A 288,358-nucleotide genomic window follows, 5' to 3' on the forward strand; every position below is an offset into this window, starting at 1 on the left:
ATTTGGATCCTCCTCTCTTTTGTATTGCCATATGCCACATATCAGCATTCCCATTTCATTAGGGTTTTTGCTTTTTATACCTAGGCCTATCATATCAATGCCAAATATGTCTGTGGACAGTGGAGCCGATACAATGTAAAATAGAATCAGCAATGCTTTTAAATGAATGGTAGTGGATCAAATTAAACTATTTATAATGTAGCAGGTTTCCTCCCTGAACACCCCTTGGGACTCTGGTGCCACCCTGAGAAAAAAAAAAAAAAAAAAAAAAAAAAACTCCAGAAAATTCATTGTTGTGTGTGTGTTTTTTTTTTTTGGGTGTTTTTTTTTTGTCCTTTGCATTGACCTTTTAGTCCAAATGCCTCTCAGGCTAGGAAGCATGAAGTAACAGTTACACCTGCAGCAAATCAATTACTAAAGAGTGTATTTCCGGGTTTGAGACAGAGCTCCACGCTGATTGGCCGATGGTCTGATTAGTTTACTTAGGGTGGCCGCGTTCCCGCCACCGCCCCCTTTTCAACTGCGCAGACTGCGACCAAAAGTTCGATGTCTGCAGACTTTACCTCAATAAATACCCGTGACACCGATTGAACACCTCAAGGTAAGACTCAACAAAGGGAATAGTGCACAAAATAATAACTTTGCACACTTAGCTGTGCAGAAAATGTGCATAGAAATAAGGCATGTGTGGTAGCTAGCAAAGGTCAAACAAAAGCTGGCCTGCTAGCAGAACTTTAATTGGAAAAAAACGTGACAGTATCATCTAAAGTTAAGCTAGCTAAGTGGATCACAAACGCATATCCAGATCTGCTCGTCCACATCCAACACTGGGGCCTATGTAAGGAGGATTGTGCGCCACAGACTGAGGTCCTTAACCCACCACACTGTCTGCCTTCAGGTGTTTTTCTTCCAAGCCACGTTGCTGGTGTGACCTTGATTAATTAAGACTAGTATGGAGGTGCAGTTTCACAAAAGTGAGATTAAAGGCACCACGTGTTTTTTTTTTTTTTTTTTTTTGTGTGTCCATTTTAGCATTTGTTGGTCTGGGAGAATTCACTCCCTAATTTGCACTTTGCATGAACCGAGTTGAGTCGCAGCTGGGCTTTGTTGCGCAGATTGCCCGCAGCAGCAGCACAGGTGTCACAGATTAATCAATTAGCAATGCAGCTCTCAGTTTACCCTCCCTCCCTCCCTTGATTGACTTCAACTCAGCTGAGCTTTAAAAAAAAAAATCAAAAATAAATGTATATGAATGGATTCATGAAGCAGTTGTACTTTTTCTAGTAATATTTTATACCAATTTTTGTTGGTTATCACTTAAAAAAATACTTTCAGGAAAATAAATCTGAATTAAAACAATATTAGCAGCATATTTACTGTGTACACTATGGCCATGGTTTTAACAGTGCATCTTATTCCTTTTTTTTCTTTTTATATATATATACATGCAAGCGTATTTTGCTATACGAGATATTTGACATTAATGAGAATAGTCATAATTGTAATCACTGTCATGGGGAGGGGTGTGGTTGAACATCATAATGAGTGTGTACTTGTAAATGGTCAAAATATGTTTTTGGGGGTTTATGCAACTGTAGGATAAGGAGCAGGGTATTGTTCATTATAGTTTTTTTGGAGCTCAAGGTCCCTTTGGTGACAATTGTTGGACTGTAATCTATGCTATAAACAAAGGCATATTCTTTTTGCTGTGCTGATGATTGTGGTAGCCTGTCTGTCCTTGAATATTGAGCAGGTGAATGCGCTGAAGCCACAGGCATCCGAGTTATAGTTGGCAGTCTGCGGTGAGTAATCATCAGTTGGTAGTTCATGAAAAGATTACATATCGCCGAGCCAGCAGCAAAGAGCCTGAGCAGTTCATTTAGCTGGAGGTTGATAACACACAGGACATGTGTGGTACTGTGGGCATAGGGGGACAGCCTAGGAGATGGAAGTGGGGGTGCTTGCTGAGGGTTTAAATGTGTGAAACACTCTTTACCAGGCTATGAGTTGAGATTACTGGTATTTGTTGAACATTTTATATATATATATATATATATATATATATATATATATATATATATATATTGGTGTTTATATTTAAGATTTAAGCTGTACTATACTTATTGTTAAATGTGGTTTCTTAATGACCCTCTTTCAATTATTGATTTGACACTATGTGAAAAGTGAGACGTCAGTAAGACAGATGAAATGGAATGTTATTAATAGACTAGAAATGCAAGATTTGTCCCTAATAATAAAGTAGTTGGCTACACCGCGTTTTGTCAAATCACCTGATTAAATATAGTATTTATTGTAATAAAATACTGCAACATATATATATATATATATATATATATATATATATATATGCTGCTTTGAGGCATATTTCCTCTCCAGTGTCCATGCAACTTCCACAATTTCAGCAGCCTCTGTGCTTGTGAGAGCGACAAGAGATAAGAGCGGCTCTTTATGTATTATTGAGCCCCCACGTTTGCCTTTCTAAATAAAGGCTGCTGACAGAGTGACTAAAATGCAGGACAGTGAGTGAACTTCCAAAGGCCACATCACTGCTCTGCACAGCAATGCGTGCTGCTGTCAGAACTGGGTTAGGTTACAGTGGTTGGATTTAGCGAAAAAAGGCTATTTTGCCCCCTTTATCCTTCTTAAATGCCCATCCCCCTTTCTTCTCTTCATGCACCCCCCCTTGCAGTTGTTCTAGTCTGAGGTCTGGATGCTGCACAGGACTGTTTTCATTTGGTCCTCAATGTCTGTTGGCCACCGGGGGCCCTCCCTCTGCTTGTGTGTGGGTCATTACTGGAGGCCAGCAATGCAGTGTTCTTGACCCTGTCACTGCATCACGGCAGCTTTTATAGATCACATCTCACACTCTGTATAGGTGTTATGTGGCGTGTTGAATTGTGTTTAATGTTTGGCTGTTTTAGTGTGTAGGCCTATGATGGTGAGAAGCGATGGAGTATAAATAAACCTAGCGGTGTCTAAACATTCCAGACATCTTTATTTATATACAGCTCATAGTGACTGTATGGTATTGCCTAAACCCTGATTCAGTTATGAATGCATAACTGTTTTTCAAGCCCAGTACAAGTACTTACATTTGAGTACTCGCCGATACTGGGTATTGATGATTACTTAATAATACCATCACAGTTCTAACAGTGACTTCCAAACATGTGTGATTGTTAACAGATGTTTCTCACATTCTAACTAACAAATTAAACATACAATATGAAGCTGTTGCTGACATTTTAACATTCAACATGGTGTTTTCCTGTTACAAACAGAGCATAGTTTTCATTAGGGATGTTAATAATTAGCAGTTGCACTGTGCTATCAATTAGACAGTTAAAATAAATACATATTTTTAGGTAACTCAGGAGTGGCTTGAGAATAGCAGGTCCACCCACCTCCAGTGCTCCTGAGCTGTTGCTGACTTCGGGAGGTAACCACTTTAATCAGCAGGTTGCTGGCCAGCAAGACACGAGAGTTTGTTTTGGGTCTCCTAAGGAGTTGTTGTAGTTATAAACCGACAAATATACTGTACACACGCTGCACTGCTACCTTTACATCTTTAGCGTGACTGTTTCATGCTCATTATCACACACATGCTCTCTCTCAACCCGACACTGGCAAACATTTCGTCGGGCTGCATTGAACTGGTGAAAACCCAGACAGAGAATATGTCAGGAAGACACACACCTGACTACCTCACAGCTTTACTAATTGATGCAGTGGACTAAAGTGGCTGCACATGTCCATGACAATGTCTGCAACATTGTGGCTGCTTACTCTGCCAGACTTGGGACTACCTGTTTTAAGAATACATTACATCTGGTGGTAAATGAGGGATTTAACCTGTTTGTGCATTGTGTTATTGTTGCAGCTGGGCGTCCCGTTAGGCTTAACTGATGAGAAGTAAATGTCACGTTGCTTTAGATGTGTGGAGTGCAGTTGTATCGGAGTAGTGAGTACATGAGTACAGTATCGGACCCGTTACTGGTATCGACGCGTCCCTAGATTTAGTGTTTCGGGCTTGGCTGCTAAATTGAAATAATCAAAGCAAGGTTAATGGTCTAAGACCTCCTGACAAAAACAATTAAAATAGCTGAGGTACTAAAGAGATTGAAACTTCACAATCTCAGCAATGAACCCAGTTCTAAACGAACAATCACAATTGTTTCTTTGTTCTAAGGATGAAATGATCCAACTTGTTTCGGTCCTGAGAGCGATGTATGGGCTTTGGGTATTGGGTAATACAGAGTACCGACTTGATACCAGTGTTTAATTAATAGGCTCAGTGGGTCCCTGTTGAAGTGAATGGGATCATTCTTTCTTGTGTGAGGCACCATAAGGCCTGAAATGTTTCCATCTTGAATGTGTGGTTTGTCTGTTCAGTTGGGCAATTTTGGCGCACTGGCATCAGCATTTAATATGATGTCAACCTTTAGCATTACACTGTTAGCCTTTTTTATGATATACGGCCCCAACACCATTTTATAACAGGAGGCCAGTTTCAGAAAATGATTTAGTGCTTTACCATAGGTTTCACTATCAATCCGTTCTTTAGTGGTGATACGTTTAGAGTTTCAATAAAAGTACAAAATTTGACATTCTCAGAATAAATACATTTGGCAGTGATAACTTGATATTAAGTATTATTCAAATACCTCTGAGCTAACACCTATTCATAGCTAATAGTGTTGGTATTTCTAACAGCTGTAAGAAGCTGCTATTCATTTTATTTTATCACAACAGAATCTGAGAACACGGTAGGAGATTTGGACTATATTTGTATTAACAAGCAATGACAACTTTTTTTCATTGGTTCAGCATCAAGCCAGAAAAGAATAAAACATGCCTCTGGTCAACATTGGAGAATAAGTCAATATCTCTCTCTCTTGAGCAATACAAACTACCCAACTGTACTGTATTTCAGGCTGACTCTGTGGTAGACGGGTATTTTTTTTTGATAATTTTTATTTATTTATTTTGTCAAAAATGTGTTGGTGAGGAATCGTGCACTTCTACTTTGGAGGCCGACTGCCAATTATAATTCCGTATTGCTTGCTTTTCAGTCTTATTCTGACTGGCTCTGGTATGATCTGCAGCCTTACTAACCTGCTCTCAGCCGTACCCAGAGATATTTTGTTTACATGCACAACATATTCAGTGTTCGTCCATATCTGGAAAAGGGCAATATTGCTACTAAGCTGTTTACATGCTTAATGAAAATGAATGTTCCACAAATATATTGTTTACATGCGGCCATGCATAATACGATAAAGTTAAACGGTGAGAGACTGTTCAATCATGCAAATACAGACTCCCTCTTTATTCCTTCATCCACTCTCTTTAAAAAGATTGAGGTTGCAATATCGGTTCAAATCTGAATTTCTTTTCTAAAACTTTGTTTCTCCTTCCAACTAGAAACGTGGGCTTTTCTTTTAGGCGTGGATCTCTGCAAACGTTTGGTAGTTGGTTTGTGTTGACTACTGTACAACGCACAGAGCTGACCGTAAACAGGAAGGAGGCTGTGCATCACAAGCTGTGGTTAAAACCCCTATTCCAAATGGATTGTATACATGTCCAAAGAATGCTCTAAATCTAAAATACTTGAGGCTAAAAAAATCTGATGTTATTGGCATATCACACATCTTAATCACAAAATGCTCCATTGGAAGAAAGACCTTTTTATATTACTCCTTATTCCGAATGGAACCTTTTCTGATCGAGACGCGGTATATGACGATATATAATTTAGGTTTTCGGGGCATTCTCTGGCCATGTATACAGCACATTCGGTGTATGCGTCTCAAATGGGGGTATTAAGGCAGTTTGCAATACACGGTCTCTCGCTTGTTTACAGCCAGCTTGTTTTTTTGTACACATGGTTGAATATTGGTTGTACAAAAAAACACTACTCAAGACTTCGAGATGCATGCCCGAAAGAAAAACCCAAAAGAAAAACTAGGTGTGTTTCACACAAGAAAAACTGTGAGAAACACACCTACTTTTAAACATTTTAACATACTGATATTGGATTAAGTGTTTTCTGAGACGCACAAATATTGCATTGCTGACCTTTACAAGAGGGTCGTTGAAGGAATGCAAGAGGGAGACTGTGGGTCACACTGTTATACATCTCCGCAACCGGTTATGTTATTCGGAGTATGTAAACCAAAATATTCATTTTCATTAACCATGAATACAGCTTTTTAGGAATACTGTCTTTTCGGACTTTGGACAAGAAATAATATTTTGTGCATGTGAAGTAGTAACCTCCACGACAGACCTTGTCAGAGTATTAAGAGTGCTTTTATGTTGATACATTTTTGCTCATCTTTAAATGTTCATCTATTCAATTCAGTTTATTTTGTATAGCCCAGAATCACAAATTACAAATTTGCCTCAGAGGGCTTTACAATCTGTACACATGCGACATCCTCTGTCCTTCCCTCACATCGGCACAGGAAAAGCTCCCCTAAAAAAAACCTTTAACAGGGAGAAAAAAGGAAGAAACCTATGGGAGAACGACAGAGGAGGGATCCTTCTCCCAGGATGGACAGAATGCAATAGCTGTCATGTGTAAGCAAAGCTGATTTGCTGGTAGGAATGGGAGAACAAAGACATTCAAACACTAAGGAGAGTTTGAGGCGTGGACTGCTGAGCAACAGACAGGAGTCGTCCTTCCAGCATGTGATGTAAATTACATGTTCAACAATGTTTCCTTGTTGTCAGCAGAAAAGATGGGCTGCAGAATTCATAGGACCAGGGGCAATTAAAATCATATTATTTAATTTAAGGAAATTAGTGTATTTGCTGCACACCAGAGAGAGCTACATGATCCTATTCATTGTTTTCCAAAAAGCAAAATGTTTAAGATGTGCATGAGTGATGCTTAAACCTATTACTTAACCATAGTTCATTATTGTACAGTACACCTTATTTTTCTCATCAAGGTACGGGTAGTCTGGATCATATTACAGCATTGTATGTTGTACCATTTGCCTTTGCACACTTCAGTGTGTGAGTAGAGGACTGGTCACATCTGTGTTTTCAACTGGGATATTTTAAACTGTTACTTGTGGGCTTTTAGTTTTCAAGGACAGGCCGTGCATGTCAGTGTGTGCACTCTGGAGTTTTTCACTCTGCAGCTTGTCACGCATTCTTGGTCAATTTAACCCTCTGAGGAGCTAGCAGCAGAGATTCGTGCCTCCTCACTTTAAGTGCTCAGTGTCACATCAGTACATGCTGATCTCGCTGTTGGGTTCATGTTCGAGAAGTTCTGCTGTTGGTCAGATCTGTAAATGGGCAAAAATGCCTATAAGTTTACATATGACACAATCTTAAAACTTTGTCCTACTGCATTTAACCTCATCGATCTATTTTGTCAGAAATACAAAACTTTATCTTGTATTTTGATCCCATAAAAGGTGTTAAGGAAATGGACTTAACACTTTTTTCTTTACAGACTGGCTGAAGAAAAAGGATGCCAAAGGCCTTTTCAAGCAAAGCATAATCAATACACCAATGTTGCGCATAATTACTGGCAATGCAGATTTTAGTGGATTTAGCTTTGTTGATGCATCCCCTTATCGCTCAAATCTTTCAAAGTAAATTAAACGTATCCTTTTTATTTTGAAATACTTGCAATTATGGCAGTCACATTTTTCTTAACTAGACTAATTTGATTGATGGCCTTCCTAGTGAAACTGCGGTCAATTGAAACTAATCATATTGCTTGATTTGTCCAATTAACAGTCGTAAACAGGATTTAAGCATGAAATGTTATCAGGTTGTGACTTATTCCATAACATTTGGTTTCCAGCTATGAAATTTGGCTTCCTAACACCCACTGAAAGTCACTTATCTATGTAATAAATTAGCATCATCACTGAGCTGCTAAAACAGAGCCAGCATCAGCAGTTGAAGCATGACACCTGGTTAAGGCACAAAACAAAAGTGTAGTAGCTGTTGAAGTATTTAAGAAAACAACTTGCATGTAAAGTAATGGCGAAGCTTTGTCTTTAGTTTGAGATGTCCCTTATGGTTTTTGCATATTGTCAAAGTGACAATATAGATAACTTAAGCTTGTGTCTGAAGTCAAATTTGTTCGCTGTATTTGAATTGGGAATCTCTGTATTCTCTTCCTAGTAACACTGCGTGCAGAGGCTTTTCCCCCTTGTGAGAAGGCTGTGGGATCTGAGAGTACCAATAACTAAACACGCTACACTTTAATGAGTCCTAAAAGGCAGTCAGCACAGTGGGGTAAAACTGTGGAGGTGGGTGGGTTTATCTTAGCAATGATGGGGAAACAAAAAAAGCACCTTGTGGTCTTTATCTGGGGCTGGTTCTTGACGAAAACTGAGGCAAGGCCTCAAGGGAAACGAGATGCTCCGCACTCAAATGCCTGCACTAAGAGGAGGCTGCTGGCTAGCTGCACACAGTGAAAGCCTTAACTGAAATTTTTGGGGAGAGGCGTCTTGCCAAGCTTCCCTTCCAAGTGTTTATCTTAGGAAATATTTCTGCCTTGTGGCACTATCTCAAGTGGGACAATAGCCAATGTTTGTGCTTTGTACTTGGAATAAAAGGTGAAACATATGAAATGGAGATTGAAGTAAGTCATTTTCTTCAACACAATATGTTCTGTTGTGGCTGCTTTTCTCACAGTTACTATACATGTGGGGAGGCCTTTTGTGGCTTAGAATTGTTCTTTTTTTGGCATATGAAAATCTGTCCGAATATCACTGAGGTTTTTGAATGCTTTGTCTTTGTGCCCTTCTTTGTGCCCTACTTTGCCATGTTAACTAACTGCAAAAAAGTTCACGCGTGAAAACAGTAGGCTACTTATATTTTGCAGTCGCCAGTTAGTTTTATATTTTGAGACTCATACCAGATGGAAAAGCAGCAGGAGGGTTACGTTGACCTGCAAAGTTCAAGCCCCCATCCTTGCGTGACTGGGATGCTTGCAGTGTACTTGCTGTCAATGTTGGTTGTACTTACCTCAATTAGTATTGTTTTATCAGATGAAGTTAAAAACTGATGAGCAAACTCTGATTTGATATAGAGGATGATTTGAAATTGTTAATGTTACACTTATCTAAATCAAATAACATTTGGACTAATGCGTCCGGTAAAAAGCCTTGTGTATGACAAAATCTTTCCTTCAGTTTTTATTGTAGCTTAGCATGAACTTGCCCAGCATCATAATTTATTGATCATACTAAAGAAACTAACCAACTAGACACCACAACTAGTGGTGTAACGGAGCGTTGTAGATCCAGGATCCGTATGGATCCCCCCCCTCACGGTTTGGCACGCATGTGAACTGCCGATTAATTACATAGCTTAACGTTAACAATCGCAGTGTAGATAAAGTTTTACTTACGATAGTTATCAGCTATTGGTAAGTAAAATATGCGATAAGGAAATTGCGATTTATGCCTTTTATTCACCAATCCTTGATAATATTATATTGAAAACAACAAATCTGTGTTTAAATCTACAGGAGGAGGGCTAGTAATGATGGCAGCACTGATTGTTTACACTGACTTCAGAGTGGATAAAAATTTTTTGGGACAGTGGTAAAAAATAAAACAGATTTATCTGCCAGTATTGATCCTCAGTGATCAGCAATTAGTATCCAAGGTTAAGCAACGTGATCAGGTGTCTCTAAAAGTTATATTTGTTCCCTTGTCTCTTTTGCGCTCATCTGTAATCAGATCTGTGACTCTGCTCAGTGATACAATTCCAACCATGAGTTTTATGATCCATTGCACTGCTAACCACAACACATAATTAAGTCTATTTACACAAATATTTAACAAAATTGCATATGTGATGAATGATCACTGGCCTTTCTGCTTTCATAAGTCATTCAAAGTTGCATAATCATATGCACCATAATCATATGCATCATATGCACCACTTGCATCTTAAGTAGTTCCATAAAATCCCAAGAGTCCTTATAGCATGACATGCTATGGTATCTCATTGTTCAATCATCCAGGGGATAGTCTGCAAATAAATATCCAGTATACTTCTCTTCTATTTCTCTTCTATATCTATGTGTATATATTACATTTTTTTAACACTGTTGATCCGTGGTGGTACACTTTTTCTTTTTTTTTTTTTTTTTTTTTTTTTGAGGATGTGTTGATGCAATTGATCCTTTGCTAAGGTTAAACCATGACTAGCGTGGAATTCACAAAACGAGCCTGAAAATAAAGAAGGAAAGAAACAAATGCATAAATCTCTATGGAGCTGAGCTGGATAGTTGTTGGCCAGAGCGGGTCTATGTTGTTATGTTTGTCCAGTCTGCTTTGGAGGGGCGGGAGTTAGAAACAAGGGTCATTTAGCACTTAATATAACCAGATGACTGCTTAAGCTCAGTTTACCATCTCTTTGCATCTGCTGCAAAACAAAAATTCTTAAAATCACACAAAATGTTAGTTATGGTAAACATAAAAAGACACAATTCAAGTAATGAGGAAATAAAATATAATATTTCATTGATTAAAACAAAATCTTGTCGTTAGTAGTTTTAATGATGTATTATGTTAGTATAAAAATGTCATAATTTCCTCTGTAATATCTATTCATGTTTTGAAAACATCTTCAAACATCTGGATTTATTCAAGTTTCTCAACACTACATTTCACGAAATTACATTTGAACAAATCATGATAACGTTATAATTTGCCTGGCATCATAATGTAACTGAACGGAACCTACGTGCTTTAGCCGGTCAATGTGATGGTTAATGTTAAACTGTGTAATTCTTCCGTGGTTCACATGTGAACTGTGCGGAGGGATCTGTACGGATCCAACATTGTCCGTTACACCACTACTGCTGAGAGAAGCTCATAGCCCATAAGTCCTGGGAAATTGATGTCGCTAGATCAACTTCTTACTTGCCTTGAAGAACTGACTGTCTTTGTTCAGACTTTGAATGTTTCAATGGTATACTCTGGCAGATGAACTACTCATCTGGGTTATTGTTTCTTCTAGTGAATGACATTTATGTGGTAATGGGTTATGTTGGTTAAAGCTCGTTGCTGTATGACTGTTTCTATTTTTTGCTTCGGTTATGTAGTCGGTGTGGTTTGACTTTGGTTTAGGGACATGCCAGTGAGTCAAATGAGTCATGTGTTTGCACTTGTGCACTGAAAATTGTCAATTCAGTTGTCTGCAGTACATTCAGAAGCCTGAAAACGGGGACAGTAAGGATGAATGTATTTCATAAAACAAACTAAACTCTATGTGGAAACACAAATGTCTTCCCAATCAAGCAATATTGGCCAAAATGTTCAACTTTAACAGTAGAGTTATGTTGTAAAATGTTCTGTCATTTTCAAAGTTCAAGCTAATCTAAGCTTTGTCTTTTATCAGTAGATAAAAACAGTTCCTGTAGAATTATAATTTTCAATTAAAAATAAAGACGGATACCCATCACAAATTCAAAGGGCAAATTGCAGAAGAAAAATAAAAAAAACCCTTTTTGATCAGACTAGCCCGACATTTTCAACAAACACTGAAATGAACATATTGTCAGTGACAGGATGTCGTTACTCAGATGTGAATGCACTGCTGTGAGGAGTCTCTTTCACAGACTTCACCACTCAAACACTACCAGCCTAACTCAAACACTACCAGCCTAACTCAAACACTACCAGCCTAACTCAGAGTATTGGCTTGAGTTCACTGTGGTCCTGCTACAACAATGGATACTACAACCAACAATGGGTAGATAAAAAAGTGACCACTTTCATTTTGCTTTGAAAGAAACACACTGAGACCACTCTTGTTTTAATGGCTTGATTTGGAGTATGGTGCTGGCAGAGTAGACTTCCAATAATTTATGTATGTTACATTTTTTTAATTGGATTGAGGTAACTGCCTGGGATTCTTTTTTTTTTTTTTCTTGAAATAACTAAAACATTGGTAACTTAAAATATGAAGTTTGCAATTTTCTATGGCTAAATGGATGTTTTGTATCAGCTCTCCAGTTTTTAAATTAAGAATTGAATTCAAAACTTTTTAGTTGCATAATGCAAAGATAAATATCTGCCAATATATGTCCTCTTCAAAATTTGTAGCAAATGTAAAATACTTAATACAGCTTCCAGCAACATGTGATGCTGATCGATACAAACAGTTCTGGTCTTTACATTCTGATTGGGGTGCTATGAGCTCCACACATATTCTCTATACTGACAAGTGTTCTTCTGTGCACAGAGAATAAATATATTTAAATATCTAGATAAATAACATTGTTACATACATTGTCATTTTTAATCAAGCTATCACAGTGAACCCTGATCACACACACACTCATAGTACGCCTTCAGTTTTTCACACTTGGGTAAGCTGGGGGCGTGATTATTTTCAAGTCGAATAAGAGTCCAGAGCAGATCTGCAGATGTTTGATCTGACTTGCAATGAGCTGTTCGCTGCAATTTGTCATTTCACGTGCATATTATGTACATCATGACGGCAAGTGATGGGACAGCTGAGATGTGGCAGAGATGTGGCAAACACGATTAACAGAGAAAAGCAGCAAATTAATAAGAACATTACTTGTTCAAAAAATAAAGGGGATCCTCTTAAATCATGACGGATGCACTGACTTCATAATGTCCATATTCAAATACTGCTTAGTGTTGGTTTAAAAAAAAAAAAGAAGCTTTTGGGACAAGTCTTTCACTGAATGTGATGGGTGAAAGCAGTATATAAAACCTATTTATTGATGTGTTTTGCATATACTTATGGACCACAGTGTGAACATCACATAACACTATATTTTAGTTGGCAGAGATATTTTGACAATAAGCAATACAATCAAGTATAAGCATAAGTAATTGAATCTCTTCTTGTGACCTTTTATGGAATAATTATTCATCTCTTATCCTTCTCTTTGGCTGAGTATGTTGAAACACTAACATGGCACATTGGCTATGTTTTGAGAGCTCTCCACTAAGAAGTATTGATCAGGTTCAAACCTGTTCAGTGTACAATTTGTAATGCTTTTCTCATCACTTGAGTAGAGAAAATCAATTTGAATTTGAGTTATGGCAGGTTGACATTTTCACAAGATGCAACCAGCAAGGTGAAACAAATTCATAAATAGAACACTAAATGCTCAGTCATCTGTGTGGTATTTCTAACAAAAACCATTGCAGAATTAAAATCTGCTCTAGTTGTTGTAGATCTGTAATGTAACTTTAATTTACTAACGCATAATGCAGATGGTTCAACTTTAGTCTGAGCCTATTTGTCTAAACATAGGTACAGGCGGTACAGTAGAGTGTCATGCCACAGAAGTTAAATAAAAATAACTATTTTTAAGTTTTGCTGTAACATTTCTAATACTCCTGCTGTTATGTTTGTTTTTCCTGAAAGGTGAACATAATGGCACTGCTCTATGTGGCTTGTTTTACCCTTGTGTAGTTGACAAATTAAATTAATACAGTTTTGTGTAAATAGCAGCATGTGACCCAACATTTTTTGTATTATATCGATTGTCAGCTGTGATCAATTTTGTGCATTAATATTTGAACATGCACATTTTCAGCAAATTTTACAAATGTCCTTAAATATGAATGGTAATGTAAATATTGTGCACTCTGTATTTTGATTATGGTTGGTGATGGGAATTGCTTAGGTTCACTGTAGAATATGATATTTTTACCTTCTTTGTTAGGGCGATTTTAGTGAGTTATAAACTTAGTTTAGATTTTTGTCTTTTTGCAACTGTTGGTGAACGCTGGCTCATCACACCTTGATAATATAACCAGTTGTCTGTGGTTTGTCTTTGAAGTATGACGTATATCAAGTATAAGGTTTATTGGAAACTTAGAGCATTTTTCACCGTGGATTATGTTTTAATTTTATTTTTTGTGCCTGTGCGCTAAAGACTGGATACAAAATGCAGGATATGTCAGCATGACTTAAGTATCAGCTCTATTGCTGGATACAAGTTAACAGAGCAGACCAATGGATTTGTATTTTACAATTTCACTGATTATATTCATGCAGCACTCTTATTCATTAGACTAATTTGCCTTTCTTCATGCTTGCTGTTGTGGCTCTGCTTTTTGCTCCTTACTGAAGATGAATTGTGACTAAGTGAAACATTACCTTTTGCTTCTCCCTGGTTTAAGCCAATCTGCATGGACAGCTAGTACATGACCCACCCACCCCCCCATCAATGACATGTAATCACCTCTGACTGTTGCTTTTTGTTCTTGTTGATCTAACATGAAGTACTTTTTGTGTCCACATTTTCAGACGGCAACACCAATCTAACATGGCAGTCAGACTGTGCGACGTGGCTTCTCTGCTTAGAAGTGGTTCGTGGGCGCCTGAGCCATGGACTGGGGTCAGTGGCACTTCATTCTTGAACATACTTTGGCCAGAATGCCTGCTTTCTGTCTCAATGCTCAGGCCATACCAATGATGTTGGCTCCAAGTTCTGTTTTGACCCTATAGTCAAATTATTCAAATGTTTAATTTGGAATCCAGGTATTGGTATGGTCTAAACCTGTCTACTCTGATTAGTTTATCTCATAGAATTTACTTTTGAAATGATTGCCTAAGAATAATATGCATAGTGGTGTGATTACACTGATCTGCTTTGTGCACATGGTGACTCTGTTAACAAAGGAAGCCTTTTCATATGTTAACTTGCTTTAACATATCACAATATCTTTTAAAACCTGATGTCCTATGCTCAGATACTGTTAGCTACAGCTGTAGGCTTTGCATACTGTATTTAGATTTTTTCACATGAAATCTTTCACTTTGTCACCACAGTTATCCTTGAAAGATATGTTTATACATGCTTTATCAATCGTTGAGCTTCTGACAGATTAATAGACCGTCACATTAGTTTCTCAGTAGTAAGTCTCCTCTGTTTTCCCAGAAACAAAAGCAGTCCTCATGAATAGCAGAGAGGGAATTCATTGTGCCTTTTTTCAATTTATTTTTCCCACCTGTGGTAGCACTCTAACATCTAACATTTCACACTTGGTCAGACATCTATGCTAAAGTCAGACATTTACATAATTGAAAAGCCTGCCCCAAGCTCTTCTGAGGGGGACAAAGTATCTTTCTAAAAAATGAATCCACTGTAATGTTATTTCCATTATGCTACACTAAATTGCCTTAATGCACAATAAAAAAACAGCACGAAGAATCTTTGTCTGACAGTCTTTGTTTTTGACACGTACGTTCCCTGCAACTTAGGTCTTAATGATTATTTGTGTTGAGGTTCAAAAAGTTATATTCCAGTTAGTTAGTACTACAACAAAATAATGTTTCAATGTGAGTAAAGTGTGCATATTTAACATTTTTCTTTATTTTTTTATGTTGTCTAATTTACATGTGGTTTGACTGGATTTTTTTTTTTATTTTGTCTCTTCAGCAAGTAATTGCTGCCATGGAAACACAGCTATCCAATGGGCCAACTTGTAACAACACAAGCAACGGGCCCTCAACAATCTCAAACAACTGCTCCTCACCTGTCGAGTCAGGAAGCATAGAGGACAGTAAAACTAACTTGATAGTCAACTATCTGCCTCAGAACATGACCCAGGAGGAGCTGAAGAGTTTGTTTGGAAGCATCGGAGAAATTGAGTCCTGTAAACTAGTTCGAGACAAAATAACAGGTAACGGAACTGTTTTCAATGCTATGACTATTTATTCGCTTTGACAGCTACTACGTTTTCTGAATTTATTGGTCGCAAGTATGTGCATTCGTTTTGACTTCAAGTTGGCTCACAGTATTTTTTTGAATTTTCATATAAATTAGATTTAATGTAAGTTTAAAATACAGCATCATTGAACCCAATTAGTGAGGCCCTACAAGCAGGATTGTTGAAGTCATAAACTTTTCTCTTACTGTATGCCCAGTATGCGGCTATATCTTTGTATATTTGACATCTAGCACCATATATCTAGAATCTCATTATGAAGAATACCAGGCACTGTCTTTATTGACCGATGATTTTTTTTTCTTCTATATTTTAGATATGGACCGCTTTTTAGAGGCCATTTCCTTGGTTCAAATTAAATGCATTTTTACATTATATTTGAGCAGCAAGAAGACTTGCAAATGATTGTTTTTAAAGGGAGGACTGCAGCTGACATTGCCAGTGTGACATGAGCATCTAGATAATGGTAGAAGCAGCTGGATTCTTCTGCTTTGTTTGATCAAGGTTACTTTGACCTTTTTCCATCTGCTTCTTAATGTGCAGTCGGATGGTCCAGCAAATGACCCTTCTTACCTTTTTTAAGGATGTATACACACATTTGTTTCACTTGCATTTGGTCTTGAACATCTACAGCAGTAGCTCAATGAACTGATCTTTCCCTTGACATGAGGCTGGAGGGCTGGGGGTTCTTATTGAGAAGTGCTGTTGAACTAAGATGCTAGAACTTAAATTCTGTGGATTATCTTTAGTCATTTGGTAATGACGGTGACTCCAAGGTAGCCACAGCATTACATTTACATGGAAGGTGTGCAGCCAGCCCTATCTGGCTGTGTAATAATGTCTTACAATGCTGCTCCCCCTATATAGTCGCCGATCCCTGATAATGCTACATGTGAACAATAAATCCATGTTGATATTGGCAGGAAGAGAGCCTGTAACTTTGGCAGCATCGTAGCTAACTGACAAATGTTTCATTGAATCACAGTATGATGCGTTTATTTTCTATTTAGTAAAAATTAGTATTTGGTGGAGGAAAATGATATTATCATGAGGTGTTCTAATGTAAGCTTATAAAATGAAGTTTTGGTTTTTTTTGAAGGAGATGTTTTCACAGCAATATAAAAATGTTATTAGAAAGGGAAACCATTACCTGTTTAACTTCCCAACACAAGCGCTCAGCAGATTATGAAAAATCTACCAATGCCAAAAGAATTCAAATAAATAGAAATACAATTTATTTTATTCTTTTCTAATATTTTAAATAAAAACATAGTAAAAGGATACAATTTTAAATTTTTGACGCTTTATTCTGACTTGAACGGATCAAATTATTTTTAGGGACAGTGGTTGGGGAAAAAATAGTTTGGAACTTGAAAACTAGCTTGAAACAAAACAATAAAAACAATCTGTATCGGCTAATATAGCTCGTTGACTGGCAGCCAAAGAAAGAAACCTGATCCAATCCCTGACTGAAAGCTGTAATGCCCCCGAACGATGAGCTTTGGGATCTTTTGCATCCACGCTACCGTTTCCTACAGCTGCTAAAAGTATGTTTAGTAACGTTCTTTCTCTGTGTGTTGTCTTGCATGAAATAAACTCACTAGTGTAGTCATGCATACAAGAAATGCATTTGATTGTCGATGTGTGAAATGGTCTGAGCTGAATTGACAAGTGATCCTCATTTAAAACTGGTGTTGAGCACAGTCTGCTCGGGTGATTGAACATAAACATGCCTGATAGGTTGCATATTTAGTGGAGCAAGTGTGAACATAGCACTCAGTCATTTAAGTGCAAAGAAATGAATGGAACAAGTTGTTTGAAATCAGCCTGCTTTTTAAGTGACAGGACTTGAGGCAATACTACATGCCCCCATTAAGTGAGACGGTGGAAATGTAAATACAGATTCAGCAAGTTGCATCAATGAACCAACTTGGTTGTAATGACGGTGACCTTGTTACTTTATGGACATAAGTGATTTTAACATTTTCAGTTGAAGTTTTAATTAAAAGCAGAAAGATGATACTAGTAGATAGGAAATTGTATTCAGGCCTCACATAGTGTCTCAAGTCTAATCTCAACATTTTTAATTCAGAGATATTTGCTATCAGGGATATAAGAATTTGTATATTTTGTTCAAGTCAACAGTTCTTTTTAAAAGTGACGTTTTAAACATGACCGCAACAATTTGCTGAAATGAACGTCCATCTATCTAAGGGATGTCCCCATGCTACCTTGGATAGTATATTAATTGTATATCAATTGGTTGGCGGCTATCTTGTTGTAGAAAATGACGACCATTGCATAAAAGTGGACGCTAGATCTGTTTGTTCAGCGGCGAGGTCATGTTGATCTTGTATTTGAGTATTGGATAGTTGCATCATGCGCAGTGGTATTTTCTAGCTTATACCTTTTACAAAAAGAAACCAGTAATGTAGTGTAAATGATTTACACAAGCTTCACTTTGTTTTCAGACTGTGATCTTCTGTTAAATTGGATTAGAGACGAGAGTTGAACCGGCATCTTTAGGGAAGCTAAATCTGGAGAGTTAGTTTACAGCACAAATCCAAAGGCTCTTAGCATCAGCAGTGATCTTATTAGAGTAATTAGCCATATACAAAACAATCTCCCTTCTTTATTAAAGAAATGCAAATGTAGCCAGCTGGAAAGAGTGAGTTCTTAGCTCTGCCAGTGGCAGTAGATACTTTCTACACAGGACACAAAAGGAAGGCACATTTATTTTGATGTATTTGTGTAAACACCACTGACATTAACACATTCAAACGTGTTTGTTTGAATAAAACTTGATGTGACTGCTGTTACAGTGCTTGCTCTGACTGTGTCTCTTACGTTTTAGTGTGCTTATTATTGCTTAATGTTCTACTGTCAAATTCATTTAGCGTCACAATTTCAGTTTCAGTTGAGTTTGAGTCACATTTGTAGAAACCTTTTTGGAATCCCAGGACTGAGTCAGAAAAGGGGATTGATCCCTGCTGCTGAGCAGATGTTTTTGTCAATGCAGGTATTTGACAAGCACAAATTTGATTGTACAAAAGGATTGATGGCCAGCTTTTTCCCATCAACACAAAGTAACATGCAGACTATTATATATTAAGCAGTTAGGCTAGTATATGAAGTTATTTTTAACTGAGAAAAAGCTTGAACTGGGTTGAGTAAAAACTCACTTCAGAATCAGTTGTGGGAAAGAAATTGTTATTCAAAGCCTCCAAGTCATTTCTCAGGAATGTTGCCTTGATTTCAATTTCAGCTCTACATAAAAACCCTATCCCCTCCAGACTGGGTTGCTTTTGTCTCTCCCTTGGCCCTGTGGCAATGGATTTAAGCCAGCCTACATCTGTGGACTGGTGCTACATCAGATGTTAAATAATCACCAGAGAGATGCATGCTTCCTCTTTGCTTTAAATGTTCTTGCTTTGGCTGCTGCTACTGCAGCAGCTTAGTCTTTGTGTCATTTTCCTCCCACTATGGGCAGCACTAGTCTTTTACTGGAAGCTGGGTGCAGTTATCTGTTTGAAAGTGCATCCCAGCATGTCTCCTCTACTCCTTAATAACTGCTGAAAGGTAGCAAGTAGTTTGTTATAGGAACATGACTGAGGCCCCCAGTCATAACGGCAGATGTAGCATCTATTTAGACGTTCCATAGGAAGACATCACTATAAGGCATAGCGCGTTCACATGCACCATGTACAGTAGAACGCAGTTTGCCTGCAAGGCTTAAGTAAAAGTGTCATTTCACCAGCTCATTTCAAAGGCTCGGCATGTTTCTCCTGGCTACAACAGTCCCTGGGATTCAAGGTGAAATTAAGTTTATGAACTTCACTTGATCACAGCATACACAACACATGAGAGCAGTGAATCATGGTGGTAAGACGTTATTATCCAGCACGGATGCATATAGTGTTCAGATATACAGTAGAGCTAAATTTATAGAAATGCTGCCAGCAATATTTGACAGTTGGGTGTCTATTTCCCTAAATTGATACTTAAGTGCATTTAGTTTAAATTCTCAAATAGATATATTGTCACAATGACAAATACACAATTGTTTATATTGCATTGTCTTTATTGTCTTCAACATGTAAGAGCTGATGTAGCCAATAGGAAAACTGAATAAAAACACCTATTGTAATTTAAAGTCTTTGCAAATGATGTTTGTGATGGACAAATATGGACCCCGCTTGTGATTTTTCCCATCACAACACAGACACACCCTCACTCATTTCTCTAAACGTGTCTTGGTGAGTTATGTGGAAAATATTAACAAGATTTAATCATCAAGTTTCGTGTGTACTGTATTAATATGCTGAGGCTGGTGAACTTGACCGGCAGTGGAATTGCAGAGAGACCCAGCAGTGTGGGCGGAGGAAATTGAATTGCCTCTGTGCACATAAAGAGTGGGTGTCAATCTATTGTACATTTTAGAGATAAACTGTGGAAGGAGGGGAACACATTGAGGCTTGGCTACTGCGCTGTGTCAGAGATGTGTTGATGTAAAAACAGGGCAATTGCCTGTCAGTTTTAATTCAAGAAATGTTTGTCAAAGAGTTGCCTTGCAAATTTACTATTGGTTGAATGTCAAATACATGTTGGAAATAGGCCTGTGACCTCTGTGTTCATGCTCTGCCAAATAAGAATGAAAAAAAACAACTTTTCTTCTTTATATCCTGTCGTACTAATTGTGATCTATTTCTTGAGAAAACTGCATTCATGTCATTCACCATGATTTCTAAAAGGCAGTTTTGTCCATGTTTAGTTGTCATATATTGTCTGGTTTTTGTGTTCAGCTTTCTCTTTTCAGTTTCTATTAAGTGTTAGGCTTTATGTATTTTCTGGTCTTGTGATTTCAGGGCAGAGCCTAGGCTATGGATTTGTGAATTACGTGGATCCGAAGGATGCAGAAAAAGCCATCAATACCTTGAATGGCTTGAGACTTCAGACCAAAACTATCAAGGTAATATTTCATGCATATTTTTTCCTAAATCTCTGAACAGTCTGTGTTCATTCTTATCTGCAATAAGCTTCCAAATCAGGCGGTCATATTCAACTCACTGAAATCAGTTACCATTCATGACTGGTTGCAAAAATCCAAGATATGCCGTTCATGTTTCGCTCTCTGGGATGGAGTCGGAAGCATAATGAGGCTGGAGAAATGTGGGGTGGAAAGGGAGACAGCCTATTGTTAATCTGGGCACATGCAGCTTTCCCTTGGCCTCAAGTAGAGCAGAACTGTTTCTATGGTTGCATGTGCTGTAGCACTGCTGTATGCCTTTACAGGGAGGTGGCTGCCATTAGCATTCATCAGGCAATGTAGCACTCAATGTGCTGGTGGAAAAACTAATTTGCTTCATATAGTGCTGCAGGATTTTTGGATTGTGGAGCCAGATTATTAGATGTGATATTTTTTCACTGGTCATACAAGGAGCTTGCCCGATACCTTCTCACATCGGACATGAAAATGTCTGTGGGCAAAACACATTTTGCATTAGAAAATTCATTGAAGGGCACTGGATCTGTAAACTGTATGTTTGATTATTTATTTTATTTGATTATTATATTGAAAGCCAAAGATGAGGCATGTTATGAGCCATACCACTTCATTCCCATGAATCAAACTGAACATCTTTCACCCCACCTCTCTACCGCAGGTCGTACCTCTGAAAGTACAACATAGGAGCTTTTTTATATATATATATATATATCTAGCTGCTCTGTCAGAAGTGCAAATAAACCCCAGTGAGGTAGAGGAATATACTTTGCAAATATTAGCATCAGGTGAAGTCTGAAGGCGAGAGAGAGGGAGGCAGGGGTGAGAGAGCTAGGGAGTGGCCTGGCTGTGGGCCGGGAGCTTTAGCTTTCACGTTTACTTTGTCAGCTTCCCCTTCAGGGCAGGAACAGGGAGAGTTCTGCGATGGTTATGACCAATTGGACTTCTTATTGATCTGAGAGCTCAAAATGGAAGGTATTGAAGGCTTTATTATATTGAGGGATTTTTTCTTTTTTTTTCTTCACATAATCCATTGCAAGAGATTAAAGTGACTTGGTATAGAACCATTTAACATGCCTGATACTGTTATTAAATGCAGCTGTAGTGCTATTTAGGTAATTGACAGTCGAGTAGCAAGAACCTGGAGCCAGCAGACAAAAGGATCAGCAGATACATGGCTCTGCTCTGTTTCTTTATTTATCTGTGATCTCTCATTTAGTCCTCCTATAAAGCACCCTTAAGTCATTGTTCCACATAAGAGCCTAAATTAAATCTATATGGGCTCCTCTGCATGTCCTTGCATAAATGACTATGAGATGAAAATGGTACTTCAAAAATATAATATTAATAATTTATGACTACTCAGGGATGAAATGATGTATTGATCTGCAGGACCTTGTAGATGACTCTTGTCCCACCATATTTTCTATTATGGAAAAATGTTGATTAATGCTGTATGTTTATCTAGCCTGGCGCTGGGGGCTCTCTAAATATCTCCTGACTTTAGAGAAGGAACAGAGCGAGATTATTTTTAATAGACAGCCACGCTGCTCTGTCTATAAAAATATGCAAGTTTTAATCAATTTTTTTTTTTTTAATGAGAGCTGTCTAGACAGGCATGACTTCATCCATCTCTCCCCGGTTTCCAACTGAGTTGATGGACAAAAACGTTCAAGTTTAACTCTTTTCTTGACAAACTATTTCGTCACTGTTCATTTAGCTGATGAGTCAATATATAGGGTGACAAACACAGGCTGTGGAGCAGAAATAAATTACTGAATTGCATCACCCTAATGATTATATAAACAATCATAATGGAGAAAACCTAGTATAGCAATGGATGAATAGATGTTTACTGTATAGTGAATTTGTAAAAACACAGGTATGAACAAAATATATCCACTTAATGCTCCCAAAAAAATGTGTCAATGTTTAATCCAGTCTGACAGATTAGAGTGGTTTTCTTCAGGTGTGTTCAGACTAAGAAGCACATTTTTGTTTGGAGTAAATTTAATTGTTGTGCAGTGGTTTTCAATCTTTTTATTAGCCACAAAAAGCCAATGTCGGCAGAGATGTTTGCTGTAGCAGGCAGCGGCTGTGTGTGTGGAGTGTGCCTGTGTGCTACAATTTACAATGATCTAAATTCTAAGCAGGAACTCAATTTGTCTATTTTCTCCAGACTTTCTCCTTTTTGTCTAAATGGAGTGTCACAGCGTTGGGTTAAGGAAGAAGTTTCAAGTTTAAACATTATAGAATTGAGCAGACAGGCTTTGCCTGCAGTTGTGCCACCTGGAGTAAATTCAAGTTAAACGTTTGCATTTAACATAAGTGATCAATGGATCCATTCAAAGCAATATTTGCACTATTTATTCCAAACACTTTTTGTTTTTGTTTTCTTGTCAGTCATTAATTGCAATATATTTGTCTTACACAGTGAAATGTTGGCTCCGTAGCATGACTGTATTTAAAGAAAACTCAGTCCGGTTAATTACCAGTTAGTGTTTAATTTCTTTCTGGTAGAAATGGGTCACAGCATCTGCTCCTCTGCTTCTGTCAGTTTAAACCTAACATAAAAGGTGATGAATAACCGGCCTTTATATCAGAACATTTGCATTAAAGGTATGCATGTTCAAAACTGGCTGTAATATACTGTTGGTCATGCGAATTGTCTCCATCTGTAGGTTTCCTATGCGCGTCCAAGCTCCGCCTCCATCAGAGATGCAAATTTGTACGTCAGTGGCTTGCCAAAAACCATGACTCAGAAAGAACTGGAGCAGCTCTTCTCTCAGTATGGACGCATCATTACCTCACGCATTCTGGTGGACCAGGTGACTGGTGAGTAGGACATGACAGCCCCCCCCCCCCCCCCTTGCCTCTTTTCTCTTCACTTCCAGCAGTGACTTCCTGGTAACATGAAACAGCCAGGCCTGAGAAATACATCAGAGGTTTTGGTATGAAGTCCCCAAAAATGCAATTTTCCACTGAAGGTGTTCATAATTATGCATAGATGGACAGAAATTGAAATGCGGGGTAAATGGCAGGACTCAATGCTCCATAATTTATCTTCCCCTCCAACCTCCCTTTTGCTTGCACTTACCTTCTCTTGCTTTGTTCCTCCTCCTCTTCCCATCCCCAAGGAGTACATGGAATGCCTGTTTTAATGACAAGAAACAAAATGCATTAAGAGAAGTTATATGTCATGTCGAAGCAGAGCTCTTATGAAATGCTGATAAACAGAATATGTAACTGAGACGTTTCCCAGTGATTGTGTCACCGTGTGCTGCTGAAACGTATGATATTCCTTCAGGCATACATTAGGGGAATGGTTATCTTTCTGGATAAATATTTCAGTCTTATTTAATGAAACTATCCATGATCCAACTGTAAAAAATAGAACATAAAAAAAGGGAGATAGAATCTCCAAAATCAAAAGCAGTATTGCAACATGCCATGGCTCACAAACTAGCCGACTGACAAAGGTACAAATTCTTCCTTATGCCTTTTTACTACAGTGGCTCTCAATGACCAAACTTATAAGAATAAAAACAAAAATGCACCCCATATCAAGTACGGGAATGCAAACAAAATGCACAAGCTCATACCATAAGAGAAATGTACGACTTAACAAGAAACAAGCAAATGCCAAATGTGCATCAAGCAGTGGTACCACAAGCAACATGTGGAAGTGGAGTCATTGACCTCATTTTGACTTGACAAAGATACTGCTGCTCAAGGCTGATTGGCAGGAAGAAACAAGACCACGAGCGAAAGACATGCATGGATGTTTCAAGAGGGCAGTCAGAGGTAAATAAGTTAAAGGACTGATGCTTAAATAAACCTCTAAATCTTTTCGTTATAATCTGTTATTTAAACGGTTTATGACACTTAGGGGACAAAATATCAAAAAAATGATGTACTCCAGGTAGATAATAATGCCTCCTTTGCCATCACTTGACACAGAAATTAATATCAGCAGCTAATGTAATGCTAGTAATCTTTCTGTACAGTTTGCTTGGTGGTGATGTTTGGATAAACATTGTTTCTTACTTCTTTTTTTTTTCCTCTCTGTTCTCTTGGTTGGTCTGTGCATGTCACAATCTTCAGACTTGGTCTTTCTACCTGCAGCCTGTCAGTGTCCCATGATGGGAAATGCTGGTGTTCTGTCAAAACAAGTCCACTCTTTCACCTCCCGCATGTTTATTCTCAAGTTACACATTTCTCTTGTGCTTTTGGTATTTGCAGCTTTTCTTTATTTGGAATTGGTCACTACTTCTACTTCTTGTGTGTATATATTGGCATCAGCAGTATTTCTCATTTAGTTATTGCATATCAGCATTGTTTCAATTCAGTTTATTTTATTTTGTATCGCCCGGTCCAGGTACAGCCACGATTTATAGAAGCCTGCGAAGCGAGAAAGCACAAAGACTCCAGGGTAGAAGCAAGTCAATAAGCGTAATAGTACAGGCAATAATAATAGTAATGTGACTAATAATGATAGTGATAGTAGTAGTGGGTGTCAGCAGGGCCTCAGCAGGTGGCACGATGACAGTCCAAATATAACCCCGATTCCTGGGAACCTGCGAGGCGAGAAAGCACAAGAACTCCGGGGAAAAAGCTAAATCAGTAATGTGCATAAATAGGAGATTAATACATAAAGAGGGAGTGAGAGAAGAGGAGAGAGGAGCTCAGTGTATTCTAAGTAGCCCCCGGCTGTCTAGGCATATAGCAGCATATCTAGGGGCTGGACCAAGGCGAACCTGAACCAGCCCTAACTATAAGCGCTATCAAAAAGGAAGGTCTTAAGCCTGCTCTTAAAAGTGGTGAGTGTGTCTGCCCCCGGACTGAAACTGGAACCTGGTTCCACAGAAGAGGAGCCTGATAACTGAAGGCTCTGGCTCCCATCCTACTTTTATATACTCTAGGAACCACAAGTAACCCTGCATTGATTGAGCGCAGCTTTCTAGTTGGGTAATATGGAACTATAAGTTCCTTAAGATAAGACGGTGCCTGGCCAGTTAGAGCTTTGTAGGTAAGTAAAAGAATTTTATCGTTTGTAAAACATATTTTTTTTATTATGGACTAAGTAATGCAACAAAATGCTCCCTTGTTTACAAATGTATTTAAGTTAGTTTATATACCTCAGATTTAGCAAATTGCTAATTGTATATCTGCTACAGCCAACATCTCTGCTATCATATAAATTAGATTTTTTCAGCTGTTAAAAGTATTCTTTGTCCAACCCAAACCAACGTTTTCAGAATGCTTGGGTAAACATATCTTGAGATAATCTAATCACACTACTGTTGAAAATTATATTTGTAATTTCTGATGTGTTGATCTACCCCAATAAACTTGTTTTTTGACCCATAAACTACTGTTGAAGCCGTGTCGATGAAGTTCAAGCTGCATATCAGTACTGAATGTTTTCAAGGCTGTCAGGAACAACTCTGAGACTGATCTTATGTTAATGTTCTCTCCTCAGGTGTTTCCAGAGGGGTTGGCTTCATTCGTTTTGATCGGCGAGTTGAGGCTGAGGAGGCTATCAAGGGTCTTAACTGTCAGAAGCCCCCTGGTGCCACTGAACCTATTACAGTCAAGTTTGCGAACAACCCGAGCCAGAAGACCAGCCAGGCACTTCTGTCCCAGCTGTATCAGTCACCCAATCGAAGGTACCCAGGACCCCTCGCACAGCAGGCACAGCGCTTCAGGTAAAAGGGGCACACCAAAAAGAAATAGAAATCTGATTAGAGCCAAGCCTAGTTAATACTGCTAGTGATTTATGAGTCTGACCCTCTGAGGCTTTTTGAAATTAGCATTTAAATTGTCTCACAGCAGTACTTTGAAAATATTCATTGTTGAGCTCATCAATACTCTAGACAGAATAATTCCTACCCATATTCGCATTTTGGACTTTGCTGTGTTCCCCCTGTTGCAGATGTAGGCCTATGACACAATTGGGTCTGAGCAGATTTGACTGATATGAGATGAGCAAAACTCTGATTGAAAAGCCAATAGATGTTGTAAAAAGTGTTGCATAGTTGGTGGCCAAAATTGTGGAAATGAATCCATAAATCTATTTGCTTTTCAGTCCACTGATTGACCTCAGTGGTACTGTATGCAAAAAAAAAAATTCACAATTTATTGCAATAGAATATTTTTAAGTCATATGCTGTGAAAGCTGGATTTATTTTTTTCCAGGATAAAACAGACTTTGTATATGAACAGAATGTCTCTGGCTGGCTCTATTGTGTAGGTTGAATATTGATAAACAGGTTAAGAAGGACATGATGTGTCTGAGTTCACTTCAATGGAACAACTGACTTTATTTTGATATCAGAAATATAACTCATCTCTGTCATCCTGGCAAAGTGCATCATTAATCTCGTAAAAAGCTTCCTCTATATTGAAATTGTGTGTGGGTTTGTTGATTTGTTTGAAGGTTGGACAATCTGCTGAACATGGCCTATGGAGTCAAAAGGTAAATTGATTTTTCTTTTTTAAATTTCATATTCTGCTTACTTGTTACTGAAGAAACTTCAGACCTTACATGAGAGTCAATTGAGAACTTTTTCTGATCTTTTCTTCCCTGCATGAAAATGCTCTGTTGTGCATGAATTACTGCTTAGTTTGTCTTAACAGTCAGTGATCATGTAAATATTTCACTTTTGCGCAAGCTGCAGAAAGGTAGACTTGTGTGTTGTGAATTTGGAAAGCAGGACCAGAACTACACATGAACCTAGGAAGAGACCAGTAATGGTCGTCACTAAAGACTACTTGCTTGTTTGACCTGGGACAATCACTTTCCTTCTCTCTCAATACAGCGGAGTTTGATTCTTGAGACTGTACGCTGATTCGGGGGATAGAGAAGTTACTTCATTTTAAGTATAAATCCTGTGAATTAGGTTTATCAGAGTTAAGTTGTACTAATACCACTTGTGCACATTTCTCATACATTGAGCCAATTGTAAAAACGTAACATACCTAGTATGCACTGGGAGAACTTGTCACATAACAAGGCCCCAGTGGCATTAAAATCCAGGAACTTCTGAATATGAATACTGAAACACCATTTTAAATAGATGGGTAACTGAGGCAGCAGTTAAAATGCATCCAGCTGCAGTGTGTTAAAAGCAGAGTCTGAAGCTGAGCTGATAATGAAGACTGATAATCCTACATTGTAAATAACCTTGAACATACCTGCTAACATATAAGCTGACACTGTTTATCTGATTAATGGCCATGGTGATGGCCCTTCTGTCATATTGGTCAGACTCTACAACTTACACTATAATTCATGATGTACAGGTCTGTAAATTAAGTATTAGCAAGTTCAACCATTTGCGCCTGAAACGTCATTTTGATTGGTAATTATTTTATGTCCGTCTCCTACATTGGATAAGGTCAGTGACAGTGATGCAGTGGAATACTTTAATCTTGAAATGTCACAACATGTCTAAATTAAACACTACACAGCTTGTCTACATAACAAAGGGCAGAATGTCTTACTTGTTATTGCACAAAATTGCATACTTGTATTTTGAGCTCTCTACTCTTACCTTGATCTATTATGGACAGCCTTGTCCTGTTTTAAACTTTGTTGCGTCAGATGTCTTTCAGGATTTGCCAGGATACCAGTTTGTCAAAGTTGAGTTTTAAGAATGCCTTCCTCAAGTATGATTGAAGTCCAATCCCCTGAGAGCTCAAAGGCCCGTCACCGGCGACAATAGACTTGTGATTTCTCTTCTGCCCCGCTCTTTGGCTGACGTCTTCGTTGCCAAATCTCTCTGCGTGTCCTTGATGCTGGGAGCACACCTGTCATGGTGGATGTTCCCTGAGTGGCCAACTGGAGCAGCTAATCTTATATGACACCTGCTGCAATAATTCATAGGCTTTCCATGCACTTTGAATTTTGTTTCTTCAAACTGCAATACCACATTCACCAAACGCCAGGGCTTTTGCATGGCTTTTCATTAGTCTTGTCACAAACTCCAACTTTGATAGTTTGCCCTTGTGATTTTTTTTGAGTAAATATCTCTGTGATCCTGTCTTTGAAGGCTAATGATGAGCTCAAAAAGCAGCTGTAATTTCAAAAAATTGGCTTTGTAATCTCCAACTCCAAAACGAGATAACTTCCTGAAGGCATGTCGACTTGTCTGGGTGCTGCATTTTTGGCTGCTCAGTCAAAATGAAAACACCTTTTTTTGACGAGGCTGACTTTGTAAAGTTGTCCAGCTAGAGACAAATATTTACCTATAAGATGGCTCACACGTTCCTAACTTCAATTTCTATTGATTTATGAAAAAACGGTTTCTAAAATAGAAAAGTATGGTGTTATTACTGACCGTAGACGCAATGACAACCCTTCTCAGAATGAAGCATTGCTAGTGCTGATCTCTGTAGAGACTTGTCAGATTCTGTTAGGCTGGCTTGCAAAATCTCTTGTCTTCTAATAAAGCCCATTCCATCCTAATCTTGCCTCTTGCCTTGAACCATGTTACTTTTTGTCTTTTACAGCAGGTTCTCACCCATGGCCATTGACGGGGTGACCAGCCTGGCTGGCATCAACATCCCGGGGCACGCAGGCACCGGCTGGTGTATCTTCGTCTACAACCTGGCTCCAGATGCAGATGAGAGCATCCTTTGGCAGATGTTTGGGCCTTTTGGTGCCGTCACAAACGTCAAGGTTATTCGTGACTTTAACACAAACAAGTGCAAAGGATTTGGTTTTGTCACTATGACCAACTACGATGAGGCAGCCGTGGCCATCGCCAGCTTGAATGGATACCGCCTCGGGGACAGAGTGCTGCAAGTCTCGTTCAAAACCAACAAAACACACAAAGCCTAATACCCACTGAGATTGTTTCTAGAAAACTCAGCAGAAAATGGAAACAGAAAATGGAAGCGCATTGACCGTAACTTTCTACATTAGTAAAAACAGCTTTGTAAATCAGTGTTACGAAGAAAAACTAAATTAAGCGTCCAATGTATTTCTTTTTTTTGTCTTTTTCATTGCTACACTTTGAATCTCCTTAATATACTTTAAACAGGAAAAAATACTGCAGGTTGTAATGCCTGTGATGTTGAATTATCTTGCTGTCTTTTGAGATGGACCATCTAAAATGTTACTATAGGTTTTTTGTTATTTAGTTGCACATCTGCTTTGAACAGTAAGTCTTGTAAGGTTATGTGTAGTGATTTTCTTTGTATTTTTCTGTGTCCTGATTTGCCTTAGGTGCATTATGCCTTCAGTAGTTAGCAAGTACTTATTTAGAACTATTTGCAGTTTTGTTGATTTTGTAAGTATTTTGTTCATTGTAATATGAGTTGGTTATTGGTTGGCTGCATAATGTTGCTTATTGTAAACTTAATTGATAAAAGACAAAAAAAAAAATTCTTAAAGCAGTACCTTGCCAAAGAGCTAAGAACCTCTTTGATGTGGGTTTAAAAAGCATCTATTTTTATAAAAAGAAAAATTTGGAGAAACTTTTTACTGGACCTGGAACAAAATATTTTGACTTGGATACTTTGAAAAATATCTTCATATGACACCTTGTGAGCTTTTGAACTTTACAGGAAAGTTTGCAGTGGTTGAAATTTCTGGGGAGATTTATGATGTAAAAGATACCTTTTGAGATCTTTGTATTATCTTTAGATTATAGAATCAATGGCAGTGCTGGTTTCATTTGTAAAATCATCTGTGGGTCCCCTGTCATCCTGGTTGTTATATAACTAGCAACTCGCTTTAAGATTTGATTTGGAAACTGACAAAAATACAAAGGTTTATTCGCAAAAAAGTGCATGCAAAATTATAACATGGAGATATCTCTAAAGGTAAATAGGGGATAAAAATCAGTTCTTCCTAAAGGATTCCCTTCTGACGGAGCTCATGGTGTACCTATGATATATCATTAGACTGATTTTGTCTTAATATCAACCAATAAGGGTTTTTACATACTTTGTATGAAAGATTGAGGACAAGCCAATGAAGGCAGCAGCTTAAGAAAAACTAGTCTAAAGAATAGAACGGATTACTCCTGAGCTTTGAGCTATGTAAATAAGTCCTTTTTTATGTTGAGTATTTGGCAGACTTCTTTTGGTTCTTGTTTGGACTTCATCGGAAAGTGTGATATATTTTTTTTTTTTCTTTCTTTTATGGAGTATGTAAGGTGTTTTCATTTTGGATATTAATCTTTGAATTTCAGTTTCCCTTCATTTGAATTATTTGAGTCGTTGTCCCATGGACTAGCATTACAGTGCATCAAATTTGTTGGTTGTTTGGTCTGTAGATAGTCTTGCTTTGTTTAAAAAAAAAAAAAGGTATTAAGAAACTATAGACATACGTTTTTTGTTTTTTTTATATATAAACATTATAGATATATATTTATGTGGTAAAGAATGGATATAAACCACAGTTTTGAACAATTTTAGTTTTTTGTTTTTTTTCATATTCATATATATATATATAAATATAAACGTAATGCATATAACCTGTCTTTAAAATCGTACAAAGGTGTATATTGCTTTATTCACTTTGGGGGAAGATCAGTGAAGCAGTTCCATTAACGATGGCAAAATTGGTTGCAAGAGTTTGTCGAAGACCATCAAAGTCGTCTTTAACAAACAAATGGAGGCTTGTCGAGCCTTAGATGCACTGAATACTGTACCTGCATCCTGCTTGGTATTTAAACCAATTACTAGTCATGCTTCCCCTTAAATGAGCAGTGTGCTATGCATTATATAATTATCTTTGCAACTGCTTTTTCTTGTTTATCTATTCCTTATTTGTGTTAATTGTAAAAGTTAAATTTAAGTCTAGATGAGTTGTGATATTTGCTGCCGTGGGTTAGAAACTAACATTTTCATGCCTGACCTGTCATTGTTGAAAATATTTTTCTTTTTGTAACTTCTTCATGATTATTTGGTCTTGACAAATTGTGCTGATGGTCCGGCATGAAAAATTGTTCCCTCCCACCCCTCTTATCTCAATTCTTAATATAAGAATGATTATTTATTTGAAGTTGTATAGTCTGACTTGGTTAACAGCGTTTTTGGAATAGAATATCTTTTGTTGAGTATTTAAAAGGATGTACATGTTCTTTACTTTGTGTTTGGATACTTTTGGATTTTTTCCATGTTCAGTACATCAATAAATAAGTTGAAGGGCAATGCTGCATTGTGAATGGATCCTATCACTCAACCCCAAAACGTTTTTTTGCCAATTTAACATCTAAAACTTTTAACAATTCATACTTTTCTCAACATTCTGTCTTACTAAATTGATAATTGTGTACATGTTTTTTCTAACAATCACTTTTGTTTTAATTTAAACAGAAAGCACACCCTTTGTCATTTTATGTTAATCATCTAATTGCTTTGCTCTTGAAACAGTCTACAAGCATCTCCAAAGATCACTGGAGTCTTGACATCCAGGCCAAGGAATTCAAGTCCACCTGACCTCCCTGTACAATTATACATGTATACACTTTAGTTATTGTAGTTTTTTTTTTGTTTTTTTTTAAGTGATGTCACATGTTCATTAATGAGCTTAAGAGGTGCTTGTAGGCAGTTTCTTTAAAATTTTCTTTAACTCTGCATACTTTTGAATAAGTCTATTGCACAACATGTCAAACCTTTCTTTAATGTACCCCGATTCAAATCTTCTAATTGTACTGTAGTGACTTGACTTTTGCAATTCCAATCATTCATACTAGAGACTTTATTATTTTCTTTGTGAATTAATAACCTCATTTCTTATGTTTTTACAAAATTTTTGTTTGTTTTTTGCTGGACTGCAGCAGAGAGTGACAGACTTTGAGGGGGGGGCTGGGAACCTTTACTTAGTCACTAAGTGAATGAGTGACGTTCCACCATTGGCTCTATTGGCTGTCGCTCTTTAATAAACGAATAACCGCAGCAGTGTTTCTGCTGAGCCACTTTATCAATTAAACGAGAAAGCTGCATTTAAGAAATTTAGCAGGAGCTCTGTAAGCTGTAACGTGCAATGTTTTATCCTAAAGCTTTCTCCCAATGAGAACAGGTAGTCTGTCTAAAGTAATGAAGGCCTTCCTGCGGAAACGGAGGAGCCAGGGTGATAACGACGAATTATTGTAAAGAAGAAAAGGTATTTAAGCTCAGTCGTAAATGGCTATCAATACTTTCAGTGGCTTCTTTCCTCTCCCTTTCTTCTCTACTGATGCCTAAATACTCTTATTAGCGACTCACATCACTGATCTCCTAGCTCTTTAACAGTAGTGCCAATCACAGTTAAACCTGATGACTGCAGCTCAGCAATGAAGGATTTACCTCGGTGGTTCAGAGCGCCATGACACAAACGCACATCATCGCAGATCTGCACCCAAAGACAGGTTGCCTATTTATTTCCATCAGGTAGTTTCCGAAAATTAAAGACCTTGATTTGGTCAAACTGTTATACAATTATATGGGAATACACTAGCTAATGTTTCACCTGGTGCATAGTCACATAGTTTAGTAATCAATGTTATACACCAGCCTTGACATACGCTGGAGTCCAAAAACATGAAATGTTACTAAAGAAACTTGGCAAAGAGGCTAAAATGCAAAGCAGAATATCTCCCCCCCCACACACACACACACACACTGAATATTGTTGCTCTAGCGATGCATGAGTGTTGGTAGTCATGGCGGTCTTGTTTGCTACACTTGTCGATTAATACTTCCTGGTGTAAAGTTGCACGGCATTGAGGATGAAGGTTCTTTCTTGAATGCACCGTCAAAGAGCAGCTCAAGGCTTGAAGGAAGAAGCCTGATATAGAGAATTGATTTTTCTTTTCCTTTTTTTCCCCTTTTTTATATTTTTATCTCATGCTCCACTTGAGGCAGGCAGCCACGCTGAAGATGGAATGGCCTGCTTTGAAGTGTGCTTCCCTACTGCGCAGCTACCTCATGCTGCCCGACTGTCATTTTAGGGGCATTGCAAGGACGCAGATTGGAGCTGCTGAAGAAACCACACTGCCTTTTTTTTTTTTTTTCAAAAGAAAGCTTTTTCTAAGCATTCAGTTTGGGGTCTGAGAAAAAAGTTCCAGCACATTGCTCATGTAAACAATATTCAAGGCATGTTCAATCATGTAGTCTTTCTATCACTCTGTTTGGCTAGCAGAATATAAGGAGGATAATCTGTGTGCTACTTCAACAGCTTCTATTAGGCTGTCAGTTAGACAAGAAATAATCTTTAGTGACAGCAGTTTGTCCTTAACTTAAACTGATATTGATTGGAGATTTGGCTGAATGACAGCATGTTTAGATATAATTTGGCATGCTTGAGGCTCTCCTCCCAGCTGAAAGTGGTCCTATAATGGCAAGCACGGGATGTTATTCAGCATACTCCAGCTATAAATTGTGTTGACATGCTGCTAGTTGATATAGAATTAGACATCAGCATGGCCGTCACTGAGGAGTTGGTGAAGTTAATGTCACGTCTTTCTCAGTTATTTGATGTAAAGAAACGCTTTCAGTCAGTGGGTTTCCTCTTAGTGCTCAGAATCACGAGTGTTTGGACTCCTTTTTTTTTTTTTTTTTTTGAATGCTTTGTACAAGCAGTGATTCAGACCACAAAATGAGGTACAAGTGACAAAAAATAGCTTTTAAGTTTGAAGAGGACACCATTTTATCCCGAGTGGCATCTCTGCTTCCTATGAAAAGGCCAAAATATTACATTTTTAAACTCTAAATTAAAACTCACCCAGACTATAAAGTGAGAACGTAATTACCAGATGGCACCATCTGGTCTGTCTACTGCAGTGGTTCACAACCTTTTTTGTCAGACATCCCCCACAGCGCTGTCGGTTTAACTCGAGTACTCCAACAACCCGGCATGTTCTAAATGTGCTTATTTGACATTGTTGATTTTAAACCAAATGTTATTTGGCCCTATTAATTATTAAAAAAGTAGATATTGTTATTAATTTAAACAATTCGATTAGGTCAGTTTTGTCAAGTTGGCAACTGTTCTACCACCACTTTGAGTGGCAGAAGCTTCCGTAACAGCTATTTATCTTTTACATTTAGCTAATTATTTAATTATCCATCACTTTAAGCTATTTATTTTAACCATTTCCATTTCATTTGGCAATATCAATTATTCTTTTTGTTGCATTTTCAACAAAAACTGTTACCTTTTAGCTAACTGATTCAACCTTTGTCCCTGTTTATCAGATACCTTTTGCTACCGTTTGTCCATTCTTTTATAGCTCACAACTTCAAGTGTTTAGCTGTTACTTTTGGCTAACTATTCCCACCATTTCCTTTACATTTAGAAATTGCAGTTTTTATCCATTTCTTTTAGCTAACTATTTTAAGATTATCCTTTTCCTTTTATTTCAGTATTTCAACCAATTTGTTTACATGCCACTGTGTGGAGACTTGAGCCCCAACACTGTGTTATCTGAAATACAGGGCAGGATAAAGAGAAATATGAGTCTGTTAATGAAGAAAGGGGTCACAAAGATGTTCCCTCCATTATCATGCCACCCATTTGCTGCTCTCACCCCTTGCACTTGTGAAACCTAACCTACCCTAGCATGGTATGTAATTGGGACAATACATGAATAAAACATGCTTCTACATTTTGTCCAGATCTGCTGATGTCAGCAGGTGCTCGTAAACATATTTGCATATGGTCTGGCACTGATGTGATTTATGGCCCACCAGGTTTTCTATTACGCTCATAATTTGTACCTACCCTCTTGTTCAGATTTCACAGTTCAACTGAAGCACAATTTCTCCTACTGTGTGTATTGTTAAGAGCTTTTGTTTAATGCTGGGATATAAGGATAGAGTGACTGGATGTTTCTATTCCAATTCCAATATTCACAACCAACATTGTCATTGTCAACATGGTCATGAACTTATTTGTTTGTTCACTCTTTCAGACTGACTGGCCTCCAAAGTTTTTCACTTAGAATTGTTGTAAAATTGGTTTCAGATTATATTTTCTTCCGGTTCTACAGCAAACTTGTCTTACTTCTATTGAGAATAGGTTTTAACAGGACAATATGGGTGTTTGTGAGATATTTCCGCTACAGATTCTTTAATAGGATATGATAATGAGCATAGCACTAGTTTTTTTCAGCTGACAACAAAGGCAATAACAATACCAAGTCGCCCCTGATGTAGTTGTGGCCTCATGACGTTATGTATAAAGTAAAGTATCTTTTTTTAATATAAGAATGCATTTGAAATTTGTATGCATCATGGAATTATTTTATACAGATTTGGTGTTTTGGGTGTGCACCACGTGCAACGCCCTAGAGCAATTTTAAAACAATTAAACATGTTGAAATGCTTAATTTCCCCAGTCAAAGATGTTGCACAACACGGTAGCTACAGTTTATTAATTTCTGGGCCATAATTGCATCAGATTGAATCAAAAGAACTTTCACAACAATACCCAGTGTGAGTATTATACAGCAAGGTTGTCCGATTCTTTGCCTGTGTAGCTGTATGGACCAGAAGTTGTTTTTTAACACAAATTGTTGCTATAGGTTGTTGTAAAGACTTTTCCCCTTCCATCTTCCCATGTTAAATGATTCTACCCACTTATTTGCCCATAAAGCAGTTGCCAACATCTAGTCTAACTTTATGTTATCAAGCGTGTGCCTCTCTGGTCCTCGACAGAACGAGCACTGAAACCTCACTGCCTGACCCTCCAGGTTAAAATGCATTTGTGTCATTCATCTCATTCTCTGATGTAGTGTGCCCTATGCACCGTTCATCGCTTAGTGTTTGTCCTCTGTAGAACAATGGCTTTCATCCACAGTTGAAACGCTCTTGATCGTTTTAAATGAAAAGTCCTTTAAGCTGGTTGCGGTGGAGTGGTTGAATAGTGGTTTGTCACAGATAATTCACACGTAAATTGAACAAGTGCCTTGTCTTTGTGTAAGGTTGTACTATTAAGCAGTCCCTGAAATATTATTTTAAACAAGCCGTTCAACATTTTCCACCTTTCTTTTTAAGGGAATAAGTGGTGATCAGTGGTCGTTGTTTGCGCAAATAAGTCAATTGCAAAGTTGAACAATGAGATAAAATTATATTTTTGACTGGCTTGAAATTAACTAAATATTGAAAGTGAAAGGAAATAAAACCCTTTTTCATAATTCCCCCCACACAGAAATGTCCCTCTATCCCTGCTGCCACAATTTAGAAATGCCATGCGACTTACATAATGTAACATTCTATTTTGAATGCTTGTCTTTTGCGTCATATGTCCATATTTCAGACATCAAAGGCATCATTCTGCCCTTGTTCTGCTGTCTTCCTATTTCTTGGAGTCCACGGTCAAACATGTTCAGTGATTGGATTTAAGTTATTACATCACAAATGGTTGGAGCTTGGCTTCCTGCAGACCTGTTAGATCAGCACTGACTACCATCATCAAGGCATTTCTTCCTTAACGACTCTTAACAGGGCTCTACGTTATTCTCCCTATGAGGCCTTGGCACCTCCGTTCCATAATGAGGCAGTGAAGAAAAGGGGTGCAGATTAGAATAACAGCCTTAACTAATCCATAACAGGCCGATGAGGCGCCACGTTTGGGGAAACCATGTCATTTCTCATTTTGCAGTGCCACCGAAAAATCTCTCTCTCAACCCCCACGCAAAACAAGCCCAAAGAATAGCGGCTGCAGCACGCAACAAAGCATAGCTTCTTCCCCTGTCTCTCTCTCTGCTTTTTTCTCTGCTCCTGCAGATAGTCTGAGGAGAGCGAGGAAATCTATGCCTCTGACTGTTGACTTTGGAAATCAAAGATGAGTTTTAGATCAGAGGAAACTACTGAGGGCTCCAGCCCACACCTCAGATAGAGGCTTTTTTTCCCAGTGATGGCTATCGACAAGTCTTGTTCTGTAGTGATGGGCAGACGAGGCTCTCTTGAAGCAGTGTGTGGTTGGGTTCGTTTTTCTAGGCTGGAGTCTTCACTAATGGCCCCTTGCTGGTCAGAAGAATATACAGCAGACGGGTGTATTATTGATTTAGACAGTGATGCAATTAACAAGCGGCTATTGTGTGCAACAGTTGGTTCAATTACACTTTATAAATTTGCTGTTTGCCACGAATAAGGTGCTTAAACACAATTTTTCACATAGTTAACCTGAAAAGACTTCCCTGTCCTACTGTCCTGCTGTTGATTAAATATTTAAATCAAGATCAGATACAGCATTGTGAATATTATACATTTCATTTCAAATGTAATTTCCATTTGGTAAGACCCCTTGAATGACAAGAGCCCTTTTTTAGGTTGTACTCTTTTAAGTCAAAAACGAAATACACATAAAAAGAAACCACACAGTGAATGATAGCATAAATGTGCTCATTTGATATAAGTAAAGCAAGCTGCAGTTGTTCAATAGCCAGGTAAAATTAGGTATTACAATATACGATCTCTCACTACGATCGGAAAACCCTTAAATCTTAAAACTGGTCTATGTAAACTAATGTATGATAGCCTTCTAAAAGAATACAATTTAATATAATCAAATAAGGTATGAATTGAAGATATCGTTGGAAAAAAAATCATAGCTGCAGCAACTGCATTGTTGAGATTTTCTTGTCTATTACAATGTTTATGAAACCTCACTGTATTTTACTTGAGTAAAATCCCCTAGAAATGGCCGTAAGGAGAATCTCCCTCCTGTCGTGCAGCAGCTGTAGCTAGATTCAACATGTGTATCAGGGTTTTCTAATCATGGCAAGTCAGACTGATGAGCTGCTGCAGCATTGGTCATTTCTTGCACAGCAGCTGCAGGCGATGAAATGAATGACAATGATGGGCAATGCGGAGTACCTTCTGTTGAAAACTAGCTTTTATTACAACCTATCATTTTAATTTACATTTTGACCCGGGCAGGCCTTGTACCAGTGTGTCTCCCTAAAATGTTATTTGTGCCGTGAAACCAAGAGACCAACAGCATGTATGAGGACCTATACTTTATGGACAGTCTTGACAGATTGCAACAGCCCACTGTGTTTGTTGGTATATGCATGAGGCTTTGATGAAAGCTCAGCATGACAGTGTCTGTTTGTCCTAGAAGTCTCAAGTGTGTTTCACATCTGGATGCATTTTGCATGTTTATGATGTGTCCATACATTTATGCAATGCGAGTTTTGCATAACTCTTGTTATGTGTGCTGGGGAGAGGACGAAGTAGCTGCTCGCTGCCTCGCCAGAGTCTGTTCTCCTGTAATAAGGCCTGATTTAAGGTTGACCAGAGCACACCAGTAATAGTTCTTCGTCCTCATTTCCTCTGCAGCCAGTGGAGATGAGATCTCTTCACAATATTTACCCAGGAAATAATGATGTTTGATTTAACTCTCTTCTGGGTGTGTTTCTGTGAGGGCCATTTTCGCCCACTGCTGCCACTGAGAAAGAAAACAGACAGAAGCTATGTCCAGGGGAAAAAGCCTCAGATCCTTGTTCATGGATAGTGCTATGTTGGTGTATTTGTGTGGCCTTAAGAACGAAAAGCTGCTGTGTTAGCTTATTACTATTAACGGTGACTTTACTGTGCCATATGGACATAGACATGTAAGAGTCCCCAACTCCCCAACTGGTATTTTTTGTTTCTTTATGGTTTTTCTTTGTCTTCTTGTAGTAGTTTTAAATTGTGGTTGTTTTGCGCCTCTCTGTGGTCATTTAGCATCTCTTTGTGGTTGTTTTGCACCCCATCGCATGTCTTTGTAGGCATTTTGTTTCTCTTTTTGTCTGTCTGTGGTAGCTTTGCATCCGTTTCTAGTCTTTTAGCATTTCTTTGCAGTCACATTGTGCCTATATGTAGTCATTTAGCACTTGTTTTTGTCTCTTCGTATATATTCAGCGTATCCTTGTAGTTTTTTAAAGTCTGACTGTAGTCATATTGTGTAGGTAGTTTTGCATCTATATGTAGTTGTATGTATGTCTGTCTGTCCTTGTGGTGGTGTCTCTTTGTGCTCTCTTAAGGGTTGTTTTGCATCTCTTTCTAGTTTTGTGGCTTTTGGCTGGTCCTTTTTCATCTTTTTGTAATCTTTTTTGTGTTGTTTTGTGTCTCTTTATGAATTTTTTACATCACTTTCAGGTAAAGTAGAACCTTCAGTTGTTGGTCTTGGTTTAACTTCAGTTTATGGATATGAAGAGAAACTTTCTGCCCAGGGCCCCTGGACTTCTTGGACACTAAGCCTTTGCCCAGCAGGCCTGTTCAGTCATCTATCCATGACAGTACTGTAAATCAAACTTAATAATCTGCTTTTGTGAAGCTTCCAGAATAGATGTTTTGAGTTCTGCATACAATATTTTGGGTGATTTACTGATATGGATGGATTTATTCACTGAACATGAGTGTTTTATTTTGACAAGCATTAGTTTATGTTCTAGCACCGACAGAAATGAAAAACAAACACGCGCTGCCTAGGCTTTATTAAACCATCATTCATACTCACGTAACTTAGTTTACACAATCATGTTTACTGAGGTAAAAATGGTCTGTAGGGGAATAAACAAAGCTTTTCTAACAAACCATTTTTTTAAATGTCCACTCTGATGGGAATTTATTTTGCGTAGTGGCTATTTAAAGTCAAAGTAGGACACGGGAATCTCTGAGATTATGGGTTGTATTTATCAACCTTGAGATCCCTCAGAAGCTCAGTTCCAATGCTACAGAAACACACCGTAGAATTTACCTCATTATAGTCTGCACACTCTCTGAGGAGCAGAGTCATTTGCATGGCTGCTTGTCAAACCATGTTTATATTGACAAAGATTTGCAACCATTTTAATTATGCCACATAAAAGGTATACAAAGTTGTTTATGACTGCTCCACTATTGAGCAATGGGCCCATCCCTTACTGCAGTGCACACTGAAAAGATTGCACTTTGTTCCGAGCAGCGATTGCAAATCACAGACGTCAGAATGGTAGAGAAAAATAGAGGACCGCGATGGCAGTTTGAGTCTAACGAAAATACGTTTACATATTAAACCACACGGCAGCGTGCAGGGTGCAGGGTGAGGCCCAGCCTGCCTTCCCTCAGTGTAAGGAGTAGCAGGGGCCTCACCGCTGTGACTGCAGTGCCGTAAATTTGAAGCTGTTTACGGATGCTGCCATCTTGGTGCACTCCGGGAGGGAAACTTGGAGCAGGGCCATTTACCGGCAGCTTGATGAGAGTGCAGTGAGGCGAGTTAATTAATACAACGTCCCTGGGCCCACAGGCTAGGCTGCAAAGCTAACCCAGGAGGGAGGTAGAGATAGAGAGAGCAGTCAGAGAAAAGGGACAGAAGAAAGGGCAATCTATGATGCGTGGGAATCCTAGATATATATAAAGCTGTGAAGAGCAAGGCTACAGTCACAGCTAGTCGGCAAAACACAATTCAATTTCACAGCTTAAATGATTTGACCGATTTAGCTAAATTGGCCGTCTTGATCAAAGCTTGACTATCGGACTACATTGGGTCTTTCAAGAGTGTCACTTCGTCAGATAAGCAATAATAGATTGATTTATTCTTTGGCAAAGAGACATGGCAGGTGTTGGACCCCGACCAATTGTAGCCTGCCGTCTTTCATGACTTGTAGATAGGTAATCAGGAAGGTGCCAGGGATTGACTGCTGTGTCGGTTGTCTTCCAAGACACTACACAGAATAAAAAGAAGCTGTTGTTGTGCCCAACGTTGTTGAATTGACATTGTTTTGGGCGTGGTTTCAGTGTTTCAGTTGAGACACAACTCACTGTTTTTTCCGCGAGAAAATATATAGAAGTCACAACCCCGGAGGCCTGAACACTGAATTGATTCAGAAGGTGATACCAGACAGCACTGACATTTACTCACCCAACTACAAGCTACATTGTCTAGATATGTAAGACTATTAAAAATGCATCTGGTACAACCTCACTTTCTCCTACTGGAATAACTGTATACCACCATTGAAAGTAGAGTGGAAGTGGGCTCCAGTGAGAGAGGGCTTTTTGAAAACTTAACTGTATATAGTTACAACCCACACCAACATAAACTTGAAACAAATGGACTTATTGGCCTCCATGACCTCTTAGCAAAGCGGGAAAAAGTAGTAACTTTGGTTTCCTTTCCCATGCAAATGATTTTTGGTTGTGAGCTAAGATGTTTTTCAGCCATGGCACAGCATATGTGGCTTAAGCTTAACTTTGCCTGAGTGAGAAAGCACTTGTCTGTTGAGCTACATTAAACAGAAAAACTTGAATGGAGATGGAGGAGTCCATAGGGAGGTTCTTGCCTCCCCCTCTCACTCATTCTCCCTCCCTCTGTATCCATATATATTAACTGGCAAAACACAACTTTGGGACCAAGGTTGTCAAACAAGATTTTTTTTTTTTTACTGCTGAGGTGCAATCTATGGGAGGGAAAAGTAAATATTGTGCAAACTCAGCTTTCAAGCTTTCTTTATTGTAATACCTAACAATGTATCTAGTATATAGAATTAATACATGTCATAAAGAATAGCTCAGGCTGGCCGGTGCTCTCTTATGCTTAACAATGATATCATTTTTTTTTTTAAACAATGAGCTCCCTCATTCATTCAATTTTATCACGGTTGCAAATCAGCCATATGAAGGCAGCAGAATACTGTAAATAGCATGCCTGCCTGTAGACACAAAAGAGATAGGGATTATAAATACCCTGAATAAATCCTCCTAATCTGAAAGCGGGAGAAGCATGAGTTGTGTTGATATAGAAAACTGGTGGCTGAATCCCATTTTTACTGCCTTCGCCAGCTTTTTCTTTTGGTTAGTGTTTAGAATTCACTCGATAATTACCATATTAAAATGCATGTAGAAGTCTGTGCAGTTGTGCTGGGAAAAGATAAGGCTGCAAGAGTAGGGAGGGAGAAAAAAAGTCCACCGGAGGCCTATCAGTCAGTTCTGAATTGCTTTATAATTACTGAGATGCACAGACATAATTTTCTTTTTAAAATAATGCAGAGTTTCATGTCTCTTCCCTCCCTGTTGCGTGGGGGGAAAACTCTCCCTCTCCCGAGCATTAACTTAACCTTTTCCTGTATTAGACGGTGTGGTGCCATGTTAAGCACAGTGTACCCTAGTTTCTGAGCAGCATGAATGTTACTGGCTCCCTCTTTTGGGATTGGAGAAAATTTGAATTCTGACACATTGAGGTTGTGTTCATGAATATGGTACTGGTTTTACTAAGTTCTTTTAACTTGGAGTTTTATTTGCATAGATTTCTCATAAGTTTTAATATTTTATGTATGCCTACAATAAATAAAATAATGTTTTCTGTGCACAGACGACATTTCCCACACAGAGAAGCTGGATCTGTCAGTATCAATCAGCCTTAATATATAATTGGCTTTATAATGGAGGTTTGATTATTTAGGCACTAAAATAAAGTTAAGGCAATTATTAGGCCCATGTTTTTTCTTTTCTAAAACAGTTAAAGTAAAGGTGGGTCGGCCCTGTTTACAGTAATTGCTATAATAAAGTTGAACTGAAAAATCACCAAAAATGTCCTAAAACTCAAAATAAGGAAAACAATGAACAAAAAAATAATAATTTAAAGTTGATTTAGCAATATTGTGTGACCTGGATCTAATTACTTGGATCTCTGGAACAATACAATTTTTCTTCAGGAGGCATCTAGCCCACAAAAATAGTAGCACAGGAAAGGAAAGGACAGAAAAGGAAAGGTTGCAGGAGGGGGGGGTGCAACGACTAGGATCTTCTATGATGAAATATTGATGGTGCTGACTTTGATTCTGCAATAGGTACTTTTGATCCAGATCTGTCGCGGCAGAGGAGACACCCTCCCCCCTATTCTTCCTCAGGTGAATCGCTGGTCCTATCGCTTGCGAAAAATGCCAACCCCCCCACCACCACCACCTTTGATCAAATGTGTAGACTTTGAAGAAGAACTTATAGAGATCAATGATGTGTGTATACAGGCAGGTCTAAAACTGAAGGTCTAAAACTCCGTATGCTGCAGTGGATTCTGGGTGATTGCCAACGATGGGGCTTTGCAGTTAGTCAATTGTTGACTTTTATTTATTACGACCGCTGCTGTAGTAATTGATGACTGAATCAAACACAGTGGGGAAAAGTAACTGCTGACTTCTTTGCTTTTTTTTTTTAGCTGAACAGTGATTGTGTCTCTTTTCCCTCTCAGCACTCATCTCAAATCCAATACTTGGCAAGCAAACTCTATTATTTAAAGAGACAGCATTCATTCAAAAAACAGTTGAGGCTATAAGTCCTGAGGCTACACTGTCAGTGTGATCACATCTCTTGTTCAGCTCTTTGCAGATTTGTAGCTCAACCTAATGCATCCTAATGCACACTTTTTTGCCTCTTTCAGTCTCTAAAAAAACTCAAGTGCTCTCTTCTTGTGTGTGTGTGTGTGTGTGTGTGTGTGTGTGTGTGTGTGTGTGTGTGTGTGTGTGTGTGTGTGTGTGTGTGTGTGTGTGTGTGTGTGTGTGTGTGTGTGTGTGTGTGTGTGTGTGTGTGTGTGTGTGTGTGTGTGTGAGTTGAGAGTATGATGTGTCACAGCACTGTGTCCCTGGGTAATGGAGCAGAGAGCCATCCGTCTGTCTGGCCGGCCATCCGTCCGCATCCTCCGGTCCGATCCGTGTGTCTCACCTGCTCGTGAAAAGCTAGCAGGTACTCTGCTGCAGCTCCTAAAATGTATGCATTTCCTGCACAGTGGAGGCTGCCGTGTCCACTCGGCTCCCCCATCACTCTTCATCTTCGTCTCACTCATTTCTGACCACTTTTCTATTTTTCAACTTGTCCGATCTGAATTTGGGCCATCACACAATGACCAAATATTAGCAGCTGCAAAAGCTAACAACGTTATAGACCAGAGTCTGGGTTTTTTTCTTTCCTAAATAACATTCTGATATTTGTCTTGAAAGCTAAATTGGCTCCTCATTGTTTACCCTATTGCTTAGAAGAATGCAGTAATTACTTTTTCTCGCCCCTCCCCAGGAACCTCTATTATGCAACACAAAAATAATGCCAAAGTCTGGCCACAATATGTTTGAAATGCAAAGCAGCAACACAGAGCCGGCGCTTCGTTAATAATTGCCATAATTGTGTAAGTATGAGGAAACTGCTACACAAAATGGAGCAATGACTATTATCAGGTTGATAACCAATAATTACTTACAAACTCTGTCTTCATTAAGCAGCTCCTGTGGAGAAACTGAGCTCGATATAGCCTTCCAGAATCCCCTCCCCTCGCCCACCAGCATCCCCCTGCTCTCCCTCTTCCTCTCGTTATATCCCAGTTTCTCGCTTCTCTTTCTCTATCCCACTCTCATCCCTTTCATTCCAATTGTTATCCAAGTTGTTCTGTTTTAATAATTTTTCATCTCTTCATTCAGACCTTGTCTTTCCTGTCCCCTTCTCTATTTCTTTCTCTGGCTTCAATTCCTTCTATCTTAGAGTGGCGATTCCTGTAATCGTTTTTCCCACCACACATTTCCCTGCTAAATCCCAACCTCCTGTTTATATATGTACATAGCATGCTGCTCTTCACTTCCCTCTTCTCTCAGGTATTTCTCTCCCTGAGAGATTAACCATCCTCTCTGCATCCCTTCTCATCTATCATCCTAACGGGGGCTACAAGAAGGAGAAAACAACAATTTGCAAAGGGAGCAACAGCCACAGAAGGGCAAGGAAAGTGTTTGGATTGCAACTGCTGATCAAGTTCCAGTCACAATGTGCTGCTGTTGGCACAGGACCAGACCTCATCTTTAAGAGCTGAAATTGTCATCTGAAATGGTACATACACAAACACTTCAACATTCAAACACCCACATGACATTTCATCTCTTGTTAAGCAAATTAAATAGGTAGAATGATAAATGATGGTCATGGGTTCAAAGTTTGTTTATGAATCGATTAAGGGATTATTAAAATGTCCATGCCAAATGGCAAAAATATAAACAAAAATAAATATATAAATAAAAATAGTTATTTGGTCATAACCAAGTTGTGAAAAGAGAAGCACCTGGTGAAATAATGGCTTATTACCTCCCAACCCTCAGTTATTAGCTGGTCTTCGGTGTCAGTTGATGTTAACATCGTTTTTTTTTCATACTATAGGGATCCTCATACATTTGGTGACCTGTCCTCAACGCTACGGTAAATGGTGGTATACTGGAGCAGGTAAGGCAACAACTTTTTGGTGCATGTGGAGATTAATTTGGTGAAGATCGGCCTCTACCTATCAAATCTTGTTATTAATATTTTCTTTTTTTGTATTGATAGTTGGAATCAATCAAACATTTACAGATGTCTTTCAGACAATGAACACTTTATATACAGATCTTCAGATGGTGCCTATTTTAGGAATACTCGTATAGAACAAAGGGAAAGAAAAAAAAACAAAGAACAAAAAGATAAACTATATGTAATTAAGGAGTGTTCTTTTCTCAAAGGAACATTCATCAATTTGTGAAAATAAAATCAGGTCTATGGGGTGTTACATATGTAACAAATTTTTCGCAATATGACAAATGTTCCAATTTGTGGTGGACAGATGCTGTTATTGTGATGACCATCCAGTGGGACTCTCTTGTGACAACCATTTCCTGGTAAGAGTATTTTTACCAGCCACCAGAAGTACATCTATTAACTATTTTTCTCTTTTTGGCAATTTGTTATGTAAATATCCAAGATGCATCACCTTAGTTTCTTGGGGTATTTCACCTTTAAAAGTGTTTTGTAGGGCAGTGTGTATCCCTCTCCTAAGTCTTTTTGGGCAATCCCCAAAAATATGGTAATGGTTTGCAATTTGGTTTCCAAAATCCTATCCAGCAAACAGAAGGGTTTCTATCATAGTGGCTTTTCTGAGAGGGTTTGAGGAAATCAATTTTTTTCACCAGAACTCTGCATGTCTGCGAGCAGGGACACTTCCATTGAAACTTGTCCATTCTTCCTCAGATATAGTTATTCTTCCCTCCATCTCACATTTTGTTTTTATATAAGGGTGTAATGTGTTTTAATATTTGACAGACATGAATTTACATACAATTATTTTACTATTTAGTATGAAGTATTTTTTGGTGATTATTGGTGATTTTCTTGAAAAAAGACTGTACCACTTCCTGGGGGTGAATATATATATATTAAATAGAGTAACTGAATTCCAATCTATAGTCCCCCTAACTTTAATATTTCTGCCATTTGAAATACATTTTCTAAATTTAGTTTGCTTAAGATAACAATAGCAACTCCAATCCGATGTCTTGACAAATATGATTAGTAGAACACATTAGTCAAGCCCATTCTCATAATTTTTTTCATGCTCAGTGTCATTTAAATTGGTTTCCTACAAATATGCCACATGTGCTTGTTCTTTCTTTATTTTAGATGACAATCTTGATCAAAATATATTTGTCTCTCTTTCAAAAGCACTCTTTTCTTTCTACATGCCTTGTGCACAATATTTTCTTTGGTTTTGTATTGATCCAATCTGATTATAATTGAACGTGACTTGCTTCTCTGTCCCCGGTAGGTTTGGGGGCTATCTCAGTGTCTAGGTACGTAGTTGAGAGGATCCCCAGCGTGTCCCGTATTTACTTTTCCACCAACTCCACCATAGACGCTCCTTCAGGAACATTATATGTGTTCTCCCGTCGGGATCTCCCTTCTTGGTCTAGTAATTAGTTTTCTTGTTGATCCACCTGTTCCAGGTTTTGAACTTGATCTTCCACCCTTTCAATTCGTCTGCATCCGCTATTTTTTGGATAACATTTGACAGCTCGGAGCGAAAAACTGATGTTTTGTGTCTTTGCAAAAGTCCCATATCTCTTCCAAAACATTTGTTAAACTCGATGTATCGTCTGGCTGAGAGTCAGCATCAGCTTTGCCATCTTGTGCTGTGCCGGAGAGCTGTTGTCTTTGTTTTCTGCATTTACGAATTCTCCAATAGTGCTTTTTTTGTCCTCGGTCGGCGAGGACTTATTGAAGGAATAATAATAATTATAATTAACAATAAATTTAATCACGTTTGTGGTGCCAAGGGGGCTCAAAACTAACAAAACTTTCGCACACGTATCAGAAGTGGTATAATTGATTTCTCCCCTTGACATTTGAAACCACTTAACAGTTACTTTTATAAGCAATGCACCTGCACTTAAAAAAGCTCAAATATCAAAGTGCTGATTACTAGCTACAGCTGACATTAAATATGATATGACTCACCTTTTTAGCAGTGTTAGTAATTATTCTTAATTGAATATGCCCTGTATGTTATGGTTATTCTATGTTATTTATGGGAACTAACAAAAAAATAACAGACCCTGTACCTTCTCTCCAATAGCCTCTTCTACTGAAATGGGAGAAGCCAACTGCAGGAGGCCCTCGATATCCACATGCTATCGCAGCTCGGCCTTACAGCCTCCAACCGTGACACGACTACACTCATCCACTCCACAGGGGAAGTGTTGAGCCTGGCTCGCCGATGTGAGAGCACAAACACATAAACATTTACCCGACACTAGATAGGCATTGCTGCTTATACCTTCCCTCTATCGTCCTTTCTCTCCTCCCCCATTCAGCTGGTCTTTCTCCTCCTCTCAAAGCAAGCTTTTCCCTCAAGCTTCATCCCAGGCTCCACTTATGTTTGTTGCTGTTTATTTGTCTTTCTGTGTACCATTCCTCACGCTTTTCTTTCCATCCTCCAGTCAATATAAGTATTTTTTCATCTGCAGCTTTAATTCTCTTACTCTTCTTCATTCTTGTTTGGTGTCAGCTCGCTCTCTTACTGAAACTTATGCTGTCCTACAGTATATCTACCAATGTTTTGACTTAGCGTAGATTCCGAGTTAATACCTCAGCTAGTTTTCAGTCTCTCAGCGATTATTACAAAGGACAGTGTAGAAAAAGCGAGATAACGAGAGAAGGTATGGCATGATACATAGGTCCAACTTCCAGAATACAAACTTAATAGGTGTTCTTTGCTTTTGTTACTATTGTCGGTCTTTTTGTCTGTCACCCTCTACCTGTATAGTTCAGTATTGAACTACAACACCTCTACACCTGCACTCTCTACTGGAGACCAATAGAATCCTCCCTAATTCCCTCTGATGTATGATGAAATACATACATACTTATATACAATGTAAAGATGTTGGACAATCTATATTGTGAATTTTTATATGTATAAAAGTCAGAAAAAAGTACTAGTTTAATATGTTAAAAAGAGTAATAGTATAGTTTTTTCGACATACTATACTATGACGTTTTTGACATACTATACTATGGCTTTTTTCCACATACTATATTATGACTTTTCGACATACTATACTATGACGTTTTTGTGAATTTTTCGACAAACTATACTATGACGTTTTTGTGAATTTTTCGACAAACTATACTATGACATACTATGGCTTTTTCCACATACTATACTATGACTTTTTGTGAATTTTTCGACAAACTATACTATGACGATTTTTGACATACTATACTATGGCTTTTTTCCACATACTATATTATGACTTTTTCGACATACTATACTATGACGTTTTTGTGAATTTTTCGACAATCTATACTATGACTTTATCGACATACTATACTATGACGTTTTTGTGAATTTTTCGACAAACTATACTTTGATGATTTTGACATACTATACTATGGCTTTTTTCCACATAGTATATTATGACTTTTCGACATACCATACTATGACGTTTTTGTGACTTTTTCGACAATCTATACTATTCAATTCAATTCAATTCAGTTTATTTTGTATAGCCCAGAATCACAAATTACAAATTTGCCTCAGAGGGCTTTACAATCTGTACACATGCGACATCCTCTGTCCTTCCCTCACATCGGCACAGGAAAAGCTCCCCTAAAAAAAACCTTTAACAGGGAGAAAAAAGAAGAAACCTCTGGGAGAACGACAGAGGAGGGATCCTTCTCCCAGGATGGACAGAATGCAATAGATGTCATGTGTACAGAATGAACAGCATAACAGAGATACAACACATTCAATGTATATGACATAAATGATTCATATAATAAGACTACTTATAATAACAGCAGCAATTATTACAGTAGAATTATAGTTATGAAAATAGGGATAGTAATGTGATTAATAATAATAATCGAAGTAGCAGTGGGTGTCAGTCGGCTCACAGCAGGAGGCACGACTACGGTCCAGGTACCACAACGATTCATGGAAACCTGCAGAGCGAGAAAGCAAAAGGGCTTCAGGGTGGAAGTAAAGCTAAAATGCTTAATGGTACAGGTAATAGTAATAGTAATGTGACTAGTAATAATAATGGTGGTAGCAGTCGGTGTCAGCAGGGCCGTAGCAGGATGCACGACCACGGTCCAGGTACAGCCACGATTTATAGAAGCCTGCGAAGCGAGAAAGCACAAAGACTCCAGGGTAGAAGCAAGTCAATAAGCGTAATAGTACAGGCAATAATAATAGTAATGTGACTGATAATGATAGTGGTAGTAGTAGTGGGTGTCAGCAGGGCCTCAGTAGGTGGCACGATGACAGTCCAAATAGAAAAGAATTTTAAATTCTATTCTTGATTTAACAGAGAGAAGCTAATACTGGAGTAATATGATCTCTTTTCTTAGTTTTTGTTAGAACACGTGCTGCAGCATTCTGGATCAACTGTAAAGATCTAAGAGACCTATTAGAGCAGCCTGATAATAAGGAGTTACAGTAATCTAGTCTAGAGGTAACAAATGCATGAACTAGTTTTTCTGCATCGCTTTGAGACAGGATTTGCCTGATTTTCGCAATGTTACGTAAATGAAAAAAGGATGTCCTTGAGATCTGTTTTATATAAGAGTTAAAAGACAGATCCTGGTCAAAGATAACTCCAAGGTTCTTAACGGTAGTGCTGGATGCTAGAGCAATGCCATCTAGAGAAACTATATCGTTAGATAATTGATTTCGAAGGTGATCTGGGCCTAGTAGGATAACTTCTGTTTCTTCAGAGTTTAACATTAAGAAGTTACAGGTCATCCAGGTTTTTATGTCCATAAGACATGCTTGAAGTTTAGAGAACTGGTTAGTTTCGTCTGGCTTAATTGATAGATATAACTGGGTATCATCTGCATAACAATGAAAGTTTACTGAGTGTTTTCTGATAATATTCCCCAAGGGAAGCATATATAAGGTAAATAAAATAGGTCCAAGAACAGACCCCTGTGGAACTCCGTGACTAACCCTGGTTTTCATCGAGCTTTCATTGTTTACATATACAAACTGAGATCGGTCTGATAAATACGACTTAAACCAGCTAAGTGCGGTTCCTTTAATGCCTATTAGATGCTCCAATCTCTGTAATAGGATTTGGTGATCAATGGTATCAAATGCAGCACTAAGGTCTAGCAATACAAGTACAGAGACAAGTCCTTTGTCTGAAGCTATTAGAAGGTCATTGGTAATTTTCACCAGTGCCGTCTCTGTGCTATGATTCACTCTAAATCCTGACTGAAAATCCTCAAATAAACTATTGTTATGCATAAAGTCACAGAGCTGATTTGCTACTGCTTTCTCAAGGATCTTGGAGAGGAACGGAAGGTTAGATATAGGTCTATAGTTAGCCAACACCTCTGGATCAAGAGTAGGTTTCTTAAGAAGAGGTTTAATTACAGCTAGTTTGAAGGCCTGTGGTACATGGCCCGTTAGTAAAGACAGATTGATCATTTCTAATAAAGAATTGCTAATTAAAGGTAAAACTTCCTTAAGCAGCCTAGTCGGAATCAGGTTTAAGAGACAGGTGGAAGGTTTAGACTTAGAAATAGTTAAAGTCAATTGTTGAAGGTCGATGGGAGAAAAGCCATCTAAATATATTTCAGGTTCTACAGCTGTGGATCGATCGGTACTGGTTGAGGGCAGTAGATTATACATTTTTTCTCTAATAGTTAGAATCTTATCATTAAAGAAGTTCATGAAGTCACTACTACTGAGGTTTATAGGAATACACGGCTCAACAGAGCTGTGACTCTCTGTCAGCCTGGCTACAGTGCTGAAGAGAACCCTAGGGTTGTTCTTATTTTTCTCTATTAATGCTGAATAATAGGCTGCTCTAGCATTACGGAGTGCCTTCTTATATATTTTAAGACTGTCTCGCCAGACTAACCGCGCTTCATCCACATTGGTGGAACGCCATATCCTTTCAAGTTTTCGCGATATTTGCTTTAAATCGCGGGTTTGAGGATTATACCATGGAGCAAACCTCCTTTCTTTTATTAGCTTCTTTTTTTAGAAGAGCTATAGAGTCTAGTGTCATTCGCAGTGAGCATGCAGCACTATCAACAAGATGGTCAATCTGAGACGGACTAAAGCTAGCGTAGGAGTCCTCTGTTATATTGAGCAATGGTACTGAATAAAACCCTGAAGAAATCGCTTCTTTAAATTTAGCTACAGCATTATCAGATAGACATCTAGTGTAGAAACTTTTGCCTAATGGCGTACAAATTCAAAGGTTATTAGATAATGGTCCGATAAAAGAGAGTTCTGTTGAGAGACAATTACATTTTCTATTTCAATACCATATACCAGAACAAGGTCGAGGGTTAAAACAGTGAGTCGGTTTATGTACACACTGACAGAAGCCAATAGAATCTAATAATGAACTAAACGCAGTACTAAGGCTATCATTATACACATCCACATGAATATTAAAATCCCCTACAATAATAACTTTATCTGTCTTAAGGACTAAACTAGATAAAAACTCTGAGAATTCTGAATTCAGAATACGCACCTGGTGCACGATACACTATAACAAATAAAATTGACTTTAATGCTTTCCCGCTCGGGTTTGAAAGACTAAGAACAAGGCTTTCAAATGAGTTGTAATTTAATTTAGGTTTAGGGTTTATTAATAGGCTTGAGTCAAAGATAGCTGCTACTCCACCTCCTCGGCCTGTGCCTCGAGGAATATGAGTATTAATATAACTTGGAGGAGTTGATTCATTAAGGCTAACGTACTCTTCATGACACAGCCAGGTTTCAGTAAGACAAAATGAATCAATATGATTATCTGATATTAAATCATTTACAAGTACACCCTTAGATGACAGAGATCTAATATTTAAGAGTCCACATTTAATTGTCCTGTTTTGATGCACTGTTGCATCGGTTGCCTTAACTTTTATTAAGTTATTTTGTATAACTCCTCTTCTGTTGACTTTAAATAATTGAAGTGGCCGTGGGGCAGACACAGTCTCTATAGGGTTTTGGGTGGGTAACTGGGTGGGTAACTGCTCCAAAGGAAGCGCAGAGAAGTGTGAAAGACTGCGACTCTGCTTCTGCTTCCTGGTCTATGAACTTTTTTGTGACTTTTTCGACAATCTATACTATGACTTTTCGACAATCTATATTATGACTTTACTCGACATACTTTTGATACTATACTATGACGTTTTTGTTTTTTCCACATACTATATTATGACTTTTCGACATACTATACTATGACTTTTTTGTGAATTTTTCGACAAACTATAATTACTTTTGTGAATTTTTCGACAAACTATACTATGATGATTTTGACATACTATACTATGGCTTTTTTCCACATACTATATTATGACGTTTTTGTGAATTTTTTGACGACATTATACTATGGCATTTACTATGGCTTTCTTACACATACTACATTATGACTTTTCGACATACTATACTATGACTTTTACTTTGACATACTATTCTATGACGTTTTTGTGAATTTTTCGAATTTTTCACTATACTATGGCTTTTTTCCACATACTATATTATGACTTTTCGACATACTATACTATGACGTTTTTGTGAATTTTATGACGACATACTATACACATACTATACTATGGCTTCTTTACACATATGGCTATTTGGTAGGTGCCAGGATAGGCTTTGATGGCTCGGAATAAGCCTTGTATGCCTGTCAGGCATACAAACAATACCTAACTTTTGTACTACCAGTGCTTTTCACCTGTTTCTCAATGAATTCTCAAGACTTAATACTTTAAATTGCAGACAATTTTTTTTATTGCAGGATATTTAGGATGGATTGAGAATCTCTGTCAGCCTATTCCTGCTCGCGATCGGTGTGCTCTTTGACGTGAGCAGAGACAAAGTCCTCTGATGCTTGTCCCGGACGATATCCTCAGCCGAGTGCCAGACGGTGTCCCAAGCCGAATCCCAACTCGGTGCTTCAAGCTTCTCTTTTTATTGTCCATGAGCCATCCCTCTTTCCACACTATTCTCACCTAGTTACTCATGATATCATTCATTTTGATTTAACATACAAATTCATTCCCCTGAAAGGATATTACTTATTTGGTCAAATAGGAACTGGATTACTTCACTCTTGTACATAGCAGGTCATTAGGACACCTCAACAGTTATTTCTTCAGTGCTTTTTGTTATCAAAATAATCATTACAATCACATATTTACTAAATCATATTAATTCACTATACATAAATAAGCTCTTTGAGATTACTACAACCTCTTATTAATCATATAATCTCTGTGTTCTTCGGCCTGATGTTTTTAGCCCAGTCTTTACTCCTTTTTACTTATGTCGAAAAAGTCATATGTCGTAAAACGTCAGAAAAAAGGCCATAGTACATTATTTTCGATAAATCTAAAAGAAAAGCACAGTATTGTATGTCAAAAAGTCATAGTCTAGTATGTAGAAAAAATGTTTGGTATAATTCGTCATTATAGGGCTTAGTATCTTTATTTATTAAATGTATACCAATACCAGTAGACTTCAAAGGGATAGCAAGACCAACCAAGAAAGTACTTTGTTTGATACCTTTCTTCGGCCAGTTCTGTTAAATGACACCACCACAGCATTTCATTTTGAAATAGTGTGGGCTGAAGATGTATAGTATATACATCTTCAGCCTACTGTATTTTCACCACCCTAGCAACTTTAAATGGTGTTTGGAGAAAAGATGTGGGCTAGAGTGTGACTGTGAAGCGTCATGATCGTGACTGAATAGATTGGAATAAGTTTAGAGGGAGATGGATGAGACTGTCGCATGCCGACTCAACGCAAAGGCCCTTTCTTCCCTCTCAGCCCTGGAGGTGTAACTGGCCTTTCTTCAAAAGAGGGAGCTTAAAACAATCTCCAAAAAGAGTGAAAGTGGTGCTGGGTTGTGGTGGGCGTCAGTCAACCAGTCAGTCAGGAAAAGGCCTTGCTGTCTCCCACTACAGATAACAGGTACCCTGAACTAGTTTCTACAAAGCTGAGTCAGAGATTTAATGCAATATAAAGCCTCTGGGCCCTTTTAGCAATTTGGAGTCAACACACAAATACGCCCACGCGCAACTGGAAAGACTTTCCATCCCTGCCCCTTCATGTGCAAATGTACTGAATAGAGGTGTGTAAGTATGTGACAGTGTGTTTGTGTGTACTCAGTTTTCAAATTGAAATCTTCCCACAACTCCCTCGTTTCCTTTTTTTGATACGTCGCTAAACAACGATGGCCAGTCCCAGTAAAGTCCTAGTAAAACTAACATGTCTTTATTCTTTTCACATAACTGCCCATTTAAATTGCAATATCCCAATGGGATCCTACCTATGCTGTGTGGGCTATGGAACAAAGTCATTTACCACATGATGATCATTCAGTAAAGTTAGGAGCTGTTAATACCCTGCAGATTGGCAAATCTGGTCCTTTGTGAGAGCTGGTTTTATCCAAGGAAAAGATCTTTACGAGACACAATTACATGACACCATATGGCAATGATGCAATATAAAGTTTTCTCCAGATGCCAATAATGCCTTCTGCAATGTTAGACTGAGTGCTGCTCTTAACACTATCTTAGTGATTGGCAGTATTCCCAGCTGTGGTGGAGTTAGGAGCCTGTGAAGGCTCAGTGTTTGTTATGCTGACATCAGCTTTGGCATCTGTTGCATATCTGAAACATTAAAAGAGGAAGATTAAAATATACAGTGATATTATCTTTCTTTGAGAGGGTGGGGAATGAAAATGTATCATATCCTTAGAAATACTGTTTTTGTCAAGCCAGTTTAGCTGAAGTGTTTTTATTTGATAAGCAGGGTGATTGCGGTGTGAGTTGTTGTGTTAACACATCTTGTTCCACTCAAGTTATTAAGTCATATCACTGCAGCAAAAAAAAAGTAACTGAGTATTGTATGCAAGTTTAGTTTAATAAGTATTTTCAAGAATGTCCTTTGTCTGACTTGGTTGACACCTTATACAAACCTGACAATTGTCCTAAAAACCAAAGGTGAAAGCAAATAGTAAGATTCCCCATTAAAAAAGAGAATGTGGATGGGAGCTGAAGCCAGATAAATAAAAAAACGGCAGCCCCTAAGCTACAAGGCCTGAGGCTATTGCATTGCTAACAGGCAAACAGCCACCCAGCTGCCCCAGCAGGGTAGGAATATATCAGGTAGCCTATTCCTGACAGCTGATTTAGCTCCCTCTTAATGAGCCAGGCTGCAAAACACACACAATCTGTTACGTAACATCATAAATAGCATGCAGAGTAAGAAGCAGACTGCTAATGCTGGCAGAATCTTGTGGAATCAAGATACATTACATTCAGTACAACATGCATCACTAATAGTAGTTGAAAGTGGGTCTACATTGTGAAAGTGTTGTGAGACTGTACATTAGTGCGTAGAAATATGTAGGTCTATACTTAATATTCAAACCATTTGAAAATGTTTTACAGTGTGATTGTTTAGGAAATGATATAACAAGGTAACAGTACAGTTGGTGAGGTTATATTAAAGTATGAAGTAGTTTTATTTGTGCTTATGAATAATCAGTTTTTTGATACAGCAGTTACAGTAGTAGCAATGTCACTTTATTCATTCAACGTTACACATTCTAATGTTGCTGAGTCTTTAGTGTAAATATACTGAAATATAATGTGTATAATAAAACAGTGTTCACTTTCTGTATTTTTCCCTTTGTCTACAAGAAAAGAAAACACCTTGAACATCTTGAAAAGACCAAAGCAAACAATGTGTTACTTTGTCTCTGAATACTTAACTTCTTTACCCTGTTTGTGGTGCTCGGCCCGCGGCTGATGATAAAATCTCTGTAATAACTTGTCACAAATACATAGTTAGGTTTTTTTTTAAAAGGCTGAATAATTCCGTAAAACAGCTGTGCACTGTGGTTACTCAAACGAGAAAAAAAAAGTGCATTTGTTAGGGACTACTTTCAGCTGTTGGTTAATACACATTTGGCTCTAGAGTGAATATTTACAGCAGAATGGCAGTGTATGGCGGATTGACTCAAAATAAACTTCATTGCTCATCTTTATCATTATGAAGGAAAGTCTCAACCTATGCAACAGTGTGGCTCATTGATGTGTTTTTAATCGTTTTTGGATAACAATGGGGTTCTATGTGAATCTAACTCAAGCTCTGGCTTTAAGTAAAATTAGTGGCATGTCATTTGGGCTTGTAATTGAACTAGTTTCACTTTATTTATTCAATTATTAACATGTTAATCGTATTAATTGTAAGGCCTTAAGTGTAAACCCATATAAGGAATATAGTGCATTGGGAAGAATGATTGTGTCCACTAAGTCATTCATTAATGCTGTACTCAAACAAGTGACAATATAAAGCAACAACAGTGTAACAATTCATGAAAACTTAAGTGGTCTAGGTGCAGCATTACTGAAAATCTGATTCTGACCTTAGCAAGACTTCTTTGGAAGAATATATGTTCTGACAACACAGATGTCAGAGGGGACCCTCAGGACCCCAGGCTGTCACCGCAGGCTAGCCAAGGGGGGCTAAATTAATCTAGACCAGGCCAGTAAGGGAAGGGGTCACAGTTCACTGTGTATGCCCCGCTGCTTCAGCACCGGCTGACAGGCCACAGGAGTCTGAAAGTCCATGATGTACTGGCATTTGCTGGGCTCCTTCACCGATCGCAAGGCTGTCTCTGTTCCGCATGTCAATGTGACCTAGAAAATCACAAAGAAGAAAAGTTGTGGTGGTGCAGGGAGAGGAGCCGTTGTTAGCCTGAGTCAAGAGCCATGCCAGTATTATCTCCCAATGGAGGCTGATTGAAGACGCTGTCCTACCTCTTGTTTTAGTGATTTTTCTAAGCAATTTCAAACTTTTGTGAAGGAATGGGATTCACCTCAAATGGCAGAATTATGCAAAAAAAAAAAAAAAAAAAAAAAAACTGCAGTAGTGGAGTAGTTGATTCAAACATAATCAGGTCCGTTGTTAAATAAAATGATCTCACTGTACATGAGGAGTTTCATCATTTTCCCCTTGTGTGAACGGTGATTACCACTGCCATGACTGTAATAGCAAGGAAAAGCAACTTATTTTTGCTTTTAGGGGGTTTCCATAGCAACCCCTCACATCATACAGCACCCTGAACAGACAATCCCTCTGGCAAACACAAGCACCTGAGGAGGGAGAGCGATGGGAACTTGACAGGTATTATTGTACTAAAGTTTAAGGCTGGTACAAATGGTGATCTGGTTTTGTCCCGTACTTGGATTAACAAAAAAAAGTTTTTCTTACGTCACTTAATAACTTGTTGCACAGAGATAATAGGTGAGTGTTTGCGCTCGCTCAGACAAAGTGTTTTCTACCTAGATGTCATCAGGGTTATTTTTAGCTTGGACTTTGAGACTCCTCATTTAAATCAGAAAGCCTGAACCACAAAATGAGTGTAACACAAATGTCCCCACTAATCTTTCATTGCACAAGAAAACTTTGTGTGCACATTACAGCAAGTAATGCAGATTAAGTTACTCTTTAAACTGTGTTTTATGTTTACAACAGACAGTTTTGTCTGTACCCCTTTGTTTTCTCTTCTGACTGACTAACAGTCTCTTCTAACAGTGTTGTCCCATTCTCAGATCTTGGTACAATATAATCATTACCAAGACATAAAAGGGTAAAGTCTACAAAAATCGGACATATATGTTGATAAACTGGAATTCTCCTTTAAACAATGGGAGAGGCAAGTTTTGATCTGGCTGTACAGTAGCTAAACCTACTGCTCACATGTAACAGTGACAATCCAGCACTTTGAATTTGATTATTAGTTTAAACAGCTGAGTTCACTCTTCTCCGCAGACTTCTAAGATACACTGCATGCTGCTTGAATTTGGTTTACCTCAATATCTACCACTGAAAGAATATGTTAATGGTCCCACGACTCAAGTATACCTAGAGAAGTGGAGGTGCAGACAGTGAGAGCACTACCCAAAGACGAGATTCAGCATTTCAAATATAATGAGCGTTGACTTCTGACGAGACTTCATTTATGCCAACTGCACTCGGCTAGGGAGTCGTATCAAAGCAATTCAGTCTTTTCAAAGGGGGCCCCTGGTTAATATGAGTACATACATTTGCAAACGACATTTATTGGGCTTCGATTTGAAGAGGGGGCCAGGCCCAGAAAATAAGATAATTAAATGTGCTGCATTTTCAATCGAGCAAATTCTCACACAAAAATGTAAACAGATCTCATAAAAGTGCCTGAAAGATGAGTCAATACTGTTAAAATAGAGAAAGAGAAAGCTGCAGGAGAATGCAACATCAACCATAAAACCAATGTAGACTGACAGAGGGGGGGGGGAGGCAAGTCAGCTTCTATCACTTGGCTTTGAGCAAAACATCTTTTTGCCAGGCTGCCGAGTAGGCCATGAGGACTGAATATCTTTTACTGATTGACTGAATCGGTATGTATTGTTTTTTTTTGTGAAATACATGTAGTACTTACTGTAGTACTGCGTGAACCTCCTTGCCAGCAGGGTTCTCCATTCTCATACACCATCTGACTGTACTGGTTCTTTGGTGTTCCTGCCCACATCCCCCACCTCCTGAAATAAAAAAGGTCAATTTAATATTTTCATAAAGTGCATGTGGAAAGTTTCAGTCTATTAGGCAAGCCAAACAAAAATAAGTAAGTTCCTACCCTTTTATAAAAAAAAAAATAGTTTAAAAAAATGGACAAACTGAGCACAGAAAAATCATATTTAAAACACCACCAAGTTGGCTTATTGAAAATCAGTTCCTCACAACAAACATAAAAAGCTGGCATTGCCCTCCTTTGGATCCTGGCACCAGTGCTCATGCGTCCCCTCTCCTTTTCAACAATGGAGGGGAAATATTAATTAGCATTTTGTCAGAGTTAATTCTGTCTGCAATACCACACGAGGGAAGGACAAGAGAAATACAGACGCCAGTATAGCCCATCTCAAATGAGGCTGTGTCTGCCCAGTGCTAGCTTATTACATTCTCACCAAACATTTCAAGGGGAGTTGAAACCAAAGCAAACCAGGGTGCCAGTGGACACTGTACAACACAGCCCCACAGTACTGACACAAGCCATTTGATTATGGTTACAGCAGCTAACTTCCTCTGATCTTTTGCTGAACTTGAGAAGCTTTCTTTAGGTGGCATTGACTGAAGTCATGCTGCTGCCAAGTATTGATTTTTGTAAAACATTGTAATCCTGTTAGGGAGGAAAATCTTTTCTGCATTTGGTGCATGGTCGATTGAAGATTTGACTGATCTCTTGTCCTACATAGGCCTTTCTGTCTGCAATGCTAAATCATTAGAACAGATAACAAACACAAAATTAATTTCTTGACGCATACAAGATACATCAAGAATTAAAAACGTAAGATCTGAAAGCCATTACGTAAACGGCTTGTCAATGTGCTGTTGATCATTCTCGATAAAGAGCAACAAAAGCTAATAATTCAACGGTTTGTTTTCTATATCTGCCAAAGTGCTTCTCTTACTAGTACCAACCCTGTTAACCAATGTGCCTACATTAATACAGGGTATTAAAGTAGCAAAATCTGATCTGTTCTTTCAGTTATGTTGTTGCTGTTATAAAAGCTAATCTGCTTTATATCATGGCCTATTGTGATAATTTTATTGGTTCTATAATTGGTCTTAGTAATATAATATATTTATTATAATACATTTAGATAGAGAAGCACTATGTAAGCAATAGGAATAAAATAAACCTTTCTCTACAGTAGTTTGTTGTTCAATTGGTTGTTCATTTTTTTTGAGAGCCATTTTATTCTCATTTAACCTTGATGAGGGCCAACATGGAGTTCTTTGATTTCAAAAAGCACCCTTTTTTAACGTACTATCATCGGGTCCTCAAATATTGCGCTTCTGCCGATTATTAAAGATGCCTGAACGGGTTCAGTCAAAGGTGAGGTGCTCATACAAGTGGAAGCTGGCTGGGCCCGAGCGTCTCGCCTTTTCCTTCCAGCCCGTTTGATTGGGTTTTAGCACTCTGTTAGTACCAGGAGGCTCTCAAATTGATTGCTGTCAGGGCCAGCAGACATGGCAAGCGGAGAAAGTGACGTGCTCTGGGCTCTCGCTGCTAGTTGACCAGTGATCCCTCTCACATCACCTTCATGCGTCATGGTCTGCCCAAGGGGCAACCTCCAGAGCTAGCAAATGAAGCCAATGCAGAGGTGCCAAAAACTGCAGTTTGTTAAATGACCACTTGAGGCTGGCTCCAAAAGTGAGTCCATCCCCATTGACCCCCATGTTAAAATGCTCAACATTACAGCAGAAATATATACAGCGGGTAAAATAAGTATTGAACACGTCACCATTTTTCTCAGTAAATATATTTCTAAAGGTGCTATTGACATGAAATTTTCACCAGATGTTGGTAACAACCCTCTTTGCCCATATTTAGAGTTAGGCTGTGCCGTGACTGCCAAGATGGAGATGGATGGAGCCACCGACTTTGAGCTTCAGAAATCAATTGGTGACTTAACGGAGACTACGCCCTTTTTTTCATACAGTCAATGGGTCTGCCGTACCTTGTTTGTGTTAAATTCCTTCATTAATCTACATCCTTACTCTGTCAGGCCTGCTGTGCCCCAGGTGGCAGCGTGGGCACCGTCAACTAGACTCAAGTTATCACTGAGATGTGGCCATATCATTCCCTGTAATATTCTACCTGCACTTAATATCGGGTGATCATTCTACATTTCACCATACTAGTGCATAGCTCATTATTTTCACCTCTGAAAAACATCCAATTGGGTCTTATTGCTGAATTTCGTGGCACCAGGGTGCATCAACATTTTGGCGTTATGCACCCTGGTGATGCCCACTTGCGCTTGAGGCAGTTAGAAATCCTGTTTGCCTGCTCAAAAACATGGTTACCAACCAACTACTACTACTATTCAGATGGGGCTAAAATGTTCAGGATTAAAAAAATGAAAGCAGACACATTGCTGTTCAATAAACTAACATGAATGAAAAAGGTTAAAGTACGTAAATAGATTATCACTGGCTGCAGAGGGTAAATTGTATCTTAGCTCCATTTCCGACCACAGGGAGACAAGGGAAGGGCTACAAATGCAGACTTCCTTTTAATTATTAATGATGAATGATATTGAACACATGCTTCTTTTAAGGCTTAAAACCTGGAGAATCTTATTTTCAGATATCCAGGTTCTAATTTGATTTTCGGCTGGCCTCCTCTAATGCCCTAGAAGGCATCTTCCATCACAGATAAACTTGTAAAAGCAGCATATCTACTCAGCTAAATTATATTATCTATACATTTGCTTTGCATTTAGGGTGAGATAGAGGGCCCTGGAGAACACAGACACACCTAATTGCACACATTAGGGAGTCAATCTCATTTAATTTTCTATCTGAATCATTAAGGTGTGATTTCTATTGACAAACAGAACAGCAGATGGAGTTGTGATTCAATCACATCCGGTGTCCACAAAAATACCATTAAAATTGCAGTTTCACCTCCTTGATGCCTTCAAGCAGCAACTGGGAAACATCACAGACCATTTTATCTTGATTTTATACAATTTAGTATAAAATCTTAAAAAAATTAAATGGAGAAATGAATCGCTAAAGACATGTCTATATCCATCAATGTCAGTTATCAAAAAAAGGTTTATAGGTATGGTACTGAAACATTTCTAATAATACCCAGCTCTAGAGTGATCTACCATGGGTTTATGTTATAAGAGAACGTCAACATCAAACCGGGTCCTTTTTATAAACTCCATTCACTTGAAGCAACTGTCAACGATCTGATGTGCCAACTCAGCATCAGATTACTTGTAAATACTTCTCAAACAACCACCTCCTCATATTGAGTCCTAACCTGTCTTAAGATGGTAAGTCTGTGCTTATTACCGTCACCTTCCCACTGTAGCATACACTCATTAGCTGCCACTGCAATAAATTATACCTCACAGCTATGCTTTTTACTGCTTTATCAAGCGGTGTGAAGCAGCAAGTTAGACCCTCACTATGCTGTTAATTCGCTAATCATTTACAGCATGACATGCGGTGCCACACAGGCAGGTAGAGAGAACAATTTGGACTCGTTGAAGCAGCACTCTCACACCCAGGCAGGGCCAAGATTCGCTAACCTCTGCCACTCGTGTAAGGTCACTCATCAAAGAGCAGCGTTTTGAGATCAACGCAGACACTGCCATTGCTGTGCCAGTCAATGATATTCCTCTCACCTTCCAACCACCAATTGTGCCCAGCACCTTAATAAATAATTCATACGCATAGGAACTAATGAAGGGCACATGCATGCTCAGTCAGAGCTTTACTTTCACTTCATATGACTGATATACAAAGATGAAGGATGTAAATAAATCTTGAACAGGTCAATTATTGAAATTGCAGACAGCAAAGTGGATGGATTTTGGCCAGTTTTCTTATGTATAGCACGTTGCTCAACATAATTACTCTAAATCAGTAAGTATCATCCATGGCACATTTTGTTTTGGATGCGCCGCATAAACAGAACACCAAGGTCATTTTATGTGCGGTTATAAACAAACTCAGGGTGCATATTTCATCGACACCTACTGACAGATATGAATCAGGGCTCATGTCAAAAACCCAAATCAGTATTCTGTTAACAGCTCACTTGTGCCTCATTAACGACTGGGCTAGATGTTGCCATGGCTACCCAGCAGAAAGGCCATCAGGGGTTCACAGTGTCATCTTCCCCCCATCCTCCACTCCCTACCACTTTAACCCTCTCCTCAGACACACGAGTCATTACCACTTCGCCTTGATTGCCGGATAAAGTGGGTGCTGTTAGGTTCATGGGCCATAAAGCACAAACACCTCAGGAACACATATATAGGCATTACTCTTACTATATTAGTGAGTGTGTTGCATAAATGTATCTGCCAGGCCGTCAGTGGCTACACTGGTATACTGAGGCATGCACCTCTTGGGCATTGAGTATTGGGCATTAAGCGGCTGCCATGTTCCCAGGTAAAGAGGGACCCTCTCTTCACTAATGGCACTCCAGCGAATGACCTTGACAGCTTGAAAATGAGCGCATTAAGTGGAACACTTAAATGTATAATTATGCACTTGTCCCAGTGGAACCTTTAGTACTCTGTAGGTTAAATCATTATGGCTTAAATAAGATGAAAAAAACAATGGTAAAATAAATAAAGAAAATGCAAATGCCCATCAAACAATTAAACAATTAATATGAACAAATGGAAGAGAGCATATCTCCATTTATTAAGCGGGCATAATGGAAAAGGGGAACCAGTTGACAGTAAAGCAACAAACAAAGCAATTGATCAATTTACAATAAAAAAAAAAAGAATATGCATAAAAATGCGAAGTGCTTTTTGTCAACATGACGTTTGAATAAAAATGTAATCTGAATAGCGAGATAAAGTGTCTATAATATAAGTAAACTAGCACTATGTTAAACTGACCATCTCATTTTTACATAAACGTTTATGAAGTTTATGTACTATGAAAACTACCATGGATATGAAAATGTAAAATATGTATCAATAAAGACTTTATTTCAAGCGATCATTTTCAAAAATAATAGCCCAGGGATAATGCAGGGTAGAATATAAAACTGAAAAATATTGTTGGCCAGGTGGATTGAATAATTATAAAATTGACACCCTTTCATCCGCATCAATAATTGTCATAATTGAAATATATATTTCAAAGCTTCCACTGTGGCTTTTGAATAAAATTGTGATTGTTTGTGGTCAAATTTATGACAGCATCGCAAATTATGTTACTGTGGTTATATAAATTTGATGTGTGCCGGCAAGCGGGTGAGCAAACATTTTTTGGTCTGCGGTGAAAATGTTTTAGAAAAGCTAAATGCCAAACAATACAGGTTGAAGCTGAATATTTCTCAATAGAAAAATATGTTGGGAATTTTGGAAATGATAAGATCTATGTTTTTCTAATACATTTTCACTTTTGGACTTTACAACACTATGGAGAACTCAAGGCAAACGTATTTCCTTTTATAGAGAAATGGGGCCGTGGCAGTATGCCGATTGCGAGAAGCAGGCACACGCCTATCAATGTAGAATGATTCTGATTCACCAACATACAAATGGTGCACAAACATCATGATATAGAGTCCTACAACTTATTCTTGGACTGGGATGATAATTAAAAGGGGGATAATAAAGTTATTTATCCAATATATATATATATATATTTAGCAGCTTTTAACACTGTTGTGGGTTAAAGGTCACCAGCTCACAAAATGTTGGCAATCCATGGGTAGGTCAAGGGGCTGCGACTAGTTCAGACATGACGGTAATGGGTTTCAAATTAAATATCAAATGTTTTAGTCGTAAAAGCTTAGAATATGGATGGAAGTGACGATCTGATTTTGGCTATCCATATAGGCCTGCCAGCTTAGCAATGAAAGCCCCTGACACAAGGTTGGGCCGTCGTTGAGCATCTCTGGCCCTAGTTTTTGCGGAGTTGGACGCTTTTTGGGCAATTGAGCAAGTTGAAAAGGCGGCGGAGCCCTTCAATGCACGAGAACAGAAACAGAAGTGAGGAAGGCAAGTACTACTAAAGTAAAGAGGGCACACACAGAAGGCTCTTCTCTTTTTTTCATCTAATCATTCCTATACAGAAATATTTTCACAATGGCATGGCCATATGGAATTAAGCATATGTCTCGCATATCACACAGAGTTAGCAAAAGCTGAATTCTTTTTTTTAAATATCAATACTGTCAAAATGCCAGATTGTATGGTATTTTTAGCCAATAACTGCCACACCTACGTGAGGATATTTTCTAAATAGGTGTTGAAGAGTATCATTCCATGATTCAATCTCAGGCTCATATTCAAGTTTTTTATGCTCATTTGTAACCTGCTTGGTTAAATCTAAGAGCTCTCTTGCGATTGCTGCTAAATAAAATGGCAACCTGTCAAAATAATTAGCCACAGTGCTCTTCTCCTATTTATACATGAAAACTGCAAGTGAACAGTAATTAATCTTGAAAAGGAGAAGGGACATGATATATTCTACATCAGAACTTCATTCCTTTAAAACTTTTAAAAATACGATGAGCTTTTCAGCTGCTCTCATAAGAAATTGACTCTTATTGATCAAATGAACATATTTCCATATTACCATGGCTATAGAGTAGAATCTCCTTTCTTGGGCATTTCCCAGTAAATGTGATCAGCTGGGCGATTCATGCTAAGGCCCCTCAAAGGACATTGACAGCCTGGAGGCATTCACATCGCCGCAAATCTTTCTGCCAGCATTTCTTTTCTTTCATACACTCAGGAGGTGTTTTTCTATTTTTTTTTTTTTTTTTTTGAAGGGTTACAGGAACGGTCATTATCTCTGTTGTTCTGTGTTTATTGTTTGTATTGCTGTACCACAAGTTGCCCCTTTGGACAAATTAAAATCTCTAAAAAAAATCTAAAGTGGCCAAATAATATAAGGTTGCTAGCGCTTGTTTTAAGGTGAGCCTGTCAGTGGATGAGAGAAAACGTTGTTATGCTATGTCTGCATGTGTCGCTCAAACAAAACAGCATGTGTATGTCTACAGTGCACTGTTAGAAACAGCCAACCTATTTGTACGTTCCCTGGTGGCCAGTGTAGCCCACTCTCTCTGGGGTTGCTCTGTGCTATCAATTCAACTGCCTGGCTCCTTTGCAGTGGGCATACACAGTCATTCACTGTGGTTTCAATGTTGCTAGGCTACCTTACTTCTCCACTGTTTTCTGTTTGAAAATCTACTGTTCAATAAAGCAGTTCAAGGGAGACCTGTGGGTTTGAATACTGAGCGATATGAACCTGCAGGAGCAACAGACAACACTAATAGCCTTTCTTTGTTTCACAATACCCTTTTTCTTTTCTCCCCATGACTTGGTCACACAGCAGCACTGTGCTTACCTCTATAGCCCTTGCAACATAAAATTCATACACAACATTTCTAACTTTCATAGGATATATTTATTTTGTTTTAAAACTTCAAAATCTGAGTCATGAATCTTCTTCCGTTTAAAGTCATCCACTAATCTTTTGTGGTTTGTATATTCATACACGCCAAGCAGTGTCTAGAAGTAAGTGTATCTGTTTTGTCTGTCCTATCAACTTTGGATGTTGGGCGTAATCCAAGCTCGTACTGCCAAACACAGCATGCTCCTCGCCAGGCCCTGCATAATCTCTCTCCCTGTGTTCTCTAGATGATGACGAGCGCAGAACAGTTTGACCCTAGCACAATAGAAGGTCCTAGCTCCTTCAACTTTACGGGGCGACACACGCCGACCTTGTGACCCCAACATCGCAGCCACCTGATTTCCCTGGAGTCCCAAAACAAAAACTCATTTGATGACCTTTAAACTAATACTTTCCTCGTCCACGGCTACATTTAAATCATCTCACTTCCTCTGTCTAGTGCAAAATATGCTTCATATTGGCATGGAGATGCTATTATACTTAAATGTTGCATCTTTATTTATTTGTTTTGTGTAGCACAAAAACATTGAGGTGTTTTAGCACTCATATAAATGAACTTACATCCAGTGTCCTATCTACTATTTTTCTTTTCTTTTTTTCTTGTTTCAAAGATGGTTGATTCACATTTTTTGTTATTTATCAAAATGTTTACTTACAGCTTCCCTATTGGCCTGTATGGGAGAATAAAGTATAATATTTATGTTACATATTTGGCTTAATATACTGATTGAAGGTTTATGATATCACACTTCTTGTTATTGCCCGAGTCCAGACTGTTCCATGTCATTGCAGCTGATATGTTTATCCTAAGCTAACATTGAAAGGGCCAACATAAATATTTCAAATGCACTTATGCTCATGGTGAAAGGTTATTATGGGAAAGCGCTGTTGTGAGGGCGTACTTTAAAAGGGAGTTGTTTTCTATAGTTGTTGTGGTTGTTAGCAGGAAATGACTTGAACGCTAAGATAATTACTGGATGTTCTTCCTGGGGACTTGTGTTTTAAAAACTTAAATGGATCCGACTGATAGTGAGTTGTGGTTCTGCTTGTATTTAAGCCATTAGAGTCATTTCAGAGAAATTAAAATGAGCATATATATTGGGTGATCACTGTTAACTTGAAGACTTACGTTATATATATTTGATTGCATAGCTGCAGCATAAACCTGTTTCTTGTTTTTAGTTGACTGCACATTCTGTGTTTGTTGCCAATGAGAATTTCAAACTACATTTCACTTTGTTCTATCCTTTGTCATCAACAATGGAATAATGTTCCTGCATCCAATTATGTTCCTGAGGTTTATATTATGGTGTTATTGTTTAATTTTTTTGAAAACATGAAAAGGCTGTCACTTTGTTTTGCCTCCATTTTCTTTTTCTGGCCCTATGTTTAATGCTGCTCTTGTTCGCTGTTATATTAAAGTCTTTATTTTTTCGACCCAGACTTCTGACGCATGAGCAGCCTTAATTACCAAAACAACCAATGAGCTGTAGGTTGCATGACAAAGCACTTCAGCTCCTGGCACATATTCTTGGACTATTAAGGACAGGTTGCGGGCGTCAAAATAAATGACGAATAAATATGTTTCTTCATTCTATCATGTTATCACAGACACGTTACATGCAGATTTTTCATTCTTCTTCAGTTTTGACACTTTTGGAGGGTGTAGACACCATGTCCTCTGTAATTACGCACATGGAGTGGACTATGCTTTCTTTTAAGCTGTGCAACGTTTCAATTGGCAAGTGTAAAGCAGAATTTAAAAAAATGTAGGCAGCAAGGACAAAAAAATTGGAGTTTAAAGAGTACTAAAAGTGAGTAAATTTTTTTTTTTTTTTGCAGTGTATCAACTATAAGTCCTTTTACAGAATAGCTAAACATCTTGGTATACAAGCTACACTATTTTCTTGTAAGTAGATGGGACGATCAAGTATAGAACAGAACAGGAGGGTGTTATCTGAGATAAGATTAGAATAAAGACTGGAAGTCTTGTGGCACAACTCCTCCTTTACGGATTAATCATATGAGATACAACTCATAAATTAGCTTCTGAGATGCTAGTAGGTGGATTTTTTAAAGAGCAGGGGGGACCGTTTCCTCCTCCTCTCAGTCTTAATGGTGAGCTATGCTTACCACTTGGTTGTAACTCTCATCAGTGTTAAATAACACAAATGAGTACTATTTATATTCTACTCTAAGCAAGAAGTGAATAACAGTTAACCAAATCTTCTGTCACGATAGAGTTCGTTTCAAAACAAAATATCAACATTTATATCACTCTATAGCATGTTTTCAGGTAATTTAAAAATTGTAAAATGAACATAACAGTTTGAAGAGAAATCATTAAAGAATAAATATTTACGTTCACACACTGACTATGTTGTACGCTTTCACACAAATAGAGTAATCTAATTGGGACAATAGGTTTGATTTAACTGAGTTTGATTGGATTTTCTGAGATATTTGAGCATATGCCTTCATCAATTTAGATGACGTAATAGTGTTTTAGTCTTTTTCAAGGCAACATACATATGTGCAACCCGGCTGGAAAGATGCTGTCTGAATGGCAAATGCATTACTTGTAAACCACAACATTGTGTATTAAGGCATTGGGGGAAAATAAATAAAATAATTTGAACTTTGAACTCAACAAATCTTCAATAGCAAAAGGATCAGTGGTCTCAAGCAGACCCTCTCCAACTATATCCAAAACAAACATTATGAGCTTCAACACATTTTTTACGATCACTATTAGCGCAAACACTCCAATGGAGATGTTGCAGAGAAACACATCAATACGACGGAGGCTTGTGGGAAATGAATGCGACAGGCCAGTTTCAAAGGGAGATCAATGTTTTGTTTGCATGTACAGTATGTGTGTTGTTTCTTCCTCAAACAAAGAGTTAAGTCAATGCTATGTTATATAAGCTCATAGAAACACAAGACGATAACAAACAGAACACGCCATGTGTGCTTCTGCAAGTCACTGATATACATACGAGTGTATATATTTGTCTTTTCAGGTGGACTGCATTTAGTAAACCTGTGTTTTGGTGATTGTACCCACCATGTCCGCCTTGGGAAGGGAGGGGGTTGGAGGGGACATTATGAAGATGGACGACGCTGTCACAGTGGGATGGTGTTTGTCGCAATGCAAGCATTTTCTTCTACTCTATTATCATTATCAGAGCTGATGTTATTGTTTCAATAGCCATTTCAGGAATCGGTGGAGCTGCTGAGACCAAAATGCAGAAAAAGCCAAATGGAAAACTGGAACATTGCAATTCAGGCAGTGAATATGAGTTGTATAATATCTACATTTACAGATAATTGGGAGCATACAGTATGACTGCTGCGCCTTATGAAATCTTTATGACTATGTGTGTGGCCACAATATAAGAGCAAGCAGTTACAAAAGGAAGTGTTCCCAGGCTGATTTATTGTTTCTTAAGAACATTTGTAAAGTTAATGGTCTAACGCCATCTATGCTGCAAAACCAAGCATGAAGGAAGGTTAGGGCTAAGGGAACAATTGTAACGTTTATGAGCCTCGACACACTTCACAAACTGATCGCTGGCCAAGAGCCGTAATCACAATTCAGCAGCAACCCCACTCATTTAATCGTGCAGAAACGTCACCTAACTAAACCGAATTAGCCGAATTGGTACAAGGGAGCGTTAGCGACGTCACCGCCACAGCAGTAACAGCTTCAGCTCCACACTTTCATTGACAGGCCACACGTGTTAATGCTGCTTCTCTCTCCCCTCTCCCTTCTCCCATGGTTGTCCTTTAGAATGCTGGAGCAGGTGTGATAAATGCTGCCGTTTAAATCAAAGCGCCCCCCTCACCCCCTCTGGGGAAAAGGAGGATGCCTCCATGCAGATTGATATCAGGAGGCCCAGCCATATCCTGCGAGGACTGACTGATGGTCTGTCTGGATAAAAAAATGAACTTTATTCCCAGCATGCAAGCTATGATTCATGTACCTCCCCTCCCCCTTCTCCCCCAAAACCATTTCACATATACCTTCACTACACACACTCTCTGGAAACAGTGTAGTACATCATATAGTGCTGCACTGCTGGCTTACACCCAGAAAATACCAATGAGGTGTTTTTGTTTGCATGTGATCAAACACAAATGGCATTATTCTTCCATTATTGTGTTGAGGATAAATAAAAAATAGAACATCCTTCTAGCCTCTCTAAGGATCCTTTCCTTAGAGAGGCTAGAAGGATGTTCTATTTTTTATTTATCCTCAACATGGCCATCTCATCATGTTGAATTCTGGCCTATCTAATCAATCCTATCTAAAACATTTCATTTGCAAAACATATACAGTTTATATACTTGAAATCATTCCCTCAAGTTCTGTTTGGCAGCGATTTTGTTCCAAACGGAGTGACCAATTCACATGAGTTGGAGATGTGTTTGACCACTGGTTCTGTTTGGTCCTTATGCCCTTCTATACCATCATGAGTGACAGGCAGACAGAAGAGCTGGGGTCACATTACTCAGTTAGCATTCTGTTCTTCCTCTTTCCTGCGCTAAAAACATGGTGAAGCATTGCACTTTCCGCTCCAAAAGTGAGTGGGTAGTGTGGGAGGTGGCGGTGCAAAAACAACACAGCCCTGCTTTAGATTCCAATTAATTTGCCATCTGAAAGCAAAACTACATGTGCAGAAAGGGATAATTGCTAATTAATTATCTTTAAGGTCTCACAAATATCCTAAAAAAAATATATGTAAAACGTAATGGCATCACATCTCAAAGAACAAATGCTTCGACACGTTGTTTTCTGTGGTCTTTTGTGCCTTTACATTGTCTGTTTGCAAGATAAGTATGTGCCAAAACAGCATTGCAATTGAGTCCTCCTGCTTTTTCCAGAGAGGTTTCAATGTTGATGGAATGGTTTCTTTAATTGCATCCAATAAAAGTGTCAGATCACTGACGGTTAAGGCTATAGAGAGAGCGGAAATGGACAGCGGGGTGACATCCCATAATTATCCCATAGTTTCTAAAATTCAAAGATGAGAAAAACTTGGACTGATGTGTATACTTTTTCGTGATTTATTTGACAGAGATATTAAAACTGTTATGTGATAATAAGCAAAACTCAGCAGCTAAACGACAGCCATTGTTACAAGTTCAGTTGGTAGAAAATATTTTCGACCAAGAAAGTTATACTTTATACTAGGTAGTGTTTTTGCGGATTGTTTGCTGATCAGTAGACTGACCCTATTGGGTAAGGAAGAATGAAAAAAACGAACATTTTGTTACATCCAAAAGTAATTTTCTATGGGGACAGAGTTGCATCTTTCATAGCACGTAGGCATTTTGATACACACCAATGTCGAGCATTCAACAAAGCAAATCCCAGGGGGATGGTAAAAGGCCAAAGTATAATCCTTAAAATGAAATTAAAATCCTTTGAGGCTGAGGAAATAAAACCCCAGCAGTACATGAAACCTGCCCCCTGCTTGTCATTGATCAAAAGGTATTAAAACTATAATAGAGATCTGTTAGCAATTGATTAAAGGTCATATGAAGCCTAACAGAGATTGAATAACAATTTTAAAAAATCAATAGCAAAAATTGTGGTAACTTCGTATGAGCACTGCAACAATGATTAAAGGAGTGCAGTGGTGGTATTTGTTTCAGGTCCATTCATGAAATAAAAGCGAATTTATCTAATTAGTATAAGAAACAGAAAATTAAAATGTATCGTCTGACAACTATTGTCGGATTCCTGAAGCGGTTCTTGAAAAAGCCTTAACCTTGTGAATGTGTTCTGCTATAGACTCTAAATGTCACAGCACACAATGTTGTAAAGCTCTTTGAATAAAGTGTACGTCATATTAGATATTGCACTTGTAATATATAAGGACCATTGTCTCTGAGATAGGGACATTTGTCACCGTTTTGGATTTTCCTTATTAAGACTAAAGAAGAAATGACTGAGGTACTTACCCTAATGAGACCTCTGTTCCTGCGTTGCTCTTTTGTGTGACTTGATTGAATGGACACAGCGTATAGGTATACCTGCAGAGTGAAGAAGAAAACAGAACATCCACATTGAGTAAACTGGTAGACAAGTTTTAATCGATGGCGATTATACTTTTCCTACTTTATTTCTTACTCATTTTTGCTGGCTTTGACCCAAAACAACTAAACCAATTAACATCAGCATTGCCAAAATGATTGGCCATATTTCATTTTGTTTTATTTAAAAAATTATTTATCACTGAATTGTTTTCATGGGTGTATATGTTAGCTGAGAAGTACCAAGAAATACCAACAAAACTGTGGTAAAGGTAAAAATAAATGTTTTATGTAAAACTCTAAACATATGTTGTAATTATTTAACCAGATATAAGCAATTAATGTAAAATATACTATGGAATTATACTAAAACTGCTCCATGCAATATTTCTAGTTTAACGATGGATCACGAAATGTTACGTTTTACTGCCTGCAACTTTTTCTTTCTTTTTTTCACGAAACGGCTATGGTAAACCTACTTTATTCTAATTGCTCAGTATTTAGCAGTAGGGAGACAAAGCCAGCATCTAGCTGGTGAACATAGTGGAGCATTTAATGCCTAAAGAACCAGATATCTTCGGGAGACCAAAAACAGATATAAAGTGAATATTGATTTACATTTGCCAGGTGGCCAGAACCAACAAATCCAAATGAATAGGTGTGTAAATAGCAACTGTTTGCAAATTCTTTAGCCAAAACCACTTCATAAGGTGATAGGTTGTCAGTGTTGTGTTTCCATTGACCCAGTTGGCCAAATGCACCAATAAAACGGTTGAAATAGCATTTGAAAAAAAAGGTCCTCAAAAGTACAGTGTCAGTCAGGCTCTACGAAAAACAAAACTTACTCAGCAGACAGGTAAACTATGTTGAAGACAAGTCAAGTTCCAAAGCACTGATTTGCTGAGCAGCATCATTGAACAGTGAGACTGTCTTGGCTTAGAGGTTACCTACAGGAACACAAGGAGCTACCGGTTACCCTTCCACCCGCAGCTCTACTGAGGTAGAACCGAGTCTAAAGCAGTTAGAGATGTGTAGAGTCCATCACTAATGCACTTGCTGGGGATAGTAGAGGCACAATCACAAGCTCAAAGAGCTTGATTGTGAAACCGACAGTTGGAAAGGCAGCACAGCTTTCTTCCTGACATTTGAGCCATCACACCGACTGTTATAAAAGAGCTGAGGATGTCCAGACAACCACAAGAGCGATATGGAGATAGAATAAATGAGAAAGTGCAGAGCAGAGGAGAAAAATGGCTGCAGCATAAGTAGGTGTGGGCTGGGAAGTGCGGGGTGGATCAAAAGCTGTCCGAGAGAAAAGCAAGATGAAAGAAAAGACAATGATGAACATCAGAGAAAGGGGGATAGTGGGAGAGAGGTAAGTGAATGGTTGGCGACTTCTTTTGCTCTTGCTCGTGTTTGGGGATTGTTTTAAATGCATCTCATTTCAGAGACTTTCATATGCAGAAGGTATTTATCCTTTCATGTCTACTGTATGTTTCGACAGGGATGTCCATTTCCCCATCCGCCACATATAGGGAGAAGGGAAAAAATAACGGAAGCATCTTTTTTGACTTCAGAGTTAGCAGTTCAGCTCGGAGTAGAATTAAATAGGTCCCACCATGACTAAACCTTTTGAAAATCCATTCCCGTTCAAGAAATTTGACACAGCACATCAAGGTTCCTCCTGGATGTTTTCTTAGTTATTATTTTATTATTTTATTCTAAAACTATATACCTAACAACCATGTTAGCAGCACTGTTGGTGGTTCGGTCCATCTTCAGAATGTAATTTTACATACTAGGATAAATCATACTGATTTGGTGACTCCCTAATGTTTTCTGTAGCACCATTATAAGTTGTTACTTATCCAGTGAAATATCAGGACATATCCTAGATAGATTGGCACAGGGTGTTACATATAAATATATATATTTAACATATACATACACAAGATCCCCAGAGGATGAATCCTTATGACTTTGGTGATCCCCAGAGATCTCTAGTGCCACCAGAAAGTTGCCATTTGTGGCTTTGAAAGAAATGTTGGATGGTTGGATTGCCATGAACATTCATGGTCCCCTCAGAGTCAATTGTAATATATTTGGTGATTTTCTGACTTTCTGACTCATCTAGCCTCATCAAAAACATTCCCATTAGGCTCTGCTGAACCTAGAGCTGCTAGCATGGGTATAGACTCTTGGTTCCTCTCTTCATAATATAATAAGAGGTAAGAATTGGTTAAAAGTTTCTTCACAACTATCCTTGACCTCTTCAGGGATACTCAACACCTTTAGTTGACTCCAACATCACATGACCAGTTGAGACCTTACATAACTGCTGCATGGTCAACATAGTTAAACAGAATTTGAAACTCAGCTGTGCTTTGGTCCAAAACTGTAAGATGTGACACAATTTCTCAACCAGGACCTTTAGATATGCAATCAAATGCCATATAAAATTAGGCGATGTCTGCCAAATAGCCTCCGATACTAAATTAATGAATATGAAAACATACAGGCTACATTACTTAGGCAAGTTAGTAAAGCACGTATTTCAGTGACAACAAACTCTCATCTGAGCCCAAAACATATGGCTGATGGACAGAAGTGTAGTGAGCAGAGAAAGGGGGGGAGGTAACGGAGTAGCACAGTGAAAAAGCAATCAAATGAGTCCCATAAGGGAGTACCCCCATGTCCGTAGCGCTCTTCCCCCTCTCTATCACCCTCTCTCTTACCCTCTAGGCAAAGCCATCCATCCCTGCCCACTTTTGCTGACACGCCAGCACAGAACACTTTCACACACACACAAAAAAAAAAAAAAAAAAAAAAAAAAAACTAGGCTATTTATGAGTGAGGGCACTGCAGGCTGACCTTGGATGCTAGCCTCCACGTGGCAGCTTGTGAGAAAACAAAAGCAGGCATGGCAACACAGAAAATGTGTCGCTGGGTAAAAAAAAAGTTAGGAGAGATTAGAAATGCCGAGCCCAACACGCAAACGGAGGTTAAGGTTGATTAGCAGTCTGTCTCCGAGACAGACACTTCACATTCTGCCGCCTGCAATACATAAATGGGACACAGCAGAAAGGTCAAAACAGGCGCATTTATACAAACTGTGCCCAGCTATCCTTAGCAGATGAGCACAGTGTGACAAGAAGGAGGAAATATCTAAAGGCTTTGCGGAGAATAAACTGACAGCAATAGAAATATAAGGCCAAAAAACAAGGAACAAAGAAAAAGACAGAAGAAAGAGTAAGGCAAAAGGATAAAAAGAAATAAAAGTGTGTAAAAGAGTGAGAGTGGGAGGGAATCAGAGTGTGCTGGTGGTGACGCTGCACATATGAATCACCAACGCAACAGGTCGCGGATATGACAGATGATGACGAGCAGAAAAAGGGACACTGGGCGGAGGATACAAAGGATAAGAAAGATGAAAAGATAAAACTTGGAGGGTCACCAATCAAATCTTTGACAGTAATTGGAAGACTGTGGCTATGATGACAGATCATAAAATGACAACAGTGGTCTTCCCATCTGGGTTCCTGAACTCCACATGGGATGTCTTTCTGTACCCAACTTTTGATCCGTCATCGTCAAAACAATTCAGCTCTGAGGCTCGTCATAATAAGTTGGTACCACTGTGTCAATCTTTGGCAGGTGTTCTGGGACCTAAAAGGTACATTGTTACGTAGTAAATATGCTAGACGCAACCACTTAGCACCTCAGGCAGTATTCCATGCTTCACTGGATCAGACTGCAGGTTCAGTTGGCTACTTTCCAATTAAAGCTACTTAAGTTAGACAAATGGTAGCAATAAGGCAGCATATAAGTCTTTGTGTTTTCTAATATACATTATTATACATCATTGAGAAAAACTCAGATTTTTGGGGCTTTTAAGAGATCATTTCATAAGTTTGTTTAAACTCTTTATGATAGTCTGACTCTTCTCGGTTTTTGCCCCAAACCTTTCTTTAGCTCACTGATCTAAGCTTTTATTTTTTTGCTGTGTACAATGTTACTATAACAAATCGCAAGAAAGTCAAAACTCTACATACCGTTGTATTAAACAGCCCATTGTTAATAAGAGATCTAAAACAGTCATCAACTGCTACTCACTCGGTTATAAAGGGAAACAAAGACAAGTATATTTATTACTCAGTCCACCGAGATCCACTCAAGAGAAGGAGAGAGAGACAGCAATTAAGCCCTTCTCCCACTAGACTGCTCTGTGACGCCGTGGGTGGAGTTCACTCAGGGTGACACTGCAAACTGCAGCAACAGCAACACTAGCTAATTGGTTTACAGGTAACACTGTGTATTATCGGCTGGCATGGCAAAGGTCAAAGGTGGCTCAGTAATATATAGTGTTAATTGTTTAACAGTAAACTTTGCGGGGGAAAAAAAGTGTTCATCTTGATAGCACAAGGCAACCTTGGTTGACACATTTAAAAGTAGCATATCTTTCAGTAACATTGCATAAGAGGTTATACTCTAGCTAGCTGTATCGATGTATTCAGTCATTTCATGTTGTTGATGATGATATAAAGGATTCACATTATAATCTCTGGCAGCAGGATAACGTGTTCGGTCTTATGTGTGTGCGTCCATGAGTCAGTCCGTGACCGAGTCTGGGCCTCTGTGTCTGTCCACAGGTAATCTCGCATTCCGCAGCAGCAAGCTACATTATATTTTTGGATGTCCAGTGATGGCTTCATGCTCAAGGACGTCTCGTGGTTGCAGTTACTCACACTTTCTCAAAACACCTTGTATTGCCTTTTGTATACTGCCAGTGACTGAATCTTCACTCACTACTCTTAACTGACCCCTGGCTGGCACGGCCTTGCAAGTGATAACACAGCTGAGTGCATCTTTGACCCCCTATCCGCTACGCTGCCACCAGTTGGGGGATAACAGTTTGCGGTGTGTTTGGCTAAAAAGCTAATAGGACTACCCGTACATACACTGCTGTACCTTGTTTCAACTGAGCCGCTGCTGCAGAGGGGGTAGACAGCTTGGTGAGTTTGATTCTGTTTTTGGCAAAATGTTATCACTTGTCTTAAAGGACGACTTTGAACGTTTTTATAATGCTCAATCCACCCAGAAATGTGCACACCCCTTATACAGAAACTATCTATAAAATGAGCCGTCAGGACTTATGTGAGATTGTGATGTCAACCGTAGAAGTGCTGCTAAACTTTGCCTGGTTCTTCCACAACCTGAATCAATAGTGAACCATCTGACCTTCTTGTAAAAGCATCAGTGTTGTTTAGCACCTGTCTGTCCTTTAAATCAGCAGACCCAGCTTTAGACCCTGTGTCAACAAATCTACACCTTGCTGAAGTGTCTTTGATGCAGCTCTACAGCTGCAACTGAGTCCTTGTTACAGGTTTACAGCTGACCACAATACCAACTCTGAGTTACTGCAATGCCCTGCCTCATCTATAAATGTATTTAATATAAAGCTCACACTATTTGAGCAAAAAAAAGAAAAAGCTATTCTGGATTATACCACTTACTGTAAAACACTACTTACCTAAACATACTGAATAAAATTAAATGTTCACTTGGAAACGGGCATTCCCTGACTGAACTCAGACAATCAGCCTACTGATGGTGTTACTTGCAAAAATCAAAACCTTTCTTATTGTGCTTGTTTTTTCAGTTTCTTTTTCCTGATTTAATGTTAGCTTGTATTGATTTTATTTTACTGAATATTAATGACCATCAGACAAGTATTTTTGTGTGTGTTTAGAATATGATTTTTTGAAATACGGATTACTCAGTAGTGATGTATTTCAAATGTCTCCAATCAACTTTGTTATAGGTGTAATGTTGCAGAAATCAATCCAACACACACACAAAAAACACAACTGGCTTAAAAGAAAGTTTTGTTTGTAAAATATAAATCATGTTACTCCTTCGCAGCAGATATAAAATACACTGTTAATAACACTTTTACAGAGGCCTGTAGTTTCTTGAATATAGACCCAGATGGTCTTTGCATGCAGTACAGGCCTATTTAAATCCAACTGGCTATGAACATACTGTATGATTAATAACCGTACCCTGCTTTATTGTTTATATTACAGCCTGAGTTTAAAGATTATTTCCTTGCAATTACAATGACTTAAAACCACTGTATAGTATATGCATACAAGTAATAAGAACAGGCCTATTCTGATTCTAGGACCAACTGAGTTATCAATTTTTTTCCATAAATGCATCTAATATAGTAGCAACTACTGTAAGAGATGAAGGTGAAAGTGAGACACTTTGAGTAATGTCCCAGTGGTGAAAGAGTTCTGCAGAGTATGGATCCCTTTCCCCCAGTAAAAGACTGAAAGTTCAGCTATGTTGAGACCCGAAAGGTCAGCTCATCAGGCCTCAAGTGCAATTATGGGTTCAAATTCCAATTGTGTAACTAATATTAGGAAGACTATTTAAAATTCCGTTTCCAGGACTTTTAAAAATCATCATGACCATTGTGAGATTAAGTCACTGCAATTCCTTTAATTTAGTAATCTAGAGGAGAGTTTGTTGGCAGCTCAGAGACCCAATGCCAGTTCATCCTTCTAGAGCCAGCTTTAAAAGAAGACAAACTCAAAGTAGGCCATTTTTCAGTTTACCTTCATTTTCCACATGGAGGACCACAAATGAAAGTCTATATAAAATGCTGAAAAGTGTTCTTAGGTGGTGGAGGTTCACTTTCTTGACAGCTTATCATATTTTCGCCTTGAAATTCTTTATGCAGAGCTGAGAGTCAGTGCATACGATATCTTCTGTGCAATAACATGAAAAGGTAAGGTGAATGCATAGCGGAGAACCCAATCCCAAATAAACTACTCAGGAAAAAAAATGATAGTAATGCATAGCAAAAGAGCCTTTCAAAAAGATGGTTCAATTCATTTGAAAAAAAACAAAACAAGCCAAACTTGAAGCTTATTTAGTCTTTAGAGCCATCACTAAGGGCAATGAGGCAAATAGCCTCTGGCAGATCATTTAAAGCTGCATTCTCCCAGCCATATCTCAAGATGTTACATTATTATTGCTAGAATATTTTGTTCTCAAAATAGGTTAAAGCTGAGGCTTGTGGAAGATATGATAAGGGGTAAGTAATGGGTCTTTTAAATGTCTAAAAAATGCACTTAAGTGAATCATAGAATCATAACCAAATTGCCTTTTCTAGTTGCTAATCAGACTTCCAAATGGTGGTGCCCTGGGGTAATTTAATTAAAAATAATATTATTCAATATTTTAATTATTATTTTTGATAATTACTAAATTATTTTGATAGCAATTTGAATGCCTATTTGAGCTACTGCACTTACAAAATGTGGTGCCCTGTTATTATTAATATATTTTGCTAATTTCATCATTAATTTGACTGATAATAATAATAATCATCTATAATATTTGCTAATAACCAGACCTGCTCATACATGTGTTCCGAACATTAACATTGGACAGAAGCGACAGGACACATTGAATTTGCTCCGCAGCTGACACAGGTTTGTCAATTCATATACGTCTTCTGGTCTAAAGGTGATCTGATAACCATTATAAGGACTTTTTTATGCCTAAATATAACTTTGTTTTCCAAAACTTAATCTCATCATTTTACATTTGAAAGAGTCATTTTCAAATGGAGCATTTTCTTTATCTGCATGTTTCAACATTAGAACAACATAGCAAAAATGGCTTTCTCAGGGTGGGAAGTCATTATGTGCTTCCTCTGGCTGTTAAATATCATTCTCAATTATAGAATCTTTGGTGTAGTAAATTGATGAGTTTTGCTCCAATTTACTCCATACAATCGCCACTCCTCAAAATACATGTAAAATGGGTCAAACTCACTAAAAGTCTCAGCCCCATTTCCAGGCAGAAAATGACTGGGGTAACAGGTCAGTAGATCAGAACCACCACAGCTTTTCTAATGCAAACACAAACTATTCTGTAAATACAGACCTGAATGTTAGCAGGGTAAAAAAGTGGCTCTTTTTATACATGATATTATGTGTACTATGTTTGTACTGTATTTAGACAGCATATCAAGTTATTAAAACATAGTACAACTGCTTGTTATGCAGTTGTACTATGTTTGTACTGTATGTAATACTATAGACAGCATATCAAGTAATTACTATCAAAAAACAATGCGTATAAGTGGGTTAAAATAATGTCAGATTCATGTTCAACATGGCAGAAGCATATAATGTTTAATGAGTCATTGAGTCTACTGCAGCTTATTGAAGCAAGCTGCACTACCAAGTAGTAGTAGCAGAAACTACTCATTAAAAGATAAACATTTGTACGTCTAGGATAGTAATAAAACTTTCTCTGAATTTATTAGAGTTGCTTAATTAGATCATATTAGAAGTTATATAATTTTAGCACTGTTTAACATAAAGGATTGTAATATGTTTAATAATCTTACACAAACAAACTTTACCTGTCTTATATGCTAGCAGTAAAACCCTCGTAGGCTACAGTTCGCCGAATTAAAAGGAACAACAGGGAATGTTTTTCCAGTCTAAGTGTCCATAATTTGCACATTGACAGCTGAATACCCACATGAATGCCATACATGGTGACAGAAGGATAATCATTAGATATTTTGTCAGCGCCTGCGTGAAACTTAAGAGAAAAGCCAAGCTGACCCAGGCTCACATAAACACAGGCAGGCTCCTCTGTCTTTCTGTGGTTTCCTCCACACAGAGAAAACGAAGCATAATTGTATCTCATGTTTTGGTAGCTAACTTGAGCTGGTACAGTACTAAAAAAGCAGGAAAAAAAGACCTTAAAACAATTCCGATGATTACCTTGGCTTTAAAACACCTGAAACTGCATTAGAAACAGGAAGTCCTTGTGTGCAGTGACATGCTGGATAAACAACAAATCTCTAAAAGGTCGATCCAGACTGTTTCAACAATACCAACCCACAGAAACTCTGCTCAGGCCCACTTCTCTGGCTATAAAGTTGGCAGCATAACAAAGACTGATGAGATGTGATGAATTTATGACCCCACCAGACGCACACGCATTCATTGCCAACCCACAGGTCTACTGAACCAACAGAAAAACTCATGCTACTTCAGATGGCAGCCCCTGCTGTGGATTGGGCTGAATCTCCACGTGCCTTCGGTTACTAACAGAGAAGAACCAGCATCTTGACAGCCAAGGGCTTTGTTGAATCAAAATTGCGTGAGCGCAGTGATTCAACAGGAAGATAAACTGACTGTGACCAGAAAAAAAAGGACCAAGTCTTCTCCCAACATAGTGGCGCCTCATACGCGCACACGCACAGACCTCTGCGCGAATATATCAGCAACCATCAACTGTTGGGTTGGTGTTGGTCGGATGAAAAATTTTAACATTCATAGAATTTTTTTAGGAACCAGCGGGCTTGAGGCTGACAGCCACAAACAGTGTAGAGAAGTCCGAAAGTATTGATATAGAAACTAACACGTTGGTAACCGTTGATAATAGGTGTTTTCGGACCAAACTGTTCTGGCGACTCCCTGGGAGGAACTGCCAAATTGGGAGCTACCCTGAGACTTGCATACCTTCAAGGATTTTTGTCTGTTTGCAAAAAAATATCAAAGCTGGCCTGAGCTGCTCCAAACATCTCCAGAGGGGAGATTGGCAAGTCGCTAAAAGCTCTCTTAGCTTTAATTTGCAATATAAGATAAATAAACTGTTTTACATGACACAATCATATTAACACAATAAAAATAGCTGTCACAGAAGCACCTGGAGAGATTTCAGACTGCTTTTGCAAAAAAACAACTCAAAACGCAGTTCTATGAATTACTAACGTTTCTAGCTCTTAAAATTGGGTTACTTAAAACTCAGAAGAAGAGGAGGTACGAAAACGCAGAATGAAGAATATATAAAATATCGCCAGCCGTATCTTCCAACAATGTTACATTTTCCTTGACACGATAGAGCGGACATCTTAAAGCAGGTGAACGCAATCTTCTGGCCCCTCTGCTACTGACAAATGACCAAACGTGACCCTTTAAAGTGAATTAATTGCATGAGCAGCTCATTAAGAGTAATGCTAAATGTCATGCTTTAATTTAACAACAGTATCTGTGCCACATCTATCATAAATTGAAAGCTACTGACGACAACATTCCAATTATGCTTAACCAGGCCCTCTGCCTTTCCGTCCCCTTGATAAACCCAGGCAAACAAGGTTATTATTTCATTTGTGTGCCTGCATGCATTTCTCTGTAGTCTGGTATTGCTTTCTGGCATAACATACATTTTCTAATAGCAAAAGAAACTTATGTTGGGCATCATGAATATCTGTGTTAAATTACATTAACATTGAAAGCTGTTATGAAACCTACCACACATGACTCTTCATTTTGTATGTTACACTCACGACAGTCAGCAGACACATCTAGGACTACACCCCACCCGCCTTGAGGTGGTTTGTATTGAATTTGAAATAGCTGCCTCTGGGTTATCCGGATGGAGTCTCTTTCGTCCCTAGAAGAACCCAGTGCACTGTTTAGGCCATGTGATGTTCCGCAGACAGTTGGAAGTGTCACTTGTGCTGCGTTATCCTTCTCTCTTCTCTGTCAAAGCTGAGCCACAGTGGCGGGCATGACTCACTGAAGTGCTGTACTTTCTAATGACACGAGAGTGGAGGCTGAGTCAATCTGACCTGACAGTCTTGCATAAATCACGGCCCTGCGATTTAAGTTGCTTTGAGGAGTGTCAACAAATCCACAGGAGGAATATTAGACTCTCCTGTAGGTAGGTACTCCGCCTCTGAGAACTCATTATGGGGTGTCTTCCTTCATGCTGTGCCAGGCTGTGTTGACTGAATTGCCAAGCTTATTTCTGATTCACCGGCAGAGGCCCGCGTTTTAAATTCCCCACTAGTGATAAGGCTCCACCAGCATCCGAAAGTCCATTTCAGGGGGAAAACATGGATTTCTAAAGGGTGATTTTTTGCGAGGTGAGCGTCAGTTCAAATGTGAAGTAATGTGAAAATATAAATTTCAGCACCTAGCTTCTAATCTTGCTGTTAATCATGAATCAATCAAGAGTTCAGCAACCCCCCTCCAATGAAATGAAAAAATATGTTCCCATGGATAAACATGACAACACCATCATGAGGCAAGGCACCAGGAAGGCTTAAGGAATAACTCAACAAATAGGTGCAGCGAAAAGGACCCCCCCTTTTCAAAGACAAAAGAAGAAATCTCAGCTGACACCTCAGATAGAAATGAAACACACTTTCAACATCAACAAGTTTGGCCTGCCGCATTAAAAGAGTAAATAGGAGCCAATCCAGTTTCTGTGAATTAAAATAAAAAAGTAATAAGCTCTTTCTATTTCCTTGCTCCACTAGTGCAGCCCAATACAGTGAGTTGCTACACACTTTAAATGTCAAAAAATGATCTTCAAATGGCAGCATTTTAGACCTAGTGTTTGCCACACCCAGCAGCAGTTAAACATGTACAGCTATTATTAATATGAAAGATAGACAGCATTTCAACTCAGCAAACTTTTATGGCTCCAGGCTCTTTTCACCATATTGGCTGCCAATCAAGAAAAAAAGGGAGCAATTTAATCAAATGTGAGAGATCTAAACATCAGGGAGGGCGATTGTAAGATGGTTGCAACCGATGATCAAGAAGCTGGAGAAAGAAGTGCGTGATTCTTTTCCATTATTGGATAGGAACTGTAGCCCTGCTAGTTTGCTACTGGAGGGCATAGGAGGGAGTGTTATAGAAAGCCGTTGGTTTATGTGTCTGTCAATGTCAGGTCTTTTCAGGATCACAGTTCAAGGCGAACAGCAAGGATAAAGGGGGGCAGGGAAGGGAACTGGTACATTGCTGAGAGGGTGCTGGTAGGTCAAAGGACCTTCAATTGAGTTGATGCTACGGATATTGTGCTCTTCAGTCATTTGAAGGCCGCCCATTGGATGTTACCAATAGGCCAGGGGGAAAAAAGGTAAGAGAGAAACTGATACAAGTTGCATACATTGGAGTAAATTTACAAGTATCTTATTGCTTTACTATTATAACCTGTGAAACCGTTAACAACATAATATTGCTTTGCAAAACTACATACTGCAGTTAACATTATTCCCCTTAGTTAATGATGCACCGCCAGTCAAGCCTTCCAGTCTCACACAGCAGCCAAGTGACTTAAAAAAAGTGCACCATTTTTAATTTAATGCAGTGCGTTAGTTAGTTAGTCTTAGTATTTTAAGTATGATAAGAAAAAAACCGTAAGATCAGGCTCTTAATTTAAACCTGAACACTACCCTGTTTAGCTGCTTTGCTTTGTATTTTTAAAACCATATGTTTCACTTTGAACATTACATTAGAATAGGCCTATAGAGTCAGGACTAACCGGTATGTTTCTGAACACACTATCTCAGACAATGACTTTTTCTGGGATTTGTTGTTGTGTAAATAAAATTATATTATCAATATCATTGGAGCCAGCCCTCCTACATCATGACATAAAATCATATTGCAACCAATGTGCAATATTGTTACCAAAAACTGTCTAAGTAGACAGTTCCCTGGCTTATGTACAAGAACTGCAACTCTCCTTTATCAGATTTTGCCTCCTAAATGGCAAACTAAGCAAACAAATCACACTGGTGTATAAGGGCATGGGAAAACCACTGATTCCAAGAATGCCTGATAAATGTATTTGCAGTGCAGATCTCAGATAATTTTCTTTCAAAACTGCAACCACCCACAGGCTTCTAAAGCTCCAGCTGGCAAGCACTCCTGAGGAGAACAGATTCTACCCCAGCAGGGGCCATAGGGATGCAGCGGAGAGAGTAAAAGAAGCTCATTCCGTTGATTAAATTTAGTTGATTTAGCTGCTTGGCTTTCTCCAGGGTGACTTGGAGCTCACAAATTATCAACTTTAAATGGTAGATCTTTACTGAGATGGTTCACGTTTGCTCCAGATTAAATTTGTTTAAGTAAAGTTCAAATCAAACTAAGATTCAGCCTCTGGTTAACATTGATTTTGATTGCTCTGGTTAACATTGATTTTGATTCTATGAAATGTTTTTATCCAGTGTTTTTATTTTTACCTGCAGTGCATTGTATTGCACAAGTAATTGCTTTCTGTGATTTCCATTATTGAGAGTAAACATAACTATCAAAAGCTTTATCCAGTTCATGATAAGTTTATCAAAACCATGAAAATGGATTTCTCTGTCAGTGTGTGTGTTTTTGTAATACGATATTATGCGCTACCACACATTTTAGGACTAATTTCTATTTTAATGCCAGATAAAAAAGAAGCATATAAATCAAAAAAGCAATAAAAGTCCTGTCAATACTTACTCATATACTTTCAGCTTGTAACACTGGCTGTTCAAAAACAGAAACTCCCAATCTGGTCCGTAGTCTATGGCCAGCTTTTTCCGGAGATCACTGCGAACACCAAAAAGAACATATTAGACCACTAGCACACTTTAAGCTGGATTTTTTCTTTGAATTGCGGAATGCTAAATTTTAAGCAATTAACAGGTGCATCTGAAAACATGGCACTCTGAAATTACACTAGTGGTATAGTTTTAAGTTAATAACTTCATGTAATATAAAAGGACAGGTTTCAAAATATGCCTAAAAATAAATCACCTGTCAATATGAGAGAAACAATTGTTATTGGAGGGAGGTCATTTGTTTTAAGTCTCTGACAAGCTGCTCTATTAAATTCTAGATGACTCCTAACTGTGCTGACAATGTAGCTTTATTTTACTTGCTGCTTTAGTGACTGACTTCTTTAATAGTGTGTTGATGAGGTGGCCCTTTAAAGCCCATTTCTATGCAGTGTCTCCAATTATCTGAGCTGTTGAGGGCTGCTTTTCTCCACTAATCGCAAACTAGGGAACTAAGCCATATCTCTAACGGCGCACAGGCCCTTATTTCCATATTCATAACCCAGAACGGCTATTGGGGTTAACAAATGTTTGGAGCAGGTGATTGTTTCGCTTGAGGTTGATAAGGTAAAGTGGCATAAGGGGATGATTCGGGGTCAGAAAAGCAAGGCAGGTCGCGTAACTGTGTCTGCATGCAATTCTCTGTAGGGCAGGGGTCATAACATTCATGCATAGAGTCAATTTTTGTGTGAAAACGACCCTTTAAAGCACACTCAAGGAATTAAAGGTGTGGACTAATAGGGAAGAGACTTTAATTTCATGCTAGTTTCTAAAGGTATGAATGCACTAGTGCTGCATACTGATAAAGGACATGGCCTGAAGAGAACATGGGGGGATCCTCTCCAACACACATAAATGTGAGTAATTGACCAGGAGCAATTGAAGCAAGGTGGACAGAGAAATAGAGAAACCAAGGTCATGCCAGCTTCTTTTCCATCTTTCCCCCGTATGCAGGCATTTGTTTAGGGGGGGAAATCTTGACCTTTTGTTAACAGCCATCTCTGTGGTTGGCTCTCCTCTCCGCCTACTGTAATGAACAGTTTGCAGGCCTAAGGGCCACAGTTGCTACTTATCAGCTATTGCTGGCTGGCTCAGAGCTCTGAGAAAACATCTGAGAGGGAGAAAAAGGATGTCACAGGCATTTTAACCCAGTTTCTCTCGAAGGAAATATATGGGTGTAGCTAATTTGTTATGACAGGAGTTCCTTTTTTTAACGATAATACAAAAATAATTGCAGCGTTTGCCAACACTACTTTGTGCCATGTCTGTATTTGAAATGCCACAAAGACATTTGGACAATTCATATCCAGGAAGACATTTCTCTCCTCCAAAAAGGTTTGAATAGGCCTCCCACCAGAGCACAGTAGGCAACCAATAGCGTTTGTTTTTCTTTATTAAAGTTAGCCTTAGTTAATACAGCTTTCTTCATTGCTAAAGCACAAACCGATGGAGTCTACGTTTAGGCCCAGTTACATACAATGCCACCCGGCTAAAAATAGCACCGTGGGCAGCAAATGCATCGTCCACACGAAGTGCAAAAATGGTGACGATTAAGCTGCAAATATGTGACAATGGAAGATAACCTCTGCTTCTATTTCTATGCCATTTCCCCCTTACCTTATTTCCATGTTGACTGTCTCATAGGCTTCTTCTACCTTCTTCAGATTTGTAGCCTCCCACTCTGCAGCTAGACAAAACAAAAGGTCGCACAAATTAACACTGTGGAGTTGTCTCATCTCAACAGCTGCCAAACAGTAGGCACTTAATATAGGCTGTTATATCTAGGACTGGGCGAGGAGCAAGATTGCATATAAACAGAAAAATGCTATTTCCAGGTGTGGTAACTGCCGAAAGGCCCGCAGGCTTATTAGCCTCTTTACATTGACAACTGTGTTTGCCAAGGCAGAGATGAAAATAAGAGTGAATGTGAAAACAGCAAAGGTGGCCACAGTGATGATACGTTTGTCTCTCTTTGTCACACAAGGTAAAAACAAACAAATTAAAAATAAGAGCTGTAAGTTAAAGTCTATATGCACTGCCCTGTTTGCATATTTTCCTGGCCACTTAAAGGATTTACATTATTCCCTGTCCTGTTAGCTCCATTATGGTTTTGAACAACCCCCGAGGGAAATATTGACTCTTTTGCAGCTAAATGCTCCACCGTCTTCACTGGCTAGTTGATAACCTTGTTTTCTTTATTGTTGGGCAGGTAATGTGAGGTGTAGTTTCATTTTTTCCGGGGCTTTTTTTAAACGGTAAAACAGCCTCCTGACACTGCTGAAATTGTGGTTGGACAGAGTTTTTTTTAGGCCTTAAAACCAAACAATGAGATGACAGACACACTAACACTTTGCAAAGCTGAGAGGAACTGCAGAGCCGAGTGATAATTCCCTCCGGGTTTGTAACTACAAGCAACTCCATTCAGTTTATATCAGCGAAGAAGCAAAACATTTCTATCCTCTTCAAGCCTTTTTAAGAGAGGCTGCCACAACAGTAAACCGAATCATATCCTAGGTGAACCGTGTGGACCACAGTGTCCTTCAATGCGGGATTACACCTGAACAAAGGGGTTGAAAACTTAGTGAGAGAGAAGATGGCCAAAAAAAAAAAAAAAAAAAAAAAAAAAATGAAGTGACAACTCTAGTTTAATTGTCTAGTGCTGATGGACCTGGGGATTTACTGGGGTTTTCTAGAGGTGGACAGGTTCATCTCTGTCGTGGAGGAAACTTTCGCTAGGTCCTGGCGCCGTGGCAACAGAATGGAAAGTGTATTCAGTACGGACTGTGTGGGAAGCTGTCACAGCCCTGGTCTTAATACCAATTAGCATGTGCCTTGCATGTGGTCTCAGCTGGTTGACAATAAAAGATACCCCGCCCCACACAATTTCCCCCAGGAACTATTTCTTGCCGAAAAGTGCACAGATGTGGTGTGTCCAGGAGGCAAGATGGGATTTGCCGTGCTGCATGGCTATTTTTATAGCACCAAGAAGGGGAGATCTGTCCCTGATTGCTTAAACTCTCTCAGAAAATCACAGCCATACACAAAATAATCTTCTCTCTTGTATACTTAGATTCCCTATCTTGCCCTATTTCTCTCTCTGTCTTTCTCGCAGACACACACACACACACATACCAATCATGAGGCTCAGCAATGACAAAAGGAGACGCAGAATCCCAAGTGGGTGACATTTGACCCTTTGCAGCAACCTAGTCGTGTATGGAGAGAGCGGTGACGGTAAAGGGGGAGCTAGGAGGGAGAGGACTGAGAAAGCAGCGAGGCGTATAGAAGCACCGAGAGCAGGGAACACAGGGCGAGTGAAGCCTCTGGAATGGTCTTGTCACCAGTCAGGCCTCAATTACCTGAGGCCCATGTACAGTGTACCAAAAAGGCCACACGCTTATGGTCTAATGACTGCAGGGATAAGATTAACGGTCATACGGTCAATGGATGTCATGCCATTACCATCACAGCAAGCCTTAATTAATTTTATTTTTGTTCTCACGCTACATCTTTTAAACCTAATCAACATAATGACTCACTTCAACAATCAGATCTTAACAATTATTTACTGTCGTGCATTGAAATAAATGCCTTTTATTACGATAAAAAAGTCTCCTTTCTCTATAATTAGAGGATGTTCATAAGGAAAATGTAGGACAAATGATTTAAGGTTCAAGAAAAAGTGACCAGTGGATGACATTTTCCACTTCAAGTGTACTGTGCTTTACTTTTAGCACTAGACGCTATCAAGAGAGTTTTTTTGCAATCACAGATGCAGTGTCCATAAATAGAAGAGGAGGACTACACTGTATAGTATATGCCATCTTACAGCGGAAATCTCCTGTGCATACATACCTTGAGCCGGAGAAAAGAGATGCTCTGTTTAAATGCGAAACAAATCAATAAGCAAGGCAATTTTTTCTGCACCTCTAAGAAAAGAAGCCTGGCAGTCTGTGCGATGTGCGCCGCGGTGATGCCTAACGAAACAAGGGCAATGCAGTGAGGCCACCCCTGAACCTCATACTAACAACACATACCTTTAGCTGCATTACGTCGACTATCTGGCACATGTAGGAGTTCGCTTTGTAAAAACCTGCTCTTTAAAATAAAGCTTGGCAGTATGCTCAAGCTTCCATGTTAAATCCTTTTCACTTTCCTTCACAACCTCTTTTATTCACCCCCATATATCAACCTTTTTTATTTTCATTCTGACGTGAACGTTCTCCTCTCTTCAATATTTTCAGCATGAGCTCCTCAGAGCCTCTCTGTCACCCTCACCTCCCTCTCTCTCTAGCTCCATTTTCTTCATTCCTTCAGTATCTTTCCTCAGTTGGCAAACTTGTTCTCACTACAGAGTGGGGGTGGGGTGGGGTGGGGGTGTAAAATATAGGTTAAGGATTCCTGTAATGAAATGTTTATGGCAGGTGGTAACAACGAACAAGAGGCCTTCCAGATACTGTCAACAGGGCTGGCGATTGTATTAATAGCCACGTGCAAGCACCAAACAAGACCACCCAGAGGTGCCAATTATCCGATTTATTTATTTTTCCAAAAAGCTATTCAACAAATGTAATAAAAGGACATTCTGGCGTCACATGCCAGAAAATGGAGATACATGTTTGCATTTTAATCTTAAATAGAACCTACTCAAAAACAAAGAAAAGTAACTAAACAAACATTCAATTGAGAGACAGAGGTACACTTCAGCTTCCTTATGTCTCTCTCTTTTTCAAACCAAATCTCACAAAGGATTCTGAAACTGTAGCACGGGCTGCTGGGAGTTGGGAAGAGGTCAATCTCGCCCCCTGAATAATCTCTGTGTTGGAGTGTCTGATTATATTAGGGTTGAGTGAATAACAGTAGCCGGCAGAAATAGCATCATGTTTTGAACTATCAGTGCAAATCATAGCCTTGTGACTGACTCAGTTTGCATTCAGTCTCCCACACTCTCCTGCATCACTCTTTTTTATCCACAGCAGTTGAAGGACAAGCGAAGCACCTCGGCCAGGATGCACCGGAATTAAGAATGGGTCCATTCACCACACAAACGCCATTACATCAAATCACCAATAAACATTCAAGTGATTGTCATGGAGAAATATTAAACATTTCAGCTTCACAAAAGTTTAGATTTGCTACTTTCTCTCTATTTTATACTGTTAACTGAATATAATTTTTTGTGCTTTCTTGCCAAAAGATAGAGGTGAGATATATTTCACACCACCTGTGAAATATATAATAGGCTACAAACAGCAGCTGGTTAGCTTACCTAAGTCGAAGGATTTCAAACTGGGAAACAGCTAGCCTGGTTCTGTCTGAAAGTAATGACCCTACCAGCACATCTGGTAGTTTAAATTTGATTAAGCTGTACCATATCAAGGTGTAAAAATGACACGTTGGGGTTTTACGTGGTGTCCTGTGCCGGACGATTCCTTGGCTTGGCGAAAGGACTTTCTGGAGTCTGGTCATCATCATTAAGTTGCCAGGGAACCAGCAGAGTCACTGCTCTCAGCCAAGATATAGTCTGGCACATGACTCCATGTAACACCCCCTCTACCTTTGAACAGAGCCAGTCTTTGTGCCAGGCTAACATAATTAACTGCTGACTGTAACTTAATTATTGTTAATATATAGTTATGAGATATTCTCATTTAACTCTAAATAATATATTGTCTTATTTTTTTTTTTTTATCTTAATCTGGGATTGCTTATGTTGTAGACCCAATTTAATGCACGACTTACTGAGATGAAGAGGTGTTAATATGTGATTACAACGGCATAATATTCATATAACAGCGGTAAAATGCACGTAAATGCAGCAGTCAGGGTCAATTGCTCGTATTCTCATCGCGATGCCTAATCACTATTTAACATTTTAACAGAGAATGGGGGCCCAATGAACAGAATAAACAGTCTGTATGGAACGAGTTCACTCTGCAACAACTGGGTGCTGTTTATGAATATGTATGATGTAACAAACGCCTAGGAGCTGACCTACTTCTGTGTCTCCTCTGCTCATGACTTGGTCCCCTTCCGGGGTAACTCTGTCATCTTGCAACATACTGTAATAGCAGGAAGGATGTGACTCTCATGTACAAATCAACATGCTCCCTTTTGATGGTTTTGCAAGTGGTGATATCCGTCTGCTGAGCGAACGTGCTCGGTTGGTGGTTGTGCAGCTGTAGGAACAGTCAAGGTGTAGCAATGACAGTTTTTTCATTCAGTGCACATGATTTTTGAGAAGTTTATCATTTTTACTTGGCTTAATGGAGATGTTAAGATGAAAGACATTGATTTGTACTGGTTCTGAGGGAGTCTTGAATAAATATAAACAACAAATGATCGAATATGTTCTCAAGTAGTCATGTGACGTGAATGCAAGGAGATGCAGGAAATGGAGAAAAAAGGTGATGGACAAGTACGCGCCTACAAAAGAGAGCTCTCGACATAACTGGGGCTGCACACTGGAGACTACTCGTCTGCACCATCTCATAAAATATCTTTATCTGGGATCATCTTGGTATGGTGCCAAACACTGTTAGCTTCAGGAGCTGCGAGAGGAAAAAATCTATTTCAGACAACATGAGACACAGAAATCTGGCAGCCGCTCAAATCAGACTTCCAACATTTGATAAGTGAAAATGGGCTAATTTGGTGTATCCCTCAAATGGTTGCAATCCAATACATATCTCCCGTGGCTATCAAAACACACGAACAAGGGCGAGAGAAGGTGAGAGGCAAATCGTTTCAACCTCTTGCCAACGAGAAAATGTACTAGTAGCTCATTCTATAGCAAAAGGAAGCTTGGTACATTTTCCAAACTGCTCCTCCATTGAGTCTTCCTTTGCTCCTTCTGTTGAACTAGCACTCAAGGTGAGGACAATTATGCTTTGAGGACGCGTCGCCCTTGCTCGGGGTCAGAGGTCTCCACGAGCGCCGTATTAACGTCAAGTACCTCCTGCTTAACAGCTCGCATCTAATTTGGTAAGTGCTGAATTGAGCCTTTAATTACCATCAGCCCTTGTAAAGGTTTTTAACCCGCTGGAGCACCAATCCCGGTGCTCTCGTACACACTGAAGCTCCGCTGTCTCAGCTCACATGCCAATTCATTTGTTGAGTGCTCAGATGCATTGTCCTAGAAAAGCTCCCTAGTCACCCAAATGTGAACTGAGGGACGTGTTGAAGCATTTGGATGTGGGAGACAGCCGAGGCATGTTGATAGAAAGCATAATAACAGAATAACAGTAATGTTTCCGAAGAGAAGACGTAATTATGATCTGCTTCACATCAAAATACCTAATCTTATACCTCCTTAATTCTTGGTCTTCAGATATCTATGACTCTTACATATCTATTCATTCCTTCTAAGTTTACTGTTCTTAGACATGCGCTCATATCTTTAGATGCAACCTCACTAAGTTAGATCAAATTGGACCCTACGTCACACAACCCAGACGTACAAAGCTAAGTTGTTTATGCTGCTTAAAGCAGAACCATCTAAACAAGTAGCATGACAAAAATAACACCCTGGACTGCACAACTGTAAGTATGCTAGTCCCGTGGTAGACACAATTGCCTCTTCGACACAGCTTTATTTATATAACTTTGTGCAAATGTTTGCAGGATCTAGCATTGATCCCCTGTCATTCTTGTGCTTAACCACATCAAACAAAAAGTGTGTGAGCAACACTGAAAACTATGTTTAATAATGATATAATCAGATATTAACCGTAACTCCTGCTTGTGAAGAAAGTGAAGAAAAAGCAGCGGCGTTCCACACCTGCTCAGAGCAGACAGGCAGCAGACGGCGCAAAATGTGGTCAAAGCAAATTGCAGGGCGCCACTAGATCGCCAGTGACACCACCCCACCCCACCCCACCCCACCGCAGTGCGCAGTGAGTCACCAAACTACAGAACAAGGAAAATACTCAGTGCACCTCACGTGTGCATGCACAGAGACAAACTAGAGCAATGACACATTCTCTTCCTGATACACATTTAACTGTCAGGATATGAGATGGGGATGTAAAAAATGTTGCTCCTGAGGATTCAGAAAATGGATCCAGAGCGGCAGTTAACTGCTTATAATCTGCGGCACAGACATTGGACCTGCTTGCAGTTAGTGGTTTATGGGCAGCTCGGACTGCATCGCGGCTCAAACCAGCAGCGTTAGCACTGCGGATGGCATGCGCTCTGCTGGAAACAGATGAGGTAGCACAAAGGACAGAGCAGACAAAAGCTAACACAGTCAGCTGTAGCTGAGCAAGGACCAACTGAAATAGGAGCAGTGATGATAGCACCACGGACAGCACCAGTTTGCCCCGTCTAAGTCAGCACCACGGAGAGGGCTTGCTGAGCAGGCACCTAGGAAATATTGACCACACAGAAAAAGGCTGGGCTTGGAACTCAGTGAGCAGCAACTACTCTAACACAACACTGCCAGAATAGAGATTCAGATTTAGGACAGTTCTCTAAATGTGGTTTTTTTTTTTTTTTTTTTTTCTTTTGTCAGTATGTTTTTACACTACATCTCGCCTGGATCATAATAAGTGGTAAGTGGAAATAACATTGTTTGTTTAGCACAGCATTACAGGACAAACTGTAAAAACAATGTCTGTCCTATCCGCTACTGTAGAGGAAATGATTTCTTTAGACACCAGATCACTCTAAGAAATGCTATGCTAATGCCTCTCCAAATGGGAGCTTTTCAGGACATGTGCGACAAATTAGAAACACAATAACACACACAAACACAGAGAGACATGCTGACACATACAACTGTGCAGTCAGATAACCACAAAGGCTATGAGCGTGAAAGAGGTAGCCTGTAGAACAACAGAGAGTAAGGTGGAAGGGTAATATGGAAAAGGGGGAGTTGTGTGTGTGTGTGTGTGTGTGTATATGTCTTAGTGTCAGCTGTTGTTGGACTAAACTAAACGTCATTGACTGGCTAATTTAAGCAGCGCCGCCATCATGACAGCCATGACGCTGCTGAGCAGCAGCAACCAGCTTCAGCGCCCCTGAAGGAGGAGGTTGGTGGAGACAAGCCTGGTGACCTATGGTCTTCCCAAGAGCAACAGCTCTTTTTGTGAATACGCTTTTTATACATATATATATATAAGTGTGTGTGTGTTTGTGTGTAGTCCTGACATACATCTCCACACTGCATCAGTCTAATCGGGGGAAAAGAGGGAGAGAGGCCGACAAGTGTGAGTCAAGGCGTCACGCTACAGCTGGCGATACACTCCGGGATAGCTCTCACCCTCGGCCCTGAAGCACAGCTCTTTATAGCAGCAAGCTCGGTACATAGACTCACTCACAAACACACACACAAAGACACACACACACAAAATGAGAGAATGATGGCACTACACCTGGTAAAAAAAAACGACAAATCTCCACACAGTTAAAGTAAAATTGAGTGTTTTTGGTGATGCATGTTGCATTACATATTACGTTTCCATCAGTTTCAATGATTTAGACCTTTGGGCCATACATAACTGATTTATGGTCCTTTCTGTGAAAATATAAAATTGAAGGTTGGTAAAATCATGTAGATTTATATCATTACTGTACTTTTATTCAATAATATTCCTAGTGTAGCTCTGCCAGTACAGTCCTTCAACTTAACAAGCGCTTCAACTATCTTTATTCCTCAAAGGAGCCTTTTAATTTCTTTTTTTTATGCCACATTTCAAGACCACCCATCTGCCTCATTTACTTTTACAAACATGCCCAATCCCTACTGGGACAAGAGCGTTACCTCCCTCTCTCCTGGCAATGTCACAATTATGATCAAAAGATGCCTGTATGTGCGTGCATCTGTGTGTTAGTGTGTGTGTGTGTGTCAGGGACAAGTGTGGACAAAACAAATGGTGAAGCCAACACCAAACCCTCTTGTGTCTGTTAATTATTTTCTGCGCTCCAGATGCCGTTGCTGACTGAATACACAGCTTAAGACTTTGCTAAGGGCAGTGCTTTGTGAAGGCACGCCGGCCCTTTAAATAATACTAGAGCTAAAAGACGAGGGATAGGGCTCTGGCTACCAACACTGATACATCAGCCGTAGCCTGATGGCAATTATTTAGACGTCCACTTGCTAATTATAATAGAGGGTGACAGGTGCCCAAAACAATTTGAGCGCAAACTGCCTGTGAGCTTCTGCGTGTGGTTCTCTCGGCTTAGTGTTGGAGATAAAGATAGCTGAGCCAATGTCTCGTCAAACAAACGTTAATTTTACTTCTCAGCTGGGCTTGGCTGCACTTTATTGGTTCTGATGAGAATGTTGTTACTGACATCCTGCATGGTTGTTTCACTAGTTACCTGAAGCTGTTTTAAATAGACCTGGGGGGTACGAAGCGGATAGGAAAGGCGGAAAAATGTAACATTTCTGATGAGAATGTTAACATATAGAAAAAAAATCTAACTCCGGTCCTTATTGAGTAATGGTGTCTTAAAACATGTCTGGAGAATATATTTCTTAATTGTGTTAAAGCTATATTAAAGGAATTTTGCTTTTTTGTATTTATTCATATATGTTGATATGTGTCCTTGCTACTTTTTTGTTGGGATGTATTATGTAGAAAAAAATGTATTAGTGAGGATGCATCATGGTGCAAAGATCAAAAGGGGTTATATTCTACTAAGTAAAATAATGAACTAGATATCATTTTCATTATTGATCTATTAGCAGATCATTTTCCTGATTTGATTTTTTTTGTGATTCAACTTGTTTCAGCTCTACTATTGACCCATGTTGCATTTTGTTAAAGATATATGATATATTTTTTAAACTTATTCATATAATCAAACTCGCTACTAACAAATCATCATATGCTATAAAAAAGAAAGTGGCCTGATAGTTCTCAGACGTATGACATAACTGTGCAAATGTAGAATATAGCTTAAGGAGGACAAAATAGGAAATAATCCAAAATACATTAATTCATTATGTTTAAAAAGGATTTGAAATTTTCTGCAGGCTTTTTTTAACCCGCCTCTTTTCCTTTTCTTTTAAGGATAAGTCCCGATCAAATCCATCTGCTCCTTGCTCACATCCCAGAAGCCTCATGATTGCCACAGACCAAGCACCATTTAACATGCATAAAAGAAACACACACACAAACAGAACTATCAGCTCTGGAAGCTGAGAGGAGACATTGAGCCCTCCCATGGGACTGAGGGAAGCGAGGGCGGAGCCAGTAGGTGGTAGAGGGTATATCCAATCACTGAAATCAAGGCAGTTGACTGGTGAATAATGAATATAAATTGAATGCTCTTTGCTGGTGTCACTGTGTGTGGCTGCAGTGAGTGGGAGAGCTAGCTGATGCACAGCTGTTGATGTGCTGGGGGGGGGATTGTGGGGTGTGTTCAAACAGACTTAAGATAGGACTGCTTTACTGCCTGTCTGTAATTTTGTCTGCTTCTCTCCTTTATTGCTTTACTTTGTCTGTGTGCATGTCTGAGTGTGTGTGTGTGTGTGTGTGTGTGTGTGTGTGTGTGTGTGTGTGTGTGTGTTTCTCTGTGTCTGTGAATGAGGCCTATTGACATCCTCTACTGTGACCCTCTGACTCCTGACAACTCCAATCAGTAGGATGAGTAGGAGGCAAAGGGGGAGGGTGTGAGTCCACAGCGAACGGTTATGACGAGTGCTTGTGTCTATGAGAGGACGAGTGTGTGGGCGTGCATGTGTGTGTGTGTGTGTGTGTGTGTGTGTGTGTGTGTGTGTGTGTGTGTGTGTGTGTGTGTGTGTGTGTGTGAGAGAGAGAGAGTCACAGCTCTGCACGCACATTGTTGCAATCCACAAACAAAAGTTCACGAGAGGAGGCAAGAAGGCTTGCATTTTACATAATAAATTGATATGTAACCATGCAGTCTAACTAAAATGAAGACATGTTATTGCAGCTAATTGCATTAAAATACATTCCCTGCATTATTATAAAAATATATTCCCTGCATTATCATAAGTTATTTTAAAATGACAACACACAAGCAATATAGGGAAAATGTTATCATAAAATAAAATTATGTTTAGAAAAAGACAAATTCAAAGCAGTTAAAATATTGCTGAATACCTCTACCTGAATAGAAAAAAAAAAAAAAAAGGTTGTATTTTCAATAAACACAAAATATTTTGAGACAGAGTCACTGGCTCTGAGTGCAATATCACAACACCTCATCTCCTATTAGGCTTGCAATTATCCATTAGCACCATTGCCTGCACAAAGGGTTTGTGAGAATCACATGCCAAACAGTGTGACCTGCCATTTTCTATCAACAAGGTCCAGATTTAGATTCCTCATTAGTCCCTCCATGATGCCAGGCGCCTGTGTGTATGAGCGAGTGGAAAACCGTTGCACTTTGCTTAACACAAACACAATCCCAGATGGTTTTCTTCTCTGCTCAAGAGGAGAGCAAACCCGACACCAATCACACACACGTATGTGTGACTTTTAACACACACACCCCAAAAGGGAAAAAACTAAACGGTACACTGTCATCCTCCTGCAGCCACTTGAGCCACTTGCAGAAATTAGGCTCCCATTCCTGTTATTCTGGCTATTTAGGAGTTGTGTAAACAACAGACATGGCTACATAGACAATGCTAGCATTTCATCAAACCTGTTTAGAGTGGAAGCAGAGGGGTTGGTCGCAAAAAAAAAAAAAAAAAAAATCAAGATAGTGTAATGTAACCACTCACAGAATAGTATATTACATGCGTTTTAATGGTCAGGAATCCCGTGCATTAACACAATAAGGCCAGATATATACTGGCTTTAAAGCCCCATAATTGTGTCGCATTCATTTCTGATTACATACACAACCAGTGCTCCAAACCAGATAATTAGATATTTTACTGGAAAAGTGAAAACTTAGACCTGCATTTGGTAATAAATGAAAAATGAGTTCATAGGACCCACCAAATGGACACCAAAGTTACCAGTACTACATTTCACAGCAATTCATCCAGTAGTGGACCAAAGTGATGGGCTGACATTGCCATTCTAAGGCAACAGCTCTAAAGTGGTTAATAAGCTATTTTTGGATAATATTAAGACTTTTGCCTGACATCACAATGATAACACGCAACTAAACTTGCACCTTCGTTTTTCTCCAGCTATAAAATTCTGTATGGTTTGTTAATCAGAGCCATGTGCATTCATGAACTCCACTGAATCAAGGCCATAATGTGCTAAATGGTATTCCCACAGAGACATGTTTTCAATTTATACATTTTAAAAGGGAAATGGAAAAATTCAGTGCTTCTTGTTGTCATATTTCTTTCACTGTGGAAAAAAAACCAAAAAAAAAACCCATGTATTGTACAGCATTCTTGCTGAGCACACAAAAGCCTGGCACCTATACGGAGTAAAGACAGAGAGGGCAAAACAAGACTGAATTGATTTATGCCTGATCTAGGCACTCCGTTTCATAAGGCTGTAACTGCACTTTCATTTCAGAGAGTAGTTTGTTACCCACAGAGAGCCCTGTAAAAACCTCTGCGTCATGCAATGATATAGTAGAGGTACGTGGGACCCGTGGCACACCCGGTCCTGCAGGCAGACCCCCGTTTTGCAATTCTATACAGGTGACATGAGAGATTTGATATATGTTTCAGTCACATGACATATCAGCCAATAATAGGCTTTCCATTGTTTACAACCAAACATGAATTTTTCCTATTTCCCCCCCCCCACCAGCAGTCTCAGACTTTCAGGCACTCTTTCATAGGCGCGTAAAAAGCGTCACATTATAAATTCCCTGGTCTATTATTACCTTTGCTGTAATGACACATCCCACACAGCCAGTGCCAAAGAGCTTCACTTGGGAACAGGCCCAAGGCACTATGTTACACCTTACTAACTGCACTGTAGTGACTGAAATCTGAAAACGGGGTACTGTACGTCATTTGTCCTTTGTTCTGTACGTCGCCTCTTTCTGGTTTCGCTCATCCGCTCACTTGCATGCTCTCTATCTTCTGCTCTTTTATGCTTAAGCATCATAGGGCCACTCTGGGGTAGTCGTTGGTTTTCAAGAAACTTCAGAATGTGACTCAAGTATACAATTATCTTGAAGAATGGCACTTGCTCTAGTTGTTGTAGTTTCATGGCCCTTGAACAATATGGTACCACCAAACCACTACAACTATGTAGTGAATCTTGGCAGTTAAAGAAAAGCAGCGGTTGCACAAGCTGAACCAAAATAGTAGCGTTATTATATGGAATTAAAATGGACCAGAAATGAGTTCTGCAGCATCATTTGTAAAATGCTACTACATTGTGTTACAATACTTGTTATTCCCCTATGTCTGCAATGCCATTTAGCGCATCCTACAATAATTTCTCATTCAAATGTATATAACACCATGTTTTGAAATATAACATCGATGTGCTGCAGTATCCCCATGGTGCCAGTATAAGCAGCCAATGTATATGTGAAGTAATCAAGTCTCAGCTCTGTATATTGAGCAACTCAATAAACACTAGTCTGAAAGACAACAGCATGCAACAGCAACAATGATTGACTTGTCTAATCCAATTACATTAAGAAACCGTTGTTCCTTTAAGATGTACATTAAGCTCCAATTTGCTAAAATATCTTTCTGATTAGCAGACAGCAACAAACAGACTAATTGTTGTGTCTGGTGATTTGTGCTGCATAACATGATTCCAGCACTGTCAATCAAGCTCGACTCCTGGATGCACCGTTGCTGTCAATCGCTACAACCCCAACGTGCACATGGGATGTAGGAACATTTTCATATAGTGTGCATAGAGAGTACATATCAGTACATTGAGCTCCTTTACATTTGTTTATCCATAGTTGTATTTAACAGCCCTGACATTTACCAAAATTGATTTCCTTCACAGCCTTGCATTTGTTTGAACATACAACAGCGATGAGTCTGTAATCCCATTTTAATTAGAAAGATGTAGCGAGCACGCTAAGCTCATGCGCTCTATTCCCCGCAGCGATGCCACACTGGCAAGGAATCAATCACCAAGGCACCAGTTGCCAGGGCAACGAACGGGGGGCTTCTGCACTACTGTCTAAGTGGTAAATGATTGCCGGTGTAACTCATTGGCGGATGTGAGGAGTTTTTTTTTTATCTCTCTGTCTCTCTCACCCCCCCACACACACACTCTTGTCGCATATCCATAGAGTTAATTAAAAGCAGCCAACATGAAATAAATCTAAATCTGAGTAGAAATGAAACATACAGTACAAATTGAATTCCGACGTCAAGGGTGGTTGGGTGGATAGGTGGTGGTGGTGGGGGGGGCAATAGTAGTGATAAATGAATATGCAGTGTGAAAGAGGTGTGAAATGGAGAAATGAGGAGGGGAGGGAGGGGCCTAAGGAAGCAGGTGAATCTGAGGGAAGGCATCAGTTTATACATTACAGATTTATCTTGGATCCTCCTTTCGCAAACTCTAAACCCCAATAGTCTGTTAATAAATCATGTGTCATATCTTGTCTCACCTACACAGCTCTTGGATTTTCTTTCAACACTAGAACCATCATGGCTGAACAGCAATTAGATATCCGTTTGCACCAATGTTGACAATGAAACTAAATTACAAACAGTTTAATGAATTCTAAATCCCAAGCTGAGGAACCCAGTAAAGGGCAGGACATGTAAAAGATTTGCACATATCTACAGTCGGATGGTAATATATTTAAACTGTATCTCCCATGAATTTAACCTGCTTCAGAAATGGAATAAATAACATCGCTGGCTTGATCTATATCATAAAGTGACATCTTTTTGTCATTCAGACAAAAGCCATAGGTGACTTTTACATTAATGTTCCTTATGGCTTCATTCAGACACGACAGCATATTTACAAATTATCATCAGAGAGAAGAAAGCAGTGTAAGAACACACAGCAAAAAATGGTTTATGGCTGCAAAACACAAGTCAGCACTAGGATTCACAAATATGAATTTTCCTGAATGAGGTATGGCTTCACCACAGCAAACAGAAAGGTTAGACAAGCTAAACAGACAGCAAACCATACTAAAGCAAAACCTACCCTTTCTGAGCGAGCCCTGAAGGGGTCCTTTATAGCCCCTCATCAGATGGCTGGCACAGAAACCACACACTGTCTGTGAAGATCTAATTCTGCCCGGTGCTACGGACCATTGTTGTTGAAATACTGGGGGATGAGACTGCTGAGGAAAATGTGATACTGTACAAACTCAGCACAACACAGTGGCCCGGCTCAGGATTTGTCAGTTCAACATTTCAACTTTTGTAGAAGCCCGTAGAACAGCATCAACATCTGAGATTGGGAGCATTTCGATAGCTTTTAAACGTCTCTCAACATTAGCACTAATACAGTGATAACAATGCAAACTGCGGCGAAAGTGCTGACAAAGCAAACAGTGTTTACCTGAGGGGGAACCAGAGGATGGGTGCTATGTGACGTCGTTATCAGCTGCAAACTCTGCATCGGAGCAGAGCAGAACGGCGGCCGTGTTCTAACCAGTGGGGCATGGACACATGCACTAACGAGCCCCAAAAGCACACGCGACCAGCAAAGCAAGAAGCAAAGATAACAACACGGATAGACGGAGAGTGACTTCAATCTCTGCTCAGGTAGACATTACTTATAAGCTCAAATCAATTGTGAACTTAATAGGCTTTAAGTTGGATCACTGAGCTTAGATTACTAATATAAGGGGTGAAGTAAGGGCTATAGTTTCACATGATGGTAAACACTGACATTAACAATGACAATCAATTAACACGTAACTGTCAAAACTGGAATCCCCTAAATGACGTCTCACGTCATCTCATGCAATTCAAAGCCTCCAAAAGAATATCGAGCATTTTCCTTGCCTTTTATTCTGTCCTGTGAAAATAGCAGCATTTTGCAGCATCTGAGATGTCTTTGGCCAAACTATGACTCCAACATCTCTGTAAAGTACAACGCACACCATATTGGTCCGAAAAATGAAGCGGCAACTCGGGTTGTCCATCTGGCAGCAGGCACTGGCTGTCTATCCACTGGGATCATTCCTTCCTACTCTCATGCCTCCCACCACTGTCTCTCCAATTAAAAGTTACACATCAGCCTCAAGTCTGAGCCAGACTTCCAGATGGTTGGAATGATAGAGCCGGCTTTTCTTCTCCTGCATTGTCAGTGGAGAAATCAGTTACCTGTGTGTCTATTTTCCAAAAGCGCTGTGCAGTTGGGTGGTTGGCGGATGCTTTGGGAATTGAGTTCTCGTGCTTAGTTAAAACCCCAAACTCTGCTCTGTACTTTGAGACACAGCAGAATGAAACTGAGCTGGGAGCTGCAGATTTCAAAAGTGTATACAGAGATACATTTTGATCCTAGTTAGGTTACATTACATTACATTACAGTCATTTAGCAGACGCTTTTATCCAAAGCGACTTACAGGAAGTGTATTCAACATAGGTATTCAAGAGAACTACTAGTCACCAGAAGTCATAAGTGCATCTCCTTTCTTAAACAAGCATCTTAAAGCATAAGCCAGAGCAAAAGTATAGTGCAGAGGCAAGTTACTACGAAAACAATAATAGCAACAGACTAATCCGAATATAGTAAGTGCTACAAACTACTACGAATAGGATAAGTGCAGTAAACAAATACAAATTCAATAAGTGCAGCGAACTGATACAAATACAGTAAGTGCAACAACTAATACGAGTGCAATAAGTGCTACGAGGAAGGCTCAGGGTAGTACTTCATGAAGAGGTGAGTTTTCAGCCTGCGCCTAAAGATGGGCAGCGACTCTGCTGTCCTGACGTCAGTGGGGAGTTCATTCCACCACTGAGGGGCCAGGACAGAAAAAAGCTGTGACCGGGTGGATCGGCCGGAGGGACCTCTGAGCGACGGGGAAACCAATCGCCCTGAGGCAGCAGAGCGAAGTGGTCGGGCGGGGGTGTAGGGCTTGACCAAGGCCTGGAGATAGGATAGATGACATTGTTCAATTTTCCCTTTGCTCTTAAACTATGGAGAGATATTAGAGGCGCTTCTGCAATAGCTGAGGTTTTAAGTAATGTAAGTCTACTGTTAAGTCTGCTTTGGTAAAAGCAAACATCTTAAGTTGTTTGCAGCGAGTGGCCAGATATTTCACATAGCACCTTTAAAGAGACACTATGACCTTGATAAAAATGTTTTTGCTGCAGTTCAACATAAGACACAATTTAATTTGACCACTACCATGCTGTTAAGTATGCATCAAACTATAAGGCAGAGAAAAGAGTGAAGTAAAAAAACTGCGCTTTTAACGAAATGCTGGCTTACATTACAATATTTGTCGGATAAGCCGACATGAAAAGTGATTTTGAAGACACAGGCCTTCAAAACACAGAAATCCATCCAACCATCTATTAATGCAAGTTTATTTTCAACTTAGCTCTGAGGCGCTGACATACATGAAGTCGTCAGTGACCGAAGATCACAGGAAAAGCATGTCAGCTTTTATTTTACCATCACAGTGTCTAGCGTATGATAGTGCACATGCTTAAGTGCAGCTGACAGGTAAATCCCATGGCTGAGCATTTCTGCTGCTCTCACTCTTCCCTGTGAAAGTCTTTCTGTGTATGAACGACCACCAATATCTCTTGAGAATAGGATAACTGCAGCTCTTGCAAAAATATAGAAACCAACTGAAAAACAACTGAGAACATAATCTAAGCAAACATAGGTTGAGCGAAGACAGCACAAAGGAGAGTGCATTTGGTATGCATTTGGTCTTGGTATGGTTAGCATCTCCTCAACTTAACCATAGCCAAGCCTGTAAAAAAGCATCAGCTCCAAATGTACCCTGCAATTAACACCAAGCCAATGTGGGAGACAACTTATGTTATTTATGCATCATTACAAGGCTGGCAACTGCCTTTCTCCATGATGTGCTATGCTTGAATTCTTTAATTCTTCAGTTAAGCATGAGTTTTTGTTCCAATAAAATCTGACGGGCACATCTAATGATAAGCGAAACTGCCAATTGCCCAGTTCTTCAAAGCAACATGGGACTTTAGCAGAATTTCAGTTTCTTGAACTGCCTTTCAGTCGACTGCTGCCAGGATAGATTGTAACAGAACTTGAAAGCCTCGGTTTGTCAAGCTGAATATCACTGTGATCGAAAACCCTACAGTTTGACACAGATTGCGACCAAGACTTTATTAGACCCATCTCACACAATGTTAAATGCAATAAACTTGAAAGAGTGTTGCTATTGCGCAGCCTTAATGCTATCAGTTTCCTGCTGTGCTTTTTATAACTGAGCTCAAGATATCTAAGAGAACGAAAACAGACACCTATCAAACAGCTCTGTCAAATCTCGTAGAGTCCATAGGCAATAAGGTCAATTAGGTCAAAAATCAATACAAACTATCCCACTGGCATTCAGCAGGGTCACCCCTCAGTGATCTCTTGCAGGAAATGTGTCTATTGGTGTCTCTTCCCTCAAGCTCATTACCTGCTGAATATGGGCTGAAGGTGAACTGTGTGGGTGATCTTCAAGTATGCCCCTGATAAGTGCTAAAGTAGCATAGTGGGCAGTGGGGGGGAGAATACTCAGTGATAATTGAGAGCATAATGGTCACTTACAGCATGTTTACCCTCTGTGCTAAATATAGCCAGGAACATCCTGAAGTCCAAGGTGAGCAGCATATCAAAGAACTGGCTTTTACAATGTACTCCGTGAGGGTTGTGTCTGAAAGGGGTAATTCCACTGAAGGGATGAAAATGGGAAATTCTTGCAGGATTACTATCGTACATTTAGTAGCTTACATGTTATTTTCAGCAGAAATGATTCTTTGTTTCCACTTGCAACCTGCAGGGCTGTATAAGGAACTGTTCTGCAGCTTCTAAAGCGCAGAGATTCCAAAACAATCACTGTAATTCATCTCCAGCTGAGATAAATTATAAAATGGCCAATAATTGGGTTCTGTTATTATTAGTGTTTCCTTTTTCCTACAAGGGAACATTCTTGAATAATTTCTTTATAAAAGGTGTCTGACACAGGACCTACCAAAGCTTGACAGGTTTACAACAAAGCTACGCACACACGAAGAGTACAAATTTGAATAAAATTTGGGATCTTTATGGAGACAAGTAATCTGAAAACAATTCAGAATACTTTATATTTGCCAGTGTATTCCTCCCAAACACAAACCACAGAATATTGTAAATAACTGTGGGTTAATTCAACTTTGCATGAACAGTTACACTCTTAAGATGGATCTAAAATATATCTGAATAGATTTAGTACACTGAACAAAAATGTTGACAGCTAGTATGAGAAAATGTCTGTAAACGTCAGGTACAAAGGCCCCGGAAACACATCTCAATTGCATAATCAATGTAACAGGCTTGTTAAGAAGGGACGTGTTGCACACCAGGAGCTCAATCTACTGGAAGGGAAACATTTTTGAATGAACAGATCAAAGAGAAGGAAGCAAAGTGAGTGCACTTAGCTTGGTCACTGACTATACCTTCACCAAAATACTCCAATTTCAGTAATTCTATCAAAGTGATCATTGGCTAAACCACTCCCCCATTGGAGCTAAGATAGCGTAGTTAGTAAGCTAGTTTACTAAAGCTGATAAAATCTGCTAGTGACAAATGCAAATTCAGCCAGAAAAAAGGGACTATATCTATAGTTCCTACATGAAACTGCACTCAATAAGGTCTGTGGATTATCTTGAGTAACTGGGTCATGATTTCTGGAAAGAGACATTGCTGCTGAGTATTTCAAATGTATTTTTGGTGCTTTGAGCATCACAAACTAAGTGCTGTATAGTCCCATTATATTGGCAAGAAGGTAGACAACTCTATGGCCGATATTTCCAAAGCTAGGCAACTCAGACCAAAACAATATAAATTGTAATGGGAAAATATGTATTTTTACTATGGGCTGAACTGTCCCTTTTAGATCTAACCCTAGTTAAGATCAATTACTGAAATTTGTATCATATTTTGATATATTAGTATCATTCTGATTAGATTTTGTGATTCTTAAAATCAGATTCTGCTGTTTAGAGCTATATTGGTGCAAAAAAAAAAAAGAAGTTAAATATCTACAAACAATGACTAATAATTGTTACCAAATTATATAATATACATATTTATAATTTTATAAAATGTTATACCGCAAGAAAAAAAATGCTTTAAATGACATATATTTATGGTGCTTGTTTCCTAGGAAAGCATAAAGTCTTTGTTGTGCCAGCAAGCACAGGAGGTCAAAGCAAAGTCATTTTTCTCTGTTGAGTTGGAAATTAACTCCTGCCTCCAAGCAATTCAACCTAGTAAGAACCCTGCTATGCTGCTGACCTCTCAGGCAATGTGTGTGTGGCAAAAATAGCATGGTGGAGGGTGTATGACTGCAGCAGATTAGCATCACATTGTTGATATGACATACATTCACAGGAAAAATGAGAATATCTTCCAGCCATGTTAGTTGCCGTATGAAGATGGGAAAGGAGAGGAACCCAGGTTATTCACAGGACAAATGGGTGCAATAACTCGAAAATATTGCATATGTAGGAAATCGACGGGAATAAATGAGTAAATGTGGTTCTCAGTTTCATAAGCAATAAGGATCCCTGTCTGTTTACAACTCAAAGTGCTGCTTCTAAAGATTGAGAACGATATTACAATAAAACCTTGACAGCATTTTCTGGTAAAAATCAGTTAATAAATACAAATAAAGTTTGTCTGCAGTTTCCAGGCATTTCAATATTTCATTAAACTAAGTCTCTGCTCCAAAAATGCTTTCACAAATCCCAAAAATCATAATACCCAGAGGGACTGCCCACTCTCTATTTTCCAAACTCCCTACAGAAGAGAAACAAAACATTCTGCTCATCATAGATTAAAGCCTCTGAGGAGCTGACGAGGGTCTCTGTTCACCATTTGATTAGACCTCTCAAGGGATTTTTGTACAGGTGTAACAATTGCAATAATCCTGACAATGTCATTGTGATAAAAAAAAAGTAAAGATGAGGCCAATGAGGGGCTAATAAAGTAAGAATATGAAGCTATGCCTCCCATAATGTTTGCTGTGCATGATTTGGAGCTGTACCGAGAATAGGGCTATGAATAAAAATGTGTTTAATATCTCAATTTAAAGCTATAATCTTCAAACTATAACATTTGGAAAGCGAATATAAATCTAGCTCCATTTTATTTGGCTCAAATAATCAAGATCAAGTCCAAAACCTGCCGGTCATCTGGCTGTGGTGAATACTTTAAACAGCTGCGACATATCAAAACCAACCTCCATAAAGCCAAAACAAGAAACAGGTTTTTTGTTTTTTTTATTTCTTACCACTTTATTTCTGCCATTATTGTTGTTGCTATGGTTCCCTGTGCTTGAGAACTACAACCTAGCTCATGACAATGGCCACTGCAAAGGCAATGGGTCTAAAAAAACACTAAATTGCCCATTTGCAGCAATTTGATATAATATGCACATGGTCACACAAATCCAGATTGTTTTTGGCATGATATAAACGGTTTATTATTTTTCTATTGATGTGCCAGGTTTCAACGGTCGATGTTAATGCTCAAAGCGAGAATAGCTAGGAAGAAAAAGTTGAAAGAATGTAATTAAAGTGTTCTGACATCAAAAAAGTTGCATATTGTAGCTTAAAGAAATGACCAAGTTGTGGGTGCTTTTGTCTGCTCATGCACACAGCGGCTCGCAAGCCAGAAGAGATCAATTTTCTGAGCTCCGCTCTCTTTTGTGTGGCCTCAGAGATTCTGTTAGAAAGGATAATTGTTGTCTTCCATACACTTGAGCTAGCTGTAGGGACTCACCTGGAAAAAGTACATGCAATGCCGTGCAGAGAAATCAATACACCAGCGCTAATTGGGCTCTCAGCAGAGAGCCAGGAAATGGCTACAACTCGTACCCTTTTTCTACAACCCAACGGAGAGCGAAAATGAAATGTGACGTGCAAGACTGCAACTCTGAGTAACCAATGAAAAGAGGGTTCAGATCAAATTCAAGTCAGTCCAACCAATATTCAACAATGGATGGTTGCATACCGTATATTATATTTCATTCACAGTGCATAGCTTTCTTTTATTCTTTTATCTACAAATTCTATTTTGTTTCAGTATGTTGTATATCAGCCATGCAGAGTCAGAGAAAACCTTTACTCTCTCACTTTAGGCATTTAGCATAGTAATACAGTAACCTATCCACTCGTGCTGATAACCGCTTCAACGGCACGGATTCATACAAAGCAGTCAAAAAGATCTTTAGATTATCCTGAAGCCCTTTATAGCACGGTACAACACCTTGTTTGGTTTTCTGCACACCAAGTAAGACAAGTATCCACAGGTTAATGTAACGTCAGTGTCTTACAAAACAATGACCAAAAGTGAATCCCAAATAGCATAACAAAGAATATATTCAATAAATACAGTACAGTGGTAGGTATAGATGGGGATGACTGAGAAGATGATAATGCAAATAGAGCACGACTACAGCAAAGGTAACATGATAAATAAGTACACTGTTGAAAGTCTAGAAGGAAAGGACATGTACTCATTCCATTTCTTGTGGACATAAGGCAGAACTAAGTCTTGCTATTAGTGCTTTCACAAGTACAGGTAACATGATCTGTAACACTTGTGAAGGTGTTCCTTGGCATCATTTGTACTATTGGTTCTTTAAATGGTAAAACACCCCATAACCATATAATATTTTAGATCTTTCTTTGTGGGATATAAACCAGTTCCTCTACAAACCCTGTTTTCAATTAAAAAAGGAAGCCAGAGTTTCCAAATGATAGATAAACACAAGTAGCTCCACAAGTTCCCCTTAGTACAATTTAATAAACAATTAAAGAGGTACTACACACTTCAATGTGTTTTTTTGAGCTGTAAACTAAAGTATATGGCTGTACTGTTATGAAACGCAACAATGGTGGTGTTCATATTGACATTTCTTTCTTTCTGTATAAAAATCTGTATTTCATGAGTTCAAAATGGCCTTAACACACCATCTACTGTTTTAAATCAGCCATGAGCCTTGCACACCAATGTTGACATAGAGTCGACCATGTCATGAAATGTACCTAAAATTAGAACGTTAATGCCTGCTAAGACACTCCTTATTATTGGTTTGCCGAGCCCTTTTCATTCAAACTGTCAGAGTACTTTTGTACTTATGTTATGAACCTAAAGTCCCCATATAATAGCTTTGTAAGCGTTGTACTCCATTTACATACGATAAGACATGTATTGCATATAACCTTTCACTCTTTACATCAGCAATCCAGCTCCACCAAAATACATTTTAAAGGATTTTGAAGCCGTGAAACAACCAAGAAATTGTCCGACACCCTTCATTTTCTGATTCTAAGGAACAACCAGAGATTTAGTTGCTGGTGACTGGCTTACTGCGTGCACTGAATGTTGGCGTCTATGATTGGGATTGTCTCTCCCTCTCTCACTATCTCTCTCTCTCTCTCTCTCTCTCTCTTTCAGACTCTGAATCAGCAGGTCCCTTCGGTAAACAAGGCAGAGTGATTGTTGGATTTGCATATTCCTGAATAAATCATATTGCATTTATGCGATAAGCAGCGCTCCACTGTTTGGTAGCTTTTCCTCCTTCTTTTCTTCCTCCTCTCTTCTTTCTACAACATTCACGCATGCTGCCACGAATTAACCCTGATCATGAGGGACCACGCGAGTGAGAAAGTGCTGCTCAAAATTCATGTTTTTCGGTGGTAGGGAAAACCATGCCATCAGGGCCCTGGTGGGCCCCCCCGCCCCGACTGACAACTATGTGGACGGTTAATCAGGCCTGATAATGATGCATGGCCATCTCTGCCACCGAGGACAAGCATGGCAGCCATGCTCAATGGTGGGAAGGGGGAGTAGAAAGCTTAGGAGGAGAGGAGGTGGAGATTAAAGAGACTGAAGCTACAGAGAATCAAGAGAGTTAGAGAGATGAAGGTGGAGAGGAGAAATAGGAAGATAAGTGGTGGAGGAGGAGAGGAGAAGAGAGGAGGAGGACTCCCAAAGATGAGTCTATGAAGGAATGCAAAAGGAGTCTGCTCCAGTGTATGAGGGGATCTAATGTGGGTGAAAAATTGCTATTTTGCATTTGCATGTGTGTACATGTGCGCAGCGAGGCAGGCATATGGACATGTGTGCATATTCACATCAGTGTGTCTAATGGGGCTGGGGGATGTGGATCTTAATATGAACACATCTACAGACTGCAGCCCCTGTTTAATTACAGCACGGGCACGCTAAGGACGCGACCAGGAGAAAGAAATTCCTCCATTAAAGCCGCATGTAGGCCTGAGCCCATCTCCCCCATCAGTTCAGCTGATGACTGCTTTTTTTTTTTTTTTTTTTTTTTTTTTCTTCTCCCCCCCCTTATTCCCCTAACTTCCTTAGGAGAATTGGGATGGTGGTATTTTAGCTGTGAAAAGGAAACCATTGGACGGCAGGGGCATGAATATTCCAAATGACTAATGTTGCACATGCTTATTTTTGACATATCTGGCTTCCGCGGGGAAATAAAACACTTCTAATGCAGGGGGACCATCTGTTATCTGTTGCTGGTGTTTCAGAGCAGGCGGGCTCCGTGTGCACACACTGGCTCGCGCACACAAACACACACACAGGCATACAGATACACATATATGCACGCAGGCAGACAGATCGACACATTCTCACACAGCGGGAGGCGTACGTAGAAAGCGGGACACACGCGCACACACGTGTACTAACACAATCCGTTGGGAGCATGCACAACAGACAGGCTCTAAACTCCTATACAAATTGAACACTGTTTTTTTTTTTAATTCAGTGTGTTTGTCAAATGTGCTCTAAATCTCGAGCTGTAGGGTGACAGGGAATGCACACGCTTTTTAACGCTCGCCATAAATATCTGGGCCTGTCTCCTCGCAGCAGCTGGAGCGGGATAATATGCTTGTGGTGTGAAGGGGGAATAAACGAGCTGCATCACCTTGAAAACAAAAACATGAGACACACAAACAGCCTGCTACATCAGACACACATCTACACTAAGTGCATTCTCACTTACATTGGTTTGCAACTATGGCCAAAGGAATATAGAGCGCTCTCATGCATGGGTAATCTGTTTGTTATTCTCAGACAATAACCGAGCTTCGAGGTACGCCAGAGTACTTCCATTCACCAACAGAATATTTTGAAAATGTTTGATAGCTACATTTGCTCTAGAATTCTCTTTGTGTTCCTGTGCAATAAAGATTCCACGCGATATCAAATGTCCCAAAAATGGATGTATAGTAATCATGAATCAATTGCAGCAATGGTTTGTAATATACTTATTTATCAAGTGATTAATAATCAGTTAAAGCCTGACTACTTAGGATTTGTCCATTTCTGGATTTGGCGCCCCCCAGTGGTGGTCTTAAAAACTGCAATCACCACCGATCTCATTAGTTTCTGAATGATGCTATAATCACAAACTTTACACTTGGAGGCTGTAAAATAGTGCCCATCATAACATATCTTCCAAATTATACAACGTATTCAATTATTCCGACTATGAAAGAAAAGAAAGGTTTTCTGGATTTGTTCAGTAGGTCTACATCACAAACGATTCACACAACCACTTGTGAATCAAATTGTCATTGTTTTTCTATAAATCAGCATCAGGCAAAATAACCACACAAACCTGTGAGCTCTTGTGTTTAAGGGCACAAGCAAACATTTGGGCTGTATCAAAATCTGTGACACAATGAAAAGATTCATCTAATGGAGCATACAACATACAGTGGGGGTCACAAGAGCAGTGAGGGGTTAAGGGGACAGTGAGAGAGGGTTTAATAACTTACCTCTGTCAGCTGCCTTTAAGTGAGGATCTTCACCCACGCCTGGTGCACCATGTGTGTCTCTGATCTACAAGCAGGTAATGGAAGCAGAGAGAGAAAACAAGGTCAAAGATCTATACACTTGTAAGACCTTGGGTATCACCTGCATTAATGTATAAAGCGACAATAACAACGTGTGTGTCTGTGTCTGGTTGTGTGTGTCTGTGGAAAGGGAGTGATTTTTAAAAGCTCATTTCAGCTCAAGTCCATGACTCCAATATGCACCCCCCCCAAGCAGACATTGAAGACACTGTGCGCTTGATGTTGCAAAATACAAGGTTCCTTTTTTGTGCTCTAGGAGGCTCCCAGGAGCCTCAGACAGACAGTCTGATGATGAAAGACAACATGCCTGGATGCTAGCGTTCTGTTTTAGGTCACAGGGGGAAAACAGGCAGAGCCAAAACAATTTTAGGTCTTTAATTTTTTTTTTTTTTTTTTTTTTTGAGGCACCACATTCATTTAGAAAGATCCAAGTCACATTGCAGATCCTCACCTTGTGGAAGGTTTTAGGGAGATAATCGCTAAATCCTTGCAAGAGTAAATATTGTTGATCGCTAAGCTGTGGCTGTAAAATATTGATATACCGTATATCAAAATATTGACATGTATCACTAGCTGGGAATCCACCTGAGGTAAGAAAAATGTGTGCTTTTTACAGATGTGCTATATTCTGTTGTTGACGCTTGTAGGCATTATGAAATCTAAAAGAAAAAGAAAAAATATTGTGAAAAGCATCTTTCCAGAGTGTTCATGATGCTGGGGAGGAGTAAACTGACAAGAATCCCACATATGGGGCAGAGGGAAATATGGGTCTGATTTGTTGACTTGTCGCACGCAACATGCTGTCATTTTTTTCCTTCACTGGAAACCAGACTGTAAACTCAACTGTGCAAGTGAGAGGCGTCGCCAAATGCAATGTGACTCACCACCTCTGGAGGAGAACAAAAACCCGCTTAAGATCACTGTGACATCGCATGCTGTATTTGAGGTTCAGAATATTTTGACAGATTGAATACAAATGTGAAAATTGCCATGCCAAAAAAAGAAAAAGAAAAAAAAAACCTTAAGAAAACATGTCGCAGAGTAAGAAAAATCTTTTGAAATAATAATCCACCATTGTCATTCCCATGAAGCTTTGTCAGCTCAGGTTCGACATCTGGAAGGGAATTTCTTTTTATCCTAAAATCTGTTATGTATTGTTTTTCGGTTATTTTTTTCTCATTTAATAAATGCAAAACAGAAAATGAGTACAAAAAGATAAGTTATTTTACCATATTTTAAGATTTCTTGCTATCCATTCGTCCGCCGCTCTATAATCTCTTTTCCTTATCAAGTAAACATTGCACAGCATTAAGAGTATTACAAAATATACTTGTCCATCACGAATGACATGGCTCAAAAGTTCAAAAAGGTAACAAAAACCACCTGCGAGCCCCTCTAAAGCCCACTAATGAAGGTGTTGCATCTAATATGTTTAACTGTAGTGTAAAAACAACACAAAGTGGTATTAACGGAGGTTATGTACTATTTATTCGCCCAACAGTGTGACCACCAAAAGTCTTATCGTGCAGGTGTGTTCGATATATTCATAAGAAGTTAACACCAGTCGAACTTCTGTCAGTCCGAGTAAAACATGCTAGACTAACTTCTGCTCCAAATAGATTAATCAAATTACAAATGAATGCACAATAAACAAAAATAAAGTTTGCAAAAAAAACATATAGCCTCCTACTACTCTAACACGGTGATCGCACCACCAAAGGTCATCTCTTGTCTACGCAAAATAGACGAGGCTGGAAACTCTGTGCTATGATAAGTATTTGCAGGGCTAGTTGGTGACCTGCTATAGCTAGCCAGCTAACCGCTAGTATTTGTACCATCGCCCAACTGTCTGCAAACCACGGCTGCTAAACAGTGGCTTCATTTTACCTCCTTAACCGGATCTTGGGAGGCTGTGGCGTAGTGGAGAGCAAGGTAGTTCTCCAATCAGAAGGTCGGTGGTTCGATACCCGGCTTCGGCAGTCGATGTGTCCCTGGGCAAGACACTTAACCCCAAGTTGCTCCCGAAGGCTTGCCATCGGTGTGGACTGGATGTTGCATGAATGTTAGTTAGAGTCTGATGGTGGCACCTTGCATGGTAGCCTGTCATCAGTGTGTGAATGGGTGAATGATATGTAATATACTACTGACTGTAAGTCGCTTTGGATAAAAGCGTCTGCTAAATGACTGTAATGTAATGTAATGTAATCTTCTCAATGTGGTTTCTCTAAGACATTTCCTGGAAAGTCATATTGGAACCAGGCCTTTATACATGCTTGCTTGCATATGAACTACTTTTACAGTATGAATTTGGAATTACTCAAATATCCACCGCTTCTAGACATGGATAAAAAACCAACAACATATGTAGAAAGGGAAGAATTTAAGAATATAACCAGGTATGTTGGTGTTCCAATTTTTTTTATGTTAAATGCAACAAAAAAAAAAATGTAGTGCTCACCAAGCCACAGTAGCCTCAACAAGATGATTCTCCTGCACCTATTGTTGGACTGTGAGGCAGAAATAATGGTGGCCTCACTTCAAGCTCAGTCCTCTCATTCTACCTATCTTTGTCATGTCCACATCATTCTCCAGCTCTTGTTTGTGTCTGAGGAGGAGGCACCGGCAGAGTAAAGCCTTCAAGCGGCTGCATACGCTGCTCCAAGAAAATCAGCCGGCACACGGAAAAAAAAAAAAAAAAAAAAAAAAAAAAGGCTCTTGAAAACTGTCTGCCTTTGAAGGATCTTTATTCTCCGTTCCCCAGCTGCAGGAGATGCGTGTAACGACTTAGACATACAATGGGCGCACCGCGGGTATTTGTCCACCGAGAGCCAGGCCCAGTAAATGAAAAGAGGGGCACACATGCCCAGGAAGCGCCTAATTAATTGACAAGTAGATATTTCTGAGTTTATAATCATCAAACAGACTTCATTTTGTTCCCCCACCACCATCAGTGCCAACCCATCTTCCCGGGCGACTTACTTAAGAGACTTATCTTATAAATACAGGCCTAATCAAAATAAATGACTAAAAGCTCTAAGGGAGTTGAAGGCTATACACATTTACATCAGAGGAACTGATGCAATTTAAATACCCACATGTGCATCGACTTAAGTTTTTGAAATCACAGAGAATCCTAAGTTATGTAATACTTTCGGTGGGTTTTATTTGTGTGTTGTTGCTCAGTTTGCCAGACCTATATTCATGGCAGCCAAGTAGGAGAGACACGGCCTCCTTCTACGTGTGTGCTACGTTCAATTCCCTCAGCAGCATGCTCAGTTGGTGATCGTGTCATTTTTTACAGAATATTTTCAATATTTTATGTGTCGCATGCTTTTTGTCTCTTTGAAAGCACTCAACATGTGTGTTCTCTGCATTTGTGTATCTGTGTGCTCTACATGACGTTCCACATCCTTCCTGCTCCACATTCCTCCCCCAGTTTTGCCCTTTTCTTAAAAAAATGTAGCAGTGGCTGATTTTAACAGCCAGTTTTTCTTAGAGACTCTGTTATAGCCGGTCAGTGATGTCTAGCTCGGGTGAAATGTGAAGATGTATGGAACGCCGAGTTTCTCATCAGCCAAAGCTGTGATGGATATGCTACTGCTACAGAGCCCAATGCAACAGATTGCGCAGACTGTGAAGCAATATCTCTCCGGTTGGTTTAAACAGAAGCTGCTACAGCAATTAATCACTCAGGTTTCAGCTGTACTAAAGTCAGATTCAAGGTTTCAAGGTGCAGAGGCAAAGGGTTTAATAGTAAATGTGAGAGCTGCACAATGTTTGCAGAGTCTCCTCTGCCTCGTGACACAGTTGCTAATTCAAACTGAACCTGACTGTGACATTTGTGGAAGCCTCTGCAGAGTTTAACGTTTGGACAGGAGCACAAAGTGGAGGGTCGATGTGGACCTTTTGCAGAGCTCCACACCAACACCAACACGTTTTTTTTTTATATATCATGTCAGTGAGACTGGTTGTTGATCTGTGCCTGTCAAAGAAACCTCTTATGATCACTCCAAAAAAGGACTCATGAGCATTTTCGATTTTGCCAACTGAACTAGGTATCCAACTTACTTGGTTAAGGTTAGAGAAAGACCACATTCAAAAACATCTAAATTGACTGTAGGACTGCGAATGCACAACATGGTCCCAGGGTGGGTCTGATGCTTATTGCCAAATCATCCACCTCCACCTTTTCTATAATGTCCGGTCATACCATGAAGAGGCAGAGCAAAACTCCCTTTTTACATCTTGGCAAAATATGTAGGTGCTGGAAGCTCAGTGACGTGAGATTACTTGTGGGTCATGTAATACAGTTAATATGATAGCTTCCTCAATGCTAGTCTCTCTGATATCTCTGTTGGTCAACATTTGCCTCTCAAACTTCATCAAAGTTGAACTCTTCATGAAAATCACACCACAAATCTACTTCAGCTCAACAAGCGATACACGGATCAAAGCATTATCCTGATATAAACAGATGTTGGTCGTTATCAGAAAACGAAATTTGCTTAACGCGACGCTACATTTAGCGGGTCTTCATTGTAAGACTATTTTTTTCAAAACTGTAACCGTACTTTTGCCTTTGCTACTGATAAGTGATTTTTCCCCATTATTCATTGGACTACAGGAGGTCCCCTGTGGCAGTTTGCCAGAAAGTGTGCGGAAGAGCCTGGTGCTCAAAACGTAAGCCAGCAAATGAAAATCCTCTCAACGGAAGCTACTTTGTTTAGAGATCCATCTGTATTAATTTAGGTTGAACAACCTCCAATGCTGACACCATGAACATATTGTAAATTAATGCTAAAAGTGGTTTGTTTGGGTAAAAGGAATAAGGCCAATAAAAAAAGCATCACATTAAAGACCAATATTTAAAAGGTCACACTTTTTGGTTTGTCAGTGATGGTAAATAAAGTTTCAGAGCACTAAGTAATAACCAGGTAATCTCCACTATTCACTACATTTTCCACCATATTAAATGGCATACTTAAATATAATAGCTGAATCGTGCAGTATTTTAGCGGTTTAATGGCAAGAGCATTCCTTTACCAAAAACAAAAATTTAAAGCAAAAAAAGATGACTGCTCTGCATACTGAACAGTAGAACAAAAATGTGCACTTTTTGTGGGGAAAAAAGGTACTGAAAAATACAAGAACAAGTAATAACGGGGATGGAAATAATTAGGAGCCAGCTGACTAGGTAGGAAGAACTTTAGTTGTCAAAGCGCACTATTTTAATGATTTAGCCACTACATAAATGGCTTTTCAATATTTCCTTCCTTGGTGTTAATTGTTCGTATATTTTGGAGTGCCAGGATTGCCTTCCTGTTCAACTGACGTCTGTGTTCTATTCCGTTTAAGTTGGCCATGTTTGAGGATCTGATGCTGGCAGCATTTAAGAGTAGATCAAGGCACCGCAGACAGTGTGCGGTGGTGTGAGTGTGCCTGTGTGTGCGTGTGTGTGTGTGTGTGTGTGTGTGTGTGTGTGTGTGTGTGTGTGTGTGTGTGTGTGTGTGTCTGTGAGACGGCGTGTGTGTGCTCTGCGAGAGGTAAAATAATGACAGGCGAGGACGGATGGCTGGTGACGCGGTGACGAGAAGAGCGCCACATATTTTGGGCCTCAGGCTGGGCAGCTGTGAGAAACCCTCTTCTCTCTTATCCCCTCTTCCCTCTCTCTCCCCCCCCCCACTACACTCCCCCACCACCCCCCTCTGTGGCACTGTTTAAACAGAGGACAAAGACACCCTGAGTGGTTTTTCTTTTTTTTCCCCGATCCCATACACGGCTGCTGGCACTTTCCTCTTCTGTATCTTTAGATCCCAGCGAGAGGAGTGAGTCATGGAGGTTTTTAACAAGTGAATCTTTTGATTAATTTTAATGGCACTTCCTAACAAAATCGTCTTCCTCTCGGAGAATATCTTCCTGTCTGCCATTAAATGCTATCATGTTTTCCTTTCACATATGAGTTGCGATTATGTTTGATACTGAAAAAACATTACAGTGTAATTGCACCTTTTACTGTTCGACCATATTTAGACTTTAAACAGGAGTCAAAAGGCTACCTGTGATGTAAGCTGAATTTTTCTGTAGCCTGTATTTTTGTGTGTGTTTTTGTGTGTCTAAGTGAGAGAGAATAGTATGATGCTGGTTGTTTAAGCAGCATATTTGACTTTGAAAACTACTGTCAGCGGTAAATTCATGGACATATGGCAGATTTATGTGTGACTAAGTTTGATGAAAACACACAATTTTATCTAAATGAGGGACACACATGCACAAACAAATAGCATCGCTGGCACCCTCTGCTGCATCCTGGGACACCAGTTCACACAAGAGTGAGGGCCAATTAAAGTTCCTTAATCTCGGAAAAAAAATAACTGCATTTCTCTGTATGTACGCATGCGCATTGGATGTCTCTCGACGGAGAGGGGAAAAAACGGCAGCTTGCGTGTCGCCATCACACTTTCAGGTCATGCCAGTTGGCTTCTGCAACGCGTGACAGTGGTGAGATCCACACAGAGCAGGAACAAGAAAGTAAAAGAGCAGAAGGGGAGAACATGGCAGCCGAGGACTACCACTCCTACATCAAACGAATATTGTCACAACAGAGCAACCGCCCCTGTTAACTGTGACACCGTTCAGCTGCTCGTCACACGGAGCGAGGAAAGGCAGGATCCGACTTCAAGTCAAGCAAGCACAGTGTTTATTAAATAAGAGAGCAGGGGGAGAAAGGAGAGAGCGACGATGCAGCGGCAGCAAAGTGAGCATGCTGTAGTGTTGTCAAAGCTTCGTAAGTAGCATGAAAAGGCTGCATTTTCTCATCCCTCCATGAAATTGAATGTTGGGGAGGGAAATGAAGTGTGCCTTCAAATAACAGTAGAGGCAATCATTGAGGCTAGCACTTGAGAAATACGATATTAAGAGGTTGCCGCTGGAGTTTGAGTAGCACTGAAAGAAACGGCAAAAGTGGTTATTTAGTTGTATTATTTTATGGTTGATGCAGCATATTTCTATAATGTGCAGCTGAGTGAAGGGGTAGGATGAGGTCAGCATTGAAGGTAAAGGTAGACAGAGTCATTTTCTATCATAATTAAGGGAGTGACTTTAGAGGTTGCTTGGAAAAAAAGTATTTTGCTGAGGCAACACTCATAAATCAGTAATACACTCGATGAAGTTCCTGTATGGTCTTAAAAGCATATAATCAAATCATTAAGTGCTATAATTGTTGCAGTCTGTGCAAAAACAGATTTGTACCCATATGTTGGCATTTTGCAAAAAGTATCAGATGGATCGGCAGAAGTTCTGTAGTCATACTGAAATTTAAAAGAAACGGCTAAATAATCAGCAGCCAGACTGTCGCCCCGAAAGAGCTGTTGTCTTTCACAGAAGGAAAACAGGAGAGAGAGAAAAGGAGTAGGCGTGTCGGGAAGACAGGCCGAGAAATAAAAGGCTGTCTCCTCGCGGGCCTGTCGGTCGTCATCGCGTGCCACTCTCCCCGCTCGACACGGTGAAACTGAGGCAATGTACCCCATGAAATATTCACCAAAGTTGTCTTTGCTAAAAAAGGCAAGGAGAGGAAGGGGGAGGGAAAAATGTGCTGGGATAGATGGAGAGTCCCCCAAATGCTCTTGATGTCAGATTTGTTTAGGCCTCTTTTGAAGGTGGTGGTGGGGGGGAGCCAACAGCGAGACCAGCAGGGGTCCATTAACAGCACATCAGTCTCCACAGCAAAAGCCCCCAATCCCCCAAAACTACTCTGCTAATTCGACTGTACTCCGAAGCATGCTTTTGCTAGTACTGCTGGTTCTTGCTTTTCCAAAAGGATTTTTAGGTGTAAAGACAATCATTTATATTAATTGTTGATGCTTGAGGTGAATATAGCACATGGCCACCACCCTTGCAGCTACCATAGTGCTGGTATTGGGGGTTAATTACAGACAGTGAATGGATTGCTTTTTTTATTACAATTCTAACCAATGATATCTATTTGGAAATACCAGTTTATAACTTTGAACACTAAGGTTCAAGTGCGATCATTTGCAATCTTTTAGTTCTGATAAAAACAGATGTGTTCTTTCATAATTTAAAACCTCAAATGCAAAGAATGGAAAACATAAAGGCACAAGATATTTGCAAGGTTCTGGTAGTCCGCAGCAAATAACTCTAAGGCCAGCAGTAATTTGGCAACCCTTTGACGAGTCAAGGGGGGGGGGTGCAAGTTAATGTCATATAAAATGAAATAAATAACTCAATAATTAGCTCCTAATTAGGCTGCATGAGAGATGAACTGACTCATTAACAATGTTTGCTTTGGAAACAGAGAGCACTGTCATGACCGTTGCATTTGTGACGGCCTCTGTTGCTGGGACGAAATGTGGTATGAAAGTGTGGAATGAAAAAGAAAAAAAGCGCCATTAGCAACCGCAGCTACTGCGCAAAAGGCGTCAGTAATTAGAGCCGGCCCTTTGTATCTGTGTGAAAAGTTCAAAATCTGAAACTAGTCTTAAAGTAGCACATGCTATAATACACCCTTTTCAGGATCCGTTTTATGATCCAGGCATCTCGAGACAATCAAAGAATGGTGTCATATAGAAGTGAACCCAACATATGGCTGAAACGTAACGGATGCCACAGAGATGCTTGATCAGGCAGCGAAGAGCACCGAGCTCAAACGCTTACAAGTGTTTCACGACTCCTTGGGAATGTAAGTGTCATACTGATGTTTAAATGCCATACAGCGGCTGACACGTCTCATGCAGTAAGAGAGGCGAAGCTTAAGATTGCTTGATACAAAGGTTTTCATTTCTCAACCCTTTTCCCGAGCTGCTTTGTGGTTGGTTTGAATAAGAGGATGAATAAATGACCAGCGGAATAAAGATGCACAAAACAAAAAACAGTAAGCATTGCAGTATTACAATAAAGAAAATTCAGATTCCTGATCATAGCTTGTACTGCATCAAACCTTCATACTGTATCTGTAAGAACTATACTGATTACATTTACAGATATAATGAAAGTTCCCCTCCAACAACCAAGCTTTTCAGCACCTTTCACCACCTACTTGCTCTGTGTCCATGGCCATGAATTCATAAAAATAATAAACTGTACAGGACAGATACTCTGACTGAACAAAAAGGGTCGTAGAGATACAAAGACGTCAAACACCTTGAGGTTCACAGAAAATGAACATCTACCTCAAGGGTCATGTTTGGACACCTCCGTTAACGGAGACTTTCAATGCCTATTTGCTGGAAATGTGCCTGAATAATAGGTAAAGGTAAGGATCGGGTTGACTGAAAAGGAAACTCAAGGCTTTTTGGAAGAAACATTTTCATGTAAATTTATTTCATAGTTATTGCTGATTGGTTTTTAAATAGTTTTCTTTGTATTATTATTGAACTGAGAGCAGACCATTCTAAAGATTTATAAAGCAGCAATGCAGAATTTTGGATGAAATGCCTGGGTTGTTGTTTTTTTCAAGACCTCTTGGCTAGGTCAGAAAAGAGAGCGTTAAAGAAATCAACTTTGCTAGCAATAAAAGCCTCTACCTGTGACAGAAAATGTATTGAATATGGATGAATTCTAAAATGTTAAAAAAAAAAGATGTATTTTAAAAGTGGCAGATAATGTGGGCATCAAATCAAACCAGCCAACAATAATAATACCAATCCATTTCATGTGGATGTATTTCAGTGTTTTTTTTTCATTAAAAGACGGGGGACAGGAGTTTGTCTTATAATTCACATTCTATGATGGAGCAACACTAAGATAAGCCAGGCGGACGGTGCAATCTAATCTGAACCCCAATGTTTTTTTGTCTATGGAAATGACTAGCTTCTTATCGGCAGAGTGGGTTATTTGAGCAGATCCTCACTGTGGCTTAGCGAAGGGACTCAATCACTGCTGCCCAGCGATAGGCCTCACTTTCGTACTCTGCCTGTCTCATCTTTTTATCTGGAAGAGCGGAAATGAAAGGATGGTATCTCGCACGCTCCGCGTCCTCAGTTCAGGAGATGGAGAGAGGCACGGACATTTTCTTTTCGGCCTTAGCTCTTAGATGAAAACATGCGGTTTATAAACCTGTGCTCAGAATGAAATATGCCGGCAGCTTAGGGACTCTAAATTAGCACGGGCAAAAGGAAGGAAGGTATTATGAAGTTATTTGTGTTGAGGCTGTCAAGGTAGCATAGAACCAAGACATAAATCTAATCACACTGTGGTAACGAGTAGAAAATCACTGCTTTAAATCACAAGCGGCTATATTTATAACTCTGGAGTAAGCAAGCTGTTGCACATTTCGGTTAAAAGGAAAAAACAAAAAATCCTAATTTTGTGTTTATCGTGTAGGTTTTTCTCTCGTCTCTACATTGTTCCTCAAGGTTATTGCACAGTCAGTGAAGATACCAGTGCTTTATTTTTCTATGTAAATGTACAAAGCCCTTGTTAGGAAGCTGTTTTCAAACAGCGGGAGGAAAGGTTTTGGGTATGGATCAAAGCAAAATGACAGACAGGGAAAGGTTTGAGACTATTTGAATCTGTTAAAGGTGGATGGAAGAAGCGTTCAATTATAGAGAAGGGTTTGGTAAAACAGCACTTACATAGTCAATTAGGGCTAGTGTGGGTAATGTATGTAAGAACATGTTTTGATACATTAATGCCATTATTTTTACATCCCGAGAGGAGCAATCAATAGATTAAATATTCTAATAAATAAAATAGTAAAACACTGGTCAAAGACAATTGCACAGTAACTTTGGGGATCTTTGGCACGGAAATGTTCACTTTTTTACTAACTACAAGTGGTCTCGACAGCCCTTTGAAGGAATGGACATGGGCAAAAAAGAAAAAACTATTTTGGAATTATGAATCTGCAAAAACATGAACTATCTTTGCAAACGTTTTTCTAACGACACCCCTGCTTATTGGTGAAGAATTATGTTCCCACATTCTCAAGACCGCCAAGAAGCCGCTACCGAATGTCACCAAGGTTCCATCAACACCTATTTTATCAGGATGAGTCAGTTCATTTTGTGGTGCAACTGTGAACTAAAATATGGAGTAACCAAATAAAGGTGTGTTTGAAGAATGCAGTCAGCTTTTAGAAGAATGATGGAGCTCACCTTGACACTGTCTCCTTCTGTCAGGATGTCCCAGAGTGTGTGCTGAAACTTGGTAAGATCCATCTGATAGCCTCCTCCCAACAAAGCCTGGGGGGGGGTAAAAGGGTAAGAGTAATTCTTTAATCAAAGTATGATAAATACTGTAGCAGATGAAGACAAATAGCACCCAAAAAAAAAAGAAATCAATGTGCAAACACAGTATATAAATCAAACAGAGCCTTTGTATCCTTACAGGCACTCAACATGTAAGTCTTTTTCCTCCTCTTGTAAATTCTTTATACAACCTAATACACAACCTGCACCATAAGAGTACACATCTCCTCAAAAGCATGTATACTTTCTGACACGTCTTAAAATGCACATAAGCTCGCAATCTGGCATCTATATATATATATAAAAAGTGCATTATATTACTGATAAACTGCATATCATCCATCTCCCCATTCAGCTCACCTCCCAATAATCCCTGCTGCCATATCTGCTTATCTATTCAAGTCACTCTCTCATTAAATCAGTTTTTACAGCCAAACGGAAGAAGTTTACTGCTTATAGAAGTCAAGTACCATTAATCACAGGGTGGGTTGTACTTATACAGATATACTGCTTGTTTTAATTCACTGGAGGACAAACACATCGTTCTTCCCATCTGAATAAACCTCTAAAGGAAAAAAAAAAAAAAAAAGAAGAGAAATCTGACAAGCGAATTAATCTGCTGCCTTTTGCCAGCTGAAATGGAAGTCAGTGAGGCGATGCGTACCAGTAGACGCCCATCAGTCACAGAGACCTTGTGCAAGGCCTGTAAAAAGCCAAATGTGGTGCACATTGGGAGGTAAAGGATGGGGACGGAGGGGTGGAAGGTGGTGCAGCCTTCAGTGTTTATTCATCTGAAAAAGTGTCCCCTGGAAGCCATTTTGGCAGCGATGTATCACAGCAGGCAGTGACCTTTAAATACTATGCACAATTAAGCTAAGCTAATAAACACAACTGTGGATCTGGACGTTTGCACCGGGAGTGCTGTGAATCACATTGGACGTGTGCGGTGAAAAGTTATTTTGTGCTTAGGTCGTCTTTCCGAAGCCAAATTGAAATGGGTTTGTTGGAAACGCATACAGAATGTGCTGTGTGCAGGAGAGGGGGAATGAGCTGAATACCACCAAAGTTCACTATTTGTTATGCAGTGTTCAGTCTTTATCTTGAGCTCGACCTTTGTCAAACAATAAGAAAAAGTGTGGTTGGATAGTGAGATCCTGTACGGATATAATTAGTTGATAAAGCCATTAATCCAGGGGTGTCCAAACTACGGTCCATTTTTAATTGGCCCGCTACAAATTCTAAAAACATAATGGAATATGGCCCACACGTGAAACTTGCACTTAATGCTGCGTTCACACCAAAAGCGAAGCGAATACTTTGCGCGTCTAGTTTACATGTAAAGTCAATGCACAGACGCGAATAAATCCACAGATGATGTTATGAACTCAGACAAGACTGCGTTTAGTTTCCCAGGATATCTGGCAGAAATAGTATTTATTTATTGCATGGTTGATGGTGAAATAAATGGATTTGTTGACAGAGGTTTCCATGAAGATAAGCCCCGCCCCATCTCCTGCGCGTCTAGCGCGAAAGACGCCAATAAACACAAATGGATGACCTGGAATGGCAGAACCAAAATATACCTCACCTCTAGTGAGTGGCCCAGCCTTTCGTATATTTTTCTATATGTGGCCCTCAGTGAAAAAAGTTTGGACACCCCTGCATTAATCAATCGACAGATAATTCATCTGCAGCAAAAACAAAATGTCAAATATTTGTAAGGATATGCTGTTTTTTGTGTTTCAAATTGAAAATCTTTGACTGGAATTGTTATGTTTGAAGACATTACCTTGGGTTTCAGTAATTGTGAAAACAATAAATCTAAAAAACAATAGACTTGATTAATTGATCATAAAAATATCTGCCCTGTACTTGAGTTTGTTACTCTGCTCAATGAATTCAAGAATTTGTCAATCATCTTTTATAAAATCATCTCTGCCAACAGTTCACAAAGGGGAACTAATGTCATCCTTTTCCACTCCCAAGGTGTATAACTGAATGTTTTAATAAATATAAAAACACCACTAACTCTGGCTAACCACAACAGAAAAAGGTGTTGTTTGCAAACCAAAATGCTACAACTGCAGGTGGAGACAAGAAAATAAAGTGGAAAAAACCCTTCAGAATTGTCAGATCTTCACCCTGCAACAGAACTGTAACTTTAAGAGACGTTATATAAATGATGTCTTCTTGGTAAATTGCACATTAAGCATCTATCGCTTTTATGTAGCAGGCAGCACAGTTGGTCTTCAAACTGTATCTTAACTGCAATTTCTGAGAGATTTGACTCCTGTAATGTGAAAATTCACCAACCATTCCGACAAATAAGCTATACAGGTGATTTAGTCGAACTAATACGAGGGCTGATATAACAGGATGCGGAGATATTGCCTTACAGAGAGAGGGAGAAAAGAGCGGAAAGATCAAATAACATTGCTACATACTGAGTTTAGTTATTGGATAGATCCAGCGAGTCCCAGAAGCACAGTTCTACAAATACCACTTATATCTACCTGGCAAGATAATATTTGGTTTCTAGTTATGAAATGCCCCTTGCAAATGTGTGGAAACAGGACAAACAAAAAGATGAGACATCCATTATCATGAACCCACACAACTGAAAATATCACCACTTCCATGCAGTACTAAAGCACATTTGTTATCTGAATGTACACACATGCATAGGCAGAAAGACATATGGAATAAAGCTGCCAGCTACTTTTGTCAATTTGCCTCATATAAGCATCTTTGTCACTCGTTTTGGGCTTTTATCCTCAGTCAGGTACCCATCGATACAAATACAGCAGGAGAGCATGTTGTTCAGATAGGAAAGTTCTTTGTAGAGAGAAGGACAGAAACATCAACAAAAATAATAGAAGTCTGTGGCAGATTTCAAAAGGTAGCTAGAACAGTGGTCGTTTTAGCTAATACCGAAAGGTACGTACAATAACCCAAAGTACAAAGTCCAATTTGAAGCCCTAGTGGTTTCCATGGTAATTTCAGCTTGGGCCTTTCTGGGACAAGTGAGACTCAAATCTCAGTTTAATGTGGTTATTAGGGATTATTCAGGCAAACCTGAAGTGATTGCTCCACGCTGCTCTTTGTAATGAAGGTATTCTTCAACCCCAGCAGTGGAAAAACTATATATTTCAGCCTGTAAAGTACACCCTGAGTCATGTGAAAGATAAAGGAAAAAATGTCCCGCATTTGCAGCAAATATCAACAAGTTATCAATGAAACAACAACAGCAAATGATTCCATGGTAACTGAGGGAAGAAATAGCAAGCTAATTGCTGACAATTTATTAAAATGTAACTGGAACAAGTGAGCTTTTCACAAACTAAATGCGTGATTACAGTAATTGTGACTTAAGCATCAATTGATACATCCCTGAAGCTGATAAACCACATCATAATCTTGCAATGCACCCGCCTGATTAGGCCACCTGAGGCAAGGTAATTAGGTTACGCAAAATCAAACTTAATACTCTAAAGCTTTTTGGCTAACTTCACTTAGATCTGCAGGGGCATAATCTTAAAAGGGAAACACTGATGCAGTTCAGCTTTCAGCAGCTTATCCATAATTTTTTGGGCTTAATCAAACTACTGCTTGTATATATCTTAGTGTTCTCTATGATATTTGAAGTGAGTTAGACCAATATAACTTAAAATGGAGTCCTAAAGTCTACACTTTGCCTGAAAAAAAGTGTCTTTAAACTTTAAAGGCAAAAACTATCTTCATAAATTAGAATTATCTCTGTGGCATTTATTTACCGGTGATAACTTGTCATCATCAGCTCAAACTTAAATTAAACAGCACACCTACAGCATCCTTCTAGTAAAGCTCGATTTCAGCTTTTAATGATGTAAAAATCAGGTGTTGTTGAGATTACTTAACCATGCTAATGAACAGCGCTTCTTTTCTTAAGATGAAAGCGACAAGACAGGCAATTGGATCAATATATAGCATCACATCAGTCTATATTTTGCTCAGCATCCAGGCCCAGGGAACATTTCATAAAGGCCATAGGGTCGGCTTATCACGGAGCTAAATGCCAATGTAATTATTAGTGTCTGGAGATAGTGGAAAGGGAGGCACATCCTGCGGCAGTACACATATTTAATTAATAAATGTCACTCTGTAGAGGGAGTGAGGGGAGTGCGTGGGAAAAGGGAACGAAGCAGGAGGGGAGGGAGTCAGAGTGACAACAATACTGATCCTGACTAAAGTGCACAGACACACAACCATACCGGGTACACGTAGAAATGCACTCTATAGCCAACACAGGAGACTGAGATTAAACACGCACGAGAACATGAATATAATCAGGTTCTTAGTTTAACCACAACTACAGAAAAACAGGGAAGAAACCACGTTTTCACAACTGTGTCCTCTATTAATTATGTTATTTTCACACGTTGCAAAAATGGTTCTGGTTTTAGTTCAGGAAATGATGTATTTTACAGCGAAAGGGCAACATCTTTAAACGTGTTATTTACAATCCTTTACGTTTAAGGTAATGAACAGCCATCAGCACATTAAAATAAAGCACTAATGGTCATGTTGCTGATCCTGGAAACAAGGCTATGCGTATACAAGCTCCTATTAGAAACGATGAAAAACATGGATATTGTAATCAACAGAATACGTCTTGGGGACAGGGTTTCATTGAAGTATTATTCTTGGGAGATCAGGGAGGAAAATTTCCAATTATTGAATTCCGCCTGTCCCTGGGTGTCACCTTTGATGTGTGATTGACAGCTTTGTTAATTAGCTGGTTTAGACTTGAAAGAATGGCGGAAAAATAGTGGTCAGCTGTACATGGAATGTTACATGTGCAGTTTGACATTTGGCTGGACCATTCCCCATAAAAAGCAACGGATTCCGACTGACAATGGCAAAGAATATCTGCAAGTATGCAAAGCACATTTCAGCCAGGCAGTAAAAGCCAACTGGGTTTAGTAAACAAGAACTCATACAGGACTGTTCATTTATTTGACCACGCCAAGGATTTTTCCCTAAATATGCATCACACACTGACCCCATGTTTCGAAAAAAAAACTATGAAAATATAGTTGAACATTGTAAAATCTTTATGGATCGTCTAAATGGGAAACAAAGCCTTATGAATTTGAATCAAGATAATTAATTATGTGCTCTGCTAATACCAATTCTTGACCCACACTAAGCAGGCTAGTGTATTGTATTATTCCAGATGTAAGCTAATTTAAGTTAGTACCATTCTGCTTGTAGGCACCCAACAATCAAAGTGACTCACTATTGGGTTGGAATTCTGCTGATAAACAAACTTTTTTGTGTAACAGGCCAAAAAAAAAAAAAAAAAAAAAAAAAGACTGAAAAGATATTAAAAGTCGGCTTACAAAAGAAAATACCTCTTGTAGCATTTTGGCCTTTCCAGTCAGCAAACATTTCTGGTATTTAAACACCAGTGACGTCAAACTGTTCGACCCAAGTTTACTGAATTAAGATGCAGAGACAGGAGAGGTGCACACGCATGCCACTGCCGTTCAGTGACAGAAAGCCTGAATCCTGTCTTACTTCGGTGAAGGTCAAAGGGGTCAGGTGTGCCGTCTCTCTGCTTTTCCTGCTGTCAAGGAGTATGCACACAACAGGCAGCTTGTCACACAGGACGATAGTTTCCATGATGCCCCCATGCTACTTTCTCACTCCTTGCCCCCTCAATCACAACCCCCCTCCCTATCTTGGAGTGCTACTTGAGTCATGACTGCACCTGGGACCCTTCTTGCGTCGGTGCCATTTCTGTCATTGGATCAGCTGCTGACTCCAGCCCCATATCTGCTGTCTTTTGTTCTCTGCCCACGCATTAACTCTGAACTACCTGGAGAACAGAAAAAGAAGTTGAGGCAGCTAAGAAAAAAAAAAAAAAAAAAAAAAAATAGATCAAGCTCCTGGAAAGCTGCAGAATAAATAAAAAAAGATGTCTTTAAATGTTTCTTATGTAACAATTTCTATCCCTCTTACACATGTCTTCTGAAGGCGACACAGAAGTGGGTATCCTTATTTGGAAACAATAGCAGGCGTGCTTCTGAGGCAACTGTTAAGCTATTGCAAAGCAGATGCTTTTTTCTCGCGCCAATCAATTTAACACCTACACCTCCCCTCTCCTCCTTCATGCCGGCTTTGGCTCATCAGTTTTAAATGGCATAAGGCTTTTTTTGCATTGTTCTCTAGACTTACTCAGAGGACAAGCAACGTCTCTGCTGAAGTAACAGCCGATTCACGCCTTAATCACCTATAGGTTGGGTCAGCACAGACAAAAAGAATAAAGTCTGGCAAGGAAACAGTGGAAAAAAAAAAAAAAAAAAGACGCATTGTTCAAGTATGTGAAGACTCACTGGATTCTTATATGTTTGTAGAGGAAATTATATTTCAGAGAGTCTGTAAAAACAGGATGAAGATTTGAAGAAAAAAAAAATGTTTCCCCCTCTGAATCTTGCGCTAGACAGAATTGAAAGGGAAAAAAAAGCCATCTGTGTCTGACTCTTATCCCTGGCTTCTCCAGAGCCTGGATGAGCCTGAGCCAGCAAATGTCAGTCGGATAAAGACCAAGCCTGACAGACAGACACGGGAGTTTTGTCATTCTGTGTGTCATCCCTTTGCTAGCAAGCCCCAATCTTTGCCGGTCTCAAAAAGCCCCGAGTTGATGGGGGGGGGAGGAGGAAACATTCTCAGGGTGAACGTCAGGTTGTGTAACTAGCTGAAACGTTGAGGACGTGCACTATTCTGGTGCCCCTGCGGCCTTTGAGAGCTTTCATTTATGTCTTATGAGCTGCAGGGTGGGGTCACCATGGAAACACAAAACACATCAACAGCTTCAACACAAAAGGATATGAGGTTCCTCAACAACATGTTCTACCAGGAGCCAGTGGTCTGTCCGGGGTCAGAGGATATTAGAGGTGACTTAATATGTGAAATATGAAATACAGAACTCTGCTGTTCGTATGTAAATAAATGCAGTTCAGCAGGATGTGTGATGCTTTAGACTGAAACACTTAACAGGCAGGCGACTAAATAATACTAAAGTATTGTTTAGTTACAGTAGGATATTATTGTGGTTATCAGTCAAATCAAGGGTTATTGTTTAATAAAGTTATGTTGCTGAATTAAATTAATCGGAGCAAAATACATTTAAGTAAATAAGTTGCTCATATATTGTTTAACATGTTTGAAGACTTATATTTGATATGTTGCAGTTTGATTTTTTTTATGTGCATGATTTTTAGATATTGTGATCAAAATCTGAAAAATGCATTATTAAAAGGGTCTTTTTCTCATAACTATGGCCATTCTAACCTTGTGTCATAGATACATATGGGGTTAGCTACAGAGCTAATCGAGGGGAACTACTTTCTGTGTTTATTTTTGTTTGGAGTCAGGCATTGCCTTGAAATAGCGTTCACGCACAAGAGGGATTCACAAGAAACTATGCAGCATGTAGCACTTTTTCAATTCAATTCAATTTATTTGATATAGGCCAAAATCACTAATTCCAAATTCGCCTCAGAGGGCTTCAAAATCTGTACACATGCGACATCCACTGTCCAGGTCCTGTTTTTTGTAAAAAAGCGTTAATGTTTACTTTATAATCTCCGAAAGCTGTATCATAGCTGTATTAAGGTACTGCTAATGCACACCCAAAACATTGTGCTGTTGCTGCTGCTGCCAATTCGCATTAATAGCATTCAATTGGTGAAACATGGGTGTCTTTAAACTTGTAGCAGTCCCACCAAAAAAAAAAAAAAAAAAACATCACCACAAACCCGTTGCAGCAGGTTAGCGCTGATCACGCTTGTTCATAAAAATACACTTTGCAAAACAAGACAAACCCTTTTCAACCTCAGCAAGGTAACCAACTTCTGTTACCAGAACAAAGCTCTGCTGCCAGTGGAAAACTATGCATTGTACATCATGAAATGCAATTTGTTAAGTTGACCTGCACAGTTTCTCCTCTGATGCATTTCAGATGAAGTAGCTTCTTGAGTATTTTTGCTACAGTATTAAACCACATTTATTGTTACCACAAGTAGCCACAGGTGTCCTCCAAATAACCGGAACTGACATTTTCTTTTACGACTTTAACATTACTGTAAAAAGAAATGCTTGTACATAAAAACTTGATTACCTACTTTCTGTCATTAGCATAATTTAAGAAGAATCCCTCTAAAATGTTACAGAAATGGAAGGGGAGTATTTAAAAGGCTTCTCCCAATGCTAAAACTTCCTTTCTGATCTTGTGATGGAGTAGAATATCGATGATCAATCTTTTCACCTGGGAAGCCCAAGCATGGATTGTCCCAGAGGAAAACCGATGTCTACTCTTCCTGGACATTGCTCGTTGCACAGTGTTCACCATGTTCTTGGGAGGTGCAGTTACACGGGAGCAACATCAATAGTATTTGTCAAGTGGTTCAAGCTGATAAGAATACAAACGATTGCCTTGAGCTTGCTTTAAGGCTGGTTTGTCAGTACAGCTTGTAAGACAGAATCTTCAGTGATGGAGTCAAAGCAGTATAAACACAGCGGTGTTATTCAACTTCCTTAAGTCTGACAAGTGTTGTGTTTTTTTTTTTTTTTTTTTTACACGTGTCACTATTTTCGATTATGTTTTGCTTATAAAAAGAAGGAGAACTGACAGAGTAGGTAAACAGACTGAGACATACAGGTAGATAAACAAAACACGTCTCGATAGAAGACCTTTTTCCGGGCTTAGAGGAGCATTAAACGATGCCTCTTCACTTTGCTCCTAGCCTCTCTTGCCTTTGACCTCCCATCGGTTCCATCACTTGTGCCACCCGTGCAACCTCGAGAGCATCCAATCACTGCCGTTACATAACGAAAGACGAGTGCGGAGGAGATTAGAGGAGCGGGGGAAGAGGGCAAGGCGAGAGATTGAGGGGTGTCAGGTGTGTGCAGCCTGAAACAAATAAAAAGTCTTTCTCAGTTACCGCCCAAATCATTCTCTTTTTTACCCCTCCTCCGCCTCCCCTCGCTGTCCTCCCAATCTCGAAAGAACATGACACAAAACAGCAAATTTTAGCAGGTCCGTTTCTTCTCTACCTCAGTTCTACAAAACCCGCATATCACTCCACCTCTGGTTTCAGCCTGTCATTTCGCATTATATAGCTTGAAAGCACTCCAGCTGGGGAGCAAAAACACGGCACGTGTGATAGGAGGTGATGAATGTTACTGGGGGGGTGGTAAAGGCTCAGACAACCCCCTTTTTCGCCCTCAGCCCACCAGCCTCGTACACGCAGCAGGCTTTTAACACAAGACTATAATCTTGTAGGAATACACAAACAGATATGCGAAACCCGTATAAGGCCGACGGTGTTTACTACGATGATTCTGCTCGCCTGCACAAACCTAATTCTACCATCTTAACTACTGAGATCATTAAGTGTAAGCTGTGTATGATTTCACCTTTACTACGGTGTAATCCACAAGCAAACACAGCGTGGCATGGCAAGCCTGTGCACGCGCTGCAAAGTAACATGGCCTATATCCGTAGTCAGTTCGGTACGACTGGAATCTTAAGTGCAGCTTAGGTCTGCACATATCAAACGGCAAGGTTACTCATTGATGTAAGAGCCCACATTGCTCCAAATTAAAAAGGCATTTCAGTGAGTTAAAGAGAGACAGTAAAAAAAAACAAATGCTTTTGTAGTCCCATCCGAACCCAATGCTCTCCTCAGAACGCAGACACATTAAATCCTAGAGTCACTGCATGCTTTACAAAACCACCCGACAAATGCACGAGAAAGGAAATTCTTGGAGGCAGATGAGAATTGTTCATTTCTGAACAGGAGGGATTTCTCTCTCTCTCTCTCTCTCTCGCTCTCTCTCTCTCTTTTTTGAGAGAGCGAAGCGGAAAAACAGCACCAGAGGCCCAGCCCATGACAAAACAAAGAGATTAAATGACCTGTGAATGTGACTTTCCATATTTCCATTAGCTCGCACTCAGTTTAGAGGCCTGCTGCCCCCTTCTGGAGGCCGGCCAGACATCAAGAGAGCAGGATGTGCTCGAACACCTTAGCCTTCCTATTCATGTGGCTGTGAATTCAATTACAAGCTTACAGTCTTTTTGGTTGATGAAATGTGCAACAATTACAGTCATGATTACATTTTTGCTTCTTACAGTCTGCGCTCAAACAATCAGATGCTTCTGTTAGTTCCATTTGCCCGCACTGAATCAGGAAAAAGGGCATTCGTCCACTCTGCTCCCACCACATGGAACTGGCTGCAAAAAGATTTTAAATTAACCGAAATGATTTCTTTGAACGCTTTTAAATCTACGATGAGAGCATTTCAGACCACTTCTTTTACTTGTAGATGTTTTTTATGAATTTTAATTTACTTGTAACTGTTTTTTATCATTTTAATTTCTGTCTATATGTTGTGAGTGTAATATTGTGAGTGTACATATGTTATTTGTTGCTGCCTCTTGGCCAGGACTCCCTCGAAAAAGAGGTTTTTAATCTCAATGGGACTTTCCTGGTTAAATAAAGGTCAAATAAAAAATAAAAAAACATCTGGACTCTAGATGTAATGGGCAGATTATGTGCAGTATTGTATGATAAGTCAAACCCAATTATACTGTATAAAGCACAACACCTTGAAAGACTACACACTGAAAAAATATGCATCACTAAATGTCCCTCTACAGTTATTGCACACATTAAATATCTTAATTCTTGTCTTTGAGATTAGCAGCAAAACATCTGAAGTCTGTCCTCTTGATAAACATAAAAAAACAGAATGCAAATACGTAGGTTCCCTCTGAAGTGAGACTTCAGTGTTGGCTAAGGCCAAATGTCAACCAGCCCAAACAGATGGTGTGAGGAGCCAGGCCGAGCGGCCGACCTTGGTTTGTAGTGAATGACTAGGGGTGGGAGGGTATGCGAGGTGCCGGGTGTTTGTTTACCGTGTATCGGTGGATGTCGTGAACATCAAGAGAGCTCAGTGTTGTTGCCAAGATGGAAAAGGTGAAGTCGTGTTTGGCCTGCTTGCTTTGCAGGTGCTTTCTGGCTCTGTGTGATGCTGTCAATCTGTCACTCACTATGACAGAAAAATGTCAGACATGGGTAAATGGTATAGGAAAGGTTTTGTGCCGTAATCATGTTAGGGGAAGTATTTAGACAACTTCTTTCTAGATTATTATTTTTTTAGCAGTTCATTTGTCCATCGTCTTTGACTATTCAGTTCATTTTGGTCAGTAAAGTCACAATTTCCCAGAGTCCAACATGACATCTTCACAAATACTTGTTTTGTTCAACTTAACAAAAGAATATCCAAAAGATATTCCATTTACAAATATATAAAAAGCTACAAATCCTCACATTGGGAAAGTCAAAACAGTCCCATTTTTTCTTGTTTGAAACCTGAAGTAAATTTTATAGAAACGTCCATTAAGTCACTATCTATCGCCAAATTAAGTAACACAACGGTGATTGAGCCTATAGACCAATGATAAAGCCCCTTGCATTTGCAGTATTACAAGCTGGGCGTCTGTAACGACATTACTGCAATAATGCCAAAGGTGCTGCCAAAGAGAAGTAAACAGAGATCTTCAAGATCATAGCTTCAATATGCATGCTTTGTTGTCAATTGTCAATGACAACAATAAGAAACTCTGAAATACACACCGGTTTTACATCGTACTAGTTTAAAACATTGTACTTCAAAGCTGTTTATTCTATCAAGCACTGAATTTGAATATTGAGTGATACAACCATACAGGATTTCTTAAAGCTAATTATTCCTTTTTGTCCATGCGTCCCTACATAACAGCTATACTGCCTTCATTTCTGCCTTGTTACTCACTAATGACAGCTCTTCTTCTGGAACCCCTGGGGTATAGCAAATATTATCAAACTGTGAAAAAAAGCCAGATTTACATACGCACTAGCAAGCTGTTATGGGGAATTCCCAACCTCCCATGCACCTACAGCAATGCTTTTCATCTACACACACTGAAATTCCTCCATCTTTGCTCTCTACGATCGCCACCAAAAGATCCTTGAACAACAAAAGGTTGACTTCTTTTTCCAATCCATGGATTTATTTAGTTTTTCTGTTCAAAAGAGAAGGAAAAACTATATTTCGTATACTCTGTGTTTCTGGTAGACTGAGTAAGGGGCTTTAAAAGGGAGGCGAGGGGGTAGTAGATGGATAAGTGAATTTTTACCTTGGCACAAATGCCTATTTCTTGAGAGAAGGCAATTTCCTCAAGCTCTGTTCACCAGCACATAGCTAGGCTTGGTCACACATCAGTGCTCCTGAGAATGTATTGTACTATGGTTAATGCCAAGAGAGAGGACAGTCCTCTCTTTGCAAGTGCTGAGTTGGTATAAATGCTTCATCTGTTCAGGTCTCTGTGCTTTGTTTAAAAAGAGACAACTCGAAAAGAATGGGGCAATTTTTTTGACAAGACATTCTTCTTGAATACCTATGATTGCCTTCTAAAAGCGAATAAACTTGAATCTACATTAATAGTAGTTTCTACAGCAGTGGAGGGCTATAACATAATGATGGAATACTGAGGGAGAGCCACATCAGAATATCCCTTTTCCCTCCCGAATGGAGTGCCGCCTTTGATCATCAAATTGTTCTCCTGAAAATCCTCTCTGTTCTTGAATTATCTGGGCCGCTGAAGTGGAAACTAAATTTTCTGTGGAGGCCAAAGCTTCGTAGGAGAGAGGAAAAAGCAGGGGGGAAACTAATAAAAAAGGTGTGAAAATGACACAAATTGAATAAGCGTGCAAAAAAATATATATAAAGCCTTCTCCCTGTGTGTGACAGGAGGAGAGTAATCAAGGTCTTCAGACATTACAACTGAGCACTGATGAGGAAATAACTTATTTTCCCTTCTGTCCACATATACTGTACGAAATTAACATGACGACCCAGTGTTATTGCGTTTTCTCTCATGAACTGTGTTTCTTTCTTGTTTTTTTCATCAACCTGAAAGGATTTACACATATTCCAGGTATGCACCGGCTGTACAGCAACGTAATTGCAATGTTCCAGTCGTCAGAAAATGTATTTCTAAAATAGAAATGCCAAGGATGTGGTGGCAAAGAATCAATAGATGGTAATAGAGCAAAAACGTTTCTCCAAATCTCTCTCCAGTACACAGAATTAACTTCTCATATTATACAACTGTTGCTGCCCTTGGACCTTGATTAAGGTGCTAACACAGGCTGCTTGTCAGTTCTAATGCAAATTACATGTTAACTACTGTCAATGGCGCCCCTGTTTAATTTGCCCGGTCTGATCGCCGTTTGTTGTGGTCGCAGTTAAATACACATTTTCATATTCATGCATATTCATACTGATTCATCTGCGTCGGATGCAGTTGAATTCATTAGGAAAGTATTTTCCGTTAGCCAGCAGAAATAACAAATGAACACAGATTTTTCCCATGAGGCAGTCTGTCATGTTGTTTACAGCTTTGGTGCTGCTTGGCATTTTTCTGTTATATACACACATAACATATATAACACCACAACATTCAATCATTTGTCTTGTTTTACATTTTACAGCAGTTAAAATTAGCAAGCCAAAGCAAGATTCACTTTGTCAACCTCTGACAGCAAACTTAATTTGCGAAGAGAATATGAACATCTCTGTAAACTAATTTTCAGCAATTTGACAACCTACTCACAAGCTGAACTTTTCCTGCCCTGCAGGAGGAGAAACCAACAGACTTTTTTTTTTTGTATGTTTGTTTTTTGTGCGGGAGTGTATGATTGTGCATATCAATTGCCATTTATATTATAAAAAGTAACAGCGAGATGAAGAGGAAAAATTGAGCTCTAGCAATTTTGTTTACAGCCAGAGATTTTTGATTTTCTGCTGCCTGGTAAGAGGAGGCTCAACAAGTTTAAAGTGAAACCGACAGCCGCACTCTTACACATTGCAGCTTGAGGGGAAAGCACTGTTGGGGAAACTGTGCTCATCCTGTTCAGAATTCAAATGGATTTGGAAGGGACCCTGTTGTATGAGTGCAGAAAACAGTCAACCCGGCAGACAGATAGTCAATGCAAGCGAAATATAAAAAAAAAACACAGAGAAGGCAAGGCAGATAAAGATGTTTATCGGCTTGTTGTAGGCAAATCGGAAATATGCTGAATTAAGCAAATGGCTACACGGCTCAGATATCTTAAAGCATTTACATTAGATTCAGATCCGATAAGTAAACGTGATACAACTGGTATTTATGGATGATACACATGATACTCATGTGTACACTGACTGTGTATTAATTGGCAAATGGTTCCTTAAAAAAAGGACAATGTTTGTTAAAAGCTAGTGTCCAGTTCTTTTAGGATATTACTAAGCCATTCTAAAAAATAAATATCTGATTAGAGTTAGGTTCGTCTTTTCATTGGATTTATTGACAATAAGGAAAATACAGAATAAAAGCCCCCTTTTATCCTTGAAAGGATATCTACTCCAATACAAAAGTGGACATAATGGATACGATTGTATTTAGATGATGAACTGTACGTTTTTGTAAGGGAAACCAAGTACTTCAATATCAGGCATGATTACACAACCTCAGTGAGGGCCATGGCCCGTTGACCCCGTGGTGGCCCCATGAACTCACTACACCGACCAGCATTGTAGTATAAACTGTATGAATAAAAGACAACTTACCACTGCCTCATCCTCAGAGAGAACCCGCTCTTCATCATGGACAAGTGCCACTTTAGCCTGGACTTCATCCACGGTTATACTGTTGTGTAGAAAAACGACAGATAACAGGAGTGTCTTAGTCTTTGATTTTTTTTTATACATTGACTAGGAAGGTCCTCCTAGACTAAAAAAAAATGAGCAAAAATACATTTGTGAGTTCAAGTAAGCTTAAAAAAAAAAATAAAATCCATCCCAAAACATTCTCAAGCTTATAACAAAATGCAGTTAGTATATTAGCATTCCTCATCGCTCAACATGATTGGTTGCTAGGAACATGTTAATGCCTTCACCTCTGCATATAACACAGACAACCTGTTAACAATGTATGCATTCCAGAGCAACTGAGGGCAAGCAAAACATTTTCACTAGACTTGCTGTAGGTGAACTTTAGCTTTGTAGGAAAAAACTAAAATACAGAAAATAAAATATCTTTTAGCTTCACAAAACATGGATTATGGTGCACTAGCTGTTTGGAGTTACCAAGGGACCAGTCAGTACTTCCTCTGGAGAAGACAGAACAAACCAGCACCAGGTAACTCACTGTATATTGAAATGCAGGCAAATGTTTCTTGTGTTGCAACTGATATGAGGGTAAGTTGAACACTGTACTTTTTGGGTGAGCTCTTTCTTTCGGTCATTTTGGGCTTTGTCATCTTTGCATTTACTCAGTTCCCCCTTCCGTTTAGCCTATTTTACTCCAGATGGCAAAAAACACAACACAAAGCACAATCCAAATCATATACACCAGCTTTTATCCTGGAACACTTAGATCTTTTCTAAAGCCACACTTCCCTGCTGGTGTCTTTCTTCCTGAGGTTCCACCTAAACTAACATTACTGAGCTGAGATAATGACTGCATAGGCGGGATCAATCCCGGGAGTCCATCAAAAGCGGAAATGCAGGCAAACATACAAAGCGAATAGCTTGTTCCACTACAGAGGATCAATGCTCGGGGTAAGTGCTAGAGAAAAACAATGGCTCTCTCCATTGTGAGGCGGCACAGAGGCTGCAGAGCAGCGGCTCTGAAAATCTTGTGCAGAAAACTGGCTTCGGCTCCGATCACAGAGGGCATTTATGCACATATAGATCATGGCATCTTAAAAGGAGGTGCTTGGCAATGCACACCTACAGCGGGTTTGAGTGAAAGAGACAGTAATAAACATTAGGGAACTCACTCTTACACACATATACACTTATAATCCTGACAGAGACGAGGGGATAAAAAGCACAACCTGTTTGTGGGCCTTTGGGAGGCTCCATCATGGTTCATTTCCTGAAGCAGTTGGTAGACTCTATTTATAGGCCAGCATACTGGTACCAGTTAATCCTGCACAGGGCTGCCAACTGCCTGCCAGCTGGCACAGTGGCTTGCACTTGCAGTGTGTGGTGCTTGGTAAGGTTTGGGATGAAATAATGGCGAGGAAGTCCACAAGCTGCCTTAATGACCAATGTGTGAGGGAGATTTCTTTTCCCCATAGTACAAACTGATGGTTCGAAAGTTTCAGACTGAACCTGTACAAACTAATGTTCTAGATGGGGAAAAAAAAAATCTGAACCTGCTTACCCACAACTCATAGGAACAATGACATTTCTAATTTGTTTTTCAAATACAATTATGATGATAATCAGTAGCATGTTAGCTGCTGACATATTCCTTCATGTATTTCACAGTGGATTCACAACTTTGTGAGAAAAAAAAAAAACGGTTTGCTTTTTTTGTCGTGAAGCAATTATTGTTGGCTAAATAGACACAAAAATGAGATTAGTTCCCAGTATGAATGCGAGAACAATTATCTGTGAATCTGCATTAGAGATAATTAGCAATTCCAATCGAGTGGATTAAGAACGGGGTAGTGTTTTGCTAAGTGTCATTAGGGACAAAGGCAAGAGCTTTTCTTTTTGAACAAGATAAAGAGTCTGCGATGTGCATGCTAATCCGGTTCAATGTCAGCAAATTGCCTGGCAATGTGCAAGCATCAGGTATACCAGTGACTTTGGACTTGCATTTATCGTAGCAGCAATTAAATCAAGCTTGACACTTGGGCGTGGGAGTTGCAGAGCCTTCGAAAAAAAAACGGTGATGTAGCATACATATACAGAAGCCATCGCCTCCTGCTTTATTCAAATGGGCATCAATAAATGTCATGCCTCAATATGGCCAGCTCACCCAATCCCATTGACTGACAGACTGAAATAATGGCTGTGTTGAAATAAGCGACACTTGCAGATATTTCAAACTAGTAATGTGTTTGTTTAAGCGCATCCCGTGGAGAGACACAGCTTGGGATGGAGCGGAGAGAGTGGATGGATGGAGGCAGAGCTGCAGAGGGAACGGGAAGGGGATTGGGGTGGCAGAGGGCCTGAATAATGGCCCACAACCAGGCGCAGGAATGCATAAGTGGGCACATGGCGCTCCCTGGAAAAATTGCTGCATGAGCACTTCGTCCTCAATACAGCCATATGTTTTATAGCTCTTTCAGTTTACTATGCCCAGGCCTGCTTCCTTTCCTGGAGAATATGCCTGGTTAGCTTAAGCAGTATTGATTGTTTTTGTTTTTCGAAGGCGTGGTGTTGGAAGGTGAGAATCGTGAGGGTGGGGATAGCAGTGGTGAAGAAGCATGAGTGAGACAGGCTCATTGGATATGACGTGCTCCGTTTTCCTGCAAGCCACCATCAAATGCAAGTATCTCGCTTGGAAGCAAAATGGATGCCAGTCTCTTTTAATGCCGGCAGAGGTTAAAACACTGATCACGGCAGCAAGTGAGTCAGCTTGGGTGGCTGAGGGGAAGCTGGGAGATTGGGTAAGGGGGGCGACAAGTGGGTCTGTTGGGACTTAAAGATTAAACAATGCAATAAGGCAATGAATTGCTTTTTGGAGTTTGCTGAAGAACAAATAGGGGTAGAAGTTTCCAAGGAATGCAATGTGTGCACTCAGCTCAGACTGATGAGTCTTCACTGCATCAGAAGTTTAAGGTGGAACTAATGAGTGTTGTGCATATACATATTGGTGTGAAACTCAAGAAAACACCCATCTATCTAAAAGCACAAGCAATAAAAGATACGATAAACGTGAGAGCTTAAAATTCGTCATTTTTGTTTTCATCAAGTTGTGTTATGGTTCTTTATCTTACTCGTTTTTTTATGTTTCACTTTGCTGCATTAGCAGGATTTCTCTTGAGGACTACAAGAACTACAAGTGAGTGAACCACTGTAATACAAAGCAAGATTTAAAACCTTCAACCTTGTCCCCAGCCTTCAAGCACATTTTTTAAACTGCACCGGAGGAGGAGAAAAGGCCCAAACTGAGAACAAATGTGCTTTAGGAATTTCTTTAGTATTGGATTTCATAGCAATCTCAATACTGTGACAGAAACCTTTTCACCCCGGCAAGAGTAAAATCCCAGGGGAAAAACTGTTCCGGTATAAAAATATCAGCGGTTGCCTTCAAAAAACATAAATCAGTGGATCCTTATATCAGAAAATCTTTGCCAACACTGTTTTTAATACAAAATGTTTTTATTAATATTTGAAGGCTGACAAATCACACATGAATAGACTTTGGAGAGTTGTCATAGTGTCATGAATTATATAAATGGGTTAGCAAAGGGCGAAACATGAACATGAAAACTGGAGCCACAAGGTTTTCAATTGTCAACTAAGAAAAAAGCTGTATGTTAGTTACCTGCCATCTTTATTGATGTCCAGTAACTTGAAAGTGCTGGTTACTGTGCTGTTCTGACTTCTTAAAAGACCTAAAAAGAAAAAAAAAATATCTGGGTTAATGCAAAATTGCCTAATAGTTTTAAGACGCAACATTCAAGCTGATCATCTTATAAGCACAATGAGCCATGATGCCAAAGAAGTAATGTTTTCCATTACAAAGCTTTGTTAGTTTTGCTTTTTGATCATCAATCACTGCTATAATCATGAATCCATCTGAATGCAAACATAGAGGGGGGGATGGATAAAAGGACGGAGTTGGTTTTTAAAATATTGGGAGCGCGGGGGAGAGGAAGGAGCTTGTTGGTTAATCAGGCAAGGAGTCAGTCACGCTGTGCAAGAACATTTGGTTTCCCTGTAGGAAAAAAAAAAAACGGATGTCAGAGTCCAGAATGCAATCAGGAGGCTTTGTGCTGTAACGGCTGCTATGACAGTGATTTCCCTCTTCTCCATTCATATTCACAGGCAGATGAAAAGGAGACGCAAAAAAAAATCCTCAACCCCCTTTTCCTGCGAGCATGTGACCCCAACTGATTCATTTTGTGAATCGCATTCATCGGATAGGGAGGGAGAGGAAGTTCTCTTATGTTAAGCACTAAGCATCTCCCACATCATCAGCAGAACGGAGAATGTAAAGGGGCAAACTGATTGGCCCCTAAGTCTGGGGAAAAGCACTTTACATAATACTAATTGCACATCCGCCGCAATTAACTTTCTGTACTAATTACAGAAAAGCTAATTGTGAAATTAGCATTTTTTTTTCCTAGTGTACAGTAGAGCGCCTGGGTTGAGGGTGTGTTGTAGGGGTGTAGAAAAAAAGCAGAAAACTAAACCCCAGTTCCTAAATGCAGCATTACCAAAATGAACCTCTAATTCATATTCATATTCATAAATCTATGCTGTTTTTTGGGGGGGGGATTTAAGCTTAAAAAGATGCTAGATTGTACACCACTTCTCGTCACCAACAACATGAATAGAGGCAGTAAATATCTACTTCCTCAACCCTGTTGTTGACTCTACTCAGCCAAGGGGAAAAACAAGATTTGCTAATATGCCTGCAATACACACAGCATCTGTCATATTAGTGGTCTATTCTTTTGTTTGAACAGCGCTCTATTCCCAACCTAATGCTTGACATTCTGAACCCGTTCTCTAGTCTCCGTCTCGCAAAAAAAAAAAAAAAAAAAAAAATGAGTGCACAAAGAAGGAAGAGAAATGGTCTCATCCCTCCCTCTACTGCAGAGCTGCGGCTATGAAAAACAACCATAAGGAGGATAGATTGGAGAAGGGAGGAGAGGAAGGGAGAGGAAAGAAAAAGATGGAGTGGGGGCGGGGGGGCGATGTGGTAAAAAGGTAAGAGGAAGAGTGGGGTAGAATGTGGAAAATAAGTGACGAGAGAGTAGGAGGGCGGAAAAAATAAATGTGAGGAAGGAGGTTCAAGACATTGGCTCTTTAGGCCGATGGCACATATAGGGGGCTATGTTTACTAATGGACACCATCACTCATCCCCCCATGTTGCCCTGGCGATAGCGCGGCATACTCGTAAAAAATAAGAGAGGAACAAAGAGAACAGAGAAAATGGAACATATCAGCAGGAGACGGCAGAAATATGCCTTGGCTAAAGACTGTTATCCACACAGAGCTTTTCTTTGTTATTGTAAGCTCTGCACTCCAAGGCTAACATAACACACATTTGCTTGTTTTTGTACAGTATAAGCAATATTTTGAAGCTGGAAATTACCCCTTTCCGGGAGAAAAAATAAATAAATAGCACAGAGATGGAAATGTACCAAAAGGCTGCAGGTGTTGCACTGAACCTTTATTCTACAGAGAACAGCAGATACTGTAAATATAAAGATAGAATGTGCAAATAAGTGTTTTAACCTAAACTGTGCATCAGATGGTGCCGGTTTACAGAATGACTCATGCTGCGTCACAATCAGAAAACACTGCAGCCCTATAAGAACATTCCAGTGTACAAAATCAATGGCTCACTCATTTAAATTAGATGATAAAGTCAGGGTTGTGATTAAAGTTGTCGAGCCAATTGCTTGTTCCAGACAGAAATCCGAAATCAGACAAATGAATGGGCCGAATTCACATAATCATCACAATGTTAGCCTTTAATTATTTCATCATTCCACTTAGCTTGTTTTATGGATACACATATACATCATGGACTAAATGATGTGCAGCAGCAAAACAATCTACGATTTATACTAAAGCTAACAAAAGCATTGAAAAAACTAACTAAAAAAAAAACATAAAATAAAAGCCTACTGAATTGGGGACTTTGTTGACCTTTGTCTCTACATCTGCTATCTAATAAAACTTTACACAACACAAAAATATTAAAAAAAACATTGAAAAAAGGGAAAGCATATATAATATTCACCTAAATGTATTGTATAATGTATGATTAATTGTATTGAAGGGGAAAAAAGCAATAACAAAAGTATTACGATAAACCAATAATGTGTGCCCACTTAAAAAACAAATAAATATACATTGATGTGGGATGTGAGGGGTACCTGTTTTATTTCTAATTATAGGGAGAAATCAGAGTATATCAAAGCAAATGCAGTACATGAAATGATTAGCACTGGATCTGCTGAATCTGAGTTACCTAAGAGGAACTTCTAGAATCCAGAAATCTGTACGACAAATATTCTGGGTACTTACTGCATATTACATGTTTTTTAATATCCATATAGCCCTATGCAAAATATTACATATATAGGGTTACATGCAAATATACAAAGACACCCAACACATCTGGAGGAAATGCGTTGTTTAATAACACTGCACAGAAACCGCACTGTTCAAGCAAACCCTGAAGCATGCTACAAATTTCCAAAATGTATAAAGACGATGCCAAAGAGCTGCTAATTGAAAAACAAATAAATGTGTCTTATGATAAGACGAACAATAACCACACTCAACAAATCCATCAGCTCCACCCAGCTCCTTCCATACTAAGGTCTGAATACGACGCCGCAAAAATCAAGACAACCAGAGCAAGTGTAAACTAAAAGGTCTATGATGAGATTTTATTATCAAGACACGTTATCCAGATAGAGATCACATGTTTTGATTGGGTGTAAATTGTTTCTTTGCATCATCACGTCTTATTTTTCTGATATTGGCACTTTCTTCTGAAATACTGTTATACCTCTAGGCCTCTGCTAATAATTAGTCAAATTAATTTATAAATATGTCTAAATCAGTTATCATCTTCCCTTACAACAACACTAATGATGTCCCTTAGGCTAAGGTGTGGTAGGGGAATAGATACGCTTTTGTTATTCTGTGAGAATTTACCTGTCCCAAATCTTCCTTTACTAAATGAATGCCCATGTGGTTTACTTATTTATGTATCAGAATGTTATGGTAAGTCTAACAACACCACCTGACAAGAACAAGATGCTATTTGTTGTGCTAAGTTATGGTTTAATGATTTGCTAATGAACAAAATATTCAAAAGGGGATGGCAAACCTGCATAAATAAAAATGGCCTATCTGACTAAAGACCAACGTAATGTCCAACATTTAATCATCATTATGCGTGACTGTATTTAAAAAAAAAACAATTATTGATATAATTTTGAGGTGATATTGCATGATTTTCAAATTCAAAAGGACGGACAATGAATTATGCCAATATTTGACATAGCAGTTAAATGATTATCTTCTATTCTGTTCATACATGATGTACAGTTTATCTAAAAAGAACTAAGAAACATGAAACTCTTTAAATGTAAAATTAAAAAAATTCGGAGATACATTTTTAGGATTCAGTGTTGAAATGATGCGCATATTCATGTTTTGGCTGAAGAGGCATCCTGCCATCTCAGTTCACCCAATGTATTCTATAAGACGTCTAACTGCACTCGTGTACCTTTGGAAACATGAGTAACAGGGAGGAGGACTGCAAGACGGTCCGCTAGAGAAATCAGGTCAACCACTGGATTACCCATGAATTTGTGGAAATCTCCTCAAACTGTGGGTGAACTCTTGAGACCGTGTAGCTTTGCATACTGGGACGTACCATTAAAGAGAGTAACAGACGTAAATCCAATGTGTCTCTTTATGAGGGGATCCTATCAAATAAACATCAGAGAAGAAGGAGACCTCCATGTGAACCCAAAGCTTATTGAGGTCAGCCATTAAAAAGGATTTATTTTTTTCAAAAATGTCATTATGTCTTGTTTTTTCTGACATTCCGACACATCAAAGTCCCTGTTATTCAATGAGTTGTTAACCCGATTTCCCAGCATGCTTTGCAAAGTGTAACAGAATAGTAGATACTGAGCCAGCTAATGTAATGACAGGATACAGCTCAATAATGTGGTCCTATTAACATATGGGAACAATGTGCAATATTCTTGTATTCTGGGAATGTGATAATACAGTATGTACATTATAAGTTGGATTGTGTAACAGTAAAACATTTGCAATGCAGCTCCCAAATACTCAGCTCCTAATATCGCACCTGCTTATAGTCCTGTAAAAGCGTGTACACAAAGCAAACTGATGGAATATCATTTTCTCATGGTAAATAATAAAGGGCCTAGAAACTGTAATAACAGCATCCAATATCTCCAAGTCGTTCAAGTATTGTTTCATCGTACCAGAAGCACTGCACCTTGAGAAACTGCAATTTCCTTTGAGGGTACAAATAACCCGGCCCTTTAAAACTTCTCGATAACGGCGCATGAAGCCCTGGAGACATGTTTGAGCGACAGCAGCACTAAAAGGGAAAGACTGTTAAGTTCTACTTTGCGGGCTCAGCTGCTTGTTCTTCTGGCTTTTCATTCCTATTTTGATACAGGCTATTGACAGGTCATGAATGAAAGACAAGACACTCAGGAAAAAAATAAATGTTTTTCCTTCATGTGATATTTAATTGAGATAGCGCAATAGTTGTCCTCGTGGGGCTTCTGTCATTTAAGGATCTTTTTTTTTTTTTTTTTTTCATTTTAAAAAGGTTCAATTAATAGCTTGGAAGAAAAATGTGCATGACATGTTTAGACATTATGAGTGTTAGTCAGTGAATGCTGGTAAAAAGAACCCTAAAGGACGTTAAAGATTCTCCTTTGTTGGTCTTTTAGCCTGATGTTCCTTTGACTGGTCATGATGGCAAAATTACACGATGTTAAAGAGCTATAATTATAGAGAAAATGGTGGCAATGTACTTAGTGATATTTCGTGAGTTTTGAAGACCTTTTTAATCCGAGAAACTTTCAAGTTTTGGAAACCCAACCTGATTACAAGTTGGTGTGAATATGGGTGTGCTATTACTGTATAAAACTGAAACGCAAAATGCTGCTGGCAAAAAGATGCCACATTTAAAACTGTAACGTAAGTGATCCCTAATGATCTGATCACACTATAAGGGACACAGCAACAGTCTACAAGTTCGTTTCAATGGACGCAAGTGACATGGAGCTACTAACCGACGCGCGACACTTCTCATTGTGTGACGGTTACAAATGTAGCTGGTGTCAACTTTTTGCAGTGTCCCAATGGGGCGTTGAAGCGTCAACCAATCATATGTTTTTTGTTTCAACCTGTACTGTACCATCTAAATTATGCCGATAGAGAGTTCCCAGTGGTATTCATCAACAAAACCACATCGGCAAGAGCTTGGGCAACAATTCCAAGGCGACCCGCAGACAAAGCAGCAGGGCCATGCTTGGCTGTTTTGTTGTTCTTTTGTGCTCGTAGTGTGAACACAGCATTACTGTTGCCTTGGACTTCATCGGAAAAACAGCTTTTCCAAAAATGGTAAGAAATTCACAATTGTCTAGGTTGCTGCTCTGAAAAAGTATTTTTTTAAAAAAAAAAAAAAAAAAAAAAAAAAAAAAAAAAAACTCAGGGCAATGCATAAGCCAGACTGCATTAAAATCCATTAGATCTAAAGTTACTCATTGGGAAAATACATCCTGGACAATCTCTCTGTTCTTAACTTTACAAATGGACTTAAAATGCTCGTTAAAGCAGTGTCAACTTGCAACCCCAAAGTAATAATAGTTAGGCGAGATTGGGAGCCATAAAGCTTTTAATGAGTTATACTGTTGGTAGAATAATGATGCTTATTAACAAAAAAATTAAGTATTAATCAATATGTAGTGTCAAAGGTTACAGACAGTGAATATGCTAAATATGTATCCTTTAAGTCACTGGGACTGTTCTTCAACTTCAGAACACAAAAGCTACCACACACACACACACACACACACGCACGCACGCACGCACGCACGCACGCACGCACGCACACACGCACGCACTAACTGTCATTAGAACTGCATTATAAAAGCCTCAATGGATAGCCAACATGGACAAGACTCTCGACCACGGACATGACAATTGATTGATGGTTGTTACGCCCTGAAGATGAGCAGTAATGGAAGTAAAGAATGACAGGCTCAGGAACATGGGGGGGCCTGTGACGTCTAGCAAAGGTCAGCTGGCACAGTGGGAAGCATGATGGATGCATCCTCAGAGGAACCAGCAAAGTCAAATGACCTTTATTGCCATCAAAACTTTAACTTGAGGGCCAGTTTGACACTAGACAGACAATCAATTGCCAGCTTTCCATGGCAGAGAAGAACATGAGACGCATGACAACAAACTATTAAAAAGTATTCAAATGACCCTTGTTTGATGCTTTTTGTTTGATATATTGACATTCAACCAGCAGAATATGTGTTAAAAAGACAAAAGAAAAAAGAAAAGAAGACTATTCCCTGCTTTCCAACACACACACACACATATATATATATATAGGTTATGACTCTAAATCCTTATGGACTTCAGTGCAAAAAAATGATTGGGCCTATTTCCCATCCAACTTTCTGTACATTCACATACGCAAGTCCGAACGTCACTAAAATGCCGAGCCAGCTAGTGCTCGGAGCGATAAGGGAATTTTCCTGTGAGTCATATGCAACTACTCTCTGAAGGTTTGAGGAACGTGAAAGGAGAGCTGTGGGACTGCAATATGATGTTGCTGAGCACTCCTTTCCCAGTCCATTTATTTCAATGGCACAGGCATCTGTATTTAACCCTTCCAGCTGTTCTACCATTTGTCATCCTGACTATCTGGCCAGAGGAGCTGAGGGCAATTTACTTTTGTTCAATGTACGGCTGTGCTGAAATAAAACGGAAGCTGCCCTGTGGTAGCCGCAACAATGACCTATGATCTAGAAAGTGAAGCGATTCTGTGGATTGAGCAAATTGCTTAGAATGGACTCAAACCAAATCATGGCAGGTTAAAGGTGGCAAGACACTTACTGCTGTCCCCTGCTTCCAGCGCCTTTAATGTTTGCTCTTTGATTCGGTCGGCCTCGTGTTTCTTCCTTCTGTGTTCCTCTAATTTGATCTGTAGGTCCTCAGCTACCTGCTGAAGCTCTCGGAGCTGGGCCTGAAGAGAGACAATAGAGAGACAAACCACATCAACATCACTTTTATACTATTCAATTACAGTTCTAGCACAGTGGGTAGGTTTTTCTAGTCAGTCATTGTGCAAGTAAGTGGCACAACCAAAATTATTTTCTGATATTTTTCTGGGATAAATAACTACACAAAAACAGATATTCTGATTTGGGACAATTTAAAATAAAATAGTCAAAAAGCCCAAAAGAAAAAAACATCTTAAAATTCTGGTCATTCTGTTTCAACCAAACCACCCATGATCCTTTCCTTCAACTCTCAGCTCCAATCTCATAATCTAAATCTTGGATCCCTTTTTTTGTTAATTGCAGCAATCATCCACTGCATATAACCATACAAAGAATACTAATCAAACCACATATAAGTACTGTAAAAAGATACCCATTTGCATGCCAGGTGTCTCATCTTTGTTTAATATTAATCACTTCAGTAGAGTCTAGTGTTCGATATTAACATTAAAACCTAACAAAGAAAAAACATTGAGCATTAACGCCAGCATTGTAGATTTAGTATATCGTAGAGCTACTATTTTCCAGTTTGGTTTAATGTTGACATTTTGGTGCATTTTTAGCTCTGTGAAATATCTCATCATATACAAGAACCTTGTTAATCTAAACCAGTTTTATTTTCTACATAATCATGTCTATATAATCACTCAGGAGAAATATAATATTAACAATCAACAGTTATAGAAACCATACAAGTTGATAATTCAAGTGTTAACAGGATAGTTGACTTATAGCCTCAAAAGTCTTTATAGAAAGTTGTGCCTGAATTGAGAAACCGGTTAAGATCCGTCTCCGTTCTTAGCGCCTCCTCTTGCCTCATCTTTCTTTAGCTATCAGTATATCTACCTCCAGACCACAACCAGCCCATGTATTTACTAAAACTTGTACGACAGCGGTCAGGCCGGCACAATGGACCGTTTATATCCCTTGCGTCAGGAGGTGTTGCTGTCACACCAAATATGACTCTCTGTAATGGACCAATTAATACGAAAGAGCAGCCGCTCCTTGCGTGTGCGTGTGCGTGTGTGTGTGTGTGTGTACAGCCTTCCTATCGCTCCTCAGAGACTCTCATAATGCAGTGATGGATTCTGCTCGGTTCGGATAGGGATGACTACCTTTCTAGGCCACGCTGCTTGCTTAGCCACCTTCGGTTCACTGCAGTGATTTATGGGCTCCATTTTGAGCTAACGAAAACATACCATGCATAACATGCAAAGGGTTGCTCTACAGTGCGGAAATACTTTACAGAACACCAAAAACTAATGCACATGGTATTTGCGTTTCCATAAACTCAGGTTTTTCAATAAACATCATTGAAAAATGTAACTATTGAGACAAGCATTTGTTTAGTTACACATGTGAATATTTCAATTGGGATGAGTGATAATGATACTGTTTTTTGTTTGGTTTTGAAAGATCAATGTTCTCTGTATGAACTATGATGGTACATGTATTACAGTTTGGACTGGATTTTATTGAATACCCATTTGTATTCAACCAACAGCAGCAGTTTGTTCTAGGGGCATGCAGTGCTGACATGCCACATCCAGCTCTCATTGTAAAAAGGATTCTAATTTGATTAAAAAGTTGTCCAGCATCCTGTTTCCTCAACAGCAGATTCTTATTTAACCCCTTGAACCGCAGGAAGAGTTCCCTTCTGAGTCATTGTGTAAGGCTTCGGAGACGAGGCCCCTGAGGTAACCCTGCCATATCAACAAAGACACACTGAGAGAAGAGGATCACATTGTGCTGCCGGGCCAGGAAGGCTGGGTGACACCGCAGCCTCGATCTGCCAATCAGCTCCCACAGAAAAGAACATGGAACAAAAAAAAGAAAAAAAAGAAAAGAGAAGAGGAGCGCAGGGTACACACTCAGACCATCAGCTGGCAAATCAGACACGTGAGCGTGTGTGTGTGAGATGAAACGTGTCCTTCAGTCTTCACTCTTGTGGGGAACAAAGGTTCACTTTTTCACTGTATCTTAAATCATGAGCAATATATGTATAAACAAGTCCTTTTACACAACCGGTGCCGTGAAGTGCTTCGGAATACCATGAAATGAAGTAAGTTCTCACGTAATCAAAAGGACAATATAGCTGAGGACAACCATGAGAGAATCTGTGAATTAGTCCTTCAGACTTTTTTTTTTTTTGCACTTAAAAAAAGGAAAGATATCTTTATATGTGCAACATACAGTAAGTGAGCTAGACTGACCGTCAAACAGCGTTGAGGTGGAAATTTGTATTTCTCAAATTAAGATAATGCATTAAGTAATGAACTGAACCAATAAATATATCTAACAAAAGTCTAAAAAGATCCTCAGCTGCCAAAGTTACCAATTTAATTTGCACTGAACTCCAGGGCTCCAGTTTCTAATTTGGCCTAGTGCTTGTTGAACGAGCAAATGGAGAGCAGTGGAAACTGTGAAGTAGTTTTCTCGAAGCTCTATAAAAAGGAGCATGTTGATTCAAAAGGGGCTTGATCACTTAGGTACTTGTTTACTTGTGCCGATTTACCCCCAACCCATTTACTACTTTCAGAGTGAGGCAAATGAAGCATAGTTACAGCAGGTAAAAGGTGGAGGATATGATTTGTATGGAGTTATACATTACTAGAAACTAGAATTGTTTGGATAGGAGACTTGATACATTTTGAATATAATCATCATATACTGATATGTTTGTTATACTTAAATGGGAGGAAAAACTCTCGAAGAAATGGCATCAATTCATCAACTAAAGACCGTAATGCAAGGGAACTAGCTTGCAGTTTGTTTTTTGACAGTTCTTAGAGCTAGAAAAACTGTAAACTTATCACGTTGTCATGGCAAAAACTAACTGGACAGCAGGCTAAGGTTGGTGTTGGAAAGTGCACAGCAGACGCCTTTAGCAGCAGATGTCATGAACATGTATGGACAGCCTCAATCTGACAAAAGGCCAGTGATTATTATGCAGGCTACGGAGGACACACTTTGCATCCTAGTGTGTTGGGGAATAGGCTACAGGTATAGAATTGTTGTACCATACGAAACTAAATTTGAGGCTTAACATACCAAAGCAAGAAGGTTTGACTCAAACAATACCAAAGAAAGGCTGTGAAATACAGCCACAAAGGGCTGAGAGGTTGAAAGGGCTCTTTGTTCTGTTCCACATTTCTGATACAGTCAGCATATTATGAATATTAAAGCTAGTTCCAAATCAGCTCCATAGAATTTCACTTTTGTGAAAGAAAACAGAACAAATAAATGTACATTTAGGGTTTTTTCTGAATTATTGATCATACACACAAATATAATAGTACTTTTGGTATATCGTGTATTAAAACTATGTTCCGGGTGTTGCTGTTTCTCAACCATGTAGGGTCACCTGTTCTCTACCGATTTAAGGATAATGTTAAAATACATAGACAAATAAATTAACCTGGTCTATATTCTGTGCAGGTCAACTAAAAAGCAGTGAGAACTAACACGTGAAAGTCACTCGTTTTCTCACGACAGGAACAGGATAAAGCTTTTTAGGAGAAACCCTGATGATTATCCTCTCCTACTACTACAGGCCAGTAGTAGTAGGAGATTTCAGTGTACCTGTTTTTCTCTCCAGAGCAGCACTCCCTCCTCAATCAGTTGCTGCTTGAGCTGCAAACCCTCGTCCAAGGTCCTCATCTGGCCCTCCACGTATGCTCTCTCTCTCTGTCCCAGATTCCTGGAGGAGAGCGAGAGAGAAAGAGCGGATGCACAGTCGCATCATTACAGAGAAAACATCAGCCACCCCTGCCATGGTCATTGAGATGGCGCAATCCAATTTTTTAAGGGCCCACAATGCAGTGGGAATTCAAATGGGGAAAATAGAAGGGTAAATGAGATGGGGGCTGATGCTCTGTGGCTGAACCAAATTGTTTTTGAAGTCTGGCAAACACAATACGAGTGTGGACCTTGTGAAAACATAATGGGATATACTCTGCTCGTATGTGGTTTTGAGGCACTGAATGGCATAACAGAGGACTGTCAACAAAAGAACTGGGTTACCTTATTAGAAGTTACATTTACACAGCGGGCAAGATTTCAGCATCATAGTACGGTCAATCCGCTCATCTCAGAGAAGATAATAAATATGGCCCGACAGGGGCCTGCATTCTTATAGGTTTATTTACTCACAGGCCTACCGTCTATGTGCCATTTACATCTGATAGAAGCTGAATTATCTGCATGAATAACATTTCAGGACAGATTTATCAAGAGTACAATTTACAGTGTGAAAAGAGGCAGGGAGTCAGATCTGTCTTTATAAAGGATCAACTGTTCAAAACAATATTGTGATGCATATACATTATAAGAGCAGGTCTGAACTGCATCCAGGTTTTTACACCATAGTGACACCATGCCCCCTGGTGGCACAGAGTATCACTGTCTATCACACTAACGCTATGATAAATACATTCATCTTAAAGACAGCTTGGATTTAAGATGATCTGCATTCTTATCAAGTTGCCCAAAATGTACTGTTTGATACATTTGCCCAAATAGAATGGGCCGACTGAATATTTTTTTTCTTTAGCAATGCGTGGGCCTCCAATGCCATATTTTGAGTCAAAATCTGCATGTGTTATTTTATAAATATTGAATCTCAGTTTTGATTCAACTGACCAGCAAGTGTTCTGGCAGTGAGCGTGGCTGTTGTATTCATCTGAAGCATCGCAGCAATCTGGCACGAGGCACAGGAGAAACCAATCCAACGCACATACAAGAGAATAGAAGAGCATTCAATATATCAGCAAGGAGAGGTGAGCAGTAAGTCTTTATTCTAAATGATTGGATCAATAAATCACTTTACAACAGAAATAAACACAGATTGAAGTTAAAAACAAAACAAAAAGAGTCAGCAACTATGAAAATAACATTTTCAGCTACTTTTTGAGCTTAGCATCACTCCTTTGCCCCTAAAAAGTGAAAATTTGAGTAAGACCACGTGCTCTCCAACATTCAGAACATAATATTCATGAACATTAAGTGACAAGAATAATAAAAATAAAAAATAAAAAAAACATATGGTGTAATCAGAGAGCGGAATCAAATAATTGATTTGCCAAATTGACAGAAAATGAATCGGCAACCATTTTGATAAATCAATTCATCACTTAAGGAATATCTATGGGAGATGCTGTCTTGTGAAGATGGGAACTGTACTGGCCAATTTCAGTATTGTCAGACAATTAATAGTTAAAATGACTAATCAATAAAAATCATCAGATCTGTACAATAACTGAGGAATAAAAAATATTTAGCCCGGCTAGCGGTGTCCAGTATTTGTGCTAAGCTAACCGACTGATTGCTGTAGTCTTATATCTAACAGACAAACATGAGTGGCAAAGATCTTCTCTTCAGTCACTTTTCCGCCTCAATGAAAATGAGATCTTTGTGCCTGCATGATATATCGCTCTCTAGTTCAGAGAGGGTCTCTTGAGATCAACCACTTATAAAGATCAGCAGCATGGTGTTTTGTAAGTGCTCAGATCTGGCTTTTGCTCAGATGTTTCCCCCCCAGAGAGTGGGCAGAGTGTGATATTTCTCAATTATCCTGAACTCCATTGGTGACTGGTGGAACGAGGGCTTTTATAGCTAAGAAAGGGAAGCCAATGAGAATCTCTCAACATCCAGCAAAAGAGGGAAAGCGATGTTGCGTTAGCTATTAAGTGGCTCCACTCAAGGGAAGGTATGAGAAGACAGATTGGAGAAGAATGCAGGAGGGAGGAATGGGAGGAGGAGGCTCTTTCATTCCTTCATTTTCATTTTTTTTTTACCAGCGATGGATACATGCCGTTTAATGCTGCTCAAAGCGCTGGTCACAGATAGATGTCAACAATGAAATGTATTGATTCTATCCAAAGTGGAGAGCTACTGGAGATCAAAAGTGGATGAGAAGGGGAGCTGAAAAAGGATCTGATTATGCACAGAGTGTGGCAGATTTTACAAGAAAGAATGGAGAAAGGCCTTGAGGAAAAGGACATGATGTTTTTACAAGAAAAGTAGCGGAGCGTGAGCGTGTGCACATTGTTATGTGTGTGGTAGAGAGCCATGTTTTGTTTGATGTGTCTTCTTAATCTGTTTGAACTACAGAAGAAGTGACAGTTTGTACACCAACATGTCAGCTTCTTGACATCATGTAAAAAGTGATTGTCTATATTTGCAAAACACGCAAAAGGTGCTAAAGCAAACAGATCAACATATTATCCAATTTTTTTTTTTTTTTAAAAAGGGAAAAATTGCAAGAATTTTCTGAAAGAGCAAATATGTTCTTCACTAAATCACAAGTAGCGCTGCCCTTGTTGTCCTTGAAATAAGCTGAAGCAGAAAACATTGCCTCACTTCACATTCTGTAAAATTTATTTGAGTCACCTCTCAGGAGAGCATCATTTTATCCAACATAATGCAATTTAAAAAGACCTACCACAGATGCCATCATTGACTCGTGATGACGGGATGTAGTGTGGGCGAAAACCCAGGTTGGTGCAGTAGAATCGGCCACGAGGACAGGCTGAGGTGCCTACATGGGGTCAGGAGCAAAGGTCAGCACTATGTAATAAAATAACTATCAGAAACGCATAAATCTAATCAAAGCTATTTATAATACATGCATGTGGTCTGATGAAAGTAACATAAAGTATGTCCCTTTTCAACAGGCACCTGTACAGATGATTCTGCCATCTCGTCTCCGTTTTATTATTTGTTTATTTTTTAACAGCCTGTTTTCCAACTGCTTAAGAGTAGAAAATGAACCCATGTTCAGTTGTGGCAGCAGTGTGCAGTTTGTACCAGTTCGAAGAGCATCTTTTGTGAAAGTGAGCTGACCTTTGGAATTAAACATGTCTGATATACAGTCCAAAGTGAGTTCTTATTCATACCCAACATGGAAAGTTGATACATAACTTGAGGTGTGGGAAATTACTACCTCTATAATTTTACTGTTTTAAGTGCACTGGACTGGCTGTATCAGCTTCCAATAAAATTATTTTGATTAATTCACCTCTTGCTTTTTTTAACCCCCCCCCCATCTGCAATGAGTAAAGAAGTTAATTAGGATTCTTATAATTATGTTGAATACAATTTAAGGGTTGGATAACAGCAGAACAGGGCAGATTATGTACTTGAGCTGTGAAATTGTTATTTTGGTGACTTATGAAATACTTTATCATCATTGCACATGTGTACACTACAGATAATGGACTTGTTTCATCGAGCAACATTTGATATTAAAAAGAGGCTGCATTTAACATTCAGAGCATTAACATAGCAGCAAACAACTATTTGCTATGTACATATATGGTGGAGTAATGTCTACTTGAGCAGAGAATGAAGTCGCTCTATTTCTATGTGTGTGTTGTTCTCTTTGCTTTATTTCTCTTTTAGTGCATGTTGGTGCCTGGGAGCATGCCCCACTGGTTAGCTCACAGCCGCTGCTCTGCAATGCCTTCGTACGGAGGTTAAAGTTGATATCGCCGTCCCAGACAGACAGCGTCGTCATGGAAGAGTGGCACCCACCCTCTGGTTCCCCCTCGGGTGATCACTCTTAGCACCTTAGCTATGAGCCAAGAGCAGATCGTCGTCATGTTGAGAGCCACTGATATCGAAATGCCCTAAATCTCGTATCTTGCAGCTTTAAGTTCAGTAAATTAAAAGGTTCTCAATACGGAATTCAGAACATATCTATTGCCTCCTCACGGCTCTCAACAAGGAGACAGTTGCACAAACAGTGCAAACAACGGCATCAGTGCTGACAAAACTAACAGTGTTTACCTGAAGGAGAACCAGAGGATGGGCGCTATGCTTCTGCTACAACGCCGTGGGTCTTATCAGTGGTAACCGCTGTATGGGCGCAGTGCAGGGCAACGGCCATCAGCTAGCCAGAGACTCGCATGCACTAACAATCACATGAGGCCAATGGCTGGCTGCATGCACAAAGTACAGAGAACTCAGATTACAACACTTTGAGAGGGAGTTAGACTTTATTCTTTGCTCAGGCAGGCATTACTCCACAATATCGTTACAATGCAAATATAATGACTACATAAGAAGACCACTTCATGTTTTTTTTTTTTTTTTTCTGGTATTGTTTGGACAGTAGCCACAAATTCTCATAGTTCAACCTCATGAGCAGTTTAGCAGGCTTCTGGTTTCTAAAGCAACAACAGATTAACATGATGATATTCAGAAAGAGAGAACCTAAAACCAGTAATTAGTTGATTAATATGATAACAATAATTATGTTTTGTAAACATGAGGGAGAGGGAACGAGTTGACATTATACCTTAATAAAATTGATTTATTCTCTCATGTCCTAGTCTCATGAGGGCAGACAACGAATGTCTGGCTATAATAGCCTGAATAGCATATGGTCTATTTGCAAATCTGGAATTATGAGTTTATTTGATAGGAGGTGCAGCCCATGGGGAACTCTTGGTGAACTGAATCACAAAGAAACAGCACACAAAAGCAGACTTGGAATGTCTGCTGTGATGTACATTTAACTGAAATGATTGCATTCTCAGAAATATTGATAAGTCAAATATTATTCATCCACAAACAGAGATTCGATGTGCACTTAATTACTTACAGTGCATAGGTCGCAGGGGTGAAACAAGGATTGCTAACCTTGCCCCTACGTTCACTTTTTACCTGGTTCATCAGAGCCATCTTCACAGTCACAGTAGTCATCGTTCACCTGCTCAAAGGGAATGATCTTGGACCCATCAATGCACAGAAAGGACTTCTTCTCCCTGTAGAAGCGCTTGTCTGTTAGAGGATTAAAAACATTACTGAAGGATGCATGTTGATGGGCTTTAACTGCAGCTAGAAACGTAACCAAACAAAGGCTTTTAATAACATTTTGCATCTACAGAATGCATTTCAGGGTGAAAGCTTGTGGCTCTATTCCACAGTCTGTAAAGAAAAGCTACTGTAACTATTGATACAACTAAAGGTCTGGCTTTATGGATAGAACAAACTTTAAACGCTGTGTACAGTTGTTACAAGCTGTCTGCAGAGATGACAACGTCACAGCAACATGTTGCAGAGAGCTGTTAAAGTCACACTATACAGTGTCATTGACAAATAATTGAGATAGCTACTTAGCCCTTAGCTAGCGTGAAGGAGACAGTGAACTCACAGGACGAAGATATCCCTCTTATTTTCCGCGAATCTACGAAACCACACCAAAAGACAGCGGCGATAATGATGTGGAAACGCATGTCACACCTCCTGCCTCACAAACCTGTTTCAAATTCACACATGCAACATTTAAACGGACCACTTCCCGACTTCCTGAAACATGCGGTCACATGACAGTTCTGGACTTTTCTTATTGGTTCGTGATCTAGTCACGTGTGAAGCCGCTGACGAATCATGAGTAAGAATAGCTTTGTCCCCCCAAAAAGGATTTTATTTAAGACTATCGAGCCCTTTTTAAAATGCAAAGACGAGACTTTATTAAATTTCAACATTCACGTTTTTTAGTTTGTAAGAAGTGCTTGACGGTTAACGTGATAATAATTGTGACTAACATACAGCTGGGATTTAAACTGGCCATGTCCTTACTTCCTGACAAATGCGGTCACATGACTGTTCTGAGCTTTTCTATTGGTTCTTTGTCTTACCCCATGTGATTCCGTTGACCAATCATGAGTGAGACGGGCTTTCTGCCTCATAATACATGTGTCCGTCTTTTCTTAATTATTTTAGACTTTGATGTTTTTTTAAATGTTTAATTTTTTTGTGTAATCAAAGTATTTCACGTTTTCTAATTTGAAAATAAGTGCATATCGGGTAGTGTGATGCATATTGTGACTATATGCACCAGCAGTCAGGATATTACATTGCATTTTGACTGGTAATAGAAGGAAAATCATGTGTTATTAATAACACTAATGATGACTCTGTTCTATTGACCTTAAGGAATTCAGCTATCATTAATTTATTTTTTGTGTACAATGTATTGACTAATTAACTTCAGAAGATCATATACTGGGACTGATTGAATTTTGTCTTCCAAAGCTTTAACGTTCTGAAGTTTAAGACATTCATGCATCCCTTTGATATAATGAAAATATCAAGATGGTTGATTTATGTATCTGATATTATAGGAATTAGATAGATAGATAGATAGATAGATAGATAGATAGATAGATAGATAGATAGATAGATAGATAGATAGATAGATAGATAGATAGATAGATAGATAGATAGATAGATAAAAAAAACATGAACATATATAAAACAAGAGCCACTTTTGGTAGTTTTATTAATAATATACAATCTTTACAACATTTACACCATAACAAACAAGTCTGGAAAGTAATGCAGTGATTTCAATCAGCACTCCAACTAGGTTTTAGGCACTTACAAGCGGGTTTATAGAAACATCTGAAAGTCAATTCAAAGTAAGAATGACTTATTTTCAAATTCTCACTTGTCATTTTTCACTGTTAAGTCTCGTGTAAAGCCCTGCACTGCTGCATAGTGCCTCCTTGCTCTGAAGGTAAGAAAGGTCTCGGATCATGCCCGGGAAGGAATAGGAGTCCATGGGTGGACGCAGTGGGAACACTGGCATCAGTCCGGATGTCATGTATGGTGACATAAAACCAGCCATTCCACCGTTTGCAGAGGAATAAGCCAGCCTCAATGAGCTGACGCCGAGCCGGGGGTTCAGCCCGTACATGCCGTCACCCCCGGCGGCCGGCGGTGGCATGTGGAGCGGGGAGAAGGCAGACTTGTTCCCCGGAGCACCAAGAGCTCCAGGCAACCCAACAGAATGCCTGAGCGCGTTTGGGTGACTAGACAGAGCGAAACTATCAGAGTCAATCTTGTTCTCTTTGGAGCCCAGCATCAGCTCAATGGATCTGACAATGTCACCTTTGCACGTCCTCACCATAGACTCCAGGGTGTCCCGTTTCTGATGGGGGAAGATCTTGGCCATTATGTCAGTGGGGTCCCGGTTCAGGAGCCGGTAGTCTTTGGGTTTCTCCGACTCGCTGCCTGACTCCGGATCCGAGGAGGAAAGCGACCTCTGTGGACTCTCTATGTGGTCTGGGGATGGACTGGTGCTGTCATCATTGAACGGAGGAGCGGTGCTGTCCTCGTTTGGAGACAGATCCTTCTTGTCATTTGGAGAGGGCAGCCGTGCGATGTGGGGGGCAAAGAATGGTCGGCCCATGAATCCGTTATAAAAGTTGTACTTGCTCAGTTTGTCATCTAAAAATGTGGACAAAAGAAAACACATGGTTTGAAAGAAGATATGCACAGACAATGCAGTATGTGAAAGTCAATTTGCCCTCATAAGCTGTCATATTGTGGAAACTTGAAATGCCTCTTTGGTCACCATTCTGAGCAATGAATATTCACTATTAGGATGTTTTTAACACAACAATGGCCCCAAAGGCCACTTATCTACCTGGTTATTCTGTTCAACAAAAGACCCATCTGTTAACAAACACCCAGCGAGATTGGTGGATCACTAATCACAGCTTGTCACATGTTTCATTCATATCTCTCCATTCAAACAAACATCTAATGTGAATTTAATGATGGGATTTTTTTTTTTTTTTCTATTTATACAAACATTTTTTTATTTCTAACTTACCATCTTTGTGGCTCTCTGCTCCAAAAACATCAAACCCTGGAGCTGTCGGGGTGTTGCTGGTAGCCGCTGGCAGCCCTGGGCCTCCGGAGCACACCTGGTCCCCAACCATACCTGACCCGGGATACATGAGCCGAAGCTCCCGGGCCTCGCTCTCCTCCTGAGCCTGCTGCCTCCTCAGAGCCACCTGAGCAGCCATCACCCGCTGCCTCTCCGCTATCAGGGTGCACTTTGCGCACACGCAGTCCCTCCAGCGACAGAAGCGCTTGTGGCCCTTCAGTGCGGACACCACACCGTGGTTTCTGCACCTGGCGCACTTCGGGGTGCGTGGGTATCCCCTCTCCAGAACCGGGTTGCAAGCTCGGAGGAAGAGATGCGGAGGACGCAGGAGGGAAGGAGGCACCTGCAAGCCACCGAGAGGTCTGATCCTGCTGTCCATGGCCGGAGAGAGGTTGCAAACACACAAAGTCTTAAAAGTCCCCAATACAAGTGTGCTTAATCTAGTAATGCGGCCTTCTCTTGGTGACTGGCGTCTCTCTACTGCTGCTGGCACCCTGAACCAACACGCCTTAAGTGTCCTCTCTCCAGGTGGTTTGAGGTGAAACACAACACCCTAGTCACACCCCTTTCCGCTCCAGCCTCTTCATAGCCTCCCCTATCATATTTATTTGCATCCCGGATGAATAGCGGACTAATCTGATGCAACTGAGCCTATATGCAGGTCAACCAGACTTTGTAAAGGTCTGTAATTGCACTTTTAGAAGTTTTCATGTGCAGGAAATTATATTGATATTTTCCCTTGAAGGGTCTTAAGAGTTATTCATGTTTAATATGAACCACCAGTAAGAAATGTGTTCATTTTGTGGATTTGGGTGTTTTTCTTTAACAAAAAAGTTAAATATGTTGCCTCAGGTCAGCTTGATACAATGAGCCTCTTTGGTCACCATTCTGAGCAATGAATATTCACTATTAGGATGTTTTTAACACAACAATGGCCCCAATGGACACAAAGGCCACAGGTAATTATCTACCTGGTTATTCTGTTCAACAAATTACCTTGACAAAAGACCCATCTGTTAACAAACACCCAGCGAGATTGGTGGATCACTAATCACAGCTTGTCACATGTTTCATTCATATCTCTCCATTCAAACTAGATCCAGTTACACACGGCAGATTGCCTTACCGATATTGCGTGGAAAACAACTTGAGCATAATGTGACAAACACAGCGGCAGTCACCAAGGGAAACGCAAATGTAAAAACACCGTAGTCATGCGTTTGCACACATACACTCTGTCATCCTCAACTTTTCTTTTGTTCTTTTTTTTCCTATTCGCTGCAAGTGCTGTGCATCTTGACTGAGAAGACACACTAAAAAGGGTAATTAAAATGTTAATAATGATAGTATCCTTTAGCTATTAGACATCTTCTAATCATCTGTGGATGTCAGAGTGAGACATCAGTGACTTTTTTTGGTCTCCCTGTAGTTCTGACTCCACTAGACTCCCTCTGAATAATGGATGTGGGTTAAAGAGGCAGTGGATGGAAGCACTCAACCCCCTTGTGGCGTTTTACGGAGATAATGATTCCCTGAAGGGCATCTCTGAGGAAGGAAAGGCCAGGAAAATTGCTTACAGTATAAAACACAATGATTTGATGCCTGCATAGCTATTGTTAGTCATTAATATTACTACTTACCACACATACAGTCTGGTAAGTGTTTTAACTTGATAAAAGACGTTTACTGCTTTTGAGAGCAAAACTTATGAGTGACAGATAGTACTTTTTTTTTTCTCTTCTTCCCATGGATCCATCTGTCTTCAGGTGATGGGTCTTATCAGCAGCATACCTGCCCACCTGCCCCCTCACAACGTGCATGTGTGCATAAGCAAAGAACAAACACATACTGCGTAAAAACACAAAATCGGTACGTGTGTGCAGGAATTTGTCGTAACAAAAGCTTCCAGATAATAAAGAGGTTTTGAGAAGCAAGTCTGCTATTTGCAGAAAGATGCTCCAGAAGTTATGGGCCTTGAGAGATAGGGGTTGGTACAGACTCACTACAGCTGTGCAGGACATGAAGATAATTTGGAATGCATCCATCAACACAGAATGCCTAAAAACATAAATAAATGCCAGTGATGCAGATGCTGTGTGGACGCACACTCAGCTCTTTATCATTTCATCCACTGTGAAGTTGAATTTGAGGTTTGGATTTGTGGCTGGCAAGTTTATCCAGGCACATTAAGCTGCTCTCACCTGGCTTTTCATGCACAACACTTAGGCGGCTTACACGGACCAGTTAGAGCTTTTTCTTGCAGGAAGCTTGGCTGGAAGCAACGTGGCATTAACAAGCCTGTTTGAATGTGTGTCCCTATATATTGAGCTATTGGAAAGGCTCCGTTTTAAGTCTTATTTCTAATTACCCTGAAGAGGAATATGGGACAAAAACAGCTGTTTTGGAAAAGCCTCTATAAATTGGATTATGGATAAAAGCTGCAGTGTTATATTTACTCATTTACTGCCTCTTCCGTTTGTCTCTGGAACATAGGATTACTACAAGGCCGAGCCAGGATGGTTGTTTCAAGTGCCTTCAAACCAGATCAGTTTCACCACGAGACAAGGTCATTTCGCAATTAATTTGTGTCATTCTATCCTTTGATCCTATCTAATACACAAAACAACTATATATTGCTGTTATCTCTGCTGTACATAAAACCTTACGTCCACTTCCACGGTTTGTTCGCCATTCTAGTCCGAATTTTCCCAACCTCACCCCCAATACAAGATGAAGAGTAGAGTAGATATGGCCAGACAGTGTCTTAATTGTGTTCTTAACAGATCTGCTCATGTCAGATATGGTGTTTCATCACAGCAGCGTGTCTCCTAGGACAGGGCTTTATCAGTACAGCTTCTTATCTGAAGCAAGGTGGCTGCTAATCTACTCACAAATCTCACAAAACCTGATTATGTCTCCCACTGTCAGAGAGATGGAGAGGAGGGAGGGAGGGAGGGAGGTGGAGAGGTAGGGCAGAGGTGCAGAAGCCCATCATTAAACAGTAAATCATGGCATCTGGATTTATATATTTTATAGTGCCCTTTAAAGACATGTGCATTCAGATTTCATGTCACATATTGTCACATTGTTAATCCAAATAGGTTTGTATCTGAGATTATTGCCCTGCATCTGCAAATCCTCTGATGCACAAAGGTTGAAGATTCGACCATGTTATTGTTGCCAACTCTGAATCACAGAAGGAAACAGTTTGGCGCATTGAGTTTCAAGACAGCGCCATTGTTTCTGAAAAATACAGCGCTCAAATTACAACAAATTCCCCTCTCTTTCAGCATGTGAAGGGTCTTGACCCTTGTGTGTTTACTTTCTCATCTGTCACTTCACACCCTTGTCATTTAAGTACCACACAGTAGCCTCTACTTCACCGCTGATGGCCACCAATGATCGCCATCAGGTTGATCAGATTGCTGTTTCAATCACTTGAATTTCCCTTTCTATCAGTGCAAGTCTTTGTCATTGACATTCTGTTGTATTAAAAAAAGCAATACAGAAGCTGCAACTTGTGTTATTTTTATCCTACTAGATCATTTCAGCAGGAAATTTAACATTTAACAATTTAACACCTGAATTATCTGCTATATTCGCTACCTAGTTGCTTGATTTTTTGGAACGCTTTTTGTGCTGGGCCAGTAGTGAACAGTGGGTTTATCAGATCTTTTATGCTGAAAACAACTGCCTGGTGTGCCTGTAAATACGGCGGTGAGTGTGAACCTAAACAGTAAGGTTCTGGCTGTGAAACCATGAATCCATGAGCTGAAAGATGCTAAAATGCCCCAAAGAGCTGAGTGAAGGTCTTGTTTCGTCCGAAATTCTAAATAAACATGCTTCTAAGTTCGCTAAACCATTATGTTAGATTTTTTAGTATGTCCGAAAACTAAGTATCAAACACTGGACAATACTCCATAATTATCCCACAGACACAGAATCATTTTTCAACATGAAGCTAATACAAAAATAGAGATTATAGCAATTTAATTAAACTTTTTAATGCAGGGTTTTTACCTTGAATGGAGTCTCTTTTCATTGTGGTATTGCTAACTTAACATTTAACTTTTCATTTTTCTGTTCTTCTTTTAGATAAAATATAATTCTGCAAAGATAACGGACATATTATTATTATTACAACCCATGCAGAGAAGAAGGGAAGCATCCATACTGCACTCATACACACACCTGTGCATTTGAATGCATGGTACAATAGATTTTCCTCCTCTTCCTTCCCTATCTATCTTCTGCCATCTTCTTCTCTCCTATTCAATATTCCTGCATTTACTCTCTCTCTCTCCTCATGTCCCACCTTTATTGGTGGGCTTAGTCTGATAGGTATCCATCAGGGCCCCTCACTTAGCCCGGCAATGCCTCAGTGCCGGGGAACAATGGTGGCCCGAAGACAGCCAAGTTTGCTCATGAGCACTGGGTATGGATGTGTATGTGTGGGTGTGGGTGGGATGTGAGTGCACCCATGTGTACCTGTTCTACTCATGCATATTACATCTGCATCAACATGGTGCATCTATAAGGAGATGCAGGTTCACTTTTACATACTGGCTCACTCTGTGTGTGTGCGTGTAGGAATATAAGTGCTTGAAATCCTAATAACGTGTGTGTGTGTGTGTGTGTTTCTTTGTGTAAAGGGGGTGGGGGTGTTGGGTAGGTGGGCAGTGCGTCTGTAGAGAACATTAGTTCCTTGAAAGGTTCTGGTCAGGTGCCAATGAATGCATCCTTCACTGTCTAAACAGGTTGAGATTTAACCCCGAGAGTTCCTCGTTCTGCACTTACTGTGGCAACACTCTCTATTTGTTTCCTGTCAAAGACGCTTCTTTATTTACCGATACACTTGCAAGGAGATCTGCGCAGCTTAACAATGCATAACTGAGTGGCAGATGAGCACAAACCTGTGTGAAGGGTTTAAAGAATCAAGTTTCTAAAGGTGTGTTTTTTTTTCATGAAAATGTGCCAATTGATAGATGTTGACAAGGAAATAGATGTGTTAATGATGGACGTGGGAAAGAACTCTCTGTTGGTACTTTGCAAATGTGAATATGCACTTAAAAATAGGCGTTCAGTATGTCAGATTAAATGCAATACATTGGCAGAGGGTGAAAAAAATAAAGAAAACCCCAATGAACGTGGGAGAATCTCTCTCTCCTCATTCTCATATATACAAATAAACAAACAATTGGACCTCCAAAGCGTTGTTTACAGTGTCTTGAGAGAAAGGACCTGTCGACATCTTATTGGCATAGGATTCTGGTTCGTTTCTGTTTGCTTAAAAGATTTCCTCCAGTTGTGAGGTTCTTCAGATGTTTTAATGAACAGATTAAAAGGCTGTAAAAACATTCTGAGCTCACTAAATCTTATGTTAAAAATATTCTGAGCTCACTAAATCTAATGTTAGCTCCTTATAAAATTAGAGATCTGCAGCAAAGGAAGAAATTCAACAATAACTATGTTATCTACACCTCATGGCAACGTATTAGCTTATCACACATCAAGCAGATGCAGAGTAACAGAGTATTAGATTAATCTTAAAATAATTAGTCACTCTTGTACCTCTGTTTTGGTGTCCACCAACTCCTGAAAACAATATCTGGGTCTTTGGCTGCTAAATGCTCCATTATGTTTATCACCTAGCTGCTTACTTTGTCTGTACTTTGGTGCTGGGCAGGTAATGTACGTGGGAGTTTTTAATATATTTTTATGAAGCAGCGGCCTACTGCTGCATGAAAGCACTCGTGATAGCTGCGATAGTGAAGCCAAAAACAGTAAAGTTGTGGGCCCTCAAAACCAAAACAATGAGCTTAAAGCACTAAAACGTCACAGTAACTGCAATATTTGGGTGATTGTTTTCTGTAGCTTCATCACTGTGAGCAACCCCTGTCATATTTCAAGTAATTTGATTAAATGTAAATGAAAAATAAGGATTATAGCAGCTTTTAGAAGAAATACTTCACCTGTAACCTTAAAATGTACAAATGTGTTTTTGTTAGTGTTTCACTTTTGCAATACCAGGTCATAGTGAAACAATCTTTAACATGTCCAGATTGCAACAAGCGTATTTAAAGGGCAGGAGACCGTTAAGAAGAAAACTATAAACAAGGAAAGGTGCAGGTGAAGCATTAAGAAGGAGATAAGTAGCTATCAGATGAACAAAGAGCACAGGAAGAGACATCAGTGCTGTACATCTCTGCCAGGGTGTTATGGGAAAATATGCTAGACTTTCAGTTACAGACAATAACAGCTTAAAATTTTTTAAACATTGTCTCTGATAGCAACTGGCATCTGCAAACAGATCAGATGTGAGTTGCTACAGAGATTAGAGGAAACATGAAACCGTCGGAGAAGTGGAAGCTTAAAGAAGTTTCTGTGCATGATGTTTTGGTTAGAATATGTTTAATCGTTCGGGTATATGTATGTTATAAAAAATATGTTTTACTGGTTTGAACCCAATGGCAAACATCTAACATTCGTGTGTGATTGGACTTTTCATGTACACAACATTAATCTTTTGGTGAGTAACTTTCCAGCAGAACTAGACTTGCTTTAAACGTTGCAGCACAGATCTTGAAATACCGACTAAGCCTGCCCTGCTGTCCTTGCCCCCAGCATACCTGTGACTTCATGTCAAAAAGGAAACCACTGAGACGAGATAAATCTGTTACGGTTGAACTGAACGATCATAATAACTTCAATTTTTTTTTTTTATCTCATGTTATATATTTGTTGTGCATTAATGTACCATTGTTCCCACAGCAAAGCTTACTCGGCAGTCAGTCAAATGGAGGCATAGAAAAGCATAGTATATGCTGGCATCCAAAATGTCACACTTTTTTTATTTGATTAAACATATCAGATATTCAATTTATAATATGCCAATTTACAAAGAAATATAAAAAAGTTCAATAATGTCTTTTTTATTATAAACATCACCTCAAAAACACTTTTAATTGCATTTTTTTGGACAGTTTTCTTATTGAATATAATTATGAAATTTTCTAAGAGCAAAATATGAGCAGGTAGAACAGGTAGAAAATATGAAATCGAATAAAAAAGTAAATAAAAATGTAATATAATCCACCAATTCATACCTCACTACACTGTCAATGGAGCTACTTAAGGTTGGATTTTTCACAATAGCGACCAACCAAGAGTAGAACTTGGTTCTGAGGTCACCAAATGAATCAAGAACTTTATTTTCATATTTTACCCTTTAAATTAAACATTTTTAAAAGAGCAATATAGAACATTCAGGGCATTAATGTAGCAGCATGAATCGCCGCTCACGCATAGCTCCCAGCCTCCGATTCCCCCTCAGGTAAACGCTGTTAGCCCGGTCGGCAAGGCAACTCGGCTCCTGAGTTGCTCCAAAAAGGGGTTTAGCTGCAAAAAATCCCCTACAGCTTGGCTTTCAGTTGTGAGTGTTGCTAGAGTGAGGGGTTTTAAAGAGCCAAGAAACTGCTCATACTTACTCACAACGGGTACAAATCAAGACTCAATACTTTTGAGCTTCAAAAGCCACAAAAAAAATATGAGTGAATCACTATTTCCTTATCTAAATTATATTCCTGGCAAAAGGGAAGACTCAGAAGCAGCATTTAGACCTTCATGCTCCTTTGTAATCACATTTCCTGATGGAATTGTCAAAAGAAAGTGGCAGACTTTTGTTTTTGTGGCACTCTGATCATTTGATTGTTGGGGATCAATCAGACAATCAGTGGGGAAATGAACACTTTCATTAATTTACTGATAAATTATAATAATTATGGTAATCATGCTAACTTACAACTGATTCATACATATCATTTTAAAACACTTTTTACAATTTTCGAACTATTTAATTATTATTTGAGATTTTTTAACTGAATTCAATTTTGCCTTACTGTTCATGGAATGGCATCATGTAAAGTAGGAAATCTGGATTTCCAGTAAAATGACTTACCATCACGTTTAGTAATGTTGGCAACAAACCATAGCAACATGCATCTACATGGACTGACACCTGGTTAAGGTTCAAAGCCATTGCAGAACCATAGTCAGTCAGGTACAGAGACAGAGGAACAGATAACAATACACACTACAGTCTATTCAGAACTATAGACTGCAAAATGCTGGCTGCATGCAGATTAAACTCAGATAAAGGAAAAAATACAAAATAAAGTGCTGACCACAGGTGTGAACAAAGCACCATTTTCAAAAACATTTACAAATGGGGGATGCTATGGATCTTTCGGGGACTTTTTGAAGATCGTACTAACATCTACAAAACCCAAGATAAATGGTATCTTTTATCAGTTTAGATGTTGTATAATTGTACAACTGGAGTCCCAACATTGATGCGGGCTTAGATTCTAAGAACTGCAACCTTAAGTTCACAGACTTCATGGACTTTATCTGATCATGACGCCTTGAATCGCAAACACAGCTTATCGTCTTCATGAAGCTTTAGAGAGTGTGAGAAAGTAGTCCACCTTATTTGAAGTTATAAAACTGTTTACAAACTTTAGAAAAGCTTTGATAATTTGCACTTTTATCGGAACATAATGTGTATGAAGTCAATCCAGGATTGCTTAGTCAAACTCAGTACATTTAAACTTATAATACCTGTGTTAATCGGTTTAAAGCTTGCAAGGTATAAGTGCTTACAAAATTCATTCCTGAATGACAGTTACACAAATGAGTAATCACTGTTTGCACGATTGGTAAGAATCTTCCAATTGTCTAACAGAAAAGATTAGATACAAGGCATTTAACAGTCAATATCTGGACCGACTTCCTCATCCTTGTGCCGGACATTGTTTACAATCTGATTACTCTGATTGCTTCACAAGTAGCATGTTAACAATCAGCAGTTGTCATCAGACAATAGCTGATGTGTTCCCAGATGGCATTTCCGCGAATGTGGAGGATGTATTTCTTGTTGTTATTATTATTATTTTGTGTATTTATTTAACTACAGTTAGTTTAACTCCATCACTTCAAATAATAATGTGTGTTTTGAGAGAACAAAACGCTGCCAAGACAGCTTGGTGAGGAAATGTTTATACTGAGCGCATCTGCAAAATATTGACTGATTATATATTCAAACTGTTTTCACAAAAAATGTTCACTCTTGGCATGACTAATGTTTAAATGGTTATGTTTGCAATTTAAAGCACTTAAACGTAAGCACCTACTTCAGGAAAAGAGCGTAGTCTGGGTTGAAATATAAAAATGTTGTTTACATTTTCATTATTTAACCAAAAGTGCAGCCTATTCCTAGCATCAACCTATATGATTATTATAACCCAAACCTAACCACAGGCTGGGCACTGAACCAAAATTAACCCCTTTGTCCTACGTCCCCCATCCACCCTAACCTTCTCTTTATGACTTCTATGCAGTTCAAGAACATAATAGACATAACCAATATTGTATTTGACAAACCATCTACTAGTAGGCTACATAAACCATTTTCTAGGAGACAAGGATGCATTTCTGTCACCAAAACATGCCCATGGCTTTTCCCTCAACATGACACACAGGGTCACAGCACGGTCAGATGTGATGTTTGGAGGGCTTCTAATTTTGGGATCAGGGCTTAATGAGAGGACGAGAAAACAGCCTGCTGGTGAGAACAAGGGGGATGGCCCCAGAGACGAGGCGTACGAGGACAGGACACAAAGGACAGCTTAGAGGACCTCTGATGTCACCCCAGTACCAGCAGAGTGGCTCATTGAAATGTAAGTGCCTCTGCTGTTTTGCTTTTGTCTGATTCTTGTCAGGCCTGTTCTTCTCCTATAATAATGAGCCCTTTGACAACTGATTAACTTCATAGTGGCTTTTATTTTTTGTTTCTATACAAGTGTTTTCTTTTAATGGCAGGCCTCGGTTCACCACCTTTTAGGTAGTTTTTGTCTATGAATACCTGAGGGTGAGCGTGGATGAAAATGTATTAAATTAAAGAAAGTTGTGATTAAATTGAACACATGATTCTAGCTGGATATCAACATCCGTCCTTTGAGGTTTTTTTTTATCCAGTGCTTCATTGTCTTCATCAATGGATGGAGTTTACTCTGATTTGATTTAAGAAGGTGAAAGATGAAAGAAAAACAAAAATTCTGATTCAAGATTTGCCAAGGAAGATTGGGAGAAATGTTTGAAAGCGCTAAAGAAAAACTGTAAGGGGCCCTTGAATTAGGTTTCTTTCTGGTCTTACTACATATTCTAGCACCTTTGTCATCCGTTGTGTAGCTTGAATTATAAAATACTAACTTATCTTATAACACTTGGTAGAATAATTGTAATTAGCCTTTAGCCTGTTAAGCTAATAAGCTGATAAGCATGTTTCCTCTTTTCCCTCTTAATAAGACGTTTTAGTTTCATCCTGAAATTTGACAAATGTGTGTCCCTTTCCATTAAGACATGGCTTTGATCCTCTCAGGTAGGCAGGGGGTACAGGGGTCCCCTAAGGGATGACCGCCCCCCGATGGGAGAATTGTTTTTACCCCAGCTGTGATTTGCTTGTGCTGCAACATCTAATTCCAAACACTATTTTGTCAAATCAATGCCTGGACTTTGTCTTATTAAGGCCGGTCTGGTTTCCTATACCAAGCAGGGTGCTTTAAACCCCCGATGAGGGAGGCAAGCTGAGATTGCCCCTTACAATAAAACAACACACCACTCCACAACAGCATGACACTTCCTCGACCGGCAAATGAGATGAAAGCTTTAAACCATGAAAACAGTGGTTCGAAAAGCTTCTGAAGACCTGCTTCCCTGCCAGCACGGAATAAAGATGGGCTGTCCACCCGCCACAAAAGCCCAACACAACAGGGAAAAACATCAAAGAGTGATTTTGTCAGGGGGAAAAAAACTATTTGTAGAGGGTTCCTACTGAGAAAAACGCAGGTGAATTTTCAGGTAATAGCACATTGCTGGTAAGCGCTACAGTTTTGTTTGTTTCTTTTCCATACAGTGATACCTTTCATTAGTGTGAAAGTGGTGAGTGTTAAACAAACTCTCACCTCATACATTGGAGCGACTTTATATGCAGCCTATAGTTTGTTAGGAGCTAAAATAAGTGTAAGCGTATACACATATATATATATATATATATATATATATATATATATATATATATATATATATATATATATATATATATATATATATATATACATATATATATATATATATATATATATATACATATATATATATACACATATATATATACAGCGGGTAAAATAAGTATTGAACACGTCACCATTTTTCTCAGTAAATGTATTTCTAAAGGTGCTATTGACTTGACATGTTCACCAGATGTCGGTAACAACCAAAGTAATCCATACATACAAAGAAATCCAAACAAATAAGTTTAGAAATTAAGTTATGTGTATTAAAATGGAATGACACAGGGAAAAAGTATTGAACACATGAAGAAAGGGAGGTGCAAAAAGGCATGGAAAGCCAAGACACCAGCTGAAATCTATCAGTTATTAGAAAGCAATCCTGCCCCTTGTCAGTGCAAATTAATATCAGCTGGTTCAGTCCCAACTGATGGCCTATAAAAATTACCAAGGTGTCACACAAGAAACATCTCATGATGGGTAAAAGCAAAGAGCTTTTCTCAAGACCTTCGCAACCTTATTGTTGCAAAACATACTGATGGCATTGGTTACAGACGGATTTCTAAACTTCTGAATGTTCCAGTGAGCACTGTTGGGGCTATAATCCGGAAGTGGAAAGAATATAATTTCGCCATAAACCGGCCATGACCAGGTGCTCCTCGCAAGATTTCTGACAGAGGAGTGAAAAGAATTATCAGAAGAGTTGTCCAAGAGCCAAGGACCACTTGTGGAGAGCTTCAGAAAGACCTGGAATTAGCAGGTACAATTGTTTCAAAGAAAACAATAAGTAATGCACTCAACCGCCGTGGCCTGTATGCACGCTCACCACGCAAGACTCCATTTCTGAAGAAAAAGCATGTTGAAGCGTGTTTAAAGTTTGCTGCACGACATTTAGACAAGCCTGTGAAATACTGGGAGAATATAGTCTGCTCAGATGAGACCAACATGGAACTCTTTGGATGCCATAATACACACCATGTTTGGAGGTCAAATAGCAATGCACATCACCCCAAAAAATCCATACCAACAGTGAAGTTTGGAGGTGGGAACATCACGGTGTGGGACTGTTTTTCAGCATACGGCACTGGCAAACTTCATATAGTTGAAGGAAGGATGAATGGAAAAATGTACCGAGACATTCTTGATAAACATTTGCTGCCATCTACCAGGATGATGAAGATGAAACGAGGTTGGACATTTCAGCAAGACAATGATCCCAAAAACACAGCCAAGGAAACTCTCCATTGGTTTCAGAGAAAGAAAATAAAGCTGCTAGAATGGTCCAGCCAATCACCTGACTTGAATCCAATAGAAAATCTATGGAAAGAACTAAAGATCAGAGTTCATAGAAGAGGCCCACGGAACCTTCTAGATTTGAAGACTGTTTGTGTGGAAGAATGGGCCAAAATCACACCTGAGCAAATGCATGCGACTAGTTTCTCCATACAGGAGGCGTCTTGAAGCTGTCAATACCAACAAAGGCTTCTGTACCAAGTATTAAATCAATTTCAGTAAGCGTGTTCAATACTTTTTCCCTGTGTCATTCCATTTTATTACACATAACTTCATTTCTGAACTTATTTGTTTTGTTTTCTTTGTATGTATGGATTACTTGGGTTGTTACCGACAATAGCACCTTTAATAATAATAATAATAATGGATTTCATTTATATAGCATACTTTAAAATACAATGAAATCTCAAGGTGCTGCACAGGGTAAAACAATCACAATAATCAAATATAATAATAAAACGCTAAAACAATTAAAAAATAAAATAAATGAATTAATTTAATCATAATAAAATCTAAGAATATATATTAAAACTGAACAACCACCCAAGAAACGCAATCTAAACTACACAAAGCCAAGACCTTAGGGGAATGCAGAGAGGAACAGGTGAGTTTTAAGATTTGATTTAAATAATTTAGAAATATATTTAGAAATATATTTACTGAGAAAAATGGTGTTGGACGTGTTCAATACTTATTTTACCCTCTGTGTATATACACACATACACAGGCACACACAGCAAATTTCTGCAGCATATTACAAACTAAAAAAGTATTAGTATTAATAAATTAATTTTAGGAAGGACTGAAAAACACAAAACTGGGTTGACTGTTTGATTTACAATATGATGCACGCTATATAGCATGAAGCGCATTTTATTTAGATTCAGTGTTTGATTCAACTAGTGAGGTTCTGCTTGATTTTGACACCAGCAAAAGAGGCTAATGTGATCTTGCCTAAAATGTGTTGCTAAGAATAAGGGCACAACAGTCGAGTCTTTGTTCTCTGTCCACAGGTGGATTTACCTGACTATGTGCAACATGATCACTCTTTGAACCAAGTGAAACTACATAGAACAAGCTTAGGTTAATAAGGTGTGAAATTCTTTAACACAGAACCCTTTGTGGTAGTCTGAGTGAACAGCGCTCCCAACAGAATTCAAAAAGTCATTGTGTCATTGAATGTCAACATAGTCAATCCAATAACAATATGTGCGTAAATATAAATATATCATAAAGTAAATTGTTTTAGGATGATAGGATTACAGCATACAATATAGTTTGTAATCCATAACTATTCTAATGCCAAGACGACAAGTTTATCAATCTTTGTTTAGACAAAGAGCTAGAATGTTGTGAACTTTAAATGAAAGTTGTTTTTAATGGTGCATCTTGTTCATTTTGTAAATGATTTCTTAGCACAGAAACACCAATATTTGTTGGATATAAAAGTGAGGATCGAAAACTTGCCGGGTTCATGATCTCATTGTGAAATTCCAAAGGTTAAGGAGTAAACTGCCCCATGTAATCAGATTTTGCCATGCACATGAATGTTTATTAAATGGGATGCAGTGAAGTGTGAGTCAGAATGCAGCACATTCCCCAGTTTAAGTAGTGTAGAGGAGTGTCAGTAGAGAGATAACAAAACAATAAAACAATGGTTATCTTTAATCTAATAGAACTAGAATAGAATCCACATGCACTTTAACATTATTTAACATTCAATGATTATAGGTTACTGTTACTGTTCTGCAGCCACATATTAGATATTCTGTTTAGTTTAATTTTATTTAGAAGCATTGTGCTTTAAGCTTTCACGTCCCCAGCGCCCTCAATCATCTTCTGAATAAATTCTGCTGAACACCGATGAACAGTAATTGCCATCCATCTCAATATGTGCGATGTCATGACTTGGCAGCGAGTGTATAAAATGTGAAAATGCAATTTTGAATTTGCAGGCGACACATGCTCAAGAGATCCCAATCTCATGAATAAATCCCCACCGTGAGAAGAATGATGGCAGATATAACTTTGTGTGAATAATTGCACAAGTAGACTCATCAGCATTAGGAGTGTGTTTGGAGTAAATCGTGTCCTTTTCTGCATCAAATTTATGCCCCTGCACACTGAGAATATTAACAGGCAAATCACTCACTACCACTACTCCCTTTTCTTTTTTGCTTCCGCATAACCAAGCAACAATTGACTCATGCCAGTTTGACAGCAATTGTGAGAAGATCCGGAAACGTGAGAAAAAGTTTGTTCAAATTTTTTTAAATTCGTGGGTGAGTTTTAATTCGCACTTTCAACTCCCAGCATGCCTGTATTCCTTCCACCTGACTGTGCTCTTTCGTCAGCCCTCTCTGCCTATGTGACCCTACATTGGCCTGGGCATCCATTCAGGGGCTCCATTTTCTAGGTGATTGACTCTGAAAAACTTACGTTGTAATCCCCAAATGTTTCCTCTGTGTTTGAGGGAGGGTCTGCATTGTTGAAAACCCTGGGAGGCCTGCCCGGGTGTTTGTCTGTCATGCTGGGCATTAAGAGTGGGTGGGAGGAGCAGGAATTTGACAGGTGGAGGGATACTTCAGTAGCAGGGTGGACCAGATCTGCCGGAGCTGAGTCAGGCTGTCAGTCCTGTCCTGTCAGTCTCTCAAAACAAGGACACATAGATCCTTCTGAGGGTTCACACTTTTGCTCACATAAGCTAAATATTCATTAATTATAAGACTCTTAGTGCTCTTCGCTGTTGTTCGCTGAAATTTCGTTGTATCACTACAATGACGATAAAAACCTATTTATCTTTATCTATGTTTGAGGTCGTTTACATTGAATCAAGGCGGAACAAGATGATTCTACAGCTATGCCATGAAAATAAGTATTGGCAAAAGGCATCAGATGGAGAAATGTACAGAGCATTAACCACCACCTTTATTCTGTCAACAGAGATTATAGTGACGATAAATGTCACACTTTTCCCAACAAATCAAGCCACTTTGTCTCACTCATTCACTATCTTAGAGTAAGGCCTGTACAGACTCTCTTTTTCTTGTTGGGATTCAATGCAACAAATTTTTTTTTTTATAAATTCTCATTCATAGATGTATTATTTGTCATGAAATTTAAGTTACAGACAAAATCAACTCAAAATTAAAGTTCCTTGTAGTAGCTTTAAGATAGGATAAGCTTTTTACAAGGCCAAGTAGTAAGCATACATTGCCCGTGACCAGTGTTTTATTTAAATTAATAGTGAAGTACTCTCTCAGGTGCATAAAGGCAAAGCATAAAGTCGAAAGAAATCCCAAAACAAGAAATAACGACCAGAAGGGACGCAACAAGGAAGAGAGCTGCTGTGAATATTCAACACCTCTACTGTTACTTTTAGCAAACCATCCGAATGAATGCTTCTCCTTAACGAGCTCCCTTCCCCTCTTCATCTCGGAGGAAATGAGCAATGCCATGAGCAATGGCAGTGATCGCATCATGCTTCATTGCGATTGGCTGCAGATAAGGACCACCACCCACATTAGCACGTAGGTAATTATTTTGATTTCTACGAGCAGGTGGTGATGGAAGCGGGAGAGTCCGTGATCAGACTCCAGAATCGCTCCAGATAAACATCAGTGGCTCGGAGACACACCGACACCAGCCCCTGCGACGCTCACTGGGAGCCCCCATATCTCTCCCCAACCATGTCATTACCCTCTGTAATGTTGTGGATAACTATACAGGCTAAAGGGGTTGGTGAAAACATTGTACTCTGCTCTGGGTTATAGCTTGTACCAGCATTAAATAAAGTGGTTTCTGTCAAATGGGACCAACAGCATTGATGGAAGGAAAGGGGGGGAATTTAAACTGCAATAGGCTGACCTACCTTCAGAACTGAAAGCGCAAATGTATTTAAGTTAAAGAGTGTATATTAAATGGCCAGAAATGATAGTGGTATCTATCTATCATCAAACTGTGAAGTAGTATCTTTCCCAAAATGATTCAATCAGTGTCAATAAAAAAATAGTTGCTGTGACATTTTGGTAAATTTTGTACATTCGTGATGAATCTTTTGCACCATAATCATCTCATCTCTCTCTCTCTCTCTCTCTCTCTCTCTTACCCTGTGGCTGTTGCGGCCCTTTGTATGGAGGTTTCAAGTCATCGCAGATGAGCCACGTTTTCACACTGTTAATCAGATTGTCCTGACGATCTGCTCCCCTGCAACATGCATAGCTGGGCATGGTGTTTTCCTGTGAGACATTCACCTCAGATCTAATCCCCTTAAGCTCTGCACTCCATGGGACTAATGGGAGGAGACGGGCAGCTGTGGATGAGTTATTACGGAAAGATTAGGATTGTGTGATGCGATGTTGGAAAAAGGTCAAGGGAGCATACTGGCAGAACTTCCAAAGAAACTTCATGTTGTTTTACAAAGTCATATCAGAACCTTACAACCATGTCATTTAAATTCCCATTTACTTTAAAACTCGTTGTGTTTGCTTTTTTTATAGCAAGTTAGGGAAAACTTAGCTTGAAGGCAAACAAAAAAATCTATAGACCTCTGCTGGAATCATAACATTCTCAAAATGCCAACAACTGTAGATTGACAGAACACCAATAATGACAACAAATACCACAGATATTGGAGAATAGTTTTGTCTTTGTGGCAAAGAAAAAAGAGAGCTTTTAATTACCAAGGGATGCATGGAAATGGCCCCTTCAGGGCACCAGTCCTCCGTCTTGCCTGCAGTCATTAATTAGATCTAATCAACACCGCAGGGAAAAGTTACTGTCAAGACTAATTAGCCAAAATGGAGCTTCTGTAATGGGAAACAAATGAACAACAACAGTTAACTGTAGCAGCCTGCTCCATGCTTTATGACTCATTCAGTCTTAGCGGGGGAGATTTTTGCAGCAGCACCGTTCAGAATTATATCAGCACTTGATTACAGTTTTGAGGGAATGTCTTAACATTAAAAAGGTCTTGAGAAAGACATTGAATGGGAAGTATTTTCAGAGATGTAATTTGTCATTGTGCTGTAGTAAAATGTATTGATGAATTTTCCGCCACACAAAACACACATCTGCAAGGTTGCCTATTGTAAGCACCATGCAAGCTTCCCTCCAACCACAGGCCTCAGAGGTCATGAGAAATGTTGACTTAATCCTCTCTTCGTCCCCACACTGCTTCACAGAGTCAAGGCAGGGAGTAAAAAAAAAAAAAAAGGAACCTTTGTTTCTCCCATAGCGCCGCGAACAAAAGGGGTCGGGATTGGGAGAAGCGTACACGCACACCACCTGCAATTAAGAGCTTAGAGTTCGTCCTCACAGCACAAAACCCTCCGCAAACTAGTGGAGGAGAGGAAACGTCAAGATTAGGTGGGAAGTACTACGAGGGTATTAGAACAACTTGTGAGAAAGAGGACGTTTGTCACAGAATATTACTTACAGGATGCTGGAGGACAGTCACCTTACACCCTGTGGAAGAGTAATTGTGGAGGATTTGATAACTAGTGGCTATTGATGACGATTAAGCACTTTAACAACCTGGGTGTGAGGTTTGCTCCGCGGTCACACAGATTAAGAACAAGCCTCTGTTTGTGTGCCCATATGTTGGATTGAGTCATTAAGCTGTAGACATCTGCTGAGGAAAGGAAGGTGTTAAGTTGTCTTGAGAAGCACAAAAACAATGATGCCCGCTAGCTGCACTGAATCAATTTATTTGCTATACAGTAAAACGTCTGCAGGAGTAAGCCTTGTGATGTCAACAAGAAAGTTGTCCCAGCTGAAACATTTAATTCACCTGAACTTTCCTGAAAATGTCAACTTCATCAAAACAAAATTGGGTCAAATGCACTGAGTGCAAATTAAAATCAGCCGAGGGAGATGAAATGATTGTAATTAACAGCTCTTCAATCAAGCTGAAGTGTTGGAATTATACATTCATGTTTTACATTTATTGCTGAACTCCAAGGACCTTCTTAGGTGGTACAATATGACTTCTGCCACCTTAAAGGACCGTTTATCCACAGAAATAGAGGACACACTTGTGGACCTTTTGGAAAAAGTTTGACAACTTTGTGCGACCTTTTTAATCAGAACGCACTTTGCAGGGCAGACACGATTCTTCTTTAATTTATGTTAAGTCTTACCAAAAATCATTTCTGTAAAGACTCAAAAACACAATGCAATGTGAAAATATATGTCAACATATCTAAACACAGTATTCACAAATATCTTAAAAACACAATGTCCACATATCGTCAATTTTCCTTACATGATTAATGCTGTATGTGGAAAATAAATAATATGTTTTAGAATATATATGAAGATATGCAATTATTGGTATATTGTGCAATATATGAGAGAAGTTTGGTGGATATTCAACATAAACAGGATAAGACTTGTTAACAGATTTCAATTATTTTTGATGCTTTGGCTATGGACTGAGGAACAAGTGATTCATTTGTGTGCAGATCTGAATTCAGCTGCAAATTCAGAAGTTAAAAAAATATAAACACTGTTTCAATATTTTGCTACTTTTTTTAAATGAGCTACTTCACCAACCTGTATGAAAAAGATATAACATGGTATGCCATAACCAATGTATCCTATGAATGCAATGTCTTTAAGATGAAGATTTCTATATATTTTCTAATGACGAAATAACACATTTGGAGGACTTAGGCTTCGGTAAAGGTTTGTGATCTCACATACAGTGGCCCTATTAGAAATGTATTTATTCATTTCTTAATTCATTCATTAATTGAAATATCTTGTACACAACCTTTGTTGTTATCCTGCAACAAAGACATCTTGTACAGAAACAGATGCAGTTCAGGATCATGTGGATCAGGCCATTTATAGACACACTTGTGCCTCCATACTTGAAACATGAAATCAGCTTCATCACCAGAGATAATTACATAACTCATCACTGCATCTTATAGGATAAGGTCAGTTGGTCTCCTCCAACTGAGAGACGTAATAGCCACTGATCTTTGCTGTATTTATCTACAAAGCTCATGTTAGAAAACAGCCTCTTAAACTGTGGTCCATAGTGTACTCACTGTACGTTCAGACAGGGACTAGCAGTGGTGTAGCACTATCATCTAATTCTGTGAGTTCATGTGCACAGGCCTTCCAGGGTTGTTTGAGGGACGGCACTGCATGGCGCCTGGTCCCGGATCATTTATAAACCCACATGCGAGCCATGCTGGTAGCCCCGGAGCAGCGGAGGTCCTGTGGTGGGTGGCAGCACCAGTCCCAGCAGAGGCTCTAGGATGCAGACCAAGAAAGACGTGTAATCCCTCGCTCAGAGCTGGAACGCATCATCGATGCAGGAAAATAAATATGGAAGGGTGAACCGCTTAATGAGGGAGATAGGGGAGAACCAAGATAGAGAGCCAACAATCAAGACGCAGATTTGTCTTTATTTTATTTGACGTTTTTGAGAAGTAATCTTTATATGGGAGGCTGTTAAACATTCAAGCCTGCAACATATGCAGAAAAGATCAACTGTTATGCCTTTCAATGAAGTATATCCTGATGAAATAAATTAATTTCACTTCTACCATTGTGGTGTTCTTCCAAAAGCTGAAGCTCTCAACTAAATTGACCTGCACACATTCCTTCATTTCACTGCATAAGATTGAGAGTCCCTACTTTATTTGAGAAGATGTATTAACACCACTCTGCCTTTCGCTGGCACCTCACAAAGTGCTTTAGGTCACTCTTTCCTAATTTGGATCAATTATCCCATTTCCCCTCTCTGACACAGTGTTTCTCATTCAGCATAATGCACTGGCTATTTGTCAGCGCTGTGTCATGTGCTCGCCTCTCCGCTATTCGTGTACACTCGTGTCAGGGTGACTGAATGCAAGCTTTCTCCACTGTCTGGGGCTCATTTGAAATTCAAATATTGCCTCATTGCTGAGTCTCAAAAATATTGGCTTTTACTTACTCTCCAGAGGCAGCAAGGATATATTTGGTACAGGATTGTGTTTTTTCTTACAGAATGTATGCATCTGGGGCTTTTTTGGACTGTAATAAGATGCTGCAGGCAATGCTGGGTGAGGAAATCACCTGCAAATTCCAGCCAAACATAATTTTAACCAAATTTTAAGAGTAAGTAGTTATTTTTTTTGCTTATGACACTGCGTTTTAATTGGCACACTTATTATACTTAAGACAACAAGCCTAATTTTATGAGTGTAACACTTTGCCCGCCATATCTTAAATCTCTAAACTGCAACTCCTGAAAGATTGAACCCAGATTTCAGTGTTTTTTAGTAGTTTTGACCGTATCAACATTAGTGTCCCCGACAGGAAGTTGAAATGGACACTGTAGCTATGTCAGTGGTCCACTAGATGGAGTACTACATCACTAAAAAGGGTTTCTGTCACAGCAACACACATATCTTCAAGATATCGTATCATAAAATATTTCATTATCAATGAAAATGTCAACTCAGTGAGTTTGCATTTCTGCTGTGTCTGAAGACAAATACAGAGAAGATTAAAATTAAGTATTGTGTGGATGGATGAATTGTATGTTTTTTCCTTTCTTTTTAATTCTTTTTTCCTGTATTTTTTTATTTCTCACAAAAAGAAAAAGATATTCTATGGCATGGCATCCCATTGCATTATACTTATTTGCAGTACATTGAGGTTATTATTACAAAATATTATCAACAAATAAGATATCATTTATACTTGATTCAATTTGGAATCCATGACTTTTACTTGTAAGAAGATTTCTTCTTTGTGGTATTTTTACTATAAAGTAGATTTTCTGAGTACTTTATCCACCACTGCCTTACTTCTAATACTATTGCCATGTGATGCAGTTGGATACAGATACTGGTTTGTCCAATAAACAGTGCCCCATGCATCAACTTCATTAAAAAAAGAAGTATCTGCCAGGGATAAATAATAATAATAATAATAAAAAATAAAATGCTATGATGTTTTCCATTGGGTTGTTTTACTTTTAACCCTAATGTATACTGGAAAAGTGCCAGATGTGGTGTTAACATTAATAAGAGTAATTGAGACCACTGGGGCACAACTCTGTGTAAAATTAACATTCAACTAACTATAATAAAAATAGAGTCATTAGTGAAATGATATAGAGGCACATCAGTGTGTGACATCAAAGTGTAAGATCAGCCCCAGAGACCCAGAAAGAAATCTCTACAGGCTGCACTTGTAACATCATAAACAAAATGGTGAAGGTGGTTTGTGATGGGCTGATAGGGTGTGGATTTTCTGTTGATAATAGCATATATATAAAAAACAATAATTACATCCATCATAATCCAATTATGGTGTCAGTTTGAACTTTTACTACAGCCACAGTCTATAGTACAAATTGTATCAGGGGAGTTCAATAAAGAGTCAAAGTACAAAGTGTTTTCATTGACAGTAATAAAACGATTATGGGTTTGGAGACATCTACAGCCTGAGATACGTTGCAAAACATATCATTTATGTTATGCAATTGTAATAGTTTGTAATAAGCATTCCCATCCCTGTAGTCAAATTAAATTAGAGTCTTAACAACCTAACTAGATTTCAATGTTTACCCATCTTGTAGTGACATCACAGCTCTTATTTCCATTAATCAGATAAATTGAGCAAAGAAAATTGTTTTTCCCCCAAAGATTCATCCTCCAACCATCTTTTATAAACAACATCCCTTATGTTATGTGAGAAAAACTACAGTAATCGATGCAGCACGCAAGAGCTATAGAAACAGTAGAAATGGTAAACTGTGATAACAATGTATGTATATGTTTAATATATTATATATAAGGGATATATAAGGGAGTGTGAGTCAGATCTGGTGTCCTGCAGCACGGGGGCCCCACAAGGAACCGTTCTGGCTCCATTCCTCTTCTCCATTTACACTTCGGACTTCACATACAACTCTGCTACCTGCCACCTGCAAAAGTTCTCTGACGACTCTGCAATCGTCGGCCTGTATCTGCTGAGGAGACCAAAGGACTAATCATTCAAATGCACTTTATAAAAGTCCTGTATCTGCCGAGGAGTGCAGGGAGCACTCCTGAGGACCTTTTTCAACTCTGTGGTGGCATCAGCCATTTTTTATGCAGTGGTCTGCTGGAGCAGCAGCATCTCATACGGTGGAGGTGGTGGGAGACAGGAGGATGATGGCCAAGCTGTCATCCCTGATGAACACCACCTCACCCCCCCATGCAGGACGCCCTGGCAGCTCTGTGCAGCTCCTTCAGCCACCGGCTGCTTCACCCCCGGTGTGTGAAGGAGAGGTACCGCAGGTCCTTCCTTCCTGCTGCTGTCAGGTTGCACAACCAGCTCTGCTCCCAGCAGACCACATGACACATGACACGTGCAATTATAGCCATAATAGTTTTTTTCTGTCTGTAAATATAATATTTCAGTTATTGTTGATTTTCTACTGTTTTTTATTGCTTATTTTTAATACTTGGTTTTTTTTTTATCTCATTTTTATTTTTATCTTGTCTTTCTTTTACTATGTCTCTTGTGTGCACTTTACCCTATGCTGCTGTAAGCCTGCAAATTTCCCAGCTGTGGGACTAATAAAGGATTATCTTATCTTATTTTTCATTCTTAAACTGCCCCTCTGTTTATGCTGTTAAATAAATGGAACTGGAGTCTTGAGATGACTGTGAGGACTTGAGGTGTGAACAAAGTATTCAGTATTCTCTCAGTGTCCATATCCAACAGTCCAGCTCCGAGTACACAGCTTCTGCTCTCAAGAATGCAGCGATAGTGCCCCATTGTCCAGGGACACAAGCTGAATGACAACTACTTTGGTACTTTAAAGAGCGATGCCAGTGTTGCTTTGAGAAGTTTGGATGTAACATTCCAGGCATACATTGGTTTCCCTCAATTTTCGTACAATGTGAAAATCTAAACAATTAGCGCAGTTGAAATGTCTACAAATCCACTACTGAGCAAACTTTTCCCACTAATGAAGACCATGTAAAACAGTTCAGAAAGCTTCAGAAAAGCATGTAAGCTGATGGTTTTGTCAATACAAGCCAGACGTTTAAAATAATTTGTGCTTAAAATACACCACCATGCAAAATTAAGATATCACTTACAGAAATGAATACAGAATTGAGGTCCACAGATGTATGAATCAACCAAACATACTTGAAAATAAGCAGACAAAGTGTCTGCTAATTGATTTTCGTACCCATACAGACGCAATCAAAGATTCTTACGGATGTTTATGGCGTTACAAACTTGCAAACACTCTAGTTATATGGTCCGACTTTCTATTCTGGACAAATGTGAAGTTTCTAGTCTTTTTATTCTTTTTTTTATACTGGGCCACTACTCATTGTAAGCATGCCAGCTGAAGTTGTCAGTGTCAAACAGAAAGTCCTTTAGGACTCCTTTTCATGCTAGGCACAAACAGGGCCACAGAGAAAAGATTGAGGAACAGAAAGGGGCTCAGTTGGGTGACTGCCATGGGCAGCCGTAGAAGGGGCCCACTCTTTTCCCCCCCCCTCCTCTCCTACAGAACAGTGCCACAGTGTTTAACTGAGTCAGACTAACTGAGACAAGTTGCCCTCAAGTTATTTATTAGTGTATCCTCGAGGTCGTGCGGCAAACGCCCTACATTTGACACAGTCTGTAAATGGCCACATCAGCAGACAGATAATCTGTGAGATAAAGAAGAGCATCTTCCATGCCAGCTCGGGGAGGGTGGGGTGGGTGGTAAGGAGAAGGGAGGGGGTGTATATAAAGGGAGGCCAACGGGCATTTGCAATCCCACGGTCTGCTAGTTGTTCATCACCAGCTGCCTTCAACTTACAGAGAGCCTGCAGCCATGACGTTCAATGGAACCTGGAAGGTCGACCGCAACGATAACTATGACAAGTTCATGGAGCAAATGGGTGAGTGTGTGAGTGTGTGAGCGTAGACTGAAATGAATGGGTCACTAAAGTCATCCTGTACTTCAGCTCTAGATTTCTGCTGTGTCTGGCCTTTTGATCAAATTTATGAGAGCAATGCATGTAACGGTGTCATGTGTTTCCATATAGTTTGACATTGCTGTGTGAGTATTACACAGAGCAGTGAGGTGTTGATAAGCTGGAGGTGTTTATGGTGCTCCCCATAATAATAGCAGTAGCTAAATAAAGATCTATCTTTGTACTTGGACACAGTGTAATAGACTTGGAAAGCGGACAAGTGAAAACTTTAAATACAAATAGACACTGAGTGTAGATAAAATTGTCATTTACAATTCAATTGGACTTTGTTTTAAACACATGGGTCAATATAAAAAAAGTACAATAAAATGTACCTTTAATAAACAATCTTAATTTCATCCCATAACTGAAAGAAAGCAGCTACATGTTTCCATATTATTTCTGTTTAAGGTGTCAATATTATGAAGCGAAAGCTGGCAGAGCACGACAACCTGAAGATCACCATCGAGCAGACCGGGGACAAGTTTCACATCAAAGAGTCCAGCACCTTCCGCACTAAAGACATCGACTTCACCCTGGGCGTCCAGTTCGACTACAGCCTGGCCGATGGCACCGAAGTCTCAGTGAGTGGACTAAACTCGTTCAGGCATTATTAAACCAACAGCAACTGGTGCAGGTGCTGTTTCGTCATTTCAATGGAACAAGGAGTGGTTTACTTTAGGAAAGTATGGCTGCTTTAGGTTTGATAGATTCATGGCTAATGGGGAAAGTGCAAAACAAGCCAACTAAAGCCAATGGAAAAGTTCAAGTCAATAATTACCCTACAGTGGATATGTAGAGCTGGAATAAGGGATTAACTGAATATGATAAATTACATAATAATCAAAACTAACTTAAGAATAGCATTAAAGAGCTTCTATCACAAACTGTATATTGTTTAACCAGGGTACATGGGAGATGGAAGGTGACATGCTGAAAGGCAAATTCACCAGGAAAGACAACAGCAAGGTCCTGACCACCACTCGAGCTCTGGTGGGAGGAGAACTCGTACAGGTCAGTAGTTTAAAGATGTATCTCGTAAAAAATATGCAATATGCTCATTTGTTTTGTTTCCATAAAGTAACACACCTCTCTTTTTTAACCCCGCAGAGTTACAACTATGAGGGAGTGGACGCCAAGAGGATTTTCAAGAAGCAGTAACCTGGAGTCTAAAGTTCATATTTTATTTTTATATAGATGACACAATGTAGATTTGTATTGTTGTTGTTTTAACAATAAGACATGGCTAAGTCAAGTGTTCTACATCATATATATCTAAAAATGATGGTAACATTTTCCAGAGTACTGAGAGACGAATAGCTGATCAAAGCATCCCACTGTTATTAGCAATGAGAAAATGTCTGAAAACCTAAATGACTTGAAACAAACTTAGAAACACTCAAATAATCAGGTAAATTGTTTTCAAGTCCAAAGTATCCTACTTAAACTTTACTTAACTACATGCAGCTGGGCAGGCAGGTGAACAAAATCAGATAATCAACTGAAGTATTCAGTGTGAGGGACGACGACAACTAAAGGAGATTATAACAGGGGGAAAAAACCCAAGAAGCTAATACAAACTAAGGGAAAACATCCATCACCATGTCAGCGTCAAAGACTCTTGTGGTATCTAGCCATGCAGATAGTTTGTGTTTCTCTTAGCCAAGATTTTGATAGAATTGTCCCTGAGATTTATTTCACCACCCTACTACAAAAGAGGAGCATGGAATTTTGTCTGGGTTTCTCCCTGCATTGAAAGATGTCATTGTAACAATTCAACCGTAGCTTGTCTTTTCAGAAACCATGTCCCCGTTACTCATGATAATCCACAGAGCATGATAGCAAGTTTTCAGAGGGACTACTTCATTGGTACAATGTAGTTCCAATGAAAGCTGCCCATGTGTTTGTGGATTATCCAAGGCAACGGGTGCTTTGTTTCTGGAGATACAAGCTACTGTTGCCTTTTTTCAATGTGATTTTCAACGCTGTGAGCAATGCCAAAGAAACTTCTTCGTCCTCCATGGTATTGGGGTGGACACATAAATCTGAGACATCAATACCTCAAAATCTGGGCAAAAAAAAAAAATACAAAAAATATCTGCATGATTAGTTACAGCTAGAGTTTAATGAGACATTGTTCTGTTGTCATTTGGGAGAACTTACCCTTTAAGTGTCTCCAACAGTAGGGATGGACCACAGCTACTTAAACTTGACTTCACCATGATTTTAACTGCATCAAAACAACCGAAATTCGTACCACACTGGACTGCATCAATGTGATGGGAAGCAGTACAATAATGATCACACACAATAGGACATATTGGTCAATTTGCATTAATGGTTCTTATATATTGTATTGTCTGTAACAATTAAACAATTTTCATTTATCACTTGTGTCTTGGTGTTATTTTCAAGTTTGTTTTAAAGAGCCAGTGTGTAGGATTTAGAGGCATCTAGTGGTGCAGTTTCAGACTGCAGCCAACTGAATACCTCTCTGCTCAACCCTCCCTTTCCAAGACTGATGTAACGTGGGTCACTGAGTGCAAAACTGAAGATTTGAATAAAGAAGTATCCAAAACAAAACTTACTGAGCAGGTGAGTCCAAAAATAGAGAAATGAAAATACAACAGGCAAAATTACAACAAAGGGGTTAAAATGCACTGGGGAGGTGGAGGTGATTAGACACAGGTGGATTCAATCAAGGGCGGGACAGACAATTACAAAGGCGGGAAAACATACAAAGGCAGGAAGTGAAGTGAACTTACAGCAGGGGTGAGAAACACAACGTAAAACAGGAAATACTGAAATTACAAAAATAAAAATAAATAACTAGGGAACAGGAGGAGACATGAAAAACACAACTGCAGCACAGAAAAAAGGAGGGAAGACCACAAAGACAGGAAGTGAAATAAACACGGGACACAAGAGGCAGGGAACAAAGTTAACCATATACCAAGATTGTTACACTTGGCATCTTACGTTATCTTCATTTTACAAGCGTGTTGAAGAACTATCATGGCCTTCAGGTAACCTAAAAAAAAGAAAATGCAAAAGCCCTCCCCAGACCCTGAGCTTGTTTTTTTCATTCTAGGCTACTCTAGAAACATTGCTGTGCAACATGGCGGGCTTTGTAGATATGAGGGCACATTCTAGGCTTATAAAAGCATGATTCTTAGGTTCAGTTGATTATACATGCTCCCCCAAACTCCTACACACTGGCCCTTTATGGAATGAATGAACTATTAAAGTATAACTGTTGCTCCAAAGGTCTACAAATGTACAAGTCATGTTGCCTCCAAGCCAGTTAAGTCAACTGTTATAAAGTTCAATGATTAAGATCAAATATCTTATCTTGTGATTACATTTTATGAGCATGATAAGTTGATAATATCGCTGTCTTGATTAAGTGAAGGATAACATTACCTAACTGTTTCAGACTCTGCTTTGAAGTCCCTCCCACATGATGACAGCAAGGGTCTTGTGCTGTCATGTGCTGGCCCTTAGGTGCTAGGGAAATGAGGATTACTCACATGATGATTATGAAGTACATGTTTCTGCTTTGCAATGGTTAGAGAAAAATAAAAGTATATCCACTGAGCATCTCTGACCACAAGAGGGCGATGTGTTTCTACTTTTACTTTAGAGGGGAAACCACTAGATACAAGTAAATATAAATATCATTTAAAATGTTTTTGAATTAGCACTGAGTAGTTTTAGGACAACAAATACATAAAGGTACTGCTTGATGGAGAGACTTTGCTGCTTGGGTAAATCTTGTGATACCAGGGTTTGGAGTAATATTTTATCTAATGGGTCCTCACTAAGTGCTCCTCAATAGTTTTAACCAGTGTAGATCTGATTATAGAGTTCTTCAGGGAAGATATTTCATGCTTTGTATTAGAGAATCAAATTGAATCACATGTCTGCAAGGTAGAGAAAAAAAAGTAGATGAAAAGTTTTGTATAAAGGTATAAATGCTCATTGTACACCAAAGTTTTAATTTACTAAGACAAAATTTGAGATAAAAAGTCAATTTTCTGGGCTCAACAATGAATATTTTACTTTTTATCATGACAAACTTTTCATCAATTTTTTCTTCTTCCATCAGAAATCTGATTCCATACAAGAGAGTTAAGATCTATATCACATTATGTAAGAGAATATGTTCCATTATCAATATAAATAAATATTCAGTGCAATACATCACATCAGTGAAATCTCTTCACTACCTAGCCCTACTGTGTGACTTTTTTGCTGAATTTTAAAATAGACCAGAAAATATCTTCCAAGCACAATTGATAACTAATAAAGAGTAAAGGTATCATCCCTACAGATGCCCATCTTAACCTGGACAGCCTGAGATGACGTCTAGAATCTATCGATCACATCCCCCCTACTGTGCCCTGAGTGGCAGCGTCTTTCATGGAGGTATAAACCCACCGTGCACCGGGCTAATCTGGTAAAGGAAGGGCTGCTTTGAACACCGGATCACCTCTGAATCCACTGTGGGGAGTGAAGCCCTCTGAGACCCCTTTAGATGCCGAGAGGCTCGAGGGCTGTGAGCCTGCAGATTTTTAGTGCAAGGAAAAATGGGTTGGTGGGCCTCCTTTCTTTATGTTTAGAAAATAACTTTTGTGCTTTCCATTTCTGCAATAGCTTTAAAAATATTGTAGTTGCGTCCAGTCTTACGTTTGATACAAGATGGGTTTCGGCATACACCCCTTCAGCCCATCTTTGCACAATCTACATGCATACAGTACGTTTAGTGTATAAAGATCATTACTAACGTCAGGATTCAAAGTTTTGTTTTTACTCCACTTCACTTATTTTACAGTGGTAGTTACTGTAAAGTTAGCATTGGTGGACAATAACTACGTACATTTACTCAAGTCCTGTACTTAAGGACAATGTTTGATATTGTGTAGGGTTGTTCTCCCCTACATTTTATAGTTTTCAGATGAAGATTTAACATACAGAACATATGTGGATCATATGTTCTGTATATAAAATATGACACCTTGCAGATTGCAGTACCTAGATGTGTATGAAAGAAATTGTTTAATTTATCTCCAGTTTAATAATCCAATAACGCTGAAGCCATTCTGCATAATGAGGATACTTCTTTATTCTTTCAAAGTATAGTATGGCATCACTACTTTAAATTAAGTAAATTATGTGAACACTTCTTCCTCCACAATTAATTAACACTTAAAGTGGATTAAGTTTATCAAATAGGTTGATAATTCCTATAGTTTAAACACAATATGAGTATAAACAGAAGTGTTTTGAATGCAGCACGGCTACTGGTATATTGTACATTGTGGTATTGCTATTTTTGCCAAAGTAAATAATCTTAATACTTCTCATAGCACTGTATGGGTTTCATGTACTGAAGATAAATCCTGTAATGTGTTTTCAAAAGCATTGTGTGGCGCTGTGGAGCCTTTTATTTTCTGAGACACAGGGCCTTTGGTTGTTCTATGATGTCATCCTCAGTCAAGTTATCATATGACACACACCCTATTTGTACAGGCAGACACACAGACACACACACCAACATAATTATTGGATCTCTACTCAGATTATTAAAACAATATCTCTATGTTCTTATCCAAAGAGTAGACTGAAGCAATACGAAATCAGTGAGAAACGGGAAAGTTGTGGGAGAGTCAGCCCTTAGTGTTTTGATTGCTGTGAGACGGAGGGAGCAGGGGCCCCACTCACGGGAGAGATGAGCTGTGGATGAGAGAGGACGAGGAGGAGGAGGAGGAGGAGGAGGAATAGTGAGAGGTGGATGGAGAAAGGACTGAGAGTGAGAACGAGAGGACAGTGGAGGGAGAAAACACTCCTTGCTCTCCTTCAACCCCCCACCCCTGCTGTGAAATCAAATTCACTGACTCACTCTGAAGTCATCAGCTCATTTGAGAGAGTGTAACGATCACAAAAGACACCAACAGCGCGGCGGGGAGTGTTGGGGCTTTTGGTTGGGAAATGTTTCCAAGTAGACAAGCCCCCCTCCCCCCTTTAGGCCAATCACTGTTTAGACAATGACGGTGCAGACCTTTGCAGGCATATGCAGGCTGCTGATTGATGAGTCACCAGTTAGTCAGTGCCGGATACTCTATCTGAACCTTTTCAAATGCCTTGAGACTTGGGCATTATTTAGGATTTATGCTGCTGCACATGCTCAGAAGCGACTTTCACCAGTGTTAATTTTATAAGAATGACAATAATGAATTCCCAATTAAAAAAAATGACCAGACTGTTCCTTAACGCTCATTTCCTTCTATGCAACTTTTAAAAAGCTGGTATTACAATGTCTTTATAATAATAGATAACCTAGATGCATCATGGGTAAAACAACCATTGTGCAGGATCCGAGATTGGGAGCATTTTGATTGTTTCTCAAGGGTTCTCAACATGTCCACAGTGTTCAAGTTTCAGGACAATATTCTCACGTTGGTTATAAAAGGACCGGATGGATCTCAGAACCCCCCCTCCCACAGGACTCCAGCAGTTGTAAGCCTTCTCCATGACCTCCAAGACAGCCCTGTCAGGTTAAAGAGCTGGTCATGTGATGTCATGTTTTCAGGCATGCTAGTATGGACGGAAATTATTCCGAAAACAAAGCCAAAACGCTCATGTGGATGGAAATCGTTTTCGGGAAAACGGATTAGTGTGGATGTAGCCTCAGTCAGAGCCTCCTTTCTAACATATTACAATAAACTGCCTCAGGGAGGCTGAGCAGTGTGATTTTGAAAAACAATTTGAAAAGGGTAAATCGCTCATTGGTTGAACTTCTTACTTCATAAACTTGCGACAAAATATCACAAGTAGATATTGCTTCAAAAAGTTTTGGATCTACAGAGTACAATGAATCATAGACTCACTGCAAATCTGCAGACTCTTCAGGCACTGCGTGTAACAGCAACGTATGATAGCACACCGTGTGCCTATTACAGGAAGCAGTGGTCAATGTTTCAACGCAGTGAGCAAAGCGACACAGTGGATACGGAAATTAATACAAAATACAGGCCTTGATCGTTCAGTGCCAAGTAAAAACGGACACATTTCAGCAAGGACATTTGTCTGGCACGCTGCAACTAGAAGAGGATGGGTGAAATGGGACAGAAACACCTCTTTAATGGACTTGTCAAAGGGAGTAACACCATTACAAAGTGTTGCCAGTTAGGCGTTTGCATGCATGCACCCAGATGAGTATGTCCCCTTTGTCCCCACGCATGCTCACACGAGCCCTTTTATCCCCCACTTTAGTCCACTCTTGACACCCTGTGTGAAACCCCTCCCGGCATGGACCAAAGTGTGTGTTTCATGTGAGAAGCTGCTGCATGCCACCTGGTGTGACTGAGTAGACGAAGGAGAGTGGAGACAGCAAAGGGGAGAAACTAAATTGGCTGTGGCCTCTGTCTCAGGAGTAGCCAGCCCCTGGGTTAGGTGGGCTATTCTTATAGAGGGCAGTGAGAGGGCTCCAGCTCCCCTGGTACACAAACCACTTTATAGGATCCCACATCATGTTTTGATGTGGGGGAGGTGTTATCCAATGACAAGTGTGAGAGAAAGGAAAAGGAGCCTTACATAGGTGAATTTTTCTTTATGGGTAAAAAAGGCAGCTTCTAAGTGCAATAAAAATGTGAAAAAAATCTACAAATGTAATTAGAATATGGGGAGACAAAGGGAATCGATCAGTTGATAGAAAAAAAAGTTTCCCCTTTAATAAGTTGATTACATAAATAGAATCTTTAAACCAAAACCTCTATTTAGCTCACACTCTTTTTAAGTGGTCCACTGATGTCACACGCATGCATGCACACACACACACACACACACACACACACACACACACACACACACACACACTCACTCACACACACACACACACACACACAACCACACACACCCAAAAAGTAAACTTTAAGCAAGCCTCACGAGGCACTATCATAATCACATTGATAAAGATGAAATAATGTAATCAAGACTGCAGGGATGACGTCAATCTTTAATGGTGGACGGCCTGAAATGTCTTCATTTAACATTTTCATAAAAACTAATTTTGATCACCTTTTCTTCTTTTTTTTTGGTTTCAAACAAACAAACCTCTGCAATTCACTGAAATACAGTTTCTCCTTACAGCGGCTAAAGTACATAAATATCAACAGTACTGTATGCATTAAGAAAAAGAAAAAGAAGAACACACACATGCTGTGAACATGCACAGAACACACAGGTACATGGTATACTGAAACCATTGACAAAAGGGGGGGATCATCATATTCATTTCCAGGAACTTCTGTACCGTACTGCTGGCGAAACACAAAAAGATCCATTCGTTCAAAGTTTTCCTCTGGATTTCACAGTGAATTATGTAGGTAAAACAGTATTCATATATCAGATACAAACACAAAAAGAAAGCTCTAGAAAATTACCAAATGAATATACAATTAAACTTACAATAATACTTACAATGAATTATATGATGGGCATCTTCTAACCTTAAAAACATAATACCCATTAAAAACACACACACACACGCGCACACACATCTTATAAATACTTGTTCTAATAAATTTGGTGCCACACTTGGCTTAAAAAATGTCTGCAAAAGCAAAAACCGCTCCATAAAATCAGTTGACATGATGTGCATATTATTATTATTATTATTATTCATTACAAACACTGACTATATGATTCAACCACTCCAATATGATTGTACACACCCGGGCTAAACATTACAGGGAAGGGTTGTTTTTCTTGCAGTTTTTCAGCTTTTGATTGTCACATCACTGAAATGTGACTTGGCCTTATCAGAAAAGTACAAGAATCACTGTTTGTTTTTGGAGGAATGCGACATGAATGAGGATTTTGGCGTCAAAATGTCACAGGAATATGATCACTCGATGATATGTCAAACAGCGACGGCGTTATTGCAGGCCCAGAATACACAAGATTACAAAAGATTTTTTTTGTTTTTTCTCACACTCCAATCACTATGTAAATTTACAAAAGCAAGTTGAATCACGTTGGCTCCCTAAAAATAGACAAAAGAGACAAATTGCTTAAAGTGAATATCCTTTCAGATGCAGAGTGGCTCTTTGGAGTGACACCAAAAGAGACATGCAGCAAAAATAAAGTCATACTTCATAAGAAATCAGACTGAGGACTACAAAGCAGTCAAAAATGGAATAATTCCACTAGCCTAGATAGCTCTCCAGTGTAAAAAGAAAAAATGCCTTTGGTCTTTTGTTTCTCGATACTGTGCTGCTGTCCTCTTGCTACACAATAAAGGAGCAAATTCCTTATTATAGCAGGGCTCAGATTGCCATGTCTTGCATTCTCTGGGGTTACTCTACCTTCACCAGTGATGGCTTATTCCTGTCAATGCCTCTTTAAACACATCTGATTACCCTCTAACTGCAAAATGACGAGCGGGATTAGGTGTGTTTTTCTCACTCAGAGTTCACATCGACTGCTTAGTTGAACCAAAGCACATCAGACAAAGAACTTATATGTTTGCTTCATCAGGTAAAGACACCACACAAAGACACACATGAGCAACCCGAAATCCACACAGTATGTAGAAAAGACAAGAGCAAACCCACAGGACTGCTTTGGTATAGCAGGGCGACTAACCATTTTTTACAATGGCACAAAACAGAAAGGGCGAAAAACAAACAAAAGAAAAAAAAAACAGGTGTGAAAGTTCATCACACACTTTATCACATCATGAACCAATCAAACAGAACCATTTCAAAACAGTCTTGATTACAAAAATACTTTTTTGTATTTCTTTAAAATATCTAGAAATGTACAGCATTGTTTTTGTCACTTTTTTTTTGCAAAGTCATGCTTCAACATGTATTTAATAATCATAATAACATTAATATGAATGATATACAGAATAGTAATAATTATAGTCGTATAATAAACATTACCCGGCAGCGCTTTGGACACGCTTCTTAACGTCTGGCCTTGCGAAGTGGCTGCATAAAAATGTGTTTTGCACTCCTTTTGGTGGGCTGTCTTTGCACTTGCATATAGAGAATGCACAGCAAGAGACCTGCTAACGTTAGACAGGCGATGCAGTCAACTGGTTAACAAAGGGTGTGTGTGTGTGTGCGCCTTTGTTATGCACGCCCGGTACCTTTCATGGAGGTGTCAGAGGAGGTGTAGCCAAAGCACTGCCGGTAAATCTAGAGTATGTAACAGTATAAAAAAAGAGTTGGAAGGACTTAGAGGGATGGGGGGGGGAGTCTCGATGTGTGATGGAGGCTGGGGTCTAGAATGTCCTGAGGCCCATGAGGCTGCTGCTGCCTATGAGAGAGAGACAGAGAGAGACAAGGAACGGGGTGAGGTTGCCATGGTCACAGCACACGAACCTGGTACACTAATGAAAACACAGGGGATCGTGTGGAACTGTCGCCTGACACAAACACATTCACACACCCATAAAATCACGCACACCACAGGTAGACACTCACGCACACACAATACACGATTCTTGTTTTCTCCTCAATTTCTCGCGGTTGCCTCCCCAAAGCCGAGACCACACACACTTTTTATCCCACAAATTTATAATTTGTCATTCGAGGTTTGTTTTCAAAACATTTTTCTGTTGAGCAAAACCTGAAACATACACAGATGGAAGTTGACACGCTGTCAATATGGCTTGTTGCGGCTGTGTTTTCCAGCAGATGTCTTTGGCAGTGCAATATAACCACCCCCAAACAAAAAAAGAATAATAATAAACCTTGGCTGTCGCAGCCTCTTCTACAAATCTACAATTTCATATCAGGCACTGTGCCAGGAGTGAGAGAGGCGAGGTGAGATTTACACCTTTTTTTCCCGAGCCTGTTGGGATCAATGTTCATGAAGTCCAATAAATAAACTCACCGACGGTACGCTGCTCCGTGAGCTGGAGTCAGGTCGGTCCTCCTGCTTTCTAATTGGATACGAGAGGCAATCAGCAAACGCCCGTCACAGCCGCCCACGGCCACCATCACACATCAGGAACCTGAGGACACAAAAGAAGAGCGGAGTTTTACTGAAGTGAACAAGCTGCAACAGCATCCTGACTGCTAGCGGAGTGTTCTTGTTGTGGTGGTCTAGGTGATGATTGAACATGGATTTGTTATAATTGCATTTGACCACATTTTATTCATGATTTTAAAGGGGTAAATACTTTAAAAAAAGACAGGGAAATACACAGCAGCTTTTGCCAGCTTTTGCCAAATCCTCAAAAGACTCATAAAAGCTGCACTAAAAACAAGCCGCAAAAAATAATGGCCACAATTAAAGAAGAACCAATACCATGATATTTAGTCCCTAACATGAACTCCAAAAACACTGGATGCTACACTTCCCACAATGCAACTTGAGCTTTCATTAGATGCTCTCTGTCTGGATAACAGCCACACCCTTTAAAGTTCACACCGCCAGTTTTGCAATACAGACTTTGTTTAAAAGGTGTAGTCTTTATTCCCACGCCAAGATTACTCAAGTGATGTCGCCAAAGTAATTTTATCAGACTGAAAAAATCTCTTCCGCAGCCACAGAAGACACTATAAAACCCTTTTCTCAGGATTTGTAGCACTCACTCTAACCATGTGACTACCCTTTTAAAAGACTGTTTTGCGAAATCTTTCAAGCTCAAAGTCCAACTGTGACAAACAGGATGTTAGCTGACAATAGTCTTAAATACTTATGTTGAACTCCTGTCTAACAACCCTATCTCCCATGATCCTTTTCAAACCACAACTCTACTATATGCAACACCAGCAGACCGCAGAGAAAGGTCAATCCTCCGACCCACGCACCCACCCCCAGATGTATCGCCAAAAATAGACATGTCTTGGAGACCGTGGTAACTTGGGTTCGGGGAAAGGGGGGACTCTTTGGAACAATAAACAATTAGTAAACCAAACATGACCTTAAGAGAAGGAAACAGACTGTTGCAGGCAAAAGAAGGGAGACGGGTTGGGAACTGTACCCCGATCAGAGAGAACAGAGCGTTTTGGAAAGCGGGCACGGCTGGCCTAGCTAATGCCCTGTTGCGCGTTCAATCAAGGGTGAGGGAATCGATGCGTTATACAGCCGCTTGGCTAAACTGATGCGACGCATACTTCCAGACCACCCTATTTGTTCTGGCTGAGACACCAAGGTTAAAGATTTGGTTGATCATTGAACATGTCTGTGCGGATTAGAGAGCGGTTTAGTGATTCGCGAGCTTAATGTGTTACATCCAATAACTCGGGCCGGGCGCATAATGTGAGATAGGTAAACAAGTAGTGTTTGAGAATGTGGGAGGTGACTCGGTTTCTCATGAATGTGTGCACTGTTTTCCTTCATGTAGCAAATGTTCCTGTGTGTGTTATCAGTGATCATTGATCTCATGCTGCAAATGAAGAGAGGACTTGTTCAAAATGTCATTTTCCAGAGTGCTTTGCTCTACATCTCCACTGTCTGTAGTCCATGTTAAAGGACCCAAAACTAGTTCAACCCATTGACTTCAAATCGCTTATAGCACACTAAACCATTCTGACAACAACACTGCTTTGTTTTAGAAAGCTGAATCTACTTTTGCTCCCATTCTGGCATCACTTGTTCAGTTCTTTATGATATGAGAACCCATTCTTACACTCCTAAATTGTGTAATCCACCACAGTACACATAAAGTCTGAATTATTTCTTATAAAATATGATATTGTCAGTCGTTTTTATATTTGATCAGTGTATATATTGACTGATTAGTAATAAAAAGTACTACAAAAAACACCAAACATGTATTTTAGGTCAATAACAAGATGTCTCCATAAAAGAGTTTGTCAATCAGAGAGCACTGTGTTTTGAAATTTTATACTCATATTGTTGTCACTATTCTTTAAAAAATAATTTACCTTTTTTGGTATTTATCTTCTCTATTTGGAAATAATACAAATTTACATTACTAATGCAAGGTAATTAAGTGAAGGTAGCTTCCGAAATCAAACACGGAATGACAATAGAGTCTTATCCCCAATTTTCATATCATGAGGAAAAGAAGTTAAACCAACTTAAGTGTCTTAAGAGTGGAGGATGAATGCGGCTGTGGCGTAGTGGAGAGCAAGGTAGTTCTCCAATCAGAGGGTCGGTGGTTCGATACCCGGCTTCGGCAGTCGATGTGTCCTTGGGCAAGACACTTAACCCCAAGTTGCTCCTGAAGGCTTGCCATCGGTGTGGACTGGATGTTGTATGAATGTTAGTTAGAGTCTGATGGTGGCACCTTGCATGGTAGCCTGTCATCAGTGTGTGAATGGGTGAATGATATGTAATATACTACTGATTGTAAGTCGCTTTGGATAAAAGCGTCTGCTAAATGACTGTAATGTAATGTAATGTAATAAAAAAAATGTAAAACTGAAGAGCCCATTTTCAAGAAATTAGTTCACTGAATTTGTAATTCATTAGCTAAAACTTCGTACCAACACTAGTATGGCCCTTTAAGATTTCTACCTGTGCAGCATGGCCATGAAAAAGAGCCACATCTGAAGCTCCTTTAATCCGGAGAAAAGCCTTTAGGCCCTGGCTGTGTTTCTCACATACCAGCAATATCTGCTGGAGCTGGGTGGTGATGAATGCAGCTGCTGACATGTATCTAGCTCCTGAGACCCAGAAAGAACAGGGACAAGGCCACAGTGTTGCTATACTGCATGTATGTGTGTGTGTGTGTGTGTGTGTGTGTGTGTGTGTGTGTGTGTGTGTGTGTGTGTGTGTGTTATGTGTCAGTAGGGGGTGAAGGAATAAAGTCCCACTTCCTTATTAGAAGGGGCCCCAGCTGGCCCTCAACTCTCCAGTGGGAGTTAGTCCAACTTTGTACAGGAACCATTGGTTTTGTCGGGCTATTGGCCAAAAAAAGCTCCTCAGGGCAGGCAGCCAGACTACACACACACACACACACACACACACACACACACACACACACACACACACACACACACACACACACACACACACACACACACACACACACACACACACACACACAAACACACACACACACTCACACACGTCTCTGTCAGGCTTACACACAAGCACGCATGATACACATACACACTACACTCCCCCACCATGTCTTGTCAGATGGAAAATCCGGATTACCTTTGCCTGCAGTTCACTAGGCATTAATGTCCACTATTAGGTTGTCTTTGAATCTAGCTCTGTGCCGGAGCATGAATGTCAAATATAATTCTGCTTCGCAAACATTCAGATGAACGACCAGCCTAAGCCGCCTGGGGTATTAACAATAACACAAACTTAGATTGTAATGTATTTTTAAAGAGTCAACAGTGTGTAGCTACCAGCTCCGAATTGCATGAAGTGGAACTGCTGTAAATAAACTTTTAAAAATGTCATATCCTTTGACAGTCAGGATGCCAGGTGATTAGGACAACTCATTACCAGTGATGACTACAAGACCCCTGAACACTTCCTCAATTTCAAACACACACACACACACACACACATGCATGTCTCCCACAGTTAGACTTCCTGAGGCGAGCCACATACCACATACTTTGACCGTGAGCGGTCCCCGTCCTTCAGATGCCGAGGCAACCACTGAGCGACCACAAGCCTCTCAGGACTGCGGAGCTGTAAGCGTCTTTGATTTCCCATTGTGAAGGTTTACTGTCAACCCAACGCCTTTCAGCATGAGTAACAATTCACAAGCGCTGCCTATTTTTCAATGCACATGACCCAGTCATGGCGGACAGATTGTACAATAGCGGAACAACACAGACAGCTTTGCTCTGTAACCTCAGTTCAAGTTTATTCTTGTTATCTTGCAGCTAAAATTGTTTCAAAAGGGTTTCACAAGCGCTGTGCTTAGCGGATTGTGTTGCACAAATAAGTAACACCCTTGTCACATGACTATAGCCATTGAGCAGAAAAGAAGGGACAAAAAGACCACAAGCTGTTTGTTTACAAAGCTGCAAAATGTCAGGGACAAACGGAGCAGCAAGGCTAACCCAACACTAACAGTTGACTGGAGGAAATGACCAGCATTTTCTCTTTAATTATGATTACCATATATATATATATATATACACAGTGAATCCTGAGTACCATTAGATTTTACTATATAAATATATTGACCTAGGAGATATAATTCCACAGTGTGATCCCCCATTATATCAGACGTATAAGTCATGCTCTGATGCAAAGTAATTAACATAAAATGGCAAGCAAGGTGCCACCTGCAAGTGCAAGTAACTAATCATCAGGACGTAGCAATTTGGGGTTAAGTGTTCTTGCCCAGGGAAACATCCACATGGACTAGCAGAGCTGGGGATCGAACCGCGGCTTCTCTGAATGAAGGACAACCCTGCTCTACCACTGAGCCCCCCCTAAAAAATCAAGAAGAATGCCAAGAAGTCTTTGTTTTAAAAATGATATCTAAATGTACTCACTGACCTATAGTGATATCTAGTCATTTAGGTGTTGCTGTGTAGTTTTGGATGAACTTGTTCAGGTTTTGAGACATCTCTCTATCAGATTTCTGAGATTCCAACACCACAATACAATAGAAATGAATGGAATTCTTACTGGAAAAAGTAGTTCCAAATAAAACGGTTCACGGTGAGGTCTGTGGTTTTTATGGAGTAAAACAAAGCTGCTGACATATCGATGTGTAATTTTTTTATTCCATGACTTCTACCAACAAAATCTCTCTCACCTTGATGTTACTGGGAAGGCAGCAGAGATTTCAATGACAGATATATCAAAACCTCGACAACTAAAATAAACACTATATTATTATGTTGGTTTTTTTTACAGCTCGATGACCTGAACCTTTTTGATCTTGTGCGTGTTGTTTTTGTGTTTGCCTGGGCATGTACGCTGCACACTACATAATTTGTGTGCTGCTTACTGTATGTGTATACCTGCTGCAGTGGCCTGTAATTATCACCATATTCTGTCTGGATGTCTCAGCTTCACTTCACCCTCCACTGAGAGCCGGATGTGGGGATGTTGTTGTTTCATTGAGGGGCTAATATCCACTGGGGCAGCCCGACCGGCCAAATGACTTCCTCCTGGTTTGATAGAGGAGTAATTATTTCCTCAAAGCCCCTCCCTCCTCCACTCCCTTCCTCCTTTACCCCCCTGACAGAGAAGAAATCCCCCAAAACATCAAATTACTTAAACAGCTTTTTTTCCTAATATAGTTTGTTTAGTGTTTGGAGATAGATAAGTCAGCAAAGATTCAGGGTTACGAGGGGGGACTACAGGACTAGCACCAATCAACAGCTTGATTTTGTGAGCCTCCACGCCAGCCACCCACTCCCCACTCACTCCCTTAGGGGTCGGGAGAACATGTTTCTTCCTGTCCCGAGAGTTGGAGGGAGGTTACTGGTGACAGTGTGACTGGCGCCGAGTGCACACACACACACACACACACACACACACACACACACACACACACACACGTACACACAACCAGACACAGTCAGTCAACAGAGATACACAGACTAGCAGGGGATTTGTTGTGCTTTGTGGTTTTGTTTTTCTACAAGCACGACAGCGTTCAGTTTGTCTGAGGCAGCGAGCGAGCCACATGTGCTGAGTGGCTCATGCATGGTTACAGTTATCTAAGCACTTATTAGAATCCAACTGCTCCATTTCCTGTCTGCAGCTCCACTAAAGTGAATTCATCTGCAATTTATTTTAAATACAGCCCCATGGTAATCATTTTTTAATAAAGATTCATAAGAATGGCCCTTCCGGCAATACCCAGGTACCTCAGCAGTTCATGGTGCATGTTCGACGTTTACGACCTCTTGGAGCATCATATCCTCAGTCTCTTTCTGTCTTTATAATTCTCCACTGTGCACTTTGTCATAATGGGAAAATGGACAGAAACGGTCCATAAATGAAAAAATGTATTTCATCCTGACAGGGTTTGACAAAATGACAAACATTCCCTAATATCTGCTGCACAGTGCCAACAATATTATAGGACAATATTCAGTGTTCTTTTTTTTTTTTTTTTACTTGTGAACTACTCAGCATTAATGACTAACCAATCCAGTGTAAAAAGGTGATTTTGCTCTGAAATCATAAAGAATTATAATCAGTTTATTATAAGTGGTGGAAGAAATATTCTGATCCTCTATTGTAAGCTGCACTAATCAATATTTTTACATTAATGATAGATGAAATGACATATAATGTGAAAGGACTCACTAGTGATGAACCCAGATAATCATCCCCTTAAGCTTTGCAGAGCTTTTTATCATCTTCCAGCTCATCGTTCTAGTTAGCTTAGCATAAAGACCCAACTGCAAATTTGCTACTTTAAAAAAACGTTCTGATAAAGCCACCATCAAATGGTAGATAGAATTAGCAACTAGCTCATTATTATTAGCGGCATAACATAAACATACTCAACTATAATAATCAATCCTTTATTAGTCCCACAATGGGGAAATTATTTCTCTGCATTTAACCCATCCCGGAGGAGCAGTGGGCTGCAATGAAGCGCCCGGGGAGCAACTTGGGGTTAGGTGTCTTGCTCAAGGACACCTCGGCATGTTGCCGGTAGAGGGGTTTGAACCAACAACCTTGTGGTTACGGGACAAGCGCTCTACCTAATGTGCCACAGCCGCCCTAAAGTACAAGTACTTCAAAACTGCACTCATTGCCTAGTGATTTAGTAAATGCACTGAGTGACTTTGACCCCTGGTTATAACATTACCTATCAAAGCAGCTGATATTAGCATTTTAGTCATATTTGCTGAGCTCTTCCCTGTCTGTTTTATTAAAACGTTGGCATAGGAGCTCGTTGCATATTCTGTTTGACTCGCTCTCTTTGATGCCTGAGATCAAGCATCACATCAATGGGAGACGTCGAACCTCTGTACCCTGTGACCTGAGTGGGGAAAATAATGCAGTTCCCCTTTAAATCTTTTATGTCTTATGATGATGTGCAAGGACTGGCTGTGCTTTTCATTGGTCCACTGGGCCTTAAACGCCCACATTTACTTCTTAAAGGCTAATTTGTTTTGTGTCTGTATTTGAAATCAACTAGCAGAAAAGTGACTAACTACTTGGTTAGTTTGTCATTAAGCTGGTTATTGACGCACATGCCTCGTGCATGGAATAACACCATGTGATATTCCCCGTCATATGTTTAGGAATACCTCTGTGCCTGTTTAAACAAAGTGTCATAACATTTACTAAATGTTTTTCACATCATGGGGCAATGCGCACTTGTTGGTCATTGTAGGACTGTGTGTGTGTGTGTGTGTGTGTGTGTGTGTGTGTGTGTGTGTGTGTGTGTGTGTGTGTGTGTGTGTGTGTGTGTGTGTGTGTGTGTGTGTGTGTGCATCTTACTCACACATACTTCAGCAGAACTGCCTGGACTTCCATCCCTGAGGAGTTCCATCTGCAGGTGGGAGCCAGCGAATCTAAACACACATTAACACACACGCACACATACATACAAATATATGAGTATGTACAATTAATACTTATACAAACTTTAATGTAATATTTAATTAAAATCAGAGTACTTTGCTGTAGTAAAAGTTATTTTTTTATTCCTTCAACCTCAAGAAATGAAAAAATGTAAAGGAATAATTTCACAATTTGCGTCATACGCATATTTGCAGAGAGTTAGAAGAATTTTGATGCCATGCGCCCTCATATCTGCATGGTCAATATAAGGCAAGCAGCTGGTTAGCTTAGCTTAGCATAAAGACTGGAAAGAAAGGTTAACAGCTCAGTCCAAAGCTAACAGAATCCAGCTACAAGCATCTTTTAAGATCATTAATTAACACATTGTATTTAATATGTTAAATCCAAAGTATAAAAACAATAGCGATTTTACAGGCTGGTTATGTGGCGGACAATTTCAATTAAATTTAAATTTCTACCAGTTTCCACCAGTTTCCAGTCTTTATGCTAAGCTAGGCGAACGGCTGGCTGTATCTGCATATTTACTATACAGACATTAGAGTGGTATGAATGTAACAAGAAGGCGAATAAGCGTAATTACCTCCCCAGAAAATAATTAAACTGATGAAGCTTTTCAGTTATTCATTAGCATATTTTATGTGTTACAGAACAACAGTTACAACAGAAATACTGATTGTTTTCCTGAGATCTATTGCCTTGCTAACATTTATGAGCAATCCAATAGCATTACTGTACTCTTGCTACAATAGATGACAGCTTTTGATTAACCAGGGAGCTAGAAAGCTGAGCCTGTTAACACAAATTAGATTTGATCATTTCGTCTTGTGTGTGTGTTTGTGTGTGCCGTAAGACCTGTTAATATAAATATTTTTATGTCTCACATCTGCACCTCCTCAAGGTCAAAACTGGTTATGAGATGCAAACATCAGTCACGACCCCCTCTTGAAATCACTAAGCCAGGTTCTCTTTGTGTGTGCCAGTGTGTGCTCACATATCCAACACATATAGAAAAGTGCCAGCTAGGCAGATTCATCTCGCACTCATTTTAAATTCTGATATCATCTCAGCTTCACTGTCTTTGCTAGGGGCCTTTATACTTAAATAACCTTAGTATCTGCATTATTTATGAACATCTATAGACCCTCTAGCAGAGATTAAAGATGTTAATAACCCTGATACTGTAACAAGTAAGTACTGAGAAATCATTGCAGGCTTCAAAAACCAATCAACAAACAAGAATTCAGAAACAGTACGTCTAATGCTGAGATCTAATCAGGGTCGGCCAGCACCAAACACGCTCCATGAGAGGAATTTCAAGAGATCAATAAGGAACTCTTATGTGAACTCACAGTGGAGCAGTGCAGATTAGAAGGCCTCTATAAACTGGATCACGGTTGGTTGAAAAAGGGGGATTAGATTAATGAAGTAGGTGATGGTCAAATGATGACGCAAACCCTTCAAACCACTGAAGCTTTTAGTTGACCAGATAGTGCCAGTAATTGGGATTAATAAAGTGACATGGTATGAGTGAGAGTCAGAAAGCTAGTGACTGTTGCAATCAGCATTGATTCAACTTCCACTGTATAATAATGTGCCATTCTGAACTATAGAGATAGCTATTTTCTCAGGGAACATTTATATTTGTCCTGCTTAGAGCACTTAAAAGTCAGTCAAACCCACGGATGCCTGTCTTGGTGAAGAATGAGATGGTACAGTTTAGTTTCGATTCCTGGAAGTTAATGGGATCAGATAGCAGTTTATCTCCAGAGAAGGGTAAAACAGCATTACATGTCTGCAAAAATGGACTACACCCTGTAAATCAAATATTTATGAAGTCAATTATTTCACTGTCAATAAACAAATTCGATAAAGCAAATTCCTGCTCCACTTCCTGCTTTTATGGAGCCTGTTCACAGCAGATGAACTCGAGTATTAGTATTCCAGAAGCGGCAGTATTTATGATATAATGTGTTTGTTGTATTATATTAGAAAAATGGGAAAATCCTCCCAAATCCAAATTTGATTTCAAAACAATACATGTTCAACCAGTAGAAGTAGAGCCAGAGAACGAATCAGTAGATCAGTAAATCTGCAGAATACAGAGATTGGGTAATCACATCTGTGGGATGGAGAACAGAGTGATTTAAAGGGCTGACGGGAGCGGCTGTTTGTGCAGTGGGCTCAGGAAGAGGTGAAGGGCGGTGGTCGAGGCGGTGGAGGTAATGGTGGTAATGGTGGAGGAACAGGGGACGGGTTTGCAGGTTACCTGAGCGTGGAGAGAGGAGGGGTAGGTGAAAGCGGGTGGGAGGGCCGGCGACAGCTCCGCCGGGTACAGCGGGTATGACGCCCACACGTCTGGGCTGCTGGGATAGAGAGCAGGCACTGTGAGCTCATCTGTGGAAAGAAGAAGAGGAGGAGTGGAGTGAGGAAGAGTGGCCAGTGGATGGGTGTGTGGCTGGAGAGACAGGGTGGAGGCGGCGGCGGTGTACGTGGTGGTGGTGGAGGTGGACTACGGGTGAGTATGAGCTATCTGAAGTAGCTTCCTCTCGTTTTATTTTCTTAAACCAACTGACCGTTTGCTAAACCCTCAAACAGCGATGTCCAATCACTGCTTAGCAACGGTAACTAGGCATGGCAGACCTGTCAAGCCTGGGGTTTCTCAACATGCCAAAGCGGTGTGCATTGGGCTATGGTGAGAGCGACAATACTTGGCAGATTTTTTGGAGGATGGTGTGTTTTTTTCCAGAAAAAACAAAAAAGCTTAAGTGTATGTAATGGCTTAAAATATGTGTTTATCTGCTCAAGCCTAAACTACAATTGATAGCATGTTCATCCATCAGCTCACGACCTACAGCAGCAACCATGCTATTAGATTACACTCCAGCAACCCGAGCCAACAATACCCAAGACAACCCTACGTTTGCCTTTTCTCTTATAAATGTAAGTGAAAACACACAGTTTATAACAGCCTGTTCTTACATTGTTTTCTCATCATACTAAAAAATACTAGGATTATCTAGGTCTATACAAGAACAACACCTTTCATCAATTTAGCTTTAAATTAAATGTCTTCTAAGGGTGCATGAACTGATGATCATTGGGCCTAGTTAGCACAATATCTTGCCTAAAGCTAGTTTGAGCATCAAATGCATATCTAAGACCCTTTTTACCCCAATTCTTGTTTTAAAATAAATCATCTGGAAACATTACTTAATCAGCCAGACATGATGTGTTCAACCCACTCATGAAACTAATATTGGCTTGATAATCCTTTTTAGCTACAGCTCTGACATTTTTTGTATTTCTGCTTGATATCACAGGCACGTTATTTCCAAAATGTTTCGAGGGGTAAATCTTTCTCTATTATTATTCTAAATCCACATATGTCCTGTGTGAGAAAAGAAAGCTTAACAGGCTAGCAACAATCATTTAAAGGGCAGGGATTACCAAACAGTCAATTACACTAAAACTGACTTAATTCGGGATAAAATGAGAGGCAACCATCCCAGATATGATGATTTACTCACTGAGTCAAGTGTAAAGTGGTTGGGGGAAAAAAGAGCTTTGTGAATGAGTGAAGAGATAGGTGACAGAGTGCAGAGTGGTACAGACTAAGTGTACATTTAAAATGCAGAATCAGAAGAAACAGCAGCTCATTGGAGAACCATCAGATAGCCTTACAATCTTAAGGAGCATTTTTCCCTGTGCTCTCTGTGTCTCCTGCTAAGTTTTAATCACAGCATGATCAGAAAACTGTCTGATTTAAACGTCTCTTATCAGGAAATGACAGCAATTTCTCTCCTGGTGATTACGTCATGGTTTCATTAATCGTTTCCTTCCATTTTCCACTGAGGCCCAGAGTACACGCCCTTTCTCTGGCGAAAAAAAAAGATCCAAGATAAGAGCGGTTTGGTCATTTAGGAGGAATGTACAACCACAGCTGGCCTATGTTCAACTATCAATGGCTGATTCTTGCAGAATCCCTAACCCCTTAGACAAATATTTAACTTAATGGAGAATTTAAAAAAAGAGTACAGAGCTGCATTAGCAAAATCAATACATGCCTGTTACTAAAAGGCTTTGATTCCGGATAATAATAGCAATGGCTAATAGTGAACATTAACTGTTTAGGAGTCATTAATCTAGTAGGAGGGAAAGTGTTGTTTAGGGGGTAGAATGCCAATTAAGTTAAACCAATAATGGCACAGAATCTGATCATCAGGAGTTGGGGATAATCCTATTTTGGTTACAGGTAACTATGAGAAATGCTATTAACCTGTTTCCACATGCTGACAATGTTTCAATGAGGAATAAAACACTACACCAGTAAAATAAAAATCTGCTTTTCACTGTTAAGCAGCCGGGTCAATCTTCATGTTTCATGTCTAGTCACAGCTGAAGCAAAACTTCTCTAATGACAAATAATGGGTAACAGCTGTCCAGTCGTCTCGAACTATAGCAACTAATGGCCAAAGGAAGCAGCAACACAGAGCAAAAAGACGACAAATGTTCGGAGTACTCACATGGGTCTCTGCTAATGAACTGTGGCCCGGGGCTCTGCTGGGAGGGGAGGGGGTTGGGGGTGCCAACCAGCTTGTTCTTGGCCATCTTGGTGTTGGCCTTGGCGAACTCCAGCCGAAGGGTCTGGGGGATCTCTGGATCAAACCGGACTCCCTGAGATCAAAACGGAAAGATTAGTTAACAAAAATATTGTCTCTTAGCAAGCTTTTATCAATGCTCTTGTGATAGAAAAGATGGACTAGTTGATCAAAAAGTGCAGATATCATGGGAATTCACTCAGCATTGGATTGTTTTTTTACATATTCAGTTTTTTAATATATAACTTATGTTGTTGATTATCATTCCTATTCACACAAAGGTTTAAAAGGTGAATAGCAGAAAAAAAGTTTGTGAGATGGAATCAAACTCTTGGCATTTAAGTAATGCGTCATCGTTCAACATGTATAATCATTGTATAATTGCGATTTGTTGATTGCAAATATCCATACTTTTAATGTATATTTTAACACTGGGTATTCCAATTGATATATTTGTCGATTTTCAATTGAATTATATGCTGATAAAATTTATCAACTAATTTCCTGCAAGAAGTAACAACATATTTATCAAGTTGTTCTAAGATATCCCTTGTTGTCAACACATTTCAACACATAATGACGCTTAATGAGAAATGAGAAACACTGTACCTTAAACAAACTGTACCTTAAGCAACAAGATTAATTATTTTGTTCACTACTGAATTGGCGATGTTATAATATGAGAGAGAGAGCAACTTCTAGACCTGATGGTTTTGTGCCTTAGAGTAGTGATGAAGCAGACTAATTTAGACCACGGAGGAGATAATGTCTTCCACTTCATTCTCAGTCTTGTTATGTGTTGTTTAAATGCCCATTGGGACCGAAACATTGCTTCTTTTTATCTTTCAGCATTTTATTACAGAATTACATGCCAAAATCTCAGTGGCAAGGAGATATTTTGAATTGCTTAGACTATGAAGCCTGCTGTTGTGAAAGGCTCACTGTGAATTATAGTGTTATCCTGGTTGGACGCACGTGATGACGGGTAGCACCCACAATTGAAAATCAGAACCTGATGACACAAAGCTGGCTAGTGTAGGACGTCATTTAAACCACTGTCAGACAAGCCATGAGGCTGTCGTTTTCTGTCCCTACTGAACTCTGTACCTGTAACTTAATATCGTAACATCAAATCCGCCATTCGTCATGACATAGTACAAGCATCACCGCTCAAAGCGAGCCAAAAAATCCTGTCAAATTCTTGGGATACCATTGTTTAAGGCCTTTAGATATACCAGTGCTCATGACAAGCCAAGTAAAGGTTGCTTTCTCTCTTACAGCTTGATACGCACATGTGCTGGAGTCCAAATCATTTTTTAAGATGGGAAAATAAGAAAAGTGACGTAAACCAAGGTCTTCTTCATCCAAAACAAAGCAGCTATTTGTTTGCCTGCCGTGGAAGCAAGACGGCTCGGAAGAATTTCCCCTGCAACGATAAGCACCCTCTAATTAACCTTGTTTGATTGTCTGTAAAAGACGCATAGGAAACACGGTCCGATCAATGGAGGGGAAAAAGCAGTAAAGACTAAAGTTCTATGCAGCAAAAGAGCGAGAGGGATGGTTTTCTCTGCCCGTCCCTGCAGGCTCGGGCAACGCTGAGCCGAAACAAGCGAGGGATGACTCTTCTCATGAAGGGGAGGGAATTAACTAGGATTGCCTTGGCTCAGTGCGCTCGCAGCTTCTGCCAGTCGAGGCTACAGAGGTATAATAAGGTACATGGATATAATGAGGCCTGAGCACATCTCCAATCTTTACTTTCAAATGTGTTTTATGGCTTCTTAGCTCTTCTGCATGCTTTGTTTCTGTGGTGATTGTAATTGCCGCAATGGTTTTGTTGCGAGAATCAAGTGTTTTTAAAAAGATATCTGCTCTGCTTTGACGGGAAACAAATCCCCTTCCTTCCCTCTGTCTTTCCCATATTTCAATATGCAGATAGATGTTTGCAAAAATCTGGCTTATCTCCATATGACCCCCGGGACGCAGCTTTCCCCCGAAAAACAAGAGCACTGTTCAATTCTCAGCCCCACTGAGTGATTCTATGGAAACAGTCTTACTATTGTTGGCTCATAATAAGATGATAATTTTTCAACTTGCTTCAACTCTCTGCTCTGCCTTTGATGCGCACCAAAAACTCTCAATGTCTGAAAGTTGACGCGTACTCACAGTCCCACTTTAGGAGGATGATAGAACTGATCTTTTTCTGTGACAAAGGGATCAACTAAAACTTGAGAAGCGTTAAAGTAAAAGATGTGGTCTATATCTAGACGCCTTTAAAAAAAACAAGGAGGAAAATAAAGCAGGGTGAGAGCTGATGTTCATTACTGTCTATCTGTGCTTTGTTTCAAGAGAGCTGAATAAAACCCTGTGAGGATGGGCTCTCTTTCATATTCTGCCTCATCAAGGCTCTCTACTGAGCCACATTCTGATATAAGTGAGATTAAAATTAAACCCTAGATCAATATCTGCTATTTATATGTAGAAGAAGAGCTAATGGTCCTCCTGACCTTGCAAAATCCATGGCAAAGCCTTAAGAAAAAAGGCTTTATTTACTCAACCAGAAACACTCAGACAAACCTGTTAAGAAGAGCCATGATATGTTTGTCTTCGCTGACTTTTTCTGTCTTTTTGAATGTCTGGATTTCCCTGATATGAAATGCATTTGCACAGGAGGCAGAGAGATACATTTTTCAAGTCATCACAAGATATGCTAGCACGGAGCTGGTGCTTGAGAGGAGCACGAGGAGGGCATGACACTTACGTTCAAGGCATTCTTAGCAGCCTCCGCCTCTGATCGACTGTCAAAGCTGACAAACCCCACCGGCTGGGGAGACAAGGAGACAGAACAAAAGAAAGAAACATGGTTTAAGGCAGGAAAACTGAGTCGGCATTTCTGTCTGAGTGACATAGACATGTTTTTATTTTATTTATTATTATTTCATTTTTATATCATACCCAACCCCCCTCTTTCTCTGTCTCTCCCTCTCTCTCTTGCCCTGTTTATAAAACCGTACTGACAGAGAGAGAGAGAGAGAGAGAGAGAGAGAGAGAGAGAGAGAGAGGGGGGGGGGGGGGGGGGAGAAATGGAGGCTGGGCGCTAACATTGTACAAGGAGAGTTCATCATTCAGCTCCCTTATGCCCAAATACGGCAATGTGAGAGAGAGAAAGTGCGAGAGTGAGTGTGAGAGAGGTAGAGAGGGGGTGAAAGCTGAAAAAGGAGAAGAGATAGAAAATAAGATGAACTGGAGGGGGGGGGGGGATTTAGAGGTCGAAGGTGAGAATAAAAACGAAAGAAGCAAGAGGTAGAAAGAGTTTTTAAGACCCTCCTGGAAAAGTCCTGCCAGTTTAAAAACATGCGATACATCTATTTCACCGGTGCTTGTTTTGTATTCCGAATGACATCACTCTAGAGCCTGTGTCTGCAACAGTAAAGGTGAGTGAGCACACAAATAAAATAATACACAGTGATGCAGGTTTGGGTTTCAGATTTCAAACCGCTGTTGTGGATCTGAACAAAGAATGCACTTTTTTTTGTGCTGTATTCCTGTGTGGATGGGGATGCTGAGAGGAGGTGGGGGTGAGGAGAAAATAAAAATCTCTAAACATGTTGCTCCCGTGGGGTTGCACTGCTGTGTGTGATCTGGAAAAGCAGTCTTGGGTTGTGGGAATTTTGAAAAAAGTAGAGAAAGAGGAGGAGGAAGAAAAAGAAAAGAAGAAAGAGGAAAAAAAGAAAAGACGGACTAAGTGAAGACGTCAGGAGGAGGAAGCGTAACAGGAATATAAATAGAAAGGGTCTGAGATCTGGCTCTTGCTATATATGGAGATGGCTGTGTGTTTCTTGGACTGGAAGGGAGAGGGAGATCGATTGATTTATGCCGCCGTTGTCATTGCCATTAGTCGGGAGGAGAGTCACTCTTAACAAAGACGAGCCTGAGGAATGTTGCACCCCGCTCTGCGATACCTGAACTTAAGCAAGTTGACATCTAACATGGGTAAGATGGCCATTATGAAAGTATGAGGCGAGGTGGGGAGGTGCAAAAGGGTGGCCAAAGTTCACAAATAACATCTCACTTACATAACACTCACATTTATTACATTGTGAAAATTTAAAAAGCAGTATTTTACCGCCCTCTCTGAAAGAAACTTTCAAACCCATCCATCACACTGATGCACAGTTTACCCTGTTCCACCTGTAGCAAGGTGAACATTTTAAACCAATAGAGGTCAGCAAAAGCAAGATTTAAGGGAGTGTTCGGTTACTTTTTACGTGTTTTTTAAACAAAAATATCTGTTAAAATAAACACAAAACAAAAATAGTAATAGTAGACCCAAATGTATTTAAACATAATACATTTGAATAGTTGGTTATTGCCTTTTGAAAGAAACAAAAAAAGAGAAAATCCCAAACCATGCAATGTGATTTTACTTATTCTGAAGAAATTTCACTACCGGGAAAGAAATATCTTTCCTTTGTTCTTAGTTAAGCGGTATTATAGTCAGCACATTCGATCAATATCGCCCTAAACCCCTCCTAATGAGCATGTCATGTCTTTATGGGAAAAGTGTGTAATGTGTTAATAAGTACACTGACATGAAGCTAAATTGCTTAACTCTTGATGTGGACACCTGTCAGCAGAGCTCATTTTCAGTCCCGCGGCCCTGGAGGCAAAACTCAACCGTCAGTACTGCTCTTGTCAAAACACTCGCTTTGACACCTCAAAATTCTTTTCCCGTCTCCCTTCCCATCCCCGCACATCCCACCGGAGTTGACTGTCTGTAACTACAAGCATACTATCCGACTGCCAAAGGCAAGTTGGTGCAACACTTTTTCCCTTCCCTCCCCCCAATATACTTTTTTCCCCCCAATTCCAGGTACCACCTGACAAAGGGTGCTAATCTGTCAAAACACAGAGAAGAAAAAAAACTCAGGATAAAGGAAAGACCAAAAGAATCGAAGGTGTTGATGAGCAAGAAATTTAGTATGCAAACGTGAACAGCAGGACGAGAGACTGGCGTATTTTTTTATTCATTATGTTCTTTGTCTGGAAACAAAGGCCCTCAATGAATCTTGTAGCATACCTGTTTAGAAGTGAGTTTTATCAAGGATCCTTCATAGCCCTGAAACAAACAAAGAAATTGTCAAAAAGGTGAACAAAGACAACAGCTATATGATTTAAATACATATTCTATTTGTGCCAACTTAAAGCATAACGACACATGCATTAAGTGAAAAGTTCTGAATGTTTTGCACTGCAGTCACCACTGTCTAGCTACTGTTTTACGATTCAAAGGGCCCTTATGAAGACCATATGGACCAAATGACGCGTCTTACCAGATAAATCAAGATTGACTTATCCCGATATAAACCACAGAGTACATACCATGAGCATTATCTACTAGAGATTAGATGCATAGCGATTGTGCCATTATTCACTTTAATGGCATCATGTCGACGGTACAAAAAGCTTGCAACATCTACATGCAGTCACTAGAACTTAACTCGAGGACTCTTTGTGCGTCTCACAAGTTTCTGAGGTGCAGCAAATAGCTTTGTTTTTGTATATCGCAGGCAGCGAGCCATTTTTCCATGAGACACACACACACACACGTAAGCTTCCCGTGGATCAAGATGTGATTGAACCTCAGCTTTAAGAACACAGACACTTGAACCTCGCGGGAAAGTTTTCCATTGCCGTTTATTTCATCACCATTAATGGAGGTCCCATTGACTGCTGAACAAAAAAATAAAGCTGCTAAGAATAGCCGCAGCCCATCCATTTAAAACATACAAACATACCTTAAATGGTCTGAACAGGAGATAGAGCTCCCGCGGCTTAATATCCAATGGTAGCCCACTGACAAATAGCGTTCGGACCTGAGGAAGACAAGAAAGAGATCATGTATTTTTCATTAACCTCCACTAGTTATAAATAGCTACCTGGAATACAGCACCTGACAGTAACAGATGAGATAATGAGGACAAGGAAACTGAACACGAGTTCTCACTATAAGATAGACTTTTCAAATACTGATAGGGATGTCTTTTCAGCTCGGCAAACACACTCACACACCCAATCGCACACACACCTTTTCTACAGTAAGTGTATTGTATTCTCCTGTGTAATCTACGGCCTGCTGCGTTTTATGGCAATCCTCCCTCGCAGTGCTAGCCTCTGTTTTACATCTGAACTTTTCAACTTGCAACTTGAGCTGGCATTGCTGGGGAATTACAATGTATATGCTCGCTAAGAGAGATCAAAATGATAATTTAATTGTTGCCTACTGAGTCAGAGACGGTGGGAAACATGATAGTGACTAAATGGGTTTTCAGGCAAAATACATTGTTATAATAATTACGTCTGTTATCAGAGATGGAAATGAATGCACTGTGATGCTCTGGCAGTTTTTGTTTGTCAAAAGCAGCAATTGTAAATGGTAACACTTATATCTTCAGTGAGGAAATATTACTGCTATTATTAGTCCTTTTTTTAAAACAGCTACCTAAAACCAACATTTTTAAACTGCATGTGGTGCTGACAACCTCAAAGTCAACCCTGAGAGATGAAAAAAGGTGGAGATGAAAAATAGGTAGACTCTGAGTAACAAATCATGACAGCCGATAGCGGGTGGGTGGGGGTGAACTCATCTGTCGTACTTCATGTGCTAAGAAAAGGGATCAACTAGAAATATTGCCTTGGAAAGTATGGGGAGAATGTACAGGAAAACAAAAGTTACTGTGCACTACATTGTAAAGATTGAAGTTGAGCAACATATATCTGAAGGGCCTGCCACTCAAATGTCAAACAGAACTGTCCAATTAGAATCGCAGAGGTGTTGATGGGGAATCTTTTTTTTGTTAAGAGCTAGATTATTAACAGTTAAGGTAAAATAAAGACTCTGCCGAGCCAAAAAAGGGTCTTAATATTGAAAGGAATAAACAGTAACAATAAATGTCCATTTGATACAGAAGTGTAACAACTATATGTTAAATAACACTATCAAGCTGCCTGTCTAGAAAGGCTTGTGTGAATAGCAGTAGTTCTTTCAACATATATGCAGACACATAGCACCAATGGCAACATTTAGTAATCATAGACATAGCAGCACGACAAGACACCACTGTTGAGAGGTCCAGTCACGGCTCACAAATTACATTTTGGTTACATTTTGGAGGCAAATAAACAGGACAATTCTACTTGTTACATGTACTTGTAGATGTGTCTGTCCTTGATAATGGGTCTGTATGGTAAAGAGTTCTTAATGCAGGTATTTCTAACAATAATGTGTCTTCTATTAACACAAAGCCTTTGCATGTAACCTCTCTTAAGCTTTACAAAACAATGAAAATAATTTAAAATCCAACATTTTTCCAATTAACCGGTATTATGATATCTAAGGTAGACATTACATCATTTTAGTTCATTTTATTAAATAAACAGGCACTAATCAGACATCATACCTGGAATTATCACCGAATTGAAGTTGGCTTGGTACAAGAAAATAATTGCTTTAGGGCACATGAGACATCAAAATGAAACAATAGACTGTGAGCATCAAACAGACTTCCAACAGCTCCACCCTAAACACACCCACATCAATAATGTGATAGTGGATTTGGACGTGTAATTTCATTATTTATTCAATATTCAGATTCTATTTACAGCTGAATTTACAATAAACCCGTAGGTATGCAATTACACGGAGTAGATCCAAAGCTCCCACATTCATTAGATAGTAGATTCACAACTCGGGGGACAAAGGAACTGCTGAACTAACACTACACCTCATTCCCTCATGTAACCTGATACGCACTACTGATGCCAAAGGCAGAGCAACACACAAACAAAGGAGCTTAGCAACTGGGGGGGGAGCGATAACTGGCGAGTGCCAAACTGGCCATCCTGCCAAAATATCTCACCTCGGCGACTTTCTCACCTTCGCTCTAATCTTATCTTATCTGAGTCAAGCTGAACTCTGCAGGCCTGTCACTGGGCTCTGTCTCTGGCAGCTATGTTTAAGTAAACTCCTTCAGAGGGTCTCCTTATATGGAGCTGCATGGGAACAAAGAGTCAGAACAGGATGGTATCAATCAGACACGAGCAAGGGCAGTTGCTGACAGCAGTTAAGGCTGATAAATCTAAGAACGTGGCAGTAAAAAGGGCAGTAGAAACAGAAGACGTGATGAAACTAAAATTCCAAAGTTATTTTGCGGCGCAGACAACCAACTCACACATAATGGCATCAAAACTGTGGGTTTGAAATGTCTAATAAGGACTTGAGGCTGCACATGACCACAAAATGTACCTTAAAATGATGCATAAGTGAAAAGTTAGGGGGCCAATACATTTACTTTTAGGTAAATATATTGGCCCTGACTTTTCAAATAAGATTACAGTAATAAAATGGTGTATTTTGACAAGATAATCATGCAGACTGCAGCATTTCCTCAAATTGTACCTTAAGCAGAAGGTTGGCTCGCAGCTTAAGAAAATCTCGTCATCTAACTCTCATTCACCAAGTTATCTGAGATCCCATCTTTGATTTTAACTCGTATCTTCGGTCATGAGGCCAATGGAAACTTGAGAGCTGGATATGCTGCATGAATCCAGCGAGTCCTCTACACGCACAGAACAATGGGACATTCTTGGATGCGCCGAACCTCATTCCGAGACTTCCTGACGTCAGCTGTTGTGATATATGATCGGTTCGGCGTGCACACATCTGCTGCTGATCACGGTATCTGTCTTTATTTAGGTTGCTTTCAAAACTAGCATGAAAACCACCAGGTAAAGTGAAACATCAAAGTTTCATGATGTAGTAAACTGAAGGTCAAGCCAGGGGATGAGCAGATTCTGCAGATTCGTAAAAAGCAAAGATACTACCTCTGCCGCTGTTTTATTGGGCTTTAGAAACATTGTTTTATTGGTTCCTCGTGAGTAACAAACCTACATTTCCATAGTGCTGAGTGGCCTGGTATGGGCCTTTGAATCATTGACCATTTATGGCGTGCTCACACACCAACACTGAGGCAGGCTTCGATCAAAAAACAGCAGCCCCTACCTACCACAAGCCAGCTGAGTACTTCACAGCCGGCGTACCAACGCAGTTCCCTGGCAACGCCACAGCAGAGTACAGCAGAGTTTGGAGCCCCAGGCCAGAAACATCACATCCTATTAAGGCCACTTCTGCAGTAAGTCCCATGGGATCAATGCACCTCTAATCAGAGATCCTTGCCTCAACAAGCCCCGGATGAGGTCATCACCTTATTGATACTCTATCATCGCACCTTGAAGGTTTGCTGGTGCCACCCTAAGGCTGGGGGAGGAGGGGTGAGGGCTCTGTGAGACATTATCTTAAAGGATAACACTGGTTCATCAAAACTATTTGAGGATTGCTTTTTGTTGTTGTTGTTTCTGCATGTTGCAATAACATTATACTCAGGAAAGTAATTTCTGAGATCTGGGAAGTGTTAAAGATTATTTTTATCATCAAATTGTCATCTTAATTATTTTCTCAATTAATCCTTTTGCCAATAAAATGTCAGAAAATTATGAAAATGCAATCTTTTTTTTTTTTTACCAGAGCCCAATATGATGTTATCAAAGTCCTGGTTTTATTCATTCAAGAGTCCAAAACTCTGAAATATTTAGTATACCACAATATATGACTGGAAAAAGCCACAAATATTCACATTGGAGAAACTGGAACCAGAGAACGGTTTGTGTTATTACTGTCAAATATTCTCTGTTAATCAATTAATCAAATAATCACCCAATCAATTCTGCCCTACTGGGGACACAATGACATTACTAGTCCACCTTGGCAAGAAGCCCAATCATTCTGACTATCATAAAGGGTCTTAAAAAAAACAATGGTGGAGCCACGTTTTCCCAACCACTTAATTTGGAAGTCAAACAAAAGTGCAATAATCCCTCAACGAAAAGTACAGTAGGTCAAATTTGTATCAGGAAGTCGGTCTGGATAGTAACGACGAACAATTTGCATAATCATTTTACAGTTCCCCTTTGTATTCCTCTCCAAATACATCTGGCTAACCTGGAAAGTTTTTTCTAGATGAAACTGTCTAATCTTCTTACTGGTTGTGTTTGAAATCTTAGGAATTTATTTAGTGAGTTTACTACTACCACCAATAGAAACAGTGGCTATACCTAGAAAAATAAGATCTAAATTGTTATAAACCCAAATGATCCTTTAAATAAGACAGACTAAGTAAAAGAATTACAAAGGAGGATAAATTTAGCTCAATTATGGGGTTTTTCTGGCTCAACTAATAAAATTGCAAAGCCTACTTAGGCCCGGACCTTCCACCAAACCGCCTTCCCACTATTAAACGTCATGAAGCTTTAATTAACAAAGCCAAAATTGACCTAATAACTGACTGGAACACCATTCAAAACTTCCATTAAAGTATCTCAAATTTTCTTCCTCCAATTTGTCAGTCATTAAAAAAAGCCGCTTGATTTGTCTAATTAAATGGCCTCGCAACTTATTAATGTGTAATTTCCATTCAGCCTGCGTTGTAGACTTATAAAACGTGTTACACCTATTGTCTCATTACACTCTGCCCGCACTGTGTGACTTTCTCAGATATTTGCTCCGACTTTAATTGAGTGCTTTTTTGACCGCTCATTCTGGGCTGAAATGAGGGACACGACCTTGATGCGATGTGAGATGATTACTATGTGTTTCTTTCACCCCCTCCCTTTGTGTGTGTGTTTGACAGCCAAGTTAATAGATACAGGTCCTTCGAGCCAGATGTGGCAGGATACGGCTCTAACCTTGAAGCTGGGCACAGTACCTTATTGTAGGATGAGTGTGTGCATGCTACGATGCTGTGATTACCTGCATATGAAATCAAAGCTCAGATAAAATATTTCATTGCAAATCCACAAACAAGTCTCCCTCGCTGTGACCAAGCTAAAATCAAAGTCTACACAGAAGCCTTTGTGAGCACAGGCCAAGTTGAGCTCTTGAATCAGTTGAGTGCCGCCTTATTAAAAAAAGACTAACTGACAGACTCTCACATTCTTTTGTTAACCAAGTTGTCACTGCTCTGTGTTGACATCGTTCTCCGTCATCCTCACCAGTTTGTTTTTTTTTCCACTTCATCTTCCGTGTCGGAGAATGTGAAGAGTGACAGACTGCAGACCCGCGAGGTGTCAAACGACCATAAATGGATGACTCTGTTTGTCCCTTAATCGCTGGGGTTCAACAGGGTCAAGTTTCACATTCGGGGTCAGAGGGCACAGGTTAGGCTCGGGTTATTGTGTGGGTCAGGGGTCAACGGTGAGGTTGAGCACACTCCGAACGTCACGAGTGAAACTCTGAGAGGAGAGTTTCTTTGTTTTTCTCTCTCTCTCCTTCTCTCTCTTACTCCCACAAGTGCTTTCGACCAACAATTACAGCTCGGTAAGGGCCTGTAAATGTTCCAACAGGTTAACCTTTAAAAGACATTTAAAACAAATGACCTAGGAAAAGCAAGTAAGGGCCCACTTTACTGTGTTTTTCCTGCTCTTGCTCTTTTCTTCCCCTCTCCATTACAGTTTCCCTTGTTTAAAAGCTAACCTGGAAAATAACCCTCTCGTGTGTTAATGACATATGTGCTCTTTCTTTTGTAACAACCATTTTTTGACCTCAATGAAAAAAGGCCTTAAGGTATTATCTGAACGACGTGTGGAAGAGAGGAGCGACCCATTCACAGATTGTCAGCTACACATCAGTTTGACTCCTCGGCTGTCAGCTAAGAGTTCATCATAATCTTTCGTACTAGTTTGCTCTCTTCTTCATCTCTGTTATCTGATGCGTCCCCGTGAATTGACTTCACATTCCAAAGAGCTCATTAACGCAAACTACTCGGCCAAGTCCGAGTCTGCCTTTCCTTGACTTCCTTTGTTGCCGCCTGCCCAAGTGGACACCTTAAACTGTTTGGTTTTGAGGTTGGGTAGGCAGAGGGTTTAAGTGTCCCGTGCAAGTGGAGACAAAAACAACAGTAGATACTCAGTCATGCTCTGTGTCTCCAAGAGGAAATGTAAGCCTACTGCCGATGTGTTCTCTTAACGCGATAGTGCAGCTGTTCCTGTGTTTATCAGTGACAGCACTTAAGGATCCCCAAAAAATGTATCATGTTTTCATTCTGTTTAAGTTTTTTTATGTGAATAAATTGTTAAAACAAACGTCTATCACAAGTTGCATTGCTTTGTTGTCCAATCAGTATTCTTAATCCAAAATATTAACAAATAACGATAATATAAAACAGAGAATATCAGCAAATAGTCAAATTAGTAAAGACCAGCAAATGAACACTATTTTTTATAACATGACAAATTATTATCTGTCAACCTGACTTTCAGCACTAAATATAGTTCATCTTTTAGGATGTGTTTAGAGTCTGTCTATATTTAAAGCAAGACTTTTTAACTTTTTATAAGAAAATTCACACAATATCAAATGCACACTTTTTCAATGTAATACACAAGGGTCTTGGAGCTAGCCAATGCTTGCAAACTTTTATTTACTTGCACAGCTTTTAGTTTATGTTTTAGCATTTAAATTGCCACTTAGCCTCAAATGGTTTGTTTTGTCCACAACTCAAATATATTTAGTTTACTGTCACAGAAGAATCAAGAAACCATAAAATATTCGCATTCAAGAAACTGGAATCAGAGAATTCTAAGTTTCTATTTCTTAAAAAAATACAAAAAAAATAGTTGCCAAATATTTCAACATTTGACAATGAATCGATCAATCGACGCAGTTTTACTTGAATGCATCTGAGGGAAACAAGCTGTATTACTAAATATTACATTTTATAGTGAGGGTATACAATCTAGGGCAGCAACTAAAACAATGTCAGAAAAGTTACACATTCATCTTCATGTTGCATCACAATGAACTCCTACAATAGGTATTTTATTTTATTTTTATGTAAAGTGAGTTGACTAAAGAGAAAGTTTATATTCCTTTCCTGGAAAAGTAGATCATTAAAGCCGACAATGGACAACTTCAGACCTAGTTAGAGCATTTAATGGACTAATCCATCGAGGCCTATGCACCAACTCTGACTTGTTTTGATTTTTCCCATCTTTTGAAGCTAATCTTGAGCAGTTTGACCTTGCTCACAGTTGGATAGTCGGCCAGACAAGTTTCTCCCTGTTACCGTTCTGCCTGGCTCACTCTTGTCTTTAGGGCTCTTCCCATGACCATAAACGGTCCTTCTGTTCAGAGATCTCAGGGTCATGCTTTCAAAATGTATGGGCCGATAAGGGATAAGGAGTTGGTCCACTGGGACTAAGCTGGGCGAGAGAGTGAGCGAGAGCACGATGAAAGGGGAGAAGAAGAGTGGCAAATTATAAACAGTACCAGGGTGGAGGGAGACAGGGAGGAAACGGCTAGAGAACAAGATAAAGAGAGGGCAGAAAAAGGGTGGGACAGACGAAGGGAAGGAGGGAAGGAAACGGAGGGGAAGGGAGATAAAAGTGTAGAGAGGGAGAATGAGAGAAGGGGGAGGACAGATGGGGGTTGGGGGGGGGGGGGCAGAGAAAATAAATGAGATGAATTATAGAAGTATTGACTGAAAACAAGAGCAGAGCATAAAAGGAGTGTGAAGGAGGGTCGAGAGAAGAACCACTTTATACTGTAAGGTGGATAATTATAGCTTGTGAGTAAGCATTATTAAAGTGGAGGTGACAGACCAAGCACATAAACACAGTATGACAATGCAAGACAAGATGGCTGACGCTGTCTAGGCACTTTAAACGAAAGCAGCACCACATAAGAGACGCCGCTCCTCACTCTCGGTCAGTTTTGATCGTTTATATATAGCTGTATGTATATTTAAATATCGAGTCCAATTCTTTATCTTTTTTTTTTTTCTTTTTTTTTTTTGGTCTCACATCAGTTTAGCAGGATCCTTTGCCAGCCGTTCCTGACGCTAAGCCTTGTTGTCTTTTCAAATACCTCTTGTCGCCCAGCTGACAAATGGCTAAGATAAGATGACAATTCCCCTCGCACCTTTATAAATAAACTCCTACCTATCAGACGGAGATGGGGCAGGGTTTTAACGGCTTGTGTCAGCCTGTTTTTACTCAGTATATTAACTTGTATTTCATGGTTTATCTATTTTAGCAATTTTACTTTACAGTCTTCACCTATATAAAATATCTGCTTGTATTGTCTACAACGATAGGTGAGATTCCTTATATGTTCTCCCTGTCGCCCTACCATGGCCGCTTTACCCTGTGAGCTCCCCTCTGATAACGTTTCATGTCACAGAGCATTAACATATCTGCGTGCCCTTTTCATAGATACATGCTCACGTACGGACCACACACATGCCCACACCAGCGTGCGACAGACCGGCCTGGCCTCCCTCCTGCTTCGCCGTGCTTCTCCAAGCAGCACAGCTCTCCCCACCTACGTCTCTCCACGGAAAAGGTCATGCTGGCCACATGACCTGCTATTTGAAGAGGACCCGGTGGATACCCAAAGCAGGCCAAGAACAATCCAATTACACCCCAGGGAGATCCGGCACATTTGCTGAACTCGGCTTGAGTGATATTCTGTTTCTCTTTGGGAGCTTGTAAAGATCCACTTACATGTTTATGGTCGGCCAGAACTAGAATCAACAGATACCTTTTGAGGTTCAAACTCCTGCTGTGTTCGACTTGTTACATCCAGGAGAGACACCCTGTGTTCACTCATTCGTCAAAAATCAGGTGCGGGTTTGACGGTTGACCTCCACGGCTCAAGAGACTGGGCAGGTCTTAAATAAACACCAGTTAGCTTGAGGGGAATTGACAGAAAGGAAGTCAAAGGTCAAACTTAGTCGGGTGACTTGGTTAACTTTAATACATTCCATGTACTCACAACCCGTACACTTCTATTCATTAACAAAAAACAGGCCTATAAAAAATCTGAAGTAAATAAATGATTGTTTTCTTGTACTGATCAAACTGTTGTTAAATCTATAAAGAGCAAAGCTTTGGCACTCTTCGCTTCAAAATGACTTAAATGATGAACTGATAATTAAATGTAGGCTTATTCATAATTGACCAATCTGCCAATTTTGCACTGGAGCCCATAAGCCAAAGTTTTTCGGTTTACTATCACACAAACCGGAAAAAAAACAGCAAATCCTGATATTCTTGAAGTTGGAAATAGCGAATGTTTATTATTTCTGCTTGAATATTTTCGCTTTAAAAATGACTGAGCGATGTATTTATCAATATAGTTGCTTAATCAGCTAATATGTCAATTGATTTCATTTGCTAATCATTTCCGCACAAAAAATATAACAAATAACTGGTTTGTTCCCTCATTGCATGCTCTCCGTAATGATACGTTTCCTTTCTGATGGCAAAATCACGTCCGGAATATGTCACCTCAACACAGTCATTATGAACAAACTTCCCAACATTCACAAGGATATATGCAATTGTTCTGCTAAACCATCTCACTTCTTAGGGAAATCAAATCTACTCTTAAGCGTCTCCGTGTCTCTTGTCCATACAAGGCCTGGAAACCACAGCTGCTGGAAACATATCTTCAATGTTCGCCCTGTGAGAGACGGTGTGTCACCTCGACTAGTGGCCGTTGAGTGCCACAGTACTTGAAAGCATCCAGAAAGCCTGATAATAAAGCTTTATCAAACCAGCTCGTCAGATTAGATGCTGCCGTGGCTGAAACCTGCATACCTTGTCTGCAACAAGACCATGTTTGGTGATCGCTGGACCGCAGAAGATAAACATTAAGCATCGCAAAGCTTTGGCGTACAGTGGTGATGGCTTGTGTGAGGTTGAGCAATGAAGCAGGCATGAGGAGCCAAGCTCGCTACGGCGTTTTTACTGGTGCGAATCAGTGATCCATTGAGTCGCATACTACACTGTGTAAGAGGAAGGGGGGGGGGGGGGGGGGGGTGCCACTGTTGTTTGGCATGTGAGAGTCATACCAGCGAGGCTGTTAAACTTTGGCTCTCATAACATCAGAGTTTATGGATGCTTTAGTGTAGTTTAAATTCAGTGTGTTTGTGAACTTGGTGACTGTTTCTCCGCGGAAGATCGGGATGGGAGAAGTGTTAAAAGACTTAGACTTGAAAAACAGATTAAAAAAAATGTCAAATTAGTCACTTGATTAGTCACATGTTGTCGATATGCACACCTGCCTGCACAAGTGTGTGTGTGTGTGTGTGTCAGTGCATCTTTCCACGCCTGCTCGTTTGTGTATGTGTGTGTGTGCTACAGTATCCCCAAAACGTGCTGCTCCTCTGCATGCAACACACATCATTACACAGAAGATAAAGCGGTGCTGTCTAACCTTACTTTAATTCACCCAAGTAAATGTAAGTCCCAGCCTGTCTGGACGGCTTCCAAACATTTCCACGACCATTAGAGTCCTCATGGTCATCACTCTTTCTGTCTCTCTGTCTGCCTTTTACACAATGCAAGGGACGACTCTCGTCTGGACCACCTGCACATGGACATCACAGCAATTCTAGTCTAGAGATTTATTTTTCAAATGAAGTAGAGATAGAGCAACTAATGATTATTCTCGCCAATTATCGTCGGATTATTGTCGATTAATCTGCTAATTCTTTTCAAAGCTGCTCTATCAACTGTTTGGTTTATCAAATGTCAGAAAAAACTAATCAAATGCGAATTTATTAATGGACCGATTGATTCAGCTCTGAATGCTCAAATGCTATAATGTAAAATGTTTTGGTATGTTTTGTCCTTATTGGTTAAAATGATGAGGAAGTATTCCTTCTCTGCTTTAAGCAAAGATGTTGGGTTGTGTAGTGCTGAAACAATTTGTTGATTAATCGATCAATCGAAAAATCTATTAATTGTTTAAGTCATTTATTAGGCAAAATGCTGGTCCTAGCTTCTTAAATGTCTCTGTTTTATATGGCTTTTAACTGAACATCTTGCATTTTGTAGGGTTTTTCTCAGAACTTGCGATTATCATATTTGTCAACCTTTTAAAGATTCAAATGTTAATCAATTCACTGTCAAAATATAAGTTTATTAGTTGATTATTAGTTGATTAGTCAAGTGCTGGCACACACAGTATTCAAACTCCAAAATATCTCTACTGCAGCACTGTTTTGAGAACATAAGGTCACAAGGTGAGTACACTGAAAACTCTCCATCAGGTTTCCAAGAAGTCAGTTCTCTACTCTGTACCTCTTCTGCGCTGTGCTACAGTAACTCCCTGCATCCATGGTTACCTCAACAGTGGACCAAATATGGTATTACATCAGGCCGCGTATGTTTGGCTATTCAGTTACAAAGTGACGAACAGTACACTGAGCCCTAATTCAATTTTCTCCAAGAGAAATATCTGAAATAATCCGATATACCTTTCTTACATCACTTGGCTGCGGCTGTGTGGAACAACAAGTCTGCCGTCTGGATAGAGATAGTTCCGTGCCAAAGAAAATCACCCCATGCAAAGATGCACCACTACAAAACTTATTTACAGAGAAGGAGATTTCAGGGATCCAGATTGTGCAATTCTTACAAAGCAAAGGAGGAAGAAACTGGGGAAAACACATTTCTACCAGAAACTAAGTGGATTACCTCACATGATACATTATGTTTCTTTCTTTTGGCACACACAATATCATTCTGGTGTGTGAGGATGTTGTTAAGTCAGAGAGAGACCACTCTTGCTTTGCTGTTATGCAGTGGGTCTGGGTTACAAAGACTTATTGCGTACATGTTGCAGCAGCAGTTGTTTGAACTTCAATTGCTCCCTCAGCTTCAGTGAAAACTAATTCGCTCCATGGCTCCGAACTCCCTTCACTGCTGCTTTTTAGTGCCGGCTGAAGTCTGCCTTCATGGTACAGTAAGCCAGCACTGCCAGCAATTAAGTCTGTTGTCAGGTAACTTATAATTATCTACAATATAGTCCAGAGTTAATCAGTAACTACTCATAACTGATTCATCTATAATCCTGCCTTGTTGTTTACTTTTACGGGAGTAAAAAGACACATTGCTACAGAATGAGGTAGGTTGCTCAATGAGAAATAAAATATGTAAAAAAAAATATATATATATCTAAAGAGGGATGAACAAAACTGATGTTAAATAATGATAAACTCCCATTTATGAAGAATCAGATTAAATGTTGGGAGTGCACCATGCAATAGGTTTAATAATACAACAGCAACTTTTCCAAGGTAAAAAAATCTACAAGAGATAAATCTTCTACATGTTAAACAGCATCATAGGGATATTACAGATATATACTGTCGGTCCCTTTATTACAGATATCATTATGGGTCACAGACCGACCTATTCACATCAGGACAGCAGGTAGATACCTACCTCCTCTTCGTGGTTGGTGAATTCAGTCTGCTCGTTCTCCTTCTCGGTTTTATTATTATTCATTCTGAGTCGGACTCTCTTATCACTTTCACTTGGACTGTCTGTTCTTCTTCTTTTTTCCGTCTTTCGTCTCTGTTACGCCTCCCTCCGACAGACAAAACAGTCCGTGTGCGGCAGCTTATCCCACTAGTTAGGCGACATCAATGATGAAGTGAGGATTTGTGGTGATGGTAAAAGAGTTAAAAAAAAAAAAAAAAAAAAAAAACAAGAAAAAGAAAAAGAAAAGAAAAAAGTCAGCTGTGAGTTGTTGTTGGTTTTTCTTCTTTCTTTTCTTGTGCAGCTGGATATTCCGCAGTGTTCCCTGTTGGTCTTCTCCGGAGGCTCAATAATGCTCTTGTTGCTGTTCCCCAAAATGAAACGAGCTAAGTGTTCAGTGGACTGAGCCGCAGGCAAACTTCTCTCCCTCCTCTCTCTGGGAGGGAGGAGGGATGGAGGGAGGGGTTTAGGGTGGGGTAAAGGGTGGATGTTACAGTCTGCTGGGCTTCATCAAGTTCTTTATCAAATGCTGATCACCAATCTTCTTTTTTTAGACCAGCTGAATGTTATTTTAGTCACTGAAACATTCCTGTAATATTATAATTGTGTTTTTTTCCATCGTGGGCTTAAATGCTTTTATTCTTGTGTTGTTATTAAAGATACTGCTTTAATATTTCTATGCATAGCTTTCTTTTTTATGTAGGCTATATGTAAAGGGATGTTTGCCAGGATGTTATAAATACAGAGATCATAAAAAAAAAAGGCTGATCAGTTACCAAAATGAAATCAATTCTGGTGGGAAGATCATAAAGTTAAACCTTTATATACCATTATGTATTAATTGAGTTACATTTAGAGTTTATTACATCTGATCGTGTCCAAACCTTCGAAAGGCACCTGATGTGGTCCTTGTCCAAAACATTTTATTCCTAATACACTTAGTATACTGACGACACTTTGTTTGATGTTAATTATATAAGCCTAAAAATATTGGAAATTAAAGACACACATGTTTGTTTGTTTTAATTGTTGAGCCATTTCACCCAGGTTGCTATTACTCCACTTCCCAGGAACAGAATGCATAGGCAAAGTCTGTGGTCCTGAGGCAGCTTATTTTTTCTTGTGCTTAATACTGTTGTATCTCTTTATTTATTGTATTTCATACGATCTATGTACGGCTGCCCAGGGACTGCACATAAAAGGTTAGGTTATTCTTGTTTTTATGGTGAGCAAAGGAGAAAAATAAATAAAATATATTATGAGCTTCATGCACTGCCTTTTATTTAGGTATATAAACAGTTTGCCCTGATTGGAAACAGGACACACAGGACTCATATTGTTATTTGTCTTTTACCAGGGAACAATGCACTGCCACTCAGTTTTACTTACATATGTTTTGAAAAGTCACTAATGTTCTCTAAATCGTAACTTGTTGACTGTTAAACTTTAACCTTCAAGCTGCATGACATACTATCAGTTTAGGTCGTAAATCTGGCATCACGAGATGTTTTGTTACCCTGCACACTCAGGACTATTTTCTCTCCCCTTCCCTGTCTCAATCCTTTAAAATGTAGCCCTCAGCATAATTCATCATCTGTAAAGACATATGGAGCAGTAGACAATTATCAACCTGACTGTTTAATACATTCCACGTGACTCTTAGTGTATCATTTCAAGGCCCCCTGAATAGTTTTGTGGTTTCTGGCACATATTTCTCATCACACATCACTCATACATCCTTTTTTCTGTCTATATGTACCATGGCCGTGGCGGGCTGTGCATGTAAAGAGGTACTGGAGACAACACCTGTATTTTGCTCAAGATTTTGTATATGATAACAAGTTGCACTTATCCACTGTGAGCTCACCAAAGACTACTTGATGTAGTCTTTGGTGGAAAGACTGTGGAAATGAGCAAACATTCAAAAGTTTACTGGCACACCTATTATTGTCTACAGTGCCGGGTGCAAAACAGTCTTAAAAGCAACGATCAGGTGACAAGGCCGCCTTGATCGCTCCCCCGTTTCCAAAACATTTATTTTGAGCAACTGCCTCACTTTGTATTTCGTGATGAAAAAGTTCAAGGGCTGACAGTAGCTCGGTAGTGGAGACTTTGACTATATGTTGCATGACATTTATTGCACGGGACATTTTCTGACAGCCAGTGCAGAAAAACAGAGCGAGTTGTTTTTTGCTGAACTTGCACCTCAAAAGCAACAAAAGAAAGGAAAAACCAGTCATTGCAGATCGGTCATAGAGATTTCTGCTCTTTCCCCTTCCAGATCATGTCTATATCAATTACGCTGCATCTGAAGCATGAACAATGAAGAAGGGGACATGGCAGATTCTTTTATGCTGATGATAAGCAGTTTGAGGAAAGAGGGAGGAGGGTCTTGGAGTCTTTCGAAGCAGATAAAAATGGAAATGTTCCCCTTGCTGCTCAACACCCCTGTATCAAAGCTTCCTGCCGGAGTCTGGGGAGCAAGGAGGGGGAGGAGAGGTAGGAAGAAGGAGGAGGAGAGGATAGGAGTCGGGAGGAGGGAGGGAGAGGGGGAGATGTCCCAGCTGTGTTTGACAGGTCTCAGGGCTGAGCTGTGTGGTCTGATGCTCGGAGAGGGAGGGAGGGTGGGTGCCCCCTCCCCCCAATACCACAAAAACACACACAGACACACACACAGGGGGGGGAGAGAAAGAGGAGCAGCTAGGAGACAGTCTGGTCACAATGTCCTGGATAACATGTCAGCAAGCTTTGACGCGGTCCAGCCTCACAAGTAGATATCTTTGTGTTATCAAGAGACAGCTAGTTTAAGAAGATGCAACAATGTTGTCTTAACTGGTTGAGGACGTTGTTTTAATTTTATAGTAAAGTCAATTTCACAAAATAGAAATGGATAATTAGGCATTTTGGTAAATACTCCTCTTTGATTTGTAATTAGCCTCTTTCCAGAAGTAAAAGAAAAGAACCTCTAAAAATCACAAATCAACACATTATAAAACTGTACTGGAACAAAAATATTTCCCTGGTTATTAGATGACCTCACCTTTTTCCAACAGCTGTTTTGAGGAAAGACTTGTAGTCTAGTAAACACTTTTAGACTGGTGCTGCTGGGAAGATTTTAGCAGTTCATACCAAAGACAGTCCTCATCCCTAAGTCCTGTCCTCTCTCATTAATGTCTTGTCCTCAAAAATAATAAGAGCTCAACATTTCAAAGTTGATTTCCGAAAGAAAAATATTAGTTTATATCTGGGCAATATGGTAGCTTGCTTGTTTAATCTGTACAAAAACCTATATTAATGTTGAGCTGGGCTTGCTGTTTCCCACTGTCTTGATGCTAAGCTAAGCTAACTGGCTGCTGGTTTTGCGGCCATATTTAGAAGAATGCTACATTTATGAAAGTGGAAGATCATTCTTCTTATCTAACTCTCAGCAAGAAAGCAAATAAGCAAATGTCCCAAAATGTCAAATTGTTGCTTTAAGAGATATTTTGATATTTTGATATCTTTGCAACTATATTGCAAGAGCCTCTGCTGACACAGAGGCAGAATTGAAGATTGAGACACAAATCACATTATCCAATATGGTATTCTGGATCACTGACTCATATCTAAAAGGCCAGCTTGATATGAGCACCAAAACAAGAATCTATCATGACACAATGCCGATGTATTGACCAGCAGTGAATCCCTGAGGGAGGACCCCTGCGATTCTTGCAATCCGCTCGGTCGCAGTCAGATGACTCAAAGATGTCTCGCCTCTTCACCCTTTCACCCTTTCTTTGCATTCCTGCAATTCAGAATCAAAGCAAAGTCCTCATCACTGCTCTTCACAGTTACCAACTTCCTCCAAAACAACCAAAAAGAAAAAAAGAAAGCTGGAGAACAATGTTGCGCTCCATCCTGCCTGTAGACCTGACAGCAGCTCTGGTTTTGGCAGAGCAACACACTTCACCATGATGTGGGGTAAGTGGCTCTCATTGGGCTTAGAGCCAGGCCATTCCATTCCTTTGACCTACTGATACACAGCGTTCCTCCCTTGTGCTTAGTGGCCCTTGATCCTCCTCTAAGATCACCAATGAACAATTTGTGGTCAGGTTGACCCGCTCTAATTGACCATGAGAGACTTGGTGCTTTGTTTTACGTTAATCAGTCTTTTTCAGTAGCTTCTTCACGACCAAAGCTCTGCTTACTCAACCTCTTTGGGTCATAAAAATCATGTTAAATGACATTAACAGTACATTTTGAAGTTTGTTTTTTAATTGTTTTGGTTGTTCATCTCTTTTCTTTCCATTGTTTTAGGTGATGTCTGCACAGTCGCCCCAAATGTCATCCTCATGGTGGCCCACAAGGAACAGTCGGGGATCACCAAGTTTTGTGCAAATCTATCAAGTAGATAGTTGATATATTTTACTGAAAACATTGACCTGCTGGTGGCTACTTTGCTATTAGAATTCATCCTCTGGATAACATGAATGTCTTTACTCAATTCATCCAGTAGTTGTCGAGGCATTTAATTAAAAAACAAAAATGGCAACCTTGTGGCGGCACCAGGGAAGAATTTAGTGGATCACCAATGTCAATAGGCTTCATCCTCTGGGGACCCTGATAGTCATTATCACAGTCAAAGTATTAACAAGTCTTCCAACAGTCTGAACCAAATTGGTGAGCAGACCGACATTTCCATTCCTCAAGCCACGCCACAATCTTGACAAAAGCAAACCAAAAGCTTTCATTGAGTTAGTAAAGTCTCCCTGAAGAAGGTTCATGTTTAATAAAGGCAATAAAGTCCAAATTATTGAGGCAGGTGTGTCTGGAAAAAGTGTTAGTTTGAGTAAAACCATCTTCATCATGTGCTCCTGTTGGACTGGCTCAGAAAAAAAGATTGCAAGAGCACTTGTGGTGAACTAGGTTGCATTGCTGAGTAGTGAGGTAGGACATGAATTTATCCTTATGAGCACGGCCGGAGTCGTCAGGAGCAGCCGAGTGTCAAATCTGATGAACCACGAGAAGGAAACCTGCTCCGAACAAAGACAAGAGCTCAAGTCTTAGAACCACCTTTCTGCCTACCTATAGGAAAATAAAGAAACACAAGAAACAGGCCCAAGTCAGTAGACTGTACTCTAAGCTTTCATGGTTCAGCGGGCAGAGGAGGGGTTGAGTAGAGAGCAGAGACCACGCTAAGTATGTCTCCGAGGCTTGAATTCCCAAATGTTGACACAGGTCTATGTAATGGGCTATAATGTTCCCTTTGAATGCTGTTGAGTGGTCCTAAAATGTCTTAAATCAGCTCAAAGGGAAGTTCATAAAGTTGTATCTTGTTGTATCTTCTCTTTTGTTGTGCAATAAAAGGTTAAACTAAAACCTTGAGGTCTTTGTCTTTCCCACCACCTTTAATCTTTATTGAACAAAGGTTCATTTGCTTTCTGCAGTTCGCTTTGAGATGCAAAACTCTGTGTGTTGGCCTTTACTTACAGTTGATTTAAATCTTCTAGTGTCAATTTTATTCGGATTTGTAAGTTTTCTCTTTTTGCTACACATAACAGATTTTGCTTTTACTTAAGCAGAGTATCTGAATACTTGGTGTAAACCAGAAATGTGAACCTAATGTTGGATTTGAGGAAAAGTCAGGGGATCACCAAAGTCATTAGGATTCATTCTCTGGGGAATATGGATATCTATATCAATCTTCATGGCAACTCATCCAACAGTTGCTGCGATATTTCAGTCCGGACCAAAGTGGTTGCAACAACTGACCAACATTGCCATCCACGGAGTCATGTCGCTACCGTGGCTAAAAAGGCATGACATCCAGTGTTTCAGGGTCCCTGTTGCGATGAAATTAATTATTTCTGTGGGATTGCAATGGAAATCACTGTGGTCTATAGGTCACATTTCACTTTTTAAAGGTGGAGTGGACCTGGAAGCAAAGGTCAGCTGTCAGAAAGCCTTTATCCTCTCAAACCAAGCGGTGGCCTGTTTGACCATGACTGACTGTGGTGGACTACACCCAGACTGGAACTGCATGTACTGCTGGAAACACAGAACATAACAGTGTATTAAAGATACTGTAAGAGCTTGAGCTCTTTTTTCCCCTTTTTTTATATATATATAGTCATAGTTTGATATGTTTCTACATGGTGGAGAAATGTGTTTACTTGTGTTTCACTCACATTTTTACAGCAACTTCCTTAGTCTCCAGTGTTGTATTTCGAACTGAAATCTCATGTTTCTCTCTTTGTTTATGATAAGATATTATTGACTCTTCAGAGAATGCTTCATATTGTAGCAAAGGCCAAATATTGAGTTGAGATAATCCTATGAAAAGAAAAGAAAATAACACTGCAATGTACAAAAGTGGAAGCTGGATAATTCAGTTTCACAAGAGTACAGTAAGGGAGAGGTATAAATAACTGCGTCCAAAAATAGAACAACATATGAACTTCCTTTCAAATTCCTGCCATGAGTTGCTATCATCATAGCCACTTTGCCTCTCTAAAAACCCCCACTGCAGATTAAAAGGCCACACTGCCACCCATGAGGCCCTTGTCACTCTGCACATTGGTGCAATGGTGCCCAGCATCTGTCTTCCTCGTCATGTTAAAGTAAACTGACGCTTCGGCAACACCCCAAAATAAGAACAATGGTAGAGGGGGAAAAAACAGAAGAAGTGAGAACGGAAAGGAGCCTAGACGTGGCCCCGGCTGCACTCCTCTGCTGAAATAATTAGCCCCTGGTTGATGTGGACTCCTCGTGGGACTCCACCGTGACATGTTCAAATGAGTATTGGCAGCATGCGACACCAGCTGTGTGCCTCCTACAGGGAGCTGCTGCACTGTGCCCAGTGAGCACAACACAAAGCTCTCAAACTCCAAAGACTAAGCACGGCGGCCTTGAACTTGTTTTACAGCTGCAAGAGTTTGAAGGAAACAACCGTAAAATATGACATAAGGACTTTTTTATGCCAGGTGTTTCGGGCAGTGATGTGGTACTGGCTATCCATCACTCACACACACACACACACACACACACACACACACACACACACACACACACACACACACACACACACACACACACACATCTATCTATCTGCACCCAAATCCGCGAGGCTGTGACACAGATGGGAGCACCACCCAAGGGGCTCAGAGATGAGGATTGGAGCACCAGGCATTATTTAGCCCAGTAGAAATGCAAGTTGCAACCACACCCATGTCAATTACAATAATAAACCAGTCTGTCTCTGTGGAGTTCCCAATGTAGCCATGGCACCAATTTGGCAAACCCTGTCGGGAGAGCACAGGACTGGCAACCACCGAATCCACGATGGTGACTACCACACCCCGAGTCATCTTTTGATGCATCATTTTTGCTGATTGCAATTTTTAAATGGTAAATAATCTTAAAATCACCAATGCACGTTATTTGTCATGACTATTTGTAGCCATGAACTAGAATTTATGACTTTTTTAAGCACAGAAGACTTTATTATATATAATAATTATAATATATTTATATACAAAGTAATGGAAATGTATCAACTGCTGAAACAAAGCCTTCAGAGCAGCCAATACATCGGGGCAAACAAAAAGTTGCTCAATAGTCCCTCCTTGTGGTAAAAAAAAATGTAGAAAAAATAAAACCAACACTTGGAAGAATACAAGCTTAAATGCAATCTTTATCTGAATTTATTGCAATATTGTTGTTTCTTCATTGGAACAATTATAAATATATACGAGTAGAATTGATTAACATAAAAATGGCACAGGAGATTTACAATTTTAAATATATCATAAATAGTCTTAATATTGATCTGTAAACCGAGTACAAAACCAGATATTGTCACGAGTTGAAGAATGATGGCATTCCTCATATGCAGGAAGAAATGTAGAAAGGGTGATGGTCATTTTCAGTGGCAGAGGTATTCTACTAGACATTAAGGAACAACACTTAAGTGAAAGACACGTGCAAGTTGAGGGAATTGAGTCAGTGAGTGTGGTGTCAGAAGCTTTGGGTTTCAGGAAGTAGGCTACAATCCCTCTGGATCCAGCTTCATCTTAGTTTCTCACAGGTGTGCTGTTTCCTTTGACCGTCTTCTTCAGGTGGTGATAGTTGGGCAGAATCTTCATGAGGAAGTCGAGCTGCAGAGTCTGAGACTGCAAGATTAAAAAAAGACATCCCTGGTTATACGAATCTGCTCATAAGCCAAAGAAACTTTGTGACTCGCAGGCATAAGCAAGCACTGACGGAGGCTGACCTGTGGCTTTTCGCTCTGCACACGGCGGATGCAGCTTGAACCGTACACAACCGTGTTCTCCGGCACGACCTCACACGAGTTGACCTGGCAGCACGCACCAATTATGCATCCGCTGGTCAGGATCACGTTTCTCCCAAGATCAGCTGGGATTTAATATCAGCAGAGATATTAATATATCTCTGGGTCATTTAGATCATTGTGTGCAATGTTACAACTGTTTAAACATATGATTTAAACATTCTTGTCTGGTTATTTTATCAATCAATTTTTTCTCAAATAATCTTCAAGAAAACCTAGTAAATCATAATGAATATAAATATATTGATACAGAGATATTGAATTACATATACCTTGATGGTAGACTGTATTCATTTTTCTCTTGATAGGAATATAGTTAGTGATAGCAGTACTTACCTTTAGACTCAATCACATTGTTGTCCCCAATTTTCAAAGCTTGTGAGACTGTGGAAGAATCATTAAGGATTTAAACCAATGAATTAGTATTTTAAAGCAGTTACCAGTACACTATAGCCCAACTACTACAGTGGATGTTATCTATTTTTTTCAATAAACACATATTAATGTAGCGTGTCATTTAAACTAGTAACAGTTATAGGAATATAAATGTATTTGGCCCAAATTAACAATTAAAAATTGATGCACATAAAAATAAATGAATAACAATAAGGCATTTAATTAAAGGGAAAACAAAAAAATATTGAACAATAAGGCGCAGACTGCGGCTAAAGCTTATTGTAACTACCCAGCCTCGTGGTACACAAGATTCAACGGATCAGATTCAACATCATTTACTTGTACATAGTGATATCTATCATCAAGGTTAAGTCTTAGCCATAAGTATGCTATCCCTCTAACAACATATCTTTCCAGTTTCTTCATTAATAAGACATTATCAATAGTATTGAATGTTTTTTGGTTTTTTTTAAAGTTTATCTACAACCTCACAGTATATTCCTTGTTGTCCATTGCAGTAGATATCTGAAATAGTGCTCAGAGTGACTTTTACTGTGTGGGACATTTCACAGCTGAAATAAACTAGACAGTGCTCTCTGGTGGACAATCTATATATTGGCATAACAGTTTGTAATTTACCTTAAATTGATTGTTGGTATTTCTGCAGATAAATTCTTGTTACTTCCCAATAAACTGAAATAGACTTACATATGCAATACACTAATATCTGCCAATTTGTCAGTCTGACTCTATTGCAATCAAATGCCCATATATTGTAATCTACAATGCAAAGAATACCACATCCAACTTCAAACACATTATTGGTCCCAATTGTCATGGTTTTTGGTTCCTCTCCCTCTGTGTCCGGCATGATATTCTCTGGGTAACTATAGACAAAACACAGATTAAATAAAACAAGATAAATCCAAACTGTGATGATTAAACAGGTATGTTTTAATACACAATGTACCTGTTAATAATAAGTGCCTGCTCCTCTATCAGATTACCCTCTCCAATGACAATAGGCCCTGCCTCTGCTATGATCCGTGCTTTTGGGTGGACAACTGTTCTAGCACCTGTAAAATAAAACAAATAATAAAAAAAAAAAAATGTTGTTTTATTGGAGCATACATCTTGCTGGATAAACAATGAGAAAAATGGCACTTGTGGTGAGATTAAAAGCAAACTCTCACCGATGGTAACGTCTCCTCTTATTTCGCTTTCAACACACACAACAGCTCCAGCTGCAATTTTGGCACTGAGAGAAACACACAGACATAATGGGAAATATCAAAATCAATGATGCAACCATCACATCTGCATCATCACAGGCAGAGCAAACAGTCCCAATAGCTGATCATGCAAATCCTGTCAATCTGACTATCACCAGGCTGCTGTATCAACAATTAATATCTCGATAATTAGCCTAAATTACTGTCTATAAGACATATAAATATATAATTGTGTTGCCAAAGAGGATTATTATTATTAAATGAAAGAACATTTTTATTACCTAAAATAATATTTAGGCATAATACAAACATTTAACGCCCATTAAATGTAGTTTTCTACCTTTTCTGTGCCATGATTTGCTTGGCGTCTGACATCCTTGCGATGATGAATAGAAGTATCGATATTTGATTATTAATCCTAGTTCAGAGTTGGCGCTCAGGGTTGATTACTTTGGTCTGAATAAAGCCAACCTGCAACTCTGCTGCCCTCTACTGTATTTTTAAGGGTACTGCAACAAACAAAAAAACTTGTCAACACTGTCTGATTTATATTCTTATCCTTGATATTCATAAGCGAAAGATTACATTTAATCTAGCTATAAGGGGGTATATGTTATCATTAATTCATAAACTACTAAAATGATCCTTTTTCTCCACTCTATATTCTTCCATTTATGCTATTTCTACAGTACAAAAAATAGATATTTACCTGACAAACATGGATTATCTCAATAAATAAATTAATAACGTTTTTTTTTGGTATGGTATATAATTTACTCTTATTGCAGTGTCACCATTTCTCCTGCAGGTTGCATCAAATGCCAATGAATGGGAACAGAGCTGAAGAATAAACGAGTTCATTTGACTTCATAAGCTTTTGGAAGAAAAGCATTACATTTAATAAGCATTGGTGGAAATTTAAGTAAAAAAACAACAAGTTTATTTTCGTCTAATGATGGTGAAACGAATCCGCATATGTCTTCCAAACGAGTTAATAAATGTCAGCTGGTAAAAGTTTCTCTGATAGACAGTGACATTTGTTGCAGCTGAATTCTGTCCAAATAATCTCATTTTAAATCTTTAACCAATGCATTTTTACCTAAATGAGATTTAAATAGTGTCAAGTCAGCGAGAGTTCACTATAATAAAAATTGGAAATTGAGCGATGCCCTGTTTTCAGAATAAAATAAATGCTTTGCTGTGTATGACAACAATAAAAAAATAACATTGGCCTGCCACAAATTATATAGCAATAACTATGTGCTCTTTTTCAAGTTAGCTATTGTTTTGGATTTAATGTATTTATTCATTCTGTTTAACTGAATGTGAAAAAGGTTTGTTACCAGTGGTGGAAAGTAACCAGTTTTTCCATGCAAAAACATCCGTTTGTAAATTAGATACATTCTTACAAATTAAATTACCCCGTAGTATATTAAAAACAAAATCCCACAGTACTCCTTCACTATTGAAACATATTTCTGAGGTTTTTATTTTATTTTCTTAAATTATATAATTGTATCTGATCAGGGTTAACTCGAAGTGATTTGAAGCAGTAAACTAAATGTTCAAAATCAAACACAAATTAAAATACTTCTTATACGAATCAATTAATTATGATGATTCAGTGATATCAAAATACAACACTGATGCAACCATTCAGCAGGAGTACATTTTGTCACTAATAGGTTGTACTTTTACTCATGGGGAATTTTGTTGACTTTCACTAGTACAATGTAAGCGAGTATTTTGTGTATTTTTACAATGAATATTTAATTCACTGCTTATACGTTGTAGCTCCATCCTGCTTTAACCTGAGCAGAGGTCTAATAAACCAGACTAAATGGTAAACCCCTGTGTGGGTTAGCACATAACAATAACATTGCAAAAACATTAAATGATGATTAGATGATTCAACTTTATTGTCATTGCACAGAGTACAAGTACCAGTACAACGAAATGCAGTTTTAGCATCAAAACCAGAAGTGCAAAATAAGCAGTAAAGGTGCAGTGCAATGTGCTGGATAAATAACAGTATAAATAACAGATAAATAATAATTAAAAAAAATAAAATAACAGTATGAGAGTATAAACAGTACAAACAGTATGAACAGTGGATATGAGATGCAAGATACAGTACCAGTCAAAAGTTTGGACACACCTTCTCATTCAATGGTTTTTCTTTATTTTTATTTTTATTTTTTTCTACATTGTAGATTAATATTGAAGACATCCAAACTATGAAGGAACACATATGGAATTATGTGGTAAACAAACAAATGCTCAACAAACCAGAATATGTTTTATATTTTAGATTCTTCAAAGTAGTTGAATGAGAAGGTGTGTCCAAACTTTTGACTGGTACTGTATGTATATATATATATATATATATATATATATATATATATATGTATATATGTGTATATATGTATGTATGTATGTATGTATGTATGTATGTATGTATGTATGTATGTATGTTTATATGTATATATATGTATGTATGTATATATAGGTATGCATGTATGTATATATATATATATATATGTACAGTACCAGTCAAAAGTTTGGACACACCTTCTCATTCAATGGTTTTTCTTTCTTTCTTTGTTTTTCTACATTGTAGATTAATATTGAAGACATCCAAACACATGTGGAATGATGTGGTAAACAAACAAATGCTCAACAAACCAGAATATGTTTTATATTTTAGATTCTTCAAAGTAGTTGAATGAGAAGGTGTGTCCAAACTTTTGACTGGTTACTGTATGTACAATTATATGAGAGATCCACGTGTTTGCTTTATTTTGAAATGAATTACCGGAAGTGCCACTCCTAATCCTGTCCGACTTGATAGTTGTTGAGTTTTGAAGGAGAGCGAATCGTCTCCTCGGCTCCTTAAACGAAAAGTGAGCAGTGGACGGAAGCTCCCCGTTACCTGCGTGTGTTAACTAAAGTAGCTTGTTTTAATCACTAGTAACGGTATAAATAAATATAAAGTGCTGTTAATGTGTAGGTAAAACAAGTCGGACTTGTTTAAAACGTCGGACAGCTGTGTTTCTTTTATGAATGGGAGAGAGGAATTGCATCTAGCCTGCTGGATTTCTTGGAGGTGTAGATTGTTTCAACTTTGTGGAAATATGTAAGTGGGACAAATGAGACTGAAACATGGAGCAGTCTGCTACTCTGGACATAGAGACACTTAAGGTAAGCTGATAATGGTTTTAAAAAAAAAAAAAAATTGATATCACATTATGCAGCAAATTAAGGTTAGTTTGATTAATCTGTCCTTTTTTTTTTTTCTGTTTCTGAATGATTTACCTGCATAACGTTGTTGTTTTTATTCAGCAGTCCAAACTCAAGTTTTGTGATCTCTGCAACAGGTGCACCCACTGCTTTAATCATCCCATTGCAATGCCAGCTAATAACAGATGAATGTAAACTGTCTGCTCTCTCTGTGGTTTCATCTCTCTGCAGGCAGGATCATGGAGATTAAAAAACCACTCACCTGCAAAAAAAAAAAAAAAAAAAACCACCCACACCTTAATGAAGCCTTCCCGGAGTCCTTTACACATCTTCCCCCCCTCTTGCAATACACCTGCTATTCATTCTATGCATTCTCCTCCACCAGAATATCACTGTAATGTGACAGCCTATGAATATTCTGCCTGCATGCGTTCTCATTATCATTCATTCCACTCTGGCAGAGGGAGGCAGTAACCTCTGGGTACAGTATGTGCATCTCGTCTGCGTGCTGCAGTGCAAAGAAGAAAAAGAAAGAAAGAAAAAAAAAAAAAAAAAAGAAAGCAGCATCGGTGTCGGGAACTCACACAGCAGAGCTACTGTTTTGGCTGTTCACTCAAGTCCATCCATTGGCCCTGCACACACACACACACACACACACACACACACACACACACACACACACACACACACACACACACACACACACACACACACGCAGAGCTCTGGGCTTAAGTCAGGCTTATCAGTCAAGAAATCACTCCTGCTCACACTGACTCTGCACTTCCCACTTAGTGACAAGTCTTTGTCATAAAGTTTGTCTCTCGGCTAATTTGTCATGTTTGTGCTTTCTTATCTTTCTTTTTTTTTTTAAAGGATCCACTATTTTCTGTAATTAGAACAGAGGCTTTTCGTATAGATTGTGGTTATTATTTTTTTGTTGATGATGCGCTGCTCTGTTTGGCACTTCCCACTGCGCGTTTCGACTGATGAATGCAAATGAAGCCCACGGGGTGCTGTCCAAATAATAATGGCCCTGTTGCTCTCTCCAAGGATTTGCTAGGGATTAGCAAGGAAATCTAGTGTACTCGGGGAGAAGTGTCTGTCTGTTTACATCAGCAGTTTGCTGTCTCCCCCCCCCATAGCCAAAATCAACACAGAGGAAGGAACTGACAGAGCTGCAAAAAATGTAGAGACTTAACAACCCAGCTATCGACTTTAATAAATGATGCAAAGGTCAGAGGGGTCAATGATGTTTTTCGCACACATCCGTGTTGCCAAATACAAATATTTTTCATGAGAGTGTCATCGAAAGAAGAGCTGCATGTAACGGCAAAAATAAATTATCTCTGAAACCTTCCCTTCAAACAGTCTGTGATGTTCGGCCCTGTTGTCTGTGTGTTCTGATTGAACAGCTGCGACCTTTTCCTTGTAGCGGATATGTCGGAGATCTTTGATCCCCCAGCCGGTCTGGTACTCGCTTGTTGGGTTACCTTTGTTGCTTTTTCAGCTGAAGGGAAGTGTTCTTCCACCCCGTCCACAAAGGGCAACCACGGCGCAGAAGATGAAGCCATCGACGAGCTCCGCTGCTATTGTAACTCCACCAGAGGAGACGGAGCCGTGAAAAATTGGATTTCACATCGAAGTGAAGCGACTATCGACAGCGGCACCCTCACTCACTTGCTTGATTGTCTCATCAACAAAATGTGAAATGGTTACGTCAATGCTCTGAGTTGCACATTTGAGAAGTGTAATTGGTTTTCCAAGTTACAGTCGTGCATTCAGGCCTCTCTGTCTCTTTGATTGGGCTTTCCATCAAACTAAAGAGCTCACAGAACTGGATTGTGTAGGTGCTTTGGTACTGTATGACGGTCTTGTAGCTTTATTGTGTCCATCTCTTTTCCCTGTTGCTGCCTCAGCGATTGGGCACTGATCATACGCAGGATAGATGAGTAGCAGCTTTGCAGTCATTAGAGCATCTCAAATGTTTTCTTACCTCCAGCTGAGGCAGCCCGGTGGGACCGCTGAGTGAGAGCACCAGCCGAATTGCTGATTAACACTATCAAGCATTAATAACGTCACATTTTCTTTCATTAAGGCGGATTCTCGGCTGCATTTAGCTGTCTTTGCGGCATGTCACTGTTTGATCAAAACAGCATGTAGAATATCACCCTCTACGCTAATTGGTGCAGATGAGGCGTGCTGGCAGTGGGTAGGGGACTGCTGGGTAATTGCCTGCTTAGGCTGGATCCAGCTGTAACGTCTGTAGTCAAAGCTCTGAGGACCCCCCACCCTTAGGTGGTACACCATCAGGGCTGAGGTGGTTAACCATCCGTAGCTTTGAGTAGATTTCCGACCCATCTGTTTGCGATCATTTGCTGACATTTGTCTTGAGCATACTACAGCACATTTTGATCATTTAGAGCTGGATAAACGTCTATTATGTCCATAACCCTGGAGGACTGCAGACTCAGTAATTGTTGGACTGGAAAAAAATTCTCATCTTGGTATCCTGAGTGCAGAGAAAAAAAATAGCCATTTTATGATTCGAAGTTTGATTGTTTTATTATTCTTAGTTCCAGACTTCTAATTGTGCGCACATTCATATGGTTGTTTGTTTTCAGCCACTGGGGCGCAAAACACTTTAATTTTGAGTCACATGTCTTAAACAAAATTTAACAAGTCCATAAACATGTTTTACTTAATAAGGAGCAGAATGCCCTAAGTATTAAGCAAGATTTAGGTTTAAAAAGGAAAAGCAACTGACTAAAAACACACTATTCATCAGTAATGTCTTAAAATGTAGGAGTAAAACATTGCTGTTAATTGTACTTGGTGGCTCTTTTGGCTCTAGAAAGGCAGGGTAACATTTAAAAAAGATATCATTATTTTGTTTATCAAGACACTTTTTAACCTCCATCTGATCTCATGAAACCACTTCTGAATATTATTAGCAACATGTATGAGGACACACAATGGGGCATGTGCAGTTGGTAGAAGGCAACACAGATGCAGGAAACAGAGCGATCGTCTCAACGTTTTCTTTGCTCCATGAGTTGTGACCAGTTCAGTTGTTCATCCATCACCCTGGTTGGGAACCAAAGGGTTGTACAATATCCCCTCAAATGAATATCATAGTACCTAACATGTTTTAAATACATCAGTGCGTGTTATTTCCTTCCGCGTAATGGATCATTTCTGATTTGTTTGTCCAAGTTGGTAACAATGTGACCGTGTCAGGATTCAGGATTGGGCTTGGGCTAAGTAGTTGGTTGAATGTCTGGATTGAGATGTTATCAGTTGTTGAACCTATCCTCAGTTTAACTATACTGGATTCTGACCGTTTATTGAAAATGTTTTTTTTATTAAATTAAGGTTGGTAAAAGATTTATACTTATTTATTAAGTGTCCATCCATCCCTGCATTGATCTTTTAACTGGCCACTGCTCCAGCTTTCTAATTATTATCAGGACTGCTTCTGTAGTTGCTACGGTAAAAGGGCAAAATGATTAATTATACAGTTTTGCAGTGGTCATACCCAGTACACACACATTTTTCAGTAGCGTAACAATGCCTGCGCATATAAAGTGTTAATTGTCAGACCCACTAAAGCTTACATGAACTTATAAATGGGACTCATTCAACATGGTGTGGCATGTCTGCACAGCTCGCTCTGTAATCAATATTTTGTTTCTGAAAAGTCAAAGTTGTTTCTCACACCCGCTGCAGTTGGACATCTCGATAGGTCCAGTCCAGCTTGTTTGCGAGAGTCAGCTGTGACCGGCATGCTGAAATGACAGATTGACAAAATGTCCAGCCGCTATGCACTCCTCCATTTGCTCTGTGAATAACCAAGCTTTAGGAGGCATGACTCCAAGGGGGTAATATATGCATTAAAAGTCTTGCAAAGAAATCACAGGATCCACTAGCGTTAGGAACAGTGGGTTGCCATAGAAATTACAAGTGTGGATGTTTCCCCTAGCAACTGTGGATTGAAAATAGACTGAATCTGTCCAGCAGGGGCATGGCTGTAGGCTAAAATATTAGTTTTTATTATTTGTCTGTGTTATTTAAATGTGTTTTTATGTTCTGACTGACTTAAATTCCAGTTAAGTGTAAGGACTTTAGAAGTGTCTCGATGATGATCTGTACTTACTCAGTGTTTGGTTTTACTGAATGTAAAGTTGTGGTTGTAAAAAAAAAAAGAAGAAAGTTAGCTGTGACACTGCTTTGAGAATTTATATTCAGCCTTTGTGCAAGCGCTTCTCAAAATGCTTTTGTCCCTCAGCTGTATCACTGGTAAAATTGGAATCATTGACATTTCTAGGCCAGCGACATGGGTCATTTGTGTTTGCTGCAAAGGCACAACATCCATTTGTGAGACACCTGCCACCGCTGGCGGAACGGACCATAATTGTTCGTCCAAGGAAGCGGTCACTTAAAGAGTGGATTAAGTTGTTAGGTAGTGTGAAGGCTGTGGAGGATGCCTTGTTTGAGGTGCATTATCCTGTGTTACTATTGTTCTGGTTTAGAGATTGTCCAATCATTCATGTCCTTCCAAGGAACCGTGTCAATTGTGGGAAAGATTTTGAAATATAGGCTTCAGTGCGCAGACAGTGCGGTTATCATTTTATTACTTAAAACGTTGCCTCGTCACCAGGAATGTAGTAATCATTTTCTAAGGAATCTGCCAGTTATTTTCTTGATAAAATGAATAATTGTTTGATTATGTCAGAACATCGTAAGAAATGGCCATTACAATGTCCCCAAATCCAAGGTCATATATTCAAATAGCATGTTTTGTCCAACCATCAATCCAAAACCCAAAGATATTCAGTTTCAGTTTCTCTCATATATGGCAGCAAATCACTACATTGGACAAGCTGGATATGATTGTCAAAACATTTTTTAACGACTAATTGTTTCAGCTCTAGATATATCATGTAAAGTAGAGCTGCAACGATTAGTTGTGTAATCAACTTGTTAATCGACAGAACATTAATTGGCATCCATTGTGATAATTGACTGATCATTTAAGGCATTTTCAAACAAAAATATTAAAAGTGGGTTGTTTCAGCTTCTCCCAGAAATATTTTTGCTACACTTAACATTAAAGTAATTGTTTTTAGTTTTGTACTGTTGGTTGGACTAAACAATGAGGTCATCTGGACAGCCTGAAGGGTTTATGCCTATTTCTGGCTCCAGCTGTTAACCAGCTGATACACCACATGCAGCATGATGCTCACTGTTACACTGTTTTTTACAAATCCAATGTCTGGGGATTTGAAATCTCCAAAATTCATTAACTGCATACCCTTGTAGGGGGATATTGCTTTATTGAAGCAATAAAAAGTTCCATCACAGAAGCTGAGATTCTGTGTCCTGGTTGTTAAAATTCACTTTCTGGAGCATTGCTCTTTCGATTATCAAGTAAGGTGCAGTTATATCAGAACTGGTGAAGTAAACAGGAGCACGGGGTACAGTCTCCATTTAAACCTAGGTAACCTGGGTGTTTAGCTTGCTGAGCTAAATAATCTTTGCTTGTTCTGCCACAGTTAATGAGAGCTGTTAGGGACACATACGATCTAATGATACCTGCCATCAGTGCCCTATGCTAATGACATGCCAAGTGCGAAATAAAGCATGTGGTGCATGGATTCTGACTTCAGTTATACATATATTCAGTGCTGGGGTCTGACTGGTGATAACTGTGCACAGGTGTATCACTCTTAGATTTGTGTTTCATACAATTAAAGTGTTTTATACGGACATGTAAATTTCCCCGCTGCGGGACTAATAAAGGATTATTTTATTTTATCTTATCTTATGTTGAATAAATAGTTGCTCTTTGGAAGTAGGAGGAACTTTCCAAAAATCTTTGACTAGTAAAACATTCTGCTGCATTTTATAACTTGGTTTGTACCAGAAAGTGCTTTGCTCTCTGTGAACGAGGGTGCGACGGCAGGCAGCTTCCGTATGAATTCCTCCCAACAACGGCTGAGCAGAACGGTTCAGAGCTCAACCAGCCTCGCCTCCTCTGATGGGGAGTTTCACACTGTCAGCCCGCGGTCACGATCGGCTGGAGAGCAGCTACTGCTCGCCCTCGCCTGGATGACCGCACTTGACAGACATCATCCTCTCTGATCTCAGATCAGACCTCGCATGTAGCAGCTTCTCAGTGGCTGGCAGGCACTTAGTTACTCAGACAGAGTGGAGAACATTTTTCTGGCACCAAATTGACCCTCTTTTCTCATAATCCCCCTCCTGTTTTCATTCCTACTGAGTGGCAGAAAAGCAGCCTGTAATTTGCTCGTAATGTAAAATTTCATACATGAAGACTCAGACTTTAGCGATGTCCTTTGCTTAATTGATGGAAATTTCAAGGACTTTGCTTTTCAGGACTGTAAACTACAGTTGCTTTGATAAGTTCATTACTATCCAGAATTGCCTGCGGATTTCTTTTTTGAGTTAAGAAAGAATTGTAAATATGCAATTTAAACAGATGTTCCACTTCTGGGCCATTTATTTCCACAACTGATTGCTGACTTTTAATCTTGACTGATGATTCCCCCTCTCTGGCAGAAATAAATGCACTACCGTTTATTTTCAGAGTGGGCACTCTCTGATTATTATCTCTTTTAATAAAATGAAGTCACCCAAATTACCCTTTCTTTTAGGCACAGAGTTTTATGAAATACCCTGCTACTGGTTCAATTTCTAAAAGTGTGTAGGGCCGGTTTTCCAGGTATGTCATGACAAAAGTTGCAAACAATGGAAAATAATAATTTTCCCAAAATGAAGCTGCAACCCTTATTATAAAATGTCATAAATCAGTTCCCAAATGTCCCCTTATCACTCCGTTTAATTGCCATTAGAAAATGTCATGAATCAGTTCCCAAATGTCCCCTTATCACTCCGTTTAATTGCCAAGCATGGATATTTAACCCCAGCTTGCATATATGCCTACTCTCCCTTTAAGTTCCTTATGCGGTAGCACCACTTTTCAAAAATAATTGTGAGATTACCCAGCCATGCCTCAGCCCAGAGTAATTTTTAGTGGTGCTTGCAAGGTAATAACCACTAACTATATGAGATTGCCTTTTGTTGAGTGAGTATATTCTTGACAGCAGCTAACATAAAAGCTCCTGGCTTTGTTTGTTTTCCAGATTACCCAGGAGCAGTTTATCCTCGCGTCCCAATCCCTGCATCTCCAGCGACCAGGCTGTGACGGCGTGTACCCAGTGGGTCTGTACGGCTGGAGAAAAAGATGCCTCTACTTCTTTCTGCTGCTGCTCTTGGTCACCATGATAGTTAACCTGGCCCTTACTGTGTGGATCATAAAGGTCATGAATTTTTCAGTGGTGAGTATTACACGGCATTTTGTCAGGTTAGGTGAATGGGTTTCATAGTAGCTGTTTATGGTGGATTGGTGTGATACTGCAGTTCAACTACTACTACTTCAGGATCCAGTTTATAAAAGTCTTTACACTTGCTGTTCTAGACGACTCGTCCTAGGAAAAATCTCCACTGTAGGGCTGCATTCAATGCTTATTTGCATTATTACTTAATTTTCAATTACTTATAAATTAATTGATTATCTGTTTTGTCTTTAAAATTGTCAAAAATACTGAAAATGTTCATCAAAACTTCCTATAGACCGTCAATTTGCTTGTTTAGTTCAAACTGCCTTCTAAAACCCCCCAAAATGTAATTTTCCAATTCGATAAAACAAGAAAAAGCCCCAAATTCTGACATTTGAGAAGCTGGAGCTAGTGAAATGGGGAAAAGGTCCACTGAAACAAAAGAGATGTTTTGTTTCATTGTAATTGTTTGGGATTAATTAAAAGAGGAATTGGGTTGTAAGCATGAGCAGCAGAAGCTTGCATAGCTGCACAAAGAAGAGTACACACACTGCAGAAGCCCAAACAGAGAAACACAAAGAAAATGATATCCTCAAAACTGTTGATGTGAAATGAACACTATAAACCACCAATGATGTTTCCATCATTTCAAAAGATAGCAGTTCAAAGACACTTTAGTTTGGCATATTGTGAGATGTAATGATCAGTTTAGGAATTCCTTCAAAGTCTTGGACTTACAACACAAATGCTTTAATAGCTATATCGATATAGGGCCAGTATATAAGGAATTAGAAAATACTTGTCGGCAGGACACACAAAATGTGTTAATCTGAAACAAAAACCAAACAGGCAGATGCTGTGAGCTCCTGTGACATTTCCAGGGACAATGCAAAAAAACAATTTAGTATTTTTTCAAGATACTAGCGATGGCAGCATCCTCCCTCTGTGACTGATGCGTCCCCTGACTATTGCCATCACTCCTCTACTCCTTCGCCTCCCATCAATCTGTGTCATGAGTAAAAGACCTTATCAGTGCTGTTGGTGTCGTTCCAGAAAATGTACTTCGCTGCTCCCCATCTCTCAGGACTCAGGCAGCTCAATAAGAAAGCACGTGCCACTACACCTCGTCCTGTTGGTATTATAGTTGAAACTTGTATGTCCTCGAATCGGAGCATTGTTTTCTAGTTCTAAAGTCGTCATGATTGTTACGCTTTTCCTCAAAAAGCTGCTTGACAACAACAGTTTTCACAAGGGGGCGTATATGATCACCTATATAGGGGAATCTCACACAAAGCTGTCTAGCTTTTTTAAAATTACGTTCTTTGGAATGTTTTTAGAAATCTAAGATGGAGATCACAATACAGTGGTGCAGGCATGAGTCCTGAAACCCTGAAAGAGTTAGCATTTTTGCACTTCTGATCAATGGGTCTGTGGAATGGGTTTTCTGTTAGATGCCTGAAATATGTGTCTTAATAAGTGTCTTAAAAATGCTGGCAATTCCGCCTTTTCCGCCTCGTTGCGTATACTCACCGCTCATGCGACCTTGGTGTAGTTCGTTTATAGCCTGACATTAGCTTTTTACTTATGGCGATCAAATCATAAAATCATCATTTTCTGCAATATCTCAAATTCAATGAAAAAAATCCCTTTTTGTTGAGGAAACCAATGTGATGCAAACTTCTTGGGTTGGCCTAAATAATTACACCATCCCTGCGGCAATACAAATTCCCAAATTTCTTATGTCCTCCAAAATGACTGGAATTGTGTTTATGAGGAAGAAAAAACCTAAATAACAGTTAAGACATTAATTAACATGAAATGCCTTTTTGTGTGCTCGAAATGCGACTCCACTGCTAATTCCTGCTCTAAAACCAAACACATTTCATCCATTACCAGTTATTGTTTTTGTGGAAAGAAAACATTTCACAAGCTGTGCGACTCATTCATTCTTGACTTCACTTAGTCAAGTCATATTAACTGTTACGTTTTGTCTGGATTAAATGTTAAGTATCTGCATCATCTTTGACACCTCCTCGGTAGTGGATCAAATCGTAGTAAACGGAAGCCTTGTAAAGGATCCACGTCATTCACAAAACGACCTCTGTCTGCTTGTTGAGAACAACGGTGTGACCTTGGGTTCCTTTGGCCGATCAATGATGCCGAGGAACTCATCCAGTCCTTCGGCACGTCACGACCGGACTGTTGTAACGCCCTCTTGTTTGTCCTACCTCGCTCCTACTCGTCTGACTGACTTGGTCGTCACACCCACCACATCACCTCCACTTCAGCACAGGAGGGACTTTAGCGTTGGGCTGCTGACATAAAGTACAAATATCTCCCCACTCCTCACCCACCTCCTCTGCTCTTCTGACTTTGTCCTCCTGTCTGTCCCCAATCCTGGCTCTCTATCATGTATGATGGAACTCTCCTCACTCTTCTCTGCCTCTATAATTTACTATCTCAATCCATTTGTGCAGCTAGCACTATGGACTCTTTCAAAGCATCCCACAGGGCCCATCTGTTCACTCAGATCCCAACAAAGCTGCTTTCGAATAACTTTGCTCATTGTGGTGTGGCAAGGTATAACCTTGTCCAATTTCTGCTGAACTATGCATCAGGACCAAGCGCCAGACCTGGGGTGACAGGGCCTTCTCAGTTGCTGCACCCTCCCTCTGGAACGCCCTCCCCATCCACATCCGTCAGGCTCCCACCCTATCATCATTCAAACAAGCCCTCAAAACCCACCTCTTCAAACTCGCCTTCACCTGCTAACCCCTGCTCCCTTTCCCTCCCTACCCTCCACTACATGACTCATTCCGCACAGCTTCTCCAGTTTTCTTTTTTACTAAAATATTCTGTTTGTTTGTTTTGTTTGCTCCTTTGTGTTTCTTTTTGTTTTGTTTGTCTTCGCCCTATGTAAAGCGTCTGAATATTTAGAAAAGCGCTATATAAAATTAAAGTATTATTATTATTATTATTATTATTATTAATGAAGAGTTTTATCTTCTAAGATTCCGAATCAAATCACAACTTTCAAAGAAATGTAAAAATGTTTTCTAAAACAGAATCTTGATATTGCTACTGATTGGCAATATAATCTTATTTGTTAAAAAATCCCACAAAAACAGTTTTACAGTGTTTTTTTGCACATAATTAATTTTTTTGCATTTTTCTGAGAAATAAAAAGGAAACTAGCCTGAGCCGGCCAATTGTTTTTATTTAACAGGCAGCATTTGTTTTGTTTTATTTTTGGTTAACTTGAACATTTTAATCTTGATGTCAATGAGAATTGAAGAACTTACTGCAGTTTTGCATGAATAAATGTTAACTTTTGCCTTTGTGTGTTTACACATTATCACATAATTGAAATGAGTTGATATAACTTTTTCAAATATAAAACACCACAAAATGATACACACTTTACTTTCATGCCATAATTTGCCACACTGCCTTTCTTTGGGCACAGCAGACAGGAGTAGATCCTGGAATTAGCCCCTCTATGCACAAAACTGAGAATAAATCTTAGATCGGGAATCATTTGAATCAATAATCTTTTTTCAATTAAATTGTGACCCCAAAAATCATTAGTGTCTTGAGATACCGAAAGATTCACACCAGTCTTCTACGACCAAATCAGGTCCTGAATCATTTAAATGTAAGGTGCTATAGTTATTTCAGGAGCACTCAAAAAGAAATTAGCATACATACAAAGGGACTTAAGGAAGAAATGCAATGATTTGATCCACCAGGTAGATAACAGGGCCAATGCTAACCCTATTCAAGCTGACTGGGTATCAGCCAGTCATGATCAATCCATGTAAAATACAGTCTTCTCGTCATTATAAAACTCTTGAGTGTTCTACAATCGGCTAATGTAATTCTGCATGAGCAGGAATCTGATTCTTTTGTCATTTCCATCACTGCCACATTTGCCTGGTTCTCCTCAGTCAGCCTCCCACTGCATGCAGCCTGTCACCCTGACGCCACAGAGTGTCTGTGGCATTGTCACCTCGGTGTCATGTCCTACTTCTTGCCTGTCACTCAACGCTGCTGCCTGTCCACCAGCCCGTCTGGCACACTGCTGCTACTGCTCTTCCTAATGCAGTTTAGCAACAGCAGGATTCAATCTTTTATGCATTTCAGAATATGTTTTCCTTTAAATCAAATCAGGAAAATCAGCGCTGCTCATCACAACGCTGACGATCATATTTATGTTGCAGGATGGAATGGGAAACCTTCAGTTGAAGCAGGATGGGATTCGCCTGGAGGGAATCTCTGAGTTTCTCCTGCCTCTCTACGTGAACGAGATCCAGTCGAGAAGGGTAAGTTGCCGCCTTTGCTCTTCTCAACAACTTCAACTTGCCTGTAGATCAATACTTGGCAGCACTGATAAACTAGGAATAACTATCATCGACTGAAAAGCATGTGAAAATCTCCTGCATGGACAGACCTCGCCAAAGCTGCAGACAAACGGGTATTGATCTCACAATGTTGAGGAAGTTATGATCAATTAATTTGCAACAAAGGCTTGGAAGTTTCCCTCGGAGCTCTGACTAGACGATACTTTGATGTTACCTTATATTTGTGCTTGTATAGGAGAGATTACTCCCTCTCTCTCTCTCTCTCTCTGTGTCCTGTGCTCCTCTCCTCCTCATTTCCTGTCATCCTCCAACAGTGCACTATCAGGGCCTCCCATCGGCAGGAGATGGGTAATAGGCTGCCTCTCAGCTCCTCTCAGGGCCACATACAAACCTACAGGAGATTACAGACGATTACAGAGGGACCAGAGTCCCCCCGCTGGATTTCCAATCAAACCCGCACGATAAATTCCCCTCTTCCACTTCCTCCCTCCCTCTTCTCCTCTTTGATGTTTAGTAGATTAACCAACACAGCTCCGGTGCAAAGTTGATCCAAATGTTCTTCTCCCACACGAATCACAGACACTCAGTTGGATCATCCCCTTTTTCAGTGATTAGGCATGGTGCAGAAAGCAATTTCAAGCACTGGAAGCTTGGGTTCCGTGTAAATTTGATTTTTGAGGGACGTCGATGGTGGAAGTGGCTCGATAGTTGGTACAATTTGCCACAGCGGATTGAGAAACAACTTGGAATTGCCCCCTCATGCTTTTGATCTTGTAGTTGGAGCTTAATGTTGATTTAAATATAACAGTCATGTGCTTAGCAATAGCAAACACCTCAAGGCCATAGCAGACGCCCAAGCCGAACAATGGACAAAGCCAATATTTCATTCTCTGGTGCAATACCACCTGCAGACATTTTTACTGTCTTGTTTTACAGACAGGCTGTGCAGTGGCCCCCTTATCTACCGGCACCAGAGATATTTGCAGGACAAAAATCTCTGTGGGTCACTCGATATTCCTCACCTGAGAAAATATGTCAAGCACTGCGAGGGCAGGGATTATGGTTATCCAATGAGTTTACACCACAGTGCACAGTGCTGTTGTTCAGTCAGATAACCACCACTGATCAATAAGTCATTCCCACAAACAGCAGTGAACTCTGTAGTGCACCACAGAAGTTAAATATAGCCTGATCATTTTTTTTATATGTTCACGGAGTCCAAGCTGCTGTCGAGGCTAAATTCAAAGTAGCTTCAGTTTTACTTCTCCTGGATCAATCAGTGCTTTGAATCTTCAGCAATGACTGAAGCCATAATCTGTGAATACCAAGTGGAAATAACTCCCTCAGTGTTTTTGGCAGCAACTTTGATAGCTGGCAGCAAATAACAGGCTAAGCAGCCCCTTGAATCAGCGCTCTCAGTAGCATTTTGTAAAATGAGAGCTGGTAACTCTGCACAAACGGTTTACGTTGGTTGCAATCCCTGCCAAGTAAAAACACACACAAAAAAAACCACATTCAGTACAGCAAATGTGTTTTCGGGAGTTGTGCAAACACTTTTACAGGCCATTTTCAGTCATATTCTGTACTACAGACCATTTTTGCATTATTTGGAAACAACAGCTTTATAAGGCTGCAATTATGCAGCAGTTTGCCTCCTATTTTGATAAATATACACACATTAAGTATCCAATAATACAAACAAAAACAAATTAATTAAGCCATGAAATCATATTGTAATTTAAACAGGTTATCATTTTCTCTTGTCTGTTCAGTTTCTGTTTTAAGATGATTTATTTTGTTATTTTGTTGTTTAGTCGTGTGAAGAGTTTTGTCTCATGTTAAGCATAACAGAATACAGCAGCATTAAACACCCAACTCTGTGTTACAGTTTATTAATTCACTGCTTTGATTCACCGTCACTGTTTTCATCAGCTTTGTTTGCAACAGCAGCAAAGAAACTCTACAAACCCCGTGTATGCTACATATCCAGCACTGAACAGCAGACCGACAGAGTTCCACTAGCCGGTAAACATATAACACGTATTTAGCAGCTAACGAGTCATATATTTCCCTTGGGATCTGGAGGAAACTAAAACAGACTTACAGTGGGGGAAATAATTATTTGATCCCTTGCCGATTTTGTAAGTTTGCCCACTGACAAAGAAATGAACGATCTATAATTGTTATGGTAGGTTTATTTTAACGTTGAGAGACAGAATATCAAAAATAAAATCCAGAAAATCACATTATATAAAAGTTATAAATTGATTTGAATTTGATCGAGTGAAATAAGTATTTGATCCCCTAACAAAACATGACTCAGTACTTGGTGGAGAAACCGTTGTTGGCAAGCACAGAGGTCAGACGCTTTTGTAGTTGGTCACCAGGTTTGCGCACATCTCAGGAGGGATTTTGGTCCACTCCTCTTTGCAGATCTTCTCCAAATCCTGAAGGTTTCGAGGCTGTCGCTTGGCAACTCTAAGCTTCAGCTCCCTCCACAGATTTCCTATGGGATTAAGGTCCGGAGACTGGCTAGGCCACTCCATGACCTTAATGTGCTTCTTCTTGAGCCACTCCTTTGTTGCCTTGGCCGTATGTTTTGGGTCATTGTCGTGCTGGAAGACCCATCCACGACCCATTTTCAGTGTCCTGGCTGAGGTAAGGAGGTTGTCGCCCAAGATTTCACGGTACATGGCCCCGTCCATCCTCCCCTCGATGCGGTGAAGTCGTCCTGTCCCCTTAGCAGAGAAACACCCCCAAAGCATAATGTTTCCACCTCCATGCTTGACGGTGGGGATGGTGTTCTTGGGGTTATAATCAGCATTTCTCTTCCTCCAAACATGGCGAGTTGAGTTGATGCCAAATAGCTCGATTTTGGTCTCATCTGACCACATTACCTTCTCCCAAGCCTTCTCTGAATCATTCAGTTGTTCATTGGCAAACTTCAGACGGGCCTGTACATGTGCCTTCTTGAGCAGGGGGACCTTGCAGGCGCTGCAGGATTTTAATCCATTACGGCGTAGTGTGTTACCAATGGTTTTCTTGGTGACTGTGGTCCCAGCTGTCTTGAGATCATTAACAAGTTCCTCCCGTGTAGTTCTGGGCTGATCCCTAACCTTTCTCATGATCATCGATACCCCACGAGGCGAGATCTTGCGTGGAGCCCCAGACCGAGGGCGATTGATGGTCATTTTGTGTTTCTTCCATTTCCGAATAATCGCACCAACAGTTGTCTCCTTCTCACCAAGCTGCTTTCCGATGGTCTTGTAGCCCATTCCAGCCTTGTGCAGGTCTACAGTCTTTGCCCCGACGTCCTTAGACAGCTCTTTGGTCTTGCCCATGGTGGAGAAGTTGGAATCTGATTGACTGATTCTGTGGACAGGTGTCTTTTAAACAGGTAATGAATTGAGACAGATGTCTTTCATACAGGTAACGAGTTGAGATTCAGAGTACTTTCTTAAAGTGAAAGGACTAATCTAACCGGTCTGTGGGAGCCAGAATTCTTGCTGGTTGGTAGGGGCTCAAATACTTATTTCACTCGATCAAATGCAAATCAATTTATAACTTTTATATAATGTGATTTTCTGGATTATTTTTTTTATATTCTGTCTCTCACTGTTAAAATAAACCTACCATAACAATTATAGATCGTTCATTTCTTTGTCAGTGGGCAAACTTACAAAATCGGCAAGGGATCAAATAATTATTTCCCCCACTGTATATAGAGTAAATATTGGTCTGCAGCAAGTGGTCAAAAAGTCAGAGAACTAAACTGAATGAAATAAGATGTTTAATGAGCAAAATTATTAATTAATTATCCTCATCAAACAAAGACTAAATAACACTGCAAATCTGATCAGGAGATCAGGAGTTTTCAGCACTGAGGGGCATCATTACCCATGTAATGATGCCTCTCACACATTTAGTTTCGCTTCACATCACATGATACTTTGCACTTATATATCCTCCTGTATCATAAAAACTCAATCCAGCACTCTTATTTGTGCTTGTACTAGTAAGCCATAACTATTCCAGAATCACATTTCAATTGTAAAAGATATCAACCAACTCGAACCTCAAAATCAACCACTATCGCTTAATATTTCATCAGGGCTGTCTGCTCTCAGCGCAGAGGAGATGGGACAAACTACTAAGCTGTGGAGCAGCTGATGAATTTATTATTATTATCTGTAAGATAACGTCAAATAGTGTTAAAGTATTGCAGAACAGAGCGTCAATAGTTTTCTATAATCTTTTAATTCTACACACAGATCACCAAGCACGATCATAGTTTTAATGTAGTTTATTTAAGTAAAATCGAATACAACTTTATTCATTTCTGGTTTATTCCATTGGCACAGATGGGACAGATGCAGCATTCTGCACACAGACAAACTGAAAACAGCTATCCAATGTAAAGTATCAGAGCTCACTGGAGTCACCATGGTGACAGTCACACACCTTCTCAGGTCACCTCGCATGGCAACTCTTCCCCACCTACATGAACATTGTGTAAATTAGTAAAGTGTGGAATAAAAGCCACTGACCGCTCTCGCACAATGAGTCCATATCCTCATTATCAGTCCTAATCACAATGCCATAAGAAAACATAAATGAATAAAAAAGAAATTGTGTTCACCTATCAATACACCTATGGATACCACTGATTGTCGCGATCATTTTGGAAGCAATCAGTCTGATTGCTATCAATATAAATACTACAATGAAAATCATTGTGTTATGTTGCACAATAGATACTCTGGCAATGTTAGGACTACGTAAATGGAAGAATTAGGAAGGAACGAATGTTCAGGGATCCCTTCATCCACAAGCACCTCATTTCCTGTGTAAGACAAAACTTTTCTTGGTCTTCCAAGTAGACGTGACTCACCGTAAAGACCGATTGTTCAGCAGGCTCATGACTATGAATCAACATTTATAAGGTGCTTTGCATTGAACATTTATAGTGAAATGTGGGCTTGTAGATGGCGGGATGTGAGGCTGAGCCAGCTGCTCACATCTACAGGTTGATTTGGTACTTAAAAAGGACGCACTGTATTATAAATGACACCCGGAACCCTTATATTAGTGTTGATGCTTCACATTTCCTGCCTGCTGTGCTCTGCGATATGTGAACCAGGGCAGTCACAGCTGCCCCTCCAGACTTCTGATTTGGGAACAATGTGACTCTGGCAAGTGAAATTTCAAGTGCAGAGTTGATTTCAAAGACTTGAAAATTAGACCCGAATTGTTGCCTTCACATCTGAAATGGTGGACTTCCGGTGGCACTCCTGCTTAAAGGTTCAAGCTGGTGTTGGAATGCAGACACTCGATATTTTGATTGTTTTAAAATGTGTGAATATGACCTGAAAGTATGAAACTGTAAATGCTAGGGAAATGTGCTTCAATGGTTTCTTTCATATTGCTTTTACCACAGGGAACACTTAAACATCCTTACCAAAGGAAAGGAGATAATGACAACCCACAATTCCTTGCGGCAGTAGGAATTGTGGGATTGAAGTTTTCTTTTCTTTTTCTTTTGAGGTCAAGGAAAAGAGTTTGGAAAGAGTTTTTTGGACTATTTGACAACAACCGTGTTGGCCTTTTTTTCCAGCTGCTTTCAGTTACCTGCTGAGTTGTCTGTCAAGTCTGAATATTTTGTAGATTATTTTCCGTTAACCCTGGGGGCTTCCCCTATGCATGTCTGCTTATCTACCCATCCATCCATCCATCCATCAGTCTGTCAGCTTTTACAGACGGCACAGAATACTCGCACCTGAATTGCTATGGATAAAAGAAGCCGATACTAGAACCATGAAAAAGATTTGACAGGACGACCAAAATTGTCAAATTTCAAGCATTTTATTGAAACATATTATTATTCATTGGCTCCAACTACACATGTGAAAGCCACAATACTACTCTGATTCCAAGCAGATGAAATCAATTAGACGCTTGAAATTTCACGACAAAGTGGCTGTAATTTCATACTTTATAAAATCTGTTACATTCGCCAGATGAACATTGCATTCATGATTTCAGTGTTTGTGAAGCTTAATGTTTGTGCTGGTATTTATTTTATTTCACTTTCCTCTCACATAAACTTCAAACAGAGTGGATTAAGTTGTTGCAGCCATTGGCAGACCGTGTTGGTTTCTGTCAATGCTGGTGTTATGGCTGTTTTTTGATTCAAACGCAAAAAGACATTGTAGAAAATATATCTTTCTCTTGTTTGTGTCCGAACAAGGTTTCTCTAACTTATGGAAGCTTTCCGTTTTTTTTTCATATTTTGGATTTTCACAGAAAGTTTTTCCGAGTATTTTTTAACAGAGCCACATGTGTATCAATGGTGAATCCATGCACACTATGCTCCTGTTTTGGTCAGTTTTGCTGTAGTGTGTTGGCCTTTGATTCGATTGCACACGGTTTCAGGCCATTGATGCATACAGCAGGTTTACATAAATGGAGGCAGAGGGCCGGGGAAGTACAGTAAATACAAATTCTCCACATATGGGTCTCCACAATTCTCCCTGAATTTCTCACTCTCCAGTTGGGTTTCTTGAACCGTTGCTGATTTATACCCCATTAGTGATGGTTCTGCAGAGGTCAAATTTGACAACTTTCTAACATATGAGCAATGAACACAAAGTTATGCATTGCTTTTATAGGAGGAGTGAGAAAAGAAATGCCCCAGATAATTGCCAATGTGTGATCATTTTTACAATCACTCTTGATACAATTTGATTCATATTATTGTCTTGTTTTTTAACTAGTGTTGCAATTTCAAATCAAGAGAACTTTAAAATTGCATATTTGATTTGAATAAGACATTGCCTCAGTCTGAGAAAAATGTTGTATGAGGCAACACAGTGCCCAGATACAGTTAATCAAATCTCTGCTGTTCAGACTGTTGACTCTCCTTATTGTCCCCGGGGACCCTAACTGATCTATAAATAGCATCAGATGCAGGTGTATCTTTATTGGAGTGAAACTTCTCCCTCATCGAGTCTCCCCTACTTGCATTGCTGATGCACTACAAAGATGACTGTAAGCACCAATCTGCAGATGAGGGCTAAAGCCATCCACATGCTTAGGGTCTCAGTTTAAAATCAAAGCTTTTTTGCATCAGTGCCCCAGAGACCTGAACATCCAAGCTTGCTAGAACCAGTTTAATTTGGATTACAGTAATAGATTTTTTTATATGAAAAATATTAAGTTTCCCAGCAAGCATGTTCCAAAACAGCCTGTGCCCTGCACAGAAAGAGCCTGCCTGTTGATGGGGAAAATGAAGACATAATAAGCGTGCCTTTCAACTCAACATTTTTTTGAAATTCATTTTATTTATTTGTTCAGCTCAGTATGCAAATTAGCTTCTACCACAATCAAAAATAATTAAAATTCAAATATAATTATGCAAATATTTGGTTAGGATTACAGTTAAACCCTTAGCAGAGCTCTTTATCTGTGCTTTAAAAGTCTGCATTTTATTCTCTCGCTCACAGGAAGGTAATACCATCATATGAGGTTGCCTTGTTTTAGGCCATTTCATTGAAGCAGTGTGCCATGCTCTTGTTTTCAGCTCTGATGTTATTCATTGTATGCAGGGAAGCATCCTTTGACTTACAGCGGCCATGGTAATTTTTCAGTCTGTCGAGGCCCACTGCACCTACAACAACAGGCTCCATTTATGTGCATCCATTCTGATCTGCACTTGACCTTCCTCAAAGGGCGCAGTGACTAAAAAAGCCTTTTATGTGATCTCAAAGAAGTGTTCAGAGCAACGGCGTCTCAGTCATGGCCCTCAGGAAACAGTTTTAAGACCTATCAAATCTTTAAAGGGATGCTTCGAATCAAGAACTCAAATTTCTTCATGACGCTGTGCTTCCTGGAGAACTTCTTTTCATGATGCACATTTATAGTGGGAAGGAGCAAGGAGGGAATGGAAATAAACTGAAATGACCTCTGCAAAGTTACCCACCACACAAGCTTGAGATAATCTCCTACAATTTGACTCTTATTATGGGAGGGCATGAAGTTAATCAAACCTATTAGACTGCATTTTGGCATTACTATTATCTCAAATTTGAAACTGTAAATGCTAACATTTCACAGTTGCTACTGTTCTTTTGGGAGACAGAAATAATGTACACAAACACTGCTGTATACCTCCCATGTGTGCTTACACATGTGGACCCGTAAAGTATGGTACGTACAGTGAAGTAGGATACTCCTACACCTGTCACCTGTTTTCATTTGTTCCTTTTTAGTCTTGATGTGGTTTCATTTAGTGGTTTTAATCTAGCAAAGGTTCAGGCTTTGCAGCACAGTCAAACCTGCTTTGTATTGATGCAGTTACACTCGGTCAAAATTTCAATATACAGCTGTGACTTTCTCTAATTGCCACCAAGTGTGGGGATTTTAAAGATACTTCTGGAAGTAGTTGGACAAGCTCAATTATTTCAAAGGTTTGAAAAGGTTTACATATTTGCTTGTCTACAACCTGTCTGACTGCTTGTGCTTCTTCTCTTTTGAAATGTGTTGTAGTGATTAGTAGATATTCATTATTTCGTTAGTACAATGTAATCATTATATCTGAAAGGACAAGTTTAAGCTAGTGGCATAATGACAAAATAAGGGAGGGCTGAATTCACTTTGCTAAGATTTTCCCTACTGCTGAAGGTGTACATAAGATCATAATATGACGTGTTTCTTTCCTCCTCTCTCTTTCCCCCTTTTTCTGTCTCTGTCTCCTTCCACATTCATGCTTCCCCTAGGACAGCTTGTTGGTCTTGGGGTCAGAGAAGAATGTAACGCTGAACGCCAGAAACGACCAAGGACAGCTGACCGGTCAGCTCGCAGTGGGTGAGTCTCCACTTCTGACTACCGTACATAGGGTCCAGTTGGAAGCTATTTATTTGAGGTTATAAATCGCCACTATTTTATATATTTATATATTCTTTTGCCTTTGTTTCATTTAATGTTGAAATAATCATGTAATTGTCTGGGTAACATGTTAATGCACACTTGGGTTCATCCTTTATCTCTCTCTCTCTCTCTCTCTTTATGTACAACTTATTAAAAAGTGATCTTAGATTAATCCAGCCCTGACTGTAGACTGATCAGTCTTATTTTGTTAATGACTTTAATCAAGATCAGGAGAGCAATTTATCTTAAAAAAAAATCTTTAATCGTTTCTTTGCCTTCATAAAATACTCTGTAGTGTCTTCCAGACTCTAACCTTTGAGGCTCTTATTGAAAGGGCAATGGATTCTACTTATTATTATCAAGTTCACCCATCAGTCAGTCCAAATTACCAAAGTCATTTACATGATTAATGACCGCTGGAAAACAAATGACCTGCTTATTAACATTAATAGCTATTGATCTCAGCCAACATAAGTTGAGAGTTGATACTGATTTGACAAGACTGGTGATATGACACTTTTTGGTCACGCTTGACCTTCCTCAGAAAATTAGTGCCTGCTTTTGTAGAAATTGCATTTTGTCTGAAATGAGATGAAACTTTGCGAGAATAATTAAATTCCCCAGCCGTCGCTGACTGTGGATTAATGGAAGAGAGAGGAGGAGATTGCGAGAAAGGCAGACGTTAAAAGTTCTGGAAAAACACCAAAGTCTGGAGAAAATGAATTGATATTCCTCACCAGATTACTTATTTGTCTTCATCCAATGTTAAGGCATGGCGGATCCAGCTTTGTTAGGCGCCTTTCGTTTGCAGAGCAAGCACTCTACACAGTATTTCAGATTGCTAATAGTCTAACATGCCCAAACATAGTTTTCCAAAGCTGATTTGCAAAGCCATAAGGCAACCTTTATTTGACAGCGCCATTTACAAAAAGAACATTATTGTTGGCATTGCAGACTATAAAACTTTTAGGTGGAAATCTGTTCTTTAATGCTTTCTCATTATTAAACTAAAATATATGTTTAGTCCTGGAATTTTTCATGGAATATTGAACAATGCTGTAGAGCTAAACAAATACAAATAGATTGAGTAATCAGTGTCCAAGTCTTCCAATTTAATTTCGAGCACCTCACTTAGGTATAATCAGTATTTATGGTATTATTTGGTTGAAAGCTAGAAGCTCCAACACAGATGTCTCCCTCTCTGCAGGACCTGATGCCGTGGAGGCCCAGTGTCAGAGGCTGGAGGTACGAAGTAAAGACGGAGGCCAACTGCTGTTCACTGCAAATGAGGAGGAGGTCATCATGACAACAGAAAAGTTCACTGTCACAGGTAAATGTGCTATACTCTAAATTTATAATCTTCTTATGTCTGAGAAATCTGTCCGAAATGACCAAACAAAAACATTTCAAAGGAAACCAAAGCCAGCTTATAAGTTGGAAGAGGGTCTCAGTCAGTTATTTGGTCCATATCAAGGTTTGATTGACAGCTTTTACACCACATTAAACAAACCAAACAGCTGCATGTTCCAGAGTCTGTTTGAACCAAATGGCACTCTAAGATAGTTTCTTATACTGCACTATAGATGCCTTTCAGTGGGGGACAAGCATTGAGGTTCAATACCAAGCTGTAGTAAACACATACTTGGCTTTAATTTTATGAAATATAAAAGTATGCATTCTTTTTATGCATATTTAGGCTTGGAAGGCGCCGTGTTTGAACATTCAGTTGAAACTCCCCTGATCCAGGCGAGGGCTTCTGAAGACCTGAAGTAAGTTCCTATTCATTGACTCATTGCTTAATGTCACATGTTCATATCCTGTTCAATTAAAATGAAGATCTTTAAATAATGATGATAAATGTTCCATGGCATTTCAAAGTCAATGCCGGTACCGAAAAAAAAGAGAACTTGGCAGTAACCATTATTCATCAGTATAATTATTTTCAAGCACCCTCTTGTAAACTCAAGCATCTACCGATCGGCTCGTTATCGCACAAATTTAAAACTAGACTTGACCATCATTTTAATTTCACAGCCCAGGGGTGAGCTAATTTGTTAGTTATTCTCTATTGCAGTCAGGAATTGATTAAAGCATCGAGAGCATGGAGAAAGTTAGTAAGGTTGAGATGCGTACTAAACTAATACATATCACACCCAAGTGTGTGATACCCACTGCACTCCGCCTGAGGCTCTGGCCCTGTGTCGGTCCATTAACGAGCTATAACGAGAGTGGTTTGTTGTCCACCTTACTGGTCCTGAAGGGAGGGCTGGGATCAAAGTTGGCAGAAAAAGCAGTGTTCTTGCATCTAATTCCTCCAGAGTGAGAGGAATACTGATGAGGTTCACTTTAAAGCAAGCACACGTACACACACACGTACACACACACACACACACACACACACACACACACACACACACACACACACACACACACACACACACACACACACGATTCACACACACAGGCTCAGCTCAGGGGTGACCATCTGCAATGTGGCCAAAATGTTAACGAGGGGGAACCGAACAGGAGACTGTTAGGACACAAAAGCTCCAACATAATGTTTGCTTTAATGGGATTCACAGTTTATTCGATTTAAATCCATATTTGGCCAAAGATATTACATTTATGCAATCTTAATGTTTAAATTGGTTAGTGTGGTTTAAGTTAATACATATTGCATTTTTCAAAAATCATTTCTTCAGACTATTTCAAAATGACTGGTTCCTTCACTAACAAATTACTGAAATATTTTCAAACAAGCAGATGTTTAAACTGTACTGTCAGGGCTTTAAAAAAAAATGTCCCTTTTATCTAAGCCCAATTTATTTTCCAAAAACCACGTAAAAAAACAGAATTGTGTGGGCTATTAATGACTTGAATTCAACTCTAACAACATTCATGTTGTTATTTTTCCTTTTTCTAGGCGTCTGTTTACAGAGTAATTGGGTTGTATGCAAAGTAAACAAGCTGCTATCACTGCAGTGGCATATCAGTAAACCTGTTCAATATTTGTCAATAATATTCAATAACTTTTGCAGAACCACATGAAGGCTATCCTGTAGAACCTGCCACATGCTAAGATATACTCATCAAATGTTGTTGAAACAAAGGTTATAAGCAATTTGGATTTCCAAAACAATGTTCTTTTCAACAAAAGAAGAAGACAATTCCTCTTTCAGATTTTTATGTTTCTGGTTTGATGTCATTTAAGCTAATTATATCTCTGTGGGAGATTAAATATTCTCGACTAAATAAGCAAAATTAAAGTTAATTTTAGGGATGAAATAACAAAAATTGCAAAAAATTGTGCTTTCGTGACCTCTTCGCTTATAGTGAGAAGCTAACTTAGAAAACTAACAGATAATTGAACAATCTTGCTTTTGCTGCAGTCAGTTAACCCAGTTCATAATTTATACTAGAGAGCACAATACAGTTATTCTGCCTGCAGATTAATCTTTATCCCTATTCAATTTGGTTCAACATAAAGATCCAGTCACCATCATGGACCCGAAAATCTTCACCGTCTGTGACAACTCCCTCTCCCGGCCCTTGTTCCTTTTAACGTCACCAAAGCAGGCACTTTTTCATCATAAAGACAGACTGTAATTTATGGCCGTCTGTACCCTGTTGATTGATCACACAATTGTAAATCTAATTTATCATCCAATACGATTACATCATACTGTATAATTAGGGTGACGGTATAATATAAGATTTACTAAAATAAGAATTCCTATCATGAAAATCTACTCGATATCATTTTTTTTCTCTTTTCTACTTTGCTATATTGCACTCAGCACAACTGATTTAAGACTTGGATTACGCTTTTTATAAAGCAAACAAGGGGATTTCTTCTAAAGCTTCAACATCTGTGTTCAAAGTGGAATGTGCATCTTATTTTGCATTGCTTATATATGTGACGCTGGAACTTTTCAGCCATATTTTATCCATCTCACCACCAACCTGGAAGGGAGAAAAGTCAAACTCTCTTTTCAAATCACTCGCCACCTGTTAGTAAACCTCTCTAGATAACAAAGATAAGGCTTAGCTTGCGTCCATGTTGCCCTTCTTTTCCTCGTTAAAGAAATATCATTCTCTTTGTTCTGTGTTTTATTGCTCTGCAAACCAACGGTAATCTGGTAGAAAAACAGAGCAGAGACTAAATCAAAGAAATCCACCGGAGATCTCCCTTTTATTTGAAGCACCTGTTCTTCTCCCTGAGCACATTATCTGCGTATGCTACTGCTCAAGTTTGTCTTCACTTGTCATCATCATGCTGCTTCTGAATAATTGAATATACTGAGATAATAGTTCCATTGGCATTTAATTAAAACTATTCTTGTGCACTTCATTGTCAATAAGTTTATAGGATTTATCCATGTTTGCTTCAATCTTGTCTTGTTGAGAGAAGATTGCAACCTATTAGAGTGATTTGAAGGAGATGTACAGGTGTATATGGCCGATGGATTGGTGTGCACAATAAGTACATGATGGTGAAGAACCACAGATAACTCACAGATTCAATGGGGAAACAAAGCAGTACAATTCAGCCAGGTGCTGCCAAGCATTATTATATACAAAGCAATGTTTAAAAGATTTCAAAACCGAGAGGAGGTTTTTTGTATGAAATAAACAGTAATAATAGTAATAATAACCAATAATTTGAGGTTACTTTTGCTTCCTGTATTTGTGTTCACATTTAATTCAGAATAGAACAAGATAACAAAGTGCATTACATGGAATAAATGAAACAACAGCAATGTGAAAACAGAAAGGTGAATGCATATCATAGATTAGTAACTCTAATAAACTAGATATCATAATATAATAATATTATATGCATCATGACATTACTTATACACAAAATGATGCATGAATGCAATTTAATATAGGTTCTGTAATAGACAATACATAAACTTAAAATGTACTATGAAATTCATATTTGTGTTTTGGTGGATACAGTATTTTATTAACTGAATTGAGACAAAAATGCTCACAAATAATGAGGGGACAAAAAGTTCATTCCATCTAAAATGGTTGCCAATGGTTGTTTTTATGATGATTGATCAATCGACTAGATTAAAAAGATTCAGTGTGCATCTTTTAGTACAGAGTAGGGCTGAAGCTTAACAGTTGACTGGTTTGATTTATAGTTGTTTTGGTCCCCGCGTCTCACTTTGTTGTTTTCCTTACTCCTCAGTTCATCCTTTTTGTCAACTGTATGCCCAAAAAAGTAGGAGAGATGTTTGTGTGTGGTGACTTGTGAATAATTGCACTTGTGCTGAGGAGCCATCAAGAATGGAGGCCGTGATGTTGAGGTCTCTAAAACAAGGGCAGTGCTGTTATAAAGTGGATAGAGTCCTGCAGGAGAGATGTCAGTTTGTCATGTCCTGCTCTCAGCTCACAGCTTCATTACCTTTCAGTCATAACTCTTGTCAGGCTCTGATCAGCTCCCTCAACTGAAAGTGATCTCTATAGTTTGGCTTCACTCTCAAAATACCTTCCGGTGCTGAGTTCAAGGACAGAAATCCAGATAGTCAATTGCAGGAAATTTGGCTCTGAGGAGTCATGTTTTGACTCCCTAGCTAGCTGCCCACTCAGTCTGATAATAGTAGCAGCCCTCTAACCAGAAATTGCAGCCCCTCAATGTGACAATTACATAATCAGATCATTTTCTGTCTCAGTCTGGAGGATGGTGCTCTGAATCCTTATGCCCATGTCCCACATGTGCATAAAATAGGCATGAAAACTGTGTGATCAATTCTGTGACATTTCTCTTGGTAAAGCTGTTTTTCTAGTATCACTGAACATTACTGTGATACTTCTGTCATCTAATTTGTTCACATTCAGAGAGCGCTAGTCTATTCTCTTGACATGTATGGAAGACAGATGGTAAATGGACGTCTGATCAATGGGACAGAATCTCTCCAGGTCTCAGCCGTGTCAAGACCAAACCTTTTTATTTATTTTTTTGCAGTTGTTGATAGCTACTGCTTCAAAAGCACATAGGAATCTGTAGTGAGACAAGTCTGACATTAAGAAGCAAAGGCAGACCAGATGGGATTTGAAGGCTCTCTGCCTTCTTACAGTACAGACATCTCATGGTACATTTCCAGGCCCAGCATCAGAGAGCAGGAAAACAGCTTTTCATTTATTTTTCTCTACATCTCTCGGCTACTAGAGCGCTCCTCCTCAGATTTAAAGTCTGTTTGCAGTGCGGCCAGCCGCGTACCTCCCTCTAGTTGATCCAAGCAGCTTTCAGGACAGTTTCTGCTAGTAGCTGTGTCCACACAAGAGTGACAGGTTCATTAAGAAGATAAAGGCAGAACAGAACAACCCTTCTTGGTCCCACTTACCTCTGGCCAGACTTTTATGCCTCCAATTTGTTGGGATTGAGATGCAGTGCAGCAGGAGTGTGTTCTTTTCTTTTCTATTTTTTGACTGTGGCAAAGAAAAATGGTTGTTCTTTGTTACTGTTATGGTTATGGAGAGAAATGTCTGGACTGCAAAGGAAAGAACATTTCATACAGATACAGTGGAAATAATTGGTTTAACGTTTGGGAGGGAGTCTCATTTACTGTCATACTCACTCCTCCATTTGTCAGTATAAATAAACAACCTCTATCATTGCCATATACAGTTTGGGGTCTGTCAAAACTCTACATATGTTAATTGCATCACATAGCTATAGTGAACTTTAAGATGATAGGCGGTAAACTAACTTATCTGTATCACAATTTCAAACGTTCAAGTCATTTTAGAGTGTCCTCTCCATTAGGGCTGCAACTAACAATTATATTGGTATCAGATTTGTTTTAACTCACTAGCGTCAATATCCGTATTTGCCATAAAAGAAATAAGACTCCATTATTGGTTGGGCTACAGTATGGTTTTCCCTGATGGCATCAAATGCCAAGCTAAATCCTACACAGGACAACAGAGGAGTAAAACAGGTTTTTTATTTACAAATGTTATTAACATAAGGCCACAATTTTGAATTGTGTTAAAACTCAAACAAGAAAATCAAAAAGACACACAGTAATCAACATGTCATCATGTAAATTGATCCAAAGCATATCTTGGAGAGAAAAAAGAGCAAACAGGTCTATGGCACTAATAGTTCCAGGTCAAAGGCACATTTCACAAATCCTCTCCAAACTGTATCCACTGAAAGCTGATTTGAAGCCAAAGAAGCTTTTCAAATGCAGATGAAATTCATTTTCTTTTCTTTTTTTCTTCCTTAGCGCATAATCCGAAATGTGTGTCACTTTCAGAGGGTATGGAGATTTAAACGATTTCAAGACGGCTCCTTTAAAGTCTTCCATTTAAAATTCATTGAAAACAGATTTGGGGAAGATGGGGGGAGAAAATCAATTTGAAACGGTTATGAGTTATGAAAACAAATTCCACATTGATTGGCTCTTGCACTTATCTTTCCCTGTGTAAACAAATAGTTCATGGGAGGAAAATGAAAATTGCATTAGCCTCAGTGTTGCTGAAAGGTCACATCAGCTGATACAATTATGGGCTGTTTAGGACCCATACTGGATTAGAATAATGAGAAGAGCTACTTAATCATGAACAGCAGCTTTAACACCACAGGTGGTTCTGTGACTCTGTTTGAATCTCCATAAGATAAATATATGTGTTTCCTGCTCAATACAGGGCTCTACTATAAAACCTCAAAACCAAAAGGCACAATTATGTGTTCTCAATAAACAAAGCTTACTATTTGTTCTTCACTTTTTAACACTGCTAGTGTTCATTTCATCATTACTTGTGATACAAATGACCAACTATTAGCCTTTTATCAGTCATGCTTATCTCCCTTGGACATGGTTGCTCCTTAAAAAAACAAAACTTAAATCCAATGCAAAAATAGTCCTGTGGATGAACAAGGAAATCTGTACCGTTTTTGTTTTTTTGTTTTTTTTAAAAAGAGACATTTCATGAAAAACTTATTCAGTGCTTGTATACGTACAATTTTTGAATCTAGAGTACATTCCAACCTACCAACATTGAAATAAGATAACTGTGTGAGGCATGTTCATGTGTTTCAGGAAACATAACACAGGAAATCTCAGGAATCTGTTTATTGATTGGCTACGGGCAGTCTCTGGCCTCACTTCGCTGTTTCTGAGGAGATTTTACGTATATACTATAAACTACAGGAGCTAAATGTAAAACTAGCTATCGTCTCCAATAAATTCATCAATTCCTGTTTTTGCTGGAAGTGAGCATTGTATCGATAAATTTAGACATCCTTGTTCTCTCATCGCCTCCCTGTGCTGTTCATTGGCTCGTCCGGCTGTATAATGGCAGGCAAAACCCTCAAACATTATCTTTTTAAGCTTGTGTCTTATTTCTTTTTGTATTATTGACTTTCACCAAACTTCACATTTAAAATATATATATGTATCCCTGAAGAAAAAACACTTTTGTCAACAAGATTAAACACATGCTATTGTGCATGCCATGTGGCATGATACAATGGAACATACTACTCACTTTTATTAGCGCATGCTAACATGTTCATATTTTGCCTGTTTCTGAGGAGATTTTACGTATATACTATAAACTACAGGAGCTCAGGAGAGCTGTTGCAGTTCCATTATTCCCCAAGTTAAAGGGAAAATCTATTTTCATTTAAACAGCGTCTTAAATACACAAATTTCATTAATTGATCAAAAAAAGAATTTGCCCAGCTTTTGTAAGTATGTTTAAATGTATGTTTGTATGTATATGCATAGGTTTCATACTGTATGTACATCTTGCAATTGTCCCTAATGTTTCATATGTTTTGTACCTACCTTAGAAAGCGCTTTGAGCATATGGCTTGAAAAGTACTCTATAAATTAAAATGATCATTACTCTTATGAAACAAATAATATGATTGAATTCTATCATCCTGCCCTAAACAAGTTACTGCAGATATAGTCCTAAACTATGAGCTGAATAACAATCAATATAACCTTTAACTGATCTTGTAAGCTTAGCTATTAAATCAAACTGAAAGGCAGAGTTTTAGTATTGCAAACGTCTTTGAAAGTATACACAGAAATGATTGATGAGTTCATGCACTAAATCTCTTAGCTTGTGCTTGTTATTTCTTCTTTAATTTCAGGCTGGAGTCTCCAACACGGACCTTGACCATGGAGGCTCCCAGAGGGGTGGTAGTGACTGCTGCCAAGGGGCCGCTGAAGGTCAGCAGTCGAAAGGATCTACAGATGGAGTCCACAGAGGGAGAGGTGAGGAGGATTTAAAGTTATGCTGGAAGTGTAAACGTCCTCTTTCATGCCCGTATTTATTTGTATCCTGTTTAGCTTTTTAATAAGTATTATTATTTTTAATTTGTTTCTAATAATTATTTATGTTAATTATTTTTGTATTTTATTTCCATATGTCCTATTCTATGTGGAATAACTGTGGAATTATAATTGTGGAATAATGGACGATTTACAAGTACTATGTTTTAAAAAAATACTTAATGGCAAGATTAAGACTTTACAGCGCTAAACATAGTACATTTAGGCTGATGGGTGAAGTACTTTACAAATTATACATTTTAACCTGGATATCACCAAAGTGGCGGACCGACATGGCTAAAAATGAGTAATTTTGTGTTCCAAATAAAATGTTTATTAGAGAGATGGATTTCTTCCTTCACTTTTTATCCTAGCTCAACAGATCAGTGCTGCTGTATCCCACTCCACCTGTCACATTGTATTTACTGATTGCACTAGAATCATTTATCAGTAGGAGTTGGTAATGCTTCACTTCAGGGCACCTTGTGTGATGTTATTTGAATGACTTCTAGCATGTCTCTGATGTTTTATCTCCCAGATACTTTTAGATGCCAAAACCATTCAGCTGGGTAGTCTCCCGCTCGGCGTCTACACAGAGTCGCCCAACCAGGCCTCCCAGGAGCAGGCCGTATACGAGGTGTGTGTCTGCCCGAGCGGCAAGATTTACCTGTCTCCTGCAGAGACCAGCTCCTCCTGCCAGGCCATGAGCAACATCTGCCTCTGGAGCTGACCTGGGAGCAGTGTTGTTGATCGGGGACATCTCTAAGATCTGCTCTGGAGGTGCTGAGATTGAGAATCCGCTGTTAGTACATTTTACGGAGAGAAGAACTCATCACCGCGGAGCTTGATCTCTAAGCTGAGTTCAGATCAGTACAGAGGAATCCGAGTCGGCTGCCTGTGATGGTCTTTTGGATGTCAAGACAACTGAGTAGCTCTCTGAAATCAGGAATATCAACTAAGAACAAGAACATTTCCCGCTACCTTATATTAGAGTCAGAGGACACACCCTTTATTTTTCTACTTGAGGTTCATTGTACCATGCAGTGACTATTTTCAAGATTCAGAAAGATTAGATGAGAAAAAATAAAACACAGGTGCCTCAGCTTTGAAGGAACTATTGTGACTGTTGTGTAATATTGAACCTGTCTTGAGTAATCAGAGAAAGATAGGTAAAGTTTTTTAACGTTTGATGTGAGAATGACAAGTAAGCACAATTCTGTCATGTTTTCTTCCCAAATATTCCAGATTTTAGTTCTTTTAAGATAAGTTCAATAGATATTTTAGTTTTTCTCCTGTTTGCAGCTATTTAATTTTAAATTAAACATGTTTTTATGTGGTTTTATTGTACTCCAAGTTTAATTTTGATTAACCCCACTCAAAAACTGATACACATGCTGTTTTGAATGCCCAGGTAAAGGTTCCAAGGACTTCTTCACTTAAAGGTAAATATTCTACCTTTTCATGATGATGTTGAGAGAATTAGGTGAAAAAACAGTCTCTCAAAAGGGTCCATTTAGAAGCTGTTCTTGGGCTTTTTAGCATATCAAATGATCTTCATCAGCATATCGAGTTTGTCCAGTTGTCGTGGAATTGTCAGTGTTAAAGTTTCCACTTTTGAATCTAAAAAAAATGGACCACAATGTCTAGTTAGCTTTTAATCTTATCATGTGATCCTCAACATGGACAAGAAGAAAAAGAACTGGAACTCAATGACATCTGTGATCATTTGTTATGACAGAAAGTTCTAGAACAGCTACTCTATAGACCTTATGGGATTGTTTTTTAACATGACAATTTAGAACAAAAAACTCCTGCACACTGTCTTCTTCAATTGCATTTATATATATTTCAGTAACGACGTTTCAGTACGTAGACCTTCATCAGGTTATTTAAAAAAATATTATTAACCTGATGAAGGTCTACATACAGAGTGAAGAAGACAGTGTGCAGGAGTTTTTTGTTCTATATTGTCTACCTAAGGTATTCTTCCACACACCTGTCGTCCTACTGGAGTGCAAAAGTTTTGCTCTTTTTAACATGACAATTATTTTTATTTTATTTTTATTTAATTCAGTTTCCTTTTTTTTATTTTAACACTTAATTTAGTTTAAAAGTTGTATTCACATAATTCTCTATTTTGCATATTTTTATGGTTTGAAGTCCACTTTCTAAATTTAATGAAAATGTGCTCATTTAATAACCTGCTAGTATCTTTCGCTTCCCTCCAAGGCAGCGCTCCACTGTGGAGTTTGACTCGAGAGGCTGGCTGACCTTGGCACTGCAGCTGTAAGTGAGGCAGGCACGTGTCAGCGGGCCTGCTGGGGTGCAGAGCCTCGCTCGACTCCACTTCCTTATCCTCCATCATCGCCCTGCAGCAGAGACAGGCTTGTTTGGTAAGAGCCATGATGGCATTCTAACAATAGCTAAGCTGCCTTGTCCAGATCTTTTTTATGCTTCAAACATGCACCATGAAAGATTTTGTTTGTGAAAATACACCTGTGTTATCACCCTACAACAGAAAAGATAGTCTATGATGCTGCAGATTCACCTCATTTGCTCAAATTGCATGGTGCCACATATTATATTGATGTGCTCCTGCGAAATTAAGTGACGAATCCAAAAAAGTTTTATTAATGCATTTGATTTAAACTTCTAACTTATTTAGTACAATGTCTGTAGATCATGCATTCATATGATACAAACCGCCTGACCACTACTGAGTGGCTAAACACAGCAGCTAGGGTACTGTGAATGGGAAAAACTGTTATACTTGTACTAAAGTCAAGGGTCTGTTATCACTGAAATGGCTCAGTGGACATTGTTATGACATTGCAGCGTAGGCAGCCATAGCATAGAATGTAGTGTCGAAAAAAGTCAGTGTAGTTATTGAAAAAAGCCACAGTATATGTTGAGAAAGGTCATAGTATAGTATGTCGAAAAAAGGTTTAAAAGACATAGTATGTTTTAAAAAAAGTTAAGTATGTCGTAAAAGTCACAAAAGTGTCATACTATATTATCTCATAAAAAGAAAAATCATAGTTTAATATATAGAAAAAATTCATAGTATAGTATGTCGAAAAAGCCACAAAAAATAGTCAAAAAAGTCATATGGTATGTCGAAAAAGGTCAAAAAAAAGTCACAGTATAGGATGTCGAAAAAGTAATAAAAACGTCATAGTATGTCTATGAAAACGTCATAGTATAATATGTTCTAATAATATTCCATTAAGAAGTCAGTATATTATGCAACCTTTTAACATGTACCTAGACACAGAAATACAGTATGCAGAGTTAATATATATAATTAAATTGTGCATCTGGAATCAAACGTTATGTATGAATACACTCCATATAAACAATATCAGCAGTTTGAACATTATAAACAGTGTTTATTAATGCTGTCACAGAGATGTCGAAGAAAGCTGTTCCTGAGCCTGCTGGTCCTCGAAGGAATGGACCTGTAAAACCACTCTGAGGGCAGGAAGGCAAACAGACTGTGGCTGGGGCGAGAGTCTTGCTATTATCACAATATAGTACGTCATAAACAAGTTAGAGTTATAGTATGTTAAAAAAGTCACAAAAAAAGCCATAGTATGTAGAAAAAGGACATAAAAATGTCATAGAATAGTATGTCAAATAATTATCAGTTTAGTATGTTAAAAAAGTGAGAAAAGGTTCTAATAGTCATTCAAAGTATTGTATGCTAAAATGCCAGATTGAAAAAAATGCATGAAAAAAAACATGAGTAACCTATGCACGTGGTGGGTTTAAATGTCCTGTCAGTTGGATCCCTTGAATCAGCACTCTGTCATGAAATTTGACTAAACGCTAATGCTGCAGAATGTCTGCTGACTCACATTTGTGTTTTACATTAGAGTTACATGCATGCAATCAGTTTTGGTTTCAATAGTTAAAATGACTATCTTGTGGCAGGTTCAGTATATAGGGTCAGAAATGTATTTTTCGTTGTGAAAATGCATTATGACTAAGATATGTTTTATAAATGAAGGACTGCTTAGATCTATTCAAGGTGAATAGGTGCCATAGGTAGCCATATTGTTGGGATGCTAGTCTTGCGTGACCCCATTATACTTTGGTGTCATCAAAAGCTGCAAAAATAGGCAAAAAGGTATCAAGAATTGTTTTGAATGCAACATTTTTTTCAAGACATGTTCTACTTATGTGGCTTCATATAAAAATTGTTTTATGGACCAATTATAAGCACATTGGTAGACTTATTGCTGTTAGATAATTCAGGCTGTATACAGACACCCACGTGATGAACATTGTCAAAATTAAAAGCTGTATGGAAATGTAATTAGCACAAAGTACAGAAACGTATAGGGTATAGTATTAATGCACAGCATGCAGCTCGGGACTTAGTCTCCATGTGCGATAATAGTATGTTTATGTAAATAATCTATCAAAGTTTCCTTAATGTCGAAATTTCTCACAGCCATACAGATTTGGGGGGGCTCCCCGAGTTGCATGTTCGCTCCAATACTTAGCTTGTGCTGCCATCTATTGGCTTGTAAACATTAAAAAGCTCAAATACAGAGCTATATCACTACCTGGACAGAGGGCAACGCCCCATGTACACTGTTAGTCAATAAATTTGACAATTCAATTGGAAATTTGTTAAGCATCATAATCCAAACATTTCCAGCCATCTTGCCTTTAATGCCCTGATGGCGATGGCAAAATGCACCAGCTTTTATTCAGTATGCATCTTAAAATATCAGCGTAAACAATTCCTATTCTGGGCCCCCAGGGGTAAAAGACCAAATGTAAGTAACGAGACAGGAAAACCGAATACGAAATAATCTTTAATTCTTGGATTAAGAACAAAATACTCCATAAAATAAAATATGCCATCCCATAATCAACCACTGATGTAACTAACAGTAACTTTTAAGTCATCTTAAAGATGGAAATAAACAGTTAAATTTGCAACAAAAATAATTCATTTGTATTAAAGTACAGTGACTCTGATAATAGATTTCAGATGATTTATATATATAGGCCGTAATGTGAGGCTCTTATATTATTGTTAAGATCACAATACATTTAATAACAATAAGTGTGTAGATAAACTGTAAAAAACAAATGTCCTTAACTTAAGTCATTTAAAAAGCCTTTGCGACACCAGATTTTGGGGACTAATGCTAATACCATAGTTTAAAAATCTCAGACATTTATTCTAAAACACTTTACCACCAGCTGTCATACCGTACATTGTGCCAGCATCAAAAATAAAATGTGTAAAGTTTATCCATCAAGCTTCTACAATAAAAATAAAGAAGCATTTGTTAATACCTGGACTCATCAGCTAACATAAACCTCATAGTATAAGTTTTGGTCAGCAAATATAAAACTATCATTTCAATATCCTTTCTTTAGATCAATAGGTAATAATACTTCATTTTTTTCTTTAAAAGAAAATTACCAAATAAACATTCATTTCTGTGGTATACTGATAACACTTCAATAATTTGCAAAGCCTTACAACCCTGTATGTATAAGTGGTTATGCTTTTATTGAGAAGGACAGTCGGACCTGTTTATAGCCGTCTTTTCTGTCAGTACTTGTGGTTGCCTCCGTAGTCTGGGACTTGTCTGTAAGGGCGAAAAGGTCTTCTGCTTCCAACTGTATTCCTCCCTTCAGCGTACTCGTTTTGCCTGTAACAGATGGATCAGATGAGAGATGTGAGTCATTGACAGGTTCTTTTTGTTACACCTTACTGAAATAATGAAGTCTAATGGTGCGTTCACATCTGAGCTCGTTTTGCCCGATTTGAACCAAGAGGACTTGAAAAGGTAGGTTTGTGGTGTAAAAATCAACAGTAGATGAGCGAGTTCATCATGATTTCAAAACCACAAGAATAAAATACTGGGATTGGTCGGTTTTCTTGCACAGGACAAACTAACCATTCAGAAGCGGACTGAGACCCTCCCTTTGAAGCATTTTTGGAACAATTGTTTGCTTCACACCAGTCCTGCTTTCATGAAAGTTATAGGTTCACTTTTTAATTTTGCTGTATAGGCTCAATAACAAAAAAATCTGTACAATGCTAATCTTATTGACATGAGGTGGTCATAATAATAGAAATGCTGTTCAGTATAAAGCAGTACAACTCAACAGCACCACAAAAATTTAACATTAACACCTTCATGAAGGTCAGATTTATTGCAAGACTTTACCTAATAAACTGGAAACTTGTTTCAGTATGAAATATCAGGAGCACAGAAACTGAATAAGTCCGGTATTACGCTTAGTCGATGAAAACTAGCACAGGTTAATTTAGAGAAATGGATCATGTGGAAAAATGAGTATTCCCTTTCTTGCAAATACACAGATTTCCTAAAATGTGGGATTTACAAGCACTCACCTCATATTCTCATCTTCCAGGTCATCAGCTTTGAGGGCAGCTCTGGAAATTCCCAAACCTTGAGGAATCCTATCGGGATACCTCACTGCAATCTTCATGCCGTTCAGCTCAAACCCCTGAAGAAGGGAACAAAGATCATTAAATCACATTTGGAGAGAGAGCAATAAGTTATCTTGGGAACCAAATTCAAAACAACTGAATCATTACAAGTGAACAGATAGCATCGCTGATTAAAACCAACTTAGTAGGTGAGCTAAAAGATTAAACTTGCTGCTTTGAAGGAATAAAATACAATACATGTTTCACCAGTACTGCACTGCAACAAGTGAGTGTGATCTCATTACAGAAAACCAATCCTGGGACAACCTAGATTAAATTATATAGAGCTAAACTAGTTGCATTAAAGGGCATTCAAGGTGTTCACAGTAAAACTGAGTATAAAATGGAGGTAGATTATAACCATCGTGTTCAAATATAATCTTATTTGCAAAGCATTTACAGTTGTTTTAAGAAGTTTGTATAGAAATATAAAATAGAGACGGTATTATGACCCGTTTTAACGCTGTAACACTGGCTCTAAGCAGTTTATAACTAAGCAAAACTAAATCTGCCAAGATGTCTTTTTTTTTTTTTTTTTTTTTTTTTTTTTTTTTTTTTAAATCAAAGCAATCATTTATTTCCCAATTAGATTTTTGGGGGGACATTAGTACAAAAAAAAAAAAACTATTAGGGCTCCATCAAATAATCAAAATAAAAATAATCCAGTGATCTTGCAATTCATCTGCTGTTTTTTTTGGGCCGCAGTCCTGAATATGGGCCTTCCCGAGGCTTAAAGGGGTAATTGGAAAAATAACGATCTAATTACCATACATACGCACTCTGAATGGGAAAAGTGCAATTTCCAATAAAATAAATAAATAAAACATGTCTGCCACCCAATAACAATATCCACTAAGTGCAAATGAGGTAGGCAATATGTAGTCACATTGAAAATGTAAGAGTTCCAAGTGTACTTACATGCAAGTGTCTGATTGCTTCATCACAATACTCTTGTTTTGTATAGTTTACGAAGGCACATCGTTTGTAAGTAAGAACCTTCACACTATTGACATCCCCAACCCTGCAAGAGAAGAGTAGTGTAAGTAAACACTTAATATGCAACTCAAGTATCTGACGACAAAAAGGTTAAGCTTTAGATACATCAGGAAAAATCTGCTTTAGTGTGTCACTAAAATGAAACCAATGCTCTTACTTGCTAAACACGTTGGTTATCACAGACTCAGATACTGGGTAAACCAAGTTTCCCACCCAAACTGGAAAGAGCTCCCTGTTGAAAAGAAATGTCAGTCTATTAGGAAAATGAAGGATGATATGCGAAACAACCTAGTATGCAGAGATCCTTGTAGTAACTTTGTATAAAAATACCATCCTCATGAAGTCTAAAGTGCATGAAAGCATTCAATGATTTTCTGCTCACTTAGAATATATTTTCTAATTAGAGGAGAAGCAAAACCAATAAGTATATAGATAGTCTGTAGAGGACATAAACAAGACCTGATCATCCAGTTAACCTTCATTTATACTGGCCAATATTGGTATCCATTATACTTTATCTGCGTGGCAAAGTTAAAATATTTAAGGGAGAATTCTTGCTGTTTTAATTGGAGAGGAGTTGAAAGCAAGCAAGCCTGCCAGAGGACACAGCTTGATCGTGCTCCTCAACATCAATAATCATCCTTCACATATGAGAAGCACTGATAATGCAGACGTATGCAGTGTGTATTAATTAACAGATCTGAATGTCCGTCTTTGCAATAGCCTGCACAATAGAATATGGACAGCTTTGTCATTAAAATACTGACAAATGTTATCTCATAGAGCAGTGGTTCTCAAATGGGGGTACGTGAAGGCACTCCAGGGGGTACTTGAGATTTTTAAAGAATATATTTAAAATTAGCATCCATTCAAAAATCCTTTCAAAATAGTTATTTAATAAATATTCAATAAAATATAAGTGTAAGTTCCTGAAGAATATTCAGTGTTGACAGTTTAATAAGTCAGACACTGATGGCACAGCGCTGTGTATTCCATCTTTTTTTCAACCAAAAATTCTTTGCGCTGGTTAGGGGGTACTTGGCTGAAAAAAATATTTCACAGGGGGTACATCACTGAAAAAAGGTTGAGAACCACTGTCATAGAGAACTATGGCTACTTTTAAGGCCTGGAAATGGACAGTGTGGGGTTAGGGTCAATTCTAAGAAAACATGTCTATCATAAAATAAAAAAATAAAAACGAGATGTCATATTTTAAAAAACATCAATTAAACAGAAAACCGCTGAATAACCACATTACAGCAGTAGTAGTAATAAGAAGTAAGTATATCAAGCAATAAGTTTACCAAAATATGCTGCTACGCCTTTGATTTGAATAATTCCAAATAAAACGACTTGACATTTAAAATGTTGCAGTGTGTGAATCTGTACTCACTGTGGTTGGTGATTGGCTGCATTGTTGCTCTTCATGGGTTGACGCTGGACATTCGACATATTATGAACTGGGCCTAAAGGTTTGTTCTTAAATGCTGGATTTATTGCATCATGGGACAGAGCAGCAGGGATTGTGTTGGCTGAAAGGACTGGCGAGACTCCGGTGACATTTGCTACTTGAGCCGGTTGGACACCGCCATTTGAATGAAAAGCTCCTACCAACAAAGACACATGTTGAAAGAAATGTGTACAAACAGATAAACATATACGAACCAATCATAACTAATCAAATCTGGGTTTATCAATGTGTACTCTCAATTCCAGCTACAATATGAGTTAAGGAAATTAACTCTAAACACGTGAGCTACCGTTACAGCTGTTTTCATTTCCTCTGATGCATGACAATATATACATCAAATCACTGTTTGTAAAATCACACTCACCAGGTCGGTGGTTTAGTTTGGACAGCACCTCTAGCGCCTTTTTTACGGTCCCATGAATAATTAAAGCATTTGAGCTCTGCTCCCGAGTGAAACCATACACCTGAAACGAAACCAAGAATTCCGGTTTGAACCACTTCAGGGAATGATTATGGATTTCCCTTTAATCCTATTTGTCTCTTCAATGTGGAACAGGAACAAAACCGGTTAATTAAATTTATATTCTTTGATACCATTTTCCCCAGCTACCTCATCCAGTGGGACTACGCACCATTAGTTGAGTTATCTGCACCCGCATCAGTTCCTGGGCTGCTTCTGCACATGAACTGTCCAGTTTGAGAACCTCCCTGAAGGCCTGGGCAGCCTCCTCGTACCTCTGGAGGAAGAAAAGAAGGGGAAAATGATGAGCTTCCTCCACCCCCTACCTCAGGACTAAATCAAAGTTCAAACTCTGAGTGTCATCCTGCTGGAGAAATCAGCCCAGTTACTGTCATCAGTTAATGTCAACAGCAAAAGCTAGTCAAAATAAGTTTGAGTAAATAATGTGGCCTTGCACAGCTCAATGACAATTTGGCATCAATGCAGCCTTGTTGCAACACCAGTGATTTAATCCAAAGTCATTTCAACAAAAATTGGTAAGATGTGATTCACATTAGGGGCTGCAACACTTTGAGATATATAGATATATAAATAGATAGATCTTTGTTATACACCATGGTTTTCATATAGAAGGAAGAAATCAACACTAAACAGTGGCTCATGGGCTATGATTAGTAGAAAATTGTACTGTGGTATGTGGGTAAAAGCAAAAAGCAATATATGAACATAATGTGACTTAATTACAAAACTATTTCAATGTAAAGAAACATGGTAGTGGGCTCAAGCACTCTGACCCAATGCCTGTATCCAATGTGTTTTCTATAACTGAGCTAGATGCTTCTTGAAATCAGGTGATGCTGTTGCAAAAAATCTGCATGCGGGATAACTAGATTATTTTTGTCTTCCTCCAACAAGCCCATGTCCCACGCATACAAGAGTGACACAACTACTACATGGCGTTCATAAGAGGTTACATATGGGAGACCATTTACCTTTAGACCTGCCAAAGCTCTGCCCCTCCTATACAGGCCTTTAACCCAGCCCGGCCACATGCTGAGAGACAACTCCGCATCAGTCAACGCCTTGTCATATTCTTGCATCTTCTCAAAACAGAAGGAACGATTGCCAAACAACCTGGGACAGAGATAACAGTTACATTGTTTAATAGCCATCAGCAAATTTATTTCAAATGAAGTAAAGGGATATGCTCTTACTTAAACTCTGTAGGATTGTACTTAATTGCATCTGTGAAATACTTTACAGCCATATTAAAGTCTCCAGCACTTGCAAACCTATTTCCAATAACTATAGGAAAATAAAGAAAAACTTTGGTTAAAATATTTCTAGTCGTCAACATTTTCAAATATAAATAAATATGCCTCTACAAATCATCATCTGCCCATCCAGCTGGGAGTTTGTAAATGAGATGGGTAAAACTTACCTGCAAGATCAGTACTTATTTTAACATTATCTTCAAAAGTGGGGCTCCGAAGGGTCACAGAATCCTGTTTGGACAGTAAAAGAGAAATGAGATTAGCAAACTTAACCCGAGCACCAAAAGGCAAAATCCAAATAATATAGTCAAATCTACTGTCGTAGGAATAGTATTCATCAGGTGTCATCTCCATCAAGAATCTGACTGATACCTCACCTTCTCTTCAACCTCCGGGTCTTCATTAGGTTTGTCAGGGACGGTTTTAGATTCTTCTTTGACGGGAATCTTTTTTTTCTCCCTCCTCTCAGGCTTGGGCTTCTGCTCCAATTTACGCCTGGCTATAAGAGCAGCTTTACTTACAAAAGTACTGGTCATGTCCAGTTCCTTAAAAAAAATAAAAATAAAGAACAGAGACACATTTAAGCCCTGATCCAACCAAGCGTGTTTTGCAGGTGGGCAAATAGACAAGAGTTTATTTTTTTCAATGTGCCGAGTCGTTTTTTGTTGTTAGGCAACACCAAAGGAGTGATAATTCTATCTCAAAACAAACCATGAACTGAACGCTACCTGATAAAACTAGACACCAATATATCACACACAAAGAGTGGGGGAAATGACACATCAATCAATTCCATATTTTAAAAAATAAAATAAAAATCCCCCTCACACTTCTTGAATGATAGGACAATGAATTACAATAAGATTAGCCATTGGTACCTCAGAGTCGCCAGAGTCATTCCTGGTGTCGCTATCTTCATCACTGGATTCGTCATCACTACTGTCACTGCTGTCTGTATCTTTTGCCGAGGCACACTGTTTATCACTGGAAATGGTATTGGTTTTGGATTCATCATTAACTGGTTTGCTCCCGTCCGTTTTAGAGTGCTGTGCATCATCTTTCACCTGTGAATCAGAGAAAAAAGTTAAAGTTTGCAGCTTAATGAAAATTTGTTGGAGGCTCCCACTTGCAATAAAGACATTGAACATATTGATCGTTACCTCTTCATTTCTTATAGGGTTCTGTTTTTCGTTCTCCAATTTCTCGAGCCTTTTTCTCTCCTTTCTTTTCTGTTGGACGAGAATACACATAATGAAAAAAGTTTAATATGAACTCATCGCTATGAGACTCATATTAAAGATTGCAGAATTTACCAGTTTCTTAAGTCGCTTCTTCTCAGTCTTTTCTTTTCCTTTTTTTACTTCTTCTAATAATCTGGCTCTTCTTTCAGAGTCCTACAAGAGTTGCAAAACAAACATTGAATATAATTCAACCACTTCACAACATAAGAAAGCCATCTATGTGACATGACAGGCAAAAATCAAAGTGAACTTACACTCTCCTTTGGCGGAAGTTTAACAGATGCTGGATAAGGAAGTTCACAAGATGAGGCGTAGTAATCCCGTGGAAGCTGATAAACAGAGCTGGATGACCTTGTATGGCTCCCACTTAATCCTCTATTACTACTCTTGTCGGAGAGCATTGAAGATATATGGGACCAATCGCAAGTTCCATTCTCATCCTCATCTGTAACATCTCGCTCATCATCGTATTCCACACCGGCTAGGAAAGAGAATGGTTTTTTAAGTTTAATGCAATTTCACAAATAAAAAAAAAAACTCAGATGGCAGATGTGTAATGTGAATTATTCTTACCAATAAGGCCAAGTCTTACTATCCTTTGAAAACCAGGACGACACTCAAACAAATCTGCAACCCTTTGCTAGATAGGAGAAAAAGAAATATCGATGTCACACAATCGGATTTGCTCAGCAGCAGCCTTGAAACATTGTCCTTCATTTAGGCCCTGTTATACTCTACACAAAAGAAAAAGGTAGGCGTGTTCTCAAGGCAGTCCAATGCTGATACTGAATGTTGACTCTAGTTGTAGTGAGTTAGCACTAAAGCACTGCGTTCAAGTTTCACTTTCATTTACCCCTCAGAAGATGACTCACTGGATCAACATCAGCAAGCTAATATCCTTGAACTAGCAATACAGTAACCCCAATTTAAGGCCAACAACTCTTGAGACTGCATGCAATATGGTCAATAAGTACTACCCTGAGCCTTCCTCGTAGCACTTATTGCATTCGTATTAGTTTGTTGCACTTATTGTATTCGTATCAGTTCGTTGCACTTATTGTATTCGTATTAGTTTATTGCACTTATCCTATTCGTATCAGTTCGTTGCACTTATTGTATTTGTATTAGTCTGTTGCACTTATTGTTTTCGTAGTTATTTGCTTCTGCACTGTACTTTTGCTCTGGTTTATGCTTTTAGATGCTTGTTTAAGAAAGGAGATGCACTTATGACTTCTGGTGACTAGTAGTTCTCTTGAATACCTATGTTGAATACACTTCCTGTAAGTCGCTTTGGATAAAAGCATCTGCTAAATGACTGTAATGTAATGTAATGTAATGGTGAAATATTCAGTATACTAAAAGTAAAGAATACCCTTGAAAGTAGCCTGCTGTAGAAGAGTCATTAACTATGCAGAATGTCACCAACAGTAGCGTTGGGTACATGTGGGAAAACACACAGCTACAATATGAGACAAAGCCTCAGGAAGTGAAACAAAAAAAAGCATGTAAACAAAGACAGGCAAATGTTTTTGTTCATTACAGGACAAGGAAATAAATTACAGTGGTAGCAAGTCTGTTTTCCAGCTAGGCAATTTAAACATCTTTTTTTAAGATGTGAGAAGATGCAATCTATTGAGAATATGTCTGACTACGCTTGACATTGATCTGTAGCATTTTAATGTGCGAGTCCTTATATTGTTTGTATCTGCTGCTCTCCCTAGCAATGCAAAGAGAAAAACATGCAGGCCCCAAGCAGACTGTACAGGTAAGATAGCACCAATGAAAACAATGTAGCATTCAACACAGGACAGGAAGTTATGCAAATGTGTTATGCTTTATCCCAAATCCCTATTCATCACAGGACAATAAATTCTGGTTTCTATTTCTAGTCAGAGAAGAATTCACAAATCCCGTTCTCGCGAGATTTGGTTGAATGCATGTAAACATCAACGACTTGGATTCCTATAGGTTTAAACATAGATATACATACATATATAGATATATATGCTACTTATGTTTAACAATGGCAGCTGCTAGCTCTCAAAATGCTACATTAACGATATCTACGCACTTTTGAATGAAGAATAATGTAAACAGGAAGTGAATGTGCGCACCAAGCAGACATTGGTAATTAAAACTGGTCAATTCAATACTAGTAATACAGGTCGTTGAAACATTTAGGACGTTTCCACCTATGGCACCCACAAACCAAGAGCCAATGTCAAAGATGTGTGTCTAAAAGATAGAAGATTAAAAAGGTATACTTACGGCCATTCGGACACCTGTAAACTCTGAAAAAGAGGAAGACAAGCACACAATGAAATGTCATGTAGAACCAGTGTTTAACACAACAAACAGGGTTATTCGGTGACGTATCAGTACAACAACCGGGCTAGCTTGTTAGCCAAACTAGCTTGTTAGCCAAACTAGCTTGTTAGCCAAACTAGCCACAAACTTCTTAAAAAGAGGCTAAAAGGCATGTTCTTACCACTCTCGTCTCTAAATATATCCATGTTTAATCGCACATGCCGCGCCACGGCTGCCTACAGTCGTAAAATCGCGTTAATTGCACACAAAGTTGCATTCATTTAGCGCTGATGCTAGCAGCCTGTAACTTTTGCGGCGTGCATGTTGTTTGCGCGCTCCCGACCAGCTCTCTGCCTTCATCACGTGGTCAGGCGGAACCTATGTTTGGGGTTTCTGTACGCATGCGCACTGTGACGCTACAGCCCAGCGACGCTCCTTTGCTGCCCCCTGCTGGACATATGCTCTCCAGTATTCTGAGTAATTCCACATTACATTACTTCTACATTGACATGACACTAACAAGCAGCTAGACTTACATCTTTAACATATTATATATATATATATATATATATATATATATATATATATATATATATATATATATATATACAGTACCAGTCAAAAGTTTGGACACACCTTCTCATTCAACTACTTTGAAGAATCTAAAATATAAAACATATTCTGGTTTGTTGAGCATTTGTTTGTTTGTTTACCACATAATTCCATATAAATAAGATAAGATAAGATAAGATAATCCTTTATTAGTCCCGCAGCGGGGAAATTTGCAGGCTTACAGCAGCGTAGAGTAAAGTGCACACAAGAGACATAGTAGAAGAAAGACAAGATAAAAGTAAAAATGAAAAAAAAAACAAGTATTATAAATAAGCAATAAAAAACAGTAGAAAATCAACAATAACTGAAATATTATATTTACAGACAGAAAAAACTATTTTAACTATTATTGCACAGTGTAATGTATTGCACAGGTTTTTATTGTCATGTTATTATTGTCATGTGTCATGTGGTCTGCTGGGAGCAGAGTTGGTTGTGCAACCTGACAGCAGCTGGAAGGAATATGTGTTCCTTCATAGTTTGGATGTCTTCAATATTAATCTACAATGTAGAAAAAAATAAAAATAAAAATAAAGAAAAACCATTGAATGAGAAGGTGTGTCCAAACTTTTGACTGGTACTGTATTTTAAAATATTGTTTAATTATTTAATTTCACATTTCATGTAAATAGCTCTTTAGTGGGTTTCTTACCTTTTTGCTTGTCTCTCATGTTGGTGAAATATCTAAAGTTCTCAGAGGATCAGTAAAGTCTTATAAGGTAGGCTATAACATCTTGCATTCTGCACGTGTGTGGAAATGCCAAATGTATAATTTCTTCACAAATTCTGATAAAATTGAACATAAGATAAGATAAGATAAGATAAGATAATCCTTTATTAGTCCCGCAGCGGGGAAATTTGCAGACTTACAACAGCGTAGAGTAAAGTGCACACAAGAGACATAGTAGAAGAAGACAAGCTAAAAAAAAAAAAAAAAAAAAAAAAAAAATTATAAATAAGCAATAAAAAAAAAAAAAAAAAAAACACCTTAAAGTTAGATTGACATTTAAAGATAACATTAATCCTTTAATGCATCACTGAGAAAATCATTAGCACCCACACACTCATCACACATTACTTTTGGAATAATTTCAGAAAAACCACAACCAGTAGCTCAAAATAACCACCAGTGATATTTTATCAATATCTTTGTTTAGAAGAAAACAGTTTTATCATGTATTCCCCCTACATTATCTTTGTTTCGCTTTACATTTCTTTCACGACAACAATCATTTCACAGTAAAACTGGCATCTCCCATTTTCTCCGCTCCAACAGCAAAATTACAATTTAGTACAAGGAATGCCACAATTGCCACATTTTCTGTTGATATAAACTAAATATCACACAATTTGACTGCATGTATTTTAAAGTACCCTTGATTAGGTCATGGTTGCTGCTCTTGTGCACAGACCACATGCCTGTAGTCTTCCCAATTTAATATTTGAATTTAATTCAAAGACATTCTGAGAACCTTTTGTTAAAGCAGTCCTGATATTAAAAAAGTTTTTCAATTTCTGTTGAGACCAAGGATGCAATTACATAACTACTATCGCTTTGATATCATGGACCCACCTCATACAAGGCAATGCCATAAAAGATTAGGAAAAGGCATCACATGGCTTCTTCTCTCACCACCAGTGAAAGCGCAGCTGCAGTTTTAGTTTCCGTTTACTGTAACTTGCAAAGTAACCATCTTTGGTCAAGTGGTCAAAAAATGGACTCATCTCTTTTCCTTAGTGTTTAAAAGGTCAACCCTGAGACAAAAACTCTCAAAGGCTTCTCAGTTGCCACATGTTAATGTAAGTAGCAGCAACAAGGAGCCTTTATTATAACCTGGATTTCAGTTTTTCTTTTTTAGAATAAAAGTAGGAAACTGCCATCAGTAACTTATTTGTTTGGTCTAGACCTTTGATTCGACTGGCATCACAACATGGAACAGCAGTTTCTCCATTGAAAAGTAATCAACCAATAAGCGCAGCGGGGAGAATTGCTATTGGCCAATCAGCGTCAGGTGCAGGACTAACTTTGTTGTAATAAGGTCTATCGAGGCTGTTCTAAATCAATAAAAAGTACTGAACAGCACTCTGCGGTGATGTCTTGGAAAAATATGTATTATTTACCTCTGTCATACTCCTACAAAATGCAGAGTTGAAACTCTGGCACAGTTTCTTTTTCCGTGGCGTCTTTGTAGGTTTATCACGGTCCTGATCCTCTACTCTTCTTGAGTCTTCCTCATTTGTGTCAAAAACCATAATGTTAAGCTCCGACTGCTAACTCTTTGCATAAAATCTTCAACTCTTACATGTAATCTAAAACACTAACACAAATCCTTCCAGAATAGATGCCTG

At 39.2% G+C, this 288,358-nt stretch overlaps 9 protein-coding genes across 12 annotated transcripts in view; 3 read left to right on the top strand and 6 right to left on the bottom strand.

Annotated features, from left to right (window-relative positions):
* Nucleotides 1-497: 497 nt before the first annotated feature.
* On the top strand, nucleotides 498-30,813 carry elavl2 (ELAV like neuron-specific RNA binding protein 2). The gene is made up of 8 exons (XM_054601058.1): nucleotides 498-601; nucleotides 14,308-14,398; nucleotides 15,443-15,686; nucleotides 20,597-20,700; nucleotides 23,415-23,568; nucleotides 26,216-26,441; nucleotides 27,173-27,211; nucleotides 29,248-30,813. Exons 2-8 carry the CDS (start codon nucleotides 14,327-14,329, stop codon nucleotides 29,576-29,578), a joined length of 1,170 nt encoding a protein of 389 aa, XP_054457033.1. The 5' UTR covers nucleotides 498-601; nucleotides 14,308-14,326; the 3' UTR covers nucleotides 29,579-30,813.
* Nucleotides 30,814-55,912: 25,099 nt separating this feature from the next.
* Nucleotides 55,913-159,792, bottom strand: LOC129093422 (glucosidase 2 subunit beta-like). 3 transcript variants are annotated; one of them, XM_054601437.1, is made up of 15 exons: nucleotides 159,649-159,792; nucleotides 159,159-159,275; nucleotides 156,934-157,029; nucleotides 155,133-155,190; nucleotides 154,074-154,191; nucleotides 150,325-150,454; nucleotides 142,990-143,059; nucleotides 139,269-139,347; nucleotides 124,476-124,562; nucleotides 113,284-113,347; nucleotides 88,065-88,134; nucleotides 86,350-86,439; nucleotides 72,944-73,015; nucleotides 59,442-59,541; nucleotides 55,913-57,657 (listed from the first exon to the last, which is right to left on the bottom strand). In XM_054601437.1, the coding sequence occupies exons 1-15, from the start codon at nucleotides 159,728-159,730 to the stop codon at nucleotides 57,520-57,522; spliced, it is 1,371 nt and encodes a 456-aa protein (XP_054457412.1). In that variant the 5' UTR covers nucleotides 159,731-159,792; the 3' UTR covers nucleotides 55,913-57,519. The 3 variants fall into 3 exon arrangements, with proteins under 3 accessions (XP_054457412.1, XP_054457411.1, XP_054457413.1); XM_054601436.1 differs by having other exon boundaries at nucleotides 159,159-159,737; XM_054601438.1 differs by lacking the exons at nucleotides 159,159-159,275; nucleotides 159,649-159,792 and adding an exon at nucleotides 157,170-157,475.
* Nucleotides 159,793-160,950: 1,158 nt separating this feature from the next.
* Nucleotides 160,951-162,553, bottom strand: LOC129093560 (doublesex- and mab-3-related transcription factor A1-like). Its single transcript, XM_054601612.1, has 2 exons — nucleotides 162,118-162,553; nucleotides 160,951-161,729 (listed from the first exon to the last, which is right to left on the bottom strand). The coding sequence occupies exons 1-2, from the start codon at nucleotides 162,551-162,553 to the stop codon at nucleotides 160,951-160,953; spliced, it is 1,215 nt and encodes a 404-aa protein (XP_054457587.1).
* Nucleotides 162,554-186,390: 23,837 nt separating this feature from the next.
* Nucleotides 186,391-187,729, top strand: LOC129093537 (fatty acid-binding protein, intestinal-like). The gene is made up of 4 exons (XM_054601585.1): nucleotides 186,391-186,493; nucleotides 186,980-187,152; nucleotides 187,475-187,582; nucleotides 187,679-187,729. The coding sequence occupies exons 1-4, from the start codon at nucleotides 186,427-186,429 to the stop codon at nucleotides 187,727-187,729; spliced, it is 399 nt and encodes a 132-aa protein (XP_054457560.1). The 5' UTR covers nucleotides 186,391-186,426.
* A 6,842-nt stretch (nucleotides 187,730-194,571) lies between these two features.
* LOC129093419 (RNA-binding protein with multiple splicing-like) lies at nucleotides 194,572-228,400 on the bottom strand. Of its 2 annotated transcripts, none has more exons than XM_054601433.1 (9): nucleotides 227,980-228,400; nucleotides 215,430-215,507; nucleotides 214,712-214,750; nucleotides 212,393-212,455; nucleotides 209,560-209,710; nucleotides 207,303-207,430; nucleotides 204,963-205,026; nucleotides 197,477-197,597; nucleotides 194,572-196,897 (listed from the first exon to the last, which is right to left on the bottom strand). In XM_054601433.1, the coding sequence occupies exons 1-7, from the start codon at nucleotides 228,040-228,042 to the stop codon at nucleotides 204,964-204,966; spliced, it is 585 nt and encodes a 194-aa protein (XP_054457408.1). In that variant the 5' UTR covers nucleotides 228,043-228,400; the 3' UTR covers nucleotides 194,572-196,897; nucleotides 197,477-197,597; nucleotide 204,963. The 2 variants fall into 2 exon arrangements, with proteins under 2 accessions (XP_054457408.1, XP_054457407.1); XM_054601432.1 differs by having other exon boundaries at nucleotides 204,957-205,026.
* Nucleotides 228,401-235,680: 7,280 nt separating this feature from the next.
* dctn6 (dynactin subunit 6) lies at nucleotides 235,681-238,434 on the bottom strand. The gene is made up of 7 exons (XM_054601673.1): nucleotides 238,313-238,434; nucleotides 237,934-237,998; nucleotides 237,711-237,816; nucleotides 237,539-237,627; nucleotides 236,681-236,728; nucleotides 236,267-236,409; nucleotides 235,681-236,165 (listed from the first exon to the last, which is right to left on the bottom strand). Exons 1-7 carry the CDS (start codon nucleotides 238,345-238,347, stop codon nucleotides 236,067-236,069), a joined length of 585 nt encoding a protein of 194 aa, XP_054457648.1. The 5' UTR covers nucleotides 238,348-238,434; the 3' UTR covers nucleotides 235,681-236,066.
* Nucleotides 238,435-240,941: 2,507 nt separating this feature from the next.
* On the top strand, nucleotides 240,942-272,400 carry LOC129093462 (zeta-sarcoglycan-like). The gene is made up of 8 exons (XM_054601490.1): nucleotides 240,942-241,173; nucleotides 248,376-248,570; nucleotides 252,791-252,892; nucleotides 261,706-261,793; nucleotides 263,064-263,186; nucleotides 263,553-263,625; nucleotides 270,981-271,104; nucleotides 271,700-272,400. The coding sequence occupies exons 1-8, from the start codon at nucleotides 241,135-241,137 to the stop codon at nucleotides 271,889-271,891; spliced, it is 936 nt and encodes a 311-aa protein (XP_054457465.1). The 5' UTR covers nucleotides 240,942-241,134; the 3' UTR covers nucleotides 271,892-272,400.
* A 3,574-nt stretch (nucleotides 272,401-275,974) lies between these two features.
* LOC129093349 (uncharacterized) lies at nucleotides 275,975-285,765 on the bottom strand. Its single transcript, XM_054601349.1, has 18 exons — nucleotides 285,579-285,765; nucleotides 285,359-285,381; nucleotides 283,664-283,730; nucleotides 283,345-283,571; nucleotides 283,163-283,243; nucleotides 283,010-283,078; nucleotides 282,728-282,913; nucleotides 282,227-282,394; nucleotides 282,017-282,080; nucleotides 281,790-281,880; nucleotides 281,568-281,709; nucleotides 280,748-280,852; nucleotides 280,480-280,579; nucleotides 280,038-280,251; nucleotides 278,802-278,876; nucleotides 278,567-278,669; nucleotides 277,550-277,665; nucleotides 275,975-276,839 (listed from the first exon to the last, which is right to left on the bottom strand). Exons 1-18 carry the CDS (start codon nucleotides 285,601-285,603, stop codon nucleotides 276,740-276,742), a joined length of 1,956 nt encoding a protein of 651 aa, XP_054457324.1. The 5' UTR covers nucleotides 285,604-285,765; the 3' UTR covers nucleotides 275,975-276,739.
* A 1,216-nt stretch (nucleotides 285,766-286,981) lies between these two features.
* Nucleotides 286,982-288,358, bottom strand: part of mfsd8 (major facilitator superfamily domain containing 8) — a 6,961-nt gene continuing 5,584 nt past the window's right edge. The window contains exon 12 of the mRNA XM_054601359.1: nucleotides 286,982-288,358. This exon is cut by the window's right edge and continues 551 nt beyond it. The gene's annotated coding sequence lies outside the window, so the exon portion shown is untranslated.

The sequence above is a fragment of the Anoplopoma fimbria genome, chromosome 7, assembly GCF_027596085.1.
Source record: "Anoplopoma fimbria isolate UVic2021 breed Golden Eagle Sablefish chromosome 7, Afim_UVic_2022, whole genome shotgun sequence".
NCBI classification, from domain to species: domain Eukaryota; kingdom Metazoa; phylum Chordata; class Actinopteri; order Perciformes; family Anoplopomatidae; genus Anoplopoma; species Anoplopoma fimbria.

Excerpts from the sequence above, each read along its gene's own strand:
- elavl2 (XM_054601058.1), top strand. The coding sequence starts at position 14,327 with ATGGCAGTCAGACTGTGCGACGTGGCTTCTCTGCTTAGAAGTGGTTCG. Across the intron at positions 26,442-27,172 it reads CAGCAGGCACAGCGCTTCAG|GTTGGACAATCTGCTGAACA; the intron begins GTAAAAGGGGCA and ends ATTTGTTTGAAG. Across the intron at positions 27,212-29,247 it reads ATGGCCTATGGAGTCAAAAG|CAGGTTCTCACCCATGGCCA; the intron begins GTAAATTGATTT and ends TGTCTTTTACAG.
- LOC129093422 (XM_054601436.1), bottom strand. The coding sequence starts at position 159,375 with ATGCAAAATGTTATTAAAAGCCTTTGTTTGGTTACGTTTCTAGCTGCA. Across the intron at positions 150,455-154,073 it reads TGCTCTGGAGAGAAAAACAG|GCCCAGCTCCGAGAGCTTCA; the intron begins GTACACTGAAAT and ends GTCTCTCTTCAG. Across the intron at positions 86,440-88,064 it reads ACAGTCAACATGGAAATAAG|TGATCTCCGGAAAAAGCTGG; the intron begins GTAAGGGGGAAA and ends TGGTGTTCGCAG.
- LOC129093560 (XM_054601612.1), bottom strand. The coding sequence starts at position 162,553 with ATGGACAGCAGGATCAGACCTCTCGGTGGCTTGCAGGTGCCTCCTTCC. Across the intron at positions 161,730-162,117 it reads AGCAGAGAGCCACAAAGATG|ATGACAAACTGAGCAAGTAC; the intron begins GTAAGTTAGAAA and ends CCACATTTTTAG.
- LOC129093537 (XM_054601585.1), top strand. The coding sequence starts at position 186,427 with ATGACGTTCAATGGAACCTGGAAGGTCGACCGCAACGATAACTATGAC. Across the intron at positions 186,494-186,979 it reads CAAGTTCATGGAGCAAATGG|GTGTCAATATTATGAAGCGA; the intron begins GTGAGTGTGTGA and ends TTTCTGTTTAAG. Across the intron at positions 187,583-187,678 it reads TGGGAGGAGAACTCGTACAG|AGTTACAACTATGAGGGAGT; the intron begins GTCAGTAGTTTA and ends TTAACCCCGCAG.
- LOC129093419 (XM_054601433.1), bottom strand. The coding sequence starts at position 228,042 with ATGAATAATAATAAAACCGAGAAGGAGAACGAGCAGACTGAATTCACC. Across the intron at positions 214,751-215,429 it reads TCCTGTTCAGACCATTTAAG|GGCTATGAAGGATCCTTGAT; the intron begins GTATGTTTGTAT and ends TGTTTGTTTCAG. Across the intron at positions 212,456-214,711 it reads TAAAACTCACTTCTAAACAG|CCGGTGGGGTTTGTCAGCTT; the intron begins GTATGCTACAAG and ends TTGTCTCCCCAG.
- dctn6 (XM_054601673.1), bottom strand. The coding sequence starts at position 238,347 with ATGTCAGACGCCAAGCAAATCATGGCACAGAAAAG. Across the intron at positions 236,729-237,538 it reads TGTGTTTGAAGTTGGATGTG|TCTCACAAGCTTTGAAAATT; the intron begins GTATTCTTTGCA and ends ATTCTTCCACAG. Across the intron at positions 236,410-236,680 it reads CAATGTGATTGAGTCTAAAG|CTGATCTTGGGAGAAACGTG; the intron begins GTAAGTACTGCT and ends ATTAAATCCCAG.
- LOC129093462 (XM_054601490.1), top strand. The coding sequence starts at position 241,135 with ATGGAGCAGTCTGCTACTCTGGACATAGAGACACTTAAG. Across the intron at positions 263,187-263,552 it reads AGAAAAGTTCACTGTCACAG|GCTTGGAAGGCGCCGTGTTT; the intron begins GTAAATGTGCTA and ends ATGCATATTTAG. Across the intron at positions 263,626-270,980 it reads AGGGCTTCTGAAGACCTGAA|GCTGGAGTCTCCAACACGGA; the intron begins GTAAGTTCCTAT and ends CTTTAATTTCAG.
- LOC129093349 (XM_054601349.1), bottom strand. The coding sequence starts at position 285,603 with ATGGATATATTTAGAGACGAGAGTG. Across the intron at positions 283,572-283,663 it reads AGTAAGACTTGGCCTTATTG|CCGGTGTGGAATACGATGAT; the intron begins GTAAGAATAATT and ends TCTCTTTCCTAG. Across the intron at positions 281,710-281,789 it reads TACAATCCTACAGAGTTTAA|GTTGTTTGGCAATCGTTCCT; the intron begins GTAAGAGCATAT and ends TCTCTGTCCCAG.